This window comes from Paroedura picta, chromosome 1, assembly GCF_049243985.1.
Source record: "Paroedura picta isolate Pp20150507F chromosome 1, Ppicta_v3.0, whole genome shotgun sequence".
NCBI lineage: Eukaryota > Metazoa > Chordata > Lepidosauria > Squamata > Gekkonidae > Paroedura > Paroedura picta.
In genome coordinates, this window is record NC_135369.1 from 83,605,888 (window position 1) to 83,812,343 (window position 206,456).

Sequence of the window (206,456 nt, forward strand, 5' to 3'; positions counted from 1 at the left end):
AAAGCTGACCTCCATGCGCAGTTTGTTCACAAAATCACACAGTAGGAACTAATCATTCAGTGTACTGGCTTAGTAATAGCCAGTCGTTGTAATAGCTAGGGCTTATATCCATACTTTGAAAGGTTGCAAGGCCTTTGAAAAAAGGGTCTCCTGAATACTTTTGTATGTACAGAAGGAAGACAACTCACAGAAATAATAAAAGAAACAGATAGGTTTATCAGGAAAAGGCTCCACTGAAAAGTACATGAGGCTGAATGTGGGCAGTTTCTAAAACACACAAAATGAAAGCAGATTGACTCACAGGTTACTTATGACATGTATTAGAAATGTTAATTTGTATAGAGGAGTGCTTGGAAATACATATATATGAGAATTATACATAAGGAAATTGTTCACAGACAACTGACATAATACTTCTTAAACATTTTTTTCTAAACAACATTCCTCAGCATGTAAGGTTTTTTTTTAGATCTGCAGCCTCTTTCTACATAGCGTTATACATTTCAAAAAAACTGCACCAAAAGCAAGCTTGTCTTCCCAATCTGTTCAAGCACTAAAACGGCAGGCACACCAAGCTGACTTACAATGTAATACGCATGGTGACAGGTGGAAAACTACAAATAGTGCTGGCATACGATTGGAAAAAATGGCGAGGCAGATCCAGGATTTTAAAAATGGTACAGCAGTGGGAATGTGAGGGGAAGGCAGGAGGTGGGGAGAGGAATGGAAAGGAAGGGCAGGACTTTGGAGATACAGAATAACTTACTGCAAACTTACTGGCTGTTGTGTTTTCATGGCTGCATTAATATTTTGCATTTGTATATTATAATATTTATATTATATATAATATATATGTATTATATACAATCAACATGGTCCCATGGCTGATACAGAAATCGACAGAAAACAGATCTTTCTTCAAACTTGGGGTTCCCCTCACCAGATTTGTATGGAGGCTAATGAGTCGAAATGTACTGATTGTCAGATGTTAAAAGAAAATTGGTCTAAAATATATTTATATGGTATATTGACCCCCAAGATATAGCACCAGTCTCTAAGAGTTATAATAAGAGTGATAATGGCAAATGTTGAAAGTGTCAGAATATAAATGTATAATTCTGTCATATATGGTGGACCTGCCAGAAAGAGAGGGAACATTGGATTATGATTTATGATGAGGTGCAAAAAGATATTGAAAGTTAAATTTGTGCTGGATCCAAAATAAAATCAGAGTCCAGTAGCACCTTAAAGTCCAGTAGCATCTTAAAGTTCAGGGCGTGAGCCTTCAAGTGCAAGCACTCTCTGACTATTTCATGTAAGGAGTTCATAGCCTGATGAAGAGTGCTTGCACTTGAAAGCTCATGCCCTGAATAAATCTTTGTTGGTCTTAAAAGTGCTACAGGACTCTGATTTTATTGTGCTCCTTCAGACCAACACAGCTATCCATTTGAATCTATCCTGCTGAATCCAAAATGTGTGTTATTAAATATGGTACAAAATAATATTAGAATGTGTAGTGAGCTTGTTAAATATATGATAACAGCTGTTTATTAATAATAAAAATAGCAGAACACAGAGACCAGATCTCCCGCTTTGCCAGTCCTTCCTGCCACTGCTCAGCGTGGTCCCCCCCACCCAGGGGTCACTCCCCTGCTGGTTACCAGCCTCAGCCTGGCAACCCTATAAGAAAGACACTACACAGAGTAAAATATTGAACAAATAGGTGTCGGACTAGGTAGACCAGAGATGGAACCCCCTAGATAAAAGTTTTGGCCTGGCCTAGCATCAGACTGGAAGAACTCAGCTCCCCAGTACCACCAAATACAGAACTATTTAAGCAGTTCGAGAATTTGGTGAGAAACACGAAACACACATTAATGGCAGCTTGTGGGAGTCACCTTATCCAGCCACACATTCTCCGCATAACTTACCTTACAGGGTTGTTGTGACGATAAAATGGAGAAGGGAACAATGTTATACTCCACTTTGGGTCCCTACTGAGAAAAGTGGGATATAAGTAAATCAATAATGTATCTCATGAAAAGTGAGATTAAGGTGCAGGAGTAAGAACACACTTCTCTGCGGGTCTTCTCCATTTTATGAATGGATATTTTAAATTAAATTCGACTGCTTGCTGCATTTTCTGCGTGTTTACCCTTATGGTGTCTTTGTTTTTTTTTGAAAACCTGCTTCCCAGCCCGCAGGCGGGACAATTATACGAATGATGGAAGAAGTCTTTTCGGACTTCGCCGAAAAACATTTCTAAACCTCTTCAGTCCCTTTGGCTCCAAGTTCGTCGCCGTACAGCCAGCCAAATGCATATCGGTCGGAAGCCTCACGAGGGCAGCAGAGAGCAAGATAAACCGCGCGGAGGAGCGACTTTGTTATTCTTGCTCTTGCCCTCCGACGGCCAAAGCGGAAGCCCCTCCCCCGGCTCGCTTGTACATCCGAGTCAAAGGTTAAACATCTGGCGCTCCCCACACACGTGGGAAGAACGAATTGGTTGAGAACAGGCAGTTTGGGGACGACGCAGGTGAGTCTTTCCTTTAGACTATTTTAACTAGCGGAGGGCTCCTGAGGGCGCTTCTTCTACGAAGAGAGTAGCTCTCATCTTCCTAACCTGGTTGGAGGAAATATTAGCAATGCCCACTCCCACTTTTGTGTACTAAACTCCGGGTTGCAAGCTGAGGTTCTGATGCTCCCACATCATTTAGGGTAAACACCGACGGATAAAGCTGTGGGACCTCTGGCTCCGACTGTAGCTTTTTGATCTTCTGTACAGCGCCTAGCACATCGAGTCCAATAAACGTTGTGTGCGATGATATGTTCTGCTAAGTTAAATGCTGCTAATTTTCAAGCACACGCGGACAGGATCGTTCTACAATTTCATCGGGCTGCCTTGTCCTCTGTGAGACGAAAGTGGCTCCCGCTGTCCACATTTAGCAATGCTCCTTCATTTAAACAGGGTTTAATGGTAGAATCAGTAACATATCTTCAGAGATGACTGTGAACTTAGACCGGTACTGCCTAAATTAATGTAACCAGTTTCAGTGTGTACAGTAAGTACTTCTAGTTACAGAACTCTTATGACCTGTTGTCATGGCAGTACATGTTCCCTACTGATCACAGCAAGTCTCAACTCCCATATGAATTTTCACCATGTAATACTTTATGATGCTTGAATTCAGCCTTGGTTGGAAATGCAAACACTGCAAATACAGCCAGGATCCACAGTTGGCATACTTGGGACAATGTGGCTTAAACCACACATTGTTTGATATTGCACTGTTGTAGTCAATTACCTCCTGTTTGGGCTGGCAGCAACATCTAGGAGGTTACTGCTGTTAGTTTATGGGTTTTTAAGTGAAATTTTAAAAATAATCTTACTTAAATTTTTAATTGTTCAAATGTTATCCTGATTTTATGGACCCTGATAGGATGGAAAGGCAGCATAAAATGCTTTTAGTATTAATGATAATAAATAAGGTAGTTTAAGCATTTTTAGTTTGGTTTTATTTTTGTTAATTCTAGACTTTTCTCCAACTAGAAAGAGATTTTTTTATATTGTTTTACCAAGTGCTGCTTAATCTATGAGTACGTTTGACTGATGTTTTTCTGCAGAAATATTAAAATAATGACATCCCTCGCTCACCAACTGAAGCGCCTGGCGCTCCCTCAGAATGATCCCAGTCTCCTGTCTCGAAAAGAAGTAGCATCACTGTTGTTTGATTGCAAGGAAGCTGCCAATATTGACAGGGAGACCTTTTTTGCCATAGGTAAGTAGGTTTCTTAAGACCCTAGGCAGGAAATCCTTGTGATTTTCACTGATTTTTCTCTCCCCCATTTGGCTTGGAAGAATGGTCAGGCCTCATCTGTGACATTGCACTGAATTTGGAAGACCTTCCAAAGATTGGCCTTGAGTGAGATATAGCCCACTTCCATCTCTAACTTAGAGTTTGTCTAACTTCTGTGAATACTTGCTAACTAATCAAGATATTTATTTATTTATCATACTTATATACCGCCCTCCACGGAGGCTCAGGGCGGTTTACATCATAACGAGGAACAATACATAAAACAGTCTATAAAAACATGTAATAACCTTATACTAGTAACTAATAATTGTAACCAGATAACAATACAACAGCACAGTATAACAGTATAACAATATGGCAGTACAAACAGGTCCAGGGCTTATTGATGGAATTCTGAGGGGGGTCGGGGGTGGAGCAGGGGCCCTTGGTCGCTGTTGATTACGTCTGGTCTCAGCCAAATGCCTGGTGGAAGAGCTCCTTTTTGCAGGCCCTGCAGAACTAAGCTGTTTATATTAATAAGGTTGAGTTAAACATGCCATTGAGAAGAAGAGAACAGCTGTCCTCCTGTTCTGTATGTGGGAATGAGAACTTTCTGTTTAATCTGTACTAATAAAATTGTACGGATGTGTATGTAAAAAAAGGTTTATTCTAGGAGTCCCCTTCCCCCACCAGAAACATTCCTTCAGACACATATAACTTCACAGCCTTTAATATTTACATGTAGCCCCTGGATTGGGAAGATGGCTATTTTTAGGTGCATTATGTATGTTGCTAGATCAGATGTTTTCCTTTAGGGCTGCTGGACATAGGGGTTTTACAAAAAAATTGTTTGAGATTTTAAACAGTTCTACTGTCTTTGACAGGATGCACTGGCCTGGAAGAGCTGACGGGCATTGATCCGTCCTTTGAGATGTTTCAGGCAACACTTTTCAGTCAGATGTCAAAAGGTTTGGAGCGCAGTGTCCAAACAAAAGCAGTAAACCAGCAACTGGATAAAAATATTTCATTGTTCCTAATTCATGTGTCACCTTACTTTATGCTTAAACCAGCGCAGAAGTGCCTTGAGTGGCTGATTCACAGGTAATCCATTCTTGTCTCTAAATCACAGATTCTGAAAAGTTGTTTTCAGTGAGCGTCCCTAAATTAAAAACTGCCTGTTTGGATCCCCCTAATTGCTCAAGCCAACAAAAGAAAAGGAGATTGTTTTCCAGTGTATATGTGAATATGTTGGTGACATCTTCTGGATTCCTTTCAGATGTGTATAAAATTCTCACATCAGGTGAGGGCAGAGAACCAAGCTTGTGTTCATCCTTTTGAATAATGAGATCACAGGCCCACATGTTGACTGTTCAGCTCCTATGTTAAGGTGGACATTGCTGACAATTCTTATGTTTATTCTTATGCATGTGTTTTACTTATTTGGGTTAGGTTTCATATCCATCTCTACAACCAGGATAGTTTGGTTGGCTGCGTATTGCCCTACCATGAGACCAAATTGTTTGTACGCGTTATTCAGCTTCTAAAAATTAGTGATCCAACTCACAAGTGGCATTGGCTGCATCCAATTCAGGTAAAGTATTGAAATAAATATCTGATAATTTGTATCTTTAAGCTTTTGGCCTATTATTGTTGCAAGCACCTATGTGTATGTGCTTCTGGCTCTACAGGGGAGTCATGTTTTATCTCTGTTTTACATGCTGGCTATTTTAAAGATGAATGTTGTTTGGTCATGGGAACACCTTGCAGGGGTAGTCAACCCGTGGTCCTCCAGATGTCCATGGACATCTGGAGGACCACGGGCTGACTATCCCTGCCTTAGAGGTCTCATATCAAGCTAGTGCTGAGGCAGCTGCATTAGTTACCGGTTGAATTCCGGACCAGATTCAAGGTTCTGGTTTTGACCTAGAGGAAGGAAGAAGAAGAGTTAGTTCTTATATGCCGCTTTTCTCTACTCAAAGTGGCTTACAGTCGCCTTCCCATTCCTCTCCCCACAACAGACACCCTGTGGGGTGGGTGAGGCTGAGAGAGCTCTGATATCACTGCTCGGTCAGAACAGTTTTCTCAGTGCCGTGGCGAGCCCAAGGTCACCCAGCTGTTTGCATGTGGGGGAGTGCAGAATCGAACCTGGCATGCCAGATTAGAAGTCCGCACTCCTAACCACTACACCAAACTGGCTCTCTGCAGTCTGGGCCCAGCGTACCTGAGGGACTGCTTTACTCCACATGCTCCTCACAGAGCCCTGTGAGTTCTAGCAGGTTGGTTATCCCTGGCCATGGGAAGTATGCCTGGCTTCGACTAGGACCAGGCCTTTTTGGTCCTAGCTGGTGGAAAGAGCTCCTGGAAGACCTGAGGGCACTCCTGGAGCTATCACAGTTCCACAGGGCCTGTAAGATGGAGCTCTTCTGCCAGGTGTTTGGTTGAAGCCAGGGCAAGGAAGATCTGTGGGCCAAATGTCTCATCTTTTTAACATCTCTTTATTTTATTCATTTATTTATTTATATTTGCTTTTATTGACTACCACTCCCAGACCTTGCCAGCTCATGGCGGTTTACAGTAAAATCATAAAACCCCATAAAATACAAGGTACAAATACTAACAGCAAAATCTGATCTATGTCCTACCCTCACCTATCCATGCCCGACAACAGCCACACATCAATGTGACTTGGTTGGGGGGGTAACTCCTGCCCAGACATCCATCACGCAAGGCATATACAGATGTTACCAAACATATTCAACATCTACAATGCAACTATATTTACACCTACTTCAAGTCTGGAGCCAGGTCAGTTGGATAGAATTGCTGGGTTATGGGAGCGGTGGTGGCTAGCCTGAGAGTGGTGGTTAAGAAATCCAATGATAACAGTGATAATAAAAATTAAAATAATTAGTGAATGCAATGATTTGTTAGTGGAAGGAGTAGAGGACTTTGCCACACTTCTTTCCACCTGGTAGTCCCATCTGACCCCTGGAAATTTGATTCCTGGAATCTTGGGATACCTGGAATCTTGGGATACATGGGGAAAATCTTGGACATCAATGGGCTGCAGTGAATAGATGGAAGGAGTTCAACCCACCCTTCCAATCTCCTCCAAATGTAGCTCTGTTGATGGAAAGGGGAGGGAAGGGCAATTTAGTCCTCATCCTCTGCATCCCTCAACCTTTATGGCTGTTTCTCCATGCTGATCCCAAGACCCACAAATCAACTTTCCAGAGGTCAGAAGGAAATGCTTGTGAGGTGAGACATGCAACACCTGCACTTTGTGTTAGTTGCTTGCTGATCCAGTATACTTGCTAATTTGGAATATCTTTTTTGTGACAGTGTAAACATTTTGGTATTGTTTTGATAGTTGCCTCTTTGGCTTTGTTTTTGTTTTTAATTATTGCTATTTAGTGTTGTGTCACTAGATGCATGTACACAAGTACTGCTGATATCAGTGGAGCACGAGTTCTTGTAATGAGATTATTTTCAGATACCACAGAAAACCAATAGGCAGTTAGGCCAAAAGAAAACAGCATTCAGTGACAGCTCTGGTGATTTTCACTTTAGCATATAAAATGCAGATGCTAAAATTAAACTGTCTTGATGTTTGTGTGAATGAGAACTGCTTCCTGCAGTCTGAGAAATGCTTTCTGCATTTTTCTGGATACCTGTTATGCTAGCAAAATTTAATGTACAGATTCTTTGAATCTTTTAAAGTTAGGTCATTCCAATTGAATGCAGCTTTCTTAATTTTTTTTTCCTTTGGCCTCCTCATTGACAGAAACCAGGAGTCCCTCTGGCAAGGGGAACTTTGATTACACACTGTTACAAAGACCTGGGCTTCATGGATTTCTTATGCAGTCTAGTCATACAGTCCGTAAAGGTTGGTATACTGTTGCAGTTCAGTGTCAGTGTATAGGTCTCCTCTTTGGTATGTTTATATATATGAATATAATCCGATAAGCCCTGAAAGGAAGCAAGGAAGTGAGAGCATGCAGGTAACAAATCAGATTCAAATTATTGTTATACTAGTCAGATTAGTACAATAGCTTTTTGTTTGCTTCTATTCCTACTTCAGGTACAAAGTGACATACAGTGTGCTCTCAGTTTTCACAATGCTTTGCCCCTCCGATATCACAACTGGATGCTGTATGTTATGAGTTGAGTGAACTGCTTATGTGCATGTCCATTTCCCTGCTGTGCACAGTGTCTCTGCGTACTGATCTGATTCTTAATACCACTGAAAAGGAAATTGCACCTAGGAAAAGGAATGTGGTTTTAGTTTTTATGTGTTATTCTAAATATCTTTTTTTTTTTGTAGGCTTTTTCTCTGTATCCTGGAAGTGTATCACAGTTGAGAGTCCTGTTTACCTTCTATGCCTCCACAATTGTGTCTGCTCTTGGGGCTGTAGAAACCATCACAGACACTATAGTCTCCAAATTACTTCCTTACATCCAAAAGGTAATGATCTTTTCCTCATAGCAATTAATTCTTTAGAATTATTACATCCACTGACTTTTGAGGAGGTATTTTGCATCACTACAGTTACAGTTTTTGGATTGGACAAAAGTTGGGATGCAGGAGGCTATTGTCCTTGCTGTGGGTTGCGATTATACCTGCAATATGTGACAGTGTGGTCAAATAATCCAAGTGTAGTCCTAAGTAGAAGACTGTCAACCTTCTAAACCCATTGATGTCAATGATCTGAAAAGGATGTAACACATTTAGGATTGCGCTGTTCTTCCCAGAGTCGTACCTTCTTTCAGCTATTAGTACTTTTCTGTAACTCTCTTGTCACTTTGAGTATTTTAAGTTGTAAATTAAAATCAACTTCCTAGCAATGTACATGTGTTTTTTCATTGTTCAGCATATAAGACTTTTTCCGTTATCTCAATAACAACCTTGTTGACCTCCTGGTTTGTCCATAGCTTATGGGGAACTTGGCAGTTGGCTGTACACATGTAAATTTAACATGATATCCAATGGAATTGGGGAGAAAATCCACTATTTGAATTGTCACTTGCCCAGTTCTACTGCTCTCTTCCAGATATAGGAACACCTTTATCTACCAGTCTTTCCTGTTCACTTCAATGGAGGTGGCGGCTCCAGGCTGGCCTGATGAAGGGAAAAGACTCCTTGCATTGGAGCTTCTTGTCCTTGGTATAGCACATAAACACACACACACACACGGAGTTTGGAATAGGACACTTATTTTGGTATGTTGTGTATTCCAAAATTGGGTTACTGAAATTTGTTCTAGTCAGGGCTGCCCTTGGGACTGATCCGGAAACTTCAACTGGTCCAGAATGTGGCTGCACAGGCCTTTACCGGGACCCATTGCAGGGCCCATATACAACCTATTAAAAGGCCTTAGTTCTTGCTTTGAAAACCCTAAGCCGTCTGCAACCTTTGTACCTACAGGATTGCTTTTCCCACTGTGTTTCCCAGATCTGCCAGGAGAATCTGCTTTGGATCCCCGACTTCAAGGAGATCAGACTGACCTCAACCTTTTTGGCCCTGACCCTGGCCTGGCAGAATGCTCTGCCAACTAAGATCAGATCCCTGTGGGATCCCAGACAATTCTGCAGGGCTTATAAGACAGAGCTATTCTGCCAGACCTATGGTTGAATCCTAAAACCATCTGATCTACTGGCTTGCCTGTCAGAACCCACCAACCCGTCTCAGTCGGCCATCTTTATGAGCCCCCTTTTTCTCTCCCATGATAGGAGAGTGGGCAATTGTTTGATATCTGTTTTAATTTTGTAATTTGATGTATTTATTTAAATTTATATATTTATAGTAATTTTATATATTTTACCTCTATTGTAAACTGCTTTGATGGTTTATAAATATAACTTTAAATAAATAAACAAAACAAGTGTAATACTGCTCTGGATACATCTGTATTTTTTTTTGCAGGGTTTGAAATCCTCATTGGCCGATTATAGAGCTGCAACCTACATGATAGTCGGCCAGTTGGCAGTGAAGATGACAATGGAAATGTCCTTAGTGCTTGCCTTGGTCCTCCAGATCAGCAAAGCTTTGGCCAAATCCTCCTCCCTTATCAAAGAGGGACTTGGCTGTTTGATCATCCTCCTGCAGAATCAAAAGGAAGAAGGTCTTGGGAAGAAGTCAGTGTGCATAGGTTTCTCTGTGTGTGTGTGTATTAAACCCATAAGTTATTACAGTGGGGGAACAATATGTTTCTTTGATTGTTAATCACTGAAGCAGCTTCTAAATGAATTGGCTTTGCTACACTTACTTTATTTTGTTTTATAAAGCTTGTACTGACACGGTTCTATTCTTGAACAATCTGTGAACATCCATGAACTTTTGGTTTATCATAATGTTGTGGCTTGGGGACTGCTTCCTGAATCTGAGATGAATTGGATAAGCAGAACTTTGAAGCCCAGTGTTAAATAATATGGAAGTTCAGCTTTTGTTAAACTATGATTTTATTAAATTTTCCCCTTCTCAATGAACTTTTGCCTCTTCAGTTTCCGCTCCAAATTCCACTTTTGTGCAGATGTGTTTTAATTAATATATTTCTGTTGCAACAGACTTAGTTTAGAATGTCTTTAAAAATTTGAGGACATCATGTAATGGCCTAGTGTTTCCCCTCAAGGAAAAGTCCTCACTCAGCACCTTTAACAACCAGATGGACCTATACATGCTGAGGGCTTATTCTCCAGAGTGTCATCCATTCCATTCCAAGGCCAGAAGGGAATGCTTGACTGGAAAGGCCTTGGAATAGCTTTTCCCTTCAGAGTACTGAGGTCCTACAACAGGCCCTGAGAGAAACTACTACCTAAGGCCATTGTGAGTAGGCAGCTCAGGGAGATCCTGACTGGTCATAAGTCACACAGTCCTGATCAGCATGAAGACTAGAGATTTGTTCCTTGAAGGGATGCACATGAAAGTTATGATCCATCTCTTGTCTTGTATGCTACAGTGGCATACTTCTCATTTTCATAGATCTGATAAAACCTGCACCTTAAGATAGATAGAACACCTTCAAAAGGTCTCTCCTCCATCATTTTCTCCCATCCTGGGCTAAGAAGGGAGCTGTTTAATTGACAACCTGGCAGCTACAACAATCTGACGTATTTTAATGGATTTGATGTTAAATGGTTTTATGGATTATTGTATGTTATATTGGTTGTAAACCACTCCAAGATGAATGTGTGGAGAGTGATGGTCATAGAAATCTAATAAATAAATAAGATCTTGCTTCTATGTAGATGTGCCCTAATCTAATGATGTCAGCTTAGATACCTTTTATATGTTTATAATTGTTCTCATTGTTTTCTTATGCAGGCCGTTTACCCACCTGTGTAACATTCCAGACTTGGTTACTACCCTTTATGAAATTTCAGCCGCTTATGATGTCAGTCCAATTTTGCACTACATGTTACCGCACTTGGTTCACTCGGTTATTTATGGAAAGAGAGGTATGCTAATTTACTTCATAGTTCAACCTCTAATTGAGGTTTAGTAACTACATTTACTTCCCTTGGGCCAGTCACATACCCTCAATCTCAAAGTGTTATTGTGAGGACAAAACTCAGAAGGAAGGAAATCAGTACACAAAAATCAGCTGTTTGGAGGAAGATTTGGGTAAAAGTGGTGCAAAGTGGCCTCTTAGAATAATAAGAGTTGGAAGGGGCCATAAAAGGTAAAGGTAAAGGTATCCCCTGTGCAAGCACCGAGTCATGTCTGACCCTTGGGGTGACGCCCTCTAGCGTTTTCATGGCAGACTCAATACGGGGTGGTTTGCCAGTGCCTTCCCCAGTCATGACCGTTTACCCTCCAGCAAGCTGGGTACTCATTTTACCGACCTCGTAAGGATGGAAGGCTGAGTCAACCTTGAGCCGGCTGCTGGGATTGAACTCCCAACCTCATGGGCAGACAGCTTCAGACAGCATATCGCTGCCTTACCACTCTGCGCCACAAGAGGCTCTTTCTGTATGGAAGGGGCCATACAGGCCATCTAGTCCAACCCCCTGCTCAACGCAGGATCAGCCCAAAGCATCCTAAAGCATCCAAGAAAAGTGTGTATCCAACCTTTGCTTGAAGACTGCCAGTGAGGGGGAGCTCACCACCTCCTTAGGCAGCCTATTCCACTGCTGAACTACTCTGACTGTGAAACATTTTTTCCTGATATCTAGCCTATATCTTGCCTTCAGGGTCCTGTTGGCTCTCTTGGGGGGATCTCCCCTCCGATCAGCAAGTGTTATGTTGTGTTTTATCACAGGTCTTGATTACAGTATTGGCATTAGAAGCTTTAAATTTATATATTTCTGATAATCATTACTGTTTCTTTATAAAATCTCCCTGTTTTCAGAAATGCAAGAAGAATCCGATTTATTGGAAAACCAAAATTCTATAGAACATCTAGAAGCCATACTTACAAATATACCTCTAGAGAAAGATTTGGATCATTTATTGGCCTGGTAAGCTAATCTTTCTATTGAACCAGTTTATTTCATGTCCTTAGTAGACTGGGTAGCATTAGGTAGACTTTGACATTTCCATTGCTTGGCTTGATTGTACTGAGTTATTTTTCTCCAGTTATGTCAAGACTTATAACTTTGAAAGTGCTAGCATTTTTGAGATTTCTGTGTATTTGATTCCTTTGAATTTTTTGCAAATAAAGTTGTGAAAGTTCTTTCAAATTTGGCCTAAAAGGAAAAGTCATTTTTAATCATAGAATTGGAAGGGTCATAGAATCATAGAGTTGGAAGGGGCCATTCAGGCCATCTAGTCCAACCCCCTGCTCTACACAGGATCAGCCCTAAGCATCCTAAAGCATAGAATAATAGAATCATAGAATTGGAAGGGTCCATACAGGCCATCTAGTCCAACCCCCTGCTCTATGCAGGATCAGCCCTAAGCATCCTAAAGGATAGAATCATAGAACCATAGAATTGGAAGGGTCCATACAGGCCATCTAGTCCAACCCCCTGCCGAATGCAGGATTAGCCTACAACATCCAGGATAAGTAGCTGTCCAGCTGCTGCTTAAAGACCGCCAGTCTACCTCTTTAGGCAATTGATTCCACTACTGAACTACTTTGATTGAATTCCCCCTCCCCCCAATATCTAGCTGGGACCTTTTTACATCCAGTTTAAACCCATAACTGCAAGTCCTATCCTGTGCTGACATCAGGAACCTTTAAGAAAGTTTTTGTTTTAGAAAAAGCAAAAAAAAAAAAATCTGTATTGCTAATTCAACAGATTGAGAAAACTGCCTATCTGCTTTCTCCAAAGAGATAATTTATTCCTTTCCTTACTATTCCAGTTCCTTTTTGGAGGACTATGTCTCCTATGGCATGGTGAGCAACTCTGATCCTGCCACAATGGCAGAGATTAATACAGCACTGCTACCTCTCATCAGACTTTTTGAAAGGAAGTAAGTGATTTCTGGTGCTTATATGGGCAGCTGTTCGCAGTTGGTAGTCTTAGTTATGAACCTGTCTCCTCACAGCTGTTATCTCCCTCTATGTAAAACCCTCTGTACATTAATAACCTTAAATACACAGGGTTTTTTATAATTAAAGTGAATTTTGTCCTTCACTGTCCAGAGGGTTCATGGTGACTAGTGTAAAAGCAGGCATGAGGAATGAAATTTGAGCTTTAAGGATGAGGCTGAGAGAGCTCTGACTGAGCCAAGGTCATCCAGCTGCATGCGAAGGAGTGGAGAATCAAGCTCCATTCTCCATATTAGAGACCACCACTCTTAACCACTACACCAAGCTGGTGGACAACACTGCAAGGCGGTATTGACTTGGGCCATGGATGGTAGTAGTATTAATAGGGAGATGTCAGAATCAAGTCTGCAGGTCCTGGATCTGGAATGGAGATTCTGTCTGATTCCCCAGTCTTCCACATGCAGCCAAGCTTGGTGAATTTGTGCCAGTCTCAGTTCTCTCTGTGCTTTCTCAGCCTCACCTACCTCAAAAGGTTGTTGGGAGAGGAGGGGCAGACAATTGTTAGCCACTTTTGAAACTTCAGGTAGTAAAAAGCAGGGTACAGGAACCCAGCTCTTCTCTTCTGTGATCTGATTGTGGCCTGGGGGCTACTGGCTTCTGAGCTCTTATCACCCAAGCTGCAGTGACAAGTGGGTGTATGCCCCTGTGAGCATTGCTATCCTCTGCCAACCACTAAGGAGAGCCGCTGCGTGTGACACTGATGGCCACTGAAAGTTGCCCTCCCCACATAGGGGCTGCCCACAAAACCTGTGGGGCAGGGGCAGGGGGTTGCCCTATTGCTCCCACCCACCACTCACCTCAGGGCCTGGCTGTGGTGGTGTCTTAAAGCCATTTACAGCCCCAAGCAGCTCCTGGTGTTGCCTCTGAGGCCAGGCCTTGAATAGCTCCCAGTGTATGTTGCCCACACAGCCAAACCCCGAGAGGCTTCTGGAGTGTGTTGCTGCTGCTGCTGCTGGGCTCACAGCAATTTCTAGTGTTAAATGTCAACACAGCCAGTCCCTGAGTGGTTCCCAGGGTACGTTGCCACTGCAGCTGAACTCTGAGAGCCTCCCGGCATCAGCCGTTGCCACGGCCACGCTTCATGGTTGTGCTGCAGCTGCCACCTGGCTCAGCCACCTCAGAAGTAAAGGTGTGTTGTCTGCAGACATGCCGACAATTCTTTTTTTTTTTTACTTTACTCTTGGGGAACTTTCATAGAATCATAGAATCATGGAATCATAGAGTTGGAAGGGGCCATACAGGCCATCTAGTCCAACCCCCTGCTCAACGCAGGATCAGCCCTAAGCATCCTAAAGCATCCAAGAAAAGTGTGTAAACATTTAAACATTTCTGATATTTATAAAGACTTGAGAAGTACGCAAAATCCCTTTCACCTCCACATGACCCCAGTTTTGGTATCTGCAACTAATATAATAGATAATAGAAGAAAGTATCCATCAGCTTTAATGTTTTAATAGTTTGCACATTGATTCATGTGGGTAGCCATGTTGATCTGAAGCAGCAGAACAAATTTTGAGTCCAGTGTCACCTTTAAGACCAACAAAGTTTAATGCTGGGTATAAGCTTTTGCATTAATGTATCTCGTATGTTTGCATCTTCTTTAACTGGCACTTCCCAGCAACGCCCTTCTCACCCTCTCCCTATATGTAATAGCTGGTGACTTCTGTTTCAGTGCATCTGAAGGAGTGTGCATGCACATGAAAGCTGATACCCAGAATAAGAATAAACACTTTTGATCTGAAAGGTGCCAGTGGACTCAATCTTAGTTTGCACATTCTAATACTCTTGCAGTATTACAGCTGCAACTGATAAGAAATTGGTTTGAGTTAAAACAGAACGATTGTTGTCAGATTAGGATCTGGGAGAGCCAGGTTCAGATCTCCATTCTGCCATGAAGCCTCCTGGGTGATATTGGGCCAGTCCCTGTCTCCCAGCCTGACCTACATCATAAAGTTGTTGTGAGGGGAAACGGGGAAGAAAATAATAGATATACACCAATCTGTGCTCCTTGTGAGAAGAACTGAATAAGAAGTAATAGATACAGTTGTTCTTTGACCTGTTAAAATTCCTTATGCTAAATTAAGCATTGGACCCTTTTCTAGCATATTTATTAATCATTGTAAAGTATTCTTACCACCTTGAACTCTCAAGGGGTAGAAAACCTTAGAAGGTTCCCTAACAAAATATTTTCTTTGTACATGCCAGATACCCTAAAACACTGGATTTAGTTCTGGAGGAGCATCTGAAAGTTATTAGAAATCAGAAGGAGCAAGATCTCTTCCACCAGTTTATTTCCCTTTCAATGAGTGGTGGTAAATATCAGGTGAGTCAAAGTAACTTTCGGGACTATTTTAGACAACTTCTTGTTTGAGAGGCTGATACAAGATGAGTTGCTATGATTTCTTCATGTCAATATTTGTAACAAAAAACTCCTTTTTTGTAGGATTGCTACAATTTTTGTTAATTGATATCCACAACTGTGCATGGTTATTGCAGTGGGATAAATAATAGCATTTGTTTCTATACATTCTTCCAGCTGGCATTGTAGAGATTGTTACATGTCCATAGACATTTTAGTTCATATTCAATATCTGTAACAGATTACATCATTTCATTTACATCAGTGGGTCCCATTAAAACTTGGGGTTCCTTGAAAACTTGAGTCCATGATAAGTTTCCAGGTAGCCTCAATTAATCAGCTAGATCAGTAATGGTGGAGAAACTGCCCAAGATAGCAGGTCCACCAGTATGTGCCACTGCAACGTGCAGATAGAATGGAGTGCTGGATTTGTTCCAAGGGACATTTTCAGTTTAAACAGAAGAATAGTGAGGTGCCTGCATGAACACCCTAGAATATGGTCAAGAATCCTATACCGTATACAAAAGGACTTTGGCAGTAATTAGCATGTAATGGTAGGCAGTTTGAAAATGCCCTTTAAGCTTTGTCGTTTTGCTATTGTTTTCAGGTTTGTTGCCTTCATTAACAAACTGTTTTTAGTTTGTTTGTGGTCCTTAATATATTGCTTTGAAATGGGAAATATACCATTACTAGAATTTTCAGTTTAAAGATTGAGTTCCTGTTCACCAACTTTCCACTCATGTAAACTGCCTTCCCGAGGCAATGTTCTGCAACCTTCAAAGAGATGATGCTGGGAGTCACAGATACAAAGTCATGATGGTTTGGTGGCTGCAGTGAGGGGGGGAGGGGAGGTGTCATATTAGAATGTATAAAACAGAAAATTACTCCTAAAGGCATGCATTTGGACCCTTGGTCACAGGGTTGGATGAGGCACAGAGGGCTGTAGCGGGAAGAAGATATATGCTGATTTTCCCATGTCATCTTGTGTTTCCACCTATTCCCTGACTTTCAGGGGATGCAGGGGAAATTTTGGATCCAGCCCCATGACTGCATCATTCAGTGGTGTATCCTTAGAAGTTTTGTGGTGAATATATATACCTAAATAAGCTTCTGAGTATATGTGATCTGTATTCATAGTTCCTGGAGGATTCAGATACATCTCTGCTACTAAGTCTCAATCATCCCCAGTCAGCCATCAGAGTTCTTGCTGTTCAGCATTTGAAAGAAATAATTGAAACATCCAAGGTTCGTTCTGCTGCATCTTTTGTTTGGGTACTCTTTGGTTAATAAAGTTAATGGCTAATAATTTAGCAAGCACTTTTAACAGAATTATGCATCTTTATAGTGGCCAAAAGTAAATTCTTAGTGTTTAGTATTGTTATCTGACTCTCCATGGCAATCCACGGTTATTTGTAGGACAGAATTTCCACTGTTTCCTTGCTAACATAGTAAGTTGACCTCTAAATGTGAACTAGTACTTAGGCAGGCAGTATTAAACTCACCATTGCAGAGAGTCACTGTAAGTTAATTTGTGTGATATACTGGTATGTTGTCAGTTGCTATACTGGCACTATAGGGGGGGATGAGCCTCCAATAGTCACTGTCTCTCTAGTCACTAAGGATATTGTGCTCATGGCGTCATATACCTGGTGCACGGCTGTGGATGGGAATGCAGAAAAGATTGTTGCCATTGGAGGGCATGCCTTTTGACGCTGTGGATGCCCGAGTCTGTAGCTGAAACACAAATGTCTCATATCATAATTATCTATATTATACATTATGTCTGCTCTTTCACGGAAAATTGGACACTTATAGTGCTTGGAGGTAAGCTCCATTGAATAGCTCTGAGTAGGATTCTGAGTAGATGTGTTTAGGTTTGCTCACAGTAATTTTACAAAGCCAATTTTTCACTTTATTTCTCTTAAGGAGGGCTTTGATGATGCCTTCATAGAAGATGCAATTTTGATGCGCCTTAAGGATGATAACCTAGATGTGGTTATATCTACTCTCAGTACTTTAGAGGTAGGTCTTCCACTTATGAACAGCTGATGGGAAATGTGTGGTTTATATTGGTATACACCTTTGAGTAAGGAGACTCATTTGAGGTGTTGCGTATGTTTTTTTGGAAGTTGGGAGTGTTATGTGAGTCAAAAAGAAATAATTTGAACCATCATGAGGACAGGTCCAAAGCAGTCATATAGAAATTTTGTAATCTTCAAGAAGTACTGTATATACTGAAAGCCAAACTGTGTAGTTTATAATAAAATGATACAATAATTTCTGGATTATTCTCTGAATATTGTTGTTATTAAATTTACTTTTAAATGTCTTCATTTCATATTTGTTAGATAACAGTGCAGCTTCATTGGAGACCAATGCCCAATGTCAATGATGCAAAAGCTACATTCATAAATTGTGATTGTTAATCCAATTTAAGAAGTTTAAGATTGATTAGTAATTATCCCAAGGCATTTCATTTACAACATTAAGTTAGTTAGCAAGTCACCCCAAAGGTTATAGCGTCTCTCATACATGTAGAGATATTTAATTATCTGTGAACCGCTCCTGTGGAGCAGTAGTAATAAAATGCTAAGGGCAATAAGGGAGGAGAAAGGGCGGCCCTGTCCGGGATAAAAACTCGGAGGGCCCAATCGGGAGCTGCAAAGTTCCTTTCCTGCCCCAGGTCCCTTTACGCAGCGGGGGGGGGGGCGGTAGGCGGGGGCCTTCTCCCGGGCCCAGGAACAGCCTCACCATTTCTGCGGCAAGGCTGTTCTTGGGGCTGGGAGAAGGCCCCAGGTCACGGCCGGGTGGGTGGGTGGCCGGCTGCCTTCTCCTGGCCCCAGGAACCTATTCCTAGGCCCGCCTTACGGCCCTGCAAGCCAGTGCCCGCTGTATTTTTCTTACAGCGCGCTTAAATCCTAGTTATTTAATATACATTAAATAATAAAATACAATAAATTTATTGACTTATTTATTTTGCCACTATAGTGTCATGTATTGCTTTATTCTAGACTCTTTTGGCTGCTCATAAGAAAATGGATGCACACATTGGCTTCAGTTTGCTGAGTATCTTTGAGAGAGCTGACCTCTCCAAGGATGAAAAATGGTAAGTATTTAGTTTATAAATTTCCTCTAAGCACTTCACCTCCCTTGTAGCTCACTTTGATTCCTTGATATGGAACTTAACTGTAGTGTCTTTGGAAAGGTTTGAGAACTTCCTGGTACATCCAGTGAGTTCAGTTGTTTAAAAATGTGTGAAAAGGGGGTTGGGAACACAAAAAGGAGTGAAATGCATCACCTTTAAACACAGAGTCTATTCCACCTCTAGCTTATTTACATATATATAAAATGCAGGGTCAAGTTGTGCGCTTGAGATCCCAATATTGCCCAGTAAAATGTAAATCTAGAACTCATGTATTCTTCCTTTGCTGCTTTATAGCAACACAGTCAAATGTTACTGGTGCTAATTGCATGAGACACTAGAGAAAGGAAGAGGAGAGTAGCCATTTAGATACAGGGATTCCATTCTGTTGACTGCAGTTCCTCCTTCTGCCAGTGCAGAAAGCCTTCTGGTGAAACATGCCTCTTTTCATCATAGGGAGGTTCCTTGTGTTGGAGAAAGACACAATTGCTAATGGAATGCAACTTGTGAATTCAAGCCCTTCAAAGGTTTGAGGCAACTTGTGAATTCCAGCCCTTCAAAGGTTTGAGGCTGGTGATCTCATCCTTCCCCATTTCTTCTGCGTTTTAGGTACAAGATCCTGGTAGCTGCAATACACCTGTTAACCAAAGAAAAGATACTTAAAGAGAATGAAGGTCTCTTAAATCAATTAGTCCTGCAGCTGTTACCATTTATCATTATCACCACTAATAATTCCAAATCTGCCGAATGCAAGGTGGCACTCTGTGTTGCGGAATCTGGACTTTGCTCCCTGCATCCTTTGTTAAAAGGGTGGCCTGAAGGTGAGTCTTAGAAATTGCGGTGTTCTAAAATGAAGTCGTAACCACAAAGTTACAATATTAGTTGTTTTAATAATTTTTATTGTTAAACAATATGCTTATAAATAGTTTTAAAAGACATAGTGGAAAGAATGCAGTACACAAAGGTGAATTTGGGGTTTTTCGGATTGTTCTGAAATATTTTGGGGTAACTGAAATTACTAGAATATGGAAATTACTTTTAAAATAAAGAAACCCTGCAGGGGCATGAATGTGTAGAATCCTGCTGTTAAAGCTGTGGCAAGCTGCATCCAGGAATCCAGCACTAAAAACATGCATTTTGATCAATCCCAGCAGACGGCTCAAGGTTGACTCAGCCTTCCATCCTTCCGAGGTGGGTAAAATGAGTACCCAGCTTGCTGGGGTGTAAACGGTAATGACTGGGGAAGGCACTGGCAAACCACCATGTATTGAGTCTGACATGAAAATGCTAGAGGGCGTCACCCCAAAGGTCAGACGTGACTCGGTGCTTGTATGGGGGATACCTTTACCTTTACCTAATGCAAAATGAGATTTGTCTGCTAGTGTATAGTTTGCTGTTGAGACAAAGGCTATACACACTGTTAATTAAGAAAGTTTTTTAAAGCTGTTGTATAGCACAAAAGAATTTTCCGGGTTTCTCTTCAGCAGAGAGCTTGTGCTACAGGCAGCCCCACAGTTAACAAAATCAGGGTAACAATAAAAATCAAACCAGTATACTGTGAAAATGGGGCAGCGGGAAAATGAAACACACAGAGACAGACAGACAGACAGACAGACAGACAGACAGACAGACAGACAGACAGACAGACAGACAGACAGACAAAACAGCCCTTCTTATACTCTAGTCCTAAGGCTTTGCTGAAACCTGATGAAGGGGTGAGTGAGAGCCAGCTTGGTGTAGTGGTTAGGACTGTGGACTATTAGTCTGGAGAGCCTAGTTTGATTCCCCACTCTCCCACATGCAGCCAGCTGGGTGACCTTGGGCCCGCCACAACACTGATAAAGTTGTTCTGACCGAGCAGTAATATCAGGGCTCTCTCAGCCTCACCTCCCTCACAGGGTGTCTGTTCCGGAGAGAGGAAAGGGAAGGCAATTGTAAGCCGCTTTGAGACTCCTGGTAGAGAAAAGCGGCATACAAGACCCAACTCTTCTTCTTTGGAACTTTGGAAGCTTATGATTTATTACTGTTTAAGTAATATGAAATTTGTTTTAAGATTGCACATGAGGGAAATGAGGGAATTCATACTGGTTAGGCATATGCAGATCTTTGGAGGGGCAGCTTATTGTAACACACAGTTTGTCTGGATGGCTTATGATGTTTTTCAGATTAACTCTTAAGAAGTGAAATTAATAGTGTTTATTTGAAAACAAGGGATTGAAGAATATAGCCACAGTCTTCTATTTTCATCATCCAGGGCTGTTACTGTTTTCATGTTTTGTCTTGTTATTGTCATTTTTTGCTGCATAGCTTTCAAAAAAGTGATCAAAGCAACTAAATCAGAATGCTTGGTGCCTGCATCTAATGAAAAACTGATTCAGCTTTTATCGGAGAACATAACTTCAGATGAGCCTTCCTCAGTGTTGCAGATGGTACATGTTCAATTTATAATACTCTTTTTATGCAAGATTGTGCTTTAAATTGCTTAATTAGGAGACTCTTGACGCAGATCTCACAATAGCGACAACAACAACAAGCCTTTAATAGCATATAAAAGTACAATATAAGAAGGGAAAGTGCAAAAGGATCCACTGCTAGAGAAAACAAAGACAAAGATCATGCTTTAGAGGAAGACAATAGCATAAAATATAAAAGTTCTGCTTATGGCATGAAATATAGAAGTGCCCTAGGTTGATGCATGGTGGTTGTAATATATTTAGTATTTATTCAAATTCTAGCCTCTAAGGCAGCTAATAATAGAAATTTGTATATTAAAACAAAATAAAACAGTAAATCAGTAAAACCACTGAACCTCAGGGAAGGGTGGTGTAGAACTGTAATCAATCAATAAATAGGAAAATAGAATCATAGAGTTGGAAGGTACCTCCAGAGTCATCTAGTCCAACCCCTTGCATAATGCAGAAAATGCCCATAGGGGAGAAGCCTGTTGCTCTTAAGCTTGGGGGAATAAATTGTCTTCACTTGGTGTCTTTTCAAAGTAGGGATCAGCCGATTATCTGGGGGGAGGTTGGTGCAATATTCTGTCATTAGGCCACTGCTACCAAGAAGTCCTTGTACACCTGTCCTCTGAAAGCAGAAACACCGCAGAGCAGGGCTTCTGAAGTAGGTGAAAGCCGGTCCTTGCAAATCTAACACTGTATTTTCACTGATCCTCATTGAAGGCGGAAGATCTCATCAGTTTTGCCAAGCGGGATGTTCAGACAGCCAAGCAGAGGATAACTGCTCGCATCATTAGCTGTGTACTTGTCCGGTCCTGCAGCAGCAGCTCACAAGTGGAGGAGTGCCACTTACCACTGGCATTGAAAGTCTTCTCTCTTTTGAATGAAAGCGTAAGGAAACTTGAAGGGCAATATAATGTAGAGGTGAGAGCTCTGGTTTTGTAACATGGGAAGAAAAGGGACAGCAGATTCGTGTGTGGCAATGTTTTTTGATCTGATTTGACTGTACTGCTCCTGGTTAAGTTCTGGGGGCCATTTCATGTCTTCCGAGTGCAGCACCAAGAAGCTTTCATGCAGCCTTACTGACGGCAGCCTTGTCACTTGAGGCTGCAGTGAAACAGCCAGTTGGTGGGAGACTAGGGGCCTGTTGGGAGGAGAAGACCTAAATCTTCTGGGATCCTGACAAGGGGGCAGTGAGAAATTGTAGGTGAGGGGGAAGGGGAAAGTCAGTTGCAAAAGGGCAGCACATGCTGGTGATGCAAATGCAAGGAGAGACTCCTGCACTGGAGCTGGAAGGCCCAAGGAGCCAGGAAGCAAAGTAGAATGATGTTAGGGTAGGACCAAGTGAAGTACACCCATGATGCTTTGTACAAAGTTAAGAATGTCTGTGACCAGTTGCAGTAGGGCCAGGCCATTAAAGCTGTTTGAACCCTAGGATATCTCTGGTTTTATTTTTATTTGATTGATTGATTGTTCGCTTTGTAGCCCGCCATCTTACACAGTGGCTCATGGTGGGTAACATCAGTATCAGTACCCCACAATAAAAACTCCACAGAGCTCCTGCTCATCATGCTCCCCAATCCTGTGGAGAATTAAGGCCTGTTTTAGTTTGAACAACATTCATGTTGGGGGTGGGGGAAGATGAGGATATTAAATACAGATGTTCATGAACATGATCCTGCATTGCTTTTTAATGAACCAAGAGGCAGAGAAAGAATGGTAATGTGTGGATTCCTGTGTTTGCATTCTCAGGGATTTCCGAGTACATTCTCTGTTGAAATGGCCTGTGGGAGCGAATTGCTTTTGGAGACCTTAACTGCATACATTAAAAAGCTGAACACTGGGAAAGATGTAGATGTAGAACATGCCGTCCTGCTTATCATTTTGTTGAGAATCTTTATTGAAGGCCTGCAGTTTCCTGATTCCTTTGTGAAAGGCAAGTTTTCAAAGCTTTAATTGTATTGGAGAAACCATCTTTAAAATTAATCTTGCAATCTCTTGGTGGTAATATGTTGTTCTTTTCTGAATATTGTGATCATCTTTTGAAGAAGGCAGCCCTTGTAGATCTGTGATGTGCAAAAAAATGGTTTGGGGCAGCCCCGGTGACTATTTCTTGCATTTCTTCTCAACCTTATAGATGAGGTCTGGTGGAATCCTGAAACACTAAGCGACAAGAGCAGAGACTTCTTGCACCTGCTGCTGGGGCTCTTTGATGTTCTAGTCTTCAGAGCCAGTGAAGGAATCTATGCCGAACAGTTTCGTGCAATGATAAGACTTCTGTTTGAGGTATAATTTTCTTTTCTATGGGGAAAGTTAAACATTTATTATTATTGTTATTATTATTATTATTATTAGATTTATTTCCCGCCTCTCCCGATAGGCTCGAGGCGGGTCACAACAACTAATCCCATTAAAATTCCCATTAAAATATCAGTCTACTAACTAACATGGCAGCTAAAAATCCCATCCCTCCCCCAATTATTAAGAGGTGAAGAGGAAAGGATAGGGGAGTAGCGTACACTCCAACTCCTAGGGGGGGAGCGATGTCCCTGATTTGCTGACCCCAGCCTCAACCATAGACCTGGTGGAAGAGCTCCGTTTTACAGGCCCTGCGGAAAGTTGACAAATCCCACAGGGCCCGCAGATCACCCGGGAGCTCATTCCACCAGGTAGGGGCCAGGACTGAAAAAGCCCTGGCCCTGGTCGAGGCTAGGCGCGCTTCCTTCGGGCCGGGAATGACCAACAGGTTCTCACCCGCAGAGCGTAAGGCCCTGCGGGGGACATAGAGCGGTAGGCGGTCCCTCAGGTATGTGGGTCCCAACCCGCGTATGGCCTTGAAGGTTAAAACCAAAACCTTGAACCGGATCCGGGCAGCAATTGGCAGCCAATGCAGCTGCCTCAGCACCGGCTGGATGTGGGCCCTCCAAGATGTTCCAGTGAGGACCCTAGCGGCTGCATTTTGTACCAGCTGTAGTTTCCGGATCAGGGACAAGGGTAGGCCTGCGTAGAGCGAGTTACAGAAATCTATTCTGGAGGTGACTGTCGCATGGATCACTGTGGCCAAGTGGTCAGAGGACAGGTAGGGCGCTAGTAGCCGGGCCTGGCGAAGGTAGAAAAATGCCTGACCCGCTACTCTCTTGACCTGAGCCTCCATAGTCAGGGAGGCATCAATGGTCACACCCAAATTCCTAGCTTGGGGCACGATGGTAAGTTGCACCCCTGCTAGGGTGGGTAAACGCGTTACCTGTTCCCACCCCCTTCCCCCCAGCCACAGGACCTCCGTCTTGGAGGGGTTGAGTTTCAGGCGACTCTGTTCGAACCATTCTGTCACCGCTTCCAAACATCTGGCAAATGGTTCCGGGGGGGAGTTCGGGTGACCGTCCATTAGGAGATAGAGCTGGGTGTCATCCGCATACTGATGGCAACCCAGCCCAAAGCTCCGTACCAGCTGGGCCAGAGGGCGCATAAAGATGTTAAACAATGTGGGGGAGAGGACCGCACCCTGAGGGACCCCGCAAGGGAGTCTATAGGGCCGCGAGAGCTCATCCCCCACAGCAACCCTCTGGGACCGGTTCTGGAGGAAGGAGCGTATCCAGCACAAGGCTGTGCCCCGTATCCCCGTGCCGGCCAGGCGATGGACCAACAGTTCGTGGTCCACGATGTCAAAGGCCGCCGATAGGTCTAAAAGGACCAACACGGCTGACCCACCTCTATCCAGCTGGCGACGGAGGTCATCCAGCAGAGCGACCAAAACCGTCTCCACCCCGTGGCCAGGGCGGAAGCCAGACTGATATGGATCGAATGCTGAAGTTTCCTCCAAGAATGCCAGGAGCTGGTCCGCTGCCGCCCTCTCCACCACCTTGCCCAGGAACGCTAAATGCGACACTGGGCGGTAGTTAACAGGGTCCAGCGGGTCCAGCGATGGTTTCTTCAGGAGAGGGCGGACCACTGCCTCCTTCAGCCGCTCAGGAAACTCTCCCGTACTCAGGGAGGAGTTGATGATGTCTCTGAGCTGGCCCCCTATCTTCTGGCCACCTCCCTTGAGGAGCCAAGAAGGACAGGGGTCGAGGGGGCAGGTGGTCGCCCTGACCGAACCTAGCAACTTGTCCACTTCAGAAGAAGAGAGCCGCCTGAAGCCATCAAACCTCACTACCAATGGCGGCCAACAGGTCTCCAGTTCATTCACTGTATTAATTGTGGCGGGAAGGTCGCGGCGGAGTGACAAGACTTTATCCGCAAAATAGCTCGCAAATGCCTCGCAGCCGATTTCCAATTGTCTGGTGTTTTGGCGCCCCTCAAGGGCGGTAAGTGATCTAACTATCCTGAATAATTGGGCCGGGCGAGAGCTTGCGGACGCGATTTCCGTGGCAAAAAACTCACGTTTAGCCACTTTCACCGCCATCTCATACGCCCTCATAAGCGTGCGATAAGATGTTCTTGCAGCCTCGTCACGAGTCTTCCGCCACACTCGCTCCAGTCGTCTCACTTCCCTCTTCTTCTCCCGGAGCACCCCCGTGTACCAGGGGGCCCGTTTGAGTCGAGGGCAGAGAGGACGTTTAGGAGCGATCTCATCTATGGCGGCCGTCAGGCGGGACTGCCAGTCCCCCACCATGGCCGCAAGTGAGTCGCCAGGAGGCATCGGGTCCCGCAGAGCATTCTGGAAACCGAGCGGATCCATGAGTCTCCGCGGGCGGGCAAAAATACGCCCGCCGCCCAACTGGGGAGGGGGTGGCATCTCAAGCCGGGCCCGCAGGGCATAGTGGTCTGACCACGGCACAGCCAAAGCTGTATCCAGATCCACCTCTATCCCGGAGCCAAAAATCAAGTCAAGCGTGTGGCCGGCGTAATGGGTGGGCCCAGCAACAAATTGCGAGAGCCCCAGTGTCGCCATGGATGACACCAGGTCCCCGCCAAGTCCTGAAGAGGGCGCGTCCGCGTGGACGTTGAAGTCACCCAGGATTAAAAGCCTGGGGAACTGCAACGCCCAGGCGGCCGCCGCCTCCAGCAGGCGGGGCAGGGCATCTGGCTGGGCTTTGGGCGGACGATATACTAGCCAGATAGCCAAGCTCTCGACCGAGCCCAACTCAATACCGACACACTCCACCCCACCGATTTCCGGCCCCGGGAGAGCCCTGTAGGAGAGAGCCTCCCGGACCAAGATTGCCACCCCCCCTCCTCTCTTGTGGGTCCGGGATTGGTGAAGAACGGAATATCCTGCTGGGGCCAGTTCTCTCAAGGCCACCTCCTCTCCATCTCTCAGCCAGGTCTCCGTTATGCACGCAAGGTCAGCCTTTGACTCCGCAAAGAAGTGTTGCAGAGTCGCAGCCTTGTTCTTGATCGACCTTGCGTTGCACAAGACCAATGTCGGACCCACTTTCCCCTTAGCCTCCACCCTCACATCCCTGGGGATGGGACGGAGGTTAGAAGGGGATCGAGCACACCCAGAGCGCCGGTCGTGTTTCCACGGCCGGGCCCTATACGGGACACCAGTGCTCCCAACCCTTCTCTTGTCCAACCTCCTCCCCCAGCCATAGCGCCCCTGGCCTGTGATCGTCGGGATCCCGGCCCCTCTATATGTTCCCCCCCCTGACCAGAACTCCCCCTCCATAATTCCTCCCACCTACCCCCCCCCCAAGAGAGGGCACTAATACACCTAGGTCCTTCTCCCTACAACTACATCCCACCCTAGCCCGCCCAGCCCACTTACACTATCACCCACCCAACCCCACCTCCCCCCACCCACCAATTCTAGCAGCTAGCGAGAGGGGTCCGATCACAGGGCGAGATCCCACCTATCTCAGGGGCTCTCTCTGTCCTCTGGCCGATCCTCTCTACTTAGCTGACCTAACCTAATCTCAAGCCTCTCTTGGTGAAGATCTCAAAAAAATCACCCTTCCATCCACAGTAAGTCAGTATTGACAGCAATAAGAAGGAGCAGGTCCAAATGATGTTCTGGCCAGAGCTACTGGGTGGAACCAAAAGGGCAAAGCTAAGCCCAGAGACCAAGCTCTGGGAGATATTCCGGTTGCCTCTGGGTGGCAGTCTGGGGACCAAATTCTCCTCTCCTCCAGTCTTGGCTTCGCTCTTAAAGTGAAAGCACCAAAGGCTTTCCCGTCCTCCAGGTTGTACTTCCACCGGTGAGGGATCTCCTTAACGACCGCGCAGGGCCCTGGGCAAGCCGAACTCCGCCAGGGAGCCTCCTCCCGTTCCCGCGCTGGTCCAAGGACTGAGGCACGACCCACGACTCTTACAGCAGGCTCCCCAGACTCCAAAATGCTCCTCCGCCGCCGCCGCATTCTGCGCTGCACCAGCCAGGAACCAAGCCAGAGCCCAGAGAGACCTGCCGCGAGTAGTTCTTTCGTCGTGTTACCCTCCTCTCCCAGCAAGCGCCGATTTTCCTCTTCTCCCCACTGCAGCTGGATGGGGGAGGGATACTCTGGGGGCTCCAAGCTTAGGGAAGGGGCGCGCAGCCCAACAGATGGAGAGAAGATCTTTCACAGGGCCCCGTACCGTCCTGGGACCCTGTGCTGCAGTCTGGCACTAGCTCGAATCACCCCCCAAGCTTGCGTAGGTCCCCTTCCCCCAGCATAGCTGACTCACGCTGGGGTGGCCTCCGACGCGAGCTCGGTGATGTTAATTGGCGTTTTTGCTAGGCCGCTGTTATCTCCTTCTTTGCGCCGCTGCCTCCTTGAGGTTGCTGCCGAGCCAACTCTGCAAAAGGGAAGGGGGGGGGGAAACTAACCCCAGTCCCCCAAAAATTGCCAGGGGGAGAGTGCCTGGTAGTTTTCAGGCACTCATAACCAGTGGTGCCGGGTGGAGCTCTAAACTCCTGCATCCGGCACGGCCGCCAATAGCCATGTTTTACAAAATATACAATATTTAAGGCTGCATGTGATCCTAGGACAACTAAGAATAATTTTGCTTTAAAAATGTTCATTTACAGCAGTTTTACTGTGCATTAGTGTTCCTCGGCTTCAGTGAAATCCCATATCCGTTTAGATATGATGTGTATACAAAGTCAAGGCAAAGCCAATGGTGATGTATGCATTTAATCATTTCTGTCTCTTTTTTAATTTAAAGGTACACTTTAAAGAGCCAGAGAATCAATTCAAGTTTCTTTCAGTTTTATGGACTTACAATTACAATCTGTCCAATCAACTTGATTTTGGGGTGGATGCTGTGCTACAGACTCGGGCGTTATATATAGGCTGTGTGATGCTTACATCACAAACTTCACAAAAGAAGAGGCAGCTGGCATCAGCAGCTTCTCCAGGTACTGTCCATTCAACGCTGTCATATTTTGCAAGAATAGTTCTGACCTGTGTGGAATCAGTGGAAGGACTGCAGGCTTTTAACTGCCTTTATGGGAAAGAGATCCTCTTTATGTTATGTTTAGGTCTTCATGTTATATTATTTATCATCTGCCTTTCTCACTGAGACTCAAGGTCCCGTTTCTTCCATTGAAATGTTTTCATTAGTGAATCATTTTGTTCTAATGCAGGCCTGTTCCTTTATAAAAATACCCTCTTGTAGAGTTGTGTTTTACATAGTTTGCACTACACTACAAAAGTGTAGAAGTTTTCCTGGCCTCCTCTGACAGGCTGTTATGCCTTTAAGAGAAGGGCTGAATTTGGCAAGTGTACTTTACTCTGTAATTGTCCTCTTCATGAAAGAAAGGTCACAATTTTATTGACAGAAAAGAGTTTTATGGATTAAGTATCAAAAATGCAACGTTTTAAAGAAAAGTTCAGGCAAGCTGAAACCCCAAACACTGTGACTAGAATGAATTATTTTACCATTTTGTGATAGTTATGAAATGTGCTATGCACCTATGTGGAGATCATGGAGTCTGTGACCGATAGAGGTAACACTATCTCTATATTCTGGTGTATGGCACTTCTGGGCTAGTATTCATTAAGGATTTTCTGAAAATAATCTCATTCTTATACCCGTCAGTAAATTCAATCAGATAGTATCCATTTAAAGAATTAATTTGCTTGGATTTTATATACCACAAGCTGAACAAGTTTACAAAGGGGATCTTTGCTGTCTTCTAGTTCCTACAGCAGCCACCTGTGGCTGCCAAGCTGCTTCCTGAGGCTTGGGGGGACTCTCAGGGATAGGGCACGGCATTTTGAGATTAGCGTGGAGTGGGACCGTGCCTCTGTAGCAGAGGCTCTTTGCATACAAAAGGCCCCAGGTTTGGTGCCTGGCATTTCTAGTGAAAAAAGGCCAGATGGTGGGTGATGGGAAAGACCTGAAACCTGGAGAGGTGCTATCAGTCTGAGTAGACAGTGCTGACCTTGGTGGAATGATGGTCTGATTCTGTACTGGCAGCTTCATGGATGTGATGTTGGGGGCTGCAGGCATCCTGACAGGGAAGATTGGCAGAAATTCCCCCTCCCCCACTTACTCCCCCACAAATGGAACTGCAGCTTGGCAGGGAATGGTGGTAAGATTTCTGCAGTTTCCTCCTTGTTGATACGCTGTACCTCCTGAATCAAACCCATAATCCATCAAAGCCAGTGTTGTCTTCTTAGTCTGGGAGCAACACTCTCTCCAGGGTCTCTGGAAAAAGACTTCTCCATAATCTACTGTATGATCTTTTTAACTGGGAATGCTGGGGATTGAACCTGGGACCATCTATATGCCAAGCAGATGCTCTACCACTGAAGCACAGCCCCTCTCACAACTGCTTTTCCATTGGAGAAAGGGCAGGGATGCTGATGTCATTGTTGGGCATCTTCTCTCCTGTCCACCTGCCTCAAGCTATCAAGAGCCAGTACTGTGGGAGGATTCCTAGGCAACCAGGCCACTTGTCTGCCCACTGCATAGGATGGATGGCCTTGTGGTTCAGAGGGGGTTGGGGAAGACTGTGCCAGATGTAGGGGCTGTCACTGTGATGTCCCCAATGAGTTGAGAGTTCTTCATGGCAGATTTGTTTGGGTAGGGTGGTGAGGCAGAGCAGTAAGCATGGCTATCTGGTACATCTGATTATTTAGCCACTCCAGTTCACAGTTCAAGACTTTCTCTCTTTGCAGGACACTTAAAATAGAAATAAAACCTTACAAAAACACAATGGATTTGCTATTATAAAACCCATAAAAGATACAGTTTAAAGAGGACAGTCAATAATAAAATTGTAGGGTGGAGCAGCCCATCTCTTATTTACTCCCCAAACCAGACTATTTACTTGGTGGGACAATCAGGATGGCCTCTCCCAGTGATCGTAACTCCTAGGCAGGAATGTATAGAAGAAGATGATCTTTCAGACATCCCTTGCCTCAGGCCATCTAGGGCTTTAAATGAATGCCAGATAACATGTCTTTTGCTGTATTCATTTTATTTTAAAATTCATGTCTTGCCTTTCCTTGAGCTCAAGGTGGCTTGTGAGGTAAGATACTCTTCTATTGAAAATCCAGCCATTTACAATCAAATGGCAACTAAGCATCAACATTTTTAAAGTAGCACAACACCAACAGCCCAGAAATACCTGCCTTTCACATCCTTCACAAGTTTAAACCCACTTAAAAAGGAATGTCTTGATAGCTTTTTGCAACAACTAAACAGTGAAGTTGCTTGCCTAAAAGCTACAGGGAATGGACTCTCTCAGGCAGGTGCAGTCATTGAGAAGCTTCTGGAGTGGCTCCATCTACCATGTTCAGCAGAGTCTGAAGCCTTCCTTGAATCTTAGGCTGAAGGAAGACTTTGGCTGAACCAAGTGGCTGGATCCCACCCCCTGTTGCTTGTAAGCGCAGGTCTGAATTGGAAGCAGGAGGAGCTCTCCCATGAAAACTGTTAATGTGGAGAAGGGCCTGAGTCCTGCAGTGGTGCTTCAAAGAACTATAAATCCCAGAATAAATAAACATGATGACTGACAGATCCTGGACAAAGACAGTATCCCCAGCAGTCTTGCCCTCCCAGAAAGAAAGGACTTGCAGTGTCTAAAATGCCAAGAGCAAAGGTTTACTTTTAAAGACTTCCTTCTAGGTTGTACTGTGTAACAGTGATATCACATGCACTTTAAAAAAATAACCAAAGTTGTTTCTCGCTTTTTATTGTCTTGCAGTGGCTATATCATTGCTGATTAATTTGGCAAGTCCTGTGAGCGAAGTCAGAAGAGCTGCTCTTAGCTGCCTCCATTCCATTAGTGGAGTAAAGGAATCTACGTTTCATCCTATTCTGCATTATTTAGTTCAGAAAGCAGAAGAGATAATATCTGACCAGACTTACGTGAGCCAGGTAACACTTGGGAAACCATTTTGTCCTGCCTGCTTTGAGTCTCAATATCTTTTGCTTCCGGATGATTCAGATGCTGGGCCGCTATTTTCCATCCACGGGGAGGCAGACCTTTTGAAGGCTTGGCCAGTGCCCTCCCCATTTCTTTCATAGAGCCAGTCTTTCTCCTGCCTTTGTTGGAGCAGGTTCTATGTTCAGGTGCTTGGTCTACTTCTTAGTGTAGAGCTTCCTTCAAGCCAGCCTGAAGAACATTCCAGGACTTGGGATTCCAGATGCCAGCCGCTTAAGCTGTTTCCCTGCAGCAGTTTGCAGTGTGGCTATGGTACACATGTTGATAGTGTAGCCTCATGAGTGGGGGTTAGTTGCATGTGGGGGGTTCCCCCTCCAAAGGATGCCCTCCCTTCTGATGGAGGGCCAGGTGAATATGAGTTGCATTGTTCCTGTGCTTGTGGCATTCACATGCATGCAGTGATGCATTTCAGAATACCATGGGGGAAGCAGCCCTTTGTGGTTCATTGTGTGTGAGGAAGCCCTGGACAACAAGGCTGGTATTTTTAGAAGTGGGGGAGTCTATGATGACAAGAGGAAAGGGTATTGATATAATGCCAGATAGAATTATGCTGGTACGGACAGGAAGACACTTGGTACACTTGGAGAGTAGGATCTGTTGTGTTTGTTAAAGTTCTTTTACCACATCTTTCATTGTATAGTATGCACAAGTTCAAGTATCCAGAGGTTGTAAGGTGCTTTTTGATGTGGGACACATCTTCTGGCTCCCCTGGGACAGAAATGGGTACAGACATGGCGTCCATACTTCCACCCCAGGGAGTGCACCAGAAGAGGCTGGGGCAGCTGTGCGGTGCCGCAGCAGGTAGCCACCTGGGGCAGTGCAGGCCATTGCAGGAGGAGGATGGGCCAGTGCCATCCTGCTTGAGGCCAGGGGACATTGTGAGGCAACGCAGAAGTGAAGGGAGGGAGCAGGGAGTCTGGTGGTGGGGAGGCCTCTGGGTGGCCGGTTGGAAGCTGAGTGGTTCCTGGGGGCAGGGTGGCTGCCTTCTAAGTCTGTGAGGGCTGGAGCGCAGGCTGCAATGCCAGCACAGGCCCAGGCACTGCCCTCCAGGCCGGAGGAGTCTGGGGCCCTCCTGGGAGAAGAGGTAAGGAAAGAGGGGGAGGACTCTTTGTATGCATGTTTGTGTGTGTGTGCATGCATGTCTGGGGGCAGAGGGACTGGGGAATAGATCGGGGAAGGAGAGAGAGGAAGTGGGAAGGGAAGGGGTTTGTGTGTATGTGTGTGTGTGTTTGTGAGATAGGGAAGGAGATGTATTAAAGAACTCCAAAGCAGGTATGTGTCCCATATACCTGTGAGAGCCCGGGTGTCACTACTTTTATTGTAACTGCAGTTGAAAACAAAATTTTATTCAACAAAAGACGGTATGATGAATAATTCCTCAGTGACATTTCCTTTTTCTCAATGCCAGGGCCTAGGTAGTCTGTTTGGGGATCTGCATGTCCCGCATAAGGACAAGATTCCACAGCAGAAGCTATCAGAAGCACTGGAAGCCTTACTAGAATGTGTACAAGACATCAGATGTCCATCATATGTTGCACGAAATGTGATGAGAATTCTTCAAGAAATCAATGGCAAGGTAAGTGATGCACTTTAAGTCAAAGTTTATATAAATGTGCTATGTCCTCCAGCTCTTGGGGGGTGGTGCGGCATTCAAAAACTTTATTATGTACTTGGTTCCTTGGAACAAGATAATTAGGTGTCCAGACTGCATATGACACATTGTGCATGCGCAGTATGTTGGCCCAAGCATGCCCCAAGCTTTAAAAAATATAGTTTAACTAGCAAGAAAGACCATTGCAACCACGAATGCAATGGGCCCTAGGGCCCAGGGGACACCGGCAGGTGCAGATCTCTCTCTCTCTCTCTCTCTCTCTCCCTCCCTCCCTCCCTCGCAGCAGGAGCCATAGCAGGTAACCAGGGCTCTTTAGCGGTTTGGCAAGGGTCTCTGTGTGTCTCTCTCTCATGCGCTGGCTCCTACAGCGTCTGAGAGCAAAGTGGCTAGTGTCCAGGGAGGGAGTGTGGGAGCTGTAGGTGCAGGGACAATCAGCTTTGCTGCCTGTACCCTGATTGGCCCTATTCCAACTCGGACAGCCGGACACGTTCCTCCCCCAGGCTGTTTCACAGATATTAAGAGGAACAAAGATTTACCATGTACAACATACAAATACTTTTCAAACATCGGCTTCACAGATGACTATTCTGTAGCACACTAACTAATGTATGTAATGTAGAAGTAATGTAACTAGCTGAGCCCAGGGAAAGTGAGGTTTGGAGGTGGGACTTCAGAAAGGCACCATGCTTCAGAGTCCACCCTCCATAGCAGCCGTTTCTGCCTGGGGAGCTGATCTTTACAGTCTGGAGATGGGTTGTCATACCAGTAAATCTCCAGGCCCCACCTGGAGGTTGGTGACCCTCAATTTGGAAATATTCCTTGTGATTTGGAAGTGGAGCCTCAAAAGGGTGCAGGCCTCATAGTCCACTGTCTGTCTGCCTCTGTGTGTGTGTCATGCTGAGAGCAATGCAGGGGTGCCTTTTTGAAGGGACAAGCATGAGGGGGGAGAGCTTTCCCTTCAGCCTAACTGCCTGGAGATGAACTGTACTTCGAGGGGGATCCTCAGATCCCATCTGGAGGCTGGCCTCCCTAAATTTCAATGAGGTACAATGCTAGAGTCCCTTCTCCAAAGCAGCCATTTTTTCCTGGGAGATCTTTATAGACTAGAGATAAGCAGTAATTAAAGGAGTTCTCCAGGACCCAACTGGAGGTTGGCTGTCTCTGGTCTGGAAATATTCCTTGAGGTTTGAAAGTGGGGCCTCAAAAGGGTATAATGCCTCCACTGCCACCCAGCTAGCCACATAGTACCCGAACCATTGCAGAGAGGAAGTAAGTTGCCTGATAGATGTAGGTTCATGTTCTGGAATTCCACACTTCCTAGGTGTGCTTGAACCTCAGTTGGTAAAGACTGCTGTGCACAGAGAGACCTCCTCTCAGGGTTGCCAGCTTCCAAGTGAGGCTTTGCCTCTAGTGTAACATAATTTGCAACACTGTCATAATTTGAATTGTTGCAATGATGCCTGGGTTTCCATGAATGTAAATTGCAGTGGCTGATATACTAATAAATAGTCTGAATAACTGAGATTTATGATCACTGACTGAAAAGCATGAATTGGGGGAGGAAGGGATACTGCTTAAGACATTCCTTTGTGTTCTTTTAAAATGCTTCTTGGTTTTGAAAACCACTTGCTTCTCTCATCTACCTTCAGGAGGTGCTTTCTCGCTTGCTTCCTGTCCTGGATCAACTACTGGAAAAAGCTCTTATCAGACCAGATTGGTTGCTAAAAGACGAGGCTCTTCTTTTGCATGCCATTCTTGGGAAGTATAATCAGCACGCAGCTGCACTCTTGTGCACAAATGAAAAGTGTCTAGATTTGTTCATCAAATGCCTACACATCTCCCAAGAAACCTACAAAGGACTTTCTGCTTTCCAGATTAGAGCACTTGAGCAGGTGAGAAAGAGACCCCTTTTAATTACAGTATTTGACAATGGAAATTGCCATGTAAGTCCTTAAAAAATGAGAAGGCCCGTCTTCATGGACAAAAGATTTCTCTCAGATCACTGTACCACTGGTAGTGGTTTTCTATCCCCATTTTCGCCACTTTCAATTTTCCATTGTTCTCTTATAGTACATTGTTCCCATTGTTCTCTTATAATGCAAAACTCAAGGTCGGAGCCAAGGGTTCCATTGCACTAATGTCGGGGGCTTCTACTGGTGCCAGAGGCCTTGCTCCAGTGGAACAGGCATGTTATCATCATCTTAAAAGCAAATGATCTGACACTCCCCAGTGTGTATATGCTGCGAGCCCAAAGGAGGTATACACCAGAGGAAGACTGTTGCCTTCATTCCTTGCTTGCCCCAAAACATCTGTATGATCATTGTTAGCAGAACATTTGCAGTGGCAGGTAGCTGAGAGATCAGATGAGCGTATGCCCTGTCAAACTATACTGACACATTCATTTATAGAAAGAACTCCCTGTGTCTTTGAAAGTGCTTGGTCCATTTTTAATGAAGCCCGTAGTGAATTTTTTCCCCTTCTGCCTTAAAAAGCCCATTTGGTGCAAAAGCTCTTCAGCAGTTAGGATTGCATGTGCTTTTCATTACTGCTTAAAGGGCAGGATACCTTTGTGTGTTATAAAGAGATGGTTGTCTATGGTCTAAATGCTTTGTATAGATTCTGAATCCGAAGTTCAGCAGATTTTTCTTAAGTATCTATTCAAATTTCTATTGTCTGTTACTGAAGTTCAGACAATAAAGCGTGTTTCTAAAAAGTACAACAGAGAGAGTGTAATTGCTCCCTGCAAACCTATCTCCAGGCTCCTAAAGGCCTGAATGCTACTGACAGGCCTGACGTTTTATATGTCCAAAGTAGCTTCATTGGTTACACTTTAGAAGGGCATTGGAGATCTTGGTTCACACATGTAATTTGCAGCCAACATCTTGCTGCACCGTCAAGTGAGCTCATGCTCTGTCTATTAGATGTGATCTATGAGGACCAGTTTATAAGTTAACAGAAGTTGCACTATCACGCTTGGAACACCCTTGTTGAATCAAACTGACGGCCCTTCACATTCACCTTCCAGTAATGGCCAACCAGGTTCCTCAGAAGATCCATCATTGCCACAGAGAGGCAGTTGGCATTCATAGGTAAACTGTCTCTGAACATGGCAGTCACATGAAGCTATCCTGACTAATGGCCATTGATAGAATTATCCTTTTGTGTAATCTTCTTTTAATGTTCCAAAGTAGCCAGTTGTGCTTATTTCACCAAATATATGTATATAGTTATATATACAAATATATATATTGTTGTTGTTATGTGCGAAGTCGTGTCCGACCCATCGCGACCCCATGGACAATGATCCTCCAGGCCTTCCTGTCCTCTACCATTCCCCGGAGTCCATTTAAATTTGCACCTACTGCTTCAGTGACTCCATCCAGCCACCTCATTTTCTGTCGTCCCCTTCTTCTTTTGCCCTCGATCGCTCCCAGCATTAGGCTCTTCTCCAGGGAGTCCTTCCTTCTCATGAGGTGGCCAAAATATTTGAGTTTCATCTTCAGGATCTGGCCTTCTAAAGAGCAGTCAGGGCTGATCTCCTCTAGGACTGACCGGTTTGTTCGCCTTGCAGTCCAAGGGACTCGCAAGAGTCTTCTCCAGCACCAAAGTTCAAAAGCCTCAATTCTTTGACGCTCGGCCTTCCTTATGGTCCAACTTTCGCAGCCATACATTGCAACTGGGAAGACCATAGCCTTGACTAAACGCACTTTTGTTGGCAGGGTGATGTCTCTGCTTTTTAGGATGCTGTCTAGATTTGCCATAGCTTTCCTCCCCAGGAGCAAGCGTCTTTTAATTTCTTTGCTGCAGTCCCCATCTGCAGTGATCTTGGAGCCCAGGAAAATAAAATCTGTCACTATCTCCATTTCTTCCCCTTCTATTTGCCAGGAATTGAGAGGGCCGGATGCCATGATCTTTGTTTTCTTGATGTTGAGTTTCAAGCCAACTTTTGCACTCTCCTCCTTCACCCGCATCAACAGGCTCTTTAGTTCCTCTTCACTTTCTGCCATTAGAGTGGTATCATCTGCATATCTGAGGTTGTTGATATTTCTCCCTGCAATCTTGATCCCAATTTGTGACTCCTCTAATCCCGCATTTCTCATGATGTGCTCTGCATACAAGTTAAATAGGCAAGGCGACAGTATACAGCCTTGCCGAACTCCTTTCTCAATTTTGAACCAGTCAGTGATTCCATGTTCAGTTCTCACTGTTGCTTCTTGACCTGCATATAAATTTCTCAAGAGACAAATAAGATGCTCTGGTATTCCCATCTCTTTAAGAACTTGCCACAATTTGTTGTGCTCCACACAATCAAAGGCTTTTGCATAGTCAATGAAGCAGAAGTAGACGTTCTTCTGGTACTCCCTAGCTTTCTCCATGATCCAGCGTATGTTGGCAATTTGATCTCTAGTTCCTCTGCCTTTTCGAAATCCTGCCTGTACTTCTGGAAGTTCTCGGTCCACATATTGCTGGAGCCTAGCTTGTAGGATTTTGAGCATAACTTTGCTAGCATGAGAAATTAGTGCAATGGTGCGGTAGTTTGAACATTCTTTGGCATTGCCCTTCTTTGGGATTGGAATGTAAACTGACCTTTTCCAATCCTGTGGCCATTGTTGAGTTTTCCAAATTTGCTGGCATATTGAGTGTAGCACTTTTACTGCATCGTCCTTTAAGATTTTGAATAGTTCAACTGGAATGCTGTCACTACCACTAGCTTTATTGTTGCTCAGACTTTCTAAGGCCCATTTGACTTCACATTCCAGGATGTCTGGCTCCAGGTCAGTAACTACCCCATTGTGGCCATCAGGGATGTTAAGCTCGCTCTTGTATAGTTCTTCTGTATAATTTTGCCACCTTTGTTTAATCTCTTCTGCTTCTGTGAGGTCCCTACCATTTTGGTCCCTTATCATACCCATCTTTGCATGAAACGTTCTCTTCATATCTCCAATTTTCTTGAAAAGATCTCTGGTCCTCCCCATTCTATTGTTTTCTTCTATTTGTTTGCACTGTTCATTTAAGAAGGCATTCTTATCTCTTCTAGCTTTTCTCTGGAATTCTGCATTCAATTGGGTGTATCTTTCTCTTTCTCCCTTGCCTTTCACTTCCCTTCTCTCCTTAGCTATTTGTAAAGCTTCCTCAGACAGCCATTTTGATTTCTTGCATTTCTTTTTCTTTGGGATGGTTTTAGTTGCTACCTCTTGTACAATGTTGCGAACCTCCGTCCATAGTTCTACAGGCACTCTGTCTATCAGATCTAATTCCTTAAATCTATTTGTCACCTCCACTGTGTATTCGTCGGGGATATGATTTAGTTCATACCTGAGTGGCCTAGTGCTTTTCCCTACTTTCTTCAATTTAAGCCTAAATTTTGCAACAAGAAGCTCATGATCTGAACCACAATCAGCTCCTGGTCTTGTTTTTATTGACTGGATAGAACTTTTCCATCTTTGGCTGCAGAGCACATAGTCAATCTGATTTCTGTGTTGACCGTCTGGTGATGTCCATGTGTAGAGTCGTCTCTTGGGTTGCTGGAAAAGAGTGTTTGCTATGACCATTGTATTCTCTTGACAAAATTCTACCAGCCTGTGCCCTGCTTCATTTTGTACTCCAAGGCCAAACTTGCCTGTTATCCCGGTTATCTTTTGGCTTCCTACTTTAGCATTCCAATCCCCCATGATGATAAGCACATCATTTTTGGGCGTTGCTTCTAGAAGGTGTTGTAGGGCTTCATAGAACTGATCAACTTCATCCTCTTCAGCAGCAGTGGTTGGGGCGTAGACCTGGATCACTGTGATGTTGAATGGTTTGCCTTGGATTCGAACTGAGATCATTCTGTCATTTTGGGGATTGTATCCCAAGACTGCTTTTCCTACTCTCTTATTGATTATGAAGGCTACTCCATTTCTTCTGCGAGATTCTTGTCCACAGTAGTATACCTGATGGTCATCTGAATTAAATTCACCCATTCCTGTCCATTTTAGTTCACTGATTCCTAAAATGTCGATGTTCAGTCTTGTCATTTCTTGTTTAACCACGTCCAGCTTGCCTTGATTCATGGATCTGACGTTCCAGGTTCCTATGGAATAAAAATCTTTACAGCATCGGACTGTCTTTTCGCCACCAGTTACTTCCACAACTGAGCGTCCTTTCGGCTTTGGCCCAGCCGCTTCATTCATTCTGGCGCTACTCGTACTAGCCGTCTGCTCATCCCCAGTAGCATATTGGACACCTTCCGACCTGAGGGGCTCATCTTCCAGCGTCATATCGTTATGCCTATTGGAACTGTCCATAGAGTTTTCATGGCAAAGATACTGGAGTGGTTTGCCATTTCCTTCTCCAGTGGATCACCTTTTGTCAGAGCTCTCAGCTATGACCTGTCCGTCTTGGGTGGCCCTGCACGGCATAGCTCATAGCTTCACTGAACTACGCAAGCCCCCTTGCCACAACAAGGCAGCGATCCTTGAAGGGGGAAATATATATATACAAATATATATATTTGTAATCCTTGGTGGTCTAAACTGTAGTGCACCCCCCATTCTATACACACTCATATGTTGGCAATAAATCTGTGTAACTCTTTCAGAAATCAGTTGCCATTGGTGTGGAATCTATCTTGTGGAGTTCTACACGGTGCAGTTCTCTCTCCCATGCTTTTCAGTCTCTATGTAAAGCCCTTAAAACAAATAATTTGTAGCTCTGAGGTTGTCTGTCATCAATATGCTGGTGATACTCAGCTGTAAATAACCTTATTCAAATCTCCTAGTGATGTTGCAGAGGTCCTGAATCACTATCTGGGCATGGCAGTTATCTGGCTCAAAGTGAACAAATTGAAACTAAACCTTGAAAAGACAGAGATAATGCTGGTTCAAAAGGATGAGGTCTTGAGGGACACCATTCTCTCCACTTTTGTTGGACTTCAGCTTACCCTTGGGGTCATACTGAATCCAGCTTTATTACTGGAGAAAGCAAGTTCATGCAGCTGCAAAAAAATGCTCTTTTCCAACTCAGCCTAGCCCATGAGATGGCTCTGTACCTTAATATGGCTGACCTGGCCACCTGGATTTACGCCACCATAACATCAAGACTAGGCTAATGTAATGCAACTCTAAGATTCTGGGTAATCCAAAATGTCCTGTTCGGCTATTAACAGGAGCTAGATGGAGGGTGCATATTGCTCGCATTCCGCAGATGCTCCATTGGCTGCCCCTGGTTTAAGACGTTGGCTATCACGTACAGATCCCTTCATGGCCTTGGTCCCTACTATTTGTGGGACTGGCTCTGTGTGTGTGTGTTCTGTCACAACTACTTGACTCAAGTCAGCAGGTGCCAACATGCCCCACAGGCAAAATCAAAATCAACAACGGCTGGTACATGTACCTTCTCTATGGTAGCTGTTGTGGAATGGTTTCCCTGAGGAGGTTGAGAAAGCTTCCACTCTCCTGGCTTTCTGCAAACTACAAAACTGAACTATTCAGGAGGGCTTTTCTGGGCAGATAATAGGGTTGCACTGTACAAAATGCTTTTACAAACTTGCTTGGATAATTGGTTAGGGGCTGAGGTCTATACTGCTGTGTGTAGCTTGTTGCAAATAGGTTCATATTTATATACTTTCTCTACTGAGTAATGTGTCATGTAAACACTTACGCAAGGCTTCAGTTCTTTTCTGGTGGTTCCAGACTTCTAAAATCCTAAAGCGCTGGTTATTGATTGTCACATTTTGTCCATCGTATTGACTCACTGTGTGCAAACCACCTTGAGTTCCTGTGAAAAAGGCAGACTGCAAATAATGTAACTGAATAAATTTTTGAAAATTGACTTTGAGTCTGCATGCTTTCAAATTCCATTCTCATGGTCATTCTAATTGCATTCTTAAACAAGATAGTTCAAACATTTTAAGGCATTTTGTAGTAATTCAGGACTGTGTACTTAAATGTTCTGCAGTGCAGGACAAAAGTAGGGTACAAGCATTTTAAATAAATAATGTTCTGTGTAGGAAACAGTTTTATGATTATGTTTGCACGATCCAGGTTCAAATCACTAGGGCTTCACAAAGTGGTACTAGCAGTTACTTTTCAACTTCAGTTGTGTGAAGTAGGAACAATAATGTTTTTTTCCTTTCAGAATATATGACTAATGCACAATAAATATTTCATGCACTGTAAAATAACCACCAATACAATGTCATTTCTAGATTACGAAGCCATTCTTTGCTGCTGTGCCAGATGGGAAGGTTCAGCAAAAAATACTAGGAGTTTTGTTTGATCTGCTGCTCACCTGCAAAAATCCGCTTTGTGCTCAGGCCATTAGTGGTGTTTTTAAAGGGGTAAGAATTCATTTTTCCAAATAAATGAGAACATGTGTTCCCTCATGAGATGCAGAACTGAGTTCTGTCGTGGTTATAGGATGCCAGTTTTTACAGGTAATTTCTTTGAGCATCATGATGAAAGTATGCTTCCATAGGAAGACACAAGCATTACGGCAGTGCGTGAGGAAACACTCATCTGTTTGCACACTTCTGTCTGTGTTACTCAATATATATTAAACTGCAATGAAAAGGAGAACTTCAAGTGTTGCTCATAGTCATAAAATTTCCAGAAATTGTGGGTGGGGAGGGGAATGAAATATAAGCAATACTTTCTGTCCTAATTTTATTGCTTCAACAATTTATAATGTATCACTTATAACTTAGCATATCAAATTGCAATATTTAATATTTTTTAATTCAAGTTACAAATGCCTTAGTATTCTACAGGCAAAATTGCAAATGTATCCAATTCTTGAGAGAAAACTGAAAGCTGATGCACCCTATGCTACCTTAGCACATGTATGCACCTATGTTCTAACTAGATGCTGTCCCCTTCCCACTGGGTCTACTGCTTAGAGAGAGCTCAGTTTTCCGTGAAACTTTTAAGTGATTTCCTCGGAGGCTTTAGTGTCATTTCTGCCCCTATTCCTTTTTTTTCCTTCCAGAAAGGTATACGTGTCACAGTAGTTGAAGGGAGAGATTAAAAGGGGAATTGAGAAAGGACATGATCACTGTTTCTAAGTGTTTGAAAAGCTGTCACTTAGAGGAGGGCAGGCAGCGGTTCTGTTGGAAGCCAAGGATAGGACTCACAATCATGAGTTTAAATTACAGGTGGAAGCATACTGGCTGGATATTAGGAAACATTCTTTAACATTAAAAGTAGTTCAGTAGTGGAATCAACTATCATGACATCTCATCAGATGTCAGAATCTAAGCAGGATTAGCCCTGGTTAATATCTTGACTGGGAGACCACCACCATGAAACTGGCCTTTTTCTAGCCATTTCTTGACTTTTCAAATCTATGGTTCAGTTTTTTGGGTCTAGGAAGTTATAAAAGGCTCCTCTCTGGTGACTTAGTCATGATGACTCACTGTTTCAGAGAACGCGATAAGGGGATGAGATGGACAGAGAATGCAAATGAGATCATGGGAGCTTCAAGGCCAGAGAATGGGGAATTGTGGTACTCACATTCCATCTCATTAATGCAAGGAACCTTTGGCAGGAGTTATTGTCTGCTTGACAGTGGGCACATTCTGACTGCAGGAGTACATTGTCAACACTTTTTACCCCCACCTTATAGCAGCTTTCTCTCCAGTTCAGAAGAACATATAAAAGCAAACCTTTCCTACCATTTAGATGGTTGCAAGATGCACTCAACTCTGCATGCATATATTGGCCTCATCTGTTATCTAGGAAGACCTGGAGAGAGAGAAACAGTTCAGGCATAAGTTGCATAGCAAGATGCAATCAGATGACGTTATTTGTGCCTTGCACCTTTGTATTAAAGGTTATTTCTTTATGCACTGTCTAGATTTCAGTGGATGCTAAGCAGGTTAGCATGGAACTAGAACCGCTACCGAAAGTGAAGAATGTGGCTACTATTCACCAAACTAGAAGACAAAAGATGCAGCAGCAGAGGTAAAGTAGACTGGAAAATGGCATGGTTATGGATCATAGTGAATTAGCCCAGATTGATGGAACTTTTGAGATCACGGTAATGCAGATATTTAGTCTTGTTACAGTGCAATCCTGTACAAAGTTCCTGGAGCCAAAGTCCACTGAAATCAGTAGTCTTAGACTTGAATGTGTGGGGGACTTGTGAGGGCATGTCATTTTCCGCTGTATTCCCTCCCCCACTATTTCTTCTTTCCTTTTCCTGACAGCTGCCATGTCTTCCCTCAGTTTCTAGCTCCATTTTGTGGTTCAATTCATCCACATTTTTTTGCCTCCTTTGGAATCTTTAAATCGCCCATGGCGCCAGGCGCCACGGACTAAATAAAAGGCTAAGGGGTTCTAGGGCGGGATGTGTCCGTGATGAGGAAGGGTCCGGATTGGACCCTGCCTCTGGACAGACAATCGGAGGGACCAATCGCGCCTGCCGATTGGTCCCTCCGATTCCCAGCCCCAGCAACTGCGAGCCGCGCACAGCGCGGCTCGCAGTTGCTCCCTTTGCCACTGGCCTGTCAGGCCGGCCGCAAGGGAGCCCCCGGCAGCCGCACAGAGCACGGCTGCCGGGGGCTCCCTGCCCAGTGGCCTGACGCGGCAAGAGGCGCTTTGCGCCTCTTGCCGCGATCAAGCCGCCACCCGAGCGAGCCCCCGGCAGTCGCGCAGAGTGCGGCTGCCGGGGGCTCCCTGCAAGAAGGCTGCGCGAACGTCCGCCCCTGTCCAGAACGGCCTGCGCGCCTGCCCAACGGCCCGGCCTCTGCAAGCTGCGGACCCGCCCGGACCACCAGGTAAGCTGCCGCGGCCGGGGGCCCTCCTCTCTCCTTTCCCCTTCCCCCTTCTCCCCTTTCAAGGCCCATTTTTAGAAATGGGCTTTGAAACTAGTTAGATATAAACCTGGGTCCTTTATCACCACAGTGAGTAACAAATAGAGACAACAAAGCCTCAGTACTCGAGCTGGAAGAAATCGTACTGGTTTATTAATAACTGCATAGCTGCCTGTCCAAGGATCCTCTCCAGCAGAACCCAGATATGTGTGAAAGCCCAAGAGAGCCCTGCTCTGAATGGTTGATAGCTTGTTATTCTATCAGGTTGATGTTCAGATGCCGGAAGTCGATACGGCAGTCTTCCACATGGAAGCTCACCTGTTTTACCTGATCTCTTTATGCAGTTAAGAGCAGATTATTGCAGCACATGCACATATTCAGCACATGTGCAGAAAATATAATGGAAAAGGTGCAGGAGAAAAAGCTTCTCGCACAAACGTGTAAGTGGCATATATGTACAGACAAGATTTCTGGCAGCATATCCATAGCTTGTTTTATTAGAGGGCAAATAGGAAGGAGTAGAGATTGTTTATAATGTGTCCATAGTGGCAAAGTTACAGCTCTTTGCAGATACTGAGTAAACGGGGGGGGGGGGGGTTGTGATGATTCTTCCTTTGTACAATATTGGGATAAGAGTTTGTAAATGTGTTGGCCCTTTCTGTTTTCATCCTTTAGAAAAGTGCAAGATCAAGAGTGTGTACTGGAAGAGAGCAGTGTGAACTGGCAGAGAGTCACACTTATCCTAGAATTGCTGCAACACAAGAAAAAACTCAGACAACCTCAGGGACTGATACCTGTCCTTTTCAGCTTGCTAGCCAGGTAATGGCTGTCCTTTAGAGAGCAACTGTTGGGCTCATCCTTTAGTACAAGCCCACAAAGGGGTATTTCCAGCCCTTGGCATGGAAACCTCATGGCAAAGATAGAGCCTCTGGACCAGACCATAGCAGTTCAGAGACCCATGCTCTTCTCTCCTCGTACAATCCTCACTGTTCCAGAAGCACAAAAGGGGCTCTTATGCCATCTCCTGTATACATGCCTGCTATAGTCTGGCTGTAGCCAAGTTCCCTTTGTGGCATGGGCACAAGCAGGCTGTGGGCCTGGCCAAATGAACCTGTGGATCTGGATGCTCATCTGTTGGAGCAGAAGGCCTCCAGGCTGCCTGGCAGCTAGATGTGCAGCAATAACTGTTGTCTTATGGTCAGATGTATAGCAGGGTCGGGGTCAGATTATATTTCCTTGTTCAAGAGGCTTATTGCATGCACACAGACAGTTGACTGAATCATTGCCATAATGGTTTATTCAGAGAACATGTTCTTTCTGCATTGCAGAAAACCCTGAACTCCTAAATGCTTCTGTAGGTGACAAACGGGGAGCATCAGTTTCTTTAAACCATTTGCCTCTTGTTCTTCTCTGAGATTGAACACAAAGTGCAACATGACGTATTAGAAATAGTAATTTGCATTACATTTGTTTTGGGCTGTTTGTTTGACCTTAAAACTTTATGTTTCCAAGGAATTCAAGTGTTTTTCAAAAGGCCTCTTCCTAATTTAAATTATGGCATATCACTTTGCTACAATTCATTATATTATTGTACATTTGATACATATGTATTACTAGATATGCCTCCCACTCTTTAGCCATAGGGTTCTCAAAGCATGTCACTACAATTTAATCCTCCCACCAACATTTTGTAACTCACTAAAAAAAACAACCCTTCAACATTATTCCTGAAGCTTCCCATCCAGAGTTGCACATCCCCAAAGAGACAAGCCAAAATCACAGAGGAATCAGATATTTTTCACGTAGAATTCCATTGGAGCTATATTGAAGCATTCCATAATATAAGTGTTTTACTGCAAGTTATTAGCTAGCTCGTCTTCTGGATTTCCAGGTGCCTGGAACCCTGTTTGGAACTGGAGAATCTGGAATACATAAAGCAACTAATACTTGCCTGCCTTTTAAACATCTGCCAGAAACTGTCCCCAGATGGCAGCAGAATAGGAACAGGTAAGCCAAACAGCCAGCTTTTATGGTCATGACGTCTTTTGAATTAGTGAGACAGATGATGGGCCAGTTTGAGAAGTAAGAAGTGGCATCTCCAGCCCTGTCTTAAGCAGAACCGCACTCTGCTAGCCCTCCTGACTTAAGCAAGGTGCTGCTCTGCTTAGAATGGCCCTCTTAACTGCAATTGCATCTGTGCCCCAAGGCTTGATCTTGATAGGAGATTTTAAACCTTTCTCAGTTCCCAACTATCTTGTTTCCTTTTTTGAGGTATTCTTGATGAAGAGAAATTCAACGTGGAGCTGATAGTTCAGTGTGTCAGGGTTTCACAGATGCCTCAGACTCACCACCACGCTTTGCTCTTGCTGGGGGCTGCTGCCGGAATGTTTCCTGTAAGTACAGACGGTGGGTGTGGCCGTCCTTCCCAAGAGGGGAAGGTGTCAACTTGAAATATTAAACTATAAGCTGAAATGGAGGCCTGATTTTTAGAAGCAGCCGTAGATACTTGTTTTCTCTGCCTGCTATACCCTTTGGTGCCATGAAGCATTTGCTCGCCAAGTGGTCCTAAGCTTGTTGGCTGCTTCCTTCTGACCCAGCCCCAGTGCTAGGGAGGGCCTCAGCTCGTAAAGCCTCTTTCCTCTCTGCTCGGTCATCAGACCCACCCTGGGACTGCCATAATATCCACTTCCCTCACTCTTACCTACCCCAGTCTTCCTCCTTCCTTCTCTATGTCTCTCAATTGAGCTGTCTCTTTGTTTCTGGGTGAGAGAGAGATCACTGCTGTGTTTTGAACAGCACCTGCCTCACTGATGCTTATGATTAAATGTTTACGAGAGCAAGAGCAGAAAAGGCTGCCGTGGCTTGTTTGATTGAGAGCAGTTTCCCACCACCCTCAACTGCAGACAAATCCCTGCCCTCCCAGCAACAAAAGCCTTTTTATTAGGCAACCCCTGCCCACAAAGCAGTAGCAAAACTGGACAGGCATGTAAGTATTTTTTTTAAGCCTGATAAACAGGTGAAGAGAGTCAGAACTGCTGCCCTTGCCTAATTAGGCTAATGTAATGTTTGCTCTGCTTGTTGCATATGGGAGAGCAAAGATGACCACCAGTACCTGTATATGGGTCTACAGACTTAATTACTGTAGGACTGCTTGGTGGGCAAAACTAAAACTTCATATTCCCGGAATAAAAGATTAACCCTCTTGGGATGGGGATTGGTTTTTCTTGTTCAGGGCAAAGTGCTGCACAATATCATGCCCATTTTTACATTCATGGGAGCAAATGTCATGCGTCTGGATGATGTGTACAGTTTCCAAGTGATCAACAAGACTGTGAAGATGGTGATTCCTGCGCTCATGCAGGTAAGACTTTGTGAATTGAGGTTTAGGTCTTCTAAATAGAACTGGCCTTGTTTGTCTTGTTTTCTGGTAAATTTTCAACACTCCTAACTAGCATTCCATTGCTTTAAATAGATCTAGAATTCAGTTTTCTCTTCTGGCGTGTTGGTCATAAGAGATAGAAGGTAGATTTTTTTCATTTTCTATAAAATAAAGGAACTTGCTGAATTTTTATGAGTGGCAAGGTCCACGCTCAGGGGTAGAATATCTGCCTTGCATGCAGAATGTCCCAGGTTCAGTCCTCAATATCATTGCTCAGGGCATACATGATGTGAAAGACCTAAAAAAAAAATGAGTGGCTGCCGATCAGAGTAGGTAGCACTTGATAGAGCATTGGTCTAGTTGAGCATAGTTTTGTGAAAACTGATAACATGGTGTGGGGGTGCAGCAAAGCTGTGTGCGCCAGTGTGCATGTTAGGACTTTCCAACAAATCATTAAGGTTGCTGTGTTAACAGAACTGACTCTTTAGTCTAAATTTCAAAAATGGGGTCTTGGAAACATTTTGGGTTCTCCTTCATGACGTAGAAAAGAGACCAGTATGATTTTGAATTGCTTAGTATGTAACATCTCATCTTCCAGTACTAACTGTTGGCTTGTTTGCTTCATAGGCTGAGGACAGTAGCTCCTCTGAAAACATGGGAAATGTGGAAGGGGTGGCCGTTCAAATAGTTCGTGTATTTGTGGATGCTTTGCCACATGTACCTGAGCATCGGCGCCTCCCGATCCTAGCGCAGCTGATAAGCACTTTGGGAGGAGAGCGATTCCTTTGGGTTCTTCTGGTGCTGCTGTTTGAACAGCATGTGACAAAATTCGTGACACCAACAGCCAGTGGGGAGAAGGTAAGAGCCATGTCCTGTAGTCTGTTATTTCTTTAAAAGCACATTGCAACTGTCTCGTTTCCCTCTTGAAAAAATGTGCTTTTCCCTTTCTTCTTACAAATACAGGATGCTGTGTTGGAGACTGATACCGAATTCTGGATTTCTGTGTGCTGTGAGTTCAGTGTAAAGGAACAGCTACAGACTCTAATGAAAATGCTGCACTATTTAACACAGTTGCCAAAGAACAAAGGAGGTAAACAAATATTTATTCCTCTCAGCTGGGACTTATACCTGCAGTATAAATAAATACAGTCCGGTTTTCAACCTGGAATGGGGTGGAAATGGCTCTGCTTGCTCTTGAGAGATGACTTTCGAAGGCTACTGGATCAAGATGGATCAGCGCTGCTTGTGCTTCTAGATCTCACAGCAGTGTTCGATCTTGTGGATCATGAGCTTCTGGCTCACCAATGCAGAGATACAGAGATCAGTCTTCCAGTGGCTGATCTCTTTTCTCTAAACCTGGGGACAGAGAGTCTGTACCAGGGAAGAAGAATCACGCTGCTGCCAACTCCGATGCAGAGTACCGCGGGGTGTGATTCTCTCCCTGATATCAACATCTTTATGTGCCCTCTCGCCCAGCTTGTCCAGAGGCTTGGAGTTGAGTGTTATCAGTACCTTTAAGACCTTATGTGGTCCAGGACCTGTGTATTTTGGGACCACTTAATTGGGAATACATGGATACATCAATTTAATCCCACGAAAGGGGTTGTAAAGAAATAGAGTTGGTTTAAATGCAAGTGTTTATTTATGAATTTGTTATATTTTTAGGCTGCCCCTCTCTAGCAGCAGTCTCGGGGCAGCTGACCACAATTCAGATTGAATACATAAAATCAGTGGTCCCCAACCACCCGGCCGTGGCCCGGTGCCGGGCTGTGAAGGCCCTGGCACCAGGCCGCGGCTCCCTGCCTCCACAGGGCTGCGCTGGGCCGCGAATGCGCGTTTGCGCCATGTGTGGCCGCAAATGCGCATGTGCGGCACTCTTGCGCATGCACAGCACTCTGATTTTGATGTATCCGTGTATTCCCAATTAAGTGATTCATAATTGTAGACAAAACAAAATCAAAGTCCAGTAGCACTTTTAAAACCAGCAAAGATTTATTCAAGGTTTGAGCTTTCGAGTGCAAGCACTCTTCCTCAAACTTGCACTCAAAAGCTCACGCCGTGAATAAATCTTTGTTGGTCTTAAAGGTGCCACTGGACTCTGATTTTGTTTTGTTGTGCTGCTTCAGACCAAGACGGCTACCCACTTGAATCTATCATAATTGTAGAGTTAGGCTTCACTCAGACATTATAACACACCTGTGTTTTTCCATAATGTGCACAAAACATGGCCTGTCCCTTGCGCATGAAGCACTGGTTTTGTAAACCTTGAATAAAACTCCAGTTTGTCTGAACTTGCAGGTGTGGGTTGTGGTTTAAAATCCTGGTTTGCGTGGAGAAAACAAACTCACAATTTGCCTGTGTACTTGTGGTTGTATAGCATGAAAACCTGTTAGTTGAAGGTGTCTGAAAACAGGAGGCCCACACTTAGTGCTCTTTGTGGAAGGGTTAGGAAAAGGGAATGCCCAGCATGGATGCTAGGAGATTTGTCTTAACATCTAAAATGCAGTGTTACACTTGCTTCCTGCCTGGATTATTTAGGATTTATGTACTCATGTGCTAATTTGTTAGCCACCTTGGTTGCCCTTTGTGAGGCCAGAAGGGTAGGATGTAAATTTTGTTAAATAAGTAAACAAAATAAATAAGTATTTATGATGGGTGTGTTTACTGTACTCCCCTTCACATTAGATAAAATTATTTATGTAGGCTTTCCTTACCTCAGAAAATATTGTTTGGTTTATTGTTTTAACAGATGACCGGCAGCAAAAGAAATCAAGATTACACAAGACCAAATCACAGAGCCAAGAAACTGAGCTCTTTAATGTGGAGTCGTACTCTGGTAAACAGCTGAGGCATTTCAAATTCCTGACAGTCTCTTTCATGTCACAGCTTCTGGCTTCACACAGTTTTGTGAAAAAGGTGAGGCAATTTAACCTTTCTAATGACTTGATATGGTTTCTTTTCTTCCCCAGCTGGAGCTTTGTATTTTATTAACTTGGGTTTTGGTGGAAGTATGTGACTTGCAGTATTTTTCTGTTGTCCCTCGTCTCAAATTCTGTGCAGGTTGGTAGTGACTGGAAGGGTACCTGGTTTTGTAAACCTTGAATCAAATGGTGGGTGAAATGAATTAGAATTTTATTTTATTTGCTGTGGACATCAAGAGATCACACAAAAACAAGGATACTTTAAACTAGATTTCTGAGACCAAAGATCCAAATAAGTCATATAAAAAGATTGTTTTCTTATTGCTTACTTTAGAAGTCTTAAGCACAATTTATACAATAGACATTTATCTGTGCAAGCCCTGCTTACCATATATGTAAGCTTGTAGTGAAACCATGCCAGTAACTTGTGACAAATACATTTTATTGTGATGGTGCATGTCACACATGGGTCTAAAGTTGGATCTAAATATTTGGTGACAAACAGAAGGTTAACTCACAAGTGAATTTGGTACTTGGCTAAAAGCCAGCCAACATCCATATGCAAATAAGGCACTAATGTGGAGGGGGTAGAGAGTGGAAGTGCAGGTTTGGTGGTTTGTTCACTGAGTTTTCAATTTGTTTGTTCACTGAGTTTTCAATTTTATTTTGTAATCTTGAATTCTAACACAGGAGATTGTCTGCTTTCTGAAAGCTGCCAAATTTTGTAGTGTACAGTTGGATTGGAGGCAAGCAGATGTGTTGATCTGCTATATACGCTATGAAATACTAGTAGTTAATTTGAAACCTAATAATAAAATGTCTCATTGGAATGTAAATATGAAATGTTAGATGTTAGTTACCATGTCCATGTTGCTTGAATTGATCATTTTGGCCATTATCAATACAATTGTTCTTCTCCCCAATTAGGTAGTGGAATGTGAATATGCTGAAGAGTTAAAGGAGCTTGAGCAGAGGTACATTTTTCCCCGAAATTTTCTGTTGAGCTTTAAAAATATGCACAAAAGGAGGCAACTGCAAACGAAATTTTGATTGACTCCATTGTTATTGCTGTAGCTCCCTTCCTGATCCCAATCAACTGGCAAGCATTCTGTTAAATAGATACACGTTTGGTGTACAGAGACTATGCAGCATTAGTGAACTAATGGAAATTCATATCCAAAGTAGAGAGAAAGAAAGGAATAAAAAGATAGACATTGCTTAACCAAATGAGGATAGGGGTTGTTTTTATATGCCCAGGCTGCTTTTCAGAAATGCAATTAACTTGCTTACAAATGATTTCTAGAAATTTATGCTAGAAATGTCTCTGCATGTTAATGCTTAAATTATGGTATTACTCTGTTTTTATAACAGAAACTAAGGTTCTGTTCCGCTAATGGCAGAACTTTCATCCACTAGGAGGAATTGAGAGCATGGTGTGGTCTTTAAGAGCAGTGGACTTGAATCTGGATAACTGGATTTGATTCTCCATTCCTCCACATGCAATTTGCTGGGTGACCTTAGGCTAGTCACACTTCTCTCAGAGCTGTTCCTGTAGAACAATTCTCAGCCTCACCTACCTCACAGAGTGTCTGTTGTGCTGTTTGTAAGCTGCTTTGGGACTTCTTTGGATGGTGAAAAGCAGGGTTTAAAAAAGAAATATCTTCTTCTTCCTCCAGAAGTACATTGAATCCAACCTTATGGCTTTTGGTTTCTGCCTTTTGCGTTTACTAATGATTTTGATATGTTTGATTATGATAAAGTTTATTACATGTTGATAAGCAGTTGAAAAATACTACTGCTTTTAAAGTTCTAAAATGTCTTGGCTGATTTGAATGCTTCTGAGGCAATATTTATTTGAGCACATTTTTAGCCTTCCTTCTTTCTATGAAGGACTTAGTGTGGCTAACAATGCTAAAAAAATTGCTAGACAATATATTCTGTGTTACACCACTTCCTAAAAGTTAGTGTGCCTTTGGCCCATTATGCACGGCCGCCGAAACGGCGATTTCGGGTCACATGGAAAACGCGGAGGGGGAAGACGCGACGCATACCGGTTATATACCGGGGCGCAACGGCGGCAAAACCCAGAGTAACCAATTATGCACGCGCCGATCCGGGCGCCGCTTCTGGTTGCGCCCCGCTCACCCGGAAGCTGCGCTTTCTTCCGCGTTTCACTGACGCGGCTTTTTCGGCGGCATGCACCGAAGCTGCAGCCGGTTGCAGCCAGCTCCGTGCGTTATCCGTGATTTTAGTCGCCGCCATTCCACCCCGAATGTGCGCTAAAACCCCCGTGCATAATGGGTCTTTTTGAGGCATTTGTGAAGGCCATTCAGAGTGTGGTGCTCCTACTGAAAAATAATGGCATATTTATAGTATGATCCTAAGCAGAGTTACATGCTTCTAAATCCATTGGACAGTGGATTGTACTGCTAATGAGCCTGTAAAAGAGGATACATAAAAGGCTCAAGCAGGGAATTGGAATGGCCAAATAGTTCCCAGAGCTGGTCTTTTGGGTCTCATGCTGTGAAGGGCTTTAACTGTAACAGTGAACACCCTGAATAGAATTCAGGAACAAACAGGCAACCAGCATAAAGTGTTTACAATAGGTGTAATTTGTATATAATGGCTTGTTCCCAATGGTTACAGCTACTGAAGTTTCTAGGTTGTCCTCTAGAGTAGCGATCCCCAACCTGTGGGCTGCGGACCACATGTGGTCCTTGGACTAACTAGAGGTGGGCCTCAAAGGACGCCTCCCCCCCTCCCCCGGCCCTTTACTTCATCCCCCCCAGCCCTTTACAACACACTTCATTGTTGTGGCGTGTCTGTATCTTATTTTGAAGGAATGTTTAAACATTACCATAGCGATCAGAGAGCGTTAGGGCAGTGGTTGAGAGTAGAGGAGTAAACTACCCCCCCCCAGCGGGCCTCAGTAAAAGGCATTGAGTGGTCCCTGGTGAGTGGTCCCCGGCGTTGAGTGGTCCCCGGTTATAAAAAGGTTGGGGACCACTGCTCTAGAGCAGTCTCCCATACGGTGTGTCCCAAGACTATAGATGGCTAGATCTGCCAAGCCTGAATAAAAGGCTAACCAATCAAGGAAAGGTGTAGCCTTCATACCAAGTCCCTCATCCAAATTCTTAACTGTATCAAATACACTTCACATCATCACCCTTGCCACCCAGCCTACTTTATCCTCTTTTACATGCATCATGCCTGTCTTGTCTGGATTCATTTTCAGTCTGCCCTTCCTCAACTTGTCACCCGCAGCTGGCAGACATAGGCCTGAAGCAAAGATGGCTGCTTTGGGTGCGTTAGTTAGAAAGCCACCTCTGCTACCTGATGTATTCGCCATCTAGCATCCAAGTCGAGTGAATCAGCATAGAATTGGATAAAAACATAATAGCTAATAGCCAATTATTATTATGAGACTACTCTTGGAGTCATCAAATGCTATATTACTGGCAGAGTGGTAGTGAAAAAGTATTTCTCCTTTGTCACCATCAGTGCAGTTTCATAGACTGTCTACTCTGGTTTATATCAGGTTCAGTCCATTTACCCTCATATTTTCCAGCCCTTTTCTATTCTGCCAGTTTCACAGTAAACCAGGAATCCGGTTTCCTACCTGAGTGTGGAAGAGGTGCTGCCAAAACGCCACCAGCCATGTAGCAGAAATAAATAATGAATAGGCAGTGTCTTCATTTGGGACCCCAAACCATATATAATATTGGACTTTCCCCCCTTGATTTGTTTGTTTGAAGAGAAAATTGAAATAATCCTGTTTACACAGGATGGGATTATGCAGTCTTCTTCACTGCCATTTCTCTGCCATGCTGAAGTTATGTAACACAATAGAAGTTCTTGGCATTCTACAGCATGAAGTTTAAAGTATGATTTCTGATGCCGATGCAGTCTTACAGAACCCCTCAAGAAGTGTTACATTTTAACTGTAAGCCTCAACTATTGGATGATACCCAATATGTATTCTCTGTCAGACTATCATGATATTGGTATCTCCTGAATCGCTGCACATTCACAGTAGTTGGTGCATTGTGCCTCAAGCCCTGGCTTTTCCATAAAGTCAATACTTGCTGACTCCCTCAGCTGAAAAGGGCAGATGGCTCATAAAACTGATCAGAGCTTTCAGTACACTAATTAGAACTGTTTATCCAGGTTGTTAGAAGAAGTTCTTTGCTACATCAATGCTGTGGCACACTCCGTGGAAGAAAATGCTGATGCCCCAACTGCCAAGTTTTGGAGGGCTCTTCTCAGCAAGTCCTATGATGTGCTGGAGAAAGTAAGTACCTTTCTTGTTTGGCATAGACATTTTCCTAACAGCTTGTAATGTGACAGTTACATTTCCCTGCCTATGCCATTGACATTTTACTATAGTGGTTTCATGTAACGTAGGTGGTTCATTTGTTTAGAAACCTGCCTGTTGCCAGTTGATATGGAGCCACTTGGCAATTGGCATTTAGATATTGACACAGGGCAGAAAAATAATCAAAATATGATTCCTACTAACAAATCTTACTATGTGTATTTAGTCATTCTGAGCAGGAGCATCCATGCCATGAAAATCTGTGTTGGATAAAGAATTTAGAAATTAGACCATCGGTGTTCAGTGGCTTTGCTTGATGTTTGGTAATTCAGTGCTAACACGTCTGGGTACTTGGATAGTTCTGCTGTCCTAGCACATAAGCAATATCAACAAACCTCAGAGGGGTATGTTGTGTTGTTAGTTCTTGTTAAGTGAGCAAACCTAGAGAATAACCTTTCATATGGTGTTGGCAACACAGCATGTAAGTAGTGGCATCTGATGGAAGGAGTACAAATGCTGTAGCAGGAACCTGTATGTTCAACGAGGCACACTTCTCTGCTACTTTCCTTTCCAGGTTAATGCTTTATTGCCAACAGAAGTCTTTATCCCTGTGATCAGGGGCCTGATGGCCAACCCACTGCCTTCTGTGAGACGCAAAGCAATGGATCTGCTGAACAATAAGTTACAACAGCGCACACGTTGGCAGAAAGAACAAGTAAGCCATCCTTCAGATGATCTCAATTTCTGCTACTGTAAGGATTTGTTGTCTCATCATAAGGAGGATACGATTAAAGAAAGCATGAGGGGAGGAAGACCCATATGCAGGAACCATAAAAATTTAATTGGCCTCCTGTAACTTTAAGGCAAAAAGGGGAAATAGGTACATGCACCTGGCACTGGTCCAAATGAGTTTTGATTTGGAAGATACTGTGCGGAGAGATTACATGGACAATCCTATTTTTAATCTGGACAGGTTCCTTATTTAAAGCTACAGGGGAGGGATGGAAAAGCTCGAGAATTGGCAATTAGGCAAGCTGCCCCTTTGTTACAGGAAAGCCTGCTGCATTCTGCCTTTTGCACAGTGAGATTCCCAGTTCGATAACTCAGTACGGCAGCCTTGGTAAATGGTTTGTGGACATCTCTGGATTTTTTTTTCAGGTTGAACTGCTGTTAGAACTGGTGCCTGAGCTAATTGCTGTTGTGCAGCGTAACACTCGGGAGGCTGAGGAGGAGCAGGCGATCAACAGGCAGACGGCTTTGTTCAGCCTCAAGCTGCTGGGCAAGTCTTTTGGCACTGACAACCACATGTCCTTTGTGCCTGTGCTCAACACTGCCATTGATGTGATCTCTTCTGATGTGAAGGAAGAAAGAAACGTCACGGGAAGTGCTTTGCTGTGTGTGGCTGAAGTTACCTGTGTGCTAAAAGCCCTGGCAATACCTCATCTCCCAAGGTATCACTTTCAAGCAATGAGCAATAATGATATGTCATAGTCCCGTTGTATACGGTACTGGTCAGACCACACCTGGAGTACTGTGTGCAGTTCTGGAAGCCTCACTTCAAGAAGGACATAGATAAAATTGAAAGGGTACAGAGGAGAGCGACGAGGATGATCTGGGGCCAAGGGACCAAGCCCTATGAAGATAGGTTGAGGGACTTGGGAATGTTCAGCCTGGAGAAAAGGAGGTTGGGAGGGGACATGATAGCCCTCTTTTGTATTTGAAAGGTTGTCACTTGGAGGAGGGCAGGATGCTGTTCCCATTGGCTGCAGAGGAAAGGACACACAGTAATGGGTTGAAACTACAAGTACAACGATATAGGCTTGATATCAGGAAAAAAATTTTCACAGTCAGAGTAGTTCAGCAGTGGAATAGGCTGCCTAAGGAGGTGGTGAGCTCCCCCTCACTGGCAGTCTTCAAGCAAAGGTTGGATGCACACTTTTCTTGGATGCTTTAGGATGCTTTGGGCTGATCCTGCGTTGAGCAGGGGGTTGGACTAGATGGCCTGTATGGCCCCTTCCAACTCTATGATTCTATGATTTGCAGGGTATTTTTGAATGCTGCACGCTTAGCAATGCAGTAATCCTTACAGCAGCCCTGCAGGGTATTGCCCTACCTGCGTGTAACAGATGCAGGTTCTTAAAATCAAGAAAATAGTGGTTTACCTGATGAGGCCTCCAGTACAGTGATGTTTCCTCTGTGGCTTGATAGCCCTGTGTGGTTCTTTAGCCCTGTGTGGTTCCAGGTGCCATCTGGACCTCTTCTGAGCATTGTTTCTCTATGTAGACCCTGCTCTATGTTTCAAGAAAGGGGGCAGGCTTATAGCTGAGGTAATATTTGAACTGGGAAGATAAGAGACACTTCATTTGGCCAGTTGACACACCTTAAGGATGGTGTTTTGATTAGCTGTCTCAGGAGTTTTCATGTGAGTACAATCTATAGAAATGGAGAAAGTGGTTCCATTATCTGATAGTGCCTTCTGTATCTTTCTGGAATATACAGAGCAATATTAAACAGGAGACTAGTGGAACTTTAAAGACTAGTACCATATATTCCAGCTTAAGCTTTCAGGAGTCAGAAAATTCTTCACGTGTATAAGACTGTCCATCCAAAGTGTATATTCAGAGTTGGATCCACTAGCATAATCTACTACATGTAAACTAATCATACATGTAACATAGCAATAAATTCAGCCACTGTATCAAAAGACACAGAGCACAGCAAATGTTGTGCCAATTTTTAAATATGGATCCAAAAGGGAACCAGGCGATTACAGGCTCATCAGCCTAACATCTGTTCCAAGCAAATTAGTAGAAACTATAATCAAAGACAGAATTGTTAGGCACATAGAGGAACAAAGCCTGCTGAGGGGAGATCAGCAGGGCTCCTGCAAAGGAAAATCCTGCCCCAATCCTGTGGGATGGTAAGTGTATTTCTTCCAGGCCATGCTGGATTCTGGAGATTTCTGGTGGGAGGGATCACTTGGTTATGAAACCAGGGTCACTGTGGGTGGACAAATAGTTGTGAGTTGGATTTAGATGACCTTGGAGGTACCTTCCAACTTTGTGTTTCTATGATTACACATAAAACAGCCAATAATGTAATGTCCCTGTATAGAATGAGTAAAAAAGGTAAAGGTAAAGGTATCCTCTGTGCAAGCACCGAGTCATGTCTGACCCTTGGGGTGACGCCCTCTAGCGTTTTCATGGCAGACTCAATACGGGGTGGTTTGCCAGTGCCTTCCCCAGTCATTACCGTTTACCCCCCCAGCAAGCTGGGTACTCATTTTACCGACCTCGGAAGGTTGGAAGGCTGAGTCAACCTTGAGCCAGCTGCTGGGATTGAACTCCCAGTGTCATGGGCAAAGCTTTCAGACGGCTGCCTTACCACTCTGCGCCACAAGAGGCTCTTGTATAGAATGAGTGGCACTACTTAAAAGTACCATAGCTCCCCAGAGACAGCTAATTAATGGAAGAGAGCCATAAGTCCTGCATAAAGAACAGCAGGGCAGGGGATGAATTTCTCAGCTAGTTGGGAAAGAATCAAATAATAGTTCAAGGTAGAGCATCCTCTTCTAAAACTGATTTGCCTTCAAACACTGCTAGATTCCATCCATTCCAACAAAAGATTTGACAGATAAGAACAATAAAATTTCCCTTTACAAGGAAGCAAACTAATTGGGGAATAACATGCTGGATCAGAACAATTCTGGTGGATACTTCAAGCTTATGATAAAGTGAGCTCTGATTCACAGAAGCTTATCCTGAAATCAATTTTGTTAGTCCTTAAGGTGCTACTGGATTCTTGTTTAATTTCAGTACAACAGACTACCCCTCTGGTATTACTGTCAAGCCTTATCTGCAAACTTTACTTTTTCCAAGATGTAACCCCACCTGAAGTTCTGTTGACACTTTGCCTTTTGGGAAACAAGTAGCTAATTTGCCTTTAGTGTCCTTTTAAACTTTTTGTGGTGAAATATATTTAAGTGGAATGCTGGGGAAAGTTTCTTACTTACTGGTAGGAATATCTATTTGGAAATCACATCAAATTGTTCTTGTTTTACTTACAGACTTATGCCAGCATTGCTTAAGGTGTTGAAACACAAAGATGAGTTGGTTACTGCTGAAATCTACTTGCTTAGTGCAGTAACAGCTCTGTTGAAGGTTGTGGAAACGCTGCCACACTTCCTGAGTCCATATCTGCTGGACATTTTGCAACAGGTGAGTAAAGCCTGTTTTAATGTGGACAAGGGAAACTATGAATCAGGTGTCCCAGTAAAATACACATGGTTTTCTCTGGGAATGACCTTGATTAAATTTATACACTTGTTTTGTAATTTGTACTATACAAAAGGAAGTAATGTGTTTGGTATTTTCTTCTGCTAGTCTAGAAGTCTTAGCATACTTGTTCATGAGGAACGCTAAATCCTGGGAATGAGAATCATAAAAAATAATAAAGTAGGAAATTATGCTGCTAATTGTCCACTCCAAGCATCTTCTTAAAACAGGCTAACCACTTTAGAGCATCTCTTGCTGATTCCTGTTTAGCATTCCTTGAAACAGTTCAGGAAAAAAATCCCAAAGATGCTCTATGTAGCTTGTTTCATTGTTCTGCTCTTATTGTTAGGAAATTCCTCTCAATTTTCTCTAAATGCTGAACATGGATATGTGGTGTTTGAGATCCTGCATCTTTATCACTTCTTACTCTGTCCATCTTTCAATATGCTACAATAAATAGCAGGAGAGAGGGCTCAATAGTACAGCATATTCTGGATATATAAGGTTTCAGGTTGCGTCCTTACCATCTCTAGGTCATAGAGAAAAGGAAATACTCAAACTGCAGTTTTGGAGAACCAGTATTAAACAGAATATTAAGTTCTCTGAGGTTTTTTTGCTTTTGACATGCTTCAAAAGTCTCTTTCTTATCAGTTGTTAGTTACACCTCATAATTCCAGCACATTACAGCACATCGCTTCTTTTCAAAGGAATCATTTTTGTCATAAAACACCTGTTTTTAGAATATTTGCATTGTGTCTCAGTTGCCGATGTCTAATGTCCTTCATGACATGGGACTCAGATCTTTGAGGGATCTGCCTTGCTCTTCACCCTCTTCACAGTCGTGTCCCATCAAGACATCCAGATGGCCCAACCCAGGGATTTTTCTTTAGTTGCCTGATGCTCTGGATCAGACTTCTGCTGGGAGTGAGGATCCCCTCGTTCATTGTCTGGGATGAGGGGATTGAGATCCTATAAAGTTCTCATATAGATTTTTTTGCTAGTTTGGGGGGATGGGGAAACTATCCACTCTAGTCATGGGCTGGTTTTAATGCTGTTGATTGAAGGTCTTATCTTGTTTTTAGATGTGGCAGTTTTGTTGTTTCTTAGTTTTTACATATATTGTAAACTACCATGAGGCCACATTTCTGGGGAAGGATGTTTTTTATTTATTTAATTTTACACTCTTACCCCACCATTCCTCAAAAGGGCTTTTAAATAAATGAGAGTTCTCTGGTTTAATCTCTGGCATATCCAGTTAAAAGAACTTAGATAGCAAGGTTTGGAGGGAGGGGGAAATTGCTCAGGCAAAGAACCATTATCAGAGTAGATTGCATTGGACTATGTAGACCAGTGGCCAGACTGTAATTATTCATAATTCATTGTAATAATTGTAATTCAGTGTAATAATAACACTGTAATGATTGGATCAATGCCTTTTTTTCTTTTTTGCTTTGTTCTAACAATGTTAGGTCATCTGTTTGGAAAGAATTGGAGCTGAAATGGGCTCTTCATCCCACCTGAATATACGTGTGGCATCACTGATCACCACCCTAGCAACTAAACTTCCACCCAGGGTTCTTCTGCCAGCTGTTACAAAATGTTATGACGAAATTTCAAATGCTTGGAAGGTTAGATGTGTTGCAGTTCTTTATGGAAGCAAATTGGAATCTGCTCATAAATGACAGTGAGAGGAGGGGGGAAATGTAATCATTTCATAGATTACCCGTCATGTCAGCTTTCATACTGGGCCTTCCTGAGTCAGGGAAGCACTGATGCGTTCTCAGATGGGACAGTACCAACCCAGAGGCAAAGCCAGTCTGCTGTTTTATGTCCAGAAGATTTCCACCCCTTGCCTTCACCTCAAAACAAAAGCATTTTTGTCTAAGAGACTTGGTATGCCAAGAAACTAGCATGCATCAAGTGTAGGTCCTTACCTAAACAATTAGGACCCACAAAGGTTGAATATCTGTATTGTTGTTAAAATTGTATTACTTTTATTGCGCACAATTTTTAAAAAATAACAATAAGAATTCAAAACATATGTCCAGGCCACAGGCTATTGCAAACCAGTATGCCTTGCACTATGTAAGCCAATAGACCGACCCTTTTCGTCCCTTGTAAGGCCTTCTTCAGAGGTCTGGTTTTATCACACACCAGTTCTTAACCCACATAAAATATGTACAGCTGCCAATAAAGCTCCAAAGTAAGAGCTGTAAAGTATCAGAGTCACTTAATGAAAGACGATTAGGTCTCTTCCAAAGGCTGCCCCAAATTTTAAATGGTGTGTTTCCTTATTAGTGCATGTATTTCAATAGCCTATGGGCTAGACATATGTTTTTAATTTCTGTAGTTGTTTTTTTAAAAATTGTGCCCAATAAAAGTAATATAATTTTAAAAACAATACAGACACTCAACTTTTGTAGGTCCTAATTGTTACCAGTTGGGTATTTTTGGTTCCAGTTCTAGTCCCCCCACCCCCTTTAGTTTTGTCTAAACTTAGTGAAACCTGCTAGTTCACAAGACATTATGTTCTCCTCCCTCAGTTCTTTTTAGCTTAGACAAAAAAACGTTCCTGTTTTAAGAGAAACAGTGTATGGTCATGTATCCACTAAGAAAAATAATTATTGTATTTATAAAATTAACAGAATACTTAACTGAACACGAGTCAGTTGCTTGATTTTGTTCTTGTTTTCTTTTCAGCTCTATATAGGTACACTTATGGATATTCTGAAGGAGCATATTGTAGTTTTGGAAAAAGATCAACTTACTGCCTATCAGTCTGAGCTAACAGCATTTTTTATGAAGGCCCTGGACTTCAGAGCTGAGCATTCTCAGGTGGTATATGGTAGATGTCTGTGGAGCAAGTATAGTTGGACCAGTTCTTAGCATGATGTGTCATTTTATCACTGTATCTAAATACATGGGCTGCAATCCTGCCTAATAGGATGCAAGGAGCCCTGTTGGATAAGTAGTTGCATCTCTGGTTTCCCCATTTCTTGAGATATTGGCCCCTTAACTGAGAGATTTTTTCATCCAAGAATCAAGGGCATATTTAATGTCAGGTTGTTGCTGAATAACTTTTAACGGATAAAATTTGTTTTGTTCTAGGATGATCTGGAGGAAGTTGGGAAAATAGAATTTCATATTATCACTTGCTTAATTAGCATGATTATGAAGCTTTCTGAAATGTCTTTCAGGCCCCTTTTCTTCAAGGTAAGAATTCTGTTAAGTCACTCGGTATACTGTTAATTGTTATTTATATTATAATGTGGTTTTGCAATGTTTTGATGCGTTATTTGAAAGTTGATGTTACAGTCTATATATCGTTCCATGTAAGTTGTATTATATAATGTTCAATGTAAACCGCCCCAGAGCTGCAAAGAAATGGGTGAGACAGACAGACAGACAGACAGACAGACAGACAGATAGATAGATAGATACACAAGCATATGGATGTGTAAAGGTAAAGGTACCCCTGTGCAAGCACCAGGTCATGTCTGACCCTTGGGGTGACGCCCTCTAGCGTTTTCATGGCAAACTCAATACGGGGTGGTTTGCCAGTGCCTTCCCCAGTCATTACCGTTTACCCCCCAGCAAGCTGGGTACTCATTTTACCGACCTTGGAAGGATGGAAGGCTGAGTCAACCTTGAGCCGGCTGCTGGGATTGAACTCCCAGCCTCATGGGCAGACAGCTTCAGACAGCATGTCACTGCCTTACCACTCTGCGCCACAAGAGGCTCTTTATGGATGTATAAGTATCTATAAATATAAGTATACACACACACTGTATATATATATATTTATATTACAATTTATATTCACATTATTAGCAATTAGTATTTGCTTAACACTGTCTTGTACACAACTAATTTTTCTTTGTTTTTCAGCTCTTTGATTGGTCCAAAACTGAGGAGGCCTCAAAGGATAGGCTGCTGACTTTCTGCCGATTGGCAGATTGCATTGCCGGCCAGCTGAAAGGACTGTTCACTCTCTTTGCTGGTCATTTAGTGAAGCCTTTTGCTGACACTCTGAACCAGATCAATACATCCAAAACTCGTAAGTTTCCCGTAGTCATCAATGCAAAAAGAGTGTGTGTTTGACATTTAAATTCATTAAATTTTCCATATTTTCCTCTGGTGTGCTCATTTTACTAGTTAGCTACCAATTAAAAACCTAGAACTGCTAAACCGTGAAAGACAAATTCTGTTTGTGTTCATAACAAACAGAACTAATCATTAACCTTACAAAAATTACACCATTTGAGACACTGAGGCAATGCTAATTTAGATACTCTTGCATACCTACAAAATACAACAGAGGAGAAAAGCAACACACGATAAACAACCAGTCAGTCTCAGGCAGATGATTTTGAGACAGGATCAGTTGGTATCAGCCTGGTTTCCTTTTACCATTGACCAATCCTAGCATAATTGCTTTCTCCAACAAGTTGGATTGCATAATGTGGCAGCAGGAATGTCATGATTTTGCCTTCCAGTGATATATCAGGCTTCACCCCTTCTGGCATTTCCTTGTTAGTGACTTCTGCTGTCCATGGAATCGACAGAAGCCTTCTCCATCACCAGAGTTCAAATGAATCAGTTCTTCTCTTGTCTGAGTTTTTCATCCAACTTTCACAGCCATAGGTGGCTATTGGACATATGACAGATCATACTTATCTACATTTGGTAGTCTGGTTTATGTCCTTCTTTTTCCATGCTCAGTTCAAGCTTATCATTGCTGAGCAACCCCGAGCAATTTGACATTTTATTTCCATACTGCAATCACCACTCTTACCAATGTGTGAGCCAAGAAAAATGAATTCTTGAATGCATTCATCCTTTTCACCATGAATTGTTATTGTGACATGTCTGTTTTTGCAGTGGTTATTATTTTTGACTTTTTAATGTTTAAGAAGCCAAACTTCTTGTTTTCTTCACTAATCTATATAATGTTGTAGGCCTTCCTTAGTTTCTGATAGGAAGGTAGTGTCATCAGCATACTGAAAATTATTTGTATTCCTTCCTCCAATCTTAATTCCAGTGTTTGATTCTGAGATATAACGATTTCAGCATACAAGTTCATCATAACGATTTCAGCATACAAGTTAAACAGGAAGGGAGAAAGAATACAACCTCGGTGCATGCCTTTCTTTCTTTTGAACTGGGGTGGGTACAGTGGTTTCTTGGTTTGTATACAGCAACTACATCCATTCGATTAAATGCACTGGCACCACCAAAATTTGTAGGACTTTTGACAGTTTGGTGTGACCCACACATTCAAAAGCTTTCTTTCCAGCACTGGTTTGCTATAAACAATAAAATAACACAATGGAATCATTTTATAACCATAGCATTTAAAATTATACATTAATTTACATTCCAGTTTTAAAAATTCATTCCAAACGCCTCACTTTTTCCTCTGACAAGAGGGTGAATGTAAACATAGATTTAGTAATTTGGTGATAGTTTGACTGATGCTTTGAGTAGGGAATTATTTCTGGCCTCAACTGTGGGCCTGGCAGAACAGCTCCATTTTGTAGGGTCTGCAAAACTGTTTAAGATCTTGAAGGACCCTGATAGAGTGTTCTCAAACAAACTTGAGGCAAGTTTAACTTCTTTGGGGCTCAATAAAATCAGAGTCCAGTGGCACCTTTAAGACCAACAAAGATTTATTCAAGGCGTGAGCTTTCGAGTGCAAGCACTTTTCCTCAGACTAAGAACTGACCATCATGACAGTGGGAATATAGGCAAAATTGCTTGTTCCATCTTCTTTAGGGATCATAAAGGAGGGGGCAGTCCCACAGTTATGAAGGTCCCAGATCATTAAAGGCTTTAAAACTGATAACCAAGACCTTCAATCTGATTCGGTCCCCAATCTGGAGCCAGTGTAGCTGGGCGAGGACAGGTCAAATGTGTGCTTTCCAATAAGTCCAGGTGACGACTTGTGCCACTGCATTCCAGATCAGTTGAAGCTTCCAGAGCAGCTTCAAGGGCAGCCCTGTGTAAAGCAACGCATGTTTTATGGCATCAAGTTTCAACAGACAGCTATTTTGTTTGTTGGGGCATAGATTGAGCACTGCTTGTATCCAAGAAAATATATAGAATTTTTATATCCTCACTGTATTTCAGAACTAATGTCATGATACTCGTTGTCATACACAACCTGCACCTGCTACAAATCGAATGTCATTTTTGGAGTCTGTGCAACACTGTGTGATTCATTCCTTTCTCTCTTGTGCCTTTCTTTGTATGCAGATGAAGCTCTCTTTGACTCAGAAGAAAACTCTGCAAAGAGCTGCTTATTACTACAGTTCATCCTTGGTTGTCTATACAAAATTTTCCTCTTCGATTCCCATCGTTTTGTGAGCAAAGAGAGGGCAGAAAGTTTGATGATGCCTTTAGTTGATCAGGTATTATTCAACTAATTCACACTTACTAGCTAAACAATGAAAATTTTGATGGCCTCCTTGCATGAATTCAGTCTTTCATTGCAGTTCCTTTTACTGCTGTTCAAAGTGATATAAATCGTTGTATGTTAGGTTTTATCCTATCCTAGCTATACATAAAGTAGTGCTATGGACACAAATATGGGTAACCTTGTTGCTTTTTTCTTAGCTCGAAAACATGATTGGAGGAGAAGAGAAGTTCCAAGAACGAGCAACAGGGCATCTGATCCCCTGCATAGCTCAGTTTGCTGTTGCAATGGCAGATGATTCTCTGTGGAAGCCACTAAACTATCAGATTTTGCTGAAGATGAGGCATGCATCACCAAAGGTACATGGCAGAGATAGATTTTGAGAGAGTATCACCCTTACACTGGTTAAGATAGCAGTTAGTTGTGTTACTGAACTTATTGTGTCTTTCTAGGTTCGATTTGCTGCTTTATTAGCTGTGCTGGAGCTTGCAGAAAAAATAAGAGAGAATTATATGGTACTACTACCAGAATCTATTCCCTTCTTAGCTGAGCTTATGGAAGGTAAGAGATTGCATGGTCTTGTTCTGTGCTGCCAGAATTTTTGCTTTATTCCCTCTATGGATGTGGATGACATTGTCTGTCATGTTTGCACTTTGTCTTTCCTCCGTGGAGCTCAGGAATAGCACATGGACAAGCCTTCCCTTGTGGAAAATCCATACAGATTTAGGGCTACTTATTGAAAACAATCAGCTGTTCAAATAAAATGTCTATGCATTATATTAAATCAACACAGAAGAGATCTAAAATGGGGGTGATTCATATTTTTTTAATAATTCGCAATAGTGATGGTTACCTGTTGAGTGACAGGCTCTTTTGTAATGGCAGCCCCCTGACACTACAGCTACTGTGACACCTACTTTTTTATTGGCATAGCTGCTTGACATCATGTGATGACAGGCAGCCCCCTCAAAAGCCACTGCTGAGGATCTAGGAGCCCAACAATCTTAAGATGCAATACTTTTTTATTGGCATAGCTGCTTGACATCCTGTGATGACAGGCAGCCCCCTCAAAAGCCACTGCTGAGGATCTAGGAGCCCAACAATCTTAAGATGCAGTGCAAGAGGCTGCAGGCAAAAAGGAGGAATCAGTAAAAAAATTCCCTTCTCCCACTGTAGTCTTGGGTGAGGGTGAAACAAGCTCTGCAAAAAAGAGGAAACAGTCCCAGCAGATGGAGGGAACAGAGCAAAAAAAGGCCCACTATGAACTTGTTGCTTAGGTTTCCATCTGGTATTCAGCATGGAGTAATATGGCTAACCCTTGTGAGGCTAAATGCCATTATTGTCTGAGTTCTTCCCTGTCCTGCCCTTCCTGTCGACAGGTTCATTTCTGTGTGGCAACAGCCTTCCGTGACTTTTTGAATCAGTCTGACAACAGCGACTTTGGCATAGCAGCACCTGTGACGGTTGGGTGGCTTGGTTGTACTTCTAACACTACCCCCCATGTGTCAGAAAGTTGTTCAGGCAGGGGCAGTAAGTGCCATGCTGTTCAGCTTGCCGTATCATAGAGTGAACTGTAAAGGCTGCATCCTTGTAAGGATGGTGAGCTAATTCTGGAATGTGTTTCCTTACAGTTCTGGGAATTAAACAGAATGTGGGGTGGTTTTGAGGGTACCACAAAAGTATGGTAGAGTTCTCAGGCATTTTTTAGTGATTGAGATTCCACAGCGAGGGGGACAGTATATTTGGAAAATATAAATAAAATTGTGTTGCTTTTGCCTTTTTAAAAAGATGAATGTGAAGAAGTTGAGCATCAGTGCCAGAAGACAATTCAACAGCTTGAAGTTATTCTTGGAGAATCGCTGCAGAGCTACTTCTGACACCATCATTGGTTTCATGACTCAGAAACTATGAACACGGCACCAGGACCAAGCAGCACACTTGTGGCTCTCAGGGTGACAAACTTGCACCTTTTTGCTATATATTCTTCCTAATATTCAGAGTTCTTGCATTAGAAACTGTGAAAACGTTAAACAAAGGACTATTAATGTTTACAAGAAACGTTTTCATTGCTTTTTGAATGTGAGGTGTTTGTGGGAAGCTGTTCCTTCTGCTTGTGAAATGCTCCTGAAAAAATTGAAATCTTGGGCCCTGCAGAGATCAGGGGTGCAAAAGAAAACACAGGGAACATGGGCATCCCTTTGTTGAGAAGGCTCCACACATTAAAGATATGTGTGTTCTTAGAAGCAAGTACAGTTCTCCCAGCAGTAATATTCAGCTAGAGAGCAAGAGAGGGACAGACCTGCTTCCTTACTATAAAAAGGGAGAACTTTGCTGGGGAGAGGATGTTCATCTTCTATATTCTGTGGCCTCACTGACTGTGTTTCAGTTTGATGGTGGCAGGTAGTGAAGTCGAGAACAAGCTAAGAAATAACGGAAGTGGGGCATGATGACCAGTCACTGTTGATCATCCTCCAAATAGGATTCAGTTAACGTGTCCCTGTGCACAGCCTTGCTGACAGTAAATGTGTTGCCGGGAAAGCTTTTTGCAAACAAGCAGCGACACCATTTCTCTAATCATGTCTGGTACTTTCTGTAAGAGAATATGTGCTTGCATCCTGAGATTGCTGAACACCTCCCTGCAGAAAACAGTGGGAAGTTACTTAATTTCTATAGGACTTCAGGTGGTTCAGATCAGAGTCCTGTTTCCCCCTCTATAGGCTAGAGAGCTCAATGTGCAGTAAGCTTTTTTAGATCACATGCATTATAAGAACTACGCTGGATCAGACAAATGGTCCACTTTTTCCAGCAACTTGTTTCATATAGAGGCTGTTAGCCTGGAAGGCCAACACATTGGGCACAGAAGAGGCTGCCACCTAGTGTCACCTCCTAGAACGGGTATTCAGAGGTTCGTTGCCTCTGAATATGGAAGTTTCACTTACCATGGCAAATGGCCACTATTGACCCTCTAGGAATCTTGTCTAACCCCCCTCCACTCATGACCATCACTGCATCAAGTGGCAATGAATAACACAATTTACTTGTTGAGTAATTTCCTGTTCTGTCCTGTTGTCCATGAACTTGGTTGGGTGCCCTCGGTTCCTGGAATTATGGTAGAAGTAAGTTCTAAGTTCTGTATCCACTTTTCCACCCCATACATAATTTTATAAACCTCACTCGTGTTCCCCATCAGTCATCTTTTTCTGATCTTTAGCCTTTCCTCATAGGGAAGGTGCCCTAACCCCTTAATCATCATGGTTGCTTCCTCTGTACTTTTTCCAGCTCTGCAATGTCCTTTTTGAGATATGGTGACCAGAAATAAGCACAATCTTCCAGTATCCATACAAGGACATTATAACTGGCAGTTTTATGTTCAGTTCCATTCTCCCACAGCATGGTTTGTATTTTTCGCTGCTGCCACACACTAGATTATCACTTTCATTGACATATCCATGAGTACAAAACTCCTGATTAGCTATATTGCACGATAATCTGTGTGTTTTGTTCGTTTTTGCCTTTGCCTGAATGAAATGATGCTTGTCCCTGTAGCACTGCTGCATGATTAATTGGAGGAGAAATGTTTTTTAATAAATGAGAAGCGATACCAAACAGTTCATGCTATAATTCTTTTAACTTCACACATACACTTTGAATTTAAAGAATGTTTTATTTTTAACATAATGAGCTTTCTACATAGCTTCACAGAAGTTAAAATTCAATTTTGAACTTTCAAAAGCTGTATAGACACTGTGGGGATTTCAGCGGGGGGGGGGGAGACAGAACAATATACAAGTCTTTAATTTCCCATTAGCTGTCCAGAAAGAAAACCAAGTAGGTTTGGGCTGAACTATGTTTTTTGTGAAATAAGATGTGATGGAAGCTTCTTTCAGAGTTTTACAGCTATTATAATAAGCAGGGACTGATAATGGTGGGTTGCATCTTATCACTTGGTCCATCAGTGTTCCCTCTTGCATTGGACGAAAACACAGTCGCCAAAGAACTCAACAGTGGGATCCAACACAGCACTTCTAGTGGAAAACAGAAACATCTAGTGGCTTTTGCTCATTTGTTGTGCCTTCCACAAAAATTCTAAAAAGAGAGCCTTGGGAATCAAAATCTTCCAGTCTTTCAGTTATGAAATAATTAGGGACTGATGAAAGATTGTTAGTCTAGCCTACTGAGTCACTCGTGCGAAGTCAGCACTGACAATCTCCTGCATAAAGCTGACATTCCATATAGAGAACGGTTACACATCTATAAGCTGTGATTGAGTTGTTAACTATAATACTGAGACTTCTTTCTATGGATAGAAAGAGAGAGCATTTTTTTAAAATGCTCTCCCTTGATTCTACACATGGGCTGCATTGTTAAAATAAAGAAATGTGCCCCACTGCTCTCTCACAGTATAAGTGGAATGTGCTTCTTTTCCAGATTTCTGACGGAATGGATTCAGAAGGGGAAGGTTTAGTGAGTTGATCTACTATGGCTTTTCTTCTGAGATATAAGCAGATTTGTGACACTTAGAGCCTTGGAGCAACGTTATTTCTGTTTCCTTTCTTCCCCAGTTACAGAACAAAATCAAAGAGGCTGTCCTCCAGTATAAGTGGAATGTGCTTCATGGCTACCAGCTTCTGACATCCAGCAGTCGAATATCCCCAGAGATTTCCAATATGTTAATCTTGTCCAGTTGTTTGAACCGATGCTTGTACTCCAAGGTGTGCACACCATTCACAGCAACTTTGTACTGGAGAGCAGTGCAGAATATTATCAGCTGAAAGTTAAACAAATGCTGATTGGCACCTTTAATCAAACAAAAGCTTTATTTAACTCATGAATATCCTGCAGGAGAGGAAGTTTACAATCTATCCAAAAATTAGGATTGACCAAACTAGTTTTCAAATTTTTCTGTAAATTATGTAGGAATGAATAAGACTACAATTTTAATTCCTGTCATAAAATATTTTCTGAATGTGTTTTACCTGCCCAGGTGTAAATGGTTACAGGACAAGGAAAGCCTATTAGACAGTGGGGTAGACCAAACCTTTCAAATTAAGAGGTTCTTTGTCCAATGGAAGAGCCACTTACATTGGAGGAACGCTTTACACTTTCTTAAGTGAAGCAGTAGCACATGGGTTAGGGTTCCACCTCACTGATGCTAGCCTTTGATTTTTACAGGTCACTATACTAAGCCCCAAACTGACCTTGTTAAACCACACCCTGCAGCCACAAACAAGAAGTTTGAAGGGTAATATTTGTCATAAACAGCATACATCTTTAACCACTTTGGTACAAGCAGCTAATTTAACTGAAACAGATGCATAGAATCAGACCTTATAAGTAGATTCTTCTTCAGTGCAACACAGGATAATCCCTTGGTAGTGCCAATGAAAATATCCATTCATAATCTAGATGTGGTAATTTTGGGTATTTAGATTAGCATTGCTTTGAGACACTAAATAAACTACTGGAGAGTCACAAACTGGTTGACCTGTATGATTGGTAGAGGACAATTTGGAAATCTGTCAATGTCTAGGATCCTGTAAGCAGTTCTTGAGCAGATAATTTGTCCTCACCCCACCCACACCACTAATTTACTCTCAACATTCGAAGTCTCAGCTCTCAATCTGGGATTTCTCATTCATTTACCATGTCACATTTATACATACTTAAGAGTCCCCCTAGTGACAGATTTTATTTTCCTGGGCTCCAAGATCACTGCATATGGGGACTGCAGCAAAGAAATTAAAAGACGCTTGCTCCTGGGGAGGAAAGCTATGGCAAATCTAGACAGCATCCTGCCAACAAAAGTGAATTTAGTCAAGGCTATGGTATTCCCAGTTGCAATGTATGGCTGTGAAAGTTGGACCATAAGGAAGGCTGAGCGTCAAAGAATTGAGGCTTTTGAACTCCAGTGCTGGAGAAGACTCTTGCGAGTCCCTTGGACTGCAAGGCGAACAAACCGGTCAGTCCTAGAGATTAGCCCTAAAGGAGATCAGCCCAGACTGCTCCTTAGAAGGCCAGATCCTGAAGATGAAACTCAAATACTTTGGCCACCTCATGAGAAGAAAGGACTCCCTGGAGAAGAGCCTAATGCTGTGAGCGATTGAGGGCAAAAGAAGAAGGGGGTGACAGAGAATGAGGTGGCTGGATGGAGTCACTGAAGCAGTACGTGCAAACTTAAATTGACTCCAGGGAATGGTAGAGCATGGGTAGTCAACCTGTGGTCCTCCAGATGTCCATGGACTACAATTCCCATGAGCCCCTGCCATCAAAGGCTGGCAGGGGCTCATGGGAATTGTAGTCCATGGACATCTGGAGGACCACAGGTTGACTACCACTGTGGTAGAGGACAGGAAGGCCTGGAGGATCATTGTCCACAGGGCACCTAACAACAACAACAAAGAGTCCCCCAAAACACATAAAAAGCTCTAGCTTTTGTATTGTTCCAGTTTATTGTTGCTCTCATGGTCGTAATGGGGCCAGCTGCTTTGCTGTTAGAAAGATTTATCCTGGAACCTGAAAAGTACCACGTGAAAAGTACCACTTCTACTGTGCTGGTTGGCTGTCAAGTGCTATGCACTACATCTACTTGCAGGGACAGAAATATGGATTTGTGCCTATTTCTGTGTTGCTGCTACCACCTAGAGCAGAGGTAGTCAACCTGTGGTCCTCCAGATGTTCATGGACTACAACTCCCATCAGCCCCTGCCAGCAACCATTTGCTGGCGGGCTCATGGGAATTGTAGTCCATGAACATCTGGAGGACCACAGGGTTGACTACCCCTGACCTAGAGAACACTCCCATATGCTGCTCAGAAAAAGTGTAATGCATGATCTTACCCACGTTTTCCCATGATTAGGTAATAAATTACATTTGGAGAGGAGAATGTGTTAAGTATGAAGTGTTCAACTGGCATGATCATCTGTAATAAATATTGTGTAGGTTGCTGACTTTGTTTAATTAGTTACCTCAAAATACATTCCTGGGCAGAAAGGGAAGTGATTGATGCTCCTTTCTTCTTCTCCCCAGCTGTCATGCAGGTAAGAATTCCTCACAAAAACTTTAGCTTTTATTCGGGGATTCAAATGCAGAGCAATATCTGATGTGTCACTGGGTTTAAGGTTTATATGAAAGCTGCAAATAAAACATCAGTGTTAATCAGTCAGCCAAATTGGGGGGGGGGGCAGGAGAAATAAGGAGATGAGAATGGGCAGACTCAGGACATTTTCTGAAACTTAGCAAGGTTTACAAGAAACAGCTGCCACAGAAGTCCTGGTTACAAATTGTCAACTGAATTTGAATCTTTTTGAAAAGTATCGGTCAGCAAGACCAGTGGTCCCCAACCTTTCTGAGGCTGGGGACCGGCAGGGCATCGGGCCGCACCCGTGCGAACCACGCCCGCGCAGCAGGCCGCGCTTGCACGGGCCCCGCATGCGCAATGCGCGGCCCGGCCCCGATTCCCTCTCCCTGCCCTCCTGCAGTAAGAAGCTTCCCGGGCCGCAAGCTTGCGGCCTGGGAAGTTTTTTACTGCGGGGGGGGGGCGGGGAGAGGGAGCTGCAGCCCGGCGCCATGGCCTTCGCGGCCCGGCACCAGGCCGCAGGTTGGGGACCACTGAGCAAGACTATTTAAGTTACAGCAGCAATCCATTCATTCATCTTATGGAAGTTTTACTATCAACTTATGAAGGACTCAGGCAGCATCTTAAGTCACACCCACAGAAACAGTACAATTTTTGCAAGGCAAAGTCTGTCCCAAGCATTTGTTACCATTCGATATCAAAAGAATGGTGCAGAGATAATCTGACCCTGTACCATGGAGCTCTGAAAGTATCCCTAACTTTGAACCGTTCTGAATTGTTTTCACCAGAATGAGCTAGAATTCAGCTTATGAGATTCCGTATGTGAGACTGGTAGGGGAGCAACACTGATACAAATATATCCACAAGATTATACATAGTACTGAATGCAGATATGGAAGGTATCTGTGGCTTAGAAATTGGGGAGATTAAATGTGCGTATACACAGTAAAGCTGGAGAGCCACAACCAAAGATAGCTAGACTGAGCAAGATGAAATGCAGCCCTGCATTTCTAACACTACTTTGGCCTCAGCCTCCAATTATCCAACTTCTAAAGCTCTGGCTACTGAACTCCCTTTCCTGCTCAAATAGCCCCCCACCAATCATTAAGACCTGTGAAAGATTATCCCCAGCATCCCTTTCACATTGGCGCTTCCACTGTACATCTTCCACTGTACATCTTCTCATTACCTTTGCTTTAATGGGTTGCAGCTTCTTTTCTTTAATTTAGATCCTAGTTTCTCAACCCCCTTCCTAGCTTTATCTCTCTTCCCTTCTCTACAGTCTTTCAAAGCATCTCTGATACCTTTTGTTTTTTGCTTCCCTACTTTCATGAGCTCATTTAGTTTCCAGTTTAACCTCCTTCCTGCCTGTAGACACCCTCCCACCCCCACTCACTAGATGCTTAACAGAAGAGCCCTTTTTTCCCCTTGTGAAAACTAAACTGCTTGCAAGTTTTACTCATCAGCAGCAAACTGCAGAACATCCACCAAATATTATTGCAGTTGAATTGCTGATGAACAGGAAGGTATTTGGAAGTTTTACTGTGCAGATTTACGTCATTCTGTGCCCATTGATTTTAATGGACTTAAGAGTAACTGCTTAGGATTTCAGAGTGTATAATGAACACATGCAGATACAGAAAACAGCAATACATTACGCAATCTAATGGAAATTACAAGCACCAATACAGTTTACTAACCTATTTGGATTTTCATTAATTTCTCCTTTAATGACAATGGTTCGCCCAGGCTCAGCAGCAGAATTAAGCCGTGCAGCATAAGGAACTACCTGAGAATACAAACAGGTTCTGTTAAGCCTACTCCAAATTAGCGGGCTGCAATTTTGTGAGAATGCACATACTGTTGAAAATTAGCAGCTTTATTATCGCTCCACTATTCCCTTCTTTTCAATTATGAGAGTATAAAGTTGTTCAGTAATACTGCAAATGACCCTTCCTAGTTCTACCTGTTGCTGAGCACTCTCTAATTTTCTTAGGTTTGAAACGGTACCTGATGGGGTACTTTGCTAAGGGAAAATCCACACTAGACATGACAACTGCTTTTGCCACTGCTACACTGGTGGTTCCTTTCCGGAAGCCCTGATTGTTTTCCACCATGTTGCATGCACCTGTGTCTTTCTGCAACTGGATAATGCTGAACAAGAACTTTCGCCTAGCTGGAAACTCAGGAAATGAGTGGGTACCTTATCAAGCTATCAACATCCATGTAGATTGTTTCATGTAGATTGTTCCATGTAGACTAGCCGGGCTGGTTGAAGAGCTAGATTCATGTTCTATAGCGACTCAGAGACCAACAAGATGTTCAGAATGCATTCTTTTGAGAGTCAAAGCTCCCTTTGTCACATATCTTCTTGGTTTCCAAGGTGCTCCTGAACTCAAATTTAAACAGCCATGTGTATGTTATCCTGTGCAATTTTGAGAGGTTAGTGAAAATTTCTGGATTGGGGCCAGCATTGGTTCTCACATGCAGTCAGATAATAAGCATCACACATTGTCAGCTAGTGTGGTCTTTTTCACTAAGGAATGTTTCCTGTAGGATTTCCAATCCCAGGATCCTTACAACTGAACATCAGATGGGTTCAAATACTTGTCTGCTTATATGTAAAACATGGCTAGTCGGTGCTTGCTTGCCCTAAGTGCATTACTCCTCTAGGGCCATGAGAATAAAGGCAAAGTTATGAAAGACAGAAGGGACTAAAAGCTTTATTACAAGAGATATGATGTAACAAAGGGTCAGACATAGGAAGTCTAGCAGAAAATATCAGCATTTGGAAATCTACTTCTCAGACCTCTTAACATTTCATAGTCACCAAAACTGCAGCTACTCCTCTTCCATTTTTAATCATGTGTAAGGGATTCTCAAAAATAGAATTCTAAGCGACCCTTTGTATACAAAGGCAGGAAAGACTGTTCAGTAATGATTTATCATACTAAGTTGCTTATAATATCCAGTTTTCAAAGCAGTTTATAGCCCATGCTCTTGTAGTAACTGTAAAGAAAGATTGCCCTGCTATACAGAAGAGGAAAAATGCTGATGCACCACTGCAGCCAGTCTGAACACAGCTGATAAGCTACAAACCCAATGAGTTCAGTAAATGAATATTCTCCCTCCGCCCCCTTTTTAATTAGGCAGGCAGGAAAGCAAGCATTAAACTGAGCTGTTCTCTATGGTTACGCGCATTTTTAAAAAACCTCATACAATGTTATAAGCATGCATTACTTTAATACATTTTGTGTTATATTTCAAAACTGATCTACATTGTTGTAATATCTGAATATAGCCACAAAGAGCAGTTTGTGACAGGAATGAACACATCTCACTGCAGCACTCACGCTTCTCTTCCACCTCTCAGTAGGGAATAAAGCATGACTGCAGGCCGCTGAATTTGGGAAGCCTTAAATAAAACTCCAGGTTGCCATAATGTCTTATAGGTGCTTGGGTAGATTGGGAGACAGAAGGGCAACAAATTCCAAACAATGTGATTCCAAACTCTATTTTAATGCCAGGTTGGAACCCTAGTTTGTGGGGAGAGATACAAACTCCAGTTTGCCTATGCCAGCCTTTCTCAACTTTTTTACCATTGAGAAACCCCTGAAACATTCTTCAGGCTTCAAGAAGCCCCCAAAATGGCACGATCATGCAGAATATGATTGGGAAGCATAGCTTTGTTCATGCCCACCTGGGCCCCTCCCATTCCCACCCCCTCCAGCCCCATCATTGGCCCTTTTGGGAGGGGGCAGGTTCACGAAACTCTGGTTGAGAAGGCCTGGCCTCAGCAAATTGGAGTTCAAACGAATATTTCCCAAACTCAGACATGGTCTGGCAAGGTGAGGCGAGTGTGAATACATACAGGGCAAAAGCCTGTGTTGGTGCCTGTTACAGACAAACCTTTTGCTAGTGAATGAATGCAGCCTCAGAAATATACTTACAAATTGTGACCCTCCTGGTACTTTTTCCTGTGGAAAAAGAAAAAGAACACTTAGTCAAATAGTGAGACAATCACCCCTGGTGAACCTAGACAGAGAATGCAAATACATACATCTCCTGCCTTTTCGTTGGCTGCCCCTAGCAAGGATGGCTGAGAGCCCTGCAAAGACTGCAGAGAAAAGAGAAGTTGACAGATGAACATTCACAGGGCAGCTATGAGCCTTCAGTTAAAATTTCACAAGCCAACTGGTGTTTCACATTCACATTCAAATAAAAATCTCAGGCTCATCAGCGATGCAGTCATGAGAGAGTGAAAGCCAAGTCTCTTGGTAGCTAAAGGACAATTACGAAGCAGAGTTGTCAAATAACTTGGGCAGTGGTGTGACTAATGAGTTGCAAAAGCATTGGCCTTTTCCCATCTGTTAATTTCATATGGAAAAATGAGATGTCAAATTATTTCCCCAAAGCCAATTGCTTTTTTTAAAAAAAAGATCATTGAACTTTGTGCGTCTTTGTGACCAACAAGAGGATGTCACTCTGGCAGGCATTGTCCTGCTTAAAATGGCGACAGTTTGCCAGGGGAGACAACAGAGTCACTGGCCACTTCCCCACTGAAAGTTTATCGCCCGATTTATGGCCCCAGGCAATAACTTCCTCTCCTGGTTGTTTCTCACAGACTCATTTTGTTCACTATTGTTGAGTTCAGGCCATTATAACAAGGAAAAACAGATTAAAAATATGGAAAAGTATTTCTATAACTGACAACTTACATTATTTGAAATGAATCCAATCATTTGGACTTGCACTTTTCCATATATTCCAAGTGTATCTATTCTTTCAAGGCCAATCCTGTGCTTGTAGAGCAGCAGGTGTTTCCCATTTACAGCAACCTAGTAGAGAGGAAATCCAATAGGGAACAGGAATTTGACACTGCATTAGGAGAAATGTGCTATTTAAACATCGTACTTCTGCCATACTCAAACAGGTTTTGGGCACATGGTAGACTTTTTAAAGTACAGCCTGGTAGAGGCTTTTTGGTTGTTTGTTATAAACAGTTCTGAAAATAAAGGCAAGGTTCCCAAGTCTGGCTTTCTTCACATCAGCAGAGTAACAGTTAAAGCAAATTAACCTGCAGCACATGGAAGGAACCCAATTCAGAAATGACCAAGTTGTTTAACACAGCACTGAAGTCACTTTGATTTCAATGGAAGAATGAAGTCCATGCTTATCCCCTCTCCTTCTGAAAGCAACAAGTCTTTGATGCTTAATTTTGTCTGGATCACACCCATTGGGTCTGAAGGCATGATAGATTACTAAACCCATTCATTAGTACCAAGAAGCTTACCTGGAATTTATCAAGCAGAACCATAAAAACAATCTCAAATGGCTTTCCTTTCTCAAAAGGCATTGCATAAGTGATCTCTTCCCAGCCCCATCTTTCCTGCTGCAGGGTGTTGCAAACAATGCAACCAGATCTTTTAAAGCGAGGGTTGAAATGAAAGGCAACATCGGCACGAGGCTTCACACTATTCCCACACTGGAAGTCTACCTGGAACCTTGCAGGAAATTGAAAGAGATGGGTCAATTCAGCGCATTGGACAAGAACAGCAAAACAATTCCAACCATCCAAGGCAAGTCTGGGCAACTTTATGACTGCTTCCCATGCTTGCTCCAAGTTCCATATCTGATATTGTAATGCCAAAATTTTGGTACAGTTCAATAGGAGGCCCAGATCTCCATCTGCCTCATGAGGGTGCTGTCACTGATTTGGCATTCTGGGCACCCACAGGTTTCAACATGCTGTGGATGTATTAAATCTAAATTCTACCCTTTCCACTCCTGAAGATGAAAAAGCCAATTAAAAAAACATAAATCTTCACATACAGAGACCTAATGAGTTGGTATTAAAAGAAGTATGAGCTCATCTGACCTACAGCAGTTCCAAAACAACAACAAAACATATTTTCAAGGTTGGGGACTTATTTTACACCAGGGTATTTTTCATCACAGAATCTGTGGTTCTGTGCAGTGGTACATTGTATAAATGGTTCCCAAAAGTCTAAATTTTGTAACAGAAAGACTTCTATAATTCCTGTAAAAGTGCAGCAAGCAAAATCAAATATGCATGTCTATCATTTCTTCACCAGCTTGCCTGCAGCATCCACCATAAGATAATTTTCTGGAAATAACTATTTAATCCTCACCTATCTGAATCTTCTGGGACAAAACCACGCACTATCACCAACTCTAGGGGCTGAAGGCCACCAAGGATCGTCCCAGTATACGGAATAACCTATAAAGGAAAATGGAAAAAGAATTACTATGCCTTTTGCATGGGGAAAAAGTATACTAACCTTTCACATATTATATTAACCAAAAGAAAAGTATAAATGGCTAGAAGCAAAGTTTGGAAGAAGGATCTCTCTCACCATTAAACCCAACCTGCCAATGTTGCCCATTCAAAGAAGTTTTGAGTTAAGGATGCTTGAGAAACTAAAACCATCTATGTGTGTGAGTGTATTTCTATAGTCTTAAAGCATCCAGGAAGACTGTTGTATTTACAAGCAAAAACCACTTTCCTAGATGACCCAGGAGGTCCCTTCCAACTCTATGATTCTATTCTGTATGCATACATACATGAACACACTCACACACACAGTATAGAAGAAGCCTATTTCTGCCCAATAGATATCCAGAGACTGAAACACTTATTTTATATCTAATTAAACTATTTATTGGTTTTGAAAATATATATGCTGCTTCTCTTGAAACCTGAAAGTGGCTCACAAAGTAAAACATGATAAAATCATAATAAAAACTACAAAAATAATTGAAATTAATAAAGCATTAAAATCCCAGCCAGAGCAGAACAACAGCAGCCTAAAATGATCCTTGTAAAACATTCCTCAGGTTAGAAACAGGACGGAGAAATAATTTTAAAAGATCCCACCTCTTAGTAAAAACCCTGGGGAGAAGATATTTTGAGGGTAGCACAAGAAAGAGTCAGATAGGCTCCAAGCAGGCCTCAAGGCGGAAGCACTCTAGTGATGTCCCACTACTGAAAAGGCACTATTCGACATAGGAAAGGCCTGCTCACTGAATGACATGGCTGTCACTCAGATTTTTGACAAAAGTTATCACGTCATGAATCTCACATGCATATTTAAAATGAAATCTATTTGTAAAACTCTATCAGTGTCTACAAGGCACATAATGATCATGAAAGAGTTACCGGGTTGTCTACTGTCTTCTGCATCTCATCCAAGGACATCATCTTCCTCCTCCTGTTCACTGTTAAGGTCTTCTGGTTCTCTATGACTAACAACATGGACTTTTGTAATAAAAATGCAAACTGCTCCTGAAAACCTTATCCCAGAAAGCTAAACTCTAAAGGAAATTACAGATAAGAGAAATAATCCAAGCTACACCTGCCTAAGCCATTTAGACACCATTTCACTCATATCAAAGGACACATGTTCTTCCTGCATCTTCCTCTTCACAGCGCAAGTGGTTGCTAACTTTGCCTGCAACAGAGTTCAGAACTGAATTGCTCAGATGAGGGCTGATGTAGCACAGCAGTTAGGAGAATGAGCTATGAGTCAGGGACATACTAGGTAGACTTCAGCAAGCTCCATGTTCTCAGCATCGTCTTCCCACCCACACCTCTGAAAATGCATGAAAAAGATTCACCAACGTAATAGAGTGGTTGTAAGGCAAATAACATATACACAAAACATTTTGAACACTTGAAAGCACTATACAAATGCTATGCAACAGAATTAGCAAGGTCCCATAAAAGCGACTTTGCTGGAACCTTGCTTGTCAAAAGAAATTCAGCAGGAAGCATGACAGTGCTTGTTCCTAGCCTCTGTAAAGCCTTATCCCAGCACCTATGATTTTGAACAGGGGAAATCCGGATGGAATCAAGCTCTTGGTTCTGTTAGGATGGCTGCCCTGAAGGGGAGGGGCAGGAGTCTGTCTTCTAGCCTCTTGATTTCCCAGCACTGAGCTCATGGGGTAGAAAAATACAAAAATAAGGCAAAAGAGGCATAGCCCTTTGGACAAAGTTTGGGTCCAGTGGCTCCTTTAAGCCCAACAAAGTTTTACTCAAGGTATAAAGTTTTTGTGTGCATGCACACTTTGTCAGGTACCACCCACATGGAAGCTTAAATCTTGAATAAAACTTTGTTGGTCTTAAAGGTGCCACTGGACTCTAACTTTGTTTTGCGCCTCAGGCAAACATTCAGGTCTTTGGGCTGTCTACCTAGTTCTACGCTCATTTCTATTACTGCCCCAGTTCTTTGGCCCCGATCATCAGCTGCCTTACCAGCACAATGCTGACTATGATTTGAGGTCCCAATGTAAATTAATAAGGCATTTCTATATTTTTACCTTACCCTTCCTCTACGGATCTCAGAGCGGGGTCCTTAGTCTGATCCTCCCCCATTACCTCTACTACAACAATACAGTTGTTTCGATTAGGCTGAGCGAGAGTGACCATGGTCACCTAGAGCAGGGGTAGTCAAACTGTGGTCCTCCAGATGTTCATGGACTACAATTCCCAGGAGCCCCAGCCAGCAAACGTTTGCTGGCAGGGGCTCCTGGGAATTGTAGTCCATGAACATCTGGAGGACCACAGGTTGACTACCCCTGACCTAGAGAGCTTCATCACTCAGTAGAGACTTCTACCCTGGACCTAGTACAATTCTATAGTCACTACTGGCTCTCTTACAGTCAGACGCCCAATTCCTTAAGTGGCTTGTGGATCACGGCTTCTGTTTATTCCTAAGTAACTCTAATTTCTGTGAAGTTTGCATCCCCTGCAAAAGGCTGGATTACCAGTCAGGGCATTCTGGTAGCAGCCCATGGTCTGAGAACTACATTGGAATTTAACTCCAGTGACAGTCTGACACCATGAAAGCCACAGACGTCACAGCAACCCGGATTGATTTATAGAAGACGTTAGACTTTCTTCCATAAATGCTGTTAGCGCTATTTAAACATACAAAAGTAATTTCAAGTTCTGAAAACCACATAAAACAGAGCTATCGCATACGAAGTCAAGTACTATTAAACTCAACCGGTCTGACGTTCAGCAGGATCAGGCTGTACAGCCTGCAAAGAGACAACCCGATTTTCGAGAACTTGCGCGACCAAAAGGCAGATGGCCGGGAGGCAAGCAGAAGTGAAAGTGCACCACAAGCCTCTGCATCCCTGTACGGAGGGAGGCGCCACGGCATTCCCCAAGAGTGAGCCCAGGAAAGGGCGGCTCCAGTAGCCTTCTAACATATTCATTTAGCTACATTAAACGCTGCTAAGCCGTACCTACACCAGATCTTAAGCATTCTACTCCTTTTCGCAGCCAATAAAATTTGAAACTCGCGTGTTTTAAAAACTTCCTCTTCTCAAGCTAGACTTTGCAAAAACCAACGCATTCCATTTACCTTTTTAATACAAGGGCGCCTTCAAACACAAATCCACTTTAGAAGACTATGCGACATCTTCGGCTCTTTCTTTGACCTTTGCTTCCCCGGGATTTTTCTGTTTCCTGGTTCGCACCCCGCAGCCGAGTGACATCATCTTCGACCAAACCTCTCACCCGGCAGTTTGGAGGACCTTCTCTTAAAGGAACAGTGCCTAGTGGCTTTTCCCCTGACTGCTTGATCTGGCCACGTTCCTTCAATACATGGCTTGTGTCTTCATACTCGTTTGCGCTGTTTTAATGAGGAAGGGCTAAGAAGACAGGATTGCAGAGTAATCATAAGAAAAACCTCAGGTCTTCTTGGGTGAGTGTTGTTGACAGAGTTTAAATAAGCAAAGGGGTACAGCACCAAGATGCTTAAAAGAACAATATAGATTATTGTGAAGAGAAACAACCTTTGTATAAAAAGAGGAGAGAGAAAATCCTAACTGTCTAACTCGGGAGGCAAGCAGGGAGGGGAAGTGCTCAAAGGAGCAAGAAGTCTCCCAGTGAGCCAATCATCACACTGGAGGAGATTATTTGAAAAATATTAGGAAATTCCTAATTTGAGACACATCTTCTGCAATGCCCCCGGTAGGATATTCTCCATATCCGTTTAATATCATGCATGGTCTTTGGTCTGGGGGCAGGGGAAACCCCTCTACACAGCCCATCTCTGATTCACTCCACTTCAAAAAAGAAGATGCTATAAGGTCACCTCTATGCTTGAGAAGAGACAGATGGTGCAAAATGGCACAGCATCAGTTAATTACTCTCAACATTCTACAACTAGGAATACATCTGTCCATCAATGTCCAGTTTTGACATTTATTTCCTTCACTATGTTTTCCCCTGGAATTAGACCTTATCAAAAGATAACCATATAAACTAAGTTTGCTATTCCAGTTTGGTCCTTGAATCTGTTAAACATCTTCATTATCCTGCATGCTAATTTACTGCTCACCTTCTACCTATTTGTATGGACTGGTAATTCCACTTCCTTGTATCTCAAGAGTCTGCATGCGCACAAAAGATTGTACCTTGTATAAAACTCTGTTGATCTTAAAGGCGCCCCTGGATTCATATCAGCACATCTGTTTACAAAGGCAGTAGTTACTTTGGATTGTGCCCAACAATGTCACTCAGTGAAATAGTGAAATAGAGAAAAGAGAAATAGTGCCTGGATGGATCTTGGGTTCAGTGATGCGGTCCTGCCTTCTGTCCTCATAGGTCTGAGGTCATATGGTTATGCAATATGTTCACAGTCACTACTGTGAGTTCTGGAATACAAAAGGGATACATTCTGATCTTATGGGGAGGAGGCATTATCTATCAGTCTGGTAGCTAGTGATAAGGGCATTTCCAAAGCAGGAACAGATTGCCTGAAACAAGAGAAGAAACATGGCAGGTGGCCTATGGGATATTAACTGTGCGGTTACTTGACCCAAAAGTGGCTCACAAAGTCTGTCAAAGTGGATCTTTGGCTTCTGCAATGGATCTTTGACATTCTTTGTTTTTAACTGGGTTTGGACTTGGAGATCGCCATACCAAAAACCACTGCTCTCAAGCATAAAGATCTGTAGCTCATTCGTGACATTTTCCCTGTTCTTTTCACATGGTGATGATTTGCTTGTTTTCTGACAGTAATGAGGAAAACAGACAGGAGATATACAATAAATGAATTATAAGGCTTTTGTTTTTTTTTATGGGGATTTTTTCTTTCACTTCACCACCAGGTGGGTATTATTTATTAATGGAAAATGAGTTTGAACAGCACCATAAAATACTATCTTCTGTAGAAGATGGCAGCAACCGTCTGTTGAGTTCACACGCTGTTCTACTAATTCCACACAACTTATCTGCATAAATAAATATGCCTCCTTGCTATGGGTTGACTAGGGGTGCTCTATTAGCAATAAGCACACACAAAGCTTCATCTGGACATGATCTAGATTTCTTTTTGCTTGTCTGTTGATACTTTAAAAGGTTTTTTACCTCATTTTCTATGTATTTTGCAGAGAGCACTAGCAATTTCCCACTTTCATGTTTATTTATATGTTCATCTATAATTGTCATTAAACATGTTTCCTCATCAATCTTCCAGAAGAGCCATACATTATCTTTATTTTGTTTATTTAGAATAATAGATAAGAACAGGAGATTGTCATGTAATGTAATGCATAGTATAATGTAATATTATGATAGGTTAGAATGTATTTTTCTGGGCTGGGGCGAGGGAGATATCTCTACACAGCCAGTTACCCTACTTCAAAAAAGATGTTGTATGGTTTCCTCCATTCTTGAGAGGAGGTGGAGCATAATGGCAGAGTCTCAGTTAAGTACTGTCAGCATTCCACAATTAAGGATACATATGCCCATCAGTCTCTAATTCTGACAGATTTAGTTCCTTCACTATGTCCCACCTCTAGAAATAAGGCCAATCAATTCTTTATATCTTTCTTTAACCATAAGAAAATTCAAGTTGCATGCAGACAACTCATTCCCTACCTGATTAGTCCTCCCTGGGGGTGTGCCACCAATAGGGAGAGAGCACTCTTCCAATGTGTGGCGGAAGACTCGCAACGAAGCTACGAGAACATCTTATCGCACGCTTATGAGGGCGTATGAGATGGCGGTGAAAGTAGCAAAACGTGAATTTTTTTGCCACGGAAATCGCGTCCGCAAGCTCTCGCCCGGCCCAATTATTTAGGGTAGTTAGATCCCTTACCGCCCTTGAGGGGCACCAAAATAATAGCAAATTGGAACTCGGCCGTGAGGCATTTGCGAGCTATTTTGCGGACAAAATCTCGTCTCTCCGCCACGATCTTCCCGCCACAGTTAATACAGTAAACGAACTGGAGGCCTGTTGGCCGCCTTTGGAGGTGACGTTTGATGGCTTCAGGCGGCTCTCTTCTTCTGAAGTGGACAAGTTGCTAGGCTCGGTTAGGGCAACCACTTGCCCCCTTGACCCCTGTCCATCATGGCTCCTCAAAGGAGGCGGCCAGAAGATAGGAGGCCAGCTCAGGGACATTATCAACCTCTCCCTGGAGTCTGGGGAGTTCCCTGAGCAGCTGAAGGGGGCAGTGGTTCACCCTCTCCTGAAGAAATCTACGCTGGATCCGCGGGACCCCGCCAGCTATCGCCCAGTGTCGCACTTGGCGTTCCTGGGCAAGATGGTTGAAAGGGCCGCGGCAGACCAGTTCCTGGCATTCTTGGAAGAAACTTCGGCATTCGATCCATATCAGTCTGGCTTTCGACCTGGCCACGGGGTGGAGACGGTGCTGGTCGCCCTGTTGGATGACCTCCGTCACCAGCTGGATAAGGGCAGGTCGGCAGTGCTGGTTCTTCTGGACCTGTCGGCCGCTTTTGACATCGTGGACCACGAGCTGTTGGTCCACCGCCTTGCCGGCACGGGGATACGGGGCACAGCGTTACGCTGGATACGCTCCTTTCTCCAGGACCGGACTCAGAGGGTTGCAGTGGGAGATGAGTTCTCGTGTTCCTATAGACTCCCTTGTGGGGTCCCTCAGGGGGCGGTCCTCTCCCCCACATTATTCAACATCTTTATGCGCCCTCTGGCCCAGCTGGTACGGAGTTTTGGACTGGGTTGCCACCAGTACGCTGATGACACCCAGCTCTATCTCCTCATGGACGGCCGCCCGGACTCCCCCCCGGAACCATTCGCCAGATGTTTGGAAGCAGTGACAGAATGGTTCGAGCAGAGTCGCCTGAAACTCAACCCCTCCAAGACGGAGGTCCTGTGGCTGGGACGTAGGGGGCAGGACCAGGAAGCGCGCTTACCCACCCTGGCAGGGACGCAACTCACCATCACGTCCCAGGCCAGGAACTTGGGTGTGGCCATTGATGCCTCCCTGACTTTGGAGGCGCAGGTCAAAAAAGTAGCGGGCCAGGCGTTTTTCCATCTTCACCAGGCCCGACTATTAGCGCCCTACCTGTCCCCCGAACACTTAGCCACAGTGATCCATGCAACGGTCACCTCCAGAATAGATTTCTGTAACTCGCTCTACGCGGGCCTTCCCTTGTCCTTGATCTGGAAACTTCAGCTAGTGCAAAACGCAGCTGCTAGGGTCCTCACTGGCACGTCTTGGAGGGCCCACATCCAGCCAGTGCTGAGGCAGCTGCACTGGTTGCCAATTGCTGCCCGGATCCGGTTCAAGGTTCTGGTTCTAACCTTCAAGGCTTTACACGAGTTGGGACCCACATACCTGAGGGACCACCTATCGCCCTATGCCCCTCGCAGGGCCTTGCGCTCTGCAAGTGAAAACCTGTTGGTCGTTCCCGGCCCTAGGGAAGCACGCCTGGCCTCGACCAGGGCCAGGGCCTTTTTGGTCCTGGCCCCGACCTGGTGGAATGAGCTCCCGGGAGAGCTGCGGGCCCTGCGGGATCTTTCAACGTTCCGCAGGGCCTGCAAGACGGAGCTCTTCCGCCAGGTTTATGGTTGAGGCCGGGGCTGATAATAGATCTATGCCTCCCCCGGGGACTCGGGTTCTGGACCCGAAGCAAAACATCATCAGGACCTCCTCTCCACCCGCTAGTAGTGGGAGGGAGGGAGGGGGAGTTGAGCTGCCATTCTTGCCATGCCGGCAATATTGGCAATGTTATTATTGTTTTATGGGGTTTTAATGGGGATTTGCGATATTGTTACCCGCCACGAGCCACAAGGGAGTGGCGGGCTATAAATTTAATAATAATAATAATAATAATAATGAGGGCCAATTGTTGGACTTAAATGTCCTACTCCTCCTGCTACTTGCTGGGTAGATGAGGAGCTGGCTTCTCTGCTATTGGTAAGTTGCCCCATTATCAGCTTCTTCCCAAGGCAAGGGAGAGAAGCCAGCTACTTTCTTTGCCTCCTGCGTTGGTCTCAAATTTCAGCACTCTGCTGGAAGGAAGCACAGATGAGCTGACAGGAAGGAAGAGAAAATCAAAACCAGAATGCAAAGGGACAGGCAATATAATGAATGACTCACATACTTTTGCAGTCAGCAAATGTCTTGGTAAAGTGTTGTGGGGCCTTTTGGAGTGGAGCGCTCTTCCAGCACATAGTTAACATTGCTTAATTGGCTCAGGTGAGCCAGGTGGGCTGACAAGGCAGAGTGCTGCAGTTGGAGGATGGGCAGAAGAATGAGGAGCTCCTGCAACTTCAGAATCTAAGCAGCTCCATTCCCTCTTGCTGGTCAGAGCTCTCTGCCTGTTGAACATCTGGCTAGGCTAAGCTCTCATCCAGCTGAAGCTTGGGTGAATCTGGGAGCTCCTGGCAAGGCATTTCCTCTGGGGAGTCCTCACTAACATGACTTGGGCTCACAGCACCTCCCCATGGCCCTGCAGCCAGCTGTCAAAGTGCTCTTTGATTTCCCTCTCCTCAGAGAGGCTGGGAGGATCCAACAGCACTCCCTGCCCAGCCAGGCCCTTGGGAGATGTGGGGGGATGGGAAGGAGGCAGTCCACCCCTTACAGCCTTACCTGTTCACCGTGTCCTTTGGGACAGTGGTCCCCAACCTTTTTATCACCGGGGACCACTCAATGCTTGACAATTTTACTGAGGTCCACTGCCCTAACGCTCTTTGACTCTGTTCGCTATGGTAATGTTTAAACATCCCTTCAAAATAAGATACAGACACGCCACAGCAATGAACATAAGGAACATTTTATTTTCATGGAAATTTTAACTCATGACAATGACAAATCAATGGGAACCCTGAGCTTGTTTCTCTGCAATGAGATAGTCCCATGTGTGCCTGCCAGATCGTGGATGAAGTAAAGGGCCGGGGTGGGGGGGCAGAAGGCGTTCTTCGCGGCCCACCTCCAGTTAGTCAACGGACCACATGTGGTCCGCAGCCCACAGGTTGGGGATCGCTACTTTGGGAGACAGGAGTTGATGGGAAGGAGGAAGCCCTCCTTAAACCAACCTTGCCTGGCCTGACCTTTGGGTGATGGGGCGGCAGGAAGGTGGCATCCGACTCCTCCACAGCCTGCCTGGCCTGGCCTTTGTGGGGTTGGATGGAAAGGTGGAATCAGTGGTGACCTGTGTAGACATTGTTGGATGGAGGAATAGGAGAGACAGTGTTTCTCCCTTGAAAGCAGTTGTTTTCTCCAGAACTGATGCCTTCCTTTCCTCATCCCTTCCCTCCCCCTCTTTCTCTCTTTTTCTTTCTCTACCTCTTTCTGTTTCTTTCATCCTATCTTTCTCTTTTCCATCTTCTCTTTCATCCTTCCTCCTTTTTTCATTCTTTCATCCTCCCTCCTTTTTTCTTTTTCCTTCCTTCCTTCAATTCTCCCATTTTCCCTTCCTTTCTTCTTTTCTTCCTTTTTCCCTCCTTCCCTCCATCCCCTTCCAGTCTTTCTTTTTCTTTCTCTTTCATTCTTTCTTCCATTCCTCGTCTCTCTTCCTTTTCCTTCATTTCTTCTTTTCTCCCTTTCTCCTCTTCCCCTCTTTCTTTTTCATCCTCTTCTCCCTCCCACCCTCCTTCCTTCCTCACTCTCTCCCTCGTTCTCTCCCTTTTCCTTCTTTCCTTCTTTCCTTCCTTCCTTCCTTCCTCTTTTTCTCTTTCCCCATCTCTCTTTCACCTTTCTCTTTCTGTCTTTTTTCTCTCTTCTTCTCTTTCTCTCTCCCGTTCTTTTCCCTCCTTTCATTCCTTCTTTTTTCCTTATTTTTCTATCTTTCCTTCCTCTCTCCCTCCCTCCATCTCTCCCTCCCTTCTTTTCTTTTCCTCTTTCTCCCTCCCTCTCTTTCCCTCCCTCCATCCCTCCCTCTCTCCCTCTACTTCCTTCTTTGTCTCTCTCCCTCTTTTATCCTTCCTCCCTTCCTCCCTTCCTCCCTTCCTTCCTTCCTGATCAATTCTCCTCCTTCTTTGGAGATCAGTTTATTTTTATTTATTTAATCATTTCATTTATATGCCGCCACTCCCAGAACCAGCTGGCCTTGTTATTCCTGAAGGTCTCCAGACTCCACCTGGATGTTGATAACCCAGCATATGGAGGAGGAGTCAGGAATCAAGCCCATCTCTTGAGATTAAATTCTGCTCTTAACCACAACACCAAGCTAGCTCTCAAGTTAGGATCATATTGTCATAGAAAAGAATTATCAGTATTTTAATAAAAACATTTAAACAGAGGCATCACATCAAAATCACAAGATGTCATAGTCCCATTGTATACGGCACTGGTTAGACCACACCTGGAGTACTGTGTGCAGTTCTGGAGGCCTCACTTCAAGAAGGACATCGATAAAATTGAAAGGGTACAGAGGAGAGAGACGAAGATGATCTGGGGCCAAGGGACCAAGCCCTATGAAGATAGGTTGAGGGACTTGGGAATGTTCAGCCTGGAGAAAAGGAGGTTGAGAGGGGACATGATAGCCCTCTTTAGGTATTTGAAAGGTTGTCACTTGGAGGAGGGCAGGATGCTGTTTCTGTTGGCTGCAGAGGAGAGGACACGCAGTAATGGGTTTAAACTTCAAGTACAATGATATAGGCTAGATATCAGGAAAAAATTTTCACAGTCAGAGTAGTTCAGCAGTGGAATAGGCTGCCTAAGGAGGTGGTGAGCTCCCCCTCACTGGCAGTCTTCAAGCAAAGGTTGGATACACACATTTCTTGGATGCTTTAGGATGCTTAGGGCTAATCCTGCGTTGAGCAGGTGGTTGGACTAGATGGCCTGTATGGCCCCTTCCAACTCTGATTCTATGATTCTATGATTCTATTTGATATTACTTCTCAAATTATACAAGCTCCATCCTTAGCCTATGTGCACATACTGGAATGTCTATAGAGGCTGTACATATGCGAATAGGTTTTTGGTCACTGCTGGCTTACAGTGACCCCATGTGGTTTTCAGGGCAAAAGCATTCCAAGGTCGTTTACCATTGCCTGCCTCTGAGTTCCAATCCTTGATGGTCTCCCATCCAAATATTGACCAGGGTCAACCTTGCTTAACTTCTGAGATCTGATGAGATCAAGCTAATCTGGGCTGTCTAGGCCAGGGCTACATATTCAACTGATCATTTACAACAATCTGCTGAGGACCATGAAAAAGCACAGGCAAGCTCTGTACAGACATTCCAATACATGTTCAGGCTCCCTGCAGACATTCCATGGCTGGGACAGAACTTGCTGCTGTGATCCCCCCCCCCCCCCGTGTGTGTTCATTACTCCCACTTGAACATCTGCAGTGGATCAAAAAGTTTGATTTTTATTAAAGTCTTGACAAATGCAATCAGAGTCATCTACCAAGTCCAGTTCAGGAGTTCCATGGTGAAATCTTTGACTTTCTTTTGTTAAAACCCACTCAAATCAGCAACAGGGTGCTCTGAGAGAGTAACAGTAATCCTACACAACTATTCTAACATGAGCACTTTGATTTCTGTGGGCTTAGTCTGGGGTAACCACACAGTGTAAAACGCCTGCTTGGGGCATTGAATCTTCCTGCCTAGTCAATAGGATTCCTGTTTAGCAATTTCCTGCTCCCATGGCACTTCTGGCATTCTGCCAGACATTGCAAATCCAGTCAAATCTCTTTTCACAGCCATGAGTGTCAGTAACATGATAGTTTAAAATGAAATCAAAATATACATTTTTCAGCATGGTGATTGCTGCACCCCATGCTTATTCTCATGTTTCTCTGTTGCAATGACAAGAATACTTACAGGACTGACTTTAATCTAGGCTGGATAGTCAATGTGTGACTCCAAGAACCTAATGTTCCCCCCACCCAGAGGTTGGTTGCATTTGAGAAAGGGTGTACAGCAACGTGCTCGAAAATGAGATACAAGATTGCATAACTGCAAGAATCCACATCCGATCTAGCACAGACCCACAAGGTATGCCAAGCTGTGCTGAATGTTTAACATACAAGTATGTGGACATTGAACGATGCTTGTGGTTGTTCTACTACAGGGATTATATTGTGACTAATCAACAGCCACTTCTGTTTCTCTGCTGCAGCCAATGAAATGCATCAGTTATAGTCTAATCATAAGGCCCCATTAAAAGCCAATCAGGTTGTTTGGCAGGAAGTGTAGGTATCTTGGGTTGACGTGTTTCCTTGTTCAGTATCTGTCTGGTGCTGAAAATGCCAAAGGTGTTATGTTGTGACTACTGAAGTCACAAACTGGTAATGAGGATGGGATTGCTGTGCTAGGCAACCTGTCCCAGCAAGCAACAGGATCTACCGCAAATGGGGAACCACGCTGAGCATTGGGTGCCTTGCTTGTCCTGGAGGGCTGTCTAGACTATGTGCTACTGAAATCACTGCATAGTCTCCCTTCTGAGGAGAGTCCTCATGGCTGGGTGCCACTTGAGAGAGAACGGCCCAACCTTCCACTGATTTCACTGCAGTGCCCTGCTGCCTGCATCCTGCTTTCTGAAGAGCCTGCCCATTTGGCTGCGGCACAACTACAGACTGGGCCCAGCCTCCGCTGATTTCGCTGCAGTGCCCTACTGCCTACAGGGATCATCTGATTGGTTCTGGCACTCTTGTCCCTGGAGGCCCAAGCAATAGTTAATCGCTATGGCCAGCACTGGCCAAGTCAAGGGATTTGATTTGAGTGTTCCCACCAACTGGGAATCATCTATCTCCCACCTAGAATGCTTCCTAGAGGCAAACAATGTTTCTGTACCAAGGAAGAAGCAGAGTACACTGCTGAGTGTTTGCAGTCCTAACACTTTCACACTTGCCCAAGGCCTCCTAGAACTAGCTAAAGTCAAAGAGTCGTTGTACAATATGATAGTCAGCGCACTCCAAAAGCACATTGAGATCCAGTTGGCTGAGACTGCAAGGCACCACACATTCAGTTTGGTGTAACGGTGTAGTGGTTAGGAGTGCGGACTTCTAATCTGGTGAGCCGGGTTTGATTCTGCACTCCCCCACATGCAGCCAGCTGGGTGACCTTGGGCTCACCATGGCACTGATAAAACTGTTCAGACCGAGCATTGACATCAGCACTCTCTCAGCCCCACCCACCCCACAGGGTGTCTGTTGTGGGGAGAGGAATGGGAAGGCAACTGTAAGCCGCTTTGAGCCTCCTTCGGGTAGAGAAAAATGGCATATAAGAACCAACTCTTCTTCTTCTTCTTCTTCTTCTTCTTCTTCTTCTTCTTCTTCTTCTTCTTCTTCTTCTTCTTCTTCTACCACCATGAGCAGAAGGAGGGCGAATCCATTATTGCCTGTGTTCAGCCCTTTGCCAAACTGCTCATTGCTGCAATTTACTCAAGCTGGAAGGATCACTTAAGGACCACCGTGTCTGTGGCCTATGGAATGAGAAAATGCAGCAGCACTTTTTTCCTTTAAAAGACTTACAGTATTTGCTGGCGTATAAGACTACTTTCCCCCCCTGAAAAACATGCCTCCAAGTGGGGGGGGGTCATCCTATACGCCGGGTGCACTTCAGTTGGGATAGTCATAGCTGCCCATAGTGTCCTCCGATGCCCGCCTGGTGCTCATAGTGTCCTCCCGATGCCCGCCCACCTCATTCTACATACCATCCAGTATTGCGCGGTATCCAGCGCAGCCACGGTGGGTCATCAGCGTGGCTGTGGCAAGCATCACCAGAGAGACAGGGGTGCCAGCCTTTTCGGCGTGACCAGCCCGTTATGCTCGGCAGGAAGCAGCAACGCTCCAGCCCGCCCCTTGTCTACGCAGAGCTCACACTTGCGCACTAGTGCCGGTCACAGGGAGATGCAGGGGCGGGCCAGAGGTGCTGCGGTCGCGCTGCAGCCGTACAATGGTGACAGTGACAGGTACTGTAATGTAATGTAACAAATTCTGTATTTTGAGTGGAAATGTTGGTCATCTTATATGCCCAGTCGTCTTATACGCCTGCAAATACAGTATACCTTCTAGAAGGCATTAGAGCAAGTTGCTGAGGTGACTAATCACAACACACAAAAAATATGTCAAGAGAGAAGCCCTGCACCCTTCCAGGCCAAACCCCAAGCAACACCAGTCCACTACAGGAAACGAAGAAGTAGAGACATGAGGAGATCAAGCATCTCTGCTTGTTGCCATCCAAACCTCACTCTCAAGCATGTCGTTCAATTTTTTAAAAATCCAAGAACTCCAACCGTGATAACAAGGCTTAGGAATTTCTGTGATGTGCACCACACTGAAATGAATGCCATCTACTCACCCATTGTCCAGGGTCAGTCAACATGTCCAAACAGAAAGAAGATCTGTGTCACCATACAAATGGTAAGTTCACCCTACATGATGGAAGTCAATTGAGGGTCTGCCCTTTTCATCACTCTCACAACTCTGTCCTCTGACAACTCTGTCATTTCCAGGCTCCACAGCTGAAACCCTTTGGCTTGCACTTCAGAGACTTCCATGGGAACAGATTTCCTGCAGTCAGCATCAACGCTATCCATGTGGAGTTCAATGAATTCTCCAAATACCTGCAGCTAGTCATCATGGAAGGTGACTGCACCAATCTACTAGGCCTCAGTTGGTTTGCACTTCTTGGCATCATTGTATCTGGGGTTAACCACATCTATTTGTCACCCCTAGACACTGTCTGCAACAAATTCGCTTCTATGTTTGACATGCCACTTATTTGCTACACCAACCCAATCATTTTGTTCTCACTCGATCCTGCAGTAACTCCAGTATGTCTGAAGGCTTGAAGAGTGCCATTTGCACTCAAATCAAAGCTCAGTGTTAAACTCAACCATCTGATTGTACAAGGTACCTTCGAACCAGTGTTGCACGCCAACTGGGAGACTACTGGAATTCTGTGGTCCCATCTCCATTTGGATTTTGCAGGACCATTCCTTATTGTGGTGGACTCCTTTTTTAAATAACTGGACGTGGTTCCTGTCTCTTTCATGATTTCCAGAACTGTGATCTGAGCACTGTGGAAGATTTTTGCAATTCACAGGCTGCTGGACACTCTCATTACAGTCCATGGGGCACAGTTCATGTCTGACGAATTCCAGGTGTCCCCGTCAGTCCACTTTATTTGGCATGTCACTTTGGCACCATTCCATCACCAACAGGCAAGCCGAGAGAATGGTGAGAACTACAAAGGACTCACTGAAGTGGCTCATCCATGGGGACTGGCACCAGCAGCTCATCAAGATCCTTACCCTATATCCACCATTGGTCACAGCACCACAGAGCTCCTCATGAATCAACAGCTCACTACAATGCTGGACCACATCAACCCTGACCTGACTTCTTCATGTCCTCCTGGCTGGGAGACAAGAACAGCGCCACAGTCCTTCACTACTGGGGATACTGTTTACATGCGCAATTACTCCAGTGACTCACCCTGGATACCAGCCATCATTCTTAAGGATACAGGACCTGTCTCATACGTGGTCCAACTCCTGGATGGGAGAACATTTTGATGCCACATAGACAAAATGTGATAGTGACTTCCTACCAATAAAAGCGACACTGTCCTACAACCCTTTTGAGCCACCTGTGGATTATCATTTGGAGCCAACTGACAGCACACCACCACAGGACTCTGAATATACAGAATCACCTGATGGCACAGCGCAAACGTCTCTGGAGCCCCCAGCCTCTCCTTCACTCCCTCCAGCATCAGATATTCCAGCTCTGAGTTCCCCACCACTTCCTGAATTGAGGCATTCTGGGCACATACAGACTCCGCTAGAACACTTAAGGGACTTCATTTGTGATTAGGTATGTTCATCCTCAAGAGAGGAGCGGTGTTCTGTGTAGACATTGAACTCTGCTTGTGGTCATTCTACTAAGGGATTATATTTTGACCAAACAATAACCACTTCTACTTGTCTGCATCAGTTGCATTAATGAGATGCATCAGTTATAGTCCAACTGCAAGGCTTGTTAAGAGCCAATAAGGTTGTTTGGTGGGAAGCCTTAAGTGTAGATAAGTATGTTGGGTTGGTGTATTTCCTTGTTCGTTATCTGGTTGGTGTTGGTGTTAATAAACAGTGGAAAATGCCAAGAGTGTTGTGTTGGGACTGCTGAACTCACAAGCATAACAGGAAGCCTAGAAAGGGGGATGACTATGGGCAGTGCTTTCTCCTTGCACGCAGAACAGCAGAATGTAACACTGATAGTTCTGGAACACCTGAACTTGATGTTTCTCTCCAAGCACTGTAGGTCACAAGTTGGAAAGGATGCTGAAGTTATTAATTTTTATAGCGTATGGAACATGTAGTATAGCCAGGAGATCAAAGGATTGTTTGGCAGCCAGACAAGGGAGGTTCAGAGAATTTCCTGCTTCTGCATTATGACCCCTAGTTGTTCCTTGCAAGGAACTACCACCCAAATTCTTGGAGGTCTCCCATCCAAATACTAGCTACGGTCGGCCTTGCTTAGCTTCCAAGATTTGATGGGATCAGGCTTGCCTGATGTTGAAGGAAGAAAGGCAGGAGGGGAGCTAGACTCAAGAGCCAGAAAGTCTAAAGGAAGCACATTCACATTATAAAAGAACTACAGAAGGCCAACAGGGAACCATTACTCACTCTATGCACTAAATGTCTGCATCTGAAAATTAATATGTAATGCATGAGCTGGTCCATATTTCCAAATGTTTGAGGAATATATTGTAATTCTACATTGCATCAATAGTTTTGCTTTATTGTAGACATTTATTGTGAATAATAAACACAAAATTGTCTTTGGAAACCTAACCTCTAAAGAATTTATTGTGGCATAATTGTTCATGTGCTAGAGCCCACATTATCAGTGTCCAGCTAGAAGCACACAGGTGTGGTAAAACAACTATGAAATGTAAAAGTTGTCATCTGTGCCATGTCTGTGCAAAATTACAAAGTATACAAGGTAAGCATAGTTAGAATGAAGTCCAGTAGCATTTCAGATAACAATAATATTGGTAATGTTATACTAGAGTCTCTCTTTGAATTTCCTATTGGATAGAAACATAGAGCTAAAAGGGACCCTTGGGGTTAATTTAATCCATCCCCCTGCACAATGCAGGAAATTCTCAACTACCTCTCACATTTCCCCAGTGATCCTTGCTTTATGCCCAAAGGGTGGCCCAAAAAAAAAAAAAAAAAAACCCTACAGGATCACTGGCCAATGTGGCCTGAAAGAAAAATTGTTCCTCACCACAAAGTGACAATCAGCATTACCTTGGGCATCTAAGAAAGAGGCCACTTGAGCCAAGCACTGGTTCATCCCTTCCTAGCCTTCTTCTCATGATTTCTCAAAATTAATAGTGGTCACAGAATGGCCATCTAATCTCTGTCAGATGGCCATCTAGTCTCTGCTTTAAAATTACCAAAAGAACAGCCTATCAGTTCCTGGAGACGCCTACTCCACTGAGGAACTGGTCTAATTGTAAAAAATGTAATATTGTTGATGTTTTTTATTGGAAGTTTTCTGCTCAATAGTTTCATAGCATAGCTAGAATCCCATCATTTGAAGTTTTTTGCTGTTCATCATTCTCTCTGAACTACTGATAGGTGAGCATACTTAGACTGGTTGTCCTGTCTTTCAAATTAGAGACTACATTCATTGACACAAAGAGAAATCATCTAGTGAATACACAAGCTAAAAACAACGTGGTTTTCAGTAAAGTTTGAACAGTATGCTTCAGTAATAAGCATGATCACCTCATTAAGCCCTATTGAATTGAATTAATAAACAACACTGGAGCCTTGGGGGGGAGGGGGCCTTTATTCTTTGAAACACTGACCTTGAACTTAGCTCTGTGCTCATATTCATGGGGTTATGACACACATCACAGTATCCTGTGATTCATGATGCAGGTAGCTGTATATCCCAACATACTGTATGTTGCCATTTGAATTTATGTTATTCTATAAGGTAAATCAAACAACAGCATGTGATTTTTTTCATTGCCACTCTGACCACCATTGAGTTTTGCACACTATAGGCACATTACTGTGCCTTGCTACATAAACCAATGCACATTTTATACTGTGTTAAAAGTTAATTTCACAAACAGATTTCAGCAGTACCACTAAAGATTATTTAAGATGGTTCTCATTACTATGATTATAATGCTGTTAAGACAAGTGCTCTGTAACAGCTTGCTCTAATGCAAAATGTCTCAGAAAGCATGTTTCAACGTATCTTCTAATTGCCACAGGGAATGTGCAATTTCAATTAGGGTAATCATTCTTAAAATCATTCTTATTTTTTATTTTTATAATATATTTAATTTTAATCACCCACACTAGATCAAACCACTTTAATTCAAAGTAGCCAAAAGATCTTAATGGGAGAGAGACTGGCAAACTGGGATATTCTGAAACAAAGATGGGTCTTAAAAAATTCTTTGATGGCTAAATATGATTTTTCGTTCACAATGCAGGATTTTGCACTTGCAAGGCACTTCTTTATGCTGCACAAATTAACAAAACCTAATTTATGTTATGTTCTTTGAACTGATTTCTCCAGGTAGAATATTCAAGCATTAAATGAATCCAAACATTCCTAAAAAGTATCAGATTTAATTTTTATTAAGCATGTCAGAACGTGAAAGGTCTGCATAATATCTGGTAATTAGACAATAGCAAAAGAACAGGCAGCCTTCAAGGGAAGGTATTTATTGATCAGAAGCTTCAAAAGCAGAGTGAAACTAACAGTCCAGGAATAAGGTAATGAAACTGAAGCTGTGCTGCTATTGAAGAAAGGAAAAGAGCTTTGAGGTACTACTACACTGATAATTCAGAAGTACATGACTCATTTCACACAGTATCTGTATCTACAAATGAAACCACTCAGGGATATCCAGAATGCTGTTCTGGCCTGCTTTCTTTTCTCTCTAACATGCGGTGGCAGCCTAGGAAGGAGCAGAATAGCTTTTACTTAATGATTGACATGAACCAACCGATTGCAAATAATTGGACAGCCCTTTAACAAGAAGCCCTAACTCTGGTGCCCCTCCTCACTTTAATTCACCTCTGAGTACAAGCAGTACAGGCATTAACAGTATGAAGATTTACATAACAACTTAAGGTTTAAATAAAAGCCCAAACAGCATTCTGTGATTTTCATTTTCCTCTGGCTGCATTGAAAAAAAAATGAGCATCAAACATTATATTGAAGGTTGGTTCACATTTCAAGGCTGTCATTTTCATTACAAAGACTAAGCACACAAAGATATTTTAAACATTTTATGCTTGAGGCTCATTTCCCCAATAAAGGAAATATACACCAGTAAACCAAGCCTTTCCACTCTCTCATTTTTTCACCACAAAAATATTATGGATTAGACATTTCCCCTTTGGTTTATAAGTTATTATGATAGGTTCCATTGCTTCTTTTTGGCCATTCTGTCTCCACCCACTTCAGTAGCATTTTTTCAACATCAGCTCTTCGGTATAATTTACATAGATCAATTAGCTGCTCCACAGTCCTGTCACTGTTCCGTAGCAAAAATTCCAAGGTGGGACTTTGTTGCTTCTGTTCCAGGAAGCACAATTCATCATAGGTCATTCCCCATTTGTTTGCAAAGTTTCTCCAGTTTTTCACCGTGGGGTGGGATGGATCCAACTTTATCCTCATCATATACAACAAGTCCTCATCATTGAGCAAATCACTGATGATTGGTTGGTGAGATGTACATATGGAGCAGGTGCCATTTTCTGTGTATGATTTCTTCAGCACTAGAATTACAGTTATATTGAGGAGTTATTGTTTTGTTTCCTGTCACATAAAGCTGAGTGTTCGCAGTGTTAGAGAGCTATTCTGACTTTTTCTGATACAGAACTTTTTCTCATGCTTTATACAGAAAGACCCCAGGACCTTCTGTTGAGCCAGATCATTAATTCATCTAGACCAGTATTGTCTGCTATAGCTAACAGGGGATCACCAAGTTCTCTAGAAACAGCCTTTCCCAATTCTCTTACCTGACATTATTTTAATTGGGGATGTCAGGTATGGAATTTGGGATATCATGCATGCAAAACTTGTGCTCTGTTGCTGAGATATAGCCCACAGAAATAAGCAAAGCCTGATCCCACACTTCAGTGATCACAGGATACTTTTTTGAGCAGCTCTTGAAACTAAATGTTTGTGATGAAATAATGTCCAAGTTATCCATGTAATGCTTCCAGGAAAATTCCAGGAATAGAATCCATGTAATGCTTCCAGGAAAATTTCAGGTACAGAATCATAAATTCCTGTTCATGGATTCATCCCCAAACAAGGAATGTGGACAAGCAATGCCATGCTTATTTTCAGCATGTATCTATTTGTTCATTTATGTCCTTCATTTATACCCAACTTTTCTTCCCAATAGGAACCCAAAGTGGCTTACAACATTTTCCCCCTTCTCCATTCTATCCTCACAACAACCATCTAAAGTAGATTAGTCTATGAATGTATGGCTCACCCAAAGTCACCTAGTAAACTTCCATGGTAATGTGTGGATTCAAACCGGAATTCTCCATATCCCAGTCTAATATTATTAACTACTCAACCATGATGGTTCATAGAATCCATCTCAGGAATTACCCAATGTAGCTATACTTTGCAGTTCAATATAACACTCTGACAGTTCTAATGACCAGCTGGACAATAAAGCAGGATGTGATACATAGTACTAAGGCAATGTATTTCCTGTAATAATGACCAAAGGCCCATACTTTACCTGAAACTGCTTGCATTTTTTGCAGGCATCACTGCCACTCAAAAATATTTCATGAATCTTTGATGACACTCTCATAAAATGTGTGTTCTTGAACATAAACAGCAGGACTTGTTTTCTTCCATGTGACTTTCCGCTTCTGCAGTAGTTCCATGTCTCAAACCACAAATGTTACCTCTACAAAAGAGCTGCTTTGGGGTTTATTCTTTAAACAGAGGACAGTCTCTGTGTAAGGCTGATCTTTGCTGCAAATTACTTTTCCTATCCCATCTTAAAAGAGAGAACAAGCTCTGGGTAAGGCTGATCTTTGTTGCAAATTATTCATTCCATACTTTCCCAGTGCTTCTTCCTGCTTAGGTTCATGGGATGTGTAACTCTCTTTGCCTCTAGTGAAAGGCTGGTAAAAATGAAAATTTCTATAAAATTCCCCAGTAATTGAGTAAGATTTGAGAGTGTTCCCATTCCAAACACCCATCGACTCTCTATGTGATAATGAATGCTGCCAAATGTGCAGGTGCTAAAGCACCTAAAATCCTGATAAACTGAAATTGCAAATGAATCATCAATGCAAGTGGATGGGGTACACAGCTTAAGAGAAAATGGACATTGCAGCCAGAATCAGTTATTTTGTAAGGATCATAGTATCACTAATTACCTGTAAGTGATTCACCAGTACTACCTTGGCTATCATCATCTTCAGCCTGTAAACAAAAGTAATACTGCATTAAAATAATGTTAAAAAAATAACCTGAATTAATATCAACTCCCAAAGCTGCTGCTGCTGCTGCTGCTGCTGCTGGAGGAAGAGGAGGAGGAAGAAGAGTTGGTTCTTATATGCCGCTTTTCCCTACCCGAAGGAGTCTCAAATTGGCTTACGTCACCTTCTCTTTCCTCTCCCCACAACAGACACCCTGTGAGGTGGGTGAGGGGCTGGGAGAACCCTGATATCACTGCCCGGTCAGAACAGCTTTATCAGTGCTGTGGTGAGCCCAAGGTCACCCAGCGGGTTGCATGTGGGGGAGTGCAGAATCAAACCCAGCTTGCCAGATTAGAAGTCTGCACTCCTAACCACTACACCAAACTGGCTCCCCTGAGGCTCAGAAGAGCTAAATGTGGTGAGACCAGGAGGGTGTTTTTTGTTTTTGTTTTTTTGTGGGGGGGAGGGTACCAATCAGTTGCTGCCTTTGCTGTTGTCAAGAAGCTATAAGCTCCATGGAAACACCTTTTATTATAGCTTCAAATGTAAAAGTACAAGGGATTTTCCCTGTACACTGTTGCAGTCAATTACAGTTGGCTTTTTTATAATGTCATTCATCTCAAAGTGCTACAGAACACTCTGGAGGAGATCATAAATGGTATGTGCAAACACAGGTAAACTATGCAGTTATATAATACATTGTAACCAGACACTTTTACTTACCTACTCTTAATACACTAGCAAATCTGTTCCAAATAAACTACAAAAATTTATGTAGCAAGGTGCAGTGTCTAGTCTGTATTCTGAGGACAAGAGTTCTAGAAGAAGAAATGAGGAGAAATTCATCCACCTTAATTTCAATTTAGATCCAGTATTCACCAGTAGACAGTAGGGCAAGCCAGGTCTCCTGTGAGAGACCTCCTGCCCTGGAAATCTCCCCCCCCCCCCAATTCCCCACCACTACTTAGCAAGGCAATAGAAAATTGTAGAGGGGTTGGGACTAATTGGCATCACACCAAAGACACAATGTCACTTCTGTTATGTCCCAGAAACAGTAACGTGGTAAAATGCGTAGAATTCATCTAGACTTTGAGGTGAGTCCTAAAACATCACAGCAATGCAATGACATCAATTTTGATTCACGACAGAACAGAAGTGATGTCATAGCCTTGGCATGATATTGATCAGGCAGGTCCCCACCTCTCAATATGCCAATCAGTGCCAGGACTATACAGGCAATCCTAATTCTCAGTGATTTCATAATGGCAACTAAGGGCCAAATTAAATGAAAAAATTTAATGAGTCAGATCTGGGTGTCTCTGACCCAGCTCAAATTTTCCACAGTCATGGCAGCTGTGGGGAACTAATTGCCAAACTGCTGATGAGGCCCAATTTGGGACCATGACACAGGAAGGAGGAGAGGCTTCACCTTCTCCCAGCCAAAGAATAATACCCTGGGGGTGTTATTTGTGTTCTATTTGGGAAGCTGCACATGCACTAAATACTGTACATACACCCCCCCCCTTGGGTGGGACTATTTGAGATCCAGAAAATGGCAAAGGGGAAGGATGAAGCCCTGACTCCCCCCATGTTGTGATTCTGATCTGTTATTTCACAGATGCCATCTAGCTGTGGGGAATATATATTGGATCAGGGGAACTCAGATATGAAATGCTGAAAATGTCTAATTTGGGCCAAAAACCATTCTTATTTCTGGTGTTTAATTAAAGCCTCAGTAATAATGCTGGGAGCGATCGAGGGCAAAAGAAGAAGGGGACGACAGAGAATGATGTGGCTGGATGGAGTCACTGAAGCAGTCAGTGCGAACTTAAATGGACTCTGGGGAATGGTAGAGGACAGGAAGGCCTGGAGGATCATTGTCCATGGGGTCGCGATGGATCAGACACGACTTCACAACTAACAACAATAAATAAATTTTAAACAGAAAGTTTACTTCTATTTATTTTAACAGTCTCTTCTTTTCCACACTTTCCAGCTGTAAAAGCTGTACTAATGTAGTATCGTTAAGAGCCATTTATATTTTAATAGTATAGTATTATTACATTACAGTTGATCCTAATAAAGGCATTATGTTGTTGCTAATTCTGCACAGAACTCAGAAACTATGCAGCTACAATTCGAAACTACCTTATGCTGACTCAGATCACTAACAATAGCTACCCAGGTTCTTTTGAATACTTGCCACTTGAAGATATGATTAATTGAATGTGGGATCATATGTGTGCAAAGAAAAATGCTTTATAGCAAAGAAAAATGCTTTATAGGAATAGCCATTCTTCCCTAAAAACTGCTCTGTTGGATCAGTCCAAGGATTTTAGTTTTCTATAAGTAGCTATCAAGATGCCTGTGAAAAGCTACAAACCTGGCCAACAAACAAATTCTTCCTCAGGAGCCATGAACTCAAGGTTATCCCACTAGATAAACATCTTCCTCCTTTCTGGCATAGCATCAAAGTTCTATCCTGTGCCACAAGAATGAAGCCTCAGGAAAAGATCCCATTTTAGATGAGGAGTTGCCTGTGCATCATCTAAATACAATTTCCCCTAGTTTTCCCAAGTAACATGTTTGCTGGTGCAATCTGTTTAACAAACATGGTTTCCAAAATGTATCTTTGTTCATGCTCCATATGAACCTGCTTGAATGGTCTTCAAATTATATCAGTGAGACCAATAAATGGGAAGAATAAACCTGAACCTGTATCCTATTTGCTGGATAGGGATTCAGAACAAATTGTAAAAAAACCTTGTTTGGCTTCATAGTCTTGTACTAAATGCTGATTAATACTGAAAATCATTCTCTTTAAATTGATGGCAGCCACCTTTTCTCACAAGCACGCCACTAGTGGAGTCCAAAGTAAGTGCCTCTGTATACTCATGCAAATATGCAGTGAACACATGCACATGCACTATGTCTCAAGGTAGTTTTGCTTCTAGGAAACAGAAGCCAAGAAGCAGGCAGCCATGCAGTGCTGGGGAGATAGGCAAGAATAGCCTGGCTTCTGTCAAGGTATGTAACAAATACCTGCTGCACATGACACTTGTGGCAACTGCACAGCATGTTGGCTACCCAAGCATGAAAAAATATGTTTAAACAGCCCCGTGGCGTGACGCGGCATCGGACTGAATAAAAGAGTAAGGGCTGTCTGGGAGGAGTTAGGGCGGGCTCTGTCCGGGATAAAAACTTGGAGGGGCCCTCCGAGTGTCCATCCCGGCCCAAGCAGCCAATGGGGAGCCGCGCGAAGCCTAAAAGCCGTTGCTTTACCCGGCCAGGGAATCACCGCATAGACTGGACTGCCAGGCGATGCGGTGAGTCCTCTGGGGGGCTGCGCTGCCTTCTCCCGGCCGCTGGAGCTCCAGAGAGCCGCCAGTGGGGAGGGGGCCGCGCCGCCTTCTTTCGTCTTCGGGGAGGGTGGGGGGGCGAGAGAACGCCGTTTTGGGCTTCGGGGAGGGGGGGGGCGGTAGCCGGCCTTCTTTCGCCCCCAGGAGCGGCCTCGCTGCGGTGAGGCTGCTCCCGGGGCCGAGATAAGACCGGCTCCTAGCGCCCATTTTATTAAAAAATAAAATGGGCTTTATTTCTAGTAGTTTAATAAAGATAAAGATTTGCTGTGTATGACATACAAATACTTTTCAAACATCAGTTTTACAGATGCCCATTCTGTAGTACACTAACAAATGTGTGTACTTTAGAAGTAATTTTAACTAGTCATTTAACAAGATTCTTAGTGCCAGCTTGTCATAGTGGTTAGGAGCAGCCACTAATCTGGCAAGCCAGGTTTGATTCCCCACTCCTCCACATGCAGCCATCTGGGTGACCTTGGGCTTGTCACAGCTCTGATAGTGCTGCTCTCATACAGCAATAACATTAAGGCTCTCTCAGCCCCACCTATATTACAGGGTGCCTGTTGTGGGGAGAGGAAAGGAATGGCAAGATCAGACAAAACTACAAATTTGTCTTGCATATGATGCAAGACAAGAAAAACCAGTATACCCTAAGGCAAAATATGGCTTCTAAATACAGTGAAGCATTTGAATGAGGAAATATATTTCACTATTGGGGAAGGAAGCAGAATTCCAGTTTTGCCTTGACCAAGCGATTTCCTTCCTTTAAAATCCTACCTCCTGATATGACAATTTTGAGCCTGGGAGAGTCATCCTTAGCATGGCTTAGCAGGGCTGCTCAGAATCTTACCTCCAGTTTGGTGTAGTGGTCGGGAGTGCGGACTTCTAATTTGGCATTCCAGGTTCGATTCTGCACTCCCCCACATGCAACGATCTGGGTGACCTTGGGCTCACCACAGCACTGATAAAACTGTTCTGACTGAGCAGTGATATCAGCGCTCTCTCAGGCTCACCCATCCCACAGGGTGTCTGTTGTGGGGAGAGGAATGGGAAGGCGACTGTAAGCCACTTTGAGCCTCCTTCGGGTAGGGAAAAGCGGCATATAAGAACCAACTCTTCTTCTTATTATTATTATTATTCAGGTCTATTCAATGGAACTTACTCCAAGGAAAGTGTTTTTAGGATTACCCTAGATTCAAGTGGGTAGCCGTGTTGGTCAGAAGCAGCAGAACAAATTTAGAATCCAGTGGTACCTTTAAGACCAACTTAAAACTTTGTTGATCTTGAAGGTGCCACTGGACTCTAAATTTGTTTTTAGGATTACCCTGTTAGCGTAGTAGTAATCTGGTTCTCCATTAGCATCTTCCTCCCCTGACAGAAATTGCAAAGACAGCAACCAGAGCTAGAACACCTCCCTGGCCCAAGACAGTTTTTACGGCAATATTTTCTCCTTTTTATATCCATCAGCCAACCTTGCCCACAGAAAAATCACTCAATACCTATCCACATAAGGTTGACAACTTTTAAACTGGTCACTCTAGCTGTTCCATTAATATCAGCTTGCTTTGTAAGCAGTCCTTAATTGACGCTTTTTAACTACATGTCACGAAAAGCTTCAGCTGTTGATTTCCACTCATTAAAATTCTGTTAAAGGGAAATAACTTTTTCTCTCTGTCCAGTTAGCAACCTTAGTGGTAATTCTCAAATTAGACTAAGAGAAAGCGTACTAAAAATGTATGTGATATCTTAAGTTTGATGTATCAAAGCTCTTCTAAAATTACACATTTACATTGTTTTCTTTACCTGTTGTATCAGGCCTGAATTGGATGTTAGGCTTCTAATGTTAATGGATGCTATTTCCAATGTCACTTTTTCGGTTTGGTATTCCTCATCTAAAAGACAAAAATTCTATCATATTCTGTGTTCTTGGAAAAAGACATTGTGGTCTAAAATTTAGCTAAATGGTCATGCCCATTCAAGCTGTGTGTCAGGCAAGAAGAGTGGTGGTATGAAGTTAGACAGTTTTTCATACATAACACTCACGACAGGGCAAACATTAATGACTGCACAGAGTTCCAGATATTTGACAATGAAAATGAGACTATTCTGGGGACAAAATCTCAACTGAAATCGTAAATGAAGGCCTGTGGATGTGCATAATGAACAAGAAGTCAGTGTGGAATAGGGGTTAGTGTTAGACCAGGAAATAGCAAGACCTGGCTTGTTTTAGATCCCAACTTTCTCTCCAGACCAGCCCAAGCACAAGTAGAAATAATTTCTGCATACACATGAAGGAAATGATGACTTTCACTTCAGTTTCATCAATTTGCAGTGCTTCTTTTTTTGGTAAATGCATTTATTGAAGGGGGTTTAAGGGGAAATCTTTTCTGTCATACATTATTATAATATATAAGGTATTGTGTATAAAATACAATAGTTTTTACTTCTGTTGGAGTACAATTATATTCAACATTTTAGGTTTCAATATTTGTAACTAATCTATTTTGCAAATACATCATTAGTTCCATCATGACTATATATTCAATATTCATTTTGTGGTGCTTCTTGAGACGTGCAAAGGGCTGCAGACAAGAAGAGGAACCTGATATCTGCACAGTGTTTTGCATGCAACCATTTGGACCTTGGCCAATTAGCTTGTCAAAACAGAACTTTTCCATAGTAGAATGCAGAGAAATACAACATATACCACCATTAAAATTATTCTCCTATCTGTACTACATATTTCAAGCATGCAAATGGACAAATATGATAGCCATTGTCATTTTCTGCACTTACCTTTTGGTGACCTTGTATCTTGAACAGGATATTTTTCTGCCTGTCCAAAAACATAAATAAACTTTATTTTTATATCCTGCTCTTCCTACAGAGGTCAGGGCAGGTAACAGAACAATAATATACAAACAGGAAAAACATAAAAATTTTAAAACATTTCCATTTTCCCCAAACAAATTTGCAGTCAAATTGAGGGGTGTGTGTGTTGTTTCGGAGTTTCCAGAGTGGTCTTTCTCAGTTCCCAGCAGCAAGGACAGCATTTCTTGTTGATCTTTCCCGGCCTCCACCATATGCCTTGTGTCTTACAGGCCCTGCAGAACTGATTAAGAGCCTTGGTGCCTTTTGGCAGAGCATTCAGCCAGGCTGGGGCCAAGGCCAAAAAGATCCCGGCCCTGGTTGATCCTTTGGGCCGGGGGTCCTAAACAGATTTTAATTCGTTGAATTTAACACTCTGGAGAATATAAAGAAATAGATGGTTACGTAGATACACCTATTCCCAGACCATTTAGGGCTATGAAAAATATCAACACCTTAAGTTTGATCCGGTCTCCAATCTGGAGTCAATACGGCTGGCAAATACTGGTGTCATGTATGCCCTCCATTGGTTCCCTGTAAGGACCCGTGCTGCCGTATTTTGGACCAGTTAGAGTTTCCAGAGCAGTCTCAGGGGAAGCCCTGCATAGAGCAAGTTGCAGAAATCTAATGTAGGGGTGATCATTGCATGGATCACCATGGCTAGATCTGAGGCTGATAGATAGGGAGTCAGCTCTTTTGCTTGGTGTAGATGAAAAAAATACCAGGTGAGCGATATTCATGATTTGGGCCTCCATGGAAAGGAAGTTATCCAGTCTCACACCCAAGCTCTTGACAGTAGACACCAGCATTAATCGGGCTCCATCAAGGGCTGGGAGAAGTATCACCTGTCTCTCCAAGTGCTGACCCAGTCAGTGAGCCTCTATCTCTGCTGGGTTCAACTTCCTCCGACTCTGCTTAAGCCAGCTGGCTATGTCCTTCGGACATTTGGCCAGATGGTCTGGAGGGGTTGATGGATGGCTGTCCATTAATGTAAATAGCTGGGTATCATCAGAGAACTGGTGTACTGGTGACAACCCAGCCTGAAACTTCAAATGAACTGGGGAGTGGGAAATCAAACCCAGTTCTCCAGATTGGAAGTCGCTGCTCTTAACCACTAAACCAAATTGGCTCTCAAAAAAGGGGAGATGGATGTCTACATCATTTGCAGCAATGAATTACTCATATATATTATATATAAATCACTGAATACAATACAGCACAGAGATTTGATGTGAAATTAATGGGCTGTTAGATCTTTCTACAAGAATTCTACATGCATCTTGATTAAATATTTGAAGTGCAGTAATAAAACCTAAGTTTCTGAAATATATATATAACCACCTACCTTCCCCACAAAATCTTATTGATAGAGATATTAGCATGCCTCACACATAACACCACCATTGTAGTCTATCGTTATGGGAATGGGTTTCAAGCATCCTCAGATTCTTACACTCCAACCTCTCACTACAGAAGGCCATTGCTTCCTTTATTGAATTAATTCATTGCATGCTGATTTAGTCACTTTAGTGAATATCATCACTGGGTGATGATCAGGCTAAGCAAGTCCTCAAGCAAAAAACAGAAGATACTGAAAGGCAAATAGACATGGCAAATGCTCCAGCTTTTCTCTCATTGCCAGCTACAAGATAAACATTAAAACCAGCTGCCTATCTCTCATCAATTGACATCAATAAACATAGAACACTAGCAAGGTGCTTTGCCATGCTCACAGCATTTCTGAAGGGCAAATATAAAAGAACTCCAGCCTCAGAGAGATTGTGCAGCTGCCCATTCAGGGGGCTGGAAACAATGGGACACATCTTCCACTGCCCTTCGCTTCCACAGCCCTCAATAAGCTTATCCAGCCATTTATGGACAAGAAGCCATACCAAACAGAAGGAGATGGGTCCAAAGAATTACTCAAGGAAGAAAGCCTCAAGTTTACTTCCAGTTAGTGAAATTATATGCCCATACGATTCAAGCCCACCAGAATGATAAACACTTAAAACCACTATCACCACATTCTTTTAGCTAATTTCATTGAAAATTTTACATTTTTATATTGTCAAAAAGTTTTAAAGTTTTATCTGCATTCTCATCTGTGACCGTATGAATAAACTTGACTTGAATACCATCAAGATAATTGCCAGATGGTCACCTACCTAATTTTAACCAATTACAACCAGCCATTGAATACATTGCAATAATTAAAAAATTTACCTACCTCTTCCAAAGTGCTGGGGTCTGTATCTTCCACTGGTTCTTTTGCTGCAAGATCTGCTCAAGACAAATGAAGGATTTAAATTGGATGCTGCCAGGGCACAAAAAATACATTTGCCATAGCTCTTCACAGGGATGCTTATAACTTCCATAAACTGTAACTGTGCACTTATTTATTTATTACATTTATATACTACACTCCCCTAAGTCTCAGGGCGGTCCACATAGAACGTAACAGAACAATACATCAAACTCACTGATTATAATGAATGAAAAGTAACAGTAATAGCAACAATAAACAGAGAAAATAACATTAAAATAGTGAACAATCTAACAGGCTCATGGTTGGTCCGATCTATCACATGAGTTCAAGGGAGGGAAGATCGGAGCCCAATAGATGTTATTAAGTTTTGGTTGACCTCAACCAAATGCCTTGTGGAGGAGCTCCATTTTGCAGGCCCTACAGAACTGTTTTAGTTCTGTTGGGGCTCTGATCTCCTCTGGGAGCTTGTTCTACCAGGTGGGGGGCAGAACAGAGAAGGCTCTGGTCCTGTTTGAGGTCAAGCAGACTTCCTTGGGGACAGGGATCACTAGCCAGTTGGAGGTGGCAGAGCACAGAGCTCTTTGAGGGGCATAGGCAGAGAGGCAGTCTTTCAAGTACAGTGGGGGCAGACCACATATGGCCTTGAAGGTAATTACCAAGATCTTAAACCTGATCTAGAATTCAACTGATAACCAGTGCAGTTGTTGGAGGGATGGGCTGGATGTAGGACCTCCATGATGTTGCTGTGAAGACTTTGGCCACCACATTCTGGACCAGTTGCAAAGTTAAGGGTAGGCCTGTATAGAGTGAGTTGTATAAGTCTAGCTTGGAGGTGACCATCGCATGGATCAATGGGTCTAGGTGTTCCAGGGCCAAGTAGGGCACTAGTAGTTTGGCTTGGTGAAGGTGGTAGAAGGCCAGCTGTGCTACTCTTCTGACCTGGGCCTCCCTATCTATCTATCTATCTATCTATCTATCTATCTATCTATCTATCTATCTATCTATCTATCTATCTATCTATCTATCTATCTATCTATCTATCTATCTATCTATCTATCTATCTATCTATCTATCTATCTATCTATCTATCTATCTATCTATCTATTTGATTTCTATACTGCCCTTCCATATGGCTCATGGAGAGGGAAGCATCCAGGATCACACCCAGGTTCCTGGTGGAGTGAGCCACTGATAGCTGCACACTGTCCAGGTTGGGCAGATGCGCTTCCTTGCTTGGACTCTTTCTGCCCAGCCACAGGACCTCCATCTTTGAAGGACTGAGTTTCAGATTACTCTGCTTGATCCACCTCATCACTGCTTCCAGGCAGCTGGCTAATGCTTTTGGAGAAGAATCGGGGTCATCATCCATCAAGAGGAAGAGGAAGAGCTGGGTGTCATCTGCATATTGGTGACAACCCAGCCTGAACTTCCACATGAATATGTTAAATAGGAATGGAGAGAGGACTGCTCCTTGCGGAATTCTGCATGTGAGTTGGTGGCAGCTTGAGGATCTCTCCCCAAATGCTACCTGCTGTTTGTGACCCCGGAAAAAGGAGATCAGCCATTAAAGAGCTGTCCTCTGAATTCCAGCATCAGTGAGGCGGTGAGCTAGAAGCTCATGGTCAACTGTGTCAAACGCTGCCAACAGGTCTAATAATACAAGCAGTGCCAACCCACCTCAGTCCAAATAGTGATGGAGGTTGTCTGTCGGGGAGACTAGCACTGTTTCTACCCCATGGCCAGGTCACAAACCTGACTGGGATGAGTCTAGGGCTGAAGCTTCTTCCAGGAATGCTGATTTTTGGTCCACAACAGCCCTTTCAACCATTTTTCACAGGAATGCTAGGTGTGAAATGAGTTGATAGTTGTTGGGCTCTCGTGGGTCCAGATATTTTTTTCAGTAGCGGACAAACCACTGCTTCTTTTAGCCCCTCTGGGAATTCTCACATTTCAAGGGAGAGGTTCATTATCTACTGGAGGAGGCCCTTTATTCTTATATTTGGTGTTTTTATTAGCCATGATGGGCAGGGGTCTAGTGGGCATGTGTTTGGTCTCACTGCTGTAAGCACCCTGCCCACTTCAGTCAGCATGAATCATCTGAAGTTACTCTGTTCTCTCCAAAGACAGAAAAGGGGCCTCTAGTTCACTTTCTGTATCTAAGGTTGGAGGGAGGTCGCAGCAGAGTGTCATGATTCTGTCTGCAAAATGACCCGCAAAGGCCTCACAACTCATATCCAATTGGCTATTGTTTTGCTGTCTTTCTTCTAGGGCAGTTAGAGATTGAACTATCCTTAAAAATTGTGCTGGCTGTGAGTTAGCACACATGATGCTAGTCGAGTAAAAGTTGTGTTTCACTGACTTCACCATCCTTCATCTGCATTCTATAAGATGTTCTTGAGGCTTCATCATGAGTCTTCCTCCAAACTCACTCTAATCATTGAGTTCACGTTTCTTCTTGCAAAGCTCCTCAGTATACCTGCTTGAGACAGGGGCAGGAAGGACATCGGGGAGCCAACATTGGTGGCCAACATTCTGCCATGCCAGCCAGTGACCTGACCATTTAAAGAAGTGCACGGAGGCACTGGGTCCTGCAGAGCAGTAGTCCCCAACCTTTTTACGATTGAGGACCACCGCTAGGGGTGGGGAAGAGCCAGCGGCCCGGGCACCACGCATGCATGTTTTCACCAGCAGGGGGCGCTAACATGCATGCACAGAGCTAACACACATGCACATTTTCGCCAGCAGGGGGTGCTAACGCGCAAGCACATTTGTGTCCCCCAGCATGCCGGCAGCTGTGCCTGTCTCCTCCCCCCCCAGCGCAGCAAGAAGCTAGCCGGGCCATGAGCTTCTTGCTGCAGGGGAAGGGGGAGAGGTACCGGGCTACGAACCGGGGGTTGATGACCCCCACTGCAGAGCATTATGGAATCTAATTGGATCCATAAGTCTCCAGAGGTGAGCTAAAATCTGCTCGATGCCCAACTGAGGAGGGAGTGGTAGAATTAGCTAAGCCTTCGGGGCATAGTAGTCTGACCAGGCACGGCATTTGCTGTTACCAGATCCATGTTCAAACCTGTGCTGAAAATGAAATCCAGGATGTGGCCTGCCTGATGGGTAGAGCCAACAACAAATTGTGAGAGCCCTAGTATCACCATGGCTGACACGAGGTCCAATCCATTTCTAGAAGATGGTAGCTCAGCATAGACATTAAAGCCCCCCAGAACTAACAGTCTGGGGGGACTGTAGTGTCCAGGCCGCCATCACCTTTGGATATAATAGAGGGATGGGGGAACCCTCTTTGAGAACCCCTAGACGTGGACCCCTTGGACCAATCATTTTGAAATTTGGAGGGGAATCAGGGAAAAGCCTCCCAGAGCTACCCTGAAAGGCTGGAGGCTGTACCTCATACCCTCACCCCCCAGGCCCTGGGAAAAGTGGGAATGCCGATATTCCCATATAGTCTATGGCGCCACTGATTTCCATGGGCACCAAAGCTGAAGTGGCCGGATCGGGCCCTTCGTGCACAAACCTACTCATGATCCCATAAGGAGTGGCATTCGAAAGCACTATGCATCTATGTTTCTATGCATAGGCATTGCAACTGAGAAATATGATTTTTAAAAAATTAGTAGGCATTGCGGTGACCTTTAAACTACGTCATAATATGGAGGAAGGGGATTGGTTCCCTGAATTGATTGACAGATGGAAGCACAACACATATAAAGCGTGTTGCTCTCTTCCACGTCTTCCAGCAACAGGTAAGGAGAGTAAGATGCACAGAAAGAAGGCAGACAAAGGGAAGACAGCAAAAAGGTGAGGAAGGCCAGGAGAGCACGGTATTATGTCGTGCTTTCCCATTCCACAGGTGTTATGCTATTTTTACTAATGTGCAGAAATGCTCCAAGTGATGTGTGATTTTACAGTGGATTTTGGTGAAGTCCATGAAAAAAATGTATGGGTCTCTGCAGTATTCTGTGCTCTGGTTTGGATCCATTATTTTATGGTGCAGTCCATGGTCAATTATGTACTATGTGATTTTACAGTCTCTTTTGGCAGAGTTCATCTGACCCATTTTATATACATTTCTGTGCCACTTTGATATATTAAAGCACTTGGTCTGTGTTTCCTATGGTGCAGTTCATGGATATCTGTATAGTATGTAATTTTATTAAGGATGTCAGTAGACTGCATGGCTGTTTCCACATAGGTTTGCCCCTGCTTCAGTGCTGCTTCCCCACATCATTGTGTTGCATTCATGCCCATCTCAGAATTTCTCCAGCTTTTATCTAATCTTTCCCAAACCTTCTCTGCTGGGTAAATATAATAGCAAACCCTGGATGGGTGAGAAGTGGATGAGAAGTTACTTTCCCAGTCAATGCAGTGGCCATGTCCCCCCACCACTAGTGGAAGGGAGGCTTTAAATAAACAACTGAATACTGATAGAAATTGGATCTACATGAACTCAGAGAGCCAATTTCGATTTCCACCCCTTAATAATTGTTTTTGGGTATCCTCATGTATGAAATGAGATATATTTTCACACATTTGCACAGGGTTCCTAACTTTAATTTACAGAGGGTTTTGTTTTCATTTCCATTATTAAAATATTCCCCAGAGAATATCAAAATAAGAATTCTATTTAAATAAATATAAATTCTCCCATAATTCTGTCTTTGCCGTGCAAGTAATGTCCTGATTGTTATAACAAACTTAAGCTGGGAATTCTTTTAAAGTAATCCAGTTATTAGACTACAAAAGGAGGTGTCACTGGAATCATGTCTAAAACCTGCAGCTTCATATTATGAGTTGCTGCTGCTGTTGTTTGTTTTTTTTTAACTGGATGTTAGTCATCCCTGCACAGTTACATTCTTTTCATGTAATTTAAAAAGGCTCTGTAGCCAAATTACTCTGAAGACGGGTAGAAATTTGTTCTTGTCCAAGGCCATAGGGAGGAATTCACAATTTTTGAATCAGGCTACTTTCCACAGCAACTTTGGTGTACTTCAGAGGGATGCTGCAGGGCTTAATTTTCTCACTGACTGAGTGAATGATTCATTAAGCGCTTTGAGATCCTCAAGGGTGAGGTGAAACAAAAAGGTGTTTTTTTTTTTTATCCTCTTCCCATACCCGAGTTATGGGGTGGAAGGCTCCGGCTTGCACAGAACGGTGTGTGTGTGTAAGGGCGGGGGGTGTTTTTGTTTTGTTCTGTAGCACACAGGTCCCCAATGGCTTGGAAGGCTAGCTCTCGCCTCTCAGCCCTCTGAAGCGCGAGCAGGACTGGGCAGCTGCCAGGAAGAGCGCAGTGCTAGAGAAGGACTCGGGCTATGGCTGCCTCCGCCTCTTGCCTCGAAGCAGGCACCAAGACTGGCCCGCAACGGGGTGGGGGAGGATCAGTGTCCACCCAGCGGGTCCGCCCGCCCGTCAACACCTATGGACAATCCAGAATCCCGCCTTCCCACAGCCCTGCCCAGCCCCACGCGCCGGGAGCTTCCTTCGCCCAGCCACAAAGACACAGCGCCACTCGCCCGCCACGCGCAGGCACGCGCCTGGCGCAAAAAAGAAAAGAAAAAGGGCGGATTTTACCTTCAGATAGAGTTTCTCCAGGAGAAGCCATCGGCAAGGGGGAGGAGGGGGCACTGAGACGAGCCAAGGGCAGCGGGAGAGTTTGGCGCTCCTGATTCTGCAGTCCGGCAAACTCCGTCCCCCAATCCCAGTCGCCTCGGCACCCTCCTCGGCGGCTTACCTCTTCACTTCCTGGTTTGGCATTGATCACAGCCCCTACTCTCTCCCTCCCGGTGGGGAAGAGCCTCCAGAGGGAGCGGAAGCTGCAGGTAAAGCCTGAACCAAGAAGGGAAGACGCGTGTGCAAGAAGGCGGCGGCGGGGTATGTTCTCCCCACCCCCAAACTAGAAAGAAAGAAGGCTAGTACTACACCCGATTTGTAGAGAAACTTCTAAAATAACTCCCAAAATGTGTGTGAGATGGACACCTTCATAGGCAAGGACACTATGCTTCAGTTAATTTGAGGGAACACTATGTGGAAAAGCAGGTAATTGCCAAGAGACTAAATATTATTTCTAGATAAGTGATTTTTAAAAATATTCTCGGGTTTGATTGATATTAGCATGTAGAAAGGAAGTACTAATTTTTTAAGGTGGAGCCGTGTTAACAACGTGGAGAACTCTAGAAAACAAGAACTTCCCCTTGCAATCTTGTTTGCTGTGACAAATATCCAGGTTTTTACCAGATTACATATATGCATTGCTTAGCAAGTGCTCTTGATCAAATGCAGATGTACAGTAAAAGGGACATTGTTTCTACCTATAGGTTTTTGGTGTAACCACTGCAACATTTGGAAGCACAGACCAGCATTGCCCGATATGCCTTTCCCAAAGCTCCACCTTGTGAAACACTGCAATTGTTTATATCTTACAGGTCTCAACATGAGAAGCCTTGAGGAGAATTCACACTTAAAGTATTGCTGCTGGTATGTCCTTGTGACATTCAGAAAGTCAATTCTAAATGCATTATTTAAGAAGCGTGAAAAAGAGTTTTACATGCTCTTATATTAGTTTTCAGAATCCACTGATGAACATGCAGGAAGGCTGATAGCTTTTCAGCTATCCTGTCCATAAACGTCTAATTTTGATATTGGCTCCTGCCAAAGTTCCCTTGGGTTATGTTATGCAGTGTTTGCACTGGTTCCCTGATGTCTCTGTATAATTCAGTATCTTTTATCTTTAACCACTCCTGCGGAGCGGATTAAATAATTTTTTAAGAGCCCCGATGGTGGGCCCAGTCCGTAATGAGGAAGGGTGCCGATAGGCCCCTTCCTCCGGACTGACAATCGGAGGGCCTTCCCGATCCGCCCCCCACCTCGGACCCATGCGGCCGGCCGCCATTCCCTCCCAAGCCCCGGAGTCGGCAGGTCCATGACTGGCTACTCGCCGAGGAGCACCCGCCACCAACCCCGGCCGCGAATACGCCGCCTCCCCACAAGCCCAAACGGTTCCCGCGACCCCGCGCCCGCCTCGCCAAGCCGCTCCTGCCTTCCCCTGCGCTCCTGCGCCCGAGCCACTCCTGCCTTCCCCCATGGCTGCTGCCCCGCCGGCAGTCACGCCAGCACCACGAAGACCTGCCGACACTCTGCCTTCGCAGATGCCATGTCGCTGCCGGCCCGTCTGACACCGAGCGCCTGCCGCCCGCTCCAACCCCACCAACGGCACCGCAACCCCCTCCAGCCGCGCCCGCTCCAACTGCGGTCACAGCGACGTGGGGCACCAGACGTGGCCGCACCAATGCCGACGACGGCCCAGCCCCCCCAGAAACCATCTACTCTACAGCCCACCATCTCTCTGCTGCCCTGCTATTACTCAGGTACGTGCTGCACCTTGCCCAAACATGGAGGGCCCCGCTGAAGCCGCCGGCCCGACAGCCCGCCCCATCTCCGGCCTACGGTGTGCGGCCTCGCTGTCGCAAATTCACACAGCCCAACTCTTTAGATCCCCTAGCGCCCACTGCATTTAAACTGCATCGGGCTTAATTTCTAGTCAACCTATAAAGCTCTTACTGACTTGAACCATAAATACGTCAGACCACTTTCTTTGTGTTATCAGACATTACAGCACTTTCTTGTCAGTGTCACCTGCAAGCCAAATTCACACGCATTAAGTGCATGGTCCTAGTAGCTATCTATGACAACAGCAAATGAGCTCTAAGTGCTGAAACAACAGCAGAAGTGAATGTGAATGGAAAATTAAGAATCCTCACTAGGCAGACGGAACTAGGGCTACTGGCTGCTCTGAGCCCTGTGATTGGCTAACAACAGTTGGGTAGGAGTTATTATACTGGCTGTTGGAAGAGCGTTCAGTTGGAGTCTGCATCTGTGAGAAGACTGATACCAACAGACCCTTATCTGATAAACACCTTTGAGGAGAAACTCAAGTGAGAGCAGTTTTCTACTGAGAGCTATTCAACACAGTGTCTAGCCAACAAGAGTTTGTTATTTGGCAGCAAGAATTTGGGCAGTCATATGGTTACTCCCAAATTAGATCAAAGTTGAAGGTGAATCCTTCTAAAGCAGAGAAGGCAGAACCTTGCCTAGTTAGGAAGGGAATTCAAGGGTGCATTTCCTAAGATATATATGGAAAAGAGCTTCAGCTACCTCAAAAAGCGATCAGATACTGGTTCATCCAGGAAGGGAGAAAGTAGTGGTTCAAGCTAATAGTATCCATTTTCTAGGAAACAGAAAGAGTTCTCTATAGATTAAAAGATAAAAGAAAATGTGTTTTGAGAATAAGCAGTAAAGAAACTTCTCAGTTTAAGGAGTCATTAATATCTTAAAGAAAAGCCTGAGAACATCTGAAAAAGCCTGTAACTAAGACCTAGAAGCTGTGAAATAATTGGTTTGTATAAAGAAACAGATCCCTCAAATCCAATTACCCTTTCCCTCAGTAAAATAAAATATTTTATTAATAAAAATGCCTCAGTGCCATTCTTACAAAAGGTTTTTAAAGAAAAGATGGCTCTACCCCTTACCAGAAGGTCCAAGAGGTGAATAAAGCCACAAAGCTCATAACGGTTAGAGCAGTGGTTCTCAACCTTCCTAATGCTATGACCCTTTAATACAGTTCCTCATGTTGTGGTGACCCCCAACCATAAATTATGCACAGAAATTAAACCGAACCTGACCAATCGCGTGGGAATCCATTGTTCATGATTGTATATAAATTGGGTTTTTCCTGGGGTTTCTCAGTTCAGCTCTGCCTCTTGTCCCACCATGCTGATCTCATTCTTTTCCGCTCCTCCAGACAAACAAACATTCTATCTCGATTTATCTCGCAAGGCCTGGTGCAAATTAGTCTACCATTACCCCGCTTTAAGGGAACATGGATATTTTCCAAGTTCCCACAAGCACTCCAAGGATCAATGGTGTGTAGCCGGTGGAGGCCCATGTGAACGGATCTTCCCCAACCTATGGAGGCCCGGAAGTGAGGTAAGTAACTTAATGAAACTCAAATACTTTGGCCACCTCATGAGAAGGAAGGACTCCCTGGAGAAGAGCCTAATGCTGGGAGCGACTGAGCGCAAAAGAAGAAGGGGACGACAGAGAATGAGGTGGCTGGATGGAGTCACTGAAGCAGTAGGTGCAAACTTAAATGGACTCCGGGGAATGGTAGAGGACAGGAAGGCCTGGAGGATCATTGTCCATGGGGTTGCGATGGGTCGGACACGACTTCACACCTAACAACAACAACATTGTGCATTGCAGAATTATACTTGCACTTCTTATTTATACTGTTCATACAAGTTATTAAGTATGGCTCATACACAGGCCATAAAGGTATTTCTCAGCAGACCCCAATTCCAGGTAGATATTCTGCACATGACTTTCAGTCTTATATTCTAAACATCTAACACAAAATGGATATAAAGGAAAATCCCTTCACAAATTATTACCTTTAAAACTCACGTAAAGGCAAATTAGACAATAAGATTTACTTTTAAGATTGGCTATTAAAAACAGAATTAGCATTCTGTGAGTAGTTCCTTCTTTGTATGGGCAATTTGGAGACAGCGGATTTTTAAAAAATCCTAAATGGTATTATACTTTCTTGACAATCTATTTAAAATTAAATTAACCTTCCGTAACTATTTAATATTAAGAATCTTTAAAATAACTGGATACAATTCAGCCTGGGTTAGACCCCATTCATTTTATGGCATGAAGTTAAATACATGCTTCACTTTCTTGCTGAAAACAGAGTGTTTTAAAATGGTTATATTTGTATAGATTCTGCCCATTGTTGACAGAAAGAATAAATTGCAGGGCTACAAATCAGATTCATACAGCTGCCAGCTACAAATTCTGTCCACATTTCAAATGCCAAACTTGCAAATTTGGGGAAGGTGTCATTTTCAGCTCACTGTTACCTGTATGGGACACTGTTGCTGTTCTATCTGAAGTGCCTTCAGATTAAGATTAAAAGATAATTTGTTATTTGTTACTTTTCTATCTGACAACAAAACCAGCAATTATGGGCAACTCTATTAATCCGATTGTATCTCACAAAATAAACACTCAAAGGTAGTTTTACTGTACAATGCACACATCGCTGAACAATGCTGTAATTTGTCTAATGAAATCATTATACAGTGGCAGGCACCAGTCCTATAGGACTAACGTCTGACAAGCTAGTGCAGTTACAAGAGAGTAACACTGCAATCCTATATGTGCTTCCCTAAAAATTAACCCCATTGAACCTTGTGGAATTTATTTTTGAGTAAACATACACTGAATGTCACACTGTGGTCATCAGCAATTGACTTCTGAGAAAGCATGTATAGGCTCACTCTGCTCAGCTAAAAGAATTGGGGCATTTCCGCACATCAGAAAAAATAGTGTTACGCCAGCTGAATGCTTTAGCACTAAATATTATCGCACCTCTAGTCCTCTCCTCACCTTTTTGCTGTCTTGCTTTCATCTGCTGCCTTTTCACACTTCTCACCCTCCACAACTGCTGCTGGAAATGGCAGAAAAGAGCAACGTGTTTTACATACAACTCTCTTCCGCCTGTCAGTCAATCCAGACAGCCAATCCCTTTTCTCCATGTCCTGCAATGCCTGCTATTTTGTTTTTTAATTCATTCTAGCGTTTTCATGGCAGACTCAATACAGTGTGGTTTGCCAATGCCTTCCCCAGTCATTACCATTTACCCCCCAGCAAGCTGGGTACTTATTTATCGACCTCGGAAGGATGGAAGGCTGAGTCAACCTTGAGCCGGCTGCTGGGATTGAACTCCCAGCCTCATGGGCAGAGCTTTCAGACTGCATGTCTGCTGCCTTACCACTCTGCGCCACGTAGTTCTCCATTTAAACGCATATACATATAACTTTAAAAAAATTAATCTAATTTCCGATGTGGGGGGGAGGAACTTTAGAGAGGCATGCTTTGTGTTACAACTTTTGGGGGGTATTTATTTCTGGCATCGCCTGCATGCTTGTCAGCCTATTTGTTGCTCCAGGATGTTAGACTTAAAAAAAAAAATTCCCATCCCTGAGAACAAGGGGAGGGAGATGGGTGCCTTTAGTGCATTTTAGCCTCCAAACTTCCCTCTGCTGGTTGTTTTCCTCTATCTTGCACTAAATTGATTGGGGAATCCACTTTATGCGATTCCCCAACTAGTGCTTTAAAATGGAGGATGTAGCCAGCCGGTTACTGCCCAGATGCTGGATGTTGGCAACGTCATATGGAGGGGACGGAATATAATGCCTACATAAGGTAAGCATTTCACTACATTTAAAGGGTGCGGAAATGCCCTTGAAACTGTAGTGCTTACTTCTGGGTAGAATGCACAGAATTGGGAAAGTGGTCACTTTTAACATTGTATGTGCATGTGTGTGTACATGCAGGCTGACATCTAGTTAAGGTGGGCTACATCCTAACAATTCCTGAATGCTTTTCTGTCAGTAATCTTAATGGGCCAATAATTCAAAGGCATATAAGACAATATGGAACTAATCACAAACTATTCAAAAACCACATCACAAGCAGATTTATATATATGTAAACTTATTTTATTATGACTTATATTATGACTTATTAATATATATAAACTTATTTTATTATGAGCTGCATTATTATTGTTAGCACTATTTAAAAAAGGAAACCAGCCACACCAGAGCTCTGCCCTGTCCTCCCAAGCTCCATCCCCTCCTCTTAGGGCAAACAGCGCAGTGTGTGATGCTTGCCCAGGCAGCAGAGCTCTCAGCCCTCATGCAAAGCAGCAGCCACTGCTGCTTCACACTTGGGCTGCCTTGTCACTGTCAGTTGACATGGCCAGTCCACTATTGGGACCAATTGTTTGGGGAAATCACTGAAGAAAATCTCAGACATTTAAATATTCAGGCGTCCCGTTCCCCCCCCCCCATTTTCCTCCTGGGCAATCAGTGAAAATCTTGGACTACCAAAATTAATACTAGACACTTGACAACCTTACTGAGTTTTGCAACCTGCCCATTCTAGACATGGCCAGTTGGCCATGTGTAGGTATCTGTATTGGTTGACATGGCTGCAGTGTCTTTAGAAATTACCTTGGGACACTCAAGTACAATAATTTTAAGACAGTTAAATTTTAAAGAGAAAAGGCATATTATAATACTGTTCTTTAATAGAAGAATATGTAGAATTAACTTTGTAATACCTCAGCAATATTTCATATCAGCCTTAATAAAGGCAGGTATATTACTTTAGTTTTGAATAATTTTATACTATTATAACATTTTAGATCTAAAGCCCAAAGGGCTTTAACATTATTGGAGCCTCATCTGTGAAGTGGATAATTGAGATTATGCTATGGTTATATAAGTATCACAGAGACAGAACTTTGAATAAATCTGCACACTTGAGGGAATTTTCAGTGTAATTAGTTAGGCATTGGGGATTGCAACTGTTTTGGATAACAAGGAGATTCAGTAACTGAAGCTTATATACAAATGGTTTTCCAGAACAGATGGTTTGATAAATGAGGAGTCCAGGAACAGAACAGAACAACTCAGAATCACAAGGTGTGGAAAAAAGAACCTAGCATTCACAGTAAGTTATGGTATGTATACTGAATGAGAAGCCACCTGCCTCAGGGAAAACAAACACTCATCTGTGAACTTTGTCATAACGTCCTCATGGCACTCTCAGGGAAGGAAACACACACATTTATGGTGATAAGGGGGAGGAAGTGAGCGCTTGACTGATGGATGGTATCCAGGAGCCAACCATCCTTGGATAATTTCCCCCACTAAACATTGGATTTATCTGAAGTTTTCTTCTCTTCAGTGGGGCAAAGTCATCCACTTCTCACCCAAGGGACACAGAGAAAAAGGAAACAGAACAATAACAACAACAAAATAACAAAGCATTTGACTACCCAATCACAAGATAGGCAATATGAATTACTTCTAATATTCTAGCCTGTAGCCCTAGGAATCAGTCGTGAACAACATGATCATGGAAACTTTCTAGATGTTTATCTGGATGAGGGGGTGGAGGGACTCCTCATTCAATTTGCAGATGACACCAAATTGGGAGGAGTAGCAAACACCCCAAAAGATACAGATAGAGTTCAACAAGATCTGAACATGCTGGAATAGTAGGCAAATGAGAACAAGATGCAATTCAATAAGGATGAGTGCAAAGTTCTAGATCTGGGTCACAAAAATGAAACGCATGCATACGAGATACAATTTTGGGTGGCAGTGTGTGAGAACGAGATCTTAGGATACATGTGGATTGTAAGCTAAATATGAGCAGACAGTGTGATGTGGTGGTAAAGAAGGTACATGCAGTCTTGGGCTGTATCAACAAGGACATCACATCAAAATCGGTCAGAATGCACCTACAGTACTGTTTGCAGTTCTGGGGGCTTCAAAATTGAGAGGGTGCACAGGAGAGCAACGAGCTAATCCAGGGCCTTGGAAACGCTGAGAAGAAGAGGAAGAGGAAGATTAGTTGGTTTTTATGTCATTTTTCTCTACCAGGAGGAGTCTCAAAGCAGCTTACAATCACCTTCCCTTCCCTTTCCCCACAACAGACACCCTGTGAGGTAGATGAGGCTGAGAGAGCCCTGATATTACTGCTTAGTTAGAACAGACCTATCAGGGCTGTGACGAGTCCAAGGTCATCCACAGTAACTGGCTAGCCACTGTGTGACACAAGATGCTAGGCTAGCTGATTTAGCAGGGCTCTTCTTGTATTCTTACTATTGTTTCTAGACTCTTACAAACTAATTCACTGCAGATAAACATCAGTTTTACATACATTATCAGGGTGTATTTTTATCGTAAGCCTTATTTTTTTCTACAACTAATTATCCTATTTCTCTTCCCTTTTGGTTTTTACATAACTTCATAGCTCAACATTGTCTATATCTGAGGGTCTTGTTCAGATTAAACCAAATTTGTGGCACCATACCATTTTGCCCCTATCTACTTAGGCAGACACCAGATTAGAAAAGGCTATAAAGGCCTTTGGATAAGGGGAAAAGGAAGTTGTCATATACGGATATTGTTTGTTCTTCCTATTGTGAAAAATACTAGAGGAGCTAAAGTTGCCGACATCCATGTGGTGCCTGGAGACCTTTTTTACAGCTGAGCTGCAAACTACAAAAATCAATCCATCCCAGAAAAAATGGCTTCTTTGAAGGGCAGTTTCTATGGCAGGGGAGGCCAAACTGTGAACTACAATTACCCCTGCCAGCTTTATGCTTTATGGCATTATACTTTGCTGAGCTCCTTCTGCAAACCACAGCCTGCCCAGGCTATACCCCAAATATCCTGTTGGCAATTGGCAACCCTAATATTGCATAAAAGCAGAGAATTTAAAGGAAACATGGAATTGTTAAGCAGATAAGACATGAAGAAGAATGCTCTTCTGTAAAAGTTACAAGTTAGAAGACAGAAACATACAGTAACCTATCTTTACAGATAACTGTCAGGTTCCTAGGAAAGCAGCTCGGCTGGCAATCCCCAATTCTGACAAAGCTGAGACCATGCCAAGCAGTCCATAGCAAAGTCAGTCTTTATTGAGGATTACAACACAGCAAGCATCGTCTTCAGGAAACCCACAGAGCAGGCTTATTGGCAAAGACAAGATACAGAGGAAAGAATGGTGTTTTAGCTTCTCAGGCCTACGCCCCTCAAGCTGAACATGGGAAAGCTGGTTCTTGCAAAAGTGATTGTTTGATTAACAAAGGTGCAAAACTAGGAGACTGGGTGTCTATACCCATTCTCAGGGCCATTCTGCACCGGGATCCATGTAGCAAATTGTTTGCTGAACGAAAAATCGCCATTTTAAATAGTGGAATTCATCGTTATGTATACCTGCCTTTGTAGTGGAATCCAGTTGCGTTTCTATCGTTTCCCACAGGGTTCCGGTCTTGGCAAAAATCGCTAGAAAGGAAGCACTATTGCTGAGCTGTGTCCCGCCCCTGGCCGTCAAGCAGCCAATGGGCGGCCGTTAGCATGCTCCCAAACAGCCCCTTTCCCTTTAAGGAAGGTTTTTAAAAAAACACACACACACCCGTTGCAACGAATATGCGTTGATTCGTTGCAACTGAGAGACCCATCCAGCTAGCAGGTGATGTTTGAGCTGCTGTTTCATCGTTGCCACGCTCCCCCCGAGTGAAAAAAAAAAATCCTCCCCCCCTCACGGGCGCGATTTTCGGCCGAAAACAGTGTGAAAAATAAAGTGAAAATAAACCAGCAAACGGGCCTCTATGATGCTTGTGCTTGGTGACTTTAAACAGAGGGACTGCAGCCGGGGAAGCCTCACTGGGTAAATGAAGGCTTGCCGGTGCGTTGATCTCCGCTCGCTCGGAGAAAAAAAATGGCGATCGCTTCGCCAGAAGATCAGAGGAGAGAGCCAGGGGGAGGGACTTTGCAGAAACCGCAACAATGGTAATGCACAGAACTTTCCCGCTAGTGTTGCAGATTGGTTGCAGGAATGTAGCGCTTTCCGGAGGGTGAATCCACTTTTTGGGATTTCCCTGAAAGCGCTACAACGAAGCGTTTTTTGCGGATCGGTTTCAGGAGTGTTGCAGATTGCCAACGACGTTGTGCATAACGGCAAAACTGTAGCGATTTCAAGTTTGAAGTATTTAAGTTTGAAGTATTTCGTCGCCCGTTAGCTAATCATCTGAAGAAATTGAAATTCAGCTGTGTTAATGAGAAACACTGTATTAAAATGATATTAAATGTGAGGGACAGAGCAACTATTATAAAAGTAGCAAAGTTTTTACTGGCAATTTTAAATGAAAATCTTTTACGATAGATTTTACATCTGAAACTGTTTGAAAATTTCATTTTATGCTTTGCAATTTTATGCCAATAAAGGTATTCTGATTCTGATTCTGTAGCGATTTCAATTAGTAACCATTGTGCTATTTTGGATGAATGTGGAACGGCCCCCAGATTCCACCCCAGCTGCACCTTCCCTGGGAGATGGGATGTTTTACAACTCCTCCAGGGCGAGAGATAACATTAACATAACATTGGTCATAGCAGGGCTTCAATCGAAGCCAGGAACCAAGGATTTGTGAAAGGAGCGGGGTTGAAGGCTGAGACCTCCATCCAGGAGGAAGCTGGAGAAATTGGCATGGCACATGACAGTAACAAAAAATTTGCAATTTCCATTGGCTTTGGCACATGTGCATGCACTTTTGTATGAGAACCAGGCTACTGCAGAGAGTAGTTATATTTCAAACTGTGGGCTCCATACCAGACAGTTTTTATACATTACACTAGGGGTAAAGCCTGTTGCATTCAGGAATACAACGGGCGCTAGATAGGGAGTGGGCTGGGGTGGAAGAACTCTGTGGATGGCCTCTCCTTCCCCCCAGGACCTGGAAAGGCTGCAGGCAGGGAACTCACCAGCAGGGGCAGCTATCATGCAGCAGGGATCTGCAGCCTCTAAGCCTTGGATGGAAGTGGAAGGAAGAGAGGGTGGTCAGGGATGGGGGATGGAAGGCGATTGGCTGGCTCCTGGACAGACAAGCAAGTTGGTTGGAGGAGGAAGCACTCAAGGGCGGGACAGCCACCCTGAATGGGTGTTAAGCGCTGTGAGGAACTTAAGCCATGAGACACTGTCCTCCTCCAAGGCCTTATCATCATTAATATATTATGTGGAACAGATAGCTTAGTTGGAGTAACACCATACTGACTTTCTTTACCACCCAACAAGTCCTAAAACTTACTGTATTAGTGCATTTTAAAATAACCTGACCACTGAGGAAGATCCTAAGGGTCAAAACACGTTTAGTCTCAGTTCCATGTGCTATTGTGAAATGTATATACTATATATAATTGTGATTTGTCAATGTTTTTAATTTTTAATTTGTGCACTTTATTATAATAAATATTTGCATTTAAAAATGTTCTTTATATCTGAACCTTTAGATTCCTAAGATTAATAATCACCAATACCCTTAACAAAACTTTTTGTAAACAGATTTTCCAGCTATGCAATCTCCCCTGCCATATATTGAACTGAGTCCTGTAATTTACACACACACAAACACTGTTTTCTCCTCCATAAAGCAATGAACTCAGTGGTTTTAGCTGTACTGTTCAGATGGATTTTAGCTGCCAACTTACATGAGAAACAGAGTGATAATGTTCACCTCATCCTAGATATAAGACTACATCACCTGCTAAAGCAGCAAAGCCAAAAAAAGGTACTAGAAGAATCTTTAAGAGTGAGGTTTGCTGTGAAAGTGGCAATAACAACTCCTCACAAACCAACCAAATAAACAGGGAATCACAACAACAAAATCCTCATTCACTTTCAAGCCAATGACTGGTGTGAAAAATATCATATTATGAGGTGTAAAGTTTTACTTATACAGTAGTGTTCGTGAATCCTCCTTTAACCTATAACAGAGAGCATCCATTCAAGTGGGCCAGATTAGAAGACTGCAGCAAAGAAATTAAAAGACGCTTGCTCCTGGGGAGGAAAGCTATGGCAAATCTAGACAGCATCCTAAAAAGCAGAGACATCACCCTGCCAACAAAAGTGTGTTTAGTCAAGGCTATGGTATTCCCAGTTGCAATTTATGGCTGCGAAAACTGGACCATAAGGAAGGCCAGGCGTCAAAGAATTGAGGCTTTTGAACTCTGGTGCTGGAGAAGACTCTTGCGAGTCCCTTGGACTGCAAGGCGAACAAACCGGTCAGTCCTAGAGGAGATCAGCCCTGACTGCCCCTTAGAAGGCCAGATCCTGAAGATGAAACTCAAATACTTTGGCCACCTCATGAGAAGGAAGGACTCCCTGGAGAAGAGCCTAATGCTGGGGGTGATTGAGGGCAAAAGAAGAAGGAGACGACAGAGAATGAGGTGGTTGGATGGAGTCACTGAAGCAGTCGGTGCGAGCTTAAATGGACTCCGGGGAATGGTAGAGGACAGGAAGGCCTGGAGGATCATTGTCATGGGGTCGCGATGGATCGGACACGACTTCACGCCTTACAACAACAATGTTGTAACCCACCTCGAGCCTTCAGGGGCAGGCAGGTAAATAACAACTACAGCAACAACAACAAACCTGAGTATTTACCAGACTGGAAAGTCAGCTCAGTTCAGTCATTTGGGGCCAGCCATTTAAATTTGACAGCTCAGCAGCACAGGGCCTACTAGTCAGCTCAGGGCATCCTTTAAAGATGATGGTGATGGCAACCAAAGACAGAACATTTTTAGAAGAAGAGTTGGTTCTTATATGCTGCTTTTCTCTACCCGAAGGAGGCTCAAAGCAGCTAGTTGCCTTCCCTTTCCTCTCCCCACAACACCCACTCCCTGTGAGGGGATGAGGCTGAGAGAGCCCTGATATCACTGCTTGGTCAGAACAGTTTTATTAGTGCTGTGGCCAGCTGGTTGCATGTGGAGAAGTGCAGAATCAAACCCAGCATACCAGATTAGAAGTCTGCACTCCTAACTACTACATCAAACTGGCTCTTAGTAGCAGCATCTCATTTATGGAAAGCCCTTGCAGTTCTCCCAGTGCTTATTCTGCTCTTTTTTAGGTGCCACGTCAAAATGTTTCTATTCACAAGAACTAAAGGGTCTTTTGGTGCACTTTTTGTCTTAAACTTATTTTAAGCTGTTTTTATGCTGTGGTTGGATCTAGAATGATGTATTTTTAACAGAAATTTCTGTTTTCTTTTTTATGTTTTGTAAGCTGTTTGGGCAGGTTCCTAAGGGAGACAGCATGAAAATAATAGATGGGATCTTTCTTAAGGTCCTTTGCAAAAACTTGAAACTCTGAGATTTTTCTGAGTAATGACCAAACCAACAGTTTTAGTGTTAAAAGTGTATTGAATACATTTCTATGGCAATAATTCCCAACGAAACCGACTATAAGGGTTTAAATGTATGTTTGCTCTGATCTAGCTATCCCACGCCTGCCTGATCTCATGAGACCTTTGGGTTGGATGGGGAACTTCTAAAGAATACCAAGGTCATGATGCAGGCAATGGCAAACCCACCTCTGAATGTCTCTTGCTTTGAAAACCCTATAGCACCAAATAAAATACAGTGTATTTAATTCCTGTCTATCTTTTTTAAAGATGGAAGCTCCCTCTCCCCTGTATAATATGAATGCATATAAATTATGAATTTGGATTTTTAAAACAACACACAATCAAACCCCAGCTTCTCCTGTGCGTTTTAAATATGAGTGGCAGATGGCTCTCGTTTACATGTTAACGCTAAACGCAGCTGCCTGAGGAAGGTGCTGTCATGTTCATAACTGTTTGCAGTCACAGTGCGAAAAAACTTCTTCAACTGCAACGCAGGCAATTATTTGCAATCTCCCATTAGACACCGGCTGAATCAGCTTCTTTCTCAAGCACCAGCCAAACTCCCCCTAGGACTTTTCCTCCCTCATGACGGTTATAAAGTGCCTCCTCTTGTTTTGAAGGCGCGCGTGGTTCTTCCCCATTGGCTACAGGCTTTCGGCTTCGTAAACCGAGGCTGAGAACTAGTAGCGGGAAGGATGACGAGGTTGCACTACACTTCCCAGGATGCTTCGCGCGGTCATTTAGAAGGCCGGGGCTGTTGTCGCCGCTGTTGCGGTTGCCGCTCCTGTGGCCGAGGAAAGTGCCTGCTGGGGCGCGCGCCGCAAGAGTGCCGGGTGGACTTCTGTGAGGAGTGTCGCGGGGGCGGCCGGAGGAGAGGAGAGGAGAGGGAGCCCGCTGGTCTGCCTGACGGGCTCGTGGCTCAGGAGAGGCGGCATCCCGAAGGAGCCCCCAGGGACAGGGGCAGGCGTCGCCCGGGGTGCTGGGAGCTCTCGGGCGCCTAGAGGCGGCCCTGAGGGGCGCGCCCCCCCTTGGGCCAGCGGGGCGCAGGCTCTGCAGCATGAGCAGTAGCAGAGTCGTCCGGAGAACTGCAGCGGGGACAGAGCTGGCGGCGCAGCTCCTGCTGGTGGCGGTGATCATCGGCTGCCTTTGGGGTGCGACGCAGGCCCAGGTGAGAGAGGGAGCGAGAGGGCTGGCTCGTCCATGTGGACGCAGGGCGGGCAAACCTGCCTTCCGAGAGGTTGGCTAGGCTAGCATCTTTCGCCTTGCAGAGCGGCTCCGAGCCTGCCCTCTGCCTTTGCCCCAGCCTGGTTTTGGACCGGAGCAGATCCAGTGGGCCAGTGGCAGCAGCCTTCTTTGAACAGGGTTTCTGCCCGTGTCTTTCTCAGTAAAACGCCCTGGACACCTTCCTTGGGGAGATGCGGTCAGTTGGCTCGGGCTAGTAGATGTTTACTCCCTGGAGAAGAGCCTAATGCTGGGAGCGATTGAGGGCAAAAGAAGAAGGGGACGACAGAGAATGAGGTGGCTGGATGGAGTCACTGAAGCAGTTGGTGCAAACTTAAATGGACTCCGGGGAATGGTAGAGAACAGGAAGGCCTGGAAGGATCATTGTCCATGGGGTCGCGATGGGTCAGACACGACTTCGCTCCTAACAGCAACTAGTAGATGTTTAATTCTGAATTGAAATAGCCAACCTTGTGTCCAATGGAATTGTACCATGTTAAGCGAGGAAACAGGAACATGCAGACAGAGATCTTCTTCGTAGGAGGAAGAAGCAATATTTACATGCAAATGAAATGTAAAACTGTCGAGTTGGAAGGGCGGCTTTGCATCTTTGCTAAGCATCTTTCTTGCTGAAGTGATGTGCACAAACACTAGGTTGTAATGTTCTACTAATTGTCATGTAAGGCTGTATTTAAGTTTCATTTGCTTTAAAATTGTTCAGGATTTCCTGTTTAAAAATTGTTACTCTTATGTCTGAACCCATATTTGTGAACCTAACTGCATAAATTGGCTGTTGCTAGCTGTTGATCAATACTTTAAAATGTTGGGAGACTTTCTTGGGAGAAGTTTTGAGAGATCAATTAGCCTAATTAGAGAGGGGGAAGCAAGCTAGCCATCTTAAGTGATACTGCCAGTTTAAGGCACTGGTTTTCAGATGACAGAATGAAGCCTGCAGTGGATCTTGTAACAATTTTAGGGTGATCACATTGAGTATTGCTGTTTTTTCAGATTTCAGAATCAAACTATGTACTGTTTATTTTGGATATTTAGTAGGGAAATCATAGGAGGTGAGAGAAAAATAGATGGAGGTGACATATTTTTGCCTATTAATATTAAAAGTTAGTCTTTGGTCTGAAAAGGTTGAAAATGTCATGTCTAGAGTAGAGATTTCCTGTTTGTTTTAGGCCTTATGCTTCAGTTTATTGTTTTTTTCTCTACTAGTCTGTAATTGAAAGTGGTCATCCTGAAAATGAATGCCCTCTGGCTTTTTCCTTGTCATAGCTAAGTACCAGATCTTATTTTTAAGGTATACGTGGTTCTTTGTAGCTGGCTGATCTTCTAAGCACTTCCAAAGTAATGTTTCAACTGCTCCAGAATTTATATTCTGGAACCCGAAAACTTAATTTTTAAATGTCAGTCTTGACAAAAGTCACTAAATAGTGCTTCCTTGGGCCCTGAAATGAAACTTCTAGATGTCACCGCCTAGGACTTGTTTCACTGGTATCTTAACTTTTGTTTCCATTATGAAACTTCAGTTATAGATGAATCCTGTTCAACTAATAAGAAATATTCCATTCTTGTTATAGATGTTTCCCACCCTTATTTCCAGCTATCTTAAGTCTGCATTTGGATATGTAAAAGACCAAAACCAGCGGAAGCACTCAGAATTTTTCATTTTGTTGTTTTTAAATATAACTGTATTTTGGCTTCATGCTCCTTTTGCTCATTGCATTATGAAATATTAATCGCAGGGAATCATCAGTGCTTCTTTGTTAATGTTGCAACTCTGGTGACCGATTGTGTTTCCAGTGCATAAAAACAGGCTTCACTCTATATATTACCAATGTAGTTTTTAAAAGAAATAAAAGTGGGAGGGGCAAAACATGGGTTAATGAAACTTGGAAATATCTATTTTAAGAAAGCTTTGCCCATCTTAAAAAGTAGGTGTCTTGGATTCTATTATTGCTCTAAACTTTAATTTACCATAATTGTTTAATTTAGACTTGCCTAAGTTAATGCATGTTGAATTGCAGTCTTAAAAATACAGTGTAATGTGGTATTTTCAGTTTTAATTGTGTGTGTGTGTATACACATACAGAAACATAAGCTTATATAGTTATATGAGCTTATATAGCTTATATTTCTGTTCTAATATTTTCATTTAGGATTTTCAGTCAGATTTAATATACTGCCTTTAAAAAGAATAGGTTGCTGCTGCTTAGTGTTGACTTGTAATTCTAAGCATAGAATGCAATTCTAACTATAATCAATTGAATGAATATCTGGATCATGAATTTAATTCATTCCTTTTTTATAATTTGGTTAATTTGGATCTAGACACCAGCTTCAGGATTAATGGGGGGGGGGAGACTATTGCCACTTCAATAATACAGATACACCGCAGGTTTCCTCTTGGTAGGGATCATTTTAAGAACTCAGTGAGTGCTTGGAGTACTGATTAGTAAAAGAAAGTGTGGCATAATGTTTATGAGCAGCATACTCTAATCGGGAGAACGAAGTTCGAGTCTCAGTCCCACCTACTTTAGAAGGTACGTGTTATGAGGAGAGGAAGGGAAAGTGATTGTACGCTGCCTTGGGATTCCTTAGGGTGGAGAAAAGAGGGGTGTAAAAACCAACTCTTCTTAATATGGTAACTTCTTAGTGTATTCAAGTGTTTCAGTGCTAATAAAGCCAAAGCTATTGCAGAGGCTCTTTGAATATTTAAAGAGCATTTCATGCACAGAATCACTTAATGAAAACCTTTCTGAGTACATCCTTTAATGTTTACATAGACTTTATTAAAGCTGAATAATAGATATATTGTTGTACTAAATACAATAATCTGTACTGAAATCCAATCAAATCAGTAATCCTAAGAATATATGACAAGGGTATTCCACACATCATAAAACATCTGCATTAGAGGCACTATTAGAGGCACTGTAGAATATATGTATATATGGAATGTATATGTGGACTACTGTGTCACTGGTTTGCCTTTAGTGAAGGTGTGGCTTTGTGAAGGAATATTGTGTGGTGCAATAGTCATCAGTGTGCAGCTAGATAGTTTAAATTATTGATACTGTATGTTCTATCTATTGATATTTGTGATATTATTACCTCTTCTTTGTGTTTTTTAATAGCTTACTGGAGTGCTTGATGATTGCTTATGTGATATAGAAAGCATTGATGACTTCAACAATTTTAAGATCTTTCCAAAAATACAAAAGCTTCTAGAGCGGGACTATTTCAGATACTACAAGGTAATGGGAGGAATTACACTTCATTATAATATTACTAAGTGAAAGAACTTAGATAAAATGACAAATTATGGTGAACTTAAAAATGTTTTCTGCCAAAACGTTTCTATGTCACTTGCAGCAGAATGGTTTAAAATCAGTTCAGTAATACTATAATTGGTATAGTAGATTGGTATTAAGTGGTATTAATTTTTTTTTCTCCTGAGAAGCAGTAGGAAGAAATGTCTTATATGAAAGGTATGTTTAGTATTAAAGAAGCTTTTAAAATCTGGGACTATGACAAGAACAATGCACTGAAAAAGAACTGTATACATATATCCCGCATTTCTTCTTGGTTCCAGTCAGCTACTGAACTGCTGTAGGCTCAATTCATTGTTATTGCTTCTATGTTGCTTTTTAAAATGTTCAATTATATGTCCCTGCTAGTGAATTTAACATGTAGAATTGATTTAAAACCATACCTATGATGTACAAGGTGTGCATGGAATTGATTATGTTTACTGGAAGAATCACAGATTTGTTTGTGAAAATTTTTAACTGGGCACAGCTGATGACCTTGAGAGCTGTTCTAATCCAAGCAACACAGTGGGTAAAAGTCAATAGGGTGAAGTTAGATAAAAGCGTCATAATAATGATGTGAAAAAAGTGTGTAATGCACCTGCAACATTTGGAATTTTCTTATTGATAAAACCGTTTAATCAAAAGTTAAAACAATGAAGTATGGCTTTTCCATTTGGTAACATTCTTAGTAAGCAGAGTGCTGCTAATTCAGAAGTCTTACCTCTTGTAAAACACAGTAGCTTGCTGAAAACCTTTACAGACAATTATTTACAAGCTCTTTTGGTGCTCACTGTTTCTTTTTATGTAATCTTCCAATCTACATACCCTTATTCCAATCATTTAACGGAAAAAATAACACTATTTTAAAATAGTGTCTTTAATAAATATATTGTCATCCTTGCTAAGAAGTAGTTTTGCCAGAGAGATCTGTCAGAAAAAGTTGGGCATTTCTGTCCCTTTTGCCATCTCTCCCCCACCCAAATGTGGCTAGGAAGATTTTGGTTTATTTCCTAGTAAACTCTTTTCCCAGTAATACACTCTCAAAAGTCCTTGACATAAATTTTTCATTGCTCTTAACTGTGAGCTAGTTTTATCACATTGTTGTATTATAGTGGTCTTTACTACATTGCTTTTGTAACTCTTTAAGCTAAATGAGAGGGTGGACAATAAATGAACGCTAATATATCATAGAATTAAAATCGGGCAACTTTATTCTGATCCTGCATTAAGCAGGGGATTGGACTAGATGGCCTGTATAACCCATTCCAACTCCATGATGTTATGATTCTCTGATAAGGAAAATTCTCTGAAATGTAATTAGTCAAGAAAATTGCTGCAAGTGAACTCTGAGATCCCTATTCAAATGTCATACATGACTGGACAATTCATGCGGAGGTGGGATAGATGTTATAAATGGCATGCAGTAATGTGAGAACTGCCTTATACTATTGCTGACCTTTTGGAACTGTGGATAGAATTTGTGCAGTAAGAGATTAGGCCGAGCTTTCTGAAATTCGTCTATACCCTAGTGCAGTGGTCCCCAACCTTTTTATCACTGGGGACCGGTCAATGCTTAACAATTTTGCTGAGGCCTGGGGGGAAGGTTAGTCTTTTACTAATGGACGCCGCCGCCTGAGCTCTTGCTCCACTTGCTTTTCCACCGGCGCCCCTGACTTCCTGCCGCCCACTGGGGGGCGCTGCCAGTAGCAGCTGTGCAGTGCCATGCCGAGGGGGAGCCCCAGCCATGGTGGACACTGGAGAGTACCAAAGGTGATCCGGCAGCAGAGTGGCAGGGCAGCCCCGAGGCAGCAGCCGGGGTGGAGGACGAGGAGGAGCTGCAGCCCGGTACCAACTGATCTATGGACCGGTCCCGGTTCCGGTCCCCGGACCGGGGGTTGGGGACCACTGCCCTAGTGGATTTGAAATGGGCAATTGGAATGCTTTGTGGACATCCAGGGCTCATGTACCTTGTGACTCTTGAAATCAAGTGGTTGGAAAAATATGATACAAGTTCTTTAAAATGCAAGGCAACTCTTTTATGTTACGTATATTTCTGTTTCTGGTGTTCTATTTTAATTCAGTTAAATGTTACATATTTTAATTTATGCTGATGAGAATGTCTGATAGAATGTATATTTCTCTCTTAAGGTTAATTTGAAGAGACCTTGTCCTTTTTGGGCTGATGATGGTCATTGCTCTATCAGAGATTGCCATGTAGAGCCTTGTCCTGAGGTATGTTTCAAAATGCTGATAATGTAATTGTAACTTTCTTTAAAAAAATGATAATACCACTGTTATATGAATTTTAATAACCTGACAACTGAAGTAGATCTCTACTGGGGGCTTTTTCCCAGGTGGCTTCTGTGATCAGGAGAGGCCACAGAAAATGCTATAACTGCAGACCTGCCTAGCTTTGTTCACCTTTAGCATCAGGAAAAGTCCACCTTGTTGGCCCATGTGCTTGTAATTAATTTTATTATCAATTTAGTTTACCATACTTTGCTTTTCATCTGCAGGTTTCTTCATGGTTTTTAATCCTGGCTGTTTTAATATTTTTAAATTAAATTAAAAGTACTTTTAATTGTTTGATTTGTTGACTGGAGCAGGACATGATTAATTTTATTTAGACATCAGGAGGCCAGACTCATCCATACTAAATGCCTCTAAAATATATGGGGTTGATAACTGGCCATTGGCGGGTGGGGGTGGGATAGATGATTAATCGGGTGATAATTGCCTCCATACCTCCATCTAATGACAAATTAGGTTCCGTGCTAGAGGTTTTGCTGGCCAGCCATTCCTTAACAGCAGAGTCTCACTTTCCCTCCTCCTCCTTTTGTAAACTATAACAGAGTTACAGGATAAGGACCACCAGAACTTTTGGCGGTATCAGCAGATTTAAGGACATAATGGCTATCTGGCACCTGGTTTAGAGTATACCTTAATTGTTCAATTTATGGATTTTGTATGTTTCTATTTGCAGAGTAGTAAGAAGTTTAGCAGATTTATTTGTACCACCCCACTTAGTGTTGCTTGTATAGTATAAGTTCTGAATTTTTAAATGGGCAATAGAATGTTATTGCCAAGTTGTGTAACATAATTACTCATATGGTACTGTAATAGTAAGCTTGATAAAACCAGTGACTTCCAAACAATTTGAACGCTATTTTAAGCACGAACCAGTTTTATAACTCAGTCCTAACTTCGTTATTCTCTTGGTTTTAGCTGTAATTTAGAATTGTGATCATAACAGATGTAGCAATGTTTCTTTCAAAATGAAACACACTCAAGCTTCAGATACACCGCTTCATCCTGGGATGTCAATGTTTAAATGTTTCTTTGCTGGCATGGCTTCTCATTAAACTTTCTCCTTTCAGTTTTGATGTTGAAAGTGACTCCCAAGAAATAAGTCATGTAATTCTGTATTTTTTTTTCTTTTAGAGCAAAGTACCAGTTGGCATTAAGGCTGGAAATGCTAACAAAGTAAGTACATTCTATTGAATAAATTAGGACAGTTTTGCTTCTCCCCCATCCATGAAAAGTTGGTGAATGGCAGATTGAAATTGCCTGAAATGCAAAAGCTGGTCTTCCCAGTTGTGCCACCCTTAGCAGCTGCCATAGCATTGCACTATGTTTCTCCAGCTGAAGCACCTCATGGGGCATTCTTATTGCTTGTTTTCCCCCCTCTCCAGTTAGGGAGAGTCAAGGCTAGCAACAGCTGGACTGTCACTGTATTTCCCTGCCATGGAAACTCAGCCTGACACCTTAGAAGTATGTGTGTGTGTTTCTGTACTAAGACTAGGTAGAACTTGGAATGGGCCTGGACAGGTAGCATTGAAAAACCTGGTCAGGAGGTACCTTTCTTCTTAAAAGAACATCTGAGAAAGTATTATTTATTTATTTTGTTATATTTATATACCGCCCTCCCCTGAGGCACAGGGTGGTTTATATGGAATATAAAGAATTAAACATTGAACTCAGTTTTGCCAATAAACTAGAATATAACAATGGTGACAATAATCATAGTAATAGAAGATAACAATTTAACAGAATACTAATCAAACAAGTCCATGGTATAAATGCAGATACATGGATTCCAGGGAGGGAGGTTCAGGGGCCCAGTAGGTGCTGTAGACTCCAGCTGACCTCAACCAAATGACTGGTGGAGGAGCTCGCTTTTGCAGGCCCTGCAGAACTGCTATAGTTCCGTCAGTGCCCTGATCTCCAGGAACTCATTCCACCAGGTGGGGGCCAGGACAGAGAAGGCTCTGGCCCTGGTTGAGAAGTGGCCTTCTTTTGGGCCAGGGATCACTAGCCTGTTGGCTGTCAAAGAGCACAACGCTCCTTGAGGGGTGTAGGCAGAAAGACGGTCCCTCAGGTACACTTGGCCCAGGCCACATATGGCCTTGAAGGTGATTACCAGAACCTTTAGCCTGATCCGGAATTCAATGGGTAGTCATTGTAGTTGGTAGAGGATGAACCGAAGGCCTGCATAGAGCAAATTGCAGAAGTTTAGCCTAGAGGTGACCATCGCATGGATCACTGTGGCTAGGGTCCAAGTAGGGCACTAGTAGTTTGGCTTGGTGTAGGTGGTAGAATGCCAGCTGCTCTACCCTCATGACTTGAGCTTCCATTGAGAGGGAGGCATCCAGGATTGCGCCGAAGTTCCTGACCAACTAAGCCACTGAGAGCTGTACTCCGTCCAGGGTGGGCAGGCACGCTTCTTCATGTGGTCCCTATCTACCCAGCCACAGGACCTCAGGGTTGAGCGTCAGACGACTCTACCTGAGCCACCCCGGCCACCGCTTCTAGGCAGCTGGCTAATGTTTCTGGGGGAGAATCAGGATGGCCATCCATCAGGAGGAAGAGCTGGGTGTCATTTGCTTATTGATGGCAACCCAGCCCGAACTTCCACACCAGTTGTGCAAGAGGGCGCATGAAAATTGGAGAGAGGACTGCTCATTGTGGGACTCCACAAGTGAATTGTTGGTGGGTTGTTGGTCTCTCTCTTCTACTGCTACCCTCTGTCCACAACCCCGGAGGAAAGAGATCAGCCACTGGAAGGCTGTCCCCCTTGTTCCTGTGTCAGAGAGGTGGTAAGCTAGAAGCACATGGTTGACTGTCGAACACTGCTGAGGGATCTAGTAATATCAGCAGTGCTGACCTTCCTCAGTCCAACTGGTGACCAAGGTTGTCCATCAGGATGACTAGCACTTTCTCTACCCCATGGCCAGGCCAGAAACCTGACTGAGATGAATCCAGGACTGAACCTTCTTCCAGGAATGCTGATATTTGATCTGCGACAACCCTTTCCACCGTTTTCCCCAGAAATGCAAAGTGTGAGATGGGTCAATAGTTTCGGAAAAATGGTACTCAAGCATGGAAGGAGAGATCATTCTTGAACATTATTTTTTTTTACAAATGTATTAAAGGCTTTGGCTTGGTTCAGATATAACATCAAAATATGGTTATTGCTACACAAGCATATGAGATGTTCCCATGCTCTCTTTGCCTTTTTCCTTCATATCTGGCTGGCTGATTACTTCTGCAGCAAACCTTACCTTGACATTTTTGGTCTGGGATCCTGGTGTACAGGGCGAGTGTGAAACAGTTGATTGACTTGGGATTTAGCAGCGAACTGTGGTTTTCTATATACCTACCTTGTTAGCTGGCCACATGTGTAGGGTGGTTGTTCATAGACTGGCAAAACATGCTTACCATAATATCAGAACCATTCACCATAAATGATAGTTTTGTGGGCTGCAGAGATGAGGTTTTATAAGAGATTTTGGAAACATGAAATCATTCTGAACAGAGTATTTGAACCATTTACAAGGAGTAGTAGTATTCAGAATACTTTGCAAGGTACTATCCCACTCTCACCATTAAGCATTTAACAGGCAATTTTTTAAGGATTTAAACTTTATAAAAAAAACATTCAATGTGTTGCAGTATTCAAAGACAGCAAACCATACCAAAGAGATTGAAGACTGTGAACAGGCTACTAAACTTGGAGCCATTAATAGTACATTAAGGTAAGCTTTGTTTAAATATTAATGGGAGAGTAAAGGACTGATATTCCTTATCTCCTAATGGGCATATCTTCATATTTGCTGTTATTGTAGGTGCTACAGAAAGAACATATTTATGATTGTCTGTGTGATGTGATTTACATGCAGGGTATTTCATATAGCTTATTGGTTCAGACATGCCTAAGATCACTGTAGGGGTAGTCTATAAATGCCTAGTTTCTTTAAATGAAACCAAATCCTCTGGGCCAGATGAACTGCATCCAAGGTTACTAAAAGAACTTGCAGATGTAATTTCTGAACTTTGTCCATTATTTTTGACAATTCTAGGAAAACAGAAGATTGGAGGTGGGCAGATGTTGTCCCCATTTTCAGGAAGGGGGAAAAGGCGGGTCTGTTAGCTTGACATCTGCAGATGGCAGATTTTTAGAAGCATCAAACAGTTGGTCCTAGAGCAGCTAGAGCAGATGCTGTGATTACTAAGAGTCAGCATAGCTTTCTCAAGAACAAGCCCTGTCATACTAACATCTCTTCATTTGAGGAAGTTATTACTTTGCTGGATCGGGGGAATACTGTGGATATAGTTTATCTCTATTGTTGACAAGTTGGTAAAATGCAGTATAGATCCTATTACTGTTAGGTGGATCAATAACTGGTGGACAGATCGCACCCAAAGAACGTTTGCTAATGGTTCGTCATCCTCTTGGAAGGGAGTGATGAGTGGAGTGCCTCACAGTTCTGTCCTGGGCCCTGTGTTGTTCAACATATTCATAAACTATTTAGATGGAGTAGATGGGGTGCTTATTAAATTTGTAGATGATACTAAACTGGGAGGGATAGCAAACAACAGAAGACAGAATCAGGATATAGGATGATCTTGACAAGCTAGAAAAGTGGACTAAATTTTATAAATTGAATTTCAATAGTGATAAATGTAAAGTTCTGCTTTTAGGTAGGAAAAATGAAATGCATCATTATAGGAAGGGTATGTGTGAAAAGGATCTTAGGTGTCTTAGTAGATCATATACAGAATTTGAGTCAGCAGTGTGACTCAGTGGCTAAAAAGGCAAATGGGATTTTGGGCTGTATCAAAAGTATAGTGTCGAAGTTCTGGTTAGACCTCACTTAGAATACTGTGTTCAGTTTTGGGCACCACAATTGAAGAAGGATGTAGACAACAGTCCAGAGGAGGGCAATGAAAATGGTGAGGGGCTTGGATTCCAAGATGTATGAGGAATGGTTGAGAGAACTTGGTCTGTTTAGCCTGGAGAGAAGACAACTGAGAGGTGATATGGTAGCTATCTTCAAGTACTTGAAGGGCTGTCACAGAGGATGGAACAGTATTGTTTTTGGTTGGCCAAGAGGATAGGGACAGATCCAGTGAGATGAAATTAATTCAAAAGAGTTTTCAGCTAAACATCTGGAAGAAGTTCCTGACAGAGCAGTTCCTCAGTGGAACAGGCTTCCTTGGGAGGTAGTAGGTTCTCCTTCCTTGAAAGCTTTTAAGCAGAGACTAGATAGCCACCTCACAGAAATGCTGATTCTGTAAATTTAGACAGATTGTGAGTAGACAGGAGGGATTGTGGTCCTTCCTTACATGGCCAGGGAAAAGTTGATTGCCACTTTTGGGTCAGAAGGTAAATTTCCTCCAGGCCAGACTGGTCAGGGATTCTGTTTTTATTCTTGGGAGGGAGGGCATAATCTGGGCCTGGAATTATGGGTGGGCAGGTAGTTTTGGATTTCCTGTATTCTGCTGGAGGTTGGACTAGATGATCCTCGAGATCCCTTCCAACTCTGATTCTATATATTTTTTGGATTAATAAGAAGGATGCAGGTAGGAGGGGAGAGGCAAGATCTGCCAAATATAGTGCTTCCTAATATTTAGCACTGTTCCCTTGTGGTGATTATGGATTCAAAAATTGTTTTCATCTTGTGCAAGTTAACTACTCTTTTGAGCCCAGGTCTTTCTGTTAGAACAGTTGGAGACATGGGATAGTCCCTCTACAAATTAGTTAAGAAAACTTAGTTTGCTGAACAAATTTGCTGAACACCACCCTGAGACACCACAATGAAGGACAGTGTATAAATTAAATGACTAAATATGATCAGAATTTAGAAGCAAATTCTTTAACATATTAGACATCAGCATAACTATTGCTGCAACCAAGCTATGTGGTATGAAAACTGTTGGCCACTTATTATATTGCTAGCTGGAGAATAATATAGGTTTCCATCCATTATGATTTTCTTAGGCTGATTTTAATGGGATGGTTTTATCAGTAAAGTTCTTATGAGTTCCTCTGTTGTACATTGTTGTATTGTGGAGTCTTACTTTTAAAATAAGACAGTGTATGGAAAATGAAAATGAATACATTGGCTCATGTTCTTTCCTCCATTCTTTCTACAGCAACCAAAGTAAAGAAGCTTTCATTGACTGGGCCAGATATGATGATTCGCAGGACCATTTTTGTGAACTGGATGGTAATATTAGTTCTTTTGACTTGAGCAGGTTTTCAGAGGCAATGTGCAATGAAGTAAAGAAACTTAGAAATTATGTCCATGCAGTCTGCAAAGAGAATGTGACAAATGATACCTTTCTGTAGTTTGCACTTAGAAATATAAGAGTTTGGAAGAATAAACTAAGCAGTGAGCAGTCCATCCAGGGAAAGTGCTAATGTATATGGATTTTTTCAGTTTTTCTCTGCCTTTTCCTTTCCAGAGTTTGGCAACTGATTTGTGGTCTTGCAGGGTTGGGGAATTACACTGAAGAGAGAGAAAGGGGTATGGTAGAGTATGTAGTTCTAAATGCAAATAATTGTGCTCTTTCCTCTGAATTCTGCTCAATCCATTGTTTATATCAGTACAGATGATTCATCAAAAAAAAAGCAGGCTGTGGGCTCTCTCTTACTTCTTTTTCCATGCCTCTCTTGTTTACACTTTCATATTTAAGAGTTTGTAGCAATGTCCACATTTTTGTTTGCCATCTACTGTGGCATTTTATTTTGTTTTTCTAAATACTTGTTGGACTGCTGTCAATACAGTGTGTGAATAAATGCATATGTAATGCATGTTAATATATATAAAATGTCATAAATATTTTATCAGGTGATGTACTTTTGTGTATCATGTTTTTGTATAGAAGTGACATTTCAAAATATATAACCAAAGTGATTATTTTTGGCTTAGATGAAAGATCTCCTGATGCTCAGTATGTGGATTTGCTGCTGAATCCAGAGCGTTACACTGGATACAAAGGACCCTCTGCATGGAGGTTATGGAACAGTATCTATGAAGAAAATTGCTTCAAGTAATTTGGGGTGGGAGGGCAAAGTTAATTGATATTGAAGCATAACATCTCTTTGAATTGTAAAAAACTTTCTATTTTTCTCTCACTTTTAGACCTCGGTCAGTATATCGTCCACTAAATCCACTGGCATCCAACTGGGGTAGGCTACTAAATATTTCATACTTGGCATACATTGTACTTCCATAAATTATTTTGAAAGTTCTTCAACAATACTGTGGTTTTTTAGAGTAGCCATAAAGACAATGTATTATCTTGCATCTAATGCTTTATAGTTTATATCATCCACATTTCATTCTGAATATAATAGTTGTAATATTCTTTATCCCCTTGGCTCTTTGACTCCAATAAAAGAATGATTGGAGCAAAGTGCAAACTAAAAAGCTTATGCTACTTTGAACATTTTAATACGTAGTTGACTTTTCTATATATATGTACAAGTGGAACAAATTGTGTCTAACCTCCTACAACTTTCATTTTTTCAGGAGAGGATGATGGTAAGTAATCATTCATTACTATATCTTCCAGACCATCAACAATATATAAAAACTTTAAAATAACCATGTAGATACTTGACGCTACCATTGAATGCTAATCCAACATGAAAATGAAAGAAGAATACTTGATGGTGATCCTTGTGCAGGTTTGCTGGAAGTCTGTGTAACTGGGCACTATCCTTTTTAGGGGAATTAAATAAAATTTTGAACCAATACCAGTACTGGAATGCTGAGGTGGAGTATAGAGGTGGAGTATAGGACTATAGAGTTAAAGTTGAGAACTTGTGAGCAGTGTCTGGAATCAGAGATACTACATACAGTATGGGATTCAACCTGTCGGAATTTTTGGAATATGGATGCCACACAGCTTCTTTTCGTTGTGAGGGAAGCAGAAATTGATTATAGAGCAACTTCTCAGGGATTGGGTGGTCTCTATTAATATTTGCCATATTTAGTGCATGATTAGGACAATGAAACCTAGTTATATGCAAAACAAATTAGTATGTTTTGAATTCAGGTGTATCGGACCCCCAAAATATTGATAAAAATATGCCAGAATTCCAGTACTAGTATGGCATTTGGATATAGCTCCACCCCCTCCCAGGAATCCTATGGGAAAGTTATAGGGCAATTTTTCAAGATACAAGCACCAAACTGTCAGCAGAGCTGGTGGTACTTGTCCTCAGAAGAATCCCCAGTTTTCAGAAAGATTGGATCAGAGGGTTCCCCCATCCATCCTCCATTGTTTCCAGTGTGTGAGGTGAAACAGCCTTTTTCCTCCAGGGCAAAATAAAAGCAACCTCTAGTCAATGCCTTCCATGCTATGCTGCTCATTGTTTCCCCAGGCCAACTCTTTCTAAATAGTACTTGAGGGAAGTTAGGTACCTAACTACTGGCCCTATAACCTTGCATATTCTGAAACCTTTTTATGAACCCTCCTACTAAAAAACTTATTTATCCCCTTGGCTCTTTGACTCCAATAAAATAATGATTAGAGCAAATTGCAAACTAAAAAGCTTATGCTACTAAAAAACTTTAGTTTTGGTTTTTGAAATAATTTTATTTAATACATTTATATGACCGTCCCTCTCAGCCCAGCCACCTTGGGGCAGTGTACAACAATTTAAAACAACAGAAGTAAAACCAAAATTGATTGACCCACTTCAATCTTCATCCATGTTCCTTGCTTCCAGGTCTCTTCATATTGTTCTCCCACATTGCTTTCCCATATTATTTGTAAGGTCCATTTTCAAGGAAGGGGAGTGGGGGTTCTTCGATGTTTCTAGTGGCCTGGCCTCAACCAAATGCCCATTTTGATCTATTCCAGTCTGGCTTCCCACCTGGCCATGGTGTGGAGATGGTAATGGTCGCCCTGATGGATGACCTCTGGCACTAGTTGGATCAAGGCAACCTGGGCGTGATCCTGGATGCTTCCCTTATAGTGGAATGCCAGGTCACAAAGGTAGCGTGGCTGCCATTTTACCACCACCAAGCTAAGCTACTAGCGCCCTACTTGGCCCTAGAACACCTAGCTATAGTGATCCATGCAACGGTCACCTCTAGGCTAGACTTCTGCAACGTGTGCTACGCAGGTCTACCCTTATCCTTGATCCGAAAACTGCAACTGGTGCAAAATTCCGCAGCCAGGACTCTCGCTAATACATCATGGAGATTCCACATCCAACCTGGCTTCCAATTGAATTCTGGATTAGGCTTAAAGTTTGGATACTTACCTTCAAGACCATATGTGGTCTGGGCCCAGTGTACCTGAGAGACCGTCTCTCTGCCTACACCCCCTAAAGAGCCCTACACAATGCTACCTCCAACTGGCTGGTGATCCCTGGCCTCAAAGAGGCGTGTCAGACTTCAACAGACTTCATTATGTATTGTTGTGTGGAAGTTGTTACTAATGTGTATTTTTGTGTTTATAGGAGAATCTTTCTATACATGGCTAGAAGGTAAACAAAATACTGTAGAATTCCTTATTAGACACATCCAGTATAGAAAACTCCGTTGGGCTGGAAACAGGACCTGGCGTGGCGAGGGGTTCCTCTCCCTCTTCTCTTTACTCCATCCCCTCCACCCTCCTTGCCAGCATTTGTCGCCTTGCAATATTCAGATTGGAGACTATGTGTTAATTGCTTTAGTGGCCTTATTAGATTATATTTTGGAAATTGGCATTATATGGCTCTAGGTCTTTTTAACAGAGTGCTAGAACCTGTGTTGCTGTTCTTCTTTTTCAAGTCAAATGCAGCATTAATCCAAGTTTTCTGCTATGTTCCAAACATAAATGACCTTCCAAGTTTTAGTATGACTGTTCCCAGTATGGGTTTTGGTCATACAACAATTCAGTTTTGTATTATAAACTAATAATCTATTGAGATTTAATACTGAATATCTTTAAACAGCCCCGCGGTTGCGAGGGAGAGCCTGGGCCCGGCAGAAGCCTCCGTCCCCCGGCCCTTTCCTTTCCGGCTTCTGCCGGGCCCGGGCTCTCCCTCACGGCTGCTGGGCTCCCTGCAGGAGCGCCCATTGTATTTCCGCATACAATGGGCTTTGCCTCTAGTAACTTCATAAAAATTGTAGATGTTAAAATATAATTCTAACATGAAACCTCACTGCTTCCTGCTGCTGGGAAAATGTTTCATTGTGTTGAGTCTTGGTCTTCAGATTTTGAAAGGAAGATGACCCAGAACTGAGAATCAATTAGGAATGTGACTATTTTTAAAATCACATTCATGTTAGAGTCATCTAGGAGTACATGGGGCACATGTACAAAGCTAAACTTCAAGCTATGAACTGGATTAGAGTCAAGTAGTATCTTAGAAACAAACAAGATTTTTGCAAGTATAAGATTTTGAGAGTTAGAATCAAAGCTCCCTTCATTAGATAAAAGTAAAAATAGAGGTTCTCTGAATCCTCGTCCTAGAAGATGGGCAGGATGTTTGAAAGAAGGAAGTGAAGATATAATGCAAAATGTAATCAGCATGATTAGCACACATGAGTAATGCTGAAGAGTAAAAACTTAGCATCTGTAGTGAAAAAAGAATCCTATATCCTGCTTCAGTCCTGGAGGAGTCTTATCTGTTTTTCTGCCTTTAAGCATTTCTTTTTGGTTTCTAAGGTATTCCTGGACTCCTTTTAATTCTTCTACTGCAGACCATCATGGTTACTCTCTGGAGCTAAGATATATAGCAGTTTAGATTCTGTAGCACCATGAATTATGACTGGAAAACTGAAGGAAGGTAATGAGGATAGCCGGCATTCTAGTGAAATGCAGTCCTGGTGACTTGCTCACCAGGTAGATCACATTCTGTATGAGCTGAAACTTCCAAAGAATCATTAGAGGCAGTCTAGTGTAGACTTACATCCTTCTGAGGTCGGTAAATGAGTACCCAGATTGCTGGGGGATAAAACAGTAATGACTGGGGAAGGCACTGGCAAACCACCCCATATTGAGTCTGCCATGAAAACGCTAGAGGGCGTCACCCCAAGGGTCAGACATGACCCAGTGCTTGCACAGAGGGGATACCTTTACCTTTAGTGTATAGTACATTTAGTCAGCCTAGTGGCATTGGAACTTTTCCAGCTTTCTTCTCTGCAAACATTCAACCATTCCTTCCTCTCCTGTTCTGCATGTAACCCTAAAGTTGGACCAAAAGCTGTAAACTGAAACTCAATCATGTGAGTTGGGTTGTGACACCTTCATAATATTTTTATTCTAAGAGCATTATGTAAATTACTAATATTAAGGAATGTTAAGTAATTTTTGTCAGTTCAGTTTTAACTCTTTTTACATTCAGGTCTTTGTCTTGAGAAACGTGTGTTCTACAAGCTCATTTCTGGACTTCATGCTAGCATCAATGTTCATCTTTGTGCAAGTTATCTACTCGAAGGTATTTGATTTTTTAAAAATTTAATTCATTTGTTTATCACTGGGAGCTGTTGTTGAATATTGAGTGCTGTTTCTGAGGGGGGAAATTCTGGTTTTGTTTCTTTGTTCAGAAACTTGGGGGAAACCTCGCTGGGGAGCTAATGTGAAGGAATTCACCAGTCGTTTTGATGCCACTGAAACCAAAGGAGAAGGTCCAAGACGGCTGAAAAATTTATATTTCTTATATTTGATTGAACTGCGAGCATTATCAAAGGTCGCTTCATACTTTGAACGTTCAATTGTTGATCTTTACACTGGAAATGCCCAGGAGGATGCAGAAACAAAGTCTCTCTTGCTAGAAATCTTCACACATACGAAGTAAGTCTATTTTCTCATTCCATAGTTTAATGCAGGCTTTCTCAGCCAGGGTTTCATGAAATCCTGGTGTTTCCTGAATGTGTGGGATTTAATTGATTTTTTTATACCGTTTTAAAATTTGTTACACATTCATTGGGTAATATGACCATATGATCATGTTGACTCAACCCGGCTCTCCAAAATGGCCAGTGATGGGCCTGGAGGGGGTGGGTGGATGGGTGGGGGCCCTGGGTGGGCATGTACAAGCTATGCTTCCAAACCATATTCTGCTCAATCAATTGTGCCACTTCTGCTGTTTCTTGAAGCCTGAGGTTGAGAGAGTGGTATAATGTATATCTGTGCTTAGTGAGATGAGTAATACCAGACCCTCATTAAAAATGAAACCATTGATATAGGTGAGAATGATCAAAGGGTGGTAATGGAGATCTTCCTTAATTTTTCCATCTATAATGACATCTATTCTTATACAGAAAAACAGTGCCCACCTTGTTGTGGCTTACAGTTGTGTAAGTCCAGGTTTGTTTCTGTTTTTCATACCACGGGAAGAAAAAGTAGTATATGCCCTTGTGCAATAAGCCCAGTACCCCACTACTTCCATGCCGTCCAGTCGTCTTTGTGCTTCTGCTATTTGATGTGCGGTTGGTTGGCATTTCCTTCCTCTCTGTTGCTATATCTTGTTGTGAGGTGCGAAGTCGTGTCCGACCCATCGCGGCCCCATGGACAATGATCCTCCAGGCCTTCCTGTCCTCTACCATTCCCCGAAGTCTGTTTAAGTTTGCACCTACTGCTTCAGTGACTCCATCCAGCCACCTCATTCTCTGTCGTCCCCTTCTTCTTTTGCTCTCAATCGCTCACAGCATTAGGCTCTTCTCCAGGGAGTCCTTCCTTCTCATGAGGTGGCCAAAGTATTTCATCTTCAGGATCTGGCCTTCTAAGGAGCAGTCAGGGCTGATCTCCTCTAGGACTGACCGGTTTGTTCGCCTTGCAGTCCAAGGGACTCGCAAGAGTCTTCTCCAGCACCAGAGTTCAAAAGCCTCAATTCTTTGACGCTCGACCTTCCTTATGGTCCCAACTTTCGCTGCCATACATTGCAACTGGGAATACCATAGCCTTGACTAAATGCACTTTTGTTGGCAGGGTGATGTCTCTGCTTTTTAGGATGCTGTCTAGATTTGCCATAGCTTTCCTCCCCAGGAGCAAGCGTCTTTTAATTTCTTTGCTGCAGTCCCCATCTGCAGTGATCTTGGAGCCCAGGAAAATAAAATCTGTCACTATCTCCATTTCTTCCCCATCTATTTGCCAGGAATTGAGAGGGCCAGATGCCATGATCTTTGTTTTCTTGATGTTGAGTTTCAAGCCAACTTTTGCACTCTCCTCCTTCACCCGCATCAACAGGCTCTTTAGTTCCTCTTCACTTTCTGCCATTAGAGTGGTATCATCTGCATATCTGAGGTTGTTGATGTTTCTCCCTGCAATCTTGATCCCAATTTGTGACTCCTTCTAATCCTGCCTTTCTCATGATGTGTTCTGTATAAATGTTAAATAGGCAAGGCGACAGTATACAACCTTGCCGAACTCCTTTCTCAATTTTGAACCAATCAGTCATTCCATGCCCGGTTCTTACTGTTGCTTCTTGACCTGCATATAGGTTTCTCAAGAGACAAATAATATGCTCTGGTATTCCCATCTCCTTAAGAACTTGCCACAATTTGTTGTGCTCCACACAATCAAAGGCTTTAGCATAGTCAATGAAGCAGAAGTAGATGTTCTTCGGGAACTCCCTAGCTTTCTCCATGATCCAGCGTATGTTGGCAATTTGATCTCTAGTTCCTCTGCCTTTTCGAAATCCTGCCTGTACTTCTGGAAGTTCTCGGTCCATATATTACTGGAGCCTAGCTTGTAAAATTTTGAGCATAAATTTGCTAGCATGAGAAATTAGTGCAATGGTGCGGTAGTTTGAACATTCTTTGGCATTGCCCTTCTTTGGGATTGGAATGTAAACTGACCTTTTCCAATCCTGTGGCCATTGTTGAGTTTTCCAAATTTGCTGGCATATTGAGTGTAGCACTTTTACTGCATCGTCTTTTAAGATTTTGAATAGTTCAACTGGAATGCATATAGGTTTCTCAAGAGACAGATAAGATGCTCTGGTATTCCCATCTCCTTAAGAACTTGCCACAATTTGTTGTGCTCCACACAATCAAAGGCTTTATCTATATCTAGAAATGTTAAATTTCTGGAAATATTGAACCCACATTTTTCTGATTTTTTTCCTTATGTTTTAGCATACAAAATTGCAATATTTGAACTATTTCGTTTCTAAGCAAAATTGCAAATATAGCCAGTGTTTAAGAGAAAACTGCATGCTGATGACCAAGCATCAAAAACATTTGCACAGCTGGATGGATTTCAAGCTTGATGTTGTCTTCTACCTTCTGTAGCTACTAATTAGAAATGGGCAATTGGGATTAGAGAGTTCAGTTCCCAGTGAAAATGTCAGAGATTTTATCTTTGGTGCAGTTTCTGTCCCACATTCCTCAAATCTTTTTTCCCCTTCAGCAAGGCAGGGTAATGTAACCAGTCTATGCGTATGTCATAGTGGGTTAAGGGAAAGGTAGAAAAGATCAACCAGAAGAGAGTCCAATCAAAAGGGCCACAAAAACAATGAAAAGATAAAATGCTTCCTGAAACCCCCTGATGTATTAGTTCAAATCCAATAACATCAAGTTTTCTTGGAGTGTAAATGCTGTTTGATGACCCTTGTGAACGCTGGATAGGAAAAGCTACCAGGTTTGGTGAATAGCATTAAGTATTGCTTAATCTAGGGAAATATAGGAACTGAGGATGAGTGTTGATGAGATAATTCAAGCTGAATTGGGAAGCCCATTGTCCTAATTATGTGTCTCCCTAAGGTGGAGAGAAGGTCATTAGTGCATCAGCTGCTGTTTCCCACAATTCTAAACTACATACCCAGACTTGTCCTCAGCTAACATCCGTTTTAGTGTCATTTTGGTCCAGGCAGCATGTCACTCATGATATTTGCAGTGATATCAGTGAACGGGTGTTTATGGTTTTCTATCCATAAACTGTCCCTCAATGAGAGGAGGGGTCTTGAGGCTAACCTAGCAATAGAGAAAATTAAAAAGCTAGCTGTTCTAACACATTGGAAACCTCCAGGAGGATGACTCTGTTTTTCCCCCCTGAGTTTTCACCGCTTCGCAGTCCCCACTTTAAAACAGATAATCCTAGTGTGAATTAAATGATAAAGCTACAAGGATGCCAAGAGTCTTGTGGACATTAATTTGGGGGACTCCAACCTTTTATGTAGGGAAAAATCCCTTTGTGGGAGTATAACCTATTGAAAACTTCAATTGAGTGTACCTGAGGCTTGAGAAATTATGGTTTCCTCTTAAGTCTGATTACTTCAGCAGAAACACTAAACATTTAAAGCAATGATGCCTCTAGATTCTTTGACAATTCATGTTCTCAATTAGGTCTTTCCCGATGCATTTTGATGAAAAATCCATGTTTGCTGGAGACAAAAAAGGAGCTACATCTTTAAAGGTAAATGTAATCATTTCATTGATACTTGTATGCATTTACTGCAAGAATATGAGATAAAAGGAACCTGAGCAATGATTATAAATGAGGCAAATATGTATTTTTTTGTTTCATAGTATGTAGGATGCTTTATTGCAATGTATGTAGTATGTTTTAGTGCTTCAAACACATTCACTGAAACTGCAAAAATGAAGTCCATAACTGGTGTAAGGTGCTGAACCTTTTCCACTCATACCATTCTTCTGCTACTAAACCTCTCTCACTCCAGAAGTGATCTGCAAGAGAAGGGATAGGGTTGATTTTTTAAAACTGTGTGGTGTTGACTAGGTATGCTTATATTTAATGACTGTTACAGTACAAGCTTTGTTATTTAGCATTCATGCATGATGGGGGTGTTGATTAATCTAATGTGCCGATTAGTCCAGGTTCACGCTGCATATATTTGTTTTGAGGCAGATGTTCCTCTCCATCTTCTACCTGTATAAGGACAATGATGTTGTATAATGTTGCCCAATATGAACCATGATTAAATATTAGGAGCCCTTCATCTTCCTCCTTTTATTGGCCTCCATGGCGAACTCTGAAAAGTGAGAGAGGATTTCAAGGGCAGGGATAGAGAAGGAAAGAAGTTTTTGTGCTGCACCCATAGCATGCCTGAACATATAGCACCAGCAAAGAAGAAGTGTCCAGCTCTTTTAAATAAGCCTCTCATCCTTATTGGTAGGAAGAATTCAGGTTACATTTCAAGAACATATCTCGTATAATGGATTGTGTCGGATGTGATAAATGCAGATTATGGGGCAAGCTGCAGGTAAGCAAAACTGTTCTTACATTTTTTTATTTGTTGTTATGATCTCTTGGGCTTCAAATATTAATTCTTGCTCCAGGCCACCTAAGTACACAATTTGGGAATTAGGAGTTGAGCAGCTAATTTTTTTATCAAAATATACTCAAACCGTACATGTGGCAATCAGACCTGCCTTTTATAATTGGTTTATATCCATATTTGCCATAGCATAGCTCACAGTTTCCCAGCCTCATTGTAAATCTATCCTGCTTGTCTAAAGTCTTTCCATTTGATAGTTTCTAGGAGCACCAGCTGTAAGAACCTTCTATCATTACATAAAATATTCTTTATTTAGAATGTTTTTATGTCTCCTCTTCAGAGTTCTGCTTGACAGGGGCTTGCAATTCACAATAAACTACTGGACATAAGCAGTAAAAAAGCGATCCATAAACCAGAAGCAGACTATTAAAAAGTTGATAATAAATGTTTGACTAAAACCTGAACCTGCAGCTGTAGGCCTGGATCTCCAGGATAGGATAACTTGGCAGTGCCTGTGCAACTTCTCCATTACCAACAGCTGAGCTTCAGCTTATTAGCCTTTGTCTATTCCATTACTTTCTCCAGGCAACTATACAGGACCTCCACAGACACACCTGGCATAGGTGCTAAAGAAACAGAATTAGGTGTCATTCCTATTTTAATGATACCTCACTAATTGCATGATGACAGCAATGTATTTATAGTAAACACTTCAAAAGTCTCAGTAGTGCATTACATAATTTGTTATATTGTAAAATATATTTGTAGCCTTCAAACTCTCTGAAGGAAAAGTGAAGTCCACAAAATACCAGTATTTTCCCTTATAAGGCTTTAATAGTATCTAGTTTGGAAGTCAAGTTGTTTCTTCTACTGTTTTATAATGCAATACCAAGGAGGAAAAAACATCTTTTCCAAGGAGAGAGGAAAGGGAAGAAAAGACCCATACTATTACAATGTACTCAATTATTTCTTTCTGTCGCACTTTACTGATCAGTGTAGACAATATAGTTTAAGATAGGACTCCATTTTCTTCTGAAATCTGATGTTAGTCTGTTGTACACCAGATATGTAAGTTTAGCCATTGTTGCATTTTCAGGCATTTTGTTTGACCAGTCCATAAGATCTGATGGAGTTTCTTTTTTCCATCTTGATGTGCATAGAATCCTTGCAGCTGGTAGCATATGCTTAACGTTCACTTTACATTTTATTATTATTTGGTACCATAGTTAATAACAGTTGGGATATAATACCAATTCATTTTTCAGTTAGCTTTTGCATCATTATGAATCATAATCCAATATTTCCTGTTTTTTTGTAGAATATTCTGTTCTTTGTTTCTGTTGACTCTTAAACATTAGTGTAGATTTATAGACTTTATTATTAAATAAATTGCCTTTCTTTTAGACCCAAGGTTTAGGAACAGCTCTGAAAATCTTATTCTCAGAAAAAGAAATCAAGAATCTTCCTGAGAATAGTCCATCAAAAGGCTTTCAACTAACACGGCAAGAAATAGTTGCTCTTCTGAATGCGTTTGGAAGGCAAGTTGCATTTTTGTGTTGTCATACCTATCTTAGTTACAGACTGCTTTTTAGAATGACTCCTTTAAGAGCTGTCAAGCATAAAGTCTGGAGGGGCAGGAACTGGCCAATCCTGGGGGCACCTGGTGTGACGGAGGGAAGGAAGGCAGGAGGCTGCCAGGAGGGTGAGCAGGCACAAGTTGGTGAGGAGTGTGTGTTGTTGAAGATGCCAAGAAATAGAAAGGAAATGGCTAGGGATAAGAGGCTAAGTTAAAATAGCGTGTGGGGAATTAAAGCAGAGGAATGGGCGTGGCATGACTTTTCTCTCCCACTTGCTCTGACTGTAGCTCAGCAAGGATTGAAAAAGCCACTACATGGTGAGGCCGAAGCTGAATGGCCAGTGCTGCCACTGCTGCACCAACCAGCTTCATATTTTTTACATGGTGGCTGTAAGGGAGGAGGGGGACAATGGGGACATGGAGCAGCAGTTAACCAACATAAGGACAGGGCCAGTGGGGAGGAGATGGGCCAGTGCAAAGTTTGAGAGGCAACTGGGCTGTCAGTGTCTTGTGCGTGTCTCTGGTGAAAAGACCTCCTGGCATCCAAAGCAAGTGAAGGAGCAAAAGGAAAAAGGGGTGCTGATGTCGCCACTACACATCTAAACAGTCTCAGAGCCAGGAGGCTGAATGAGTGTTGGGGTAAGTGGGGGACAGTGACCTCCTTCTCCCCCATCTGTTCACAGCCTGTAAAGGAAAAGGGGTACAGAAGGCAAAAAGCACCCCTGTAGGTTTTGTAAGCAGCTTTTACATCAGGCCTTCCATCAGCCCTGTGGAGACAGGGCTTTTGTGGGAGACTTAGGAGGCATGAGAACTAGAGGGGGGAATCTAGAAGAGCCTGGTTCAGACCCCCCCCCCCAAGCCAGGACCCTGTCATGAGTCACATGGGGCCAGTTGTTCAGCCTGGCCCACCTCGCAGGGTTGTTGTTGGTAATGGTGAGGATGGGTGGGTGGAGTCTGGTGTGCCTCCTTGAGATCCTCAGAGGCTGGACAGGGCAAGAGACGAATAAAAGAGCATGAGATGGATCATATATGTGCTTGGTTATTGAGACTGTGTGTGTGTGGAGGTACAGAAATTCTACCATATTTACTTGCAAGGATGATGAGTCATCTCGTAAAAGTGCTATATATATAGAGAGAAAAAAATAGAAAAAAATCCTTAAAATTTTTTAAAGCTGCAGTAGGAGGAGTTCTGTAAATATATATATGCATTTGAGGTAAAGAGTTTTTTTCCTGTCGTTTTTCCTGTTCATGTGCATGCTGTAAGACTAGCCTGTTGAAAGTGTCATATGAGGTAACATTACAAGTAATCATGTCCTGGAGAAAATTTTAAACTGTAATAAGACAAAGTTGGAAGCAGTCATATCATTAGTTTTTTCTACTTTGAGGGTAGGTTTCAAAGTACTGTACCTCCTCTCAAAGAGCGTATAACAAAGCCCCTCTTCCCTTTTTTTACAGACTTTCTACAAGTATACGAGAACTGCAGAATTTTAAAGTTTTATTACGGCAGATGAGTTAATGAAAGCTTGTGTACCTGCTGATGGAAGTCACCATTAACCAACTACATCAGGCAGAAAGAAAACAGTTTTTGGAGGACTTGATAAAAAATGTTTTAAATGAGGGAGAAATCTAATACCAACTTGAATATTTAAAGTAGGAAAAGTTAGTCATTGGACAAACTATTTATAAATGAAATACCTAATTTTAAATGTGTAAATTATGCTCCACCCACTGTTCCTTAGTACACCAATTATATCATACTTAATATACTGTTTCTCTCTTTGTGATTTACACCTTGCTGCAGTAACTTCACCCAGACTGCTTTGCCCATATGAAGAAACCTTGCAAACCTTAAAAACAACTGACTTTCATATCTTTTTGAAGGACCAGATATTGCTAAGCAATGAATTTCTAGATGTTTTACTCCTATAATTGTAAATTCTGTGGCCAGTAAGGATGTTAGGAAAATAAGCCTATTGGCACCCATTGCAAACAGTTCACCTCTTACCTCCTTTTTCATAATTTGTTCCCTTCTCCTCCCCACTGCCCTCATGTAATTTTCTGTCTCTGCACGGTTGCCTTCTCTGTGAGGAGGCAAGATTGTAGGAACTTTATTCCAGAGTCTTTCCACTCTGTACCATGTGTCTATTGAAGAGGTATTTAGCGTTAAGTGCTGCTAGCAAAGCATGTATACTTTGTTCTTTACCATGTTGTCAGTTTTTCTTTCTAGTTGTCTAAAAAAACTAAAACATAAAATATCCCACTTAATCTTCAAAGGATGCTGCTGGTTCTCCTTGCTCCTGAGGTTGTATTTGAATCCTACATGGAGAAGACAAAGGCAAAGATCTCTTTAAAGACTTAGCGTTGATTTTTTTTTTGGCATTTAATACTGCATATTCTATCTATGCAATCCCTGATAATATCTTTTTGGAAAATAATAGACAATATCATTAATGAAACGGGTATATCCTGCAAAAATTTAGTCAGCCATTATCTTTAAGGGGGATTCTAGATGCCCCAGAACAATAGAAAAAAAATCCTTAAAATTTTTTAAAGCTGCAGTAGGAGGAGTTCTGTAAATTTGTGACAGAGCAGCTTATTTAGAAGCTGTAGTGTAATGTTTGTATTCAGTGAGGGGTGTTTGAGTACAGCATGAGTGTCAACGTTGGTACAGTATACAAATTTGTACATACTATGTTTTTGCTTTGATAAGTAAAGCATTCTTTACAAAATGAATTAAAAGTGCTCTTAAAACCTTCTAATCTAAGAAGTCTTGCCATTCGTGTTCTGTTCGTGTGCCTCTCTCAGCCTCACCCACCTCACAGGGTGTCTTGTGGGGAGAGGAAAGGGAAGGTGACTGTAAGCGGCTTTGAGACTCCTTCGGGTAGAGAAAAACGGCATATAAGAACCAACTCTTCTTCTATATACAGAATACATTAACCCTACTTGTTCTGAACCCCACTTGATTACATAACATATTTTTCACCAGTTTAAAACTGATATTTGCAAATGCTATGAATTATGGTAATCAGCACTAAGTTTGTCAAATCTGGAGCTTACTGATTTGCCAAACTTCTGTTATTGGTCAGTATTCTTAGAATACTGAATTTCTGTGTTTTACCATGGCAGACTAACTGTCTTAACATAATTCTTGCATCTGCAGGTACTTTACAGACTTGAACAGGGGAATATGCATCAAACATATGCAAAATGAGTATGTTGTGTACTGGGAGAACATGTCTATATGTGCTCTGGCAGCCAAGTGGGGACTTTCTGAAGGTGATGCACTCCCTTTCTGTGAGTAGGAAAGTGGCAATGAACCCCTTATGTCACCTGAAGTCCCTTGCCCTTTCTGATCTGTTTCACCTAAATCATCAGAAAGGAGGGAAGCTTCTAGCTACCTGGAAGAATTGTTGAAAGACTAGAAAAAAACTGCTAATTAGTTCCAGACCTCTTTGACACAATATACAGAGCCAAAATTGTATTTCTTTTGCACAGCTAGACAATTTTGATGGTTTCTGTTTCATAAGATAAGAGGAGTTTCTCCTTGTTTCCTGCTTGTTCTCCTAAGGCTATATGAGAATGTTACTTTCCATGGCCTACAGATGGAGTTGCATTTAGGGGATATAATATTTAGACTTCACCCAGGTACCACTGTTACCCCAAACTGGATCCAGTGAAGGGGAAATTATCTTTTAAAAGGGTTCCAGAAAAGAATAATACAGAAACCTGTATACCAGGGTAGACTTCGGAAGGAGTGCCACACAATAAAATTAGGAAGAAACAGTGAGTGAGAGTGATTGTCTACCTTCAAACTGCCTGCATTCCTCTAATCAATTGAAAATAAAATTAGTAATTTTATATACAAAATAAAATGTGAAGAACCTGAGCACCTGAAAACTAATTCCCCTAAGCTATTTTTTAGCTAGATAGCGATAGAGATACTCATACACACACCACTTATGAAAGGGAGGAAATGGGAAGTTTTAGAGAAGGGACTCTAAAACCTGAAATCCAGGGTTTGAGGTCTGGAGAAGCCCAAAGAGGTGAGCTTAAAACACGGTTGCAGGGGTGGTGATGTAATTGATATGTTTCCCTAACGTGAGATGGCATTTTTATGTTCAGAAATCCCATAGCTGGATATGGGAAACCATTTTTCCCACAACATGATGATCCGAGATAAAAAGTCTGGATCTCACTGACATGTTTAAAGTTCACTGCTGTCAAACTTTGGTGGGAGAAATACATTGATTAGGCAATAGTGAGCCAAATCTGCATGGGCACAAAGAGCCTAGGTGAGATAACATCAAGTTGAAGTGAGCCAAGTCTCCAAGTGAGTTAAGACAGCTCCTGAAACAGGATTGTGCATAAATTAATCATTTGAGTGCCCTTGATAAAAGGAAACTGGGTTAATAAAATAGTAACCTCCTTGGGCTGAATAGACACCTTTGGATATGTCAGGATATTCCAGGGTTGAAAAGTCTTGTTATTGAGATTGAAATGAAGTTGCATTGTTACGGAGATCTCTGAACTGGGGGAGATTATAGTTAATCAGTTTGATACCAGCAAACCCTACCACTTTCCTGGGCCTTCGTGATTGTGCACGGGTGCCTTTGTGAGACACCTTTAGTTCCAGATCCCCTAGCATATAGGCTGTAAAGGATAGGTGCTTATCAAAACTAAGTCCAAAAATAAGAGGGGGATCCCACTGATTAAGGTCTCATCTGGAGAAGAGGGTGGGATCCTTACAGCAATACTTCGAAAACCCCAAGTTTTCTAAAGTTGATTATCAGGACTATTATGCTCTTGGTTTACTTTTGTTTGTGTTACTAGAGGCATGCTGGATCAAAGGCGTGCTTGGTCAGATCAATGGCCCATCCACTCCAACCCTCACATGCCTCCGGCTGCTGCCGAGGCTCGGCTGCAAAACGGTGCAGGGCAGATGTATTGCACAGGTGAGCCTTGGTGGCAGCTGGAGAGGCTTGGCTTGCACCCTGGGAGCTGGGTGGCTGGTCAGTCTGTCCAGCCTCCTCCCCTGCCCCAGAGCTTTGGGGCAGTGAAGAGCAGGCAAAGCACATTGGGTGGGTGGGAGTACCTAATTTTGTTAGATAGGAATCACATTATAACACGATCAGCCATTTTTTAAAAGGGAGTCGGGAGGCATTGACAATTCAATGAGGCTGTGGGGGGGAGAAGACAATGGCAGCCACAGACAAGAGAAGCTCGAATGCCATCTTTTCCCATTTAGACCATGCTACAAAAAGTGAAAGCTGGATTTCTGAGGATTCCTTTGCTGCGGGGCAAGTGAGGAGACAATTCATGTCTGTGCCTGGTCTGCATCTGAAAAGACGATTTCCAGTGTGGAAATGAATAAAAAACTCGACCCTATACGAAGGACAAATCCAAGCCTATAGCTTGTATAGACCCTACAGGGCCTATAGCTCTTCTGGAAGCTCATTCTACCAAGCCGGGCAAAGGCCCTGGCTGAGGCTAGGCAGATTTTGCGTGGGCGGGGGAATCACTAACCTTGCAGAGCATAAGGCCCTGTGAAGGGGCATTTGGAGTTAAATGGCCCCCTAAGATACACTGGGCTCAGACCATGAATGGCCTTAAAGGTCAATACCAGAACCTTGAACTTAATTTGAAATTCAGCTTATAACCAATGCAGCTGCCTCATTGCAGGCTGGATATGGGGTCTCCACGGTGTTCTGGTGAGAACCCCAGCTGCTGCATTTCTGGGTCAAGAATAAGGGAAATCCCACATAGAACAAGTTACAGAAATGTAGTCTGGAGATGACTGACACATGGATCACTGAAGCCAGGTGTTTTGGAGTCAAGAAGGGTGCTAGTAGCAGAATTTTAGAGTGTATTTAGTGTTTTGTGTCATTTTGTTGATCTTAATATAATAAATTGCTTTGTTTTGAGTTTTGTTTTGGGACTGTACAGGTGCCTGCAATTTCTTTATATCAGCCATAATATTCAGCTTTGCTTGGTGCAAAATTTTAGTCTTTTGAGCCCAGGGTGAAATATACAGCTACCATTAACTTTTTTTACAGACAGGCTTGATAGCTTCTAATAATAGTTACCCTTAAGGAGTTCACTAACTGGGGCTGGAATCAATTTGACTGTACTTCTCAGCCAAACTATTCTCACCCCACTCATTTGCATTCTTTAATTACTCAGTTGAAGTTGCCTCTTTGATCTGAAGTCTGTTTGCTCTTAGATCACAAAATAGCCAATGAGTCATACTTGCAGCAGAGATTCTTATCAGCAAAGGAAGTAACAAAATGTTTCTTTCAGCCTAAAGAAGGCAGAAATGCAATTTGGTTTAAGGCTCTATAACCATAATATTGAACCACTAAGGCAGATGATAACTGGATTATTTTTAAAGGTATGAACCTCATGTCAAATCTTCAGAAGGTAAAAGGTAAAGGTACCCCTGTGCAAGCACCGAGTCATGTCTGACCCTTGGGGTGATGCCCTCTAGCGTTTTCTTGGCAGACTCAATACGGGGTGGTTTGCCAGTGCCTTCCCCAGTCATTACTATTTACCCCCCAGCAGCAAGCTGGGTACTCATTTTACTGACCTTGGAAGGATGGAAGGCTGAGTCAACCTTGAGCTGGCTGCTGGGATTGAACTCCCAGCCTCATGGGCAGAGGTTCAGACAGCATGTCTGCTGCTTTACCACTCTGCGCCACAAGAGGCTCAATCATCAGAAAGTGAGATGTTAATGTAACTGCAAGTATCTTGGAGCTTAGAATGATGCACAAGAATGCATTTTGTATAGGTATAAAAAATAGACCACAAGATGTATGAATCAGATAGAACAGTTACCAATTTCAGACTTCATATTATTGAGATGTAACCACGATTAGTTGCAGCTGGGAAGCCATCTTGTTTGCAGTATATTTGAGTCTAGTAGCACCATAACCAACAAGAATTCCAGGTTTTAAGTGTTTGAGAGTTAAAATTCCCTTCATCTAAATTGATTAATTTTATGTAATGTTGACCATTATAAACAAACAGCCATTTTGCTTGTATCAAATACTGCCCTCTGTGTATTTTCAGGATTGATACATGCTTAAAAAAAACACAACTGTCTCATGTTTGCAGCATGAACAAAGTTTGCAGCATGGAATTTTTTTTTCTCCCTTGCAGCCCCTGAAATTCTTCTTCCTGGATGCAGAAGACCCTCACATGCAGCAGGGCAAGTGATGATGGAAGAAGTCTGCAGTGGGAGTGCGGAATCAGCAAAAAGCACAACCAATGGAAATGCTATGTCACACATGTAAGTACCATGACCTTGGCAGTGCAGCACCTTTGGCTCTAACCAGATAGGAATTCTTGAACTGGTTTTTGCTCTTGCCTTACTAATGAAAAGAAATGGACACCATTATACTGGAGAAAATTCACTCATCACTTTGATGCGATTTATCTCATGCAGATTAAACAGAGCAAGGCAGTTTTTCAAAATCACCTCTTTTTTGCTGAGAAAGCCTGTAATTTTAACTGTATAGGTTTGTACATCGATATTGGCTGAAAAACACAATTTCCACGACAATTAAGCTGTAGAGAATAGTTTATAAAGTGAACCTGGTATTTTAAACACAACCATTTCTATACATGTTTAAAAAATTACAACATAAGAAAAGTATTCTATAAACTTCCAGCAGTATTTTTTTTCAATAAAATAATTACAATATAAAACACACATTTATTCTGAGGCCCCAGTCTTTCTATGACTTTTTTCTGTCCTCATTCTTCATTATAATAAGAGATTCTCTGACTTCAGTAAGAATTCCTCTTCATTATACAAAGTACACATGCAAAATTCTTCCAGGAACATACCCTTAACATGGTACCTTGGAATATAAATATATATAGTGTGGCTTTGTCAATGGCTTTTCCTTCTTTTTGTGTTTTGCTGAGCCATTTTGCCACTTTGAACTTTTCTTGTTGACAGAACGGTATCCAGTAACTTTTAAATTAAAAAAGATTGTCATTGGGGAGGGGGGGTGCTTTGTTGATCTTGATCATTCAATCTCAGATATTGAATCATTCTGCAGGGATCCAACATGAGTCATAAAACTGTTATTTTGATGTCCCCAGTCATAGTAATCGGGGGAGAAACTGAAAAATAAAACACAGAATTAATCATGCATTTGCTCCTGGTCAATGTGGACCTCTGCATTCTAGCTGCATCTGCCTACGAATCTTCAACAGTGGCCTCTGATGGTAAAACAGTAAAACACTTCGGCCTAAATTTATTACTTAGTAATCATCCAGGGAATTAAAACTTCAACACTAACCATCCATAATTTACTAGAAGTAAATTATTACTAGAAGTAAATTATTATAACTTCTAAAAATTAAACAAAATATTTTCTTGAGCAACAGGAAAAATACTTTCAGTACTATGTTTATGGGTTTCAGCATCTCTGGGCCATATCCTCACTACAGTACCAATCGGCGGAACAGGCTGGAAAAAAAGTAGCCTTGACAGATTCTGGTGCTGTCATTTTCAGGTGTTTGTCCCTTCAGTTTCTTATTGTAACTTCCCAAAGGCCTTTGCAGAAACAAAATTCTGGAACACCAAATACAATTTCATCTACCTTTTATGCATTGTCCGTTTTTTATATTTGACTCACCTGCCATGTACGTTGTGTGGTGATATGCTCCAGGCCAAATCATCATCACTGTCATATCTGCGAGGATTATCAAAAAAATAAGATCTTGGATTGAATGCATGACTCGGTACTATTCCAGGGTTGGTCTAGGAGAGAAAGAATTGTTTCAGTATTGGATCAATCTGTTTCCTAATGGTTTGGAATTTGTATTAATTTTTAGATTTAAAATATAAATATGTAATAATATTACACAAAAATAAGTTTATAAAGAAAAGCAGGTAACTATATCATGCATTAAATAACAGCCACATGAGTGAAAAAAGTCAGGAAAAAAATAAAAGCAACATTAACAGATCAACGAAAGCAATGAGTTGGAGACCACAAAAAATGGAAGGAACCACAAGTTCTGCCTATTTATTTATTATTAAATTTAAAGACTGCCCCTCTTTGTGAACAGGCTTCGGGCAGTCTGCAACTTCTTAAAATTCAATTAAAAATAAAATTTTAAAAATAGAATGCCAGATATGCAATAATGCTCTGTTTTCCTGCTACTTTTTCATCTACTATTCTCTTGGGCTGTTACTCCCTCTCGTGGCTAATTATCAAAGCACCTAATGTTGCTGATACATGTTTTTGTCTTTTAGTTTTTAAAAGCAAGTAATATGAGAAGGATTTCCCCAAAATTATAGCATTAGATTTGACTCCATATATAAAAGCTAACATTCAAGGACTTTAAAACAAAAATCAAAAGATAAAAGGTAAATTGGGAACCGACACATCACTGTTTTTCAATACAATATTCCTGGTAATAACACTTAGATCTGATACTTTGAACCTTGCTGACTTATGATTACTGTACAGCTGTTTGATGATAACCAGGTGTAGTTCTAGAATTTGGAGCCCCTGGGCAGAGTGCCAGAGCATAGGTGGGTCTGGGGGTTGGCAGGAAGGCAAGTCAGGTGAGGAGTAAGTCAGTCAGCGATGCTTCTTCCCTCATATTGCAACAAATTATGGAGGACAGAATGGGGAGGAGCAGCGCAGCAGAGTGTGGTTTTTGCTGCTGTTACAGTCTGCTTACCCATCTAACCCAGCTTAGCTGTTAACAACACTAAAGCTTCATGAGGCTTCAGGATGAGGAGGGGAAGCAGGCAGGCATGTTGGTTTGTTCTTTTTATTTCACCCTTCCTCACCTCATGTGCTAACTCTCCCAGTTCTGCCCCAGCTCCATGAAGGCAGGAGGGAAGAACAGCAGGAACAAGGCTTTCCAGTCTCCAGGTGGCGCTAGGAGATATTCTGGAATTATAACTGATTTCCAAATGACAGAGATCAGGTCCTCAGGAGAAAATGGCTGCTTTGGAAGATCAATCCTATGGCATTACACCCTGCAGAATTCCCTCCCTTTCCCTAACTCCTGCCAGCCTCAGGCTGTACCTCCACATTTCCAATCAGAAGCTGGTACCTGCCTGTCTCTGTTTATGGTGGTTCTGCCCTGGCCACCCATGATGCATCCTGTCCCACATGCATGCCCCTCCTGCAACAACACTGCGCAATGCATGTGTGACTAGGGTTGCAGGTGGAAGGTGAGGTTGCATTTAAATGAGAACAGGGATGGGAAGCATGGTATTTGAACCCATTTGGAAGCCCTGGACATCCTTCCCAATCTTGCTGCATTTAAAATGCCTGGTTGTAATGCTGTGATCTCGTGAAATCTCAATCAGCATTTTTAGTTTGAATTACAATGTTTGTGAAAGCACAGGCTTTCTCTGGTTTGAGTTTTAAAACATTATTTTTGAACTTTTCAGATTGTTTTGCAAACCTAGGAATTTCTCTGGATTTGCAGAAACCCCTCTATTTCCCTGAAGGAACAAGGTTATAGCTTAAGTGTTATTAAATCCTGGATTTAGTTGGAGACTACCCCCACCCCTCCAGCACTCACATTTTATCATTTTTTTACAGATGCACTAGCAACAAGCATTCCTCAAAAAGCATGGTCTTGACATGGTTTTTCACACTCTGATCATGTCCAGGTTAACTTACTGTAGTGCACTTTACTGTCCTCTAAAAACTGTCTAGAAATTTGGTAAAAATATGGTGACTAGGGATGATTCTGCACTTTATTTATTCTGTTGTGGATCCTGCTGAATTCAGATCAATTTGAACTCGGGTCTTCCTCTATCACCCCCATTGAAACAGAACAGTGTTCTGCACGTGATTAGGAATGCTCAGAAGGGGGGGACCAAGTGCAGCAAGAGCCTCTTTCTTTTCTTGAAGGGGTGTGTGGGGGGGATTGGAGACAGCAGAGGAGGGAGAATAAATCCAAGAGGAAAATCTCTACAGAGAGAAGTTAGGGCTTCTGGAGCTTCTGCTGAGAGAAGTTAGGCCTTCCCCTTTCAGGGAAGCCTTGCAACCTGGGAACGAGGTGCCCTGGCCAATCAGGGCTTTTCTACACCGTTGATGGTTCAAGGCAGCAAGTTAGTTCAGGAAAAGCAAAGAGCTGCACCTCTACTCATGCCGATTTTTCAAATATTGAGGGTTATATCCATTCCTGGATATCGCTGGGGAAAGGCAGGGTCACTACAGATCAATCATGCTTGTTGCAGATGAAATATTTAAATCGTCCAAAATCACAATGAAAATCACATTCAGTGTAGACAGCAGGGACTGAATCGACCTGGGATTGGAATAAAAGCTCCATGCAGATTCAGCTTAGGTTATTGTTGAGGGCTGTATCACCCCTGTGCAAAAAGATATCTACTGGTTGCCCATATTAGTTGTCCTAAACAGCTTGGAGTAACTGAAGAACCAAATCTTCTCATACTGTTCAGTCCACCAGTGAAGATTCTGTTTTCAAGCCCGGCTCTCTGTCTTATTTATACTAGTTTAGGTAACAATGTTTTTGCATGGTTTGTTGCTGATAATTACTATGGCTTTTTTTTTTATATACTTGTAAGAAAGTTCAAACTGATGTCTAGACACAGTAGCAAATAAAATCTTACTAGGTCTTTTGTAGAATTTTGAACGCGGAAGAAGAACACAAGCAAGGAAGTGGGCAGGAGCTCCCACACAAAAAGTATTATTCCAAATACTACATATCCAGCATCACCCAGTTGGCATTTCAGATCTGCCTGTTGAAAAAGTGAAGATTAATATGTTAAAAGTAAACAATGAAATACCTGGAAGCAATAGCACCATCTCCAACTACCTATCACACTGCCTACATGCAGATATGTGACCCCTGCTAAATCAGTGAGCAGAATCAATTGTGAAAAACAGATTTCTGCAGTTATCAGAGCTTCCCTGGGTGCGTCTACAAACTTCTCAATTTCAACTAATGAGCAGCAACTGACAAAGCAGATTCCACAGGGATTTTTTTTGTCCCCTGTATCCTGTCAGTTAGAATGTTCTTTCACACTTGGATGATACTGAATCACACGGCAATTCTAAACACAGTTACACCCTTCTAACCTTATCGATTTCAGTGAATTTAGAAGAGTGTAGCTCTGTTTAGGATTGCATAATCTGTCTTGTATCCTGCCATCCACAGGGACAGACTGCAAATTTGGCCTCAGTCTGAATTACATTAGTAGTTACATTGTCAAGAGATTAACTTGCCTGGTAGACTTTTGTGGAAACACTCATTAAACCTTAAGCCTAGCAGAAATTACAGAAGTTTTTCTCTCTGAGAATCAAGATCAAGCTGACTATAATTTCAAACAGTGAGATAAGGAGACAGGAGGCTCAAACAGGTGTCAATCCGACCATTAGGCCCGGCATTTTCAAGGCCAAAATATCAGGGAGTTTGGCCTAGGCATTCTATCTAGTTAGTACAAAGACCCATGGGTAGAGAAATGTGCAAATCACCTGATTGCTGAAGGTCACCAGCATAGCTGGTGATTGATCAAGCTACATCATTTGAGTGGTCAACTAGAATTATGCCAATATGGGTTGCTGGGCATATAAGAAGAATCTTTTAATCCAGTCTTAAACCTACCTTGCAAGATTTACTTCTTGAGTTTAGACCCAGGAGGGCTAGAGACTTAATCCCTTGGTCTCTGGCTGGTGGGTAAGTTAAGGGGACTGATGGTAGCCTTACCCTAGAGTTGTGAGGGTTAACACCTCCAGTATTTTGAGGATTTGTCTTTGATCAACAGTTACCCTTAAGGAGGCTTTTATATGACAGATAAGAGTAAAAAAAATGGAGTTTGAATTTTTGCAGGAGGAAGTGACCTACAGGAGGGGGGGATGGAGAAGCTGATATTTGACCTGTTTGTGACATCAAATATGACATCACAGGACATAATATCACTTTGCTATTAAGCTGACTCCCCTCCCAAAAGAGAACCCTAAAATTTTCAGAAATTTTCCAAGCCAGAGTTGGCTATCCTAGATGGTTGTCATTACTACAGTGGTTTTAGTTAAATCCATAACATCAAAAATTATACTAAGTCTAAAGCCTTGATGGCAACATTATTTCAAGCAAACACCAAATCCCAGCCTTGTCTTGGATATTCATGTGCCTTTGTTCTTCTCAAGATGCTGTGCCTAAACAAAGCAGATGCTCATTTCTATTTCCCTTAGCATAAGAATGATTTCTCTCTAAGTCAACGTGCTTTTTCATTCCCTTTGTTGTAATGCACAATGAATTGCAGTTATACATATAAATTGCATGTAAGTGCCAGTTTTGGACTTGCCTAAAATCATAGAATCATAAAGCTGGAAGAAACCTCCAAGGTCATCTAATCCACCTGCACAAAGCAGGAAACTCACAACTACCTGCCCACCCACTGTGACCCCAATTCCATGGCCAGATGATGCCTTCCCCCTTAAACAAACAAAAAACACTCCCAGGCCAGTTTGGCCTGAGGGAAATTCCCCTCCTGATCAAAAAATGGTGACTGGCATTTCCCTGGGCATACAAGAAAGGGCCACAAAAGACAAACACTGACACACAATCCCTTCTGCCCACCCACTCATAATCTGCCTATTTTAGAAGAGTGCATAACTTTTACATCTAATATCAGTGTTGTGAAATATACATCTGCTACCATTTTTACTTCGCACAATGGTTATACAAAAGCCTGAATAGGGCTCTTAATAAGTTATGAAGTATTTTGTGTTGTTATCTTTATGCAACCACATATCTGTGTAAGATACTTTATTGTAATGAATACTTTATCATCAAGGAGAGGTGCCATACTTGCCTGATCAGATACGTTGTACCAGTCATAATCAAAAGAATTCATTGCTTTGGTCTGAGAAAAGGACAGTACAAACAGATTGTAACAGGCCCTTGAAGTGTAAAGCAGTATGACAGTTGCTCCTATGGTTGTTAGTTGACAGACAGATGAACCCTGGAGGAGAGAGTTGAAACAGATTTTAGTGAATTTGGACTTATATTGATGCAGTTCTAGAAAAAAACAGCATATCCTGAGTTCCATCAGGTTCTTTTGGACCCTTCCAGGTCCTCCTAGAAATCTGGGGCCTTTTTAATACTGTACTCTTGCAATGAGAAGACAAGGAGCACCCTTTGTTGTACATGCATGTGGAGAAGGACTGGGTTATACACCCTTCCATGTGTATGGAGAACAGTTCAGAACATGCAATGCATTTTAGGCTGAGTTTTGGTGGCTATGGTTGTCCACTCCAGGTTGAGAAATTCCTGGTGATCTGGGGACACAGCTTGGGAACAGCAGAGTTTGGGGAAGGGAGGGTACTCAGTGGGGATGTGGTGCCATGGCTTACCCTCAGAAGCTTCTATTTCCCCCACATAAACTGATCTCTATCATTTGAAGATCAACTGTAATTCCTGAAGAACTCCAGCCCCATTGGATGTTGGGAACTTCAGGGGTGACTCTACTGGTACAAGACTAGTCTATGAGCATCCTCACACTCTTAACCTGCTCTGCAAATACCAACTCCACTGCATTCACCCCAAGTGGATCCAGTCCCTCCAATGTATCAGGTCTGCCTTCCTAACCCAAATTACCTCTGCTTTGTCTGGATTATGCTTCAGCTTTTCTTGCCTTAGCCATCTAGGCACAGCCTCAAAGCACTGGTTCACAGCCAATGTATCTCAAGGCTTAGATAATGAAGCATACAACTAGATACCTTCTGCAAATTGAATGCATCCAGTCCAAGCTCTGGACAATCTTAATCACTTTAATGTATAGTCTAGGCCAGGGGTGGCGAAACTGTGGCTCCCCAGTAGTCCATGGACATCTGGAGAGCCAATGTTTGGACACCCCTGGTCTAGGACATGAAAACCTATGCCACAGCTCTCTTTATAGACTCTGGTATATCTGACTAGCACTGCTACCTTTTGGAATCTATTTCATAATCAACAAATTTTTAAAAATACAAACAGAAGCTCTATGGTAGTCTCAATTTTTCTCTACCTGTGGGTGGCAGAAGAAGATAACCTTTTCCACATCAGAATAAAACAGAAGCTTAGTGGTGCAGTAGAGACTAACAAAATTTATTCCAGCATAATCTTTCATGAGTCAAACCTCACTTCCTAAAATGGATAGGAGCACAACCATTATGAAGAATTGAGCTATGACTCACAACAATGTATGCTGGAATAAATTTGTTCATCTTTAAGGTGCCAGTAGATCACTGTTTTATTCTGCTGCGCCTGACTAACATAGCCATAGAATTAAATCCAATGTATTTTAAAGGCTTGATCCTTTTTATTTCCAGAATAAACTTGTAATAATGAAGTAGGAGAGGTGAGCCTGTAGCTTAGAACCTATCTTTCACTTTCTCGAAAGCTGAGCCTGAAAGACAGATTTTGTATGGGTCCCACAAAGTGAAACTTCAGCCAGGTGAAATGCGTTTTACATTAATAATGTCTGATTGTGGTAGTTTTAACTAGGGGACCTGTTGATTTTTTAAAAACTGGTGATATTATAAAACAATATTACTTATTATAGGCCAGTTTGTTGTTTTTCTGAATTCACTAAGGTTGTATCTTTTGAAATCATACACTATGACCCTGGATGTTAGTAGTGTAATTTCCTGGATTTAAGCAAACTACCAACTATAGAAAAACAACTTTTAATACAGTACTATAAGTAATGTTTTGCTGAACTTACAGACTCGGCTATTTTAAGAGGAAATGAAACTACCAATAGAACAAAAAGGCTGTGAAAGTTGTGGTGGAACAGTGACACAGACAAACTGTTAAAAGAGGAAATCATTACTATATATTTCTCCATTGCCTTTGGTGTTGGTGAGCAGGAAGTAGAAGACTGATAGAACCTTTCTATAATCTCATCCTCAAGACCGTGTCCTAATGGGGAAATAATAGTTTTACCCCAAATGATAGCACTAGAATGTGGCCTTTTACATTGTCTTCTCTAGCAAAGTAATCTGAGTTTTATCCAATACAGTATTACCAATATATCAAAGGCATAGTTTCCCCTCATTAAAACATTTAGAATGCTTAAAATTTTCTTTGAAATCCCTAACCTTCTGTCATAATCTGTATTGTAGTCTCAGATTTTTCTTAGATGAGGGAAATTACAAGTGTGATTGTATAACGTTTTGATACCCTGTGTGGTATGGCAGTAGTTTATTAGTTGAATGTTCCTGTGCTCTCACTGAGGACAGAACTACTCCTGTAAGAAGATGGTCTTTTGGCCTGCTATGCTTTTATAATGAGCTCTTTTTACATTATGGTTTCATCCGGAGGTTCTTTTTTGGTCCTTGGGACAGTATAACCATTCCTTCTGTCCTTATCTTACTAGGACATTTGGAAGGTGAATATGGCTTAAGGTCCACAACAACAGTATTCTGCACACATAGGGTTGCCAGGTACCCTGTGGCCACCAATAGGGAATGGAAGGGCAAGACTGGAAAACTCTTGGAGTTTAAGAAGTGGAGCCGAGGGTTGCTATGTCCCCTGGAACAGTCGGCTGAGGATGGGTGGTGGTGGTGGTACACTTATCAGCAACAGGTAAGAATGCCAGAAATTAATGCCAATTGCTTACATGACCTGGAAGTAACAATGGTATGTGGGGAGCCAATGCTCTGGTTTTGGGACATAACTATACTAGAATTGGCTTCTACCATAGAGTTTTGTTCCCAAACCAGAGTATCACCATCCAAAAATCCCCAACATGCCTATGTTACTTCTGGGTCATGTAGACATGTTGTGTTAATTCTGATATTCCTCCCTTTGGAGGGAGATTCTGACCAGTGGTGGAGAGATAGGAGACCCCTGTCCCCACCTGGGGGTCTGGCATCCCTAATGGAGCCTGAGGAGGATAGGGACCTCAGTGCCATAGCATTCACCCTCCAAAACATAAATTTTCTGCAGGGGAATTGATCTCAGTAGTCTGGAGGTAAACTGTAATTCCAGGGGATACCCAGGTCCCTCCTGGAGGCTGCCATCCCTCAAAAATGCATATCAGATAAATGCAAGAAAGTCTGGTGGATGGGAGTGATAAAACTGAGTGCTTCAAGCACAGGACACAGTTATTCTTCAGCAGAGACTAGCTAAAGTAGTCATGACATTCAATCCCAGATATTTCAGGTTCATCTGTAGCAGTGAAGGGAAAGATCCTGGAGCTTTACTCGGCTAGAATGAATGACACTGGCTACATTAGGGTTGCCAGCTCTGGATTGGAAGATTTTGTGTGTGAAGACAAGGAAAGGTGAAGCTTAGGGAGGGGAGGGTCCTCAATGGGACATAGTGCCATAGAGTCAACTCTCCAAAGCATCCATTTTCTCCAGTGGAACTGATATGATAATCTGGAGATCAACTGTAATACCTGGAAGCTGCTAACTCTAGGCTGGATTTATAACAAATCAGATTCAATATAAATCTGCTGTATCTGCTTAGTTAAGAGCAGCAGTTTCTAGTCTGGAAAGCCAGATTTGATTCCCCACTCCTCTGCATGCAGCCAGCTAGGTGACCTTGGGCTAATTACAGTTCTGTTAGAGCTATTCTTATAAAGCAGTTCTGTCAGAGCTCTCTTGGTCCCTCTTGGTCCCTCCACTTTGTAAGGAAAAATAGGCTATAAAAATCAATTCTTCTTTTAAAATGTAATCATAGTACAATATTTTTTCTGAAAGGAATGATATAGTTTTGTCAGAAGTTTTGGACTGATGCAAAAGCAGTAACCTGAAATTTTATATGCATATTCCAGCCAGAAGATGAGTTTGCCCTGCCGTATAACATACACTAGATATTATAAAACAATTATAATAAATCACTTATTGGAAAGTATAGCCATTGATTATCCAATTTTCAGTACCTCTGTTAAGCAGATGGTAACTTTTTAACTCTTCAGAAATGAAATCTCTCTGGTGAGTCTGTTATTATCTTGGAAGGAATGCCTGCTTTTGTAAACATCACAGATAAAGTGAGTGTGCCTTGAGGAAGGCTGACTCCATGAGGTTTCACAGACAAATCGCCCTCTACACTTACCGTACATACTCAAGTATAAGCTGACCCAAATTTTAGCTGAGGCACCTAATTTTACCACAATATCAGCAATAACAGGTAAATGGGGACCCTCACTTGTGTATAAGCCTAGGGAGGCCTTTTCAGCATAAAAATGTGCTGAAAAAGTAGGCTTATACTCGAGTATACACAGTAAGTCTCTTTCACAAGAGTGTCTTCTCTACTCTTGATATGTTTTCTTGCCTGTGCGGTTACTTCATTCTGCTCATTGACCTACCAAGTTCTACATAGCATATACTCTGCCAGTCAAGAGTACACAATCCTGGTATAAGGCAGTTTTCTATGTTAGTGAATCTAGCAACTTTCAATGCAAAATGCAAAACAGATGAAATGATTGGGTAAAATCATGTTTAAAAACTCAGTTGCTGTAACAAAGCAAAGCAGTCTGAAAACAAAGCATCATCACAATGCAATACGTTTGCCTGGCAGAACAAGCACTTCTATATCGTGCCCTTAAAAGCTCTCAGAGTGATCATTCTCTGACAACCAGGTAATGCGTATCCATCAGATAATTCAACTTAAACACTGAGGCAGGTGAGAGGCTGGCTTCTGAATAAAAATGGACAAGTGGGAGCTGCAAGAAACTGTGAGACATAGAGCTTTTTCAGTACGAGAACAAAGAAATAATTTTTTCACTCTCTGTACAACTTGTTGCATTGAATTGAGGAAGATTGAAAGGATGATTGGGCCTAGAGAGAACTCCTCTGAGTCTAATCCCTGTGCTTGATGTTTGGCTGCCAACCCTCTATCAAATAATAGGGAGAATGTTTTGGTCAGAAAATAATGATCAAAGAGGCACTTTTTCTGAGCTCAGTTCTCCCCCCTCCCATCATTTCAGCAGTGAAGCGAAGCAGCCTCCTTCCTTCTCCAAAGTAATTGAGTGGTGAGGGAATTAGAGTCACCAAGGGAGAAAGAGTCAAAGGGCATGTTTCCCAGCCCCCTTAATTCTCCTCCCAGATGGCTTTGATGATAAAGAGCAAGACTTCCTCCCTTCCCAGGGAAGGGAAGGGAAGGGAGTCAGCTCCTCTGCATTTCTTCATCAGCTTGAGCTGGTTGTCTGAGAAAAAGTGAGCCACACTGTCCCCCTCTCAGTCAAGACAGCTGATAGATGCAGTGGTCAATCTTCTGCTGTCCAAAGGACCACCTCATGGCTTGGAGAACAGTGTGCATGCACAGCTCTCACCTGAAGCAGTTTTCTGTGTTTGTTATTTTTCTGCAAAGGTAGGTGATGTCTGCCATTGCTGGAGGCCTTGCTCTTATTTAGTCTTTCCGCACCCTTTTTGGCACCCTCACCCTCGACTCAGTACACTGCTATTTTAGAGAGAAGGAAATGTTCCTTGCTTTTCACGTTTTACCGTTTCTCTTCATGCATGTAAAGGTGAAAAGACATTTGCCCTGTTAAAGACACCAAAACTATAAACGGACATTGTCTTAATGGAATAAATCCAGAGCTGAAATTGCTTATTTAACCTTAGCTTGTTAGCTTGTTTATGGAAAGCTGAAAACAAACTTAGCTGATATCACTTGATTACCGCCACTGGGATAATAATCTGCTCAAGTTTTTTCAATGTCTGAAATATACTTTACCTTGGATTCCAAGTAAATGTTCGCTAATGACATCTTGGAAATTTTGTAGAGGCAGATAGAAAGTGAAATGGCACACAGCACAAACAGCGTGTCGTTTATGGCAACCCTGACCAAGACAATGCTTTTCCTTTCTGCATTCTCCATTCTCACAAGCACTGCACATGTTAAATTCACCAGCAGGAAAAGTAAGCTGACAAAGAAAGATGCCAAGTAGAGAGGTAACCTGAATGGGAGAAAAATGAATTTTAAAATTATTATACATAGAATCATAGAATAATAGAGTTGGAAGGGCCTCCTGGGTCATCTAGTCCAACCTCCTGCACTATGCAGGACACTCACAACCCTACCTACTACCCCCTTGAATCTTCAAAGAATCAGCCTCTTGTCAGATGGCTATCCAGCCTCTGTTTAAAAATTTCCAAAGATGGAGAACCTACCACCTCCCGAGGAAGCCTGTTCCACTGAGAAACGGCTCTGTTCCGGATGTTTAGACAGAATTTCTTTTGAATTAATTTCATCCCATTGGATCTGGTCTGTCCCACCGGGGCAAGAGAGAACAACTCTGCTCCATCCTCTACATGACACCTTTTAAATACTTGAAGATGGTTATCAAATCCCCTCTTAGTCGTCTCCTCTCCAGGCTAAACATACCAAGCTCCCCCAACCTTTCTTCATATGTCTTGGTCTCCAAACCTCTCAACATCTTTGTTGCCCTCCTCTGGACACGCTCCAGTTTGTCTACATCCATCTTCAACTGGGGTGCCCAAAACTGAACACAGTACCCTATGTGAGGGCAAACCAGAGCAGAATAAAGTGGTAACATCACCTCCTATGATCTGGACACGATACTCCGTTGGATACAGCCCAAAATCCCATTTGCCTTTTTAGCCACTGAGTCACACTGCTGAATCATGTTCAGTTTATGGTCTACTAAGACTCTAAATCATTTCTGCACATGCTACTGCCAAGACAAGTCTCCTCCATCTTATATTGGTGTATTTGGTTTTTCCTACCTAAATGCAGAACTTTACATTTGTCCCTATTGAACTTCATTTTATTCAGTTTAGCCCACTTCTCAAGCCTATCAAGATCATCTTCTGATTCTGTCTTCTGTTGTGTTTGCTACCCCTCCCTGTTTAGTATCATCTGCAAATTTAATAAGTATCCCCTCTAACCCCTCATCCAAATCATTTATAATTATGTTGAACAACACAGAGTTAATAAGATGCTTAGTATCCAGAACAATATCTGACAAAATTAGTAACCATTACTTCAGTGAACCTTAGTATCTGTTTCTTGTAAAGGATTCCTCACATCCCTGTTCCCAAAGGCTACAACAAAGTCCACAGAGAGCATTATGGTGGTGGGCGAGAAACTATCAGAGCATGGCATTAATAGGTCCCAACAGATGTCAACCTTATATCTACAGTATTTTAATGCCAACATGGCAAATCTAGCTGACATGATGGTCTGCCTGATATCACCCTGAGGATCAGGGAGAAAGCTTGTGAAAAGCTGCTCCAAAGTTATGTAAATAATTTTATACAGTGGGGCCGTTTTAGCTTCTCAAAACAGGATGGGGGGCAAGAGCCCCTTCTACCTACATACCACAGTTCTGAGTGGGAAAGAGCTCCCTCTGGTCTTTAAAGTGACATTCCCTGCTATGAGAAACCCCGACAAAACTTGCTCAGAAACTTAAAAACTACTTTGGACCTAACTTTGTGGTGCTTGTGTGGGGTTGAGATTATGGCCTTTAGACTGAAATGCCATTTATTTATCCAGTTTTCTCACAAAAACTGCTTAAAGATACAGATTCAAATTTTCATATTATTTGTTATGAAAGGGGGGGGCTTTATATTGTTAAAACACAATGTTGTTCTCCTTGTGATCAGTCAGATGCTATCTTCAGAAATGAAACAAAACATGGAATCCCTATATTAGGTGGCCCCAGGCAATGTTAGGCCTGGAAGGGCTACAATACAAGAGGTACAAAGGGGAGGGACCTGATCTTACTACCCTAGCCTCAACCAAATGCCTGGCAGAAGAGCTTCATCTTGCAGGCCCTGTGGAACCCAGAGAGCTTCGTCAGGCCCCTCAGCTCTTCCAGGAGCTCATTCCACCAGGTTGGGCCAGGATCAGGCATACTTCCGCGGGGCCCCAGGACAACCAGCAAATTCATACCCACAGAGCAAAACGCCCTGCAGGGAGCATTAGGAGATAAGCAGTCCCTCAGATAGGCAGGACCCAGATGTATAGCTTTGAAGGTTAAAACCGAAACCTTGAACATGATACGGAAGCTAACCATCAACCAATGCAGTTGCCGCAGCATAGGCTGGACATGGGCCCTCCAAGATGACTTAGTAAGGACCCTTGCAGCTGCGTTTTGTACCAGTTTCAATTTCCGGGTCAGGGACAAGGGAAGGCCTTCATAGAGCGAGTTACAGAAATCTAATCTGGAAGTGACCATTGCCTGGATCACTGTAGCCAGGTGTTCCGAGCACAGGTAGGGCACTAGTAGCCTAGCTTGGCGTAGATGAGAAAATCCCATCTGGGCTACCTTAATGATCTGAGCCACAAATTCCTGGACACAAATTCCTGGTACAGATGTAAGTTGCACCCCATCCAGGCAGACGTGTTTTCTGATCCTGTCCCCTTCTGCCCAGCCACAGGACCTCTGTCTTGGAGGGGTTGAGTTTCAGATGACTCTGCTTGAGCCAACCAGCTGAAAAACTGGCAAATGCTGGGGGGGGGGGGGAGTCCGGCTGGCCATCCATCCACCAGAGCTGAGTGTCATCCGTATATTGGTGACATTCTAGCCTGAAGTCCCAGAGCAGCTAAGCCAGAGGGCACATGTTGCAGAAAATAAGCTTTGCAGTCTTCCTTTTGCAAGAAGTACCGCCCCCCCCCCCCCCACATCTTTAGGCACTCACCTTTCATCTCAGCCCTGCAGGAAAGCATGGTTACAACTAAGATCCCAGACGAATCCTAGAGGTTCACTTTTATAAAGGGGGGAGGGAGAATAAATCTACGTACTCACAGGCTCTGCATAACACAGTATTTTATTGTAATTCAGCATTAACTAACTGAGGAACTGAAAGCTAAGGGGAAAAACTAAATTCAGGAAGTGGAATTTCCCTCCACTCCTAATCAGGTTTTAGTTATCTCTTTGCTATCCATTTTACTACATTCACAAACACAAGCACAAAGTGCAACAGGAGAAAAGGGAAGGGAATCCTCTGGCAGCAGCATGTGCTGCATTTGATGGCCTTCATTGCCAAGTAACTGCCAAGTGACAAGGCAACCCACCCCCAAAGAAACAAACTCCCCCTTCAAGAAAACTCTTGAAGGGAATGCCAGAGCCCCCCCCCCTCCACCGCCGCCCCCCAATCTGGAATAGCCACTGAAGGGCAAAGCAGGAGTGGTTAGGATAAGGTGACCAGATTTTAACATTGGTAAAGTGGGACACCATTGACCAGGGGGGTTCTTGATTAAAAATTTGGTCTATATGGATCAACAAACATTTTCATAGAACACATAGAACTCAAAAACAGTATTGTAATATATATTTTTAAATTTCAACGTAAGTACAATTGGCCAAGTACCCCAGATGTCCCTCCAAAAGTGGGACAATCTGGTCACCTTAGGTTAGGAGTGGTTAGGCAGTTTGGTGTAGTTATTAGGATTGCAGACTTCTAATCTGGCATGCCGGGTTCGATTCTGCACTCCCCCACATGCAGCCAGCTGGGTGACCTTGGGCTCACCACAGCACTGATAAAGCTGTTCTGACTGAGCAGGGTGTCTCTCAGGGCTCTTTCAGTGTCACTCACCTCACAGGGTGTCTGTTGTGGGGAAGGACTGTAAGCCGCTTTAAGTATAATAATAATAATAATGATCCCGACATGCTCTGTAGCATGTGTGCTTTGGAAGGGAAAAAAGCAGTTATGTTTTATCTATATCTGATGATGCATCACAGAGCATAAGAATGTGAGTTCTGTTCAGTGGGTTCAGCCGTATATCTAGTCCAGCATCCAGTTTCACACAGTGACCAACCAGCACGTGGAGGCCCAGCGAACAGTATGCTGAGGCTAAGGCTTTCTCTTGATGTTCCATTCTAACACTGATATCCAGAGGTCTGAATATGCAGGCCCCCATTAGTCACTATGGTTAGCAGTCAATGGATCATGAATCCACCCACATTTAAGGCCATCCAGGCTTGTGACTATCACTACATGCAGTTTCAGTGAATTCCACAATTCAATTAATTTAGTAAAGATGTAGTTTTTTTTGTCTGGAACTGTTGCCCATCAACTTCACAGGGTGCCTTAATTATTGTGATGAAGAAAAACTTCTCTAGTTTCTCCAACCTATGCATAATTATGGTGTTCAATATTTTAGGACTTGCAAGTTAAGGTCACTTAATTCTTAAAATATGAATTCAACAGGTGTGAGGCAAAAGCACCCTAAGGGTTAATGAGTTTAGTAACTAACATGTTCCACCATTCAGGTTTTACTAGACGGAGCTCTTCCGCCAGGCATATGGTTGAGACCAGAGCGGTACCCAGTGTTACCACCTGAGGATCTCTAAGTTGAGGTCAACCTGGTTCCTTGCTCCCAGAGAGAGAGATAGTTAATGACCCATGCTGAACGGGGGAGTGGCTGGTATTTTATCGTTCGTGATCTTGTTATGCTATTATTTTGCTATGCTAATTGTTTTAAGGGGTATTTTAAGGCAGTGGTCCCCAACCTTTTTATCACCGGGGACCACTCACCGGGGACCACTCAACGCCTTTTACTGAGGCCCGGTGGGGGGGGGATAGTTTACTCCTCTACTCTCAACCACTGCCCTAGCGCTCTCTGATCGCTATGGTAATGTTTAAACATCCCTTCAAAATAAGATACAGACAAGCCACAACAATGAAGTATGTTGTAAAGGGCTGGAGGGGGGGGGGATGAAGTAAAGGGCCGGGGGCTGCCTAAGGAGGTGGTGACCTCCCCCTCACTGGCAGTCTTCAAGCAAAGGTTGGATACACACTTTTCTTGGATGCTTTAGGAAGGAAGGAAGCTGAAGGAAGGAAGGATTCTACTAGTAGTAGCTTAAGCCCGTTGTAGTAGGTGTAATGGTGTAATGGTGGAGTGTAATGCTTTGAAGTTTTGGGTTTGAAGGGAGAGAGGGAGGGAAGAAGATAGCCATCTTTAAGTATTTGAAAGGTTGTCACTTGGAGGAGGGCAGGATGCTGTTTCTGTTGGCTGCAGAGGAGAGGACACGCAGTAATGGGTTTAAACTACAACGATATAGGTTAGATATCAGGAAAAAAATTTTCACAGTCAGAGTAGTTCAGCAGTGGAAGAGGCTGCTCCCCCTCACTGGCAATCTTCAAGCAAAGGTTGGATGCACACTTTTCTTGGATGCTTTAGGATGCTTAGGGCTGATCCTGCATTGAGCAGGGGGTTGGACTAGATGGCCTGTATGGCCCCTTCCAATTCTATGATTCTAAGGTGGAGAAAGATGCAGTATCCAGAACACAGGAAGGAAGGAAGGAAGGAAGGAAGGAAGGAAGGAAGGAAGGAAGGAAGGAAGGAAGGAAGGAAGGAAGGGAGAGGGGGGAGAGAGAAAGTGAGAGAGAGAAGGGGAGAAAGGAGATAAAGGGATGGATGAAAGAAAGAAAGAAAGAAAGAAAGAAAGAAAGAAAGAAAGAAAGAAAGAAAGAAAGAAAGAAAGAAAGAAAGAAAGAAAGAGATGGATAGGAAAGAGAAAGGAGATAAAGGGGTAGATGGATGGAAGAATAGAAGGCAGGAAGAAAGAGTGAGAGAGAGCAAGGGAGAGGGAGAGAAAGAGGCAGAGAGAGAGAGACAGAAAAGGAAGGAAGGAAGGAAGCTGCAATGAAAGGGGACGGGGCAGGGGGGGAAGGAGGGTGGGGGAGCGAGGTGAAGGGTCCGCAGGCCGGGTGATGGGGGGGTGAGTGTAACCCCATCCTGATTGGAGGATATACTTTAAGTCTCAGGTCAGACCTTTCATTCACCAGTAGCACTTTTGTCTTGTCAAAATTAAGTTTTAGTTTATTAGCTTTCATTTAGTCTAAAAAATTGCCTGGCTCAGGTTTTCTAGAGACTCTTTGGGATTGGCCAGAAATGCTAGTGTCATCCACATATTGTTCACAATCCTGGCCAAATCTTCAGATTACCTCGGCCAGCTGTTCCAGCTGTTAAAAAGCACAGGTAACACAAGATGGAACTTTGCAGTACCACAGGGCAGAGGCCAAAGGGATGAGCATCAGTTCCCCTATACAACCTTCTCAAACCTACCCTCCTAGCTGGACTGGAATCACTGCAAAATGGAACCTCTCAGTCTCAACCCAGAAATGTTATTCAGAAGGATACCATGATCTGTGATATTAAAAACCACTGAGAGGTCCAAAAGAATCAACATAGTCACAATACCTCTGTCCATTCCCTGATACAAGATAGGCTCCCAGAACTGTCTCTGTCCCATAACCAGGCCTGACACAATGTTGGAAAGGATTCAGACAACTGGGTCCATCCAGGAATGGTAGACCTTGAACATTCTAAGTCTCTGTTCACATCCTCAGAATGAATAAACTGAAAAGCATCTCAAACAGCTGGACAAGTCAGTACCACAACATCATCTGACCCTATCACTGCTAATTTAAAGTTCAAGTAATTACGGAAGTGACAGATTTTATCAAGATGTTCACAGCGGGCTACCAAGCAGCTCATCTGCCCCTGCAGTCCACATACTCCAGCAGTCCACTGACAACCTGAAAAAATTTCATTGGCCTACACTGTGCAAACACAATGAGGGCAAGAAAGTGTTTGCCATGAAATACACCTAAAAATGACATTTTGCCTGTTTCTTATTGGATTCATCCTGAGTGGTCTTCCACTGTTGCTCTTTCTTCCTTGTCTCAAAAAACCAATGGCTACCTAAATGCTGAAATTTGAGACGGCATCTGTGAGATGTCATGCTAGTCACTAGATCATTCCTTCATTACAGTGGTCAAAAAGGGAAACATCAACCATATCAATAGGAAAAATTATCTACATCATTGGATCCATCAGGCTCCAACATTGTAATATTTAAATAGATTCCCCATCCCTACAGAGTCTTAGTATCCCTGGAAATCTGAACCTCCACAAGCAGTGATCTGTCCATGGCAAAGGAGCCATGACCAGTCCTTCCATCCTCAGATCACATTCCTTCTGACCAGAACAAAATAACAGATGTTGTATATTCCACCAGAAAATGTTCTCACATAAAAATTACTTCTTTGAAATACTTCTTTGAGGTGAAAATGATTCTTACTAGGGGTGTGCATTTGGCTATATCCAAGCTGGAAAAAAATAGCCAGAAAATACCTTCTCCGTATTCTCCACCTATTATTTCAGCGAGATATATATCACCATTTTTTTTTCAGCTAACCAAAATAACAAATATCAAAAATATTCCAAATTTTTCAAAACTGCCAAGTAGCTAAAGTTAAAGGATGTTTAAAGAGGTTGTAGTTCCTTTAAACACCTTCTAGGTGAATTTTTGGCTTGAAGAAGGTATTTCAAGTTATTGCAAGTTCTTTAAACATCTTTGTCATTCACTCACAACTTGCAAAGGCATTTCAAGGGAGCACATTCTCTTTAAATACCTTTCCCCCTTCTGTGGAAATCAATGGAGAATAGGGACACCTTCATTGGGGGCCCATAAAATCAGACCCCTGATCAAATCTTTTTGGAACTTCGGGATTTTTTTGAGGAGAGGCACTAAGAGTATAGAGCCTCTTGTGGCGCAGAGTGGTAAGGCAGCACACATGCAGTCTGAAGCTCTGCCCATGAGGCTGGGAGTTCAATCCCAGCAGCCGGCTCAAGGTTGACTCAGCCTTCCATCCTTCCAAGGTCGGTAGAATGAGTACCCAGCTTGCTGGGGGGTAAACGGTAATGACTGGGGAACGCACTGGCAAACCACCCCGTATTGAGTCTGCCATGAAAACGCTGGAGGGTGTGACCCCAAGGGTCAGACATGACCCGGTGCTTGCACAGGGGATACCTTTACCTTTTTACTAAGAGTATAATGGTCCCACAGTATAATAGAGCCAAGAAAAATGAGAGATTGAATCCCAGTACCAGCATGGGAATATTGGAAAATACCGATATTTTGGGGGTTCAATATATCTGAACCTGAGGGGTTTTTTTTTTAGCACTCCCCTGGTTTTTATCACAGATATATCAAAAAGAGAATAACAATAAATAGCTGCCTTTGCCTTTTATTCACTACAAGAAATGTATTTCTTACCTGTATTTAAGTAGTTCTGGTGAGTATTTTGACTTAGCTTTAAAAATAACCTGTAATGAAAGAAGAGTGTCTGTTATATTTGCAGATAGGCTCTGGTGGGTAGCCATACACTTGTCTGCAGTAGAAAAGCATGATTTGAGACCCATGGCACTTTAAAGACCAATATGGTTTCCACGTCATACTCTTTCAAGAGTCAAACTTCTGGCAAAGGCAATGCTAACTCTCAAAAGCTCGGATTCTTTAAAGCTTATACCCTGGAAGTTTTGTTGGTCTTAGGAACTAATGGGCTCAAATCCTGCTATTATATTTGCAATAAATATTTAGGAATGGTCTTACACTGCAGTAAACATCTTGCATTCCAGACAAATTGTAATGCCATATAATTAAAACAATTAGCTGAGATTTACCCTCAAACCACTGTACTGCTTCTGGCAAATAACTAATTTTCTGGGATCATCCCACACATTATCCAGCAGCACATATAGGTAAGCCACTGAATATACAATCCACAGGAAGCTGCAACCAGTACTTGAGTACATATGATGTCTAACTTCTCATTTACACATTACACTTTGAAGTGAATTAAAATTTCAACAAATCCTAGACATGTTTATATGAAAGTCTTACTGTGTACAATGGAATTGTACAATGGAATTGCCTTGAATTTCACTCTTAGGTGTAAGCTTAAAAAATGAGGAGTGATTTATGGACACTGGACAGCCTGGAACATCTGCTAAAATCAAGGAATTCTCAGAACATTAAAAAACCAAGTATCTGGGCCTCTAGACTCCAACATACTGCCAAGTACAAACCAGACAATCTTTTCAATAAAACCTAGACAAGGAAACAGAAAGGCTGTTTCCTTTAGACATGCTAACAGCTACTTTCCTTATCTGCTCAGTGTGAGTTGGTTCAGCTATCCAGTCCACAGCTGACATGAAGTGGCACAGGAAGTTTTAAAACAACTGCTGGCAGGCACAATGCAAACTACTCTTTCTACCCACATGGCATGACTAGACCTGCTCCTCCACCCTATTTCAAGTAAAATATGATCATGAAGACATGAGAGCGAAAAGCTGGACAAATTTCATCCTGTGGTATCCTTTTCCATATCAGCATCTAGTAAAGGTTACAGTGCATCCAAAGTAAATAAGCACAGTGGCAGGTAATCTGGAAAATCTTTGGAAGGGCCACCTTAATGCTGGAAATCAAGAGAACCCTACATTCAATAAGAAAGTAAGATTACTTTGATTAAAAACAGTATCCACATAAAGTTAACTGGCCACACATATATGTATATGATGCTGAAATGATTTTATACAAGCATTGTCAACTTTTATACTGTTCTTTTTAAACTGCTACTTTAATATTTTTTTCAGCATGCTATCCAGTGATAGCATTTAATTCTATGCCACGAAAGGGCATAGAGCCTATTTCTGCATATTAAAAATCTATTAAATAGACAAGAATCCTTCCACCCCCCATCAGTATACAACCTTAACTTTAGTTGACAGGCATCATAGTAACCAGGACAAAAACACAGTGCAAATACAAGGCCAGAACTGTGACTCTCCTTCTGTGAGTCTTGTGAAAACTCTCTAGAGTTTCCAAAGCTGCTTATGATACGCAAGAACTTCTATTTGTTTTTGTTTTAAAACCCTACTTTATATGCACGAATCCTGGCTGTTACCTAGTGGGAAGTTCTGCATTGTGGATATTGTCCAGAAGATAATTTAAAGCCTCTTGAGTCAATTTGGCCTCAATGAGAAATAAGTGCTCAGATATGTACACTGTAGCCTTTATCGAAAAGATGGATCCAGTGAAAAAGTCAAGATGCCAGAATGGGGGTGGGGGGAGTCAATACCCATTTCAATTTTTAAAATAATCATTTTAACCACAAGAGATCAACATAGCAGATACCAAATGAGAGTCTGGCAGGCAGAGTACCACCAAGATAACACAATCAAATGACACAGCAGCCTCCATCTGAAATATATGAGGTAAAAAACCCTACTGATTTATCAAAACAAGACAAAAGCACTTCCCACTCAAACAGTTAGAAACAGTAAATAACATCATGATATTCCTTGACCGATTCTGCACAGAGGCATATGGCACGTTCCACCTTCTGCTTGTAAAAACGCGATAGTAAACCGTGCATTTGCCGCTTCCTGACAGGAGACCCCTCCTGCATAATCTCATCGCAACTTTTTACCTCTTGGCGAGGCAGCGGAGAAGCAGGAAGTGTGGACAACCTGAAGTTTTCCACCAGTTCCTTGGGTGGTCAGTCAAGGCAAGCCACCAATCCCTTCACTGTGGTGGTTTGGGGGACTTAAACTTTCATCCCCCTTGAGTCCCGAAATTTATTTTAAAAAATATACTTCTGCATTGCCACAGGGATACACCACAACAGTAAAATATATATTTTTTAAACTTACACTTCTACACTGCTATGGGATCATGCCACAACAATAAAATATTTATTGAGATCTCTTTTCATGATTCTTTTAGAGCCCTCCACATGATGTCACCAACATCCCAAGCCTTGTCCAGAATCTGGATCAGGTTTGGGCCATTTTTAACTTGCGATTCAGGGAATCATCAAAACTGGATTTACATCCCTAAATTGCATGTCCCATAGGTGAGCAACCAGGGAGCAACCAGGGAGAAGTCCATGTAGAGGGGCAAATGTGTGATAAGTCTTGGCAATTTTGTCCCCACCTTTGCACCCACCCTCCCCACTCCATTTCCTGCTCCAAGTATGTTTTTTAAATGTTGTGGTGTGTGTTGCAGCGTGACTGCAAAGCTACATTGTCAAAGGTAAACTAAAATTATCTTTAAAGTGTCCACGGTCTTCTTGGGATCGGGCAGGCAAAACACAACCCCTCTTCTGTTTTCTGGAGATGGGAAATGAGCTGGAAAGAGGTGGGTGATCAAGCATCCATCTCCCGATCATACAGGGATCTGAGTATCTTCTTTTAAAGCCAACCATTAGCACAAAATGTCTTTTTGGGTTCCAGGGACTATGTGCAGCCTTCTCACAACTCAGTCAGGCAAAAACAGCCCCATTTCTGTTTTCTGAAGATGGGAAATGAGCTGGGAAAGAGAAGGGGGCAGGTAATCAAGCAGCCTTATCCCAATCATACAGGGGTCTGAGCGCCTTTTTTAAAAGTCAGCTATTTACACAATATGACATTTTTTGGCGCCAGGGAACATGTTCAGCATCTCAGAAATCTACCCAGACAGAAATAAAGTGCAAAAGAATATGAATCACCCCCTAAAAGGCTTAATGCTGTATCATTCTGGCATTTCTCCATAGCAACACAGCAGTGTTGATTTTTATTTAAAATGTGTCTGTGTTGTGGCATTTTTAAAAGAAAATTAATTTTGGGGCTCGAAGGGGAGAAAGTTTCAGTCCACGAGAGAACAGCTGTGCTGTGATTGGTGGCTTGCTGTGAATGACAAGCCAAGGAGCTGAGGGAGAAGTTCATTTTGCTTTCACTTGCAGCCTTGTCAGGAGGCAAAAAGCTGCAATGGGGCAGAGGGAAAATATGGGAGGGGTCTCCCTGTGAGGAGGGCTGCAAACATGAGATTTACCATCCTGAGTTTGCAAGCAGGAAGCCATTTGCGTTTTACCCCTCCATGCAGAAATGGTTTAACATGTAACCACATGTTTTGCAATGTGTGAACAGCCCAAGAAGAAATGGTTGTTCTTAATGGAAGCCTGTTAGTGACTGCTATAATCTTTCTTTTGCCTCTAAATTAAATATATTCTGTTCTATTTTCTCCTAGACTATTTCCTCATGCACAATACATTCTAAACCCTTTTACCCCAATTGTTGCTATCCTCTCAATTGTCTGTATTTTTGTTTCCATTCTTCTAAAAATACAAATGTTCACAATTGGACTCTAATCCAAGGGAAGCCTAGGCACAACTACATAAGAGAACGTATTTTCCTCCCATTTCATCCCCTTTACGAGCTGAAATCTTTCTCGCCAGTCTTGATCTGTGTGACCCTGCCTTTGCAAGAGACATGTTTTTCAGTAGCGACATCTCACTTGCGGAATGCCTTCCCCTTTCAGCCCTACTTGGTGCCTACGCTATACTATATTCTTTTAGGAGCCACGATAAGAGGTGGCGTCTTCCCAATGACTCAATGTGCATGTAGCAAAAACTTTATAATATGTCCCCTCCCCCATCAAATGGACATGATGAGAGGATCTGTAGCTGGCTGTGGATTCTCACAGTGTGCACCCGCAATTTACATGTGATGGAAAAAAGAAAGTGTTATATCATGGGATGTCTACAAGGTACTCACTAATTCTGCAGCAATGGAAAGGCTCTGGCTGCTTTCAGAGATGTTTTCAAACATGGAGTTCAAAATGATTCTTGTTTGGCTTGTAATGCAGATGTGACACGCTAACAGTAGCATCCTAATAACAGTAACACCCTTCTAAATCCACCGAAGTAAATTAGTTTAGAAGGGTGCAACCGTGTTTAAGATGGAAGTACCATCAAAGCACTTCTGTAGTATCACATTTGCAAACTTAAATGGACTCCGGGGAATGGTAGAGGACAGGAAGGCCTGGAGGATCATTGTCCATGGGGTCGCGATGGGTCAGACACAACGTTGCACCTAACAACAACAACAACAACAAGTATCACATTATTTAGGCTACATTATACAGTAGCCGGACTGCTGTGTGAGAGCTGATGGCTTCAGAGGACATAGACATGTTACATGAGGAGCAACATGGGAAGCCAAATGACAGGTTTATTACTCAAGCTGATCTGTAGAAAAATCCATTCCAGGCCCCGGGTAATGGAGAATCATAATAGAGTTCTTAGAGCATTGCTCCCATGAGAGTCTAGTACTCTCAAGGGACCAATGGCTTGATTTAAATATAACCTGGTATGGAAATGTATGGCATTGTACGCATTTGGCATCTTATTTAAAATGGACCTGCAGCTACTAGGTATGTGACAGCCTGCCAGTACAGCTCCCACCTTTGGGTTAGCAGCACATACCCAGTGGCCAAGGCTTGAACAAGATGATGGGTACATGCATGAGTGATTTCTTCTTGCCACATTGATAGATGATATGGCAATACCTCATGTGACTCTCAGGGAAAGAAATATACACACCTCAGTATAGGCTAACTAATTGTTCCCTTTCGGGCTTTATTTCTTAGATTCTCTAACATCTCACTATGAAGCAGGGAAAAGCCTTGGGGAGAGTTAAATTTGAGAAGAGGAGACAACTCAGGAGGGATGGGATGTCATAGGGGTCCCACTGCTATTTTCTCCAAGGGAACTGTAGCCTGAAGATCAGTTTTAATTCCAGAGACCTACAGGTCCCACCTGGAGGATGGCAAACTTTCTTTTAAAATGATGCCATTCTCATGCCATTTGGGTTGGCTTATTCTGTTGAATATATGCTAGCTAAACAAAGGGTTTGCCCACTCTCTTAGCTGCTCCAACACAGACTTGCACGCACACGCACACGCACACACACTCCCTTCTGGAAGAATCAAGGCATGAAGAGGATTTGGGGAGCAGATGATTGGGCAGGTGCAGGACTTCTCTTTGCCTGGCTGCTTGACATCTCTGGAGTAAGAGGAAGAGAGCGTGAGGAGCACAGGGTGATCATGATACCACCCACATCAGCATTACTCCCCCTGCCTCAGCACTCACCCACCCCATGCCCTCGTTATGGTTGCCTTCCACACCATCGCTTTTTCAAGCTTAACAAACCAACCACCAATTGCTAGATTGCCAAAGCAACTCACACCATTCCTTCATTTTATCTTCACAACAACCAGCTTGGTGTAGTGGTTAGGAGTGCGGACTTCTAATCTGGCATGCCAGGTTCGATTCTGCACTCCCCCACATGCAGCCACCTGGGTGACCTTGGGCTCGCCACGGCACTGATAAAACTGTTCTGACTGAGCAGTGATATCAGGGCTCTCTCTGCCTCACCCACCTCACAGGGTGTCTGTTGTGGGGAGAGGAATGGGAAAACGACTGTAGGCCGCTTTGAGCCTCCTTCGGATAGGGAAAAGCGCCATATAAGAACCAACTCTTCTTCTTCTTCTATGAAGTGAGTGAGGATGGAAGTGTGAACTGGCCCAAAGTCACCCAGTAAGCTTCCATAGTAGAGTGGGGATTCAAGCTTGGGCCTCCCCATAATAATCTGCCATGAGCTGCCAGCTCCTCGGAATCCCCAGCAGGTGGCAAAGACAGCCAATGGGGCCTGCAGCAAGGAAAATATAGGGGAAACCGTCTTGTAGATTCTCGCTACTGCAATTGCCGCTGTGTTTGCAGTGGGAACAAAGATTACACAGAGAATTATCAGCATGTGACAAAAGTCCAATAAAATGTGGTTTATAGAATGCATGTGGAAAACAGAGCGGGGTTTTGCTCCTCCAATTTGATGGCTTACACCCAGGATTACTTGGACCTCCTCATCCATCCATCCACCATCAGTGGCCTATCCATCTGGCTAAACAGCTCCTTTGGGGCCTCTTTTGCCCTGTCCACCATAAATATATCGAGGACTCAAAGCTGCTTATACCACTTAACCTCCACAGCAACCCTGTGAGGTAGGTTAGGCTAAGAGTATGTGACTGACCCAAGGTCACACAGCACACTTCCAGGGCAGAGTAGAGACCTGAACCTGAGTATCCCAGATCCTTGTCCATCACACTAACCATAACACATGCTGATCTCACAAAGTCATAAAATTAGATTAAATCGATCTTGCTGGAAACTGTGACTTAAGAGGAATTATTCTGTCAAGGGCCAAAGTGGAAAACGTATACTTAGGTTCCATATGGTACGTGTGTTTGTGTGTGTGTGTGTGTGTGTGTGTGTGCATGTAGACAATCCTTGCTTAGTTTCAGAGGAAGTCATACTAGGAGCTGAAAGAGTAGTACTTTTTTGAAAGTCGTGAGGTTTATAAGTCCTCTTTGTGTTTCATGTGAGAATGAGTTGTAAGAGCATTTGGGTGACTCAAACTGGAAAGACACATTGCATGGCAAATGGAGGGATCACAACTGCTGTGTGAGGCAGTGAGACACATTTGAAAGTCAGGCCTGAAGGAAAGAATAAGGTGCTTAACTTCTTCCCCCTTGCCCATTCTCTTTCCTCATGGCCACCCCCCTTCCCTCAGATGGCTCCAATACCTGGGTAGGAGAAAAGTCCTGGAGATAGGGAGTGGAGGAGGTATCAGCATGTGAGGGGAAGTTTTAGCCACCTTGTCCCACCTACGAACTGTCCACTGTAAATACCACCACTCAGTTATCTTTAACTTGGAAAGTCATGTTTCCACTTTTAAAGGCACCTATAAAGAGACCTTCTGGACTAATATCCCACTGATTCACTAAGTTGGTACAGTGCAGGATTTCTCAACCAGGGTTTCGGGAAACCCTGGGTTTCTTGACAGCCCTGGAAGCGTTTCCCTGAATTGATGGGAATTAATTTTTTATATTGTTTAAAATGTGTTCAATATTTAGCAGGTGATATGCCATGTTGATCTGCCTCCCCCTCCCCAAGTAGCCAATAATGGGCCTGGAGGGGGTGGGAAGGGGAGGGACCCTGGGTGGCCATTTACATAGCTATGCATCCCAACCATACTCTGCACAATCACAGCACTCCTGTCAGAGCTCTGTCAGTACCGCCTACCACACAGGGTGCCTGTTGTGGGGAGAGGAAGGGAAGGAGATTGTAAGCCACTTTGAGACTTCTTCAGGCAGTGAAAAGGGAGGTGTAAAAAAAACAACTCTTCTTCTAACTGGTTACATTTGACATTTAGGAATGCCCTCTCTCTTTTCTGGTCCTTCACAAAAGAGAAAGAGGTATTAATCTCCCCCCCCCCCCGGTATTTCTAAAGTGTGCTTCTCCTGCTGGGTTCTGCGGAATCTTTTTGTCTGCCAGTTATTCTTTCCTAAGCGAACCTAAATTTTTGCAGATTAGTCCACTTGCATAATTTCAGGTGCTTTCATGGCATGTTCCTCCTGCCCAACATTTTATGGTGTGGCTAAATTAATATGGCCTTTTGCTCCACCACTTCTGCAGCCTCACATCTATGTTAGCAATCAGTAACTTCTTCAAATTGAATAGGCTGGCTTTTGTGCATGAAGAGATTGAACTACTGTGCCTTTCTTCTTTTTTATCTGGGTGAAAGTTGCCGCCACACAAGTCTGTGGGGTTATAGTGGCTCCTTCCCCTCCCTCTCCCCTTTCACACGTGTTCCTGCTTGTTGACTGAGACAGTATTATAGGTGTATTTTTTGAACAGAGCTGCTTTTACAGTATGCTGAATTACAAGCCAAACTTGTCACTTCCTGATTATTGCTTTATAGCATCTACCAGAGAAGGGACGTGTGGCTAATTCTATAGTGTGTGCTTTATTGCTTTAAAGGCTGCTCCTATTGTTCTAGTTCTGGGGTTTTTAGTTGAGGCCTTCCTCTACGAGCAGCCCAAGCATGTCACTTTTATTTATTGCTTCCACAAGTCCCTTTTCAGTGGCAATAGCACAATATCCCATCTGTACTTAACAGGAAAGAACAGCAGTTTTTATATAAAGCAGTATTTTTATGTGCAAGCTGTTATGGTCTTTTTGGGATCCATTCTCATAATTCCTATTTTATTCCCATTCTAAATATGGCTAATTTTGGTCAACGCTTTCCATTTACCTGGTAGAAAGCCGCCCTATGATCTGAGGGGCTTCCTTCCTTCAAGTAAACCGGACTGTAAAACAAGCTGACCCAAGCCACACATCATAAGATGGCATTTTACCAGGGGTCTCCCAACTGCTCTTTTTATATTCCTAAACATGTTCATCATAACATTTCCTTTCTTCCTAAATGTTTTCTCTATTAAAGTTAAAAGCTCACTGAAGTTCATTCTGTATCCAATATCTAGGTCTTATGAAGAAACTGCTTATTGACATTAATAATCATGTTTAGTATTAAAATAATACTTTCTAAAGAGCTTGCTGCTTCTGTTGCATTGCTTTAATAATCTTTACATCAGACATGCAAAACAGGCCAGATGGAGTTCTGAGGTTAATGAGGCCACTTACCAGATCTGTGGCTGCAATGAGACCGGACCAGGATCCTAACCTTTAAGCAGCATTCGGTTTCAAATGGGATTTGCTGTACCATTTGCCACCACTTTTACTGGATTGGTCAAAACTTGGTCGAAGTAACAACATTTTATTTTGTAATGAAAGAAAAAGCTCTTGCATCAAAACAAATTGCTGTTCAGTATCTCCAGGTGAACTGAACTTCCTTCTTTTGAAAACCGATAGGTGAGACTGTAGAGTTGCCACTGACATTCAGACTCTCTGCTGGGCAAACATGAGTCTGAGTTGTGAAATCTTGTTTTCCATTGTTAGTCAAACCAGCTGATATCCTTAGTTTGCTGAGCAGCAAGATTTTTAGCCATATCTCTTTGAGGGCCGCGAGTGATTGTTTCATCTGTGGTTTATAATGTCTCTTGACTCCACCACATTTGCAATGCAGCCATGATTTAGCTAATACTTTTGCAGTGTAACTTAGTAAGGAGACTACACAGACAGAATACATATATATGTTGAGCATTTTTCTATAGCTGTCCAACAAAGACTGAGTCATGTATATTAGAGATCTTATGTTTGTGTCTTTGCACACGATCTTTGAATCTCTGAAAAAGATGCAAACTTATTTTTTAAAGTTTATCTTATTCAGTTATGATGTTTTGTTCTTTTGTGAATGACAATGCTGAAGGGTCAGGGGAATCTTCATTGCACTGTAGCTTTGAAAGATATAAAACCTGCAGACTATACAGTTAATCTGAATCATCCAAGAGGCCCTGGAAAGAGAAACGTTTTTACTCAACAAACTAAACCTACCAGCTGGTTTTGGGTGGAAGCCATCATTCTGTCACAATTCCATCAAACACACATACAGCCATTTGCTTACCTGAGTGAAGTAAAGATTCATCAGTGTCAATGTGAAAAACTGGAGGCACACTGGGAAACAATATAGCAGCCAGAACGCGAAGGGGCTGAGAGAATTTGCGCTGACAAAGTCTTTGAAGTAAAACGAAAACAATACCGTCCTGAGAGAGGCCCAGAGCAGGCACAGAAATAGAAAGACAGTTTGATAACTGAACCTCTTGTGCCTGTAGTGAAGGACCAGCCACAACTGGATATAGATGAACACAAACAGGAGTGAATAAAAGATAGTGTAGGCGACCGTCAGCCCTAGCTTGACATACGGAGGCACGGCTGGACTTAAGGTTGGTGGAGAGGTGTTATTTTTCAAAGGGACCCACTCATGGGCCTCCATTTGAGCTCTTCTGAAATTGGCAGACTTTCCTGATTAAGTCTGCCTCCTCCTTCTCCTGTTGTTGCTGCTGCCGCCTCCTCCTCCTCCACCTTTCATCTTCGTACAGCAGAGGAATCAAGAAAAGGAAAACAAGCTCCACTTCCTCTTTGGCAGCTCACACAGGGCTTGCAGCACATGATCACAATCCAGTATGATTCATTAGGACTGCCTCTGTCAGCAGTTGGCAAGGAACAACTCAGACAAGCCGCTCCTCCTCTTAGTCTTTACAATCAGATAGCCTTCTACCCGCTCCCTGGTTTTCACCCATCTCATGGTTTTTCATAAACAGCCTAATTTCCATTTTTAGAAAAGTCCTGATACAGATTGGGCTGGTAAATTGTGAAGTTTATTTTCTTTTGTCTGACTAAATAGTCAGAAGGTTTAGTGTTGCTATTGTAAAGCAGAATAGGGAGTGCAGGAGAAGCAGAGATCCCTGTCTCCTAATTCAGTAGACAAAAGCCAAAGTATGGGGTGGGTTTCTGAAACAAACTGTTCCTCCCAAAGCAGCTTCCCAGACTGTCCAGCAACCTGACTCACACTATGCAAAAATTAGCTCTACATTTGAATTTGTCAACAAATGGAAACTCTGAAAATGCAGGACAAATTGTGCCCCAAACTTGCTGCACTTAGAAACAATGATGGATAGCATTATAAAAAAAACAAATTGTCAAGCACAGAGGAAGGCTATCCTAAAAATCAACAGGGCTTCTGTAAGGGTAAGTCCTGTCTCACTTAACAATGTCATTTGGAGATATACCACTATGACAACTGGTCTCCAGATATTCAGGATCAGTTCCTCTGGAAAAATGGCAAATGTGGAGGATGGACTCTATAGCTGGTAGTCCTGCTCACTAACTTTTTTCTTTGAAGTGTCAATGAGCCAGTAGACATTGTTCTTTTGGATTTCCAAAAGGATTTTGACAAAGTTGCTCATCAAAGACTGATCAGCAAACTGCACTGCAAGAAATGGTTTCAGAACAGGAAGCAGAGAACATAAATAAATGCTTAGTTCTCACAGTGGAAGGATATGAGCAGTGGGGTCTTTCATGGATCTCTGTACTGGGATTAGTGCATATTACCTGGGATTAGGGGTGAGTAGTGAGGTTGACTAAATTTGTGAATGACAACAAATTATTTAGGGTAATAAAAAAGAAAGATAAAGTGGCCAGCCTGCTGCAGGAGAATCTGGAACCTAAGAAGAGCTCCTAAAAGGTCCGTGGCCCAAAAATGGTTGAGAATTGGGTCAGAAGGTAAATTTCCCCCAGACCAGACTGACCAGGGATTCTATTTTTTTGGGGGGGGGGTCATCATTTAGACATGGAATTGGGGTCACTGTGGGTGGGCAGAATTTCTTGCATTCTGCACAGGGTTGGACTAGATGACCCTGAAGATACCTTTCAACTCTATGATTCTATGATCCAGTGGGAGTGTCTGGGTGATGTCACTTCTGGTGACATGTGTATCCTGGAGTGCCACACCAATGCCATGATATCACTTCTGCCTTCACACCAGAAATGATATCATTCATTGGTGTAACATCAAAATGTCCTCTCCTCAGTTCTCCTGCTATAGTGCTAGCTACAGCTGGAAAATCTTTGAGCTTTAGGCCACAGTCAAATCACTCTCCCTATCTATTGGCCTAGAGCCCCACTAGAGATTGGGGGGGGGAGTTTTTACAGAACATTCAGTCCTAGGACAAAGTGGAATATCTGAGTGGAAGTACTCAGCTTTATACATCGGTTAAGGTATTTGAATTCCATTTGAGTTTAGGGTACTAAATCAAAACCACTTTAAGGAAACTGGTGACTAGGAATGGGCATGAACCAGCTCAGAAGCCAAAATTTGACTTAATTTGAACTGGTTCAGGGCCCTTGAATGGATGTTTGGGGAAGGCACCTTCCCTGAATGTTTACTGGAATTTGGTCCAGTTAGGTTCAGCTGTTCAGGATATTTAAACCTAACAGCTGTACAGGGCATCTGCCCACCCACTGCTCCATTCCCAGGCAATCCTCCCTTTACTTTCCACAGCCATGAGAAAGGGGGTCCAAACTGGCCAGTTCTATTTGAGGAAAGTTCAGGCTCGGTTTGAAGTTCAGGCTTCAGTTCTGATTTTTAGGTTCATGCCCATCCCTACGTAATGACTCCTTTCAACCTTTAGTTATAAGGATAAGGAATCATTGGCTAGTGTTTGTTTCAGAGTAAATAAGAATGCATCAGTTTCACAATATCCTTCTTGTATGCAATAAAGTGGGATGAAGGGAATAGTTTACTGGGTATATAAAATATATTATATATAATATATGCATAGCAAACACCATGACACTTCAGTATCCGCCTTCTGATGCCTTAATTCAAGCGCATCATGAAAGGAGAAAACATGAGGTAATTAATCTCATTTCAGTACTAGCTTCAAAGCCCATTCCTAAGAACAGGCTTTGAAAGCCCCCCCCCCGCCCTGGCCCCCCACCCATGCCGCTTAAGGTGGCTTTGAATCAATCGGACTCTGGCGCAGCTCGCAGCTGGATCAAGTGGCGCAAGCGGGGTATGGCCAGCTTGTCAGCAGGTCTGGGACAAAGCTCATTAGGAGCCTAGAACGGAGCTCGTTAGTGGTCTGGAGGGCTCGCCCCCTCCACCATCATTTTTCGCCCAGGGCCCTCTCCCCTGACATGCTGCTGGCTCCAACAGCGAGGCCCATCTGAGAGCAAAGTGGCTAGCGTTCAGGAACGGAGGGCAGGAGCGGTAGAGGCAGGGCCAATCAGGGTGCGGCCAGCTTTGCTGGTGGCACCTTGATTGACCCTATTTCAACTCGAACACTCCAGACATGTTCCACCCCCCAGGCTGTTTCACAAATATTAAGAGGAACAGTGGATAAGGATGAATTATGCCCCCCAAATTTATGTATTAGACCAGCAACATTGATCAATAAAAAAGCACCCAAATATGCACCCGCACAAAAGAAGCCCGTGACTTACCAAGGGCGCCCATTGACGGGCGGAGGAGCAGGCGCCAAAGAAGAGGCGCGAAGGAACACGGGCCGGAGCGTCAGGAACGGCCCGACGCGGGACGTCAGGGCGGGGCAGTGACGTGGGGGGCTATAAATAGTGCCACGTGCACTGGCCCCGGCCTGTTTGCCGCCCAGAAGCTGCCGCAGCAGGAGGCTTTCAGCTGTGCGCAGCGGACCCGAGGCCCGAGTCTAGGAACGAGGTCGCGAGTCGGCTCCCCCCCCCTGCGACACCAGAGTGACGCTCGGACGGACCCAGCGGCGTTTGGCTGCGGGTGGGGTGAGGGAGCGGGTGAGGCTTTGCCTCGGGGGGCGGGCGGCAGCTTTAAAAAAAAAAAAAAAAAAGGGAGACAAGGAAAGAACATCCCGAAGCAAGGGATGGCCCCGAAGAAAAGGAGCCGGGTCGAGGGCGGCGTGGGGGCCACAGTCGGGGAAGAGAAGGCGGGCGGGCAGCACGCGGCCGCGGGGGACCGGGGGCAGAGCGGGCGCACACGGAGAGCCAGCGCCTTGAGAGCCCGGGAGGCCTGGGCGGCGGCGGTGCCAGCCAGGCGGCGGGAGGAGCCGCAACGGGAGACACGGGAGGGCGGCAGCCGGAGCGCACTCCCAGGGAGAGGACGCCCCGTGGGGAGAGATGCAAGGGCCCCTCGGGGGCGGGGGGCGGGGGCTTCGCGCAGGGGGGATAGTAATTCCCCATCTCCCCGGAGGGTTGATCGGCGCAGGGCGAGGGTGTCCAGTGGCTCTTTGGAGTCTTTACCCAGCGGGGAGGGCTGCTCAGAGGGCCCTGACGGCGGCGAGGCAAGACGCCATGGGGGGAAGAGGGGCCGGGCGCCCCCTGGAGGAAGCCGTGAGCGGCGCAGCCCTCCTTCTCCAAGTAGAAGGGGCCGGGAAGGGCGGCAGCTCAGGCAGCCCCGTTTGAGTCCGGCAGGGCATGCTAGCTCCAGCAGCCTGGAGGCGGATCAAGGCAGGAGAGGCAGGTGGACCGAGTCACCAGCAAGGGACCCGGCGGCCTTTTGGCAGGGATACGCCCAGGCCATGGCCCAGTCAGGAGGTGCCCAGGTCGGGAGGGCGAGGCCCACCAGCAGCTCCTCCGGAGGGAATAGTGGAGGAGCTGGCCCAGAGCGCAGCCCGGTGTCTTCCACCTCGCGAGCCAGGTCGAGGCGCCATCGAAGGCATGCCGGGCGGGCCCGCAGGGGCAGGTGCTCCAGGCACAGCTCCACGACATCAAGTGAGTCTTCCACTAGTGGGGAGGGGCAGGAGGCACATAGGGACGGCTGGCACTGGATGGAAGGTGCCTTCATGCCAGGCCTTCCAATGTGGCTACACAGGAAAAGGGCTGCTGCAAAACGCATAGTGGAAGCAAAAGGGGAGGAGGGCATGGCAACGGAACCTCCCCGGCAATACACGGATGCTGAGGCACCCCCGGGGATTCATCTCCCTCGCAAACTGCGGCAGCGCGCCCTGGAAGGTTATTTTGTGGACGTTTTTGCCTTCATCAGGCAGCCAGCAAAAAAGGGGGACACGGGCAGGCACCGGGATGCCAAGAGGAAGGACACCCCGAGATGGGAACGGTCTTTCTCCAATTGGCTACGGGGCTTTTCGGAGTACTCGGCTCTTATCAGTGCTGCGTACCCGGAACGCAGTTGGCACCTGGACAGGTACCTGGCGCATGACCTGGAGGCCCGCGAGCTCGGGGGAGAGGAGGCAGCTTTGGAATACGATAGGTGCTTCAGAGAAATGGCTTCCCATAATCCCCGGGCTCGGTGGGACCTGAAGCATCAGGACACATGGTTGGTCCAGGTGGGTCCGCACGTGCGTTCCCAGAGGGTGAAGGAGAGGAGAGCGGGGCCTGCCAGGCGTGATCCAGGGCTAGTGTGCTGGGACTATAATCGCACAGTCTGCACCCGGAAGCCCTGCCGCTACTCGCACGCGTGCGAGCGGTGTGGTGGGAGCCACACCGCATTGAGTTGCACTAAGGAAGGGGGCAGCCAGCAGCCCTTTCGTGGGGCCTGATCCTTTCCGAGGAAGGAGGGAGGATCGGGAGCCCCTGGACCTTCGGCAGCCGCCAAGGCTAATTGAGGGCGGCGGGGGCGGGGCGCTCACACGGGCCCCCACGCCGGTGCAGCTGGAGGCTTTGCGGCCCTGGCTGCTGAGGTATCCGGACAGGAAAGCGGCGGCTTACCTGCTGTCCGGTTTTGAGGTAGGTTTCCGCATTCCTTTCACAGGGGAGAGAGTGGCCACGGGTAGTGGCAACCTCAAGTCAGCGGATCAGATGCCGGAGGTGGTGAGAGAGAAATTGGAAAAGGAATGCAGGGCGGGCAGGATTGCGGGACCGTTCTCTGCACCTCCTTTAAATAACCTCAGGGTTTCCCCCATCGGGGTGGTACCTAAAAAGGCTAAGGGTCAGTACCGCCTGATTCATCACCTGTCCTATCCAAGGGGGGACTCGGTTAACGACCATATTGATCCGGCCCTCTGCTCGGTGAAATATGCGTCTTTCGACCATGCCGTGGCGATAATCAGAGCCTGCGGGAGGGGGGCGTTGATGGCAAAATGCGATGTGCAGTCGGCATTTCGCCTGTTACCAGTCCACCCAGAGGATTTTTGCCTACTGGGGATCAAGTTTCAAGGGGCCTGGTATGTGGATAAGGCCATGCCCATGGGTTGCGCAATAGCATGCGCAGCCTTTGAGACCTTCAGCACGTTCCTGGAATGGGCTGTTAAGCAGCGGGGGGAATTTGTCGAGGGGACCCACTACCTTGATGACTTTCTCTTTGCGGGGCCCCGGGGGACCGGGGATTGTCTGGAGAGGCTACGGGCCTTTCAGACATTGGCGGGGGAACTGGGGGTCCCCCTGGCGGCGGAAAAAACAGAGGGACCAGCGACGCAGTTGACCTTTCTGGGTATACTGCTGGACTCAGAGTGTGGTACCTCCAGGTTACCCCAAGACAAATTGGCCACCCTGTCCCGTCTGCTGGGGGACATGGTGCTTAAAAGGAAGTGCCAACTTAGGGAAATGCAGGTGCTGTTGGGGCACCTGAATTTTGCCTGTAAGGTGGTGGCCCCAGGCAGGGCCTTCTGTGCTCGGATGGCCCGGTCCATGGCAGGCATTCAAGCTCGGCATCATCACATCAGGGTCACAGCAGCCATGAAGGCCGACATAGCAGTGTGGCAGAAATTCCTGGCGGATTTCAATGGGGTGGCCATATGGCAATCCCCTTGGGACCTGCAGGATGCCCTGCAGGTTCACTCGGATGCCGCTGGCAGTATGGGTTTTGGAGTACTGTTCGAGACACGCTGGTGTGCAGGTAAGTGGCCAGAGACATGGGGGGAAGAGGTCCGGCGGGATCTTACATTTCTGGAACTCTTCCCCATATTGGTAGCCGTGGTCTTGTGGCAAGACCGCTTTTCCAATCGCAGGGTCACTTTTTGGTGCGACAATCTGGCGGTGGTATGTATAGTCAATAAGCAGACATCAAGGTCTGCTAGGGTCATGCGGCTCGTGCGCAGGTTCGTGCTCACGTGCCTGCGGGCAAATATTACATTTACAGCCAGGCACGTGGCGGGAGTCCGTAATGAAGCGGCGGATGCTTTATCTCGTTGGCAGATCACCCGGTTTCGACAAATCGTCCCAGGGGCGCAGCCGGAAGCGGAGGTGATCCCACCGGGGCTGTGGAACCTTGGAGCTGAGTGATAATGACCGGGGTCCTCGGCTCCCTCGCCTCAGCTACAAGACGAGCATATAAAGGGGCTGCTGATGCCTTTGTGCGGTTCGCCACACAGATGGGCTTCCGGTCACCATGGCCAATGGATGAGCAGCTGGTGCTGCAGTACCTTGCTTGGCAACGGAGCAGGGGCATGGCCCCCAGGACCTTGCGTGTCCACATGGCCGGACTCTCTTTCTTTAGTAGGGTTCATGGCAGCTGGGACCCGGGGTCATCCTTCATGGCGCGGAGAGCCATACAGGGTTGGCACAGGGCTCATCCACCCAGAGAGGACGTGAGACGCCCCATATCCAGAAGGCTGTTAAGACGCCTGCTGGGGGAACTAGGGAAGTTCTGTTTTTCCCCCTACGAAGTTGCCCTGTTGCGGGCTGCATTTACCCTGGCCTTCCACGGGGCATTAAGGGGGGGAGAATTTTTGGCTCCCTCCCGGGCTGCACCGGGGGACATGGCGCTAACATGGAGGGATGTGGCCATCATGCCGGAAGCCGTCCGGATCCACATCCGACGGTCTAAGACGGACCAGATGGGAAAGGGGGCCTGGGTTACACTGGCAAGGGTGGCTAGGAGCGACTTGTGCCCTGTGCAAAGCATGGAGGCGTACATGGCCATACGGCCGAGGGTTCAGGGGGCGCTTTTTATACATCAGGATGGTTCCTGCCTATCCAGGTACCAATTTGTAGCCATCCTCAGGTCCTGCATTCAGAGGGTGGGCCTGACGCCTAGTTACTACGGCTCACATTCTTTCCGGATTGGAGCCGCATCTCAGGCCCACCTGGACGGGGCTTCCCCACGGGACATCATGGGGATGGGTCGTTGGAAGTCGAGTGCTTATAAGCTGTATGTTCGTCCTTTAGCTCGTAGCTGACCTGTGTGTTATTCCAGGAAAACGGTCATCGCCATTGCAAGTCCTCTTCGTGGGTCACAGCTACGTCTATCGGGCTGGATTGTACGCAGAGTGTTCCGGTTGGGGTCGGCAACTGGGACTGGATGACCGTGTCCACCTTCGCTGGTCAGGCTGCAGGGGGATGAAGTGGACGTCCCTTCTGGAAATGGTGGCGACCCAGGTGTACCAGGCCGGTGCACCTGCCGCGTTAGTAATTCATCTCGGGGGAAACGATATCCCCAAGTTAAAAGGGTTGCAGTTGATTAATGTCATGACGGCTGATTTAACCGTGTTACGGCAACGTTTGCCCAGAACAAAAATATTTTGGTCAACTATCATAGAGCGCAGGAGGTGGCGCCATGCGGCACACCCGAAAGGGGTGAACCTGGCAGTCCGAAAGGTTAATAAGATGGTTTCTAAGTTCATGCAAGGTTGGGGGGGGGGGAGGTGATTCAACACCCGGATATCGACCGCGAGTTGGAGGCATTATATCGCCCGGATGGGGTACATCTTTCGGACTGGGGCACTGACCTGTGGCTGCAGGATGTGCGGGCAGCTCTTTGCAATTGGGTGGAATCGGAGGAGTGTTGGGCGGGAGCGAGGCCTTGAAAAGACCTTGCTCTTGTGGCGGGAGGACATAGGGGGAGCCCGAGTTTTTGGGGGAGGACGGCTTGCGGCCCGACTCCCAGGTTGGGACCTCCTAAGAGGTAGCTGGGTGTGAACGAATCTGACCCTCTGTGGAAGAGGCTCCGGGGTTCACACGGCCGGGTGGCCTGAGGTTGGACCAATGGAGGTGTGCGCCCCCTGCGGTACCTCAGGCGGGCATTTCCCAAATTAGGTCTCTAGTGGCCGGAAGGACCTCGACTCCCGGCTGGGAGTAGGCGAAGGTGTCCTGGTTTGGCCACTAGAAGGGCAGGTGCAGCGGCTGTGGTCGGCTGACCACAGGCAGGCTCTCCCCTATGTCCAACCAACACTTCCTGTTAAATAAAAGCTGTGGCCGGTTATGCCAATTTGAAAACATGTAGCGTGTCTTCATTGGGCCGGGAATGCCATCCTGCCTGTCAATAAACACTTTATAACTGTAGCAGCAGGATTTTTCTTCTCTGTTGTTTGTTAGTTGCCTGGTTATGTTTGCGAGTAAACATTAAAAAATGCTGTTGTCAACAAAATATATTGGCTTATATAAATTAGACAACAGTTTTTACTATTTGGCTTGAGCACCTTTGTGACAAAAAATGAAACTTTAAGTGTGGTTTTGGCCTACCCTGTGAAAACAAAACTGTTTTCATATTCCCCTTTTCTATTTACAAGCTTTAAAAAATCACAAAACAGTTTGTGGACATTTACAACTGTTACCGAGTTAAGACCTAATGTTCTTTCCTTTTATAATAGAAAAAATATTGAACTTTGGCATACAAGCAAACCACTCATATAGAAAGGTTGTCAAGGGGAAAACTAGAAGATTAATGAAATTCAGCTGACATTTTGTTTGGGAGGCTTTATTTTCTTGGTACATCGCTCCTAGAATTTCAGTTTATTATTAAAGACCATATAATGTTCCTCAGAGGGCATTGGCCAGCTGTAAAAATATTATTACTTATGGATGGGGAGGCTGCTGACATAAAAACAACCAATGCATTTCAAAAGCATTAGATCATGACAATAAAAAGCAATTGTTTTAAATAGGCCAATTCAAAAGTTACTAAAATAGAGTATAATTAATCTACAAAAAGAGAAATCATCAATAGAAATCATCCTATTTACAGAATATTACATTCTATTCCTGTCAGAGCAGGTAGATAGGCTGTTCTACATATCCAAGCAGACTATATCTGCTAACCTAAACTGGAAAAAGTTGCTTAATCTGAAAAGCCATTTTATAGGCCACAGTTACAAACAATCAAGTAGAATCATTTGCTCAGGATAACTGCACTACAATCTCTGGCCACAAGTAATGGTGGCAGTATAGAGATCCAGAGATTCAGGTTTCCCTGGGAGTACAGGCAGCATGGAATTCAGCCTCTACTGTCAGAGTTCTCACCTTGAGTTACATGGTAACTCACTTTTAAATATAAATATTAGTACTAAATTAAAAAAAATATTCTACCATACAGTCTTTATTTCTCTTATTTTGACCTTTTTAGGTTCTTTTTGATTTGGGTGAGGATATTTTCTCCTTTTTCTGGACTTTGAGATTTTTGCCCATTAATTTTGCTGTGTTCAGTATGACCACCTCAGCCTAGAAAGTATCTGGGCTCTGTCATTGAAGAAATAATTATGTATGTTCCATAAGGACAAAATTTTCCTTAAGCTGGATCTCATCTTCTCTCCTAAATTATAGTGCAATCCTAAACGGAGCGTAGTGTTTAAGGGTATTACTTAGTGTAGTGGTTAAGAGCTTGGTGCAGTGGTTAAGAGCAGTGGCTTCTAATCTGGTGAGTCAGGTTTTATTCCATGCTCCTCCACCTGCAGCCACTGGGTGTCCTTGGGTAGTCACAGTCCTGGTAGCACTGTTTTCACAGAGTAGTCCTATCAGAGCTCTCTCAGCCCCATCTACCTCACAGGGTGACTGTTGTGAGGAAAATAACAAAATTTGAGTCCAATAGTACCTTTAAGACCAACAATGATTTATTCAAGACATGAGCGTTCCATTACACACACCTGGAACAGTTGTGGGGAGAGGACAGGAAGGCGATTGTAAGCTGCACTGAGACTCCTTTGGGTAGTGAAAAGCAGGGTATAAAAAACAACTCTTCTTCTGTTTAGGATTGCCCTGTAAAAAAACTTTATGCAGGAAATTATCCCCCCAACCTTTTGCACTTAGCACGCACATCCTCAGGAAAAAGTCTGACATGCACTTTATTTGTAAAGGCCTTGGAAGATTAATTTTCACTTCTCCAAATAAAGGAAGTGTTTCATTCCCTTTGTGTTGTGTTTACTTTGCACACCATAAGAACATTAGAGAAGTCGTGTTGGATCAGGCCAGTGGCCCATCCAGCCCAATACTCAATGTCACACAATGGCCCCAAACCAGGTGCTGTCGGAACTCCAGACGCCCTCTCACGGTTGTCCCTATACCTTTTGTCTGATATCCACTGATGGATCTCTGCTTTGTATGTTTATTCATCCCCTCTTGACACTGATTATGCTTGTAACCACCACCACTTCCTGCAGCAGTGAATTCCATGTGTGAATTACTTTGGCAAATGGAAGCTAGTACCAATACGTTTACAGATTCATTACAAAAGGTCAAAAGGCCAAGAGGCTGTTTTTTGTTAATGGTGTTATGGCCAGCTGTTATAACCAGAAGTTAACAAGATGCAGAAGAAAACCTGTAGTAAAAATTAATGTTATAATAACAAACACCAGTAGATGTCTGAGACTTTTTCTGTATTGAAACCCTGTGGAGGAGGGAGAATTATTGTATTTTAGGCATTTTGTGTCAAGGGAAAAAAAACATCTGGCAGAATTTCACAAGTGGATACCATTAATTTTGAAAAAATTCTGATCCTGAATCTTGTAAGGCTGGGAGCATTATTATCACACCAGTCTTAGGACCAAAATACATGATACAAAATCCACGTCAGCGACTCCCAACCTACTTACAATTATATATTCAACCTTTAAAACAATTTTTTCTATTTCTCCGTTTGGTTGCAAACACAGCAAGGGGACGGGGGTGGACATGTGGAACCAGAAGAAGGGGCAAAAATGAACCACCAGGTGCTGTGGCAGGGCAAAAATGCCATGGTATGGAAGCCCTAAGTACCTCCCCCTGCAATCCATTCACAGTTGAATGGAGAAACAAAGGTCTTTTGACAGGTATGAATCCATTTTGACATATAATAGCGAGCTGTTCTGCATGCTTGACTTACTCTTGATTTTCTTGGCAGCCAATCCACAAGCAGTGGAATTGATTTGAGTACAATACTTCCATAGGTCTGTTCTCCCTCTGCATTTCCACAGTTGTTGAGTCAGTTTATTTACAATATCTGCACCTGCTTAAATAATGAGGACTTTCAAGGCAGGGTGCTGTTGCCATTAGAGGCATTGCAGCACACGCACACAACCTTATTTTTTGTGCTTGTGCTGATATGTTGATATAGTGTTGTAGTGATTGTTTAGGAAAAAGATCCCAAATGATAGGTGAGCTTTATTGTCATGCAAAACCACTGTTTCAGAATAATTGTTTTTTATGCCCTGCTTTCAACTGCCTGAAAGAGTCTCATAGTGGCTTACAATCACCTTCCCTTCCTCTATGTACAACAGACACCCTGTAAGGTAGGTAAGGGAGCTCTGACAGGACTGCTCAGTCAGAACAGCACTATCAAGGCTGTGCTGAGCCGAAGGGCACGCAGCTGTTGCATGTGGAGGAAGGGGAAATCAAACCCAGCTTGCCAGATTAGAAGCTGCTGCTCTTAATCACTACAACTAGTGCTGGACTCTTCCACAGCAATATATATCAGAACTTAATTGCTGTGGAAAAATCCAATTAGTCTTGTATTTACAAGGCCCTAACGGGGAAGATTTCCCCCACCTGACCCAGTTCACCCTTCATATCAGGCAGCCAGGGCTGTGCTTCACAGTGGTAGGGCTGGGGGTTGTTTTCACAAAGGTGAGACTGTATAACAATGCAATCCAACCTTCATCAGAAAAAAATGCTCTGGTCAGCTGTATATCACTGTGAAGCACTGCAGAGCTGACTGGAGCATTTTTTTTGTCCCTTCCAGGATGCTGTAGGAGGAAGAGGAGCTGGGCCTAGAAGGCACAACTCTTCCCCTTCTTCATGGGTCTGCCTTGGGATGGGTGCCCATGGCTAAAAATGGAACATGGAAATATCCGCGTTCCCTTGCCGCGGAGCAACAGAGGGCATAAAGAGGACCAGGGCCAGGATAGGGCTGGGCTGGTGCCAACATCACGTGGAAGTGGGGATTAGCCCCACTGCCATATGGCCTTTTTCTTCCGTGCAAAAAAGATATAGGTGAATTTTCTAATCCCCTGATTAAGTCTGTATCATGAATAGCAGGGGCTTTGTATGACAATAAGGATATTACCTATGACCTGGCATCTTTCACCCCTTTTTGAGTGATAGTTTAAGTAGGTTCCCTGAATTTTCAGCTTTCATTAAGGAAAAAAATCACCTTACTTAATCAAGATATGCCTTTTCATAAAATCATAGAATTGGAAGAAGTCATTCAGACCATCTAGTCTAACCCCCCTGCTCCATGTTAAGGAAAAGACTAGAGACTTACTTTTTAAAAATGACCAAAAAGGCCCTGGCCCTGGTCGAGGCCAGTCGGACTTCCTTGGAACCGGGAATGACCAACAGATTAATGCCCGCAGAGCATAGAGCCTTGAGGGGGCATAGGGTGACAGGGGTCAGATAAAGGTTAAAACCAAAACCTTGAACCGGATCCAGGCGGCAACCAGTAACCAGTGCAGCTGCCTCAAGATGTACCTGTGAGGAACCTAGCAGCTGCATTTTGTACCAGCTGCAATTTCCGGATCAAGCCCAAGAGCAGGCCCGCGTTGAGCAAGTTACAGAAATCTATTCTGGAGGTGACCGTCACATGGATCACTGTGTCCAGATGTTTGGAAGAGAGGTAGGACACTAGTAGCAGAGCCTGGCAAAGATAGAAAAACACCTGGCTAGTTACCCTCTTGACCCGTGCCTCTAAAGTTCTGACCCCCTCTTCCCCAGCCACAGGACTTCCATCTTAGAGGGGTTGAGTTTCACGAGACTCTGCTCCAACTATTCCAACTATTGTATATGGCACTGGTCAGACCACACCTGGAGTGCTGTGTGCAGTTCTGGAGGCCTCACTTCAAGAAGGACGTAGATAAAATTGAAAGGGTACAGAGGAGAGTGACGAGGATGATCGGGGCCAAGGGACCAAGCCCTATGAAGATAGGTTGAGGGACTTGGGAATGTTCAGCCTGGAAGAAAAGGAGGTTGAGAGGGGACATGATAGCCCTCTTTAAATATTTGAAAGGTTGTCATTTGGAGGAGGGCATGATGCTGTTTCCGTTGGCTGCAGAGGAAAGGACACGCAGTAATGGGTTTAAACTACAAGTACAACGATATAGGCTAGATATCAGGAAAACAATTTTCACAGTAGTTCAGCAGTGGAATAGGCTGCCTAAGAAGGTGGTGTGCTCCCCCTCACTGGTAGTCTTCAAGCAAAGGTTGGATACACACTTTTCTTGGATGCTTTAGGATGCTTAGGGCTGATCCTGCGTTGAGCAGGGGGTTGGACTAGATGGCCTGTATGGCCCCTTCCAACTCTATGATTCTATTCTATTCTATTCAGCCACGGCTTCCAAACATCTGGCAAATGGATCTGGTGGGGAATCTGGGCATCTGTCCATGAGTAGATATATCTGGGTGTCATCAGCGTATTGATGGCAACCCAGAGGGCCAGTTGGGCCCTAGAAATAAGGGGGGAAATGTTCACAGTCAGAATAGTTCAGCAGTGGAATAGGCTGCCTAAGGTGAGTTCCCCTTCATTGGTGTTTTAAGTAGCGTCTGAACAGATATTTATCATGGATGCTTTAGGCCTGGCTTTCTCAACCAGGATTTCATGAAACCCTGGGGGGCTTTAACAGCCCTGGAAGAGTTTCCCAAATTGGTGGGAGTTCATTAATTTTTTAGATATTTTTGAAATTTGTTAAATTTGTTAAATATTTATCAGGTGTTATGACCATATATGGTCATGTATGTCAACCTTCCTCCCCTCCCAAAAATGCCAGTGATGGGCCTGGAAGGGGCAGAATGGGGAATGTCCTAGGTGGGTGTGTACACAGATATCCTTCCCAACCATATTAAGCACAATTGTGCTACTTCTGGGGTTTCTTGAAGCCTGAAGATTGTATTAAGTGTTACTCAAAGGTCAAGAAAGGCTGCTTTGGGCTGATCCTGCATTGAGCAGGGGTTTGAACTGGATGGCCTGGATAGCCCTTTACAACTCTATTTCCAAACATGTGGGGAAAAACAAATGAAAATCCATCACCCTTGTGCTGGACTCAGATTCTAGCTGTATCTGAAGAAGTGAGCAGTGACTCACAAAAGCTCATCCTCTGCCACAAAGATGTTTGACACCCCAGCTCTAAGTACTTTTTTGTATAACTCTATTTAAACTGTGTTTTTGTATAATTTTTATGAAAGTTGCATTGAGTTCCAAGTGTAGAAGGAAAGCCGGGTATAAATGTTTTAATAAAATCAATAAAGACCATTCCCCACCTGGATCAGAAGAGTGCAGCAAGGATTCTTTTTGTAACTCTTAACTCACCGTTCCAAGCAGAAATTATTTCTTATGTATTTTATTCATTCAAAGTGTGCACCAAGCAGATCATCAAGAAGATAAACCTTAAGGGATTTGTCAGTTTCGGTAGCAGAAGCCAGACTTCATGACAAGTAGTGAAATCATGCAGATCTGCAACTGTTCTACTTTTGTTTCTTTTTCAAATTGTGTGGACAAACTCTTTTAAACATACTTCCATGTATAGGTTTTAAAACAGGAATGACTATAGCAATAACTTTATTGGCCTCCCTCCATCCCGCATTTCTTTGCTTCCCAGTGGATAAGAGTTGTACCTGTTCATTCTTCCTTTGTGCTGTCAGAAGATAAGGAAAAGACCACTCAACCAAGCTGTTTTTGCCTGTGACCCTTAACTCTTCAAATGGCCAACATTTCATTAAAACGTTGTATTTTGCAAGGTTTTGTTTTTGCTCCCAATGTTGCTGTTCTTTTAGCCAAGGGAGAGACAGAAGAGTAGGATGAGAGCCCCTCTTTGCAGAGCTTGTATTTGTTTCCAATCGGTTGGTCTCTGAATAACGCTTGCACAGAGTTGGCACACTGTCCAGTTGCACTGCCGCTCTGCTTCAATGGTTCAGTGTGTATAGTCTACCAGAGAATGTTAAGCCATATTTGGAAAGAAGTGAGTGGGTTGTTTATGTTGACGTGTAGCTTCTAAGTGGAATGAACTGCATTATATCTCAAGGGATGGGGGTCAGGAAGGATAAATAGTCGTCATTCATGGAATTACAAGCTGACTTCTACATCTGGAGAGTATCACCCTAAAGGAAATGTCACAAGTGCTAAAAAGTCATCCAAATTTGAGGACTATTTCTTTCAGCTGAGAGAGTTATACCATAGAAACCATAAGTACAAGTTCATATATTTTACTGAGAAGCAAAAGGTGGTTTTAATCTTTTCTTGTCTGTCATACTGTAAGGATGATTCATAAAGTAAATTTTCTGTCTAAAACCACAGTTCTAAGTGGAGTTACATCCTTTTAAGTCCATTGAAGTCAAAAGTGTAACTATGTTTAGATACATACTGCAAAATGAAGAATCTAAACACCGCCCGCGGTGCCATGGGCGCCGCGGACTAAATAATTCGCTAAGGGCTTCTGGGGTGGGATCTGTCCGTAATGAGGAAGGGTCCGGATTGGGCCCTTCCTGTGGACAGACAGTCAGAGGGCGCAAAGCGCCTGCCGATTGGTCCCTCCGATTCCCAGCCCCAGCAACTGCGAGCCGCAGTTGTAG

The 206,456-nt window shown here is 43.3% G+C and overlaps 5 protein-coding genes and 1 long non-coding RNA gene across 9 annotated transcripts; 3 read left to right on the top strand and 3 right to left on the bottom strand.

Moving 5' to 3' along the window:
* Positions 1–2,376: 2,376 nt before the first annotated feature.
* On the top strand, positions 2,377–68,870 carry HEATR1 (HEAT repeat containing 1). The gene is made up of 45 exons (XM_077345423.1): positions 2,377–2,533; positions 3,622–3,776; positions 4,679–4,895; positions 5,244–5,385; positions 7,579–7,680; positions 8,119–8,259; positions 9,718–9,929; positions 11,116–11,249; positions 12,143–12,251; positions 13,099–13,209; positions 15,494–15,611; positions 16,785–16,892; positions 17,574–17,669; positions 18,659–18,753; positions 19,399–19,610; positions 21,097–21,218; positions 21,969–22,169; positions 22,998–23,181; positions 23,383–23,531; positions 28,326–28,518; positions 31,315–31,487; positions 32,963–33,130; positions 34,816–35,058; positions 41,355–41,486; positions 43,001–43,107; positions 44,634–44,777; positions 45,850–45,965; positions 46,230–46,351; positions 47,191–47,319; positions 47,965–48,195; positions 48,301–48,427; positions 50,087–50,253; positions 51,186–51,232; positions 54,426–54,549; positions 55,148–55,288; positions 55,732–56,024; positions 58,640–58,790; positions 60,317–60,475; positions 61,548–61,682; positions 61,956–62,060; positions 62,736–62,904; positions 65,103–65,257; positions 65,463–65,621; positions 65,715–65,823; positions 67,051–68,870. Exons 2-45 carry the CDS (start codon positions 3,635–3,637, stop codon positions 67,137–67,139), a joined length of 6,483 nt encoding a protein of 2,160 aa, XP_077201538.1. The 5' UTR covers positions 2,377–2,533; positions 3,622–3,634; the 3' UTR covers positions 67,140–68,870.
* A 36-nt stretch (positions 68,871–68,906) lies between these two features.
* On the bottom strand, positions 68,907–81,899 carry LGALS8 (galectin 8). Of its 2 annotated transcripts, XM_077345438.1 has the most exons (10): positions 81,731–81,899; positions 79,519–79,604; positions 78,491–78,579; positions 77,632–77,842; positions 77,057–77,176; positions 76,399–76,455; positions 76,289–76,315; positions 74,039–74,127; positions 72,229–72,394; positions 68,907–70,030 (listed from the first exon to the last, which is right to left on the bottom strand). In XM_077345438.1, exons 2-10 carry the CDS (start codon positions 79,558–79,560, stop codon positions 69,881–69,883), a joined length of 951 nt encoding a protein of 316 aa, XP_077201553.1. In that variant the 5' UTR covers positions 79,561–79,604; positions 81,731–81,899; the 3' UTR covers positions 68,907–69,880. The 2 variants fall into 2 exon arrangements, with proteins under 2 accessions (XP_077201553.1, XP_077201561.1); XM_077345446.1 differs by lacking the exon at positions 76,399–76,455 and having other exon boundaries at positions 81,731–81,898.
* A 15,292-nt stretch (positions 81,900–97,191) lies between these two features.
* Positions 97,192–114,261, bottom strand: EDARADD (EDAR associated via death domain). Its single transcript, XM_077345456.1, has 6 exons — positions 114,110–114,261; positions 108,491–108,543; positions 106,192–106,231; positions 105,199–105,287; positions 99,995–100,040; positions 97,192–98,356 (listed from the first exon to the last, which is right to left on the bottom strand). Exons 1-6 carry the CDS (start codon positions 114,138–114,140, stop codon positions 97,980–97,982), a joined length of 636 nt encoding a protein of 211 aa, XP_077201571.1. The 5' UTR covers positions 114,141–114,261; the 3' UTR covers positions 97,192–97,979.
* A 133-nt stretch (positions 114,262–114,394) lies between these two features.
* LOC143841317 (uncharacterized) lies at positions 114,395–124,425 on the top strand. 3 transcript variants are annotated; one of them, XR_013232666.1, is made up of 5 exons: positions 114,395–114,574; positions 114,961–115,012; positions 115,684–115,902; positions 117,336–117,520; positions 121,033–124,425. It is a non-coding gene; the product is annotated as an uncharacterized LOC143841317 (long non-coding RNA). The 3 variants fall into 3 exon arrangements; XR_013232665.1 differs by having other exon boundaries at positions 114,395–115,012; XR_013232664.1 differs by having other exon boundaries at positions 114,395–115,902.
* A 3,658-nt stretch (positions 124,426–128,083) lies between these two features.
* On the top strand, positions 128,084–154,709 carry ERO1B (endoplasmic reticulum oxidoreductase 1 beta). Its single transcript, XM_077345485.1, has 16 exons — positions 128,084–128,532; positions 131,729–131,848; positions 134,054–134,137; positions 135,347–135,388; positions 137,858–137,940; positions 140,342–140,415; positions 141,121–141,241; positions 141,334–141,380; positions 141,724–141,735; positions 143,667–143,693; positions 145,539–145,631; positions 145,741–145,987; positions 149,482–149,551; positions 150,273–150,359; positions 151,779–151,912; positions 153,406–154,709. The coding sequence occupies exons 1-16, from the start codon at positions 128,422–128,424 to the stop codon at positions 153,464–153,466; spliced, it is 1,413 nt and encodes a 470-aa protein (XP_077201600.1). The 5' UTR covers positions 128,084–128,421; the 3' UTR covers positions 153,467–154,709.
* Positions 154,710–159,508: 4,799 nt separating this feature from the next.
* Positions 159,509–190,448, bottom strand: GPR137B (G protein-coupled receptor 137B). The gene is made up of 7 exons (XM_077345496.1): positions 189,895–190,448; positions 179,930–179,979; positions 171,631–171,853; positions 165,772–165,925; positions 163,571–163,695; positions 160,596–160,720; positions 159,509–160,077 (listed from the first exon to the last, which is right to left on the bottom strand). The coding sequence occupies exons 1-7, from the start codon at positions 190,261–190,263 to the stop codon at positions 159,981–159,983; spliced, it is 1,143 nt and encodes a 380-aa protein (XP_077201611.1). The 5' UTR covers positions 190,264–190,448; the 3' UTR covers positions 159,509–159,980.
* Between the last annotated feature and the right edge of the window lie 16,008 nt (positions 190,449–206,456).

Bases quoted from the DNA above. Each gene is read 5' to 3' on its own strand.
- LGALS8 (XM_077345438.1), bottom strand. From the start codon at position 79,560: ATGATGTCCTTGGATGAGATGCAGAAGACAGTAGACAACCCG. The intron at 74,128-76,288 runs GTAAGTATATTT...TTGTATTCTCAG, and splicing joins TACCAGGAGGGTCACAATTT to GTAGTTCCTTATGCTGCACG. The intron at 70,031-72,228 runs GTAACTAATTAA...TTTAACTTTCAG, and splicing joins GCCCAGGAATGTATTTTGAG to CTGATAATATTCTGCACTGC.
- EDARADD (XM_077345456.1), bottom strand. From the start codon at position 114,140: ATGGCTTCTCCTGGAGAAACTCTATCTGAAG. The intron at 108,544-114,109 runs GTAAAATCCGCC...TGTCTTGAGCAG, and splicing joins TGGAGAAACTCTATCTGAAG to ATCTTGCAGCAAAAGAACCA. The intron at 100,041-105,198 runs GTAAAGAAAACA...TTTTGTTTACAG, and splicing joins ATTCAGGCCTGATACAACAG to GCTGAAGATGATGATAGCCA.
- ERO1B (XM_077345485.1), top strand. From the start codon at position 128,422: ATGAGCAGTAGCAGAGTCGTCCGGAGAACTGCAGCGGGGACAGAGCTG. The intron at 141,242-141,333 runs GTAATTTGGGGT...TCTCACTTTTAG, and splicing joins TATGAAGAAAATTGCTTCAA to ACCTCGGTCAGTATATCGTC. The intron at 145,988-149,481 runs GTAAGTCTATTT...GTTCTCAATTAG, and splicing joins GAAATCTTCACACATACGAA to GTCTTTCCCGATGCATTTTG.
- HEATR1 (XM_077345423.1), top strand. From the start codon at position 3,635: ATGACATCCCTCGCTCACCAACTGAAGCGCCTGGCGCTCCCTCAGAAT. The intron at 45,966-46,229 runs GTAAGCCAAACA...TCCTTTTTTGAG, and splicing joins TGGCAGCAGAATAGGAACAG to GTATTCTTGATGAAGAGAAA. The intron at 46,352-47,190 runs GTAAGTACAGAC...TTTCTTGTTCAG, and splicing joins CTGCTGCCGGAATGTTTCCT to GGCAAAGTGCTGCACAATAT.
- GPR137B (XM_077345496.1), bottom strand. From the start codon at position 190,263: ATGGAGGCCCATGAGTGGGTCCCTTTGAAAAATAACACCTCTCCACCA. The intron at 165,926-171,630 runs GTAAAGTATATT...TCTCTCCTCCAG, and splicing joins ACATTTACTTGGAATCCAAG to GGTTCATCTGTCTGTCAACT. The intron at 160,721-163,570 runs GTAAGATTTTAT...TTTCTCTCCTAG, and splicing joins AAAATTCTACAAAAGACCTA to ACCAACCCTGGAATAGTACC.